This window comes from Somniosus microcephalus, chromosome 9, assembly GCF_052327205.1.
Source record: "Somniosus microcephalus isolate GS21.2 chromosome 9, FLI_Smic_1.0, whole genome shotgun sequence".
Lineage (NCBI taxonomy): Eukaryota > Metazoa > Chordata > Chondrichthyes > Squaliformes > Somniosidae > Somniosus > Somniosus microcephalus.
Genome location: NC_140995.1, coordinates 198,333,253 through 198,621,610, shown reverse-complemented (window position 1 = coordinate 198,621,610; position 288,358 = coordinate 198,333,253). Strand labels below are relative to the sequence as shown.

Here is a 288,358-nt window from a genome sequence, read left to right as displayed (position 1 = left end):
CATCACCATTTGGGTCACCAGAGTTCCTTCTCCTGATTGTTATCCAGTGGTGTCCACTGGAAAAATGCTTGTGTGTGGACGTTGTGGACTGGATCAGGCTGGTTTTGATGCCTGCGATCACTCACTGGGGGTAATTTTCACTTTGATTTTAAAATCAGGAGAGATGTGTAATGGGCAGCCGATCCAATGTTGCCCGCTTTACACTTCTGCCCAAAATCCAAGTGACCCCCACAATCTGGGCTCACACATGAAGCATGGGCCATTTGAATGAGGAACTGGAGGTTATTGATGCAATAGAACCATAACCAGTATAAATGCCTTCAGACGAAAAAGAAACCATTGGAATATTACATCCATTTGCCACCCAAGAAATAACAATTCAATTTTTGTGTTCAGTTTGTATGAGTTATTTACCACTTCACTACACAGGGAAAATAAAAATAAAATCCCAAGAAGTAAAGGACACACAAGACACACATTTTGAAGCTGCTTCATAACACTTAACTCTGATCTTTCAGTGTTCCTGCCCACAGCTCTGTTCTGGGAATTCTACCAGTGCGTTTCGAGATCATTTCCAGAAGTCCAGACCGGCAGCTTTTTAATTGCTCTCAAACCAGACAACTCATCATTTAACTGACTATTGTGCTGACAATTCGCTGCCCACATTAAATAAAAATCTGACTATGGCGGAATCACGTTTCCCAATGCCTTTCGTGGCGAGCGTTCATCGTGGCTAGTCAGTACTTGCAAGATTACATTTTGGGGAGTCTGGTCGAAAAGGATTAATTTCAGAAGCTGGAAGTGGAGCGACACAATATCAAAATGATCTTGATTAGCATATAACAGACATGATTAGTTGAAAGGGCAGACACCTTCAAGTCACTGTAGATTGCATACTTCACTGCTTAGTGGCTCAGATCCTTTAGTTTAATTGCCACTGTCTTTTCTTTTGCCCTATAATTTAGTTGCTTCTGTTTGTAGTTTTATGATCATAGCAAAGCCCTTTAATAGCATTCCTTCATGTTTATGGTGTAGCTTCTTAATACTTTCTGGAGGGGCGGAACATGCACACTTAAAGTTGGCAGAGTGCACGCCCCGTGACCAGAAATACAGAACTTTCAATCATGCGAGTTCTGATAAACAATGCTTTAAATCACACGTCATACTCAGAAGTGTTTTGTTGTGTTGCGGTTTTTCCTGTTTGGATGGCACAATCACGTAAATGATCAGAATGATCCCTTCCTTTTTACAGTCTTCAGTTGCCGGCACCATAAATCTACATCCATATGAGCAGATATACAGAATCCCTACAGCTCTGCTCCGTGAACACTCCTATACGTGGCACGCATATGTGAAGTAATCTTCCACTTTCATAAGTTAAGGATTTTTTTAAATCCTTAACTTATGAAAGTGAAAGATTACTTCTTTTCCTAACCCATTTTAGAGGTCCTCCCCAAAGTTTTGCCAACTTGCATTAAAACATACTGGGCCTGGGCATGTTTGTGCTTTCCTCCTGCTTTTCTCCCCTATTCCCACCTCTACTGGAAGCAGTGGCTCCTGTCGAGCATTATTAAGATCATCAAGGTAGAAATTCTTTGGCGCCCGGTTTTGGGCGCGAAGGCAGTAATGCAGCCACCACCCAAACCAGGAGGCCCGAGGTCGGCTCCCAACTGTGCCTCGGGCCTCATCTAGATAATCTGGGCAAGCTGCCGACGCCTGTTACGCCTCCACAGGCAGCTCTTCCATCTGTGGCATTCAATTTCGGGCCTCCCTGCTTCGCCGCCAGAGGCCTCAGGTAAGTCCTGGGGAGGGAAGTGGGTGTTGGGGAAGAAGACACTGGGACTCCTGCTCCTCCTGGCTGTACATCAAGATTAAAAATATATATACTTTTTAACTTACCTTTTTGGTGGCAGTCGCTTGCTGGGCCGCATCCATGTCACCAAAACCTGAGCGGAGCAGGCCCGACGCCTGCTCGGTTCAGGGCTGCCGAATTGTCCTGAGAGGTTAGGCCCCTAACAGACGTTAGGCCTCTTGCATATGTTAATTAAGCATCCGTCCCAGACACCTGAAAAATGTCCCGGCCCAATATCAGATCAGATGTGTTTCAGGTGTCCTTGAGGCGCAGGATGATGGTCTCCGAAACTGGCCCTCGTTGTGCCAGTTTTAGCCCACAAAACAGTTGCAACAAAGTTCAGTTTCTAGGCCATCACATCTGGGCCTCAGTGAAAAAATAAAGGATTAGAGCTGCTGTAAGTAGAAGGACAAGAAACCACATGGCACTTGTTTATGTAGGTGTTTGTCACACTTTGAGGTAACTAAAGCTGTCTAGGTGACTACTTGCCATTGCACTTGGAGAACTATTTCAAGCATCAAGGACCACACCTTCAGGATTTTCTCTTGAGCAACACAGTGTAAATACGGAATTCACTCTGCGCGTACAATCTGCTAAAGCCTCTTAATCCAGTCATTCCTACTGGCAGGCCTGCCTGGCAGAAGAGAGATACTTCTGATCATGTTGACCAATCTCCCTACTTCATGGATCAAGGGCAGTTTTACTGCTGATTCTAACATGTAGTGAGATTAGCCCTTTTGATTTTTAAGTCAATTCTAGGATTCTATCTGTGCTTGATAAGTGACAGAAGAGTCGTTTGTGGTATACTAGAAAGAATATTTGGAGTTTGGTAAACCAAGTGATTTGGGAGAGGTGAAGACCTGCCTGTGTGCAGTTTTGGTCTCCTTACCTAAGAAAGGATATACTTGCCATAGAGGGAGTGCAGCGAAGGTTCACCAGACTGATTCCTGGGATGGCAGGACTGTCATATGAGGAGAGATTGGGTCGACTAGGCCTGTATTCACTAGAGTTTAGAAGAATGAGAGGGGATCTCATTGAAACGTATAAAATTCTGACAGGGCTAGACAGACTGGATGCAGGGAGGATGTTTCCCCTGGCTGGGGGGTCTAGAACGAGGGGTCACTGTTAAGTCCGTGAATGATTGAGACACGAACTAGCAGGAGTGAAAACAAACAGATCTTTACTGGTGAAAGGCAATAACGAAACTAAACAGAGGCTCTCTAGCGCCTTTTATACAGGGGTGGTCACTGCCGGTACTGCAGTCTGAGACCAGTTATTCTCTTAAAGGTACATACACAACAATTCCTCCCCTTTTAGATAAACAGTACATAACATTCGTTTAACAACTAAATGGTAACGAATTACAATCACAATTACTGTTGCTAGATACATTGGTTAAGTTTAAGCAATTATAAGTTCAGTCTTTGAGGAGGCTTCCTGATTCTGTTTGGATAACGCCTCTTTGGGGTATCAGGTTCTTCTGGCAATGTTGAGTCGGAATCAATGTCGTTGTTTGGTTCATCTGCTTCCAATATTACCGGTTCTGCGGTAGCTGCAATTGGAACGTCGATTTCATTACCAGGTGTATCAGATCGTGGTGTGGAGTTGACATTTTCCAGTGACTCTAGAATCTGGTCAGCATGGCGTCTTACAATGCTCTCCCCAACGTCCACGGTATACATGAGAGGTCCTTGTCGTGTACAAATCGTTCCTGGTTGCCATTTCTCAGTGCGGTAGTCCCGGGCCAAAACTGGTTGACCTATCTTAAAACTCCTGGTCGGCCTTTCATTCATATTCTGAAACTGCCTGTTCTCCACATCTCTTCGGACATTTGGCTTAACCAAATCCAAGCGGCATCGTAGTCTTCGATTGAAGAACATCATGGCTGGAGTTTGGCTGGTAACCGCATGTGTCGCATTCCGGTAGGCAAACAAGAAGTTGTCCACCTTGTGTTGTAGGGGTATATCTTCATTACACATTGCCTTGATAGCCTTCTTGAATGTTTGGACAAACCTCGATTTAACAAAATGGCGCCTCCAGCGCTTTGCCTTCTTCCCCGCTGTTGTTAGCGCTGCTTTCCACGGTTTCTTGCGCGTATTCTTTTTCTTTTATTATTTTCCCGTCGTGGAGCGGACCCTCTGGGACACTTCCCTCCCTCTTCTTGGTCCGAACGCTGCCCGGCTTCGAAACACCGGCCGCGCCCTGTATGCTCCACCCTCTCTCTCTCTCTTTGCTTCCCGACTCGCTGCCCGGCCCCGTTGAAAAGCCACCCGATCGAGCTTCAGCCCGCCGCAGCCCAGGAAGGATCAGAGCACTACCTGCCACCAGCCCGATTAGCTGGGAAACCACGGACCGAGGAACCCAGCCTGGCTCTGGACAGTCTCTCCTGCAAGTTTTTAACCCGATGATTGATGGTCAACGCCCGTTTCTCGAGTTTCAATGGCCTCTATTTTTTTTTTTCTTCTGGCTCCGACCTTCAACAACGTCGTCGGAGCTGCTGCTGAGTTGCAGGTAAGTTCGTTTCTTACTCGTCGCCAGTGTTAAGTTCGTGAATGATTGAGACACGAACTAGCAGGAGTGAAAACAAACAGATCTTTACTGGTGAAAGGCAATAATGAAACTAAACAGAGGCTCTCTAGCACCTTTTATACAGGGGTGGTCACTGCCGGTACTGCAGTCTGAGACCAGTTATTCTCTTAAAGGTACATACACAACAGTCACAGTCTCAGGATACGGGGTAGGACATTTAGGACTGAGATGAGGAGAAATTTCTTCACTCAGAGGGTGGTGAACCTGTGGAATTCTCTACCACAGAAGGCTGTGGAGGCCAAGTCACTGAATATATTTAAGAAGGAGATAGATAGATTTCTAGCCACAAAAGGCATCAAGGAGTATGGGGAGAGAGCGGGAATATGGTATTGAGATAGAAGATCAGCCATGATCATATTGAATGGCGGAGCAGGCTCGAAGGGCCGAATGGCCTACTCCTGCTCCTATGTTTCTATGTTTCTAAAACCTTATGTGCATAACCACATGTCCAAAGAGAGAAATTCCAAGATGTCTGAAGTTGAGGTCTTGGGATGATGCATTAAATGGAATCCTCTTCAGTAACTGGCACTGAATTGGTCAGTTTATGATGGCTCAGTGAGTTTGATGTAAGGACTGCTGATATAGGCCTTTTTTTCGATGCCATTTGATCCAAGTGTTCTGGCTCAACCACCATGGTAGTTCAGGGACTTTTCATGGGATCTGTCAGCATCTGTAAGACAACGGCAGGTTAAAATTTCAGGTGGGTCTCTTCATCAGACCATCAGATCTACAGGGTAGGTTTTACTCATTTGCACTTGTAAATTGCACCTGTGAGTGCAAATTCATAAAATCTACCTTTATGTTCTGTTGAATGGTCCCACTCAAAACATTAACATGCCTTTTCTCTTTCAGCCGCTGACTTGGCTGCTGTGTATTTCCAGCATTTTCTATTTTTATTTCAGATTTCCAGCATTGCAGTTTTGCTTTTTATTTCTTTGTGAGATCTCACCAACTGAACCTTCTCCTACAGTTGTCTCCTCGCTATCCTCCTTTGCAACATTTTCCCAGGTTTCTGCCCTGGATTCCTGAAGGTGGATGCTAAAACACTGGGTTTGATAATCTGCTGGGAAGGGGAGGAACGTACCCCGGCGTAAGTGCTGAGATTCACACACTCAGGACCTCCAACCAGTGACTCCACCAGACTGTGCAGGGGAAGGGGGAGGTTCCTTGATTTACATGCAAATGGCACCGGGACCATTAGAGGTGCATCTCTAGTGCCAGCCCACCAAATTGTAGTGCAACAGTGGCCAGCAGGATGGTGATAGAGGTGTCACAGTCCTTGCCTGGATCGCCAGCTGGGGCCCGCTAATACCATTTGGGAGCCTGATACACTTGGTCTCACCAGGCAGACCACCACCAATCCTACAGCAGTTCCCTCGGAGGGAAAAGGACGGAATTCTCGGTAGTGGGAGGCACCCCCTTCCCCCCACCCCCCCCGCGCCCCCCCCCCCCACCTCCACCCCCACCCCATCTCCAGCTTCATCCCCTGGTCTTGTAAAGAGCAGGCAGGGGCCCCACCTCTTCCAAGGCCTACGGATTCCCCAACGTAAGGCCAGGACTTGCCATATCTGGGTCCCAGCCTAATCCCAGAAGGGCCGCGGATCTTCAGCCCCGGTATGTTAAAAGCAACTGCAAACTTTCCCTCATTGCCTCACCTTAGCAAGAAATTGCTCTTTGTGAGTAAAAATCTTTAAACAGTAACGAGGGCCAAAACTGGTCTCGTCCCTCAGAGGTACCGGACTGTCAGTGTTGGTGCCTCATTAATGCTGCTTCCAGCTACTGTTTATCAATGTGTCACGTGGATTCTACTCTGCTATTAATTGGGAGGAAGAAAGGAATAAAATGTATGTAGCACTGCTTATTCCCATTTTACACTATGAAATGTGTTTTAGGAACATAGCAATTTTAGGGATAGGAAAAGGCCACTTGGCCCAACATGTCAACCCCTTTTTGGTTGGACTCAACCCCACTGGTTGATATGTGTTTGCATCATTGTGAACATGGCAGGGAGTTTTTTTTCTTTTAGAACCTGCTTATGATTTTACCAGAAATAGTGCCCATAGGAAACCTTCCCACTATGTTTGCGATTTCACAAACATAGAGTGACCCCCTAGCTTTTGATTGTCCAGAAACATACTTAGTTGCACCTACAACCAATTTGCTTCAGTTGGCTGCCCTGGTATTTTATCTCATATAGCTAGCACCCTTTGTGGGAAATAGTTCTGCCTGAATTTCCGCATTGACTCCAAATTTCCCAATCTTTAAATTATATTCCCTAGCTTTTGAACCATTCACCAGTGTGAAAAACATCTCAGGGTCAATTTCTGAACACTTATTAGATCTGAGTCTCTGAGTCACCCTTTTTCTAATCTGGTGGTTCCAAAAATGTTCGAGAACATTAGGGCCAGGAGTTGTGTTGGAAGGGGATTGAGGTTGAAGGAACTGAGTTTTATGGGTTTCATGACAGTAGTGAGCCCGGTGAAGGCTGTGGAAGAAGAAAAGCCTGAAAGATGGAAACAAGGGGAGGCGTAGAGCAGGCTAATAGAGGCAATAGATGGCAGATGGAGGGCCAGCCATAGAGGAAAATTTGAATATGTCTGTTCTGACAGTGGCAGTCATTTCTACCACCCAAACACCCACAGAACACAGGTGCAGAGGGCTGGTATAGTGTCACCAACATACAGGGATGTTCAAGGCTCCACTTCCTGTTCTTGTGAATGACAACGAGCATGATTCAACTTTAATGCAGCTGGTGCCAGGCAACGCTAATTTCATGTGGTTTTACTGCACAGACATTCTGGAGTCATCCCGTCAGTTGTTGTCTGTAGATAGAGAATGCTTGCGTGACCAACAGACAGCAGCTACACTCCAGGGAGTGCAGTCGATCAGTTCTTTTTTCAAAAAAAGTTTATTTACCTATATGTGTTTCTATATAGTCACAATGAGTAATGCTCAAAACAAGTATTGTAATTTGACTTAATTTTACTGATCACTCGCTTTGTCTTTTGTGTGAACTACATGATAGTGAAACACTGGGGTCAGTTTTAACTTGTTAATGGGGCTGTAATGACCTTAAAATGGGGTTGGTAGCCTTACTGCCCCGTTAACCCCGGTAATGCGGCTGGTGCCATTTTGAAAGTGGTCTACCGCTGGGCACCTGAAGTGCCTACCTGGTCAGCCCCTTTCAATATGCAAATCTGGTTCCTAAATCCCCGGTTGCCATTGGAAATGATTAGAGCGTACGCCAATCACATCCTGAGCATTTCCACGGGCGACAGAGGCGAAGAGGCCCAGCCAAGGTAAGTTTCATATTATTTCTGTGTGGTGGTAGGAGCAGGAGTGCTCCTCCGAGCTCCACAAATATAGTCTAGGCCACTACAGCCCAGTACTCCCTCCACTCACACCCCTTTCCCTGCGATCGCAACCCCTCCACACTTACCTTTCTGCCAGCCAGGACGGCCCGATATTGGTAGGCCTTAAACTGGAGGGTTGCAGCCTGTTTGGCTGCTCGCTGGCCCGATGCTAATGCGGCCGTGGCTCAAAATCACTGCCGCTTCTTCGCTTTGAGTGCGGCCGACCGGTCGAAAGCTCTCGAGCCGCCAGTCAGTCGCCCAAAACTCAAAATCAACCCCACCATGTTGTGCATGGAGCAAAAATAACATTTTGAACGACGTTACGGATTACCCTATCGACTATTCACACAGCAATGTAACTAGATAAATACACGAGGGGAGAAAGGAATGGCAGGCTATGCTGATATGGTGAGATGAATTTAGGTGGGAGGAGGCTCGTGCTGAGCATAAACGCTGACATAGTTGGGTCAAGTGGCCTGTTTCTGTGCTGTAGATTCTATGTAATTCTATGTAGTAATAGGCAGTATTGCCTAAGGGTGAATTGCATGACTGTACAACTCGAAATGGAAGCAAAGGCAGAATGAAAACAGATATGCAACTGCAGTGCTTCCAGTTAAAATTCACATGAGGACCAGACCTTTCTCAAGAAACAACAATGGTAACGTGCCTGTGAAATGGGAAACAACTGCTTCCCAACACAATTCAGCTGAAAATGAAAGCAAGTTGGTGAAAGGAATGAGGCAAACAGAAGGCCAAAATATTTTGAAAGCAGGTCAGATGTCTAAGAGGATATCCAGTTCAGGCACAGGAAAAAGAGTTTGAGAAATAAAACAAATGAGGAAATCCTGCCACTTGGAACAGTCCAGATCTGCCAAAGTACAGTTACAGTAGTCTTTGTGAGAAGGTACTGGTGCCAGCACTGCTTTAATAACAGTCTGACAACTGTAAGCAGCTTTAGGAAAGCGGCAGCTACCATTGTGATATGAAAGTTAGTGTGGTGGTAATAGTTCTCTGACACATTCTCTGGGAGGGTATCCAGCAGCAAAGTTAACCCAGACCACTTTTACTTACTTTTTTTTTGCAGCTAAATGAGGAACCCGTATTGTTAAAAACTTGGGAACATGTTATGTACCTGGGAAATAGTGTATGGTGTAAGAGTCAGGCCAAAAAGAGGGAGCCAAAAAACGCTATTGTATATTGGGTTTTGGGAAGCAGGTGTTCCCTTTGTGACAGCATCTGTTCAATACCATGGTAACCCACCTGTGTTTTTAATACCAAAAGCAACTGTTTTCCTTTGCTGATATTATTCAGGACATTTTGACTACTGCTCGTGAGCAGATTCACTTCAGACAGCACTGCACACAAGTGGCATATTTCACCTCAGAGGCACACAGGGCCACTCCAGTCTCAGCTTGGATGACTTTGGAAATTTGACTGACTTATAATAAACTTTTGACAATCATTTGGTGAGACCAAGCATCTGGTGTAAAATGTTTTAAAAACACAGCGCCGTTAGAGGTAGGGATGAGCAATCTGGCCTAAGTTTGGTTTGCCATTCCATTTGACCTCAACTGCCCAACCTGGATTTTGGAGAATTCTAGTACGCCAATCTGGAATATCCATTAAAGCTAACCAACAGTTTCAAAAAGCTGCTAACTTAAAAACAGCCTTAAAGATGGCCCTATGATACTATGTAAGTGGAGTGGGCATTTACACTGCTGTCGTCCCCAATATTCCATCACTTGTATAGCAGAAGATTGTGGCAAACAGTGTGGTGGGGAGGGGGGGGCGATGAGGAGAAGGCTCCCTGGCTTTTTGCAGAAAGTTATGGACTATTGTGGATTCAGTTCAAGCTGGGTTCTTCTCCCCTCCTCACTCAGTGTCACTACTGACTCCTCCCTCTCCCTTCAGAGCTGCTCTCAGGTTAGAGCTGGCATTAGTGCCCTCGAGGCTCAAAATCTTTACGAGGGAAAAGTAATTGATCCCAGAGGATACTTTTCTTTGGGGCCTTGCCGGGCTTCTGACATTCCAGTCAGTGGATCTGGGTGGGCACCGCTGAAGCATCCAGGCAGGAGGGGGTTTGCTGCTACCAGCATGGGCGAACTGGGGTTCTGCTGGGTTGTATCTGTGCCAAAGGAGTAAGCCCCAGGCTAGCTTCAGTAACTCATGGTAAATGCACTCTAGTGTGACACTGACTCATAGAGACCAGGGAGGCCTCCTGGGTTGCCCCCAGTTCTGTGTTGACTTCACTGATCTCATCTGAATTGGCAATTGGGCATTACAGTTGGCCTCAGATACCATTGGTTACCAAGGAGAAAATAAATCAAAATCAGGAATCCCACCCTGATTTTATTCTATCGAGTAACCTCCTGTTGGAAAGGGCACATGTGTGGAGGATCGGATTGAGGTTACCTGAACAGTCTGTGCGTACTCAGTGCTCATGTTCAATCGTGAATGTTGTTTTGGTAAGGCAGGCGCCAGGCACGCACAGAAGACCTAGACATTTGCTTAAGAGTCTACAAGTGAGAAATCCACAAATGCAGACTTTCTGTTTGTAGGGACACCACACCTGGCTAAGCTCAGAGAACGTAGGCTTAGTTTGGCAAAAGCCAAAGCTTTGGAATCCCGAGCTGAAACCATGAAACAGAACTGCACAGAACATTGGTAAGCTTTCCACTGCTTGGCCAGCTAGTGTTCCTGTACTCATTTAGGCGTTGATTCACAGGGTTATTTAGAGTGGAGTGGGCGGAATCCCAGGCCCCAGTTTCACAGGAGAAGAATCACTGCTTGGGCAATGTAATGCCGGGACGACCCCCTTCCCCTTGCGGCCTGAGTCCTCTTCAGCATTAACTCCCACACACCCATTGCACCACACCACCCCCAGCCTCAAACAGCTCCACTGACTTTTGCGTCCAGCAAATTGGTTTTATGAGCCTCATCCTTTTTTTCATCCTACATTACAACAGTGACTACACTCCAAAAATACTTCATTGGCTGTAAAGCGCTTTGGGACATCCGGTGGTTGTGAAAGGCGCTATATAAATGCAGGTCTTCAAGTCTTTCTTTTATTCAGATCCCTCTATTACCTTCCATTCTCTGAGGGCAGGTTACTAATTGTCTTCCGTCCCCACCACTCCATATCAGTGTCCTATGCATCAGACTCTTCTCTATGAAACTCTCCACCAAAATTACTTTGCCTTATTATCTCTCCCTCTCTGCCTTCAAAGGCCTCTTAAAAACTCATCACTTTACCTATGCCTTTGTCCTCCCTACCAGACTCCTTTTACTTCCTGCACAGCATCCACCTTTCTCCTTATAAAGCATCCTGAGACATTCTTATACCCAAGGAGCGCTGTATAAATGTAAGTTGTTGTTGCTTCACTGTACCAGTTTGAGAAAACGTGTAGTGATGACAGCTCATCAGAAACAAATCTCCTGAAGAAAATGCCCAATGGATTTTTGCCCTTCTCCCCCCTCCTGAAGATGTTCCTGGGGACTGGTTCCACAGGCACTCCTATCATTCACATGTGAGCCTGGATAGTGAGTGCCAGCCAACTATTCAACTGCAAAAGGCATTGGAGCCAAGCCTAGTCCTTTTTTCACTCGACGCACACAGAAGTTTCACTTCCAGCAAGAGTCACTGGGCACTGAGGCCGATTGTAGCACTCCTACCACTGACCTAGCTGAAAACAGCGGGATAAACTCACCGAGGCATTAAGAGAGCCCGTCATTTTGATTTAAGATGATTTGAAAGGCGCTGCACGTGAAGTCGTGCCAGTGATTTTCATAGACATGTAAATGAAAATAACAAACTGCAAAGCTATTTAAAGAAATGCAATTGTAAGCTGGTTGTTTGTAAGATCAACATATATTTTCTTGGTTTCCTTTAAGGTTTTGAGCCATTTTATCTGGGCATGTTGAAAAAAACACTGAATGCAAAAATCATTCCTTTTTGGCATCAGTATAATAATGTGCATAGTGAGAGGAAGCGAGGAAATGGATACAAGCTGCTGCTTCTTTAGATTGCATCTGGATACTGAAATTATAGCTTAAAAATATCTGTGGATGATATTACTGGACCAGTGCTCAAGGCATTCATATGATATTACTTTGTCTGCTATTTTAACCCATTAACCTGTTTATTTTTTATGGGTTTATGGCTCCACTAACATAGCATTAGCGTTGTTCTGCTAATATCGCCCATGGTAATTTCTCGGTTCATATGTCTCTTGACCAAACTTCTCGAAATATCACAAATTGCCTATTTCAGATCCTTATTAAATTGTTCAGTTTTAGCAGCTTTCCTCATGAATAAAGGCACCTCCCATTGTAGCATGAGGCTGTACTGACTCGAGGATCCCAGGTTGAATTCCCAAACTGTGCCGAGTTAGTTGATCTCAGTAGGGAGGGGGGGAGGGGTGCTACAAAATTCAGCCATGAATCCAGCTCGCAATGGCTATCCTGTTAGAGTCATAGATAGATAGATTTATACAGCACAGAAAGAGGCCCTTCGGCCCATCGTGTCTGTGCCGGCCATCAAGCCCTGTCTATTCTAATCCCATTTTCCAGCACTTGGTCCGTAGCCTTGTATGCTATGGCGTTTCAAGTGCTCATCTAAATGCTTCTTGAATGTTGTGAGGGTTCCTGCCTCTACCACCCTTTCAGGCAGTGAGTTCCAGACTCCAACCACCCTCTGGGTGAAAAAGTATTTCCTCAAATCCCCTCTAAACCTCCTGCCCCTTACCTTGAAACTATGCCCCCTGGTTATTGACCCCTCTACTAAGGGGAAAAGTTCCTTTCTATCCACCCTATCTATGCCCCTCATAATTTTGTACACCTCAATCAGGTCCCCCCTCAGCCTTCTCTGCTCTAAGGAAAACAACCCCAGCCTGTCCAGTCTCTCTTCATAGCTGAAGTGCTCCAGCCCAGGTAACATCCTGGTGAATCTCCTCTGCACCCTCTCCAATGCAATCACACCCTTCCTATAGTGTGATGACCAGAACTGCACACAGTATTCCAGCTGTGGCCTAACTAGCGTTTTGTACAGCTCCATCATAACCTCCCTGCTCTTATATTCTATGCCTCGGCTAATGAAGGCAAGTATCCCATATGCCTTTTTAACCACCTTATCTACCTGTCCTACTGCCTTCAGGGATCTATGTATATGCACACCAAGGTCCCTCTGATCCTCTGTCCTCCCTAGGATCCTACCATTCATTGTGTATTCCCTTGCCTTGTTAGTCCTCCCAAAATGCATCACCTCACACTTTTCAGGGTTAAATTCCATTTGCCACTGTTCTGCCCATCTGACCAACCCGTCTATATCGTACTGTAGCCTGAGGCTTCCCTCCTCGCTAATTACCACTCTACCAATTTTCGTGTCATCTGCGAACTTACTGATCATACCTCCTACATTCATATCTAAATCATTAATGTACACTACAAACAGCAAAGGACCCAGCATCGATCCCTGCGGTACACCACTGGACACAGGCTTCCAGTCACAAAAACAACCTTTGACCATCACCCTCTGCCTCCTGGCACTAAGCCAATTTTGGATCCAATGTGCCAAATTGCCCTGGATCCCATGGGCTCTTACCTTCTTGACCAGTCTCCCATGTGGGACTTTGTCAAAAGCCTTACTGAAGTCCATGTAGACTGCATCAACTGCACTACCCTCATCTACACACACCTAGTCACCCCTTCAAAAAATTCAATCAAATTGGTTAGACATGATCTCCCCCTGACAAAGCCATGCTGACTATCCTTGATTAATCCTTGCCTCTCCAAGTGGAGACTAATTCTGTCCCTCAGAATTTTTTCCAATAATTTCCCTACCACTGATGTTAGGCTCACTGGCCTATAATTCCCTGGTTTATCCCTACTACCCTTCTTGAATAATGGTACTACGTTAGCTGTCCTCCAGTCCTCTGGCACCTCCCCTGTGGCCAGAGAGGTTCTGAAAATTTGTGTCAGAGCCCCTGCAATCTCCTCCCTTGCTTCACGCAGCAGCCTGGGATACATCTTGTCCGGGCCTGGGGATTTATCCACTTTTAAGCCCGCTAAAACCGCTAGTACCTCCTCCCTCTCAATACTAATTTGTTCAAGTATATCACAATCCCCCTGCCTGATTTCTATGCCTATATCGTCCTTCTCCATAGTTATAATCCAAAGCAGCAGCCGACTGTATTTCTTCATATCATCTCGCTATTGAGTACTGATGCCAAAAAAAAGTGCACTGGAACATGTGCATGTACGGAAGGTTGGCCAGGACAAGATTGGCTTCCTGCACTCAAATACCCCGCTGATACTCACATCTGGCCTCCTGCCCCCGGGAAGCATGATCACTTGGGCAAAGTACTTGGAAGCTGCAGGCACCCTATCGCAGCAAGATTCAGTATATTCAGGAGAGAACGGGAAAGATAATGTTCGGCTTTGCAAGAAAGCACTTCTTTGTATGCTTTTTTAATAGCTGTTTTTATAGCAGCCAAAAATCCCTGAAAATGAGCGTTGCTAAATAAACTGCTCAACACATATCAGCGTGTTGCAGAGGCAACATTAGTGCAGAAGTTATTAATTTGGGTTGCTGTAGTATATATGAGTATATAGATCAGCCCAGGCTTAGTCCAAACTATCCTAAACCTTTGGCTTTGTTATAACATCCAGTCAGAGTCCCAACTTCAGCATTGCTCCAATCTCTCAGGTCAGGTTTCACACACACTTACTCATTTGCAGAATGCTGTAAGGTTCCCCATTTATTTTCACTACTCCCAAAAACCTATAGTTCCTCCCAATTTTACATAACCAGCAGCTCTGCTGAATGCCATTGATCGTTGCAAGGAGAGCACAGAGCTGATGTCACTATTTTAGCTGGGTATGTGTTATATTTGGGATAATTTACCAAGACAAAGATTATAAAACTCATACATTATATAATTACATAGAATTTACAGCACAGAAATGGGCCATTCGGCCTATCTGGTCTATGCCGGTGTTTATGCTCCACACGAGCCTCCTCCCACTCCTCTTCATCTAACCCTATCAGCATATATTTCTATTCCTTTCTCCCTCAGGTACTTGTTTAGTTTCCCCTTAAATGCATCTACGATTCTTTCTTTTTTTATCATTCTTTCCGATTTGTTTTCTCTGGAGGAGGAGTTAACGCAAGCTTCTCCACAGCGTTTGGCAATGTCACTCATTATCAGTTGAGAGAAGAAAGGCCAATAAAAGAACAGTCACAAGATAATTATTCCTGTGAAGCGCTTTGAGATATTTTGATGTGACAATACAAATGCAAGCATTATTATTATGGTGATGGTGATTAAAGAATGAGATGGGCCTGTTAATTCTGTCCTCTCCCAAAGACAACACATTCTGTTTCCACATGGTGTCCTGATTAGCGATCTGGAAGTAGAAAGGAATTCATACCAAAACTGTGGTGGATGATTTTGAGTGGCAAGCATACCTGCTGCTCAAACCCAGATGACCATCTGATGGGAGCGTGTGCGCTATGCCTCCATGCAGGTACCAAGTTTTAAGGGGATAAGATGTTTGCTGTTCCTAAGCCAAATTATGATTGCTCTCCCAACTGCTGCTGGAGGTCCATGACAGCAACCCATGGACAACTCTCCCTCTGAAATTTCCTTTCCTGATGGGCTTTTTCCTTCACTCGGTACTTCCTAACACAGCAGTTCAACTGAGGTCAGGGACTCATGAGGGGTGGGGTGGGGGGCGCAGTTTGGGGCAGTTGAAACTATTGAGATAATCTAACATGATAATATGTCAAACTAATTTATCCTTCAACTCCACTCCAGAGACTTGAGCACAATATTCTAGGATGACATTTCAGTGCAATGATAAGGGAGTGCTGCACTATCAGAGGTGCTGTCTTTCAGATAAGACATTAAATCGAAGAGCTGTTTGCCCTCTCAGGTGGACGCAAAATATCCCATGGCACTATTTCGAAGGAGAGCGGGGGAGTTCTCCTGGTATCCTGGCCAACATTTAAATCTCAGCCAACATTACTAAAACAGATTATTTACCTCATTGCTGCTTGTGGGACCTTGCTGTGTGCAAATTGGCTGCTGCATTTGCCTATATTACAAATGTGACTACACTTCAAAAGTACTTAATTAGCTGTGAAGCACTTTGAGATGTTCTGAGGATACAAAGGTGCTATATAAGTGCAAGTTCTTTCTTAAATAACTCAGCAGGTCAGGCAGCATCCGTGGAGAGTGAAGCAGAGTTAACGTTTCAGGTCTGTGACCCTTCGTCAGAACTGGAAAAAGTTAGAGATGTAACAGGTTTTAAGCAGGTGCAAAGGCAAGGAAGGGGGGAGGGGAAGAAAGAACAAAAGGAACAAGGTTGAAGAGACAAACGGAAATCCCGTCGGAGACAAGAGGTGGGCATTGCTAGAAGAGAGGTGGCAGTGAACCAAACACTAATACGATAGCAAAATACTGCGGATACTGGAAATCTGAAATAACAACAGAAAATGCTGGAAACACTCAGCAGGCCAGGCAGCATCCGTGGAGCGAGAAACAGAGTTAACGTTTCAGGCCTGTGACCCTTCGTCAGAACTGGAAAAAGTTAGAGAGGTAACATTTCCATTGACAAGTCCTCCACTGCCGTCTGAGTCTTGACAGTGAATTTTGGAAGCGACAGAGGGCCAGAAAAACAAGGCGATGGATCAAATCATGGCAGAAACTGATCGAATAGCATTACACTCTACTTGCACATACTGAAGAACTGAGGAGAGCAATTCAACGAAGGAGTTTTGTTTTATAAACCAACCTACGTATTCCACAACACGGTACAGACTGCCTGGACTATTATTACTTAAGTATAACATGATTGCCTTGGAAATCTTTATCATCAGCTTCTTGAAGGTTTTTTTTCAATTTGTGTTTCTGACACATTGGCCTAGAAATTCAGTATAGCCACTTTTGGGGCGGTAAAGTCGGGCGGCCGCTAAAGTTTGCGCCCGGCGCAAAGTCGAGCCCCCTTCGCCGATATTCAGTTGCATCACCCTAAGAGGTTGCTGCTGTGCTAAAACAGGCGATGCACGACTATCATTAGGCGCTAAGCCGGCAGCCCAGGGCGCTAACACCGGAAGTTGGGCGCAGGGCAGGTGCGGCGAGCTGCTGATTGCCGGCAGACACTCTGGCTCCGGTGAGCTCTTAAAGGGGGAGGGTGGATTTGTTTTTTGAAAGGCCGAGACTAGTGTATTTGTGTTTTTGGGGAGGGCTTCTCTCCATCAGTTTGTTATGTGGCCTCTGTGATGAAATATTCCATTCATCACTGCCTGTGACTGTGGTCGGTTTCAGTTTCATTTCCCTTCCCCCAGTTCCGTTTCCTCACCATTGTATTGTATATTGGAATGTGTTGTGTGTAGGGCTCCGCCCATACCTGGCCCCTATGTAAGCAAGCTCAGTCTGGCCTCATATCCAGTACTGCAGCCCTCCGGATGGAAGATACCTCACTCCACTACGTGTTACCTTCTAAGTTAATAAAAGCCTTGTTTTGTTTCGCTAACATCGAGTCTCGGAATTATTGAGGCACATCAATTTTATTAACTTATTTTTCAACACAATGGATCAACTCCTGAAACCCGAGCGTTTGGATTTGGATCAGCATGCTCCGGACGCATCAGCACGCTTCGGACACTGGTTTATGTGTATGAAATTCTTCCTGGACAATTCCGCAGCCGTCAAAGACGCTACGGACGCTGCGAGTATGAAACTCGGAATTCTGCGGAATTGGGTAAGCCACCAGGTTTACCCCCTCATCCAAGACGCCGACACGTACCTGGCTGCCTGCGACATCTTAAAGGCGCATTACCAGCAGCCTACGAATGAGGTGTATGCTAGGCATCTGCTCGCTACTCGCGCACAGCGACCTGGGGAAGCGGTGGAGGAGTTCCTAGGCACCCTGAAAATGCTTGGCAAAGACTGCAAGTGCCGAGATGTAAAAGCCGCAGTGCACACTGACGAGCTTGTTCGCGATGCCTTTATCACAGGCCTCAGCTCCACTTACATCCGGCAAAGACTGCTGGAAAAAACGGGATTGGACCTGAAACAGGCTGCGGACACCGCGCGATCCCTGGATGTGGCCCAGAGAAACTCGGACGCCTACTCTTCAGCCCGCGCCGTCCACGCCGCCACGTGTGCAACAAGGGCGCCGCCATCTTGGAAGGCATCTTCCCCGCCCGGCAGCCCGACACCGTCGGGGTCCCACTCTCCCCCCAGAAGCCCTACGACAGCCGCGACGCGTCGGGGACCCAACTGCTACTTCTGCGGGCAGCCAAAGCACACCAGAAACCTGTGCCCGGCGAAAGGCACCACCTGCTTTAAGTGCGGTAAGAAGGGGCACTTCGGGAAGGTGTGCAGAGGGAACCCCGCCGGAAAACCAACCGCCGGAAAACCCGCCACCGCCGCGTGCGCGCCGTGGGAGCGGCCATCTTGGACGCCATCTTGCCCGACCTCGTGGGGTCCGCCATCTTATGAGCAGACAGCGTGGACGCCATCTTGTCTCGATCAGGGCCCTACAGTGGCATCGGTCACAGTGGACCAGACCAGGCCGCACCCGCTATCCAAATCAATGGTGGACATCGAGGTAAACGGGTGCAGGGTTAAATGTTTAATTGACAGTGGAAGCACGGAGAGTTTTATCCACCCTGAACTGGCACAACAACTCTCCCTAAAGGTGGTCCCTACTCAGGGTACCATCTCTATGGCTGATAAAACCCAGACATCGACCATTCTGGGTTACTGCACGGTACAATTGTCCGTTAACGGAACTGTATATGATAATTTTAAAGTATTAATCATGAAGAATCTATGTGCGAGCGTGATCTTGGGCCTGGATTTCCAGTGCAACCACCAAAGCATCACGCTCAAGTACGGTGGGTCCCAGCCGCCCCTCACAGTGTGCGGTCTGGCTACCCTGAAGGTAAAGCCGCCTTCACTATTCGCAAACTTTACCCCTAACTGCCGGCCAATAGCGACCAAAAGCAGGAGGTACAGCTGGGAGGACAGGCAGTTTATCGCGACCGAGGTAGACAGGCTCCTGAAAGAGCGCATTATTGAACGCAGCAACAGCCCGTGGCGCGCCCAAGTGGTAGTGGTAAGGGGTAGCGAGAAGAAACGGATGGTGATCGACTATAGCCAAACGATCAACAGGTACACCCAACTAGACGCCTACCCGCTACCCCGCATATCAGAAATGGTGAACCAAATCGCCCAATACCGGGTGTTCTCCACCATCGACCTTAAGTCAGCGTACCACCAGCTCCCTATCAGACCAGAGGACCGCCCGTACACCGCCTTCGAGGCGAACGGACGCCTCTACCAATTCCTCAGAGTCCCCTTTGGGGTGACGAATGGGGTCTCGGTCTTCCAGAGGGAGATGGACCGCATGGTCGATGACCACCACTTGCAGGCAACCTTCCCCTACCTCGACAACGTCACCATCTGCGGTCACAACCAGCAGGATCACGACTCGAACCTCGAGAGGTTCCTGGAAACCGCACAAAAACTCAACCTCACCTACAACGAGGACAAGTGCGTTTTCAACACCACGCGCCTCTGCATACTAGGCAGCGTGGTGGAGAATGGGGAAATCGGACCAGACCCCGACCGATTGCGCCCCCTACGGGAGCTGCCCCTGCCCAACACTCCCAAAGCCCTGAAAAGGTGCCTGGGGTTATTTTCCTATTATTCCCAATGGGTCCCCAACTACTCCGACAAAGCCCGCCCCCTCTTGAAAGCATCCTCTTTTCCGCTCTCTGCTGAGGCCCACGCCGCCTTCAAAAGCATTAAGCAGGATATTGAGCGGGCCACGCTACAGGCAGTGGACGAGAACACTCCATTTCAAGTGGAAAGTGATGCGTCTGACTTCGCCTTGGCGGCCACCCTCAACCAGGCGGGGCGGCCCGCAGCTTTCTTCTCGAGGACCCTCCAAGGGCACGAGATCAGACACTCCTCCGTGGAAAAGGAGGCCCAAGCCATCGTGGAGGCAGTGCGCCACTGGCGCCACTACCTAGCCGGCAAACGCTTCACCCTACTTACCGACCAGCGGTCGGTAGCGTTTATGTTCAATAATAAACAGAGGGGGAAGATTAAAAATGATAAGATTCTTAGGTGGCGGATCGAGCTCTCCACCTTCGAGTATGACATCATTTACCGGCCAGGGGCCCTTAACGAATCCCCTGACGCCCTCTCACGAGGGATGTGTGCCAGCGCCACCGGGGATCGGCTACAGACCCTCCACAACGACCTCTGCCACCCAGGGGTCACGCGGCTGTTCCACTTCATAAAGTCCCGTAACTTACCCTACTCGATTGAGGAAGTTCGGTCTCTGACCAGGAACTGCCGCACTTGCGCTGAGTGCAAGCCTCGGTTCTACCGCCCAGATAGAGCCCACTTAATCAAAGCTACACGGCCTTTTGAGCAGCTCAGCTTAGATTTCAAGGGCCCCCTCCCGTCCGTCGACCGCAATGTTTACTTCCTGAACATTGTGGACGAATACTCCCGGTTCCCATTCGCCTTCCCCTGCCCAGACATGACCAGCGCCACGGTCATTAAATGCCTCAACAGCCTGTTCTGCCTGTTCGGTATGCCGAGCTACATCCATACGGATAGGGGGGCGTCCTTCATGAGTGAAGAGCTACGCCAGTACATGCTGTCCAGGGGGATCGCCACGAGCCGTACCACCAGCTACAACCCCCGGGGTAACGGCCAAGTGGAGCGAGAGAACGGGACAGTATGGAAAGCAGTCACTCTAGCTCTAAGGACCAAGGGCCTCCCTATCTCCCGCTGGCAGGAAGTCCTCTCGGATGTGCTCCATTCGATACGGTCGCTATTGTGTACTGCCACTAATGCCACGCCTCATGAACGAATGTTTGTCTTTCCCCGGAAATCCACCTCAGGCGTATCCATGCCGTCATGGCTCTCCACCCCAGGTCCGGTATTCGTGCGAAGGCATGTGAGGGGCCACAAGACGGACCCTCTCGTGGAGCCAGTGTACCTACTCCACGCCAACCCCCAATATGCATATGTCCGGCACGCCGACGGAAGGGAGGACACCGTGTCCATAAAAGACGTCGCCCCAGCCGGTAACGACAACAACCACGGCGATAGCAGCGACAACGATCGCAGCGACTCTTACCCACCCACTACTCTTTCATCACCCCCGGAAGAACATCGACTAACGGCACCCCCACCAACTACCCCTTCAACAACCCTGGCGGCACCCCCGGCAGAGACCCAGGAGGCTACCGGGGACACCCAGCCGACACCCGCGGCACCGCAACAGCCACGTCGGTCGCAGAGGACTATCAAACCCCCGAACAGACTAAATCTATAGAAGGGGTGAATGTGATGAAATATTCCATTCATCACTGCCTGTGACTGTGGTCGGTTTCAGTTTCATTTCCCTTCCCCCAGTTCCGTTTCCTCACCATTGTATTGTATATTGGAATGTGTTGTGTGTAGGGCTCCGCCCATACCTGGCCCCTATGTAAGCAAGCTCAGTCTGGCCTCATATCCAGTACTGCAGCCTTCCGGATGGAAGATACCTCACTCCACTACGTGTTACCTTCTAAGTTAATAAAAGCCTTGTTTTGTTTCGCTAACATCGAGTCTCGGAATTATTGAGGCACATCAGCCTCCTCCTCCTCCTCCTCCTCCTCCTCCGCCTCCTCCTCCTCCTCCGTGTTGCAAAATGGCTGCCTTTTCTACTGCAGGAGTGCCCTTTAATTTGCGCTCCCCGCGGCCCGCATCGGCTGAGCACCGTTCGACTCAACAGTCGCTAGGGCCGCCAGGCGCACAATGGGGCGGCGCGAGTGAAGTTCCGGTTCCGGGCGCACAAAGGGCGTTGCACGACAAAATGATGTCATGATCTGCGCGTGCAGATGAGCGCGCGCAATGACTTTGCGCCGGCGCTAAATGTCTACTGAAGTTGGGGCGAGGCGCAGATCGCGCTGCGCCCGGGCGCTAAGCGCCTAGCGCTCGAGATCTACTCCTCCTAAGGCGCTAACGGCTGGTGCAGCCAACTGAATTTCTAGGCCATTGTACTGAAAGCAAACTGGGTACTCAAAGTTTTGATGACTTACTTCTTGCCTATATAACTTGACTGCACAACCTACCCATTTCAGGATGGCCACTTAAAGTCCAAAAAGGTAATTATTACTGGGATATGATAGACTGCATAGTTATTTAAAGTGCCGCTTGTTCAAATGGCACCTATTTGATGACCATTAAAATGATGTACTGAGGGGATATAAAGCTGCTAGTGCTATAGCAATGGTATCAGATCTCCAGTTTATGACATCAGTCTGCCTATGTATCAACCTTTATAAATTACTGTTTAGTGGAAGAAAACTATCATATTAATCTGTCCTATCCTTCACCCTATAAGAGGAATGTTAATTTAAAGGAGGCCTAGTGGAGATGAGTGAAGTGAAAAGCCGTTCTAGCTAACCTTCCCGTCAGCAGCATCAGTCACGTTCCTCAGCAGGTACAGGAACTTTTTTGTCATTTCTGTATGTCAAATCCAAACAATGTCACAGTTGGTAGAGGGTCATGTGCATTCTTGCACAAGTCGGAAAATCAGTTTGGAAAATGTCCAACTATTTGTTTACTAACAATGGATGAAGACTTCCTTTTTAAGAACATAAGAAATAAGAGCTGCAGTAGGCCATACGGCCCCTCGAGCCTGCTCCGCCATTCAATAAGATCATGGCTGATCATCGACCTCAACTCCACTTTCCCGCCCGAGCTCCATATCCCTTGATTCCCCTAGAATCCAAAACCTATTTATCTTAGCCTTGAATATACTCACATATGGAACATCCGTCTTTCAGATGAGATGTTAAACCGAGGCCCTGTCTGCTCTCTCAGGTGGGCATAAAAGATCCCATGGCACTATTTCGAAAAAGAGCAGGGGAGTTATCCCTGGTGTCCTGGCCAATATTTATCCCTCAGTCAACATCACTAAAACAGATTATCTGCTCATTATCACATTGCTGTTTGTGGGAGCTCGCTGTGCGCAAATTGGCTGCTGCGTTTCCCACATTAAAACAGTGACTACACTTCAAAAAGTACTTCATTGGCTGTAAAGCACTTTGGGACATCCGGTGGTCGTGAAAGGCGCTATATAAATGCAAGTCTTTCTTTTATAGGAGCAGGAGTAGGCCATTCAGCCTCAAGCCTGTTCCGCCATTCGATCAGATCAGGCTGCTCTGTACCTCAACTCTATGGGGGTAATTTGCCGACTGCGCTCTTGGACAGGAAAGGAAAATCAAGTGGGTGTGTAACAGGCAGCCAATCAGCAATCACCAGTGGCCAATGTGAAAATTACACACCACCCACCACGTCCCACTCACTTATGAAAGGAATAAACACAGCCAGCTGTTTCTTATAAGTGGACTTAGCATTTCATAGAATCATCGACTCATAGAATGGTTACAGCACAGAAGGAGGCTGTTTGGCCCGTCGAGCCTGTGCCAGATCTGAGCAAGAGCTCTTCAGCTAGTCCCTTTCCCCGTAGCCCTGCAAATATTTTTTCTTCAGGTACTTATCCAATTCCTTTTTGAAAGCTGTGATTGAGTCTGCCTCCACCACCCTTTCAGGCATTGCATTCCAGATCCTAACCACTCGCTGCGTAAAAAAGTTTTCCCTCATGTCGCCTTTGGGTCTTCTGCCAATCACCTTAAATTTGTATCCTCTGGTTTTCGACCCTTCTGCCAATGGGAACAGTTTCTCTCTATCTACTCTGTCCAGACACCTCATGATTTTGAACACCTCTATCAAATCTCCTCTCAACCTTCTCTGCTCTAAGGAGAACAACCCAGCTTCTCCAGTCTATCCACGTAACTGAAGTCCTTCATCCCTGGAATCATTCTCATAAATCTTTTCTGCACCCTCCCTAAGGCCTTCACATCCTTCCTAAATTGTGGTGCCCAGAATTGGACACAATACTCCAGTTGAGGCCGAACCAGTGTTTTATAAAGGTTCATCATAACTTCCTTACTCTATGGAGACGATTTTGCCAGCCCTGGGGAGGTAGGTTTGGAGGCGGGACTGCCGAGAAAATGGCAGAATCTGGGGGCGGGTACCCAACCCGCCCCCGTGCCATCTTCCCAGGAGGTGGATACCTGACCCGCGTCGGGTCCCGTCTCCTGGAGGCGGGAAGGGGATTACAGCCACTTAACTGCCTGTTAACAGGTAGTTAACAGGCAGTTAAGAGGATTATCCCCATTTTTCCATCATAGGTGCGGGCTTCCCGACGTCGGGAAACCCCGCCAGGGTCACCGAGGCTAGCAATGGGTCTGCGGGGGTTGGAGGGGTCAAAAAGTGCACTGTGGAGGTGAGTGATGGGTGCAAGTGTGGAGAGGTAAGTATGTGAGGTGAGTGAAAAGTGATAGAAAAAGTTTCCTTACCTTTGTTTCTTCCTGCAGGCTTCAATCACTGGGGATGTGGAGGCTCCGGCATCTCCACGGCAGAGATGACAGAATGGCTGCTACATTCTCTGATGCAACAACCATCTGCTTTCTGCTCACAAAATAGGTTTGGTGAGTCTTGAGTACAAGAACTCACCAAACAACAGAGAATGTCAGTATTTGACAGCTTCTCAAAGCTGTCAAATGATGACAATTCATCTGTCAAAAATTTTGTTCTCTGTAACCGGCTTCCCCTTAATTGGCCTGCTAAGCCCGCTGGGCGGGCTTAACAAGGTCAATCAAGGGAAAATAGCATGGGTTGGTCACAAGTCGATGTAGGCGGGACTAATACCCAAGAAGCAGAAGTCCTGCCTCCAACGCGCCCCCATTGGCAAAATCACCCCCGTTAACGCTATTTATGAAGCCCAGGATCCCGTATGCTTTTTTAACCGCTTTCTCAACCTGCCCTACCACCTTCAACGATTTGTGCACAGATACCCCCAGGTCTCTCTGTTCATGCACCCCCTTTAGGATTGTACCCATTTCATGGCACATAGCACACAAAAGGATATCTTCCTCCACTGTTAGTATACACATAGTTGCATGCTGTTTGCTGTAGTTTTTATTATTCATAACCGTAACAAATGTACGTAGAGGAATTAACCATGACTGCAAGATTGAAATCAAACTGGTTTAGATTGGAATGATTTGGATTGTTTCGCAAGATTCTGTGTCTTATCAGTCTCACTATATCTGGGATGTCTGATCTCTCTTTTTTTTTAATGGTGGCTTTGATACAGGAGGGACAAAGTCTCCTAATCACCCCCTCCCCCCCCGGCCACCCCCCCCCCGCACATACACAGTGCTATTTCTTGTGGCAGTAAAGACTATTTGCCTCTGAAGTGAGTGGGTGTTCGTACCTGGGAGTGACTTCAACTATTGCAAAGTTAGGTGTTTTTTAATAATTTTTTTTCTCTTAAAATACTGTAATAGTGGAAGTGGGTTTTGTGGCTTTTTTAAATAGAGATTTTTGGTTTCTATCTTTAGTTTCCACACTTGTTTAGGTAGGTGGGTCTGTACTTTTTATATCCATTTTTCTTTTGTGGTCTGGTGGGGATGTGTGATCCCAAGCAGCCTAGCAGGGCTATTGGTTGCCTGCCTGGACTCTGCCAGCATATCTTAATCTGAGCTCCTGCTTGTCTGGTGAAGACTATCTTCTACTCATACTCCGTCCTCATTATTGGAACCTCAGATCTGAACGTTGGACAGTAGAATCATAGAATGATACAGAAGGAGTGCGGGTTCTTTCAAAGGGCTATTCAATTAGTTCCACTCGTTCCCGCTACGCTGCGCGGCCGCACAGTCATCTACAAGGTCCTGTGCAGTCGCTCAGCAGCTTTTCCATTGAATGGACCGCACACTGGGGGAGGCAGGCCGCACAGAAGGCAGCACAGCTTATGGGGGACATTGGTTCCACTCCCTCGCTCTTTCCCCATAGCCCTGTAAACTTTTCCTTTTCAAGTATTTATCCAATTCCCTTTTGAAGTTACTATTGAATCTGCTTCCACCGCCCTTTGAGGAAGTGCATTCAACAACTCGCTGCGGAAAAAAAGTGTCTCCTCATCTCCCCTCTGGTTCTTTTCCCAATTATCTTAAATCTGTGTGCTCTGGTTACAGACCCTCCTGCCAGTGAAAACTGTTTCTCCTTATTTACTCTATCCTGGGGATAGGGTGAGAAAGTGGAGTTGATGTAGAAGTTCAGCCATGATCAAAACCCCTCATAATCCCACTGTACCTGAATCTGAGTTTGAAGTTCAAATATAACTCAATGCACATCGTCGGTAAGTATTTCATGCAAAATGCAGAAAGTGTGCACATGTCTCCAGGTGCTAGGGAAGATTCTGGGTCTGTCCTGAGTTCATTGATCTCAGCCCAGGTTCACATTAAAAGAATGAGAACTTGGGCGAGGTAGTGGAGAGTGACTAGAGGACCTTACCTCAGCAAGATCAACGCTTTGAGGAGAAGGGAAGAATGTCGGCAAAAAGAAACTCTTCAAAATAAATAAGAGGCTAAAGAAATAAAATTACCTGCATTTATTATGTTTTTAAAAAAAACTCAACTCTTCCATTTTCCTCAGCCTCCCTCTCCATTTTACTCCTTTTTTGTGAACCTGTGTTAGAACATTACAGCTAAGCCCAATTCTGTTTCTCCCTTGATCGGCAAAAATTCTCCCCCCCCCGGGATTCTCCCAATTGGCCATCGTAACTTTGGCGAAAGCTCGTCAGAAACCCCATTAGCGTGGTGTATCCGGGGTTACTGTCGGAGGTGCCGTCTTTCGGATGAGACGTTAAACCGTCTGCCCTCTCAGGTGGATGTAAAAGATCTCATGGCACTATTATGTAGAAGAGCAGGGGAGTTCGCCCCAGTGTCCTGGCCAATATTTATCCCTCAACCAACATCACTGAAACAGATTATGTGGCCATTATCACATTGCTGTTTGTGGAACTTTGCTGTGCGCAAATTGGCTGCCACGTTTCCCTACATTTCCTTATAGGCCACTCCTAATGCCTCATGTATGAGGCCCAGTCGATTCAGAGTCCCTCCGCAGCCCCGCAATGAAAAGTGCCAGTATTTATATTGTAATGAATCTGCCGACACTGCCTTGTTCCCTCCTGACAGTATTTTACAATTCTTCAGTATTATGATCCAATGGTTATATGTAGTTTTTCCGTGTTATGATGAGTTTTACTGGGGGCCCCATATTTGCACCGGGACCCCTAGGCACAGGCCTCATAAGCACGTGCATTAATCCAGCCCTGGGTGAAAACTGAGAAAACTCTTGCCATTCACTCAAATAACTTAAGTGGATCTTTGACACAATCACCGTCTAGCAACATCTGCTGAAAAAGTGCAAGTGTGTGGATGTCGGGTAAGGATAGGATCAGGTGTGATGCTCCTGAGGTCATTCACTATCAAGTCTCACAAATGAAAAAATGGCTACTTAGTCAAGGTATTGATGAGCTGCCAAAAGCCACAGAAAGTTGAGTGACAGTACTGGCATTGGTGGATACAACTTTCGTGGTGCCAGTCAAGCACTGAGATACTTTACCTACAAGGCTATTCTGTCACACGGATTCGGATCTTAAAAATGCAGTGTGTACAATCATCGTTAGCATGGTAGAGGTTAAGTAAATGATAGTGGCAAGCAAATTTTTTATATATCCTGAAAACAATAAAAGAAAGGAAACATGTTAAGGGTTAACCGCATTAATAAGAGAAAGGTTTAGTTACAGTTTGTTGTCACACCATATGGGTGCATTTTCATTTTGGAACATTTGGATGCTTGAAAAGATTTGCATTTACTGCTCATTCCTATGCCTAAAGCTATGTACTGTTACTCAACAAGGCAGCAAAGAGAACAGTTCGTTTTCTTAAATATTTTACTAGCAAAGTTGCAGTTCACTTGTTTTTTCTGGCTCTGGTGAGTTTCTCTCCTGCTTATCTTCAGCCCCAGTCATAAGCAGGCAGAAGAGAACAGCGATATTTTGGTTTCAGTTATTTCTGTTTTACTAATGTGCATATAACTTACATTCAGCACCATCTGTTTACAGTTGACATATCAAACTTCTCCACACGCGACAACTTTCAGTGTCCGTTGCCTTGAGCTTCTCTAATTTGTCAGGAAATTACAGTAAGTAAAAATAGAAATAGAAAAAAACAAGAAAAAAAAACCCTGCAGTGAGTGCACAGATAATGTTTGCTTCATAAACCGGTGATGGCAATTTGATGTTAAAGTATTAAGTCCCAAAACTGCTTTGCAATTGATAGTCTTCAGTGTCTCAGTGTGTAGATATGCCTTCTAATGTGGTGCTGAATGATACAACCAGGTAGATGTCAAGTTTAATCCCTTGCCTGCACTGAATTAGCTGATATCAGACACAGCATTGGTAATTGTGGCATTTAGGGTTAGGGTTATTGGTAATTGGCTCAGTTGGCAGCAGCTTTCATCTCTAAGTCAGAAGGCTATGGGTTCAAGTGCCAAGATGCACTTGAGCACATAATCGAGGCTGACACTTCAGTACTGTACTAAGGGAGTGCTCTATTGTTGGAGGTTCCATCTTTCAGGTGAGGCGTTAAATTAAGGCCCTGCCTACCTACTCAGGTGGATCTCAAAGATCCCATGGCACTATTTGAAGAGAGAGATTTCTCCCAGTCTCCTGGCAAACATTCCTTCTTCCACCAACACTACCAAAATCAGACTATCTGCTCATTCATTCATTTGCTGTTTTGTGGAACATTGGCCTGTTAAGAATAACAGACCCTAGACCATCGAAGCCACCAGTTGGTTTAATACAGGATAGTTAATTATAGCTTTCAGATCTGATAATGGATCACAATGCCTTAGTTGCAACTTGTAATAAAAACCAGGTCAAACCAAGAATAAAAATAGCAGAGACCGTGAAATCTTATTCATGTCTCTACATAATATTCAGCATACTGCCCACTAAGTGGAATTATTTATTTTTAGCACTCTCTGTATTAACTAGCTTTTCAATCAAACCAAAAGAACAATCAATAGAATAGCTAAGATCTATGGCCTAGAAATTCGGTGGTGCCCCGTTTGGGGCGCCAGTCTCGCCTGGGCGCCGGAAGTACCGCCCGGAAGGAGCCGCGAGCGCCAGCGAGAAATTCAGTTTCAGTGCCCCAAACGGAAGCAGGGCGCTGCTCGAGGCGCCCCGCATCCCTCTTGGGGCGCTGCAACTGAAGATCGCAACGCAACGTGCCGCAGCGCCACACGCTGCAGCACGGTGCGCTGCGGTACTGCAGGCCTTCCTCCCCTTCTTAAAGGGGAGGGGCCTGCTGCAGCGCGATCCGAGATCACGAGTGCCGGCAAAAGAGCCCGGCACCGAGGAGAAGTGCCAGGCTCTTGAGACACAGCCGGCACAATGCGGGGGGGGGTGCTCAGAAGGCAGGGGACAGCAGCGCGGAGAGGTGCTGGCAGGCGGCCAGCAAAAAAAATGGCCGCCCCGCACCTCTCCTTTAAATAGCGCCTCTACCGCCGCAGGTAGGCCGCCCTGAACCGGTCGCAGATTGCGACTGGCGTTACAGTGGGGGGCGCTACCAAATATCGCGATCGGGGCGGTAGCGGGGTGCTGCACACACCGATGACATCATCGGTGGTGGCGCAGCGCTACAGGCTAACGCCGCCATTAGTGCCCCTCTAAATTTCGCGGGAGGCGTGGCCAGTGGCGCTAAACCCACTAAGTGCCCTCTTTGGGCGCTAACTGGTGGCGCAGCCCACCGAATTTCTAGGCAGTTGGTTCATTCTTGGAGTTTAGATGTTTCATGACATTTAGTTGACTGCTTTCAATGGTTAATCCTCCTATTTTTTTGTATATCACCAAGAAAATATTCAAAAGTGGAAAACAGCCACTTGCCGATTCCAGAGTGGAATTATTTATTTTGAACATTCTCCGTATTAACTAGCAAAAGCTGTTTTCTACTTTTCAACATTTTCTTGCTGATGTACAAAAAAATGGAGAGATTAAGGGGGAAAAATTCAGTTGTTTGCGCCTCCTGTTAGCGCCTTAAGAGGGCGCTAATGGGGCGCAAAGCAACTAGCGCCCGGGCGCGGCGATGTTTGCGCCGCTCGTGAAATTAACGAGACATTTTGCGGCAGCACTAAACACTACCACCACGATCTCCTGCGCTGGCAGATCATGACGTCAATCGAGTGCGCAATGCCCCGGTAGCGCCCCGGACTGGATATTGAGTGCTGCCCCCTGCCTTACCACCTGCCACTAGCAACGACAGGTTGAGGGGAGCGTTTTGGAGTCAGGAAGGGACTGGGGGAGCGCTATTTAAAGGCGACCGCTTCCTGCCTTTTTTTGTTGGTGACATTTTTGCACCACGCATTCTGAGAGAGAGAGAGAGAGACTTCTGGAGAGATTCAATGCTCTGTGAAGGAGTTTTGCATATTGAGCAGCACTTTGCAGCTTTATTTTGATTTGCCCTTCCATGTATCTATTTAGACGAGACTGTGGGGGCTGCACTCTGAGCTCTTTCCCATGGCCTCTCCATTGTTCTTTCCAGCAGATTTGATGTACAGGTCTCTCCAGGCCGAGATTCAAGGCTGCAATGAGCAGGATGTGGATGGAGACCAAGATCAACCCTCCCCTTTAAGATAAAAACAGAAAATGCTGGAGAAACTCAGCAAGTCAAGCAGCATCTGTGAAGAGAGAAACAGAGTTAATGTTTTAGGTCGATGACCATTCATCAGAACTCCCCTTTAAGAATTGGCCGGTGCCAGTGTGTCTGTATTCCATTGCTGACTGACATCACATGAGCTTCGCCAGCGCTGTGAGTTAGCGCCTCGCTCCTTGGCCTTTGCGCCTTAAGACAGATGTGAAGCGCCTGATTTAGTGCTGCAATCACCTCCAGGGGCGATAAAAGCCAAGTTTGCTGTTGGAGACGATAATTAGCGCCAGGCGCTAAACTTTGCGCACGGCCGATAAAGGCGCCCCAAACGGGGCGATACTGAATTTTTCCCCCTAAGCATTCCACACGATCTGCCCAGTTCAGTCCAAAAATGGTAATCAGGGTCCTATGAATGTCATGGGACCTTGATTAGCATTTTAAATGGGCCTACTGCCTGACTCAGGGGGCTGCTCCAGACTCCCAGCAGTAGGCCTGGAGCAACATTGCCACAGCCTGAGAGAGAGTGGCAATGGGGCGGTAGGTCATTGCCCACCTTCTGCCGAGCGGGAGACCTGAAATTTCAACTATATGATTTATGTGGCTATTCTCATTTTGTTCCCCTTTGGAGTCTTCAGAAACTGCTGAGTAAGACCAGATGACACAGGCCATTTACATATGAGTGCAGACATCAGCAAGCAGATACATTTTAAAGTTTAACATCTGTTTACAGAAAATGTAATTGTACTTTTCCAATCCAATCTATTTAGAAAGAGCTAAAGATAAAATATGTAAAATAACAGATAGAGTCGTGCAATTTAAAAGTACTCTGATGTGGTGCAAAAGGCTAAACCTCAAATAATTACGGTCAGTTCTTATTTAGTATAAGTGACTTTATTTTTTCTATTTGAAGTAAATTTCTTTTTAAAACTGCTCAAACCATTCAACATATACACGCACACTCTGTGCTGGGTTATACATTCATTCATCACCCTATTTTGAGCACTGCTCCAAGCAAGGCCTTTCCTGACCTGTAGGCTATTGGCACACATTGGTGTGAACTCTACTTTGTAAACTCTGAACCTTCCGATTTGTTCGTGTGTTTTCCTGGACTCAAATGGTCATTAGTCACTTGAGAGCAGAGTTAACTCTTGCCTGCAGGCTGAAAATTCTTTGTCAGGGTCATGCATTGGTCCAGACTTATATTTCTATGCCAATCAGCGTAAGCTGGAAAGTGTCGGTCAAGCTGTTCTGCAAGCAGTATTAACTTCATTCAAATGACTCTTGTGAGGTTATAAAGTGTTCTGGGTGCCATCATTTTAACGAGACCTGCCTCATGAAACAGCTTCTCTGGGGTGGTGGGGACCTGTTTAACAATGAGGAGACTTAAATTAGTGCTATTTAGCTGCAGAAGGTGTCTTAAGGGTATGTAGGAGAATGGCTTAGAAGAAAGGGGAACGGAATTGTGAATGAGGAAAGAGGTACTAAAACAAAAAAAAAGGAGAGATCCTTCCTTATAAACAGCCTTAGGTGAAGGAGGTGTTCTTCAGGCCAGCAGTTTGTTTTCCTCATGCTGCATTCCTTTCCTGAATAGCCTTGTGTTGATGTTTCACCACATTAACATTCTTCAAATGATACAACAATCTTTGGTCTTCCACCTGAAAACATGATTTACCGGTCACCTCGCTGCAGCTTTCCCTTGCATTCGCTGGAAAGTTTGGTTTGAATCTGGGGACACGTATCTCGTCATGCCACCTGTATTTCCTTGCACATAAAACTTACGGCAGCCCCTGCAACACAATTCCTTCAATCCCAGGAAATGATCAGGATTGTTAACCACTATGATTTGGAGGTTTTACAGCATCAGTGGATAATTAAAAGGACTCTGCAGGATCAGAGAAGCCTGCTTGACACTTCTCTGTATACGATATAACCCTGTGTATACTGCTGTATAAGATGCATTTCAGGAAAGGCATTTTTGTTAATGTACTGCTCAGTGTACATAAGCTACACAATTTAACTTTATTTTCCCCAAAATGTTCTGCCATTCTCACCTGAAAGTGGTAAAGTGTATGCCAGGGTATATTTCCAAGGACGTTGGCAGCCCTCCAGTCTGGAACCTCATCCAGCTGGCAGTGAGCTGTACAAACAAGAGTTGGCATGCAACAATTGACCACATCGCCTCTGGGCTGTGAAAAGGGAGAACAAGCCTGTATTCCCACTCCTGATCAGTATACTTGACCCCTGCTAGAAAGTGCAAGTATGTGGATGTTGGATAAGAATAAATTCAGGCTCAACTGTGATATCCATATGGTCAAATAACCTGCTACCATTTATTTCCTGTTTTGACTATCTCTCACTTATTGGGGGTATTGACATCAATGGAAAAGCAAATCGGGTGAGGTGTAAAACAAGCTGACGATTCGCTATCACCTGTTTTCGGCCAGCGATAAAAGTTACAATTACCACCAGTGTATGCAAGTTTCCCCAAGAGTTTCAAGTTTCATATTATTGCATAGAATTTACAGCACAAGAACAGGTAATTTGGCCCAACAGGTCTGTGCCGGTGTTTATGCTCCACACAAGCCTCCTCCCACCTTACTTCATCTCACCCTATCATCATAGCATTGTCCCCAACCTTGAAAAAGGAACGTCTACAGGTTAAAACCCAGCCCTGCTGCAAGCTGGGGTTTTATCTTGCTTGAGATCACAAAGCTGCAAACAGAACAAATCCATCAAGTCACTTGACTGCACACAGTTAAATTATTTTATTGTTTCATTCTTGTATCTGGCAGTGAATACGGAAAGCTTCGCAAACAAATTTTTCGAAGCCTTCTTTTTGAATATTCCACTAAATCCACCAGTTGCATCTTGGGTTGTTAGTGTTCTGTAAAGAAACAGTATATATCTGTTTCACGGATGAATACTGTATGCATGCACTATGATTACCACAATTCAATCAGATAGCATTATTGGTGATTTAATCTGTATTCACTAAGCAATTAAAGTAAGAAAGGTTTGCCTTCTGTTGAATGGTCCACTTTTTAAAAAAAATTTCCCTCACTCCGCTCCTCCGCTTACTTCCCTTCTCAAAGCACTGGATCCTTGCTGGGCTATGATTTCATGGGCGCCAGTCTCCCTCCAGTATCTTGGCCAAGCGGCCATTCATTATTTATGTGTGAGCCTTGACACTGAGCGTCAACAGGCTACTCGATTATGGGACACAGCCAAACCCAATTCTGTTCTCACCCTACAGGCTAAAATTGTGCACACTTCCAGCAGGGGTGGCTGGATGGTGAACTGAAATGGGACCCCTTGCTATTTGGCTGAGGCCAATTGCAGCATTCTTACCACAGCTCGGCTGAAATCAGCTACCTCAACACAGACTGATGTCTTAAGGACAGAAAGGTAGAACGTTGGAGAGAAAATAAATTGATATCAAAAGAAAATACAGATTAGTATTATAGACAATTATAGCAAACAAACCATTCACTGGTCCATTGTGTTTATACGACAACTCTCTATCATGGCACCGAACACTGATTATTCACAAGATCACAAGATAATTACAAATGAGAAGGGCCATTCAACCCCTCTTAGTTCATCCATCCAGGAAGACCCTTCAGTCCCCCTCTATTGTGGCATCCAACTATTTATTCAATACTTCCAGGATTTCATCTCTGCTACTTTACCCAGAAGTCCATGCCAAATGTTCTGTGCAGAAGAATTTCCAACTATCAGTGTTAAATTTTCCTTTTACAGGAAACTTTCTGGTATCCGGCACGGACGGGACCGACGTGGTGCCGGTTCATCAACAATGCCGGACGACCGAACGCTATAGTAAGAGATACAGAGCTCAGAGCTCCGTATAAAGCAACAAACCCTGTTGCTTGCAACAGCTTCAAAACAATCGGCACAAGTTGCAAGCGTCTCTGTAGCTTAGCAACAGCTTCCGCTACACCCTTGCACAGCACCAAATGGAGTAAAAAAAGTTATAAAAGTAATAAAAGTTATCTGAACCGACTCCTGAATTTTGCCGGTGGATAGAGCGTTCCGGTTATTTAGGGGCCGGTTAATCGAAAGTTTCCTGTACTAGTTTGAACCTCTGTCTGCTTGTCCTAATCTCGCAATTTAGTTTAAAGTCATTTTGGGGATTTAACTTTTCCATAGCACTCAATCTTGTACATCTTTATAAGGTCACCCCTCAGTTGACTGAAAAGCCCAAGATTTTCCCGTTTTTACCCTTCATATCTCAGACCTCAGACACTAAAGGTTCAGTCTCGTGGCTCTTGCGTTTCAGTGACCAGAAGTGGACAGTATTCAAAGTTTGAGTTTGAGCAGATCTCTTTCAGATTCATCCTTAGCAATTTCAGCATCATTTATGGAGTACACATGTCATCCATGTTTCCTTTCTGTGTATAGTACTTTGCACTTGTCCAAATTACATTTCATCTCCCAATTTTCTGCTCACTTACATATATTGTGCAGCCAATTTTGTATTTCACAGGTTGTCTCCTCAGAATCAACTGCCCCTCATGGTTTAATCCAAAGCCCCAATTTTAATTCCAGGCAGATTTTGGGTGGAAACTCATCTGAGTTGCTCCAGAATTGAAGCCTGGGCTATTTTAATTTTAAATCCCGCCGGCTGATTTCCTGCCCGTTCCAGGCAGGAGGTGACGGAAAAACTGCAGCACAACGTGGAGGTTGCCCATCGACACAAGGTGAGTGGCGGGGTCGGGTTCCAAAGGGTGTCTCGCAGCTTTCCTTGTGGGACTGGAAGGAGCACGCCTGTTCTTCCTGGCCCCACAAAGGATAGGAAAAAAACCTAGCTTTTTCGTCCTCTTCTGCAGCTGATCTTTAGAAAAAAAAGTTTACGAGGTACATAGTCGGCCAGTAATTCTCACTGGACTGCACAAGATTCTGCTTCCCTGAATGTGTCAGACTTATTCTCTGTCAATAGACAATTACTTTGCGGGAGGCTACAATGAAGGTTCGGTATAAAGAACAGAAGAGTCCTTGAGGTCATGGGAGGAGAAGGGAAGAAAAAGAGACAAGAGACGTGCTGAAGGACATCTCCCTGAGAGTAAAGGGGTGTGGCTGGCACTGAGGATGATGAAGAAGTCCTGGAAATGGCTGTTGTTTCAAGAGATAAGACTGATAGGCTGCGAATACTGGACAGGACTTGTAACAGGTAACTTCTAGTCTTTTTCAGGCAAGGGAAGGGATGCCATTTTACAACAACTGTGGATGGCAAAACCCGAGAAATCCGAGAAGCGATATTAAAATCCCACTCAGAAAAAATCAAACTGCGCAAGTTATGAATTTTCAAAAACTGCCATTCTTTTGCTAGCCTTTGATCACTGCCGTGCACTGGGGTAGCTTTGTTCTGAGGCCATGCAAAGAGACCTGGCCTCTCGGTAACCTCTACTTTGTAAGATCAAGACAGGCTAATTGTGCTTGATGGTACAGATGAGCCTTTCAAGTTCTGTAAAATGAGAGTGTTCTCCTTATTTGCTGCAGCTAATTTTAATCGCTTCATTTACTGCAGACGAGGAAGGCTTGCTGTTGATCATAATGGTAGCAAAATGTAAGACTGTTTTCGCTGGCTGTGGTAATTTTGTAAGGATCCTCTCCCAGCATAGAACCTCACTAGATGGGAGCGCGGGTTGCAAATTCAACCTGATAGTGCTTGTCCCTTTCCCTGACCCAGGCTCCTATTAGCAAGGCTCCACACCTGTCGCATAATATTAACCCAATGTTACCTGAAGTTTGGTTGATTTGGGAGACACAAGCTATCGTAATATCTCTTAATGAATTTGGGCACATTTCATTTCTTTAAAACAAATCCTCTCTCCTGAAGGTGTTAATTCTTACTGGGGGTCATGGTTCCAGATGCAGCAGTAGCCCTCTTACAAATCACTCAAGTGATCACTTTTTATATGAGCCTTGGAACTGAGTGCCGGCAGCTTATTCGACCATGAGGATCACATCATAGCAAAGGCTGATCCTAGACCCATCCAACCTCTGTACAAACGAACTTTCTTGTTGTGGGGGGTGGGGAGGGGGGGGGTTACAAGATAGCAATCAAGAGCAGGAACTTTGGCTGAGATTTCCTCTCCTTAAAATTTTAGTTTTTAATATAATAGATACTCATCATAGAATTTCTTTGCAATCAACTGCACATTATTTCTCCATAAATCTTCAATAATGATGTTGCAATAATGAATCTTTCAATGTGAATGCTATCATGGACATGGGGTGCAATTGCAGTCAGCATCTACATCGGCATCTGCTGTCAGAACAAACAATTATCCAATTTTGAAGAAAAGCACCCCTTAACGTTCACAGTATCTACATTACAAGAAGTTCTTGATAACCCAGAGTCATTTCCTGGCAGTGATTTAATTTCAGGGTTTAGATAATATTCTCACCCCCCAGATTTGATCATCTTTCTTGGAGATACTGGCAATTGATGGTGGATGGTTCGCCCAAGTGGCTATTCCTCACGTGAGGCTAGATCACGAGTCTTAGCAGGTTATTTAGCTGTGGCGGGCCTCAAACTGATCCCAATCCCGTTGTAAACGCCTTGGGACGTTTTCCTACAGTAAAGGCGCCATATAAATGTAAGTTATTGTTGTTGTTACCCGATGTCTAAGTCCGTGAACTTTCCACTAGGGAATACTGGATGGTAATTAGGTACAGGAAACCGGTCTGATTTTCTTTTCCCTGTCGCAGAGTTGCTGAGGTCAATTATAGTACCTCAAACATAATCCAAAGTGAGATCAGCTAACTCAGCACAGACTTAGGATCTATCTGGTGATCAATGCTGCACAGTGCACTTACCAAATAAGCTACAAGGTGGGTAGCTAGCCGGACTCATATAATCAAACATGGAGATGAAAAACTTTATGACCTTTCCTCTATTGAAAGGCACGTTATTACAGCATGTTAAGTGTGAGTTTTGGCTCACTGGTAGCACTCATGCTTCTGGGCAAGAACCATCCCTGAGAGTAAAGCACATAATCTGTGTTTTCCACATAAATTTTATCCGGTGTTATGGAACATACACTACTGCGTGTACTCTGTTGTAGCAAAGAAAATGTGAGCCTTCTGAGGGCCGCATGATAACAAGGGTGTAAAGCACTTCCATTCAAAAGAACTCAGAATTGAGTGGTTCGCAGTCCCATCAGTAATCCAGGGTGTGAGCAGCGAAATGCAACATTGTACACGCTTCTTCTAAAAAGCACATCCCCGTCTTCCCCAGCACGTGCTAGCAGGAGGGTCAGGTGGCAGCCCCCCTGGAAAAAATGTTGAATTTTTGCGGAACCAATGTGGGTAGATGGAGTTAGATACAGATCAGCCATGATCTCATTGAGTGGCAGAACAGGCTCGAGGGGCTGAATGGCCTACTCCTGTTCCTATGTTCCTATTAGAAATAGTGTATCCTGGTTAATTTCAGAATGCTGTTACACTTTAGGGAGCAATTGTTTTGCAATTGCACACCTGGATGGAAAAATGCATGATATGTGCACCCGAGAAATTTGCAGGGCTATGGGGGAATAGCTGTGGGTGTGACTAATTGGACAGCTCTTTCAGAGAGTCAGCACAGGCATGATGGGCCGAATGACCTCCTTCTATGCTGTATGATGCTATGAAATCCTGATATGCGCACCTAGCAGGTGAGGCTCTCCACTGGGAGCACGATATTTTGTTCCCTGGCAGTGGAACGTTTTTTATTGTGGCAAGAAAAAAAGTAATTTGTCAATTTATATGAGGTTGGTCAATACAATACCTGAAATCAGATATTCAGGGTGAAAAGGACAGACAGACAGAATTCATCATGTTTTATTGGGAGAGTTCATTACCTTTTACTGCAAGTTCATTTTTTGTTACTACAAGAGTTCATCCCTTTTTACTGTGAGAGTCCATCATATTTTACTACTAGAGTCATGTTTTATGTGCGAGTTCACTTTTTACTGCAGGTTCATCAATTTTTTACTACGAGTTTGTCCCCTTTTATTGAGAGTCCATCACATTTTACAATCAGTTCACTACTTTTTATCATGACAGTTTGTCGCTTTTTGCTACGAGTTCATGATTTTTACTATGATATTTCATCACTTCTTTAACTGTCCATCAATTTTGAATTCAATTGGTTTTTACAATCATTTTTTAAATAGACAGCTCCATCAATGTTTTAAAATAACAACTTGTATTTATAACATAAGAAATTTAGCATAGGAAATCATCCCTAAGCACTTCTCAGACGAATAAATGAATGGATGCTGAGCTTTAGTGGGAGAGTTAGGAGCAGTGAACAAAAGTGGGTTTGCAGAAGGTTTTTGAAGGCAGAGAGAGGGTGAGGGCTTTAGCGAGGGAGTCCCACAGGGCTACCCTCAGGCCGCTGAAGGCTCTGAAGAAGGAAGGTCTTGCGGTTATATTGCGCCTTTCACAACCTCAGGATGTCCCAGAGCGCTTTACAGCCAGTGAAGTACTTTTTGAAGTATAGTCACTGTTGTAATGTAAAAAACATGGCAGCCAATTTGTGCACAGCAAGCTCCCACAAACAGCAATGAGAGGCTCATCTGCCATCCCATGTGGACGTAAAAGATTCCACGGCACGATTTCGAAGAAGAGAAGGTTGTTCTCCCTGGTGTCCTGGCCAATACTTATCCCTCAACCGACAACACTAAAAAAGATGATCTGGTCATCGTCAGATTGTCGTTTATAGAACCTTGCTGTGCGCAAATTGGCTGCGCGTTTCCTACATTACAAAGTGCAAAAGTACTTAATTGGCTGTAAAGCACCTTGGAATGTCCTGAGATCATGCAAGGTGCTATATAAATGCAAGAATTTCTTTCTTTCTAACCTTAAGTTAACCCTAAGTTTAAAACTAACCTTAAACATCAGTCTAACCCTAAACCTAACTGTAGATCTAAATCTAATCCTAAAACTAACCTAAATGTAAAACTAGCCTAAGCTGAAGCTTAAATCTAAAATTAGCCCTAACATGATAAGATTATATTCTCAAATAAAATATACCAGCTCTACAATCTAGCTTCGGTGTGATTGGTGTTGAAACAGAGTGAAACAGCCATCTGAAAGTAGTGCACTTGCGTGAACACAACTATACATTATTCAACAATTTCAGACCATAACCTCTGCTGCTACCTTTTTTTCCTTTTTTTTTCTCTCTCTCTCACATGGCAGCTGTCAATCATTCTGCCATTGCCATTTACACTTCATCTAGAGCCATCTGTTGTTTCTTAACTTGTCCCATTACCATCTCCTCTTGCCTTGCACCATCATCCCTTTTGTCTCTTAATCGCTCCTGCCTTCCACCCTATCACAGACCTTCCCTTTTGTTGTTTCCTCCCCTCCCCCCTTTCCCTGCCCCTGCACTTGCTTAAAAACCTGTTCCATCTCCAGCTTTTCCCAGTTCTGACGACGGGTCATCGACCTGAAATGTTAACTCTGTTTCTCTCTCCACGGATGCTGCCTGACCCTGCTGAATATTTCCAGCATTTTCTGTTTTTATTTCAGAGTTCCAGTATCCGCAGTATTTTGCTTTTGGATACATTATGATGTACCTGTGCCCCAAACTGACTTACAGGGACATCAAGATATATATTAGTGCTCGTGGACTTTTTGTGCTGGTATTTTCCTTCCGTTTCAGAATCGGTGATCCACTGATCACACTGGTGCGCTCTGCAAAAACAATGTATGGCACTGTGTATGTTGCATACTCCTGTGTCTGCCCATGCAGTAATACTCTGGGAGTTAATTTCACAGTGCTTATAATTATTATCCTTGTGTAGAATGCTGCAAAGCAAAATACTCTTGGCTTGGTTCCAATAATAATTATGCAGTTCTGCATACCAAACTCCTCGCAACACCTTCGCTGGTCTCCTGGCTCCTGAACGGCCTTCCTCAAACTATTTCTGTGTAGCTTTAAGAATCTTTATGTCGCAAAAAGTATGGAAACATGGCAATCGCGGAGCTCTTTTGCTAACTAACATTGTATGCTGCCTGTTTCATAAGGGTTTATTTTTAACATAAATTATTTATAAAGCATCATATTGCAACTGCGATTGTCATCTGGCTAGACTTTCATTGGCACCACTGATTTTTCCAATTTGACACTATTTGCTGGCTGAAGTATTAACTGGAATACAGCGCTCATTTTATTTTAATAGTTAAGTTTACATTTCACAAGGCTTTGGACAGGTCCTGAGGAGAATTAGCAGTGCTAATTTGAGATCAACGCTGATAGCTGGAGCTCCCACTCCTAATCATTACCGAGTGACGCCCCCCCCCCAGCTGAAAAAGTGCAAGTGTGTGGACGTGAAGGGGGTGGCAGCATCAAACTTGGCTCGAATGCCCACCATGATATAGGCTGCTGAAAGTCACTACCTTGTCTCACGTATGAGGGATGGCCAGTCGGACGAGGTACGGGAGAGTGACTAGAGTGTTGTGGAATGACAGTCGGTGCCTTCGGGTCAGGGCGGGGAGACAATGCGATGAAAACTGGGGACAGGAAGAGGGAGTGTCACTCTCAACAAAATAAAACCAATGACGTTTAATTTCTGTGATGCCACTGAGGTGATTAATTTTCAGATCGAGCAGCGCAGTGTTTTGTTTGAAGACTTTATTTTTTTTTAAATACTTTGATGGCACCCTGATTCATCAAATGTATTACAAAGGCAACTGGAAGTCGAACAATGCAGAGCAAGAAGAATACAAATAAGTTACATTTTGCTGCCGAGTCAACTCATCACATGCACAGTGCACCATGAATCATCTCTTGTCTATCTCCAACAATCCTACTGCATACTTATCTGTCTAGAAAGTTTAAAAACAAATCTATTTACTTGCTGAAAGCACGTAGGTAGGAAACAAAGCACAAGGCCACAGCAATAAGCACTTTTCTCTAGAGCCACCATAAAACTAATATGCTATCTTTTAACGCTGGTACCATTAAGTAGAAAGTGGGATGTCATCATAGAGCAATCAGCATCATTTGGCCAGTAGTTAATATGTAACAGTTGATATGTCGAATCTAAGAAATTTCAGTGTTCATAACACTATGTCACCTGGGCAACAGGTTACTTAGAGTGTGGGTCTTGTCCTTCTGCCCTTTCCTCCATTAGGTAACCTTTAAATTAGTTAACACTTATTAACCTTAAAGAGCCCTTACCATTATGTTATGGCTGATTTATGTACTGTTTGTGTAACGTAAGATTACTGCTTGATAGCATAATTTGCTGACCGAAGCCACACATTGGTTTGCCCAGGGTTCTTCTTCAGTGTGATTAGGGGCTGCAATATAACAATTATTTTTTTAAATGCAACACTTGCCAAACACTTATTAAATATAATGTCTATCGTTTAATTGTCGGCTTTTCTCCCCCTCCTTTTTTAAATGAATTTGCCTTGTGAAATAATTCAATAAATAGAGCAGCTCGTTTGATTTAACCACTTGGTAACATTCCATCTGTTTCCCATTCAGTATGGATATTCTGCTCAGGGTGGAATGCCATATTGGAATTCACGGTGCACAAATCAAAAAATGGCTTAATCAGTAACTGGCTTAGTCGCTTTGGAGCATCAGATTCCAACATGCAGATCCACGTCTCTATCTCAGGACTTGTTCACCGCGGCAAAAAAACGGAATTACTGCATGGCTGAACTGTTTACCACTGTGAACAGTGCAATTCCAAACTATCTGACTTAAACTAAACTACTTTTTTAGTCCATTCCCAGAATGACGTAACTTTTGCCACCACTTTTGACTGGTCAAAGAACAGGACTCTCGCCAACATGAAGTCATTCAGTGCCTAAAGGACCACAGAAGTTTACAGCGCAGAAGGAGGTCATCCAGCCCATCATGTCAATGTCTGTGGAACCATTCCCCAGCAAGGACTCGGTGACCTCAGGAAAGGAGGAGAAAATTGGCTGGAAAATATGTGGGGGAAAGCAAAGAAAAGTTTTGAAAAATAAACTGTTTTTTTTGCCTGCTCTGGCAGTAGACAATACCCTGCACAATTTTTAAAACTGTACTGAAAAATATTTCTAGTGGGCAAGTGGTACTGGAAAGTGCTCCAAAAAACTGCTTCAGTTACAGCATAGAGAGTACAGGTAGGCTTCAGACAGTCAGGTCGTAAGTGGCTGTGCCACCACTTACTTCCCTCCTGCCGGTGAAACTGCCCTACACTGCGATTTTACCACCAGAGGAGTGAAACCTGGAGTTCAAACTCTGGCTTCACCTGCGCGGTGAGTTTGCCCGCCTTGACTGGGTTGACTCTTTGATTTCTTCCCACATTATCTGAATACACTTCCTGCTGGATCAACCAAGCACAGGTGTCTGCACTGAATGATCCTTTCCTCGCAACCAAGGACCTCCGGAATCTAGGATAGGGGAGGGCTGGTTAATTTACCACTGAAGAAAATAGGAAAAACATTACAGACAAAAAAGTGTAATCCCCTTTTCCCTCCCTCCTCAGAAAAACAAACTAAATGAAAGAGCAATATGTCTGCTTATGGATGATGTGATGAGGAATCATGGAATCTCACAGCACAGAAGGAGGCCATTCAGCCCATCGTGTTTGTGCCGGCTCTTTGAAAGAGCTGTCCAATCAGTTGCAATTATTGCAAGGGGGATGGAGTATAAAAGTAGGGAAGTCTTGCTACAACTGGTGAGACCACACCTGGAGTACTGTGTGCAGTTTTGGTCTCCTTATTTAAGGACGGATATACTTGCATTGGAGGCAGTTCAGAGAAGGTTCACTCGGTTGATCCCTGAGATGAGGGGGTTGTCTTATGAAGAAAGGTTGAGCCGTACTCATTGGACTTTAGAAGAATGAGAGATGCTCTTATTGAAACATATAAGATTCTTAGGGGGCTCGACAGGGTAGATGCAGGGAGGATATTTCCCCTCATGGGGAAATTTAGAACTAGTGGGGCACAGTTTCAGGATAAAGGGTCGCCCATTTAAAACGGAGATGAGGAGGAATTTCTTCTCTCAGGGGAGAACTGAATCTTTGGAATTCTCTACCCCAGAGAGCTGTGGAGACAGAGTCATTGCATATATTCAAGGCAGAGATAGGCATATATTTGAGCTACAGGGGAGTCAATGGTTATGGGGAGCGGGCGGGAAAGTGCCGTTGAGGCCAAGATCAGATCAGCCATGATCTGATATTATTGAATGGCGGGGCAGGCTCGAGGGGCCGAATGGCCTACTCCTGCTCCTATTTCTTATGTAGTCCCACTCCCCTGCTCTTTCCCCATAGCCCTGCAATTTTTTTTTTCCTTTTTAAGTAGAGATCCAATTCCCTTTAGAATGTTATTATTGAATCTGCTTCCACCACCATTTTGGGTAGTGCATTCCAGATCATAACAACTTGCTGAGTAAAATAATTTCTCCTCATCTCCCCCCTCACTTTTGTGCCAAATACCTTCAATCTGTGTCCTTCGGTTACCGACCCTCCTGCCAGTGGAAACAGGGTGTAAGTTCTTTCTGAATGGGTGAAGTAAGATGAGAGGAATAGCTTTCCTGATCTGCGCCTATCTTGTGATAACAGATCACTCGCCATAACAATGTTCTGTTGTCACTAATTCTGCTGTGACTTTGTAACAGATGTTTTTTTTGTGTGTACTCAGTAGAACAATGTCTCTCTTAAATGTGTTGGTGTGGGGTTGAGAAAATCTGATCAAAATAATGATTATTGTAACGTTGCGGCAGCGTAACCGTGTTTACTGTTCAAGTACTGCCCCCATCAGCAGCAAGACCTCTAGTGGCAACATTAGTTATCAAAAGGAGTTTGTTGCTTCAAGCAAGTCTTCTAATTATGCAGGGCTTTATAAAACACACCTGAATTTGAAAATAAGTAAGTGTCATTATATTCCCTATAATTTATTTTATGTGATTTATTTCAACCTTTAAGCCACATTTACACATGGTGTTTACTTTGGAAAGGGTTCAGAGTTGATCCAACACTACACAAATACCACTTATACTATAGGTATGGTTTGGGGATTTGTGGGATACACATTGGTTAATAGATATTTGGCACTTCTGATGATTTCATAAACCACAAGATGAATTACTGTAGACTCACTGCCAGAAATTCATTATTGCTTATTTAATGCAGCATATCTAGGTTTTTTATAAAAATAGTTAATTTTTCAGATTTTATTTTTGAATGTTCTCCCCTCTTTTTCTGAAGGTGTTGACCCAGGAACAGTCTCTTGGGCAGACAATGCTCCCTGATAACTGCCCAACTGGCAATTCATTATATTTGCACCTTAACGGTAAATTTCTAGACATTGAGACCCATTGTAATAGCTCTACTACAATCAGCTAACTGAGCATTGACCAGGGATTAAAGCTGGGACCTTGGAAGGGCTGTAGGGATGCTGCGGTTGTTCTCAGAGCCCCTGGGTAGAAAGGAAGAAATTAGCCTTGCTTCCCACTCTTAATTGGTAGCCATGTATCCTGCTGGAAAGTGCACGAGTTGATGTTTGGCAAGGCCAGTTATCAGGCTCGCTGTGATACACCCCTATGGTCAAATAAACTGCCGGCACTCACTGTCGAGCCTCACATGTGACAAATAGCCACTTAGGTGAGGTACCGGATGGCGCCTGGTATCCCCATTAACCATATCCCAACATAAGACAGCATCTTCAGAAGAGGAGGAGATAAAACTGTGCGAGGAAACCAATATGCGTTGGTCATTGGCACAGGGTGCATGATGTAGGTGGAATGCTCCTGGCAGTAATCTGATCTTGATGTCCCGCTGCCAAACAAACTACTCCTGCAATTTATGACTTCATCCACATCTGAAGGTACTAAATATTCAAGGGATGCAATGAGCTTTCCCAATCATGAGTAAAACCTTGGTATTCCACTCATGAGCTATTACTTTATCACTCCCTCCCTAACAGCACTGTGTGAGTACCTTCACCGCACAGACTGCAGTGGTTCAAGAAGGCAGTTCATCATCACCTTCTCAAGGGCAATTAGAAATGGGCAATACATGCTGGCCTTGCCAGCGACGCCCACATCCCAGGAATGAATTTTAAAAAACTTAGACTCCCTCAGTATAAGATGCACTTCCCACTTCCTTGTTGTGTAACCTTGTAAACAATGGTAAAGGCTGAATTAGGCAGTGAGTGAGATAGGACTATGTCTATTAGAGCTCCCTGTACCCAATTAGATGGCGATGAGTTTAAATTCCAGAGCTCCACTTTATGGTGGGTGACTCCAACTCAAAGTGGGCGAGGATGGAATTGACACAGTCAACTTTCCCTCTTACCTATGAGTGCTACTACTTTCAGTTCTTTGAGAGCCTCACTGTCCTCCAGTTTCCTCCTTCTCTCCTGAAGACACGGAATCCTGTCCTGGCTGAGATCAGTTAATTCAGCACAAACCAGCAATTGAACCTGGGACCTTGTAATCTGAGAACCACACTGGACAGTGCATTTACTCGTTGAGGTATTAGGTGGAACAATCTGTCACATCAGCTAATGAAAGAATTCCCACGACTGAGGCCGCAGAGAGGTCACACACCAGCCTTCCTGCCCCCCTCCCAGCATTAGGAGACTATGGGATGAGGAATTACTACTTCAAGCAAGCAAAGGGACAAATATAGGATTAAAATGAAAGGACTTTGTTTGTTATACTGCTTTTCACGACCTCAGGAAATCATAAAGCACCTCACTGTCAATTAATTGCTTTTGAAATACAGTTACTGTTATTATGTAGGCAAGTGCTGCAGCCAATTTAAGCACACCAAGGGGGTAATATATTAACATAGATGGATAGAGGATTGGTTAACAGACAAAAAACAGAGAGTAGGGATAAACGGGTCATTTCCGGTTGATAGTCTGTAACTAGTGGAGTGCTGGAAGGATCAGTGCTTGGGCCTTAGCTTTTACAATCTAAGAAAATAAGAATTAGGAGCAGGAGAAGGTCGTACAGCCCCTTGAGCCTGGTCGGCCATTCAATAAGATCATGGGTGATCTTCGACCTCAACTCCACTTTCCTGCCCTATCCCCATATCCCTTGATTCCTCTAGAGTCCAAAAATCTATCGATCTCAGCCTTGAATATATTCAATGACTGAGCATCCACAGCTCTTTGGGGCAGAGAATTCCAAGGATTCACAACCTTCTGAGGGAAGAAATTCTTCCTCAACTCAGTCTTAAAAGGCTGACCCCTTATCCTAAGACTATGATTCCTAGTTCTAGACCCTCCAGCCAGGGGAAACAACCTCTCAGCATCTATCCTGTTAATCCCCCTCAGAATCTTATATGTTTCAATGAGATCATCTCCCATTTTTCAAAACTCCAGAGAGTATAGGCCCAATCTACGCAATCTCTTCTCATAGGACAGCCCTCTCATCCCAGGAATCGATCTAGTGAACCTTCGTTGCACCACCTCCAAGGCAAGTATATCCTTCCTTAGATAAGGAGACCAAAACTGTGAACAGTACTCCAGGTGTGGTCTCGCCAAGGCCCTGTACAAATTGTAGCAAGATTTCCTTACTCTTGTACTCCCACTCTCTCGCAATAAAGGCCAACATGCCATTTGCCTTCCTAATTGCTTGCAGTACCTCCATGCTAACTCTGTGTTTCTTGTACTAGGACACTTAAATCTCTCTGAACACCAACATTTAATAGGTTCTCACCATTAAAAAAAATCTGCTTTTCTATTCTTCCAACAAAGTAAATTCACCAGGCTGATACCTGGGATGGCAGGAATGACGTATGAGGAGAGATTGTGTCGATTGGGCTTATACTCACTGGAGTTTAGAAGATTGAGAGGGGATCTCATCGAAACCTATAAAATTCTGTCAGGTCTGGACAGACTAGATGCAGGAAGGATGTTTCCGATGGCCGGGGAGTCCAGAACCAGGGGTCATAGTCTAAGGATAAGGGGTAGGCCATTTAGGACTGAAATGAGGAGGAATTTCTTCACCCAGAGAGTGGTGAACCTGTGGAATTCTCTGCCACAGAGGGCGGTGGAGGCCAGTTCATTAAATATATTCAAGAAAGAGTTGGATATATTTCTTGAGTCTAAAGGGATCAAGGGATATGGGGAGAAGGCAGGGACAGGGTACTGAATTGAATGATCAGCCATGATCTCATTGAATGGTGGAGCAGGCTCGAAGGGCCGAATGGCCTACTCCTGCTCCTATCTTCTATGTTTCTATGTTTCTATGTTTCAGAGAGATTTAGGTGTCCTAGTACAGGAAACACAAAGGGCTGGATCTTCTCGTTTTCCACCCGCACGGTGGGGGAGAACCCGGGAGACGACGGGAAACCCAGGTTCGGGTTTCCCGGCACACTGTGGAGTTTTAACTCTACAGCGTGCGTGCAACATAAGGGGCGGGTTCCCCTCCAGAAGCCAGCCTGATTGACAGAGGCGCAGAACGCTGGAGGAGTGGCCACAGGATCAGGTAGGTGCTTGGCCCAGGATGGTGGGGGGTCCAATCCCCGACCCCAGGGCTAAATCGCGATCCCAGGGGGGTGTTCCAAGCCTGGCGGGGAGGTGGGGGGGGAGGAGTCCGATCCCTGGTGGGTGCACGCTGCTGGTGGGGGAGCTTGGGGGGCTGGGATGAAGCACTCCTGCTCCTCCCAGCCCACAAGTATTGCTCCCCAAGGCTGAGGCCATCTCGTTGCAGCCACTGGGAGTCCCGAGCCCTGGGATCCCTGCCCGCCTGCAGTAAAACCTGCAAAGCAGATTAAAGTAGAGGCTTCAGGCCTCATTATCATATTTAAATTGCCAACCCACCTCCTCGCAGCAGGTTGGCTGCCCGCCGCCTGTCCCGCCTGAGTAAAAGGTGAAAGTGGCGAGTTGGGGTCTGGTATTAGATTTTCACAACTTTCACTTCCCTCCCCGCCTCCAACCCACCAGTTTTTTCCTGTGAAAATTCTGGCCAGGGAGTTAGCATGCAGGTACAGCAAGCAATTAGGAAGGCAAATGTGAATCTTTGGAATTCTCTGCCCCAAGGTGCTATGGATGCTGAGTCTTTGAGTATATTCAAGGCTGAGATAGATAGATTTTTGGACTCCAGAGGAATAAAGGTATATGGGGATAGGGCGGGAAAGTGGAGTTGAGGTCGAAGATCAGCCATGATCCTATTGAGTTACAGAGCAAGCTCGAGGGGCTGTGTGGCCCACTCCTGTTCCTAGTTCTTATGTTCTTATGTTTTTATCCCACAAGTAGGAAATTAGATAAATAATCAGATAATCTTTTTTGGTGGTGATGGTTAAGGGATGAATGTTTTCAGCATATGGGGAGAACTCCTTAATCGTCTTCAAATAGTGGCATAGTATCTTTTATGTCCCAGACCATAATCAGACAATCTCTAAAATGCCCATAGAACTATAGACGTTTACAGCACAGCAGGAGGCCATTGTGTTTGCCCCGCGCTCTCCCTATAGTCCTGTATTTTCCGTTGCTTGTAATATTTATATTTATCCACTTTTCCCTTAAAATATGCTGTCTCAATCACTCCCTGTGGAAAGCATTCCCTTCCCAAGCTTCTTTTAGTATGCCCAGATGCAATCCAACAGGGCCTGAGGTTTCATCCTCTTTAAGTATGGCTAGTTTCTATCTTAAATGTCTTGGTTTCTATATTAAATTGCATCAGCCACCTGTCTGCCCATTCCACTAAACTCTCTATGTCCTCCTAAGTTTTTTTTCTAGTTCTTCTCATTGTATGCCAAACCCCTTGAAATTGTACTTCCATGCCTTGAATTTCCACCGGCTTCTAATGATCTACTTTTTGACAATTTAAGTATTTTAATGAGGCTGGCAGCATCTGATTAACCTGCTTTGCAGGTTTTACGGTGGGTGGCTAGGTTTCCCAGGCCTCGGGAAACTCGACAACTGAAGTGAGGCGAGGGCAGCTTTGGGGCGGGATCAGGGTTTGGACCCCTTCCCGGGATCAGGGATTTGATCCTCCCCACCTTGGGTTAGGGATCAGATTCCCCCGGGGTCGGGGATTGGATCTTTCCCACCCCGGGTTAGGGATCGGACACTCCCGGGATCAGGGATTGGATCCTCCTCACCCCGGGTTAGGGATCGGACACTCCCGGGATCAGGGATTGGATCCTCCCGACACTGGGTTAGGGATCGGACACTCCCGGGATCAGGGATTGGATCCTCCCCACCCCAGGTTAGGGATCGGACACCCCCAGGGTCGGGGATCGGATCAAACAGTGTGCGGGGAAACTTAGACTTCCGGGTTTCTGGTCTGAAACTCCGTGCCCCCGCCTACACAACCCGCCCCTGTTAATATCCAGGCTGTAGTTTAACTAGCTAAAACCATGCAAGTGAACACAACCGGTTAGGGCATTGGCTTGCAGGGTTATCTGAAGTCAAGTGGGAAGTATCCCAGCACCAGAGCTACTGTTCCAAGCCCCTTAAAGAATGAGGCTAGCTGGTCATTATCACAAATGAAGACAGATCAATTATGGAAACCATGAAATTGTTATGATGTTTCATCAGATAGTTAACATTGCATTCTGAAACCCATGTCCCAAGTCCATAGACAGTCCATCAACAGTCCATAGACAGTCCAGTAACAGTCCATAGACAGTCAATAGACAGCCCATATACAGTCCAGACAGTCCATAGACAGTCCATAGACAGTCCAGATAGTCCATAGACAGTCCATAAACAGTCCATAGACAGTCCATAGACAGTACATAAACAGTCCATAGACAGTCCAGACAGTCCATAGACAGTCCATATACAGTCCAGACAGTCCATATACAGTCCAGACAGTCCATAGACAGTCCAGACAGTCCATAGACAGTCCATAGACAGTCCAGATAGTCCAGAGACAGTCCATAAACAGTCCATAGACAGTCCATAGACAGTACATAAACAGTCCATAGACAGTCCAGACAGTCCATAGACAGTCCATATACAGTCCAGACAGTCCATAGACAGTCCAGACAGTCCATAGACAGTCCATAGACAGTCCATAGACAGTCCAGATAGTCCAGAGACAGTCCATAAACAGTCCATAGACAGTCCATAGACAGTACATAAACAGTCCATAGACAGTCCAGACAGTCCATAGACAGTCCATATACAGTCCAGACAGTCCATAGACAGTCCATAGACAGTCCAGACAGTCCATAGACAGTCCAGACAGTCCACAGACAGTCCACAAACAGTCCATACACAGTCCATAGATAGTCCATAGACAGTCCATAAACAGTCCATAGACAGTCCATAGACAGTCCATAGATAGTCCATATACAGACAATAGACAGTCAATAGACAGTCCATATACAATCCAGACAATCCATAGACAATCCATAGACAGTCCATAAACAGTCCATAGACAGTCCAGAGACAGTCCAGACAGTCCATAGACAATCCATAGACAGTCCATAAACAGTCCATAGACAGTCCAGAGACAGTCCATAGACAGTCCAGACAGTCCATGGACAGTCCATATACAGTCCAGACAGTCCATAGACAGTCCATAGACAGTCGAGACAGTCCATAGACAGTCCAGACAGTCCACAGACAGTCCATAGACAATCCATAGACAGTCCATAAACAGTCCATAGACAGTCCATAGACAGTCCATAGACAGCCATAGACAGTCCATAGACAGTCCATAGATAGTCCATATACAGTCCATAGACAGTCAATAGACAGTCCATATACAACCCAGACAATCCATAGACAATCCATAGATAGTCCAGACAGTCCATAGACAGTCCAGACAGTCCATAGACAGTCCATAGACAGTCCATAAACAGTCCATAGAAAGTCCAGACAGTCCATAGACAGTCCATATACAGTCCAGACAGCCCTTAGGCAGTCCATAGACAGTCCATAGACAGTCCATAGACAGTCCATAGACAGTCGATAGACAGTCCATATACAGTCCATAGACAGTCCAGACAGTCAATAGACAGTCCAGACAGTCCATAGACAGACCATAAACAGTCCATAGACAGTCCATAGACAGTCCACAGACAGTCCATACACAGTCCATAGACAGTCCATAGATAGTCCATATACAGTCCATAGACAGTCAATAGACAGTCCATATACAATCCAGACAATCCATAGACAGTCCATAGATAGTCCAGACAGTCCATAGACACTCCAGACAGTCCATAGACAGTCCATAGACAGTCCATAAACAGTCCATAGACAGTCCAGACAGTCCATAGACAGTCCATATACAGTCCAGACAGGCCTTAGGCAGTCCATAGACAGTCCATAGACAGTCCATAGACAGTCGATAGACAGTCCATATACAGTCCATAGACAGTCCAGACAGTCAATAGACAGTCCAGACAGTTCATAGACAGACCATAAACAGTCCATAGACAGTCCATAGACAGTCCATAGACAGTCCATACACAGTCCATAGACAGTCCATAGGCAGTCCATAGACAGTCCATAGACAGTCCATAGACAGTCCATATACAGTCCATAGACAGTCCATAGACAGTCCATAGACAGTCCATAGACAGTCCATAGATAGTCCATAGACAGTCAATAGACAGTCCATATACAATCCAGACAATCCATAGACAGTCCATAGATAGTCCAGACAGTCCATAGACACTCCAGACAGTCCATAGGCAGTCCATAGACAGTCCATAAACAGTCCATAGACAGTCCAGACAGTCCATAGACAGTCCATATACAGTCCAGACAGGCCTTAGGCAGTCCATAGACAGTCCATAGACAGTCCATAGACAGTCCATAGACAGTCGATAGACAGTCCATATACAGTCCATAGACAGTCCAGACAGTCAATAGACAGTCCAGACAGTCCATAGACAGACCATAAACAGTCCATAGACAGTCCATAGACAGTCCATAGACAGTCCATAGACAATCCATAGGCAGTCCATAGACAGTCCATAGACAGTCCATAGACAGTCCATAGACAGTCCATAGACAGTCCATAGACAGTCCATAGACAGTCCATAGATAGTCCATAGACAGTCCATAGATAGTCCATAGACAGTCCATAGACAGTCCATAGACAGTCCATAGACAGTCCATAGACAGTCCATAGACAGTCCATAGATAGTCCACAGACAGTCCATAGACAGTCCATAGACAGTCCATAGACAGTCCATATACAGTCCAGACAGTCCATAGACAGTCCATAGACAGTCCATAGACAGTCCATAGATAGTCCATAGACAGTCCATAGACAGTCCATAGACAGTCCATGGACAGTCCATATACAGTCCATAGATAGTCCATAGACAGTCCATAGACAGTCCAGACAGTCTAAACAGTCCATAGACAGTCGATAGACAGTCCATATACAGTCCATAGACAGCCCAGACAGTCCATAGACAGTCCATACACAGTCCATAGACAGTCCATAGACAGTCCATAGACAGTCCATAGACAGTCCAGACAGTCTAAACAGTCCATAGACAGTCGATAGACAGTCCATATACAGTCCATAGACAGTCCAGACAGTCCATAGACAGTCCATAAACAGTCCATAGACAGTCCATAAACAGTCCATAGACAGTCAATATACAGTCCAGACAGTCCATAGACAGTCCATAGACAGTCCATAGACAGTCCATAGACAGTCCATAGACAGTCCATATACAATCCAGACAATCCATAGACAGTCCATAGATAGTCCAGACAGTCCATAGACACTCCAGACAGTCCATAGACAGTCCATAGACAGTCCATAAACAGTCCATAGACAGTCCAGACAGTCCATAGACAGTCCATATACAGTCCAGACAGGCCTTAGGCAGTCCATAGACAGTCCATAGACAGTCCATAGACAGTCGATAGACAGTCCATATACAGTCCATAGACAGTCCAGACAGTCAATAGACAGTCCAGACAGTTCATAGACAGACCATAAACAGTCCATAGACAGTCCATAGACAGTCCATAGACAGTCCATACACAGTCCATAGACAGTCCATAGGCAGTCCATAGACAGTCCATAGACAGTCCATAGACAGTCCATATACAGTCCATAGACAGTCCATAGACAGTCCATAGACAGTCCATAGACAGTCCATAGATAGTCCATAGACAGTCAATAGACAGTCCATATACAATCCAGACAATCCATAGACAGTCCATAGATAGTCCAGACAGTCCATAGACACTCCAGACAGTCCATAGGCAGTCCATAGACAGTCCATAAACAGTCCATAGACAGTCCAGACAGTCCATAGACAGTCCATATACAGTCCAGACAGGCCTTAGGCAGTCCATAGACAGTCCATAGACAGTCCATAGACAGTCCATAGACAGTCGATAGACAGTCCATATACAGTCCATAGACAGTCCAGACAGTCAATAGACAGTCCAGACAGTCCATAGACAGACCATAAACAGTCCATAGACAGTCCATAGACAGTCCATAGACAGTCCATAGACAGTCCATAGACAATCCATAGGCAGTCCATAGACAGTCCATAGACAGTCCATAGACAGTCCATAGACAGTCCATAGACAGTCCATAGACAGTCCATAGACAGTCCATAGATAGTCCATAGACAGTCCATAGATAGTCCATAGACAGTCCATAGACAGTCCATATAATCCATAGACAGTCCATAGACAGTCCATAGACAGTCCATAGACAGTCCATAGACAGTCCATAGACAGTCCATAGATAGTCCACAGACAGTCCATAGACAGTCCATAGACAGTCCATAGACAGTCCATATACAGTCCAGACAGTCCATAGACAGTCCATAGACAGTCCATAGACAGTCCATAGATAGTCCATAGACAGTCCATAGACAGTCCATAGACAGTCCATGGACAGTCCATATACAGTCCATAGATAGTCCATAGACAGTCCATAGACAGTCCAGACAGTCTAAACAGTCCATAGACAGTCGATAGACAGTCCATATACAGTCCATAGACAGCCCAGACAGTCCATAGACAGTCCATACACAGTCCATAGACAGTCCATAGACAGTCCATAGACAGTCCAGACAGTCTAAACAGTCCATAGACAGTCGATAGACAGTCCATATACAGTCCATAGACAGTCCAGACAGTCCATAGACAGTCCATAAACAGTCCATAGACAGTCCATAAACAGTCCATAGACAGTCAATATACAGTCCAGACAGTCCATAGACAGTCCATAGACAGTCCATAGACAGTCCATAGACAGTCCATAGACAGTCCATGGACAGTCCATATACAGTCCGTAGATAGTCCATAAACAGTCCATAGACAGTCCAGACAGTCCATAAACAGTCCATAGACAGTCCATAGACAGTCCATAGACAGTCCATAGATAGTCCATAGACAGTCCATAGTCAGTCCATAGACAGTCCATAGACAGTCCATGGACAGTCCATATACAGTCCATAGACAGTCCATAGACAGTCCATAGACAGTCCAGACAGTCCATAGACTGTCCAGACAGTCCATATAATCCATAGACAGTCCATAGATAGTCCATAGACAGTCCATAGACAGTCCAGACAGTCTAGATAGTCCATAGACAGTCCATAAACAGTCCATAGACAGTCCATAGACAGTCCAGATAGTCCATAGACAGATAGCAAAATACTGCAGATGTTGGAAATCCGAAATAACAACAGAAAATGCTGGAAAAACTCAGCAGGTCAGGCAACATCCGTGGAGAGAAATTTGAGTTGACGTTTCGGGTTGGACCCTTCTTCAAAACTGGAAAGAAAAGAAACTAGATCGGAGGCAGGGCTGCGATCGGACAAAAGAATAAAAGAAACAAAAGAAGTAAAAGAGATTAGAAGCTAGACGAGATGGTAATAGGCTGGGATTAGGTGTAAAGTGTACTGGCAGGGCAAAAGATAGCTGCCAGGTGTGAGAGAGAAACAAAAGGAAAGGGGGGGGGGGGGAAAGGAGTGGAACAATTACAAGAGAAAATGAAATGGGGGCCGAGCTTATGATCTGAAATTGTTGAACTCGATATTGAGTCCGGAAGGCTGCAGAGTGCCTAATCGGAAGATGAGGTGCTGTTCCTCGAGTTTACGTTGAGCTTCCGTGGAACAATACAAGAGGCCAAGGACGGTGAGGTCCGAGTGGGAATGGAGCGGTGAATTAAAATGACAGGCGACCGGAAGCTCGGGGTCACCCTTACGGACTGAACGGAGGTGTTCCGCAAAGCGGTCACCCAATCTGCGTTTGGTCTCCCCAATGTAAAGGAGACCGCATCGTGAGCAGCGAATACAGTATACTAGATTGCGAGAAGTACAAGTAAATCGCTGTTTCACCTGGAAGGGGTGTTTGGGGCCCTGGACAGTGGGAAGGGGGGAGGTATAGGGGCAGGTGTTACATCTCCTCCGCTTGCACGGGAAGGTGCCAGGCAAAGAGGAAGGGCTGTTTGGGGTGATAGAGGAGTGGACTAGGGTGTCTCGGAGGGAGCGGTCCCTGCGGAATGCTGAAAGGGGAGGGGAGGGGAAGATACGTTTGGTGGTGGGATCACTTTGGAGGTAGCGGAAATGCCGGAGGATGATCCGTTGAATGTGGAGGCTGGTGGGGTAAAAGGTGAGGACAAGGGGAACCCTATCGTGGTTCCGGGAGGGAGGGGCAGGGGTGAGGGCAGAAGTGCGGGAGATAGAACTGACACGGTCGAGGGCAGTGTCAACCACAGTAGAGGGGAATCCTCGGTTGCGGAAAAAGGAAGACATGTCTGAAGCACTGGTGTGGAAGGTGGCGTCGTCAGAGCAGATACGGCGGAGGCGGAGAAACTGGGAGAATGGAATAGAGTCCTTACAGGAAGCGGGGTGGGAGGAAGTGTAGTCCAGGTAGCTGTGGGAGTCAGTGGGCTTGTAGTAAATATTGGTCGATAACCTATCCCCGGAGATGGAGACGGAGAAGTCGAGGAAGGGAAGGGAAGAGTCCAAGATGGACCATGTGAAGGTGAGGGAAGGGTGGAAATTGGAGGCAAAGTGAATGAAATTGTCAAGTTCGGGGCGAGAGCAGGAAACGGCACCGATACAGTCATCAATGTATCGGAAAAAGAGGTGAGGGAGAGGACCCGAGTAGGACTGGAACAAAGATTGTTCCACATAGCCCACGAAAAGGCAGGCATAGCTAGGACCCATGCGGGTACCCATGGCAACACCTTTGATTTGGAGGAAATGAGTGGAGTTAAAGGAGAAGTTGTTCAATGTGAGAACAAGTTCAGCCAGGCGGAGGAGGGTCGTGGTGGATGGGGACTGGTCGGGCCTCTGTTCAAGGAAGAAGCGGAGCGCCCTCAGGCCATCCGGGTGGGGGATGGAGGTGTAGAGGGATTGTACGTCCATGGTGAAAAGGAAGCGGTTGGGGCCAGGAAACTGGAAACTGTTAAAGTGGCGGAGGGCGTCCGAAGAGTCGCGGATGTAGGTGGGAAGGGACTGGACAAGGGGAGAAAAGATAGAGTCAAGATAGGAAGAGATAAGTTCTGTAGGGCAAGAACAGGCTGAAACGATGGGTCTACCAGGGCAGTCCTGTTTGTGGATCTTGGGAAGGAGGTAGAAGCGGGCTGTGCGGGGTTGGGGAACTATGAGGTTGGTGGCAGCAGGGGGAAGATCTCCAGAGGAGATGAGGTCAGTGACAGTCTTGGAAACAGTGGTTTGATGTTCGGTAGTGGGGTCATGGTCCAGGTGGAGGTAGGAGGAGGTGTCGGAGAGTTGGCGTTCAGCTTCCGCTAGGTAGAGGTCAGTACGCCAAACAACAACAGCACCACCCTTGTCAGCGGGTTTAATGACAATGTCAGGGTTGGATCTAAGAGAATGGAGTGCTGCAAGTTCAGAGGGAGGTAGGTTGGAGTGAGTGAGGGCAGCAGAGAAATGGAGACGGCCGATGTCACGACGGCAGTTAGCGATGAAAAGATCTAGAGAGGGTAAGAGGCCAGGGGGAGGGGTCCAGGTAGAACAGGAATTCTGCAAGCGGGAGAAAGGGTCAGTTGTGCGGGGGGAAGACTCCTGGCCAGTGAAGTGGGCACGGAGATGAAGGCGGCGGAAAAAGAGCTCAACATCGTGCCGAGCTCGAAATTCATTGAGGTGGGGGCGTAAGGGGATGAAGCTCAGGCCTTTGCTGAGGACTGATCGTTCAGGGTCAGAGAGTGGAAGGTCAGAGGGGATAGTGAAAACGCGGCAGGCGGTGGGATTGGGAGAAGGGGGGTCAGAGGAAATTGAAGAGGAAGAAGGTTCCGGAGGGGCGTTGGTGTCCAAGAGTTGATGAAGCTTGCGATCCTTGACATCGGAAAGGAAGAAGAAAAGCTTTTTGTTGAAGCGTCGGATGAGTCGAATGATGAAATGGAACTGTGGACCCGGACAGCTTTGAGATAGAGTGCGCCGGTGTTGCTGAAGAAATAGGTTATCGACCAATATTTACTACAAGCCCATTGACTCCCACAGCTACCTGGACTACACTTCCTCCCACCCCGCTTCCTGTAAGGACTCTATTCCATTCTCCCAGTTTCTCCGCCTCCGCCGTATCTGCTCCGACGACGCCACCTTCCACACCAGTGCTTCAGACATGTCTTCCTTTTTCCGCAACCGAGGATTCCCCTCTACTGTGGTTGACACTGCCCTCGACCGTGTCAGTTCTATCTCCCGCACTTCTGCCCTCACCCCTGCCCCTCCCTCCCGGAACCACGATAGGGTTCCCCTTGTCCTCACCTTTCACCCCACCAGCCTCCACATTCAACGGATCATCCTCCGGCATTTCCGCTACCTCCAAAGTGATCCCACCACCAAACGTATCTTCCCCTCCCCTCCCCTTTCAGCATTCCGCAGGGACCGCTCCCTCCGAGACACCCTAGTCCACTCCTCTATCACCCCAAACAGCCCTTCCTCTTCGCCTGGCACCTTCCCGTGCAAGCGGAGGAGATGTAACACCTGCCCCTATACCTCCCCCCTTCCCACTGTCCAGGGCCCCAAACACCCCTTCCAGGTGAAACAGCGATTTACTTGTACTTCTCGCAATCTAGTATACTGTATTCGCTGCTCACGATGCGGTCTCCTCTACATTGGGGAGACCAAACGCAGATTGGGTGACCGCTTTGCGGAACACCTCCGTTCAGTCCGTAAGGGTGACCCCGAGCTTCCGGTCGCCTGTCATTTTAATTCACCGCTCCATTCCCACTCGGACCTGACCGTCCTTGGCCTCTTGTATTGTTCCACGGAAGCTCAACGTAAACTCGAGGAACAGCACCTCATCTTCCGATTAGGCAGTCTGCAGCCTTCCGGACTCAATATCGAGTTCAACAATTTCAGATCATAAGCTCGGCCCCCATTTCATTTTCTCTTGTAATTGTTCCACTCCTTTCCCCCCCCCCCCTTTCCTTTTGTTTCTCTCTCACACCTGGCAGCTATCTTTTGCCCTGCCAGTACACTTTACACCTAATCCCAGCCTATTACCATCTCGTCTAGCTTCTAATCTCTTTTACTTCTTTTGTTTCTTTTATTCTTTTGTCCGATCGCAGCCCTGCCTCCGATCTAGTTTCTTTTCTTTCCAGTTTTGAAGAAGGGTCCAACCCGAAACGTCAACTCAAATTTCTCTCCACGGATGTTGCCTGACCTGCTGAGTTTTTCCAGCATTTTCTGTTGTTAGTCCATAGACAGTCCATGAACAGTCCATAAACAGTCCATAGACAGTCCGTAGACAGTCCATATAGAGTGCATTGAGGACATTAACAAAGTGAGACATCAAATTTGTAGAGCAGTTTTACTTCGCAGAAATAAAAGGCAGCTGTTTCTGAATCAAGCTTTTTCAATATCCCAACACAATTGGGTTCCAAAAACCACACTGGGTCAGATCAAAACCTTTGTTGTTTTCCTTCCATAGCCAACTCAGACTCATATTTCGTGTAACCACAGATATTTCTGTAGCTATCAGAGCTTTGGGGATTCAAACTAAATTTTAAAAATAAACAAAGACGACAAAAGAGGCCACAATTAAGGATGTTCTTACTCTGGATTTAACCTGGAGAGAATTAGTCGTCTGTTTTTAAAGGCAAGACTCTCTACATAATACATGTCATTATAGTGATGTAACGTTGCCACATTGCTATACATGGTAAGCCTCTGCACTCCTCAATACCCTGGGCCGGGTCAGACACAAGTTTGTTCTGTCAATGAGCAGAATTTGGGCTTGAAATGACTAGGGCCTACTCTCTACATCTCCCTCCCCAAACTCCTCTGCTTTGCTATCTTGTTCCCCATCTTTAAAAGCCTTCTGAAAGTCGACTTATTTTACCACAAGTTTAGTCACCTCACCTAAATCTCCCAAAGGCTGCTCCGTGCCCACGTTCTCCATTAAAGACATTATATAGACGCTTATTGCTTTTGTTTTTGTTGTTGTTATTCCTATTGTTGACAAGGAACTAGATTCTTGTGGAAAGACGAGTTCACTTGCTGTGATGTGACTCAAGCAAAAATGACCAAATGGTGGTAAGTGGCGCATTTCTCTGAGACATGATTAGAATGCACGTTAAAATGCATCAAAGATGAATTAAGAGCTTCCCTAATTGATCGGTACCCAGCTGAGCCACACAGGCCAGGAAGGTTCATGGTTCACGTTTTGTTCTACGCTGAGTTAACTGACAACTGGAACAGTTGTAAGGGGTGTCACAATTGGCCTTAATATCCCCGGATTCGGCAGGTAGAATCAGCCTGGAATCCTGCTCCTGATTTTTTTTCCCCCAAGAACGCCTGCTGGAGGTGCGTGTGTGTTGAAAGAGAGCAGGGTCAAGCTCGTCAGTGATGCCTGCTGCAGTTGAATAGCCTGACTATACTTTGTCAAGGCTAGTACATGAATAAGGTGCACTTGGGTGAAGTACCGGAGGCCAACCAATGCCTGTGAAACCATACCCAGCAAGGAGCCATGTCTTTAAGAGGTCAAGCAAGAGGATGAAATTTGTTGAGGGGAAAAAATATCAATTCAAAGTGTAGGGGAAGAATTATGGCTGCTATGCATGGTGACATCATAAATGCATTCAAAAAGTAAAAGAGTTGGGTTTAAATGGCGCCTTATCGTGTCTCTCAGAAGTGGACGAAATTTCTTCACGTACAATTGATTAATTTTGAAATGTAATAAAGAATGGCGCAGACTTTCCTGTTCTTGTGCCTGGCCATATTGAATCACTTAGGCGCAGCACCTATTAAAGAACACACCCAATTAGTGGATGGTAAATTGAACAGGCTTCTATATAGTAGTGCATTCCTCCCTGCCTGGTTCTCTTCCCTGCACTAACCCCAGATGATCCAATACATCCAGGAACAGGAAGGGGAAAATCTACCCCAAAGTTTTTATACTTTTACTACACATAGTGGCCAGAGCAATTCTTACCCCTAGGGCCTCAGTTTTAATTCCAGCGCAGGGTGTTTGCAGCGGGTGGATAGCGAGATGAATTTAAAACTCACCGCTGCTCCAGAAATGAGGGTCGGATTATTTTAGCTCATGGGCCTCATTTAAATCTAGCCGGCCGATTTCTCACCCATTTCGAGTGGGAAGTTGGCGGGGGGGGTGCTGTGGGGAAGCTTCGGAAAAATCACATGGCCTGGATGCCGTCTGTCGACACCAGGTAGGTTGCATGGTCGGCTCCAGGGGATGTCTTGCAGGATAACAACAGAGAATGCTGGAAAAACTCAGCAGGTCAGGCAACATCCGTGGAGAGAAATTTGAGTTGACGTTTCGGGTCGAAACCCTTCTTCAAAACTGGAAAGAAAATAAAAAGATCGAAGTCCTTTTCTTCTTTTGTTCGATCGCAGCTTTGTCTTCGATCTTTTTATTTTCTTTCCAGTTTTGAAGAAGGGTTTCAACCCGAAACGTCAACTCAAATTTCTCTCCACGGATGTTGCCTGACCTGCTGAGTTTTTCCAGCATTCTCTGTTGTTATTTTGGATTTCCAGCATCTGCAGTATTTTGTTATCGTACGATGTCTCGCAGGAGTCTTGCGCTTGGGAAAAGGGGATGGGGGGGGCGGGATTCTGCGGTAGGGGAAGCCTAAGCTTTCCTTATGGGGCTCGAAGAGTACTCTTGGAAAGTAAAAGATCTTACTCGTTTTGGCCTCTTCTGGTCCTGGCTCCTGTCCCCACTGTCTTAACCTGGCGGGAAAGCTACCGCAGCTTCCCCACTCAGGCTGCCAGGACCAGACATGCATATATAATGAAGGACCCTGCTGACTTTGTATGGGTGTCCTCGACGCCTGCTCAGCAGAACAGGTTAAATTTCAGAACGAGAAGTTCCTGGATGCTTTCCGGCGGGTAAGTAACCTGGGCGATTTTAACTGCCCGCCCGCCCACCCGGTTTCTGCAGTGCGGGTGGGGTTGCAATGACTCCGCTAATGTTTTTAAATGATTCTTTACAATGCATTTTAACGAGCAGCTTCCATATCTTAAGTCCATCATCGAATACGTTACTATTTGTAACTCGGATGAAAGCAAATGTTTTTGTTGAGTGAAAGTAAATCTTGGTACTCGCAGCAAATAATACTGATTTAACAGTTAATGAAACATAGAATACATGAAATGCCTTTTAAAATAGTCGCTCAATGCAGCTTTGATGATTCCATCTAACCAGCAAATTCTGATTTGGCAAAGATAAGGTCATATTTCACAAGTGATAGACGAGGTTTGAGGCACTGGAAAAATCTCTCCATCAAGACTGAAACAATAGCCATGGATTCAAAATTGCAGGTGCTTCCCTGGCCTATGAGAAATCATTCCTCAATTGTTGCATCAGGATGTGAGCCTCTGCTGTTGACCTATACATTTTATAACAGGGAGATATTTAGCTGGCACCATTTTACCTGACACATGGGTTTCGTGGTCTGTCAGGCTGAGCCAGGTTTGCCTTGTTCCTATTGTGTTTCTTTTGACGTTGTTTTTAATTTATTCACTCACTTTCAGTAACGCACATGTCAACTGGGGAGTAAGGCTTACTGTACAGGATGAGAGGCCAGTCAGGAACACGTACCACATTAATCAACATCCTTCAGGAAAACATGGAAAAGCAGGCCGCTAAGGAACATGCAGAACAATAAATACAATACAATGGACAGTAACAACTGCTATCAGTTCCCAACGTGGTCATGTGGTGCAGCCTATTGGTGTACCAGCTGCACCACAGAACGGGGGTGCATGTTAATGCTTGTCAAGCTATTGAAGAAGGTGCGAAACAGAGTCTGAGCAAAAGGGGAAGAGAAATGAAGAAATGAGTGGATGGCAAAACACCTTAGGCTGCTCTTATGTAGCCTGTTATAGAGGGGTATTGGTCGTTGCCCGAGAGCTGCTCACTCCTAGGGCGCTATTTTGGTTGTGAAAAAAACAAAATGAGGAATTGTAATCGATAAATAACATGACTGCAATTTTGAAAAATAAAAATGCTTCTAAATGGTAATTTGCTTGTGATTTAGGCAATAACTTTGACATTACCTTTCGACATCTATAGACTGGAGCCCTTCCTGTGCTAAAAAACTACAATGACAAGAGGCGGTAGATTAATATTACACTGAGTTTTGAACATATGCCTAAAAAGTGCTGCTAAATGGTGAGCAAATTATAACTTGGCATTTGGCTCGTGGCTTCCCACTAATGTAATAACTACGTTAGAAGCGAACACATTAAACCAGATTAGGATGTTGGAACATTGTTGGCTTTATTCATATTTTCCAACAACAACTTGCATTTATAAAGTGCCATTCCTGTAGAAACATGTCCCAAGGAAACCTCAAAGAGGAATAAGAAGCAGGCACCAAGTCTCTGTAGGATGGTTAGGGGAAATTTCAGAAAACTCGGTCAAAGGGATGTGTTTTGATGCAGCTTTTAATGGGGGAGGGAGATAGAAAGCCAAAGAGTTTTGGTAGGGAGTTCCAAAGAGGTAGCTGAAGGGGGCGGGGGGTGGGGGGAGTGGGGGAGGTTGCAGTGGGGGTTGTGCACAGAAGGCTTAGGGTCAGAGATCTGGGGAGTCATTTTAACCAGACTCGCTGGGTGGGAAACCCATGGGATCGAGTGAAATGCCGGCTTTACACCCCGCCCAATATTACTCTCCATTTGGAGAATGAAATGGGGCGGGTTATAAAACCAGCATTGCACCCGATTCCGTCAGTATCCCGACAGGCGGGATAGGTTAAAATCGCTCCACTGGACTGTGCTGGCTTGGAAGTTCCATAAGTAGATAAAAAGATAAAAAGAAAAGAAAATCAGATTTGATCATCAAAATTTTGCAAGCTAGTAAGATCTATATCCAGAAGATCCATGTGTACAATAAGTGTTCCATTACATTCTTACAAAGTGCAATTTTGTCAGGTGGTAAACAACGCATGTAGCATCATACAACCAATCAAACAGGTTTTGAGGTATCATAAACAAGTTTAAAAATACCATGCCCTTTCTCTAAGGTGAGGTCTGGCGTGCTTGTTGCAACACCCTCATAATTACATGATTCACAAACAAACAGAAGCAAGGTCATGCAAGAAAGTAAATTAATATTGTGGCAAATGTGAAAAACAAAACAGAAACGAAAACAAATTTATGTTATATGCATTTAAAAAATCACGGAGCCCAAAACATCCTTGGACCCCGCTAATCCTCAGACACACTGTGCCACCGTAAGTATGATGGAGCGGGAATCGTCCTCTGCTACTGCCCTCCGGTCCTGACCCCAGTGGAGCATCAAGGGTCAGGGCGGAGTCATCTATTATAAATATTTCTGGTGGCCAGCTGTGGTATTATGGGCACATCTTGGGGATGGGGGAGGAAGATGTGACGGATGGTGGGGACCGGGAGGGGGTTAGGGGGGGCACTGAAAAAGTTGGCCCCCTTTATTGGACCGATGTTAAAAAATATGTATGCAGAACTCTGAAGCCTTCCAAATCACAATCCTGTTTTTTTTTTCTGGTGTCCAGATGACTGGGCAAAAAGGAGGTGGGAGCTCTGAAAATTCTGGCAGGTGAAGCCCTCCTGCTGGCCCTGCCTTCCTCATCATGTCATGGGACTTGTATGGGGCGGAGGGAATTTTCTCCACCCCAGGAAATTCTTGCTGGCTCCTCTTCGGGGCGAAGATCCAGCGTTTCCTCCTCCTCTGCTGCACCGGGTGTGTGCCCAGGTCCTGAGGAAATCTAGGGCCCATGTGTTGGTTCAGTGGGTATAATGGCTTCAGTGGGTTGAGGTACTGAAGGGCTGTGGGTATCTACGGGACTATATCCCAACATCTCTGGGTAAAAAGAGGAGAAAATTAGGATTAAAAAGCAATTTACCTTCCCCCCAAATACAATAAGTGATAAAGGACAGCAAGGTCTTCAATTTGATCTCTGACCAGACTATTGGTAGGGGGCACTAACATATGTTTGCAAAATTAGGCTGTGTTCAGGAAAACATGGTCTACAAGCAGCCTAACCAGCAGTCCTTAAAGGGACAAGGGGAAGGGGTGGTAGTAGAGGCAGCTAAATGGATGGTCTCTATGTAATAAAGATAGAATCATAGAATGGTTACAACACAGAAGGAGGCCATTCGTCCCGTCGAGCCCGTGCCGGCTCTCTGCAAGAGCACTTCAGCTGGTCTCACTCCCCCGCCCTTTCCCCATAGCCCTGCAATTTTTTTCCTTCAGGTACTTATCCAATTCCCTTTTGAAAGCATTTGATTGAGTCTGCCTCCACCACTCTCTCAGGCAGTGCATTCCAGATCCTAACCACTCGCTGCGTAAAAAAAGTTTTCCCTCATGTCGCCTTAGGTTCTTCTGCCAATCACCTTAAATCTGTGAACTCTGGTTCTCGACCCTTCCGCCAATAGGAACAGTTTCTCTCTATCTACTCTGTCTAGGCCCCTCATGATTTTGAACACCTCTATCAAATCTCCTCTTAACCTTCTCTGCTCTAAGGAGAATAACCCCAGCTTCTCCAGTCTATCCACCTAACTGAAGTCCTTCATGCCTGGAACCATTCTTGTAAATCTTTTCTGCACCCTCTCTAAGGCCTTCACAACCTTCCTGAAGTGCGGTGTCCAGAATTGGACACAATACTCCAGTTGAGGTTGGACCAGTGTTTTATAAAGGTTCATCATAACTTCCTTGCTTTTGTACTCTATGGGCTCGATTTATGAAGCCCAGGATCCCGTACGCTTTTTTAACTGCTTTCTCAACCTGCCCTGCCACCTTCAACAATTTGTGTACATACACCCCCAGGTCTCTCTGTTCATATACCCCCTTTAGAATTGTACCCTTTAGTTTATATTGCCTCTCCTCGTTCTTCCTACCAAAATGTATCACTTTGCACTTCTCTGCGTTAAATTTCATCTGCCATGTGTCCGCCCATTCCACCAGTCTGTCTATTTCCTCTTGAAGTCTATCACTATCTTCCTCATTGTTCACTATACTGTACTTCCAAATTTTGTGCCATCTGCAAATTTTGAAACTGTGCCCTGTACTCCCAAGTCTAAGTCATTAATATATATCAAGAAAAGCAGTGGTATCAGTACCAGCCCCTAGGGAACACCACTGTGTACCTTCCTCCAGTCTGAAAAAACAACCATTCCCCACTACTCTGTTTCCTGTCACTTAGCCAATTTTGTATCCATGCTGCCACTGTCTTTTTTATTCCATGTGCTTTAACTTTGCTGGCAAGCCTATTATGTGGCATTTTATCAAACGCCTTTTGAAAGTCCATGTACACCACATCAACCACATTGCCCTCATCAACCCTCTCTGTTACCTCATCAAACACAATTTGCCTTTAACAAATCCATGCTGGCTTTCCTTAATTAATCCACACTTGTCCAAGTGACTGTTAATTTTGTCCCGGATTATCATTTCTAAAAGCTTCCCCACGACTGAGGTTAAACTGACTGGCCTGTAGTTGCTGGGTTTGGCCATGTCCGTGAACTCCTTGCACTTTTTGCTACAGGTGAGGGTGGAGGGGGCTGGGGTGAAGGTGTTAAACAAGGTGTTGATAGTTGAGAAAAGAAGCCAGTATGATCCTGGAATAGTGGACAGTTTTGGCAGAGGAGAGTGAGGGCCCGTACAGCTTGATGTGGTCTCGCCAGATCCGGTGATGGATGCCTGAACCAGTTATACACCAGATATGCTTAAGTCTGCGGCCCTTATTCCTGAGGGAGTGAATATGGAGGCTGTGCCTGGTAGAATGGCCAGGATGGGAGAAAGCAAAGGTTTTTCTGGGGACAAAGGCATCAAAGGTGGAGGTGAGTGAGTGGTTGAGCAAATCAGCAGCTTCAGAGCTGTTGCAGGACCAAAGGCTAGGCAGTTGGGAGTTTGAGAGTGCACGTGTAAGTGACCTGGGGAGGATTTTTTCCAGGGACAGAAACAAAAGAAGTGGAATTGGAAGGAGAAACGGGGATATGGGTGGGGAGGGATGCAAAGAAGTGGTCAGAGATTCCCTTCTCAGTGATCAAGACTGCAGGAGTAGAAAGGCCATGGGAGATGGTGAGGTCAGGAGAATGGCCATGACTATGGGTAGGAGAGTTTATAGGGGTAGGTAATGGTAAGATATAATGAATAATAATGGCGGAGGATAGCAAATTCAGAGGAGGTAAGACAAGGAGAGCTAAAGTCGAGATTGAAACCACAGAGGATGAGAAATAATTCAGTGTAGAAGCTGATGGAGAAAAGGAGGGAGATAGTCTATGGCAAAAGTTTGTGCACGGTGATTCCAAAACATACTGCTGCAATGGCAGTAGTGCATTTTATCAGCCTCAATGAGGCTAGTGGCAGAGAGAAAAACCCAGTGAAAATGGTTCTTCCTCATTACCAGACTAGAATATTCCAGAAGGCTTACTTTGATGTAGCTGTTGGCTGTAAGAGACCTGTGCTATGGAAGCCAGCTTAAGGAAGCTTCCTTTGGTTTAAAATTAGTGTTCAATAAAGTGGTTTACATTAACTGAGTGCTGTTGACAGTTGACCTGTGGTATATCTGTAGTCAACAACACTGTCTAATGTAAAGCAAGAGTGTCTAAGCTCTTTCAATTTTATGGGCCAGGATGATTGGGGAGGGCTGTTCTCGGCACTATTGACATTGGTGGAAAAATCCTAAATCACCACACCAAGATCTGTTAGTATCATTAATTTAAGATATATGTACATTAACGGGAACATGGATTTAAACTTTATGGCCTGGAAATTAATTTGTGCCAGCCTGTCGGTGTGAACTGGGCACATTCCCTGTGCCTGAACAGGTAGGCCCGAGGCCCACCTTCGCCCGCAAAGAGGCTTTGAATTTCGGTAGCAGCCCTCAGGTAGGTTGTTAAAGGGGAAAGAGATGCAATTGGGAAGGCGGTGACTGGGAAAGGGCAGGGGCAAAACAGGGAGAGGGCCGATCGGGCGACCGGGACGAGGAGGCGATTGGGACACCAGGACGGAGGGCCCCGTATTTGCACATGGAAGGGGCCTGCTTCAGGCACGGACCCTGGATGCCTAAAGGTTTACTTACCCCAATGTGGCCTGCGGCGCACTTCCAGCTGGTAACGCCTGGAAAATGGACACGGCGCCCATCGAATTTCTAGGCCCATATTTGGCCCCTGAGGCTCTATGGTGAGCACCAAGATAAAAAGCTTGGACACTGCTGATATTAAGGAAACCTGACTCGATTGGATTGCTTTTACGAGCTTCATTGGGTCTTCACTTAATTATTGAAGTGGTGAGCCACATCCCCTCATCCCTTTCAGCAGTGGGAATTGCAGGGCTCTGGCATCCTGATTGGAAGCAGCAGCAAGAGAAAAAGCAAATGGAGAGAACCTCACCCAGAGATTTCAGGCATCTGTTTGCCTGATGGTTGTCTGATGAACATCCCTTAACCTTGTATCTCTAAAGCATTCATTAAAATTAACTCTCCTAAAATAAAGCTTTCGCTTTTCTTTCAACTTCTGAAAATGTGAAATTTTATATAATGGATAATTCTTGCACTTTTATACAGCGCCTTATCATGTTGAAATACCTCAAAGTGCTTCACACAATCAGATACTTTTGAAGACCAGTTAAAAAAAAACGGACTGCCATTCCGCAACAGCAAATATTCCATAAACGGCAATTAGATGAATAATGAGTTAAACCATTTTTTGGTGACATTAATTGAAGAACAAGGTCTTCCTATTCATCCCTGGTGTCCAGCGTTGCTATGGGTGATGGAGGGTCCCTTTAAAATTCAAACGCTGTAATAAAAATTGATCACAGAGCCTGCCGCAGCCAATCTCTGTCCCCGCCTGCTGGGGATTCGCTGGAGAAGGATGGGGAGCCCACCTGAAAAATATAACTGACCGTGAGGTCAAAACATTGGCTGGGGTCAGTGGGCAAATCTGTGTGGCAAGCAGAAGTCCTGTCCTGCTTATGTATCAAAAGGGGCTCATTTGACTTTGTGCAATAGTGTAAAATAGGTGATCTTGATTTGGCAGCCCATTTTACATTGCTCACCTGTTTTACACCATTGAATGAAGTCAAATGACCCCCAAAGAGTACTGGTTTCACCAAATTCCCAAAAGGAAAAATGCTTTGTCATTGCATAGTCAGCAAAGTTAACCTGAAGTATTTTAGTCTCTGAGCTACCGGTATTAACTAAGGGGGCAATTTTCCCCGGCTACTTTAGGCGCTAAAGAGCCTCCGAGTCTTAAGCTGAAATGCTGGTTTAGCCCATGGTTAGCGCAAGACGCCATCTTGGTAAAGGAGTTAAAGCTTGAGCTAGGAACGGCCGCCCGGAGAATCATTAAGTGGCTGATTGTCAGTTAGATTGCCTGCTAGCGCTCATTAACGAGGCTGCACATTTTGGTGGATAGCGCTTGGCCAAACTCCCTCTCCTTACAGCGACCAGCTGATTGCAAGTAAACAAGTCATTGCTGAGGATTTCGAGCGCTACTTAAAGGTAAATCACCTTTTACTGTTCACTTGCTGCTGGAGGTTTGAAGAGGACTTTTGAAACACATCGGGAGACTTTCTGCGATAGTTTGTCACGGCTTCACCAGCACTCTACCAACATTTCTAGACACAAAAGGCACCAAGGGGTATGGGGAGAGAGCGGGAATATGGTATTGAGATAGAGGATCAGCCATGATCATATTGAATGGTGGAGCAGGCTCGAAGGGTCGAATAGCCTACTCCTGCTCCTATTTTTCTATGTTTCTATTTATTCCCACACTAGCTGGAGTGCCCGGCGGTGCCGAGGGTTTTTTGAGGGCATGTTGTTATGAAAAAAGTAGAAATAATTTTTATATATATAAATGAATTTGTCTGTCTGTCTGTCTGTGTGGGAAGGAGAGAGAGAGAGGGAAAGAGAGAGAGAGAGGGAAAGAGAGAGAGAGAGAGGGAAAGAGAGAGGGGGAAGGAGAGAGAGAGAAAGGGGGAAGGAGAGAGAGAGAGAGGGGGAGAGAGAGAGAGGGGGGGAAGGAGAGAGAGAGAGACTGGGGGGAGAAGAGAGAAATGGGGGGAGAGAGAGACTGGGGGGGAGAGAGAGATGGGGGGAGAGAGAGGCTGGGGGGAAGAGAGAGAGGGAGAGACTGGGGGGAAGAGAGAGAGAGAGAGACTGGGGGAAAGGAGCGCCTCAGGCCCGGCCGGGTGGACCCCTGCCACTCCGGTGAACCGGAGCCCCCGAGTGCAGCGTATCGTCTCAGGCCCGGCCCAAGTAAGCCCTGATGAGCTCCCGCTGCGGGCCTCCGATGCCGCTCCGCTGCTGGATTTATTTCGGTCGATGTTTTTCTGGCTGTTGTATGGTCGCAGTTTATCAGTTTATCGCTGCATGGTTGTCTGTGGTTTTTCGCGCTCCCGCACTAACAGCAGTTTGAAAGATTAGGCCCCGCCCACACACACCATGAAATGCCCCCCGTCACGCAGCGCGCTCCCCCCATAGGATTGGTCAACCTTCACGTCACTCAATGCTAATGAGCGGATTCCCCCGTATGATTGGCCAACCGCTAATGAGAGGATTTTTGAATGTTTTTTGTATACTGTCCAAACAATTTTTGTCTGACCAAAAAGTAAATAAGCCTATGACACTCCCCTAATCATAAGCTTTCTTTTGATATAACATATGTGTAGGTACGCTCTATAACATTTTAGTTAAGTCCAGACATACACACACAGACAGACAGACAGACAGACACCACAATCCTTTTATATATATATAAAATAAAATAATAGAGATATACTACTCCAAAAAGGCAAATGGAATGTTGGCCTTTATTGCAAGGGGGTTAGAGTATAAAAGCAGGGAAGTCCTGCTACAACTGTACAGGGTATTGGTGAGACCACACCTTGAGTACTGCGTACAGTTTTGGTCTCCTTATTTAAGGAAGGATATACTTGCATTGGAGGCAGTTCAGAGACGATTCACTCGGTTAATTCCAGAGATGAGGGGGTTGACTTATGAGGAAAGGTTGAGCAGGCTGGGCCTATACTCATTGGAATTTAGAAGAATGAGAGGTGATCTTATCGAAACATATGATACTGAGGGGGCTCGACAAGGTAGGTGCAGAGAAATCCCCTCGTGGGGAAATCTAGAACTCGGGGGCATAGTTTCAGAATAAAGGGTCACCCTTTTAGAACTGAGATGAGGAGGAATTTCTTCTCTGAGGTTTGTAAATCTGTGGAATTCTCTGCCCCAGAGAGCTGTGGAAGCTGGGTAATTAAATACATTTAAGGTGGAGATAGACAAATTTTTGCAAGATAAGGGAGTGAAGGGTTATGGGGAGTGGGCGGGGAAGTGGCTTTGAGCCCAAGATCAGCCATGATCTTATTGAATGGTGGAGCAGGCTCGAGGGGCCAAGTGGACTATTCCTTCTCCTATTTCTTACGTTCTAATTGTAGTGTATGTGCCTTTAAGAGCCCCAGGTGTACTGTAATGCCGGTAATGGCCACTCGGGCTATATAAGCCTGTATATTGTGTTGTATCAGTTAGTTCCCCTCCAGACTTTGTTTAGTAAACACCTGTGAAACCAACTCCTGTCTTCAGTGTCTCTATCAGCACACGGACACAACAGTGGCGACAAATTGGAAACGGACTTACCTGCAATTCGGCAGCACCTCAAGGACATCGATTCCTCTGGCGTCCAAAGTTGAAGAAAAATCAAGAAAAAGACAAAGCTGTGGTTTCACCAGCTAGCCAAGCTGGTAGCAGGTACTGCAATAATCCTTCCTGGGCGTCGGGCTGGGGCTCCAGCAGCTGGCTCTGCAGCTAGGCCAAGCAGCGAAAGCAGAGGCAAGCAGTAACAGACGGGGAGGGAGCACTCGGGAGACGGCCGGCGCTGCAAGCAGGTCGGCGTTCAGACCTAGAGAGAGAGTCCAGCGGGAACGAGTCTCCAACTGTAAATAAATAAATAAAAAGAACGGAAACCGTGGGAAACAGCGTTGTCATCGGCAGCAGCGGCGGGGAAGCGCGGGAAGCGCCATATCTTTTCTGCAGAAAAGAAAGAGAAGCGCGGGAAGCGCCATTTTTTTTCTAGGATGCCTAAGTCTGGCAATATTGATGCTTTTGATAACGAGATAGAGGATTGGACCACATATGTGGAAAGAGTGGAGGTATATTGCACCGCAAATGGAATAGAAGATGAAAAAAAAGCTTCAGTACTGCTAAATCTAATGGGCGCAAAGACATACGGGCAGTTATGAAATTTAATCACTCCAGCCAAACCAAAGGACAAGAATTTTAAAGAAATTGTTGATACCCTACAGGAGCACTTAAACCCAACACCGCTGCTGATAGCGGAACAATTCAAATTCTTCAAGAGAAATCAACACAAGAATGAAAGTAACGCTGATTACCTCACCGAATTAAGAAAGCTATCAAAACACTGCCAATTCGGGGCAGGACTAGCAGATTATCTTCGAGACAAATTCGTCTGCGGTCTCCTAAGTGAAGGAACACAGAAAAGGCTGCTTTCTGAAAAAGATTTAACACTGGACAAGGCTTTCAGTATGGCTGTATCATATGAAGCGGCCGCAAGAGGAGCTGCAGAGATACAACAAAAGACACAGGACTTCAGCACCCATGAAATGACACAGGGTTTCGAGAGGTGTTATCGCTGCGGCAGATCCACCCATGACCAGAGGGACTGCTGGTTCAAGGACAAAGCATGCAGGCAATGCGGAAAGATTGGACACATTGCACGGGTATGCCGATCTGGACAAAAAAAATCCACGGACAGGAAAAAAAAAATCAATAAAGAAAAGTACAGAAAGGTACAAATGATGACGGAAAGTAGCTCCGAAGACCTGAAGAGCGATAGCGACTCCGAAAACAAGAGACAAAGCTGTCTCAAATTACATAATGTAATTGCCAAAGATGATTACCAGACCATTTGGGTTACCCTCATGATAGCAGGGTCCCCAGTTAAAATGGAGCTAGATACAGGATCAGCTCTGACCGTCATAAATCGACGGGATTACGAGTGGCTATTTCCGCATATACCTTTAAAAGACACATTCATTATCTTGAAAACATATACGGGGCAGAAAGTATACTCCAAAGGAAAAATAAAGGTGCCTGTTGTATACAACGGCAAGGAAATACAAAAGTTGTATTTATACATCCTACAAGATGGTGGTCCACCGCTGTTGGGACGTGAATGGATCAGGAAAATATGTTTAGACTGGCACTCCATTCAGGCACTGACGGTGACCAGTAAGAAAAAAAACTATTATGTCCGTGTATGATTGAGACACGGACAGCAGGAGTTAAACAAAACAAGTCTTTACTGAAAGGAGTCAATCGGGAAACTGAAACTACAGAGGCTTACTAGCACCTTTTATACAGGGGTGGTCACTGCCGGTACTGCAGTCTGAGACCAGTTATTCTCTTAAAGGTACATACACAACAATTCCTCCCCTTTTAGATAAACAGTACTTAACATTCAGTTAACAACTAAATGATAACTAATTACAATCACAATTACGGTTGCTAGATACATTGGTTGAGTTTAAGCAATTATAAGTTCAGTCTTTGAGGAGGCTTCCTGATTCTGTCTGGATAACGCCTCTTTGGGGTATCAGGTTCTTCTGGCAAGGTTGAGTCGGGATCAATGTCATTGTTTGGTTCATCTGCTTCCAATATCACCGATTCTGCGGTAGCTGCAATTGGTACGTCGATTTCATTGCTAGGTGTATCAGATCGTGGTGTGGAGTTGACGTTTTCCAGTGACTCTAGAATCTGGTCAGCATGGCGTCTTACAATGCTCTCTCCAACGTCCACGGTATACATGAGAGGTCCTTGCCGTGTACAAATCGTTCCTGGCTGCCATTTCTCAGTGCGGTAGTCCCGGGCCAAAACTGGTTGACCTATCTTAAAACTCCTGGTCGGCCTTTCATTCATATTCTGAAACTGCCTGTTCTCCACATCTCTTCGAATGTTTGGCTTAACCAAATCCAAGCGGCATCGTAGTCTTCGATTGAAGAACATCATGGCTGGAGTTTGGTTGGTAACCGCATGTGTCACATTCCGGTAGGCAAACAAGAAGTTGTCCACTTTGTGTTGTAGGGGTATATCTTCATTACACATTGCCTTGATAGCCTTCTTGAATGTTTGAACATACCTCTCGGCCAATCCATTAGTGGCTGGATGATATGGGGCAGATGTGTAATGCTTAACACCATTGTTCTTTAAGAACCTCCGGAACTCTTCAGACACAAACTGTGGTCCATTGTCAGAGCAAATCTGTTCAGGCAGCCCATTCCTGGCGAATATGGTTCGTAAAACTGTGATAGTTTTTTCTGTGGTGGTTGAGGACACTTTTATTACCTCTGGCCACTTTGAATGTGCATCCGCCGCAATTAAAAACATCGAGTCCATGAAGGGACCAGCAAAATCAATGTGCACCCTTCGCCATGGAGATGAGGGTCACTCCCATGGATGTAGAGGAGCTTGTGGTGGGGCGTTTTGGACCTTCTGGCATCCTGCACAGCTCTTGGTCATCTCTTCGATTTCTCTATCGATTCCCGGCCACCACACAAATGCTCTGGCTAAGTTCTTCATTTTTACCCCACCCAGATGACCCTCATGAAGCTCATTGAGCACTCTATCTGTCAACTTAGGTGGAATTACTACTCTGGATCCACACATCAAGGTTCCTCTGCACACTGACAGCTGTTCTCTTCTCGGCGAGAATGCTGGCAGCAGTGGTTCGCCATGTGCTGGCCATCCCTTCACCGTTAAATCATAGACCCGTGATAGTGTCGGGTCATTCCGTGTTTCCTTTTCTATGTTTGCATTCGTCACAGGGAGACATTCAACTATGGTCGAGTGGAATAACTCCATTGGATCCACTGCAAGGTCTTCGTCTTCCACCGTCGGCAACGGTAGGCGCGACAATCCATCAGCATTCCCATGCTGTTTAGTTCCTTTGTACTCGATGTCATATTGGTGTGCCCCTAGGAAAAGGGACCACCTCTGCAGCCGTTGCGCTGTCATTATCGGCACGCCCTTCTGAGGGTTGAAAATGGAGACAAGAGGTTGATGATCGGTTAGTAGAGTAAATTTTTGACCGTGCAGGTAGTGATTGAACTTCTTCACCCCCCACACTAGGCTGAGGGCCTCTCTGTCAATCTGGGCGTAGTTACGCTCGGCAGAAGTTAACGAGCGTGACGCAAAAGCTATCGGCCTCTCTAAACCATCAAGGAATTTATGTGACAGTACCGCCCCAATGCCGTAGGGAGACGCATCACACGCCAGTCTGATCGGCAGTGCTGGGTTGTAGTGAGCCAATACTTCTCTTGAAGTGATTAAGTCCTTACTCTTCTGAAAGGCCCGCTTACAGTCATTGCTCCATTTCCATGCTACTCCCGTTCGTAGTAGGGCATTCAGTGGGTGCAGAATTGTCGACAAATTCGGCAAAAATTTATGGTAGTAATTCACCAATCCGAGGAATGACCTCAGCTGCGACACATTTTCAGGCGCTGGGGCCTTAACAACCGCTTCAATTTTGTCAGGGGACTTATGTAACCCCTCTTCATCAATCACCTAGCCACAATACGATATCTGTTTCTTAAAAAACTCGCACTTGGGGCGGTTGGCTCGTAGCCCATGTTCCCGTAGTCTAGTGAGCACCTGTTCTAGGTTGTTAAGGTGTTCACTGTCATCTTCACCTGTCACAAGGATGTCGTCCAAGTAACACTGAGTTCCCGGAATCCCTTGCAGGACTTGTTCCATCGCTCTTTGCCATATCGCCGGAGCCGATGCTACTCCGAATACCAATCGATGATACTGGTAAAGACCTTTGTGAGTGTTTATCGTGAGATACTTCCTAGAGGATTCTTCAACCTCCATCTGCAAATATGCTTCTGCTAGGTCAATTTTTGTAAAACGCTTCCCTCCAGATAATGAGGCGAAGATGTCTTCTATCCTTGGAAGAGGATATTGTACTGTGTGAAGGACTGGGTTCACCGTCACCTTGAAGTCCCCACAGATGCGAACCTTCCTTGGCTCCTCAGACTTATTGCTTAACGTTTTCTTCATGACAGGAACGATGGGTGTCGCCCACTCGCTCCAGTCGACCTTAGACAACACGCCTGCCTTCTCCAGATTCTCCAGCTCTGCCTCGACGGCTGGGCGAATTGCATATGATCTCAGCTTGAAAAACTTGGGAATTGCATTCTCTTCAATTTTTATCGAGGCGGTTACGCCTTTAAGAGTGCCCAGTTCCTGTTGAAACACCTCTTTGGCGTTAGCTAAGATTGTTGACAATCGTCCAGGAGTGACGTCTTCATCTTTTTTACCATCCACCATCATTGCATGAATGGAGTGCCAATCTACGCTTATCTTCCTGATCCATTCACGTCCCAATAACGGTGGTCCACTTTTTTGCAGTATGTAGAGATACAATTTCCGTATTTTCTTGCCGTTGTATTCGACAGGCACCCTTATTTTTCCTCTGGGGTATACTTTTTGCCCTGTATACGTCGTCAAGACGATGGATGTCTCTCTCAAGGGTATGTGTGAGAATAGCCGCTCGTAGTCTCGTCGATTCATGACGGTTAGCACTGATCCTGTATCCAATTCCATTTTAACTTGGGACCCTGCTATCGTGAGGGTGACCCAAATGGTTCGGTGATCCTCTTTTGCGATTACATTGTGAAGTTTGAGACAGCTTAGTCTCTTGTTCCCAGATTCACTATCGCTCATCTGGTCTTCGGAACTACTGTCCGTCATCTTTTGTACTTTCTTGTATGGTTCCTTAGTAGCCTTTTTGTTGTTGCTGGTCTTCTTCCCAGACCTGCAAACTCGTGCAATGTGTCCCATCTTTCCGCATTGCCTGCATATTTTGTCCTTTGTCCTTGGACCAGCAGTCCTTCTGGTCATGGTTAGTTCTGCCGCAGCGATAACATTTTGCAAATCCCCGTGTCATTTCGTGGGTGCCGTATTCCTGTGGCTTTTGTTTTATTTCTGCAGCTCCCCTGGCTGCTGCTTCGTACGATGCTGCCACGCTGAAAGCCTTATCCAGCGTCAGCTCCTTCTCTGAGAGTAACTTCTTCTGTGTTCCTTCACTCAGGAGTCCACAGACAAATTTGTCCCGTAGGGTATCTGCCAGTCCTGCTCCGAACTGGCAGTGCTTTGATAGCTTGCATAGTTCCGTAAGGTACTCAGCATTGCTCTCATCTTTATGCTGAGTTCTCCTGTGGAATTTAAATCTTTCTGCTATCAGCAGCGGTGTAGGGTTTAGGTGTTCCTGTAGGACAGCAACAATTTCGTTAAAACTCTTCGCCTTCGGTTTGGCTGGAGTAATCAGGTCCCGCAATAGGCCGTACGTTCTAGCGCCCATTAAATTTAGCAATACCGATGCCTTTTTCTCATCGGCTATTTCGTTTGCCTCGCAATATACCTCGACTCTTTCCACATACGTGGTCCAGTCCTCTATTGTATTATCAAAGGCAGTGATACAGCCAGTCTTCGGCATCTTGAAAATCTAAAATGGCGCCTCCCGCGCTTTGCCTTCTTCCCCGATTTAACAAAATGGCGCCTCCCATGCTTTGCCTTCTTCCCCGCTGATTAAGATGGCGCCTACCGCGCTTTGCCTTCTTCCCCGCTGTTGCTAGCGCTGCTTTCCACGGTTTCCGTTGTAACCTGCAGCTCCTCGCGGTTTCCTGCATGTTTAATATTTCTTTTTTTATTATTTTCCCGTCGTGGAACAACCCTATGGGACTCTTGCCTCCCTCTTCTCGGGTCTGTACGCAGCCCGGCTTCGTAGCACCGGCTGCGCCCTGTGTGCTCCACCCTCTCTCTCTCCTCTTCCCGACAATGCTGCTCGGCCCCGTTGCAAGCCACCCGCTCGAGTTCACGACCGCCGCAGCCCAGGAAGGATCAGTGTACTACCTGCCACCAGCCCGATTAGCTGAAGCACCGTCGACAGGAACCAGGCCCTGCTTTCGACAGCTTCTCCAGCAATCTTCAACTCCGCTAACTCAGGGGCGGATGCCCACGGTCGACGCCCGTTTCTACTGCTTCTTTCTTCCTTCTGGCCTCGACCTCTGCTCACTTCGCTTCAGGAATGGATCCCAGGAGGTGGTGCAGACTGTAGGTAAGTTCGTATCTGCTCGTCGCCAGTATTATGTCCGTGTATGATTGAGACACGGACAGCAGGAGTTGAACAAAACAAGTCTTTACTGAAAGGAGTCAATCGGGAAACTGAAACTACAGAGGCTTACTAGCGCCTTTTATACAGGGGTGGTCACTGCCGGTACTGCAGTCTGAGACCAGTTATTCTCTTAAAGGTACATACACAACAAAAACGATGATGACGTCATACCTGAACAATTAAAAGACATCTTGGCCAACGCCAAAGAAGTGTTTCAAGAGAAACTAGGAACCTTGACAGGCATCACCGCCTCAATAAAAGTGGAAGATGCAGCAATTCCCAAGTTTTTTAAGGCAAGACCGGTGCCATACGCAATTCGTCCAGCAGTCGAGGCAGAGCTGGAGAATTTGGAAAAAGCAGGCGTATTATCCAAAATAGATTGGAGCGAGTGGGCAACACCCATCGTCCCAGTCATGAAGAAAGCATTGAATAATGATAAATCTGAAGAACAGAGAAAAATTCGCATCTGTGGAGACTTCAAGGTGACTGTAAACCCGGTCCTTCATACGGTACAGTATCCTCTTCCGAGGATAGAAGATATTTTCGCCTCACTATCCGGAGGGAAACGTTTCACCAAAATTGACTTGGCGCAGGCATATCTACAGATGGAGGTTGAAGAGGCCTCTAAAAACTATCTCACAATAAATACACACAAAGGTCTGTACCAGTACAATCGACTGGTTTTCGGAGTAGCATCCGCTCCAGCTATCTGGCAAAGAGCTATGGAGCAAGTCCTCCAAGGGATTCCGGGGACTCAATGCTACCTAGATGACATCCTTGTAACAGGAGAAAACGACAACGAGCACCTTGCCAATTTGGAGCAGGTGCTCACTAGGCTAAGAGAACGGGGCCTATGAGCAAATCGCCCCAAGTGCAAATTTTTCCAAAATCAAATATCATATTTTGGCCACATAATTAATAAGGAAGGGTTGCATAAGTCACCTGAAAAAATTGAAGCGGTCATAAAAGCCCCAGCACCTGAAAATGTTTCACAATTAAGGTCGTTCCTGGGATTAATAAATGACTATCATAAATTTTTACCGAACTTATCAACTCTTCTACACCCTCTTAATGAACTGCTACAAACAGGAGTAATTTGGAAATGGAGCGAAGACTGTAAACGTGCCTTCCATAAATGCAAAGACTTAATCACGTCCAAAGAAGTTTTGGCTCATTACAACCCATCACTGCCAATCAGACTGGCGTGCGATGCATCCCCTTACGGCGTAGGAGCAGTATTATCGCATAAATTCCCTGATGGCTCGGAACGGCCAATAGCTTTTGCATCACGCTCATTGAACTCAGCTGAGCGCAACTATGCCCAAATCGACAGGGAAGCACTCAGCCTGGTATGGGGAGTGAAGAAATTCAACCATTACCTACACGGACAAAAATTTACCTTGTTGACTGACCATCAACCCCTCACCTCCATATTCAACCCTAAAAAGGGTGTTCCCATTATGACAGCGCAAAGGCTACAGAGGTGGTCCCTTTTTCTAGGGGCACACCAATACAACATAGAATACAAAGGATCAAAACAGCATGGGAATGCTGACGGGTTATCGCGCCTACCGTTGCCAACGGTAGAAGAAGCACCTACCGTAGACCCAGTGGAGATTTTCCACTCTACCATAGTCGAATGTCTACCAGTAACAAATTCTGCCATTGAAAGGGAAACTAGAAATGACCCGACTCTCTCACGAGTCTACGATTTAACAGTGAAGGGATGGCCAGCACATGGCGAACCACTATTGCCAGCATTCTCGCAAAGAAGAGAACAACTGTCAGTGTGCCGAGGAACCTTGATGTGTGGATCCAGAGTGGTGATTCCACCCAAACTCCAGGATAAAGTTCTAAAGGAGCTTCACGAGGGGCATCTGGGTGGAGTGAAAATGAAGAACCTAGCCAGGGCGTTTGTATGGTGGCCAGGTATCGATGGAGACATCGAAGAAATGACCAAGAGCTGCCTAGGATGCCAGAAGGTCCAAAACGCTCCACCACAAGCCCCTCTACATCCATGGGAGTGGCCCTCATCTCCCTGGCAAAGGGTACACATCGACTTTGCTGGTCCATTTATGGACTCAATGTTCTTAATCACGGTTGATGCACACTCCAAGTGGCCGGAGGTAATAAAGATGTCCTCCACCACCACGGAAAAAACCATCACAGTATTAAGGACCATATTTGCCAGGAATGGGCTGCCGGAACAGATCTGTTCTGATAATGGACCGCAATTTGTGTCCGAAGAATTCAGGAAGTTCTTAAAAAACAATGGGGTTAAGCACTACACGTCCGCCCCATACCATCCCGCCACCAATGGATTGGCTGAAAGGTTTGTCCAGACCTTCAAGAAGGCCATAAAGGCCATGGGTAATGAAGACATAAAACTTCAGCACAAGGTGGATAACTTCTTGTTCGCATACAGGAATGCAACATATATGGTTACAAACCTAACTCCCGCCATGATGTTCTTCAATAGAAGCCTAAGATGCCGGCTGGATTTGATCAAGCCAAACATCAGAAGGGACGTGGAGAACCGGCAATTTCAAGGCATGAATGAAAGGCCAACTAGAACCTTCCAGATAGGTCAACAAGTTTTGGCCCGGGACTACCGTACCGAGAAATGGCAGCCTGGAACTATCTGCACACGACTAGGACCGCTGATGTATACCGTGGACATCGGAGAAAGCATAATAAGGCGCCATGCTGACCAAATCATAGAGTCATCCGAAAAGGGGCAACCTACACCACAACTCTATACGCCTAATGATGAAGTAGAGATACTCATATCTACCTCCGATCCGGTGATACTGGAACCCGATGAACCCGACACTGGCATTCAAGCCGAATCAGCCTTGCCAAAAGAACCTACTACACCACCAGAAACTACTACACCACCGAGGCATTATCCGGACCGAGTCAGGAAGCCTCCAGAGAGACTGACTTATAATTAATTAACTGCAGCAATGTGTAAATTATTTTTCTTGTAACATATAATTAATGATTACTTAAAATATTATGTACTGGTTGGCTAAAAGGGGAGGAATTGTAGTGTATGTGCCTTTAAGAGCCCCAGGTGTACTGTAATGCCGGTAATGGCCACTCAGGCTATATAAGCCTGTATATTGTGTTGTATCAGTTAGTTCCCCTCCAGACTTTGTTTAGTAAACACCTGTGAAACCAACTCCTGTCTTCAGTGTCTCTATCAACACACGGACACAACACTTATGTTCCACGAAACTTGCTTCTAATCAGCACTTGAGTGCTAAACCTGTAGCTGTCTGTTTTAGCACCTGCAGACATGTTTAAATCTTGGTAATCCACAATTATCCCCAAAATTGCGTGCTAAAACCAGACTTTGAAACAGGCCTGCCTTATTAGCACAGCACCCACTTAGTGCCTGTTTTCACCCTTTCACCAAAATAACTCTGTAAATGTATCCAGAGACTTAAGTATGTAATCTAGGCTGACACTCCATTGCAGTAGTGAGGGAGTGCTGCACTGTCGGAGGTGCCATCTTTTGGATGAGACGTTAAATCGAGTTTCTGTCTGCCCTTGCTTGTGGATGGAAAAGATCCCATGGCACTATTTAAACAAGATTATTTATCTCATTGCTGTTTGTGTGACCTTCCTGTGTGCAAATTGGCTGCCGTGTTTCCTATATTACAACAGTGACTACATTTCAAAAAGTACTTCATTGGTTCTAAAGCACTTTGGGGCGTCCTAGGGTTGTGACAGGCGCTATAGAAATGCAAGTTCTTTCTTTATTAAAAGCACCATGTAAAGATGAATACCTATTTGGAGTGTCAGTTGGCGAACTTGCTCCTCATTTTCTACACGCCCTCTGACTTTAGACCCCAAGTTGTTATTACTCAGAGTTAAATTTCAATGATTACTGTTGGATGTTGAGTATAAAGAATAGCGTCCAAGTCTAACCAAATGGAATCAGTAAGGTGGTTTTTCCAGTTCATTACGCACAATTTACTGGTGTAAAGTGGACGGTTATTTGTTATGGCAGATTTTCTACTATTTAATCACCATCCATTTTTCCGGTTGGTGTTTGTGTGGTCACCAGAAACACCTGCCAGTTTTCAGTTAATTATACTAAGATTAGCACCCCCTCCTGCCCCCCCCCCCGGACCCCGTCCCATGACGTCATTTAGACATCCACACAATTTTCCAGTATTTACATTATTATAGTGCTTAGTCATCTGCCCACTCACTCAACATGGGTGTCCAAGGCTGATGAGTGCACTGTTTATGGAAGTGCGTTTATGGAACTACATAGTAAGATGTGTAGCAGTATTTTTGAACCTTGCTTTTTTTCTGGTTTCTTTCCTGTTTCCACATAGTAGATTAGAAGGCTTCACGCCAAATCTTCTGGCACCGTCTTTTTTTTGGAATGTCCACAATATCGGACCAAGAGATTGATTAAGAGGGGAAAAATAGAGTGTGAGAGTAAACTTGCAAGGAACATAAAAGTGGACTGTAAAAGCTTCTACAAGTATGTCAAAAGAAAAAGATTAGTGAAGACAAATGTAGGTCCCTTACAGTCGGAAACGGGAGAATTAATAATGGGGAACAAGGAAATGGCGGAGCAATTAAATAAATATTTTGGTTCTGTCTTCACAGAAGAGGACACAAATAACTTCCCAGAAATGCTGGGGACCAAGGGTCTAGTGAGAAGGAGGAATTAAAGGAAATTAGTATTAGTAAAAAAATAGTGCTGGAGAAATTAATGGGACTGAAAGCTGATTAATCCCCAGGGTCTGATAATCTGCATCCCAGAGTACTAAAAGAGGTAGCCATGGAAATAGTGGATGCACTGGTTGTCATCTTCCAAAATTCTATAGATTATGGAACCGTTCTGGCAGATTGGAGGGTGGCAAATATAACCCCACTATTTAAAAAAGGAGGGAAGAGAGAAAACAGGGAACTACAGACCGGTTAGCCTAACATCAGTAGTAGGGAAAATGCTAGAGTCTATTATAAAGCATGTGATAACAGGACACTTAGAAAATATCAACGGGATTAGACAAAGTCAACATGGATGTATGAAAGGGAAATCATGTTTGACAAACCTACTGGAGTTTTTTGAGGATGTAACAGGTAGAATAGATAAGGGAGAACCAGTGGATGTGGTGTATTTGGATTTTCAGAAGGCCTTTGATAAAGTCTCACATAAGAGGTTAGTGTGCAAAATTAAAGCACATGGGATTGGAGGTAATATACTAGCATGGATTGAAAATTGGTTAACAGACAGGAAACAGAGAGTAGGAATAAATGGGTCTTTTTTGGGGTGGCAGGCGGTGACTAGTGCGGTACCGCAAGGATCAGTGCTTGACCCCAACTATTCACAATATATATCAATGATTTGGATGAGGGAACCAAATGTAATATTTCCAAGTTTGCTGAAGACACAAAACTAGGTGGGATTGTAAGTTGTGAGGAGGATGCAAAGGGGCTTCAATGCGATTTAGACAAGTTGAGTGAGTGGGTAAATACATGGCAGATGCAGTATAACGTGGAAAAATGTGAAGTTATCCACTTCAGTAGGAAAAACAGAAAGGTAGAGTATTATTTAAATGGTGATATATTGGGAAATGCTGATGTACAAAGGGACCTGGGTGTCCTTGTACACCAGTCACTGAAAGCAAACATGCAGGTGCAGCAAGCAGTTAGGAGGGCAAATGGTATGTTGGTCTTCATTGCAAGAGGATTTGAGTACAGGAGCAAGGATGTCGTACTACAGTTGTACAGGGCCTTGGTAAGACCACACCTGGAGTACTGTGTACAGTTTTGGCCTCCTTACCTAAGAAAGGATATGCTTGCCATAGAGGGAGTGCAGTGAAGGTTCACCCGACTGATTCCTGGGATGGCAGGACTATCGTATGACGAGAGATTAGGACGACTAGGCCTGTATTCTCTAGAGTTTAGAAGAATGAGAGGGGATCTCATTGAAACGTATAAAATTCTGACAGAGCTAGACAGACTGGATGCAGGGAGGATGTTTCCCCTGGCTAGGGGTCTAGAATGAGGTGTCACAGTCTCAGGATACGGGGTAGGTCATTTAGGACTGAGGAGAAATTTCTTCACTCAGAGAGTGCTGAACATGTGGAATTCTTTACCACAGAAGGCTGTGGAGGCCAAGTCACTGAATATATTTAAGAAGGAGATAGATAGATTTCTAGACACAAAAGGCATCAAGGGGTATGGGGAAAGAGCGGGAATATGGTATTGAGATAGAGGATCAGCCATGATCATATTGAATGGCGGAGCAGGCTCGAAGGGCCGAATGACCTACTCCTGCTCCTGTTTTTCTCTGTTTCTTTCTATGTTTCTAATGGGTTTCCTGGTGGAAATCCCCCTTACTTAGGTTATTTAGACCAAGAAGAGGAGAAGCAATGCTGGGACCAGAAACTCAACTGGATCAGCCACATAAATGCCATGACTACTAGAGCAGGCCAGAGGCTGGGTATTGTGCAGCGAGTGACTCACTTCCTGACTCCCCAAAGCCTTTCCATCACCTACAAAGCACAAGTCAGTAGTGTGATGGAATACTCTTCTCTTGCCTGGATGAGTGCAGCTGCAACAACACTCAAGAAGCTCAACACGATCCAGGACAAAGCAGCCTGCTTGTTCGACAGCCCATCCACCACCTTAAACATTCTCTGACTCCACCACCAGCGCACCGTGGCTGCAGTGTGTACCATCTACAAGATGCACTGCAGCAACTCGCCAAGGCTTCTTCAACAGCATGGGAACTCCATCACCTGCAAGTTCCCCTCCAAGTCACACACCATCCTGACTTGGACATATATCACCGTTCTTTCCTGGTCATTGGGTCAAAATCCTGGAACTCCCTCCCTAACAGCACTGTGGGAGTACCATCACCGCATGGACTGCAGTGGTTAAAGAAGGGGGCCCACCACATCTCAAAGGAAACTAGGAATGGGCAATAAATGCTGGCCTTCCTAGTAATGCCCATATCTCAAGAATTAATTAATTTGTTTAAACTGCCAGCCACCTCATTCTGTACCACCTGTGCTTCACCCAACCACCATACAGGGAGTTGGAGTGCTGTGCCGTTCTATCACTTGGCCACAAACTCAGTTTCCTACCTCCGCATTTATTGTCCCAGCCACTGGGATTTGCCAGGCATTTTATTACCCAAACAACTTTTCTGAAGGCTGAAATATACATGGAACTGCTACCAACATTCTTATCCCATATGTGGCCACTTATTTTTAAGTGGCTATATCCCTTTAAATTTACTCATCATCCCATCAGTCATTTAACTGCATGCTTACATTTGATTTCTCACCTGTCTCTGGCGAGCTCCAGACAGCAGGTCCAAAATAGGGCAGGAGCTCACCCATGCTATTTAAATTAATATCAGGCGGGATCAGCAGACAAATAGTGCAGCAGGTGCTAATAATTCAGTGCCCAAATTAAACGCTCATGCTGGTATTCGGCTGTGTGTGAGTTGTATGGGCTAATAGGCTGCAGTTATTTTGAAATTTCTTTTTCTCCCCTTATTCATTTCCTGAAGATGGTCACTGATAGCATGATACAGTTCTTCAGTGATAGTTGCCCTCTAATGATACAGCCAAGCAGCTATTTGTGATTTGTGATTCGAGATGGTGACTGTCAGTAGACTATTCACAGCAGCTTAACAAAACAGGCTAGCAATTTATGGATTTAAAGACAAACATTAAACATTTTCATCAAAATGCTCCAAGTCCAACTCCTGACATAGTGAAGCATGTGACTGGGGTTGAATCCCTCATCTGTGACCCACTCTTACATCCTTCTGGCTTGTTCCATCCTGTTGAGCTCACAAGGGCTGTGTTTTTCCCTCCTTATTACAGCTCGTGTTTTTAACAGGCAGAATCAGGAGTGGGTGGCAATACCACCTACCCAACCCTGATCAACATACTTCACCCACACGAGCAGTGAGCTATTACCACTTACGTGGGCGCATGGTACAAAATTACTAATGAATTACAAAACCGGGTGGTAACTTATCGTCCAGTGGAAAACCCAGGCCACAGTTTTATTTCCACTTTAGCGCAGAGTTTTAACTTAGCATCTGTAGATTAACAGCCTCTTTCTCTTTTTTTTCCAGAACTGAAATCCATCTAGATTATATAGCAGGCATTAGTTGATGCAGAGACTACACTTCATTCAAACCCAGAAATTAGTCAAATTTCAATGTCTTCAGTCTCTGCAATTCAGTTTAAATTTTCACAAACTTTTTTACCCAGAGAGTGCTAAGAATGTGCTATCACAAGTAGTAGTTGCGGCGAATAGCATAGATGCATTTAAGGGGAAGCTAGGTAAGTACATGAGGGAGAAAGGAATAGAGGGACATGGTGATAGGGTGATCTGGGGGTGCGCAGATTGTCACGTGTGTGCAGTTGATGATGTCCTGCACCTGTGGGAAGCTAGTCAGAGATGCAAACCCGAGCGCCCGCTTATTCTGACTGGCATCATCACAGGCGAAGTTGACATAATTGCCGGCCCTGGCAAACAACCCATCAGTCACCTGCCTTAAGCACAGGCAAAAAAGTTGATGGCGGTGGTCACTTTCACAGCCACTGCTAATGCGCGGCCACCAGATTCAGCAGGGAGCAGGTCTTCTTCAAGGAGGCTGCAGACGTCTGCCACCATCCGACACGACAACCTCAGCCTCTGGAGGCACAGCGGTTCAGAGAGGGTCAAGGAAGCTGAGCTTCAGCCTGTACACCCTGTCACGCAGATAGTTCCTCCTGCGAGTTTGACCCCTCTGATGCTCCCCTTTCTGCTCACCACAGGAGGCTGTTGCTGCTTGTGATGGTCACCTTGCTCCTCGTCCAAGGTCCAATCTAAGGCAGCCAAGGCAACCCCCATCCGGATCTGAGTCTCAATACCTCCAAAGGGCAGAAATGAACCTCTCACCACAAGTACTCTGAACAAACTCTTTCCGAGTGGTCGTTAAGAAAGCAGCAGTGAGCACTGAATAATTATTGCTGTATTTGCCTGACTTTTAATGAATTGCCGTTGTGATCACACCTTGGTTTCAATGGTGAGCTTCAGGAAGCCCAGGAAACCCATGGATGCACCGTTAAATTTGAATGCAGGCTGAATTATCGCTAGAATTGAGTGATTAACATATTTAGCTTGTTAATCCACTTCTCCGGAGAGGATTACGTCCAACCAGCAGAACGCACCCCTGTTAAATCCAGAAGTTGGTGCGTTGGAGCCGGCTTCTGGAGGCGAATGCATTTTTGGCCACTTTAACCCCCCACCTGCTGCTAAACCCACACACTGCTCCAGGTTAAATCCCCCCCTATGTAAACACGTGTTTTGTGAATTATTCCAATCCATTAACTTCAACTTATACTGTGTCTTTAACATAGCAAAATGTCCTCAGCTGCTTCACAGGATGGGGGAAGTGATCCAAGGTGTGGCCAACAATGTAAGTTTTGGGGAGGTTTTTGAAGGTGGGCGAGATGGTGTAAGACAGAGGGGTTTAGAAAGAGAATTTTAACATGCAGTAGAATCATAGAATGATATCTCCAAGTTTGCAGATGACACAAAGCTGTGTGCTGTGAGGAGGATGCCGAGAAACTCCAGTATGATTTGGACAGGTTGGGTGATTGGGCAGATGCATGGCAGATGCAGTATAATGTGGATAAATGCGAGGTTATCCACTTTGGTGGCAAAAACAGGAAGGCAGATTATTATTTGAACGGCAATAGATTGGGAAAAGGGGAAGTGCAACGAGACCTAGGTGTCCTTGTACACCAGTCGCTGGAGGTAAGCATTCAGGTGCAGCAGGTGGTTAAGAAGGCAAATGGTATGTTGGCCTTCATAGCGAGAGGATTCGAGTACAAGAGCAAGGATGTCTTGCTGCAGTTGTACAGGGCCTTGGTGAGACCACACCTTGAGTATTGTGTGCAGTTTTCGTCGCCTTACCTGAGGAAGGATGTTCTTGCCATGGAGGGAGTGCAGCAAAGATTCACCAGACTGATACCTGGGATGGCAGGAATGACGTATGAGGAGAGATTGGGTCGATTGGGCTTATATTCGCTGGAGTTTAGAAGAATAAGAGGGGATCTCATTGAAACTTATAAAATTCTAACAGGACTAGACAGACTAGATGCAGGAAGGATGTTCCCGATGGTGGGTGAATCCAGAACCAGGGGTCACAGTCTAAAGATAAGGGGTAGGCCATTTAGGACTGAGATGAGGAGGAATTTCTTCACCCAGAGAGTGGTGAACCTGTGGAATTCTCTACCACAAAAGGCAGTTGAGGCCAATTCATTAAATATATTCAAGAAGGAGTTAGATATATTTCTTAAGACTAAAGGGATCAAGGGATATGGGGAGAAAGCAGGGACAGGGTACTGAATTTGGATGATCAGCCATGATCTCATTAAATGGCGGAGCAGGCTCGAGGGGCCGAATGGCCTACTCCTGCTCCTATCTTCTATGTTTCTATGATATAGCACCGAAGGAGTCCATTCAGGCCATCCTGCCTGTGACTGCTCTTTGAAAGAGCTATCCAATTAGTCCCACTCCCCTGCTCTTTCCCCACAGGCCTCCAAATGTTCCTATTCAAGCATATATCCAATATCATTTTGAAAGTTATTATTGAATCTGCTTCCACCATCCTTTCACACAGTGGATTCCAGATCATATCAACTCGCTACTGTTGGATCCGTGGTTCAGTGGATATGCTATTATTAAATAATCACACGGATGCTGTACATTAACAATTAACAGGTCTTTACTGGAGGAGGGTAGTCTCTAGACTGGGGGTACAGAGGCATGCGCAAAGCTTATATACCGGTGTGGTCACTGCTGGTACCACAGTATACAGGAGCTGTAAAAGTAGTTCTGACTTAAAGGCACATACACTACAATTCCTCCCCTTTTAGATTAGTAATACCCCTAATATTCAAATAACAATTAACATTTCAACATGTACATTAAACAACAAAAGTCCATTTATAGATTCAGTCTTTGGGGCGGCTTCCTGACCCTTTCGGGATGGCGCCTTTCCAGAGGTTTTTGTTCTTGGTGCAGACGCGATTCTGACCCCTTTTCATCGGGTAGTTCATCAGGTTCCACTGCTACTGGGTCTGAAGTAGATGCTACCGGTATGTCGGGTTCATCCCCAGGTACTCGAGACATGGGGTTGACGCATTCCTGTGACGCTAAGATCTGATCGACGTGGCGTCTCACAATGTTCTCCCCGACATCCACTGTGTACATTAATGGCCCCTGCCTTGTACATATCGTTCCGGGTTGCCACTTCTCTGTTCGATAGTCACGGGCCAAGACTGGTTGCCCTACATTGAAGCTCCTTGTCGGCTTCTCATTGATGTGCTGGAATTGTTTGTCCTCAACATTTCTTCGCACATTTGGTCTGAGCAAGTCCAGACGAGATCTCAACCTTCGGTTAAAGAACATCATGGTCGGGGTCTGGTTGGTAACTGCATGTGTCGCGTTTCGGTAGGCTAATAAGAAATTGTCCATCTTATGCTGTAGTGGAATTTCATCGTCACACATGGCCTTTATCGCCTTCTTAAAGGTTTGTACGAACCTCTCAGCCAATCCATTTGTGGCTGGATGATACGGGGCGGATGTGTAATGCCTTACCCCATTCCTTTTCATGAATTTTTGGAACTCGTCGGACACAAACTGTGGTCCATTATCAGAGCAAATCTGCTCTGGCAAACCGTTTCTGGCAAATATGGTCCGTAGGACTGCAATCGTTTTCTCTGTAGTGGTTGAAGACATTTTTATCAACTCAGGCCACTTTGAATGAGCATCCACTGCTATTAAGAACATTGAGTCCATGAATGGACCAGCAAAATCAATATGCACCCGTTGCCATGGAGAGGAGGGCCACTCCCATGGGTGTAGAGGGGCATGTAGTGGTGCATTTTGGACCTTCTGGCATCCTAAGCAGCTCTTAGTTAGGTCTTCGATTTGCTGATCGATTCCCGGCCACCACACATAAGCCCGAGCAAGGCTTTTCATTTTCACTCCCCCCAGATGACCTTCATGTAGCTCATTTAGCACTCTCTCCCTTAACTTGGGTGGGGTCACCACTCTGGATCCACACATCACTGTCCCCTGGCATACTGACAGCTGTTCTCTTCTGGATGAGAATGCTGGCAACAGTGAGTCGCCATGTGTTGGCCATCCCCTCACCGTCAATTCATATACCCGTGACAGCGTCGGATCATTGCGGGTCTCCTTCTCTATATCCGCGTTTGTTACTGGCAATCGTTCAATTATTGACAAATAAAATATCTCGATAGGGTCCACTGCTGGTGCTTCCTCCACAGTAGGCAGTGGCAGGCGCGATAGCCCATCAGCGTTCCCATGCTGTTTCGTGCCTTTATATTCTATTTCATATTGATTCGCCCCTAGAAACAGGGACCATCTTTGTAACCGCTGTGCAGTCATCACTGGAACGCCCTTCTTAGGATTAAAGATGGAGACAAGTGGTTGGTGGTCAGTCAGCAAGGTGAACTTCTGCCCATGCAGATAGTGGTTGAATTTTTTTACTCCCCATACTAGGCTGAGGGCCTCCCTGTCAATCTGGGCGTAGTTGCGCTCGGCTGAGGTTAGTGACCGAGACGCAAAGGCTACTGGCCTCTCCAACCCATCTGGGAATTTGTGCGACAGCACCGCTCCAATGCCGTAGGGTGATGCATCACATGCCAAACGAATTGGTAGTGCTGGGTTGAAATGGGCCAACACCTCTTTTGATGTGATCAATTCTTTACACTTCTGGAAAGCTCGTCTACGTTCATCATCCCACTTCCATGGTACCCCTGTTTGCAGTAGGGTGTTCAGCGGGTGTAATACCGTAGACAAATTTGGTAAGAACTTGTGGTAGTAGTTTACCAGCCCGAGGAATGACCTCAGTTGTGACACATTTTCCGGTGCTGGAGCCTTGACTACTGCCTCAGTCTTGTCAGGGGACTTATGTAACCCCTCTTCATCAATGACGTGGCCACAATACGAGATCTGTTTCTGGAAAAACTCGCACTTGTGGCGATTAGCTCGTAGCCCATACTCCTTTAATCTGGTGAGCACCTTCTCCAAGTTGGCGAGGTGATCACCGTCATTTTCGCCCGTGACCAAGATGTCGTCCAAATAACACTGGGTCCCTGGAATCTCTTGCAGGACCTGATCCATCGCCCTTTGCCAGATAGCCGGAGCCGAGGCTACTCCAAACACCAGCCGGTTGTATTGATAGAGACCTTTATGAGTGTTGATCGTAAGGTAATGTTTCGAAGCTTCTTCTACCTCCATTTGCAAGTACGACTGGGCTAAATCAATTTTGGTGAAGCGTTTACCTCCAGATAGTGAGGTGAAAATATCCTCAATTCGTGGAAGCGGATATTGCACCGTGTGAAGGACTGGGTTCACTGTCACCTTAAAATCCCCACAGATGCGGACCAGGCGTATTACTCAACGACCTCTTCATTACAGGAACGATGGGTGTAGCCCACTCGCTCCAGTCCACTTTGGACAGTACTCCTGAACGTTCCAACCCTTCCAGCTCTGCTTCAACAGCTGGTCTGATCGCATAAGGCACTGGTCTGGCCTTCAGAAACTTTGGGCTTGCATTTTCCTCTATTTTAATCGTTGCTGTTATTGTTTTTAGTGTTCCTAGTCCCTCCTGGAACACTTCTTTTGCGTCAGTTAGCATTTTTGACAGTCGTCCAGGTGTGACGGCGTCATCCTTTTTGGCCTCAACCTTCAGTGCCTGTATGGAATGCCAATCTAATTGTATCTTCCGGATCCATTCACGTCCTAGCAGTGGTGGTCCTCCATTTGGCAATACATATATATCCATTTTAGGTATTTCCTGGCCTTTATATGTCACTTTCACCCTTATTTTTCCTTTGGGGTAGACCTTTTGTCCCGTATACGTCTTCAAGACAATCTCTGTAGCTTTCAAGGGTATGTGTGAAAATAGCCGCTTGTAGTCTCTTTGATTTATGACTGTTAGAGCTGACCCTGTGTCCAATTCCATTTCCACTTGGACTCCGTCTATCTTGAGTGTAACCCAGATAGTCTGGTGATCCTCCATTTCGGTTACCTTATGTAGTTTCAGACAACCCAGCTCCTTGCTTCCGGAGTCTGTGTCACTTTTCTGTTCGTCTGAACCACTGTCCATCACCTGGTGTACGTTTTTGTACTTCTCCTGTGGAGATTTCTTACTGTTGGTTTTCTTCCCAGACCTGCAGACTCTTGCTATGTGTCCTGCTTTCCCACACTGTCTGCACACTTGGTCCTTGAACCAACAATCTTTCTGGTCATGTATTGTTCTGCCGCAGCGATAGCACTTCCCTGTTCCATAGGACATTTCATTGGTGCCATATTCTTGCGGTCTCCGTTGTATCTCTGCAGCGCCCCTTGCGGCTGCTTCGTGTGATACTGCCATACCGAAAGCTTTGTCCAGCGTAAGGTCCTTTTCTGATAGAAGCCGTTTCTGGGTTCCTTCACTTTGTAGCCCACACACAAACTTGTCCCTTAACGTGTCTGCTAGTCCCGCTCCAAACTGGCAGTGTTTCGATAGCTTGCGCAGTTCCGTTAGGTACGCAGCATTGCTTTCGTCTTTGTGTTGGTTCCTTTTATGGAACTTAAATCGTTCTGCTATCAGCAGCGGTGTGGGGTTTAAGTGGTCCTGTAGGATTTCTACTATGCTTTCAAAATTCTTGTTTACCAACTTTCTGGGGTTATTAGATTTCGCAGTAACCCATAAGTTTTTGCACCCATGGAATTTAACAGAACCAGTGCTTTATTAGCATCTGGCACTTCATTCGCCCTGCAGTACACCTCAATACGTTCCACATATGTCGCCCAATCTTCGACTTCATTGTCGAACGTAGAGATACTGCCACTCTTCGGCATCCTTGGGTGTGCGTTAGCTATCACAAATGGAGCCTCCCGCGCTTCCCCTTCTTCTCCGCTGGCACAAAATGGCATCTCCCGCACTTTCCTTCCTTCCCGCGCTCGCCCTTCTTCTCTGCTGCGGCTTCTAAAAATGGCGCCTCCCGCGCTCTTCCTTCTTCTTCGCGGCTCAATGGCGTCTCCCCTTTCTTCGCCCCGCGGACCCTGTTCAGCCCGTGAGCACTGACTGCTCTGCGCGTTCTTCTTTTTATATTTTTCGACACCGCTCAGTCTAGAACCCGGCTGTTTCTTACCCTCTCCCTCTCCGGTTTGTTTTATTTTTCTCGACGCCGCTCGGTGTTCAACCCCCGGCTGCGCCCTGCGCTCTTCACCCTCTGTCTTACCCCGTCGACGCTGCTCGGCTTTCTCTCCGCCGTCGGTCGGCTCCAGCCGCCGCTGCTCGGGAAGGGTCTGCACTGGACCTGTCGTCGGTCTCTTACTGCTCGTTGTGGCTGTGGAACCAAGCCCGGTTCTCCACAGCCTCCCCTGTGAAGTTGGATCTCTGGCTGACTGCTGGGCGGTTGCTCGTGGTCGACGCCCGTGTTCCTGGCCTCGACTATTTTTTTTAAATATATGTTGCAGGTAGATTCGAATCGCCACTCGTCGCCACTGTTGGATCCGTGGTTCAGTGGCTGTGCTATTATAAAATAATCACACGGATGCTGTACATTAACAATTAACAGGTCTTTACTGGAGGAGGGTAGTCTCTAGACTGGGGGTACAGAGGCATGCGCAAAGCTTGTATACCGGTGTGGTCACTGCCGGTACTACAGTATACAGGAGCTGTAAAAGTAGTTCTGACTTAAAGGCACATACACTACAGCTACGAAAAAAAATGTCTCCTCACTTCCTCTCTGTTTTTTTTGCCAGTTATCGTAAATCTGTGTCCTCTGGTTACCGACTCACCCAGCAGTGGAAACAGCTTGTCCTTATTTACTCTATCAAAACCCTTCATGATTTTGAACACCTCTACTGAATCGCTCCTTAACCTTCTCTGCTCTAAAGAGAACAACCCCAGCTTCTCTCGACGCTCTGCATAACTGAAGTCTCTCATCCCTGGTATCATTCTAGTAAATCTCCTCTGCACCCTCTGAAAGATTATGGATTAAAAATGTTATTAAAATGAAAAGTGTTGTTGTTCCCAAATTATTTTAAAATGTTCCCGGGGGGGGCCGGAGCAAGGTGAGGGTGGGGGGGCGGGTGAGGTGAGGGTAGGGGGGTGAGGTGAGGGTGGGGGGGGTGGGTGAGGTGAGGGTTGTGGGGGGGCGGGTGAGGTGAGGGATGGGAGAGGGTGTGGTTAGGGTTGTAGGGTGGGGGGCGGCGGGGGGGTGAGGGTGTGGGGGCGGGTGAGGTGAGGGTGGAGGGGGCGGGTGAGGTGAGGGTGGAGGGGGCGGATGAGGTGAGGGTTGTGGGGGGGCGGGTGAGGTGAGGGTTGGGAGGGGGTGTGGTTAGGGTTGTAGGGTGGGGGGCGGTGGGGGGGTGAGGGTGTGGGGGCGGGTGAGGTGAGGGTTGTGGGGGGGTGAGGTGAGGGTGGGGGGGGCGGGTGAGGTGAGGGTGGAGGGGGCGGGTAAGGTGAGGGTTGTGGGGGGGCGGCTGAGGTGAGGGTTGGGAGAGGGTGTGGTTAGGGTTGTAGGGTGGGGGGCGGTGGGGGGGTGAGGGTGTGGGGGCGGGTGAGGTGAGGGTTGTGGGGGGGTGAGGTGAGGGTAGGGGGGTGAGGTGAGGGTGGGGGGGGTGGGTGAGGTGAGGGTTGTGGGGGGGCGGGTGAGGTGAGGGTTGGGAGAGGGTGTGGTTAGGGTTGTAGGGTGGGGGGCGGTGGGGGGGTGAGGGTGTGGGGGCGGGTGAGGTGAGGGTTGTGGGGGGGTGAGGTGAGGGTGGGGGGGGCTGGTGAGGTGAGGGTGGAGGGGCGGGTGAGGTGAGGGTTGTGGGGGGGCGGGTGAGGTGAGGGTTGGGAGGGGTGTGGTTAGGGTTGTAGGGTGGGGGGCGGTGGGGGGGTGAGGGTGTGGGGGCGAGTGAGGTGAGGGTTGAGGGAGGGCGGGTGAAGTGAGGGTTGAGGGGGGGCGGGTGAGGTGAGGGTGGGAGGGGACAGAGTGAGGTGAGGGTGGGGGGGCGGGTGAGGTGAGGGTGGGGGGCGGAGTGAGGTGAGGGTGGGAGGGGACAGAGTGAGGTGAGGGTGGGGGGGCGGGTGAGGTGAGGGTGGGGGACGGGTGAGGTGAGGGTGGGGGGTGGAGCGAGGTTAGGGTTGTGGGGGGGGGGGCGGTAGGGGGGTGAGGTGAGAGTGCAAAAGATGAAGTCAGAAATAGCAGCCAGGTAATGAGTCATGATTAACATGCTTTATGTACCTGCATTAAAAAAAGCTGAAGGAAATGCATCTTATCCAGCCTGTCATCTGTCTGAAGTTGTTCAAAGGTTTTCAGCACTTCACTGTACAGAAGGCCTGTGTAGTTCCACAGTAAGAACCCACTTTCACCACACCTGAAGCTTGAATTTGACATCACAACACAGTGATAGTGGGGGAGGGGGAGTGGGGTCATGAATTCCTCTAAATAACAAGCACAAGGAAACAAAATATTACAAATTGTATCCTAGATATTCAACATATTTAATTGTATGTAATACCCTCTGGAAATTGTTGAGTCTGTGCTTTCAAATGTAGTTATGCTGAATAACTGGACACAGACTACAGAATACCTAAACAGGTCTTTAGTAACTGAGGGTCCTCTTTTTATTTGAGCCCAAAAAACCCAATTCGACTGTAAATAAACAAAAGTTCAACTAAATCTTAACAAATCAAATTAAAATTTGGTGTTCCGAATTGATGATGCACTCCAGTCCCCGCGGCGCCCAACGGTCGCGGAAATACTCAAGCGTACCGGCGGACACCGCGTGCTCCATCTCCAGGGCCACCCGGGCGCGAACATGGCCGCGGAAGAGAGGCAGGCAATCCGGCTGGACGACCCCCTCGACCGCCCGCTGCCTGGACCAATTGATTGCTCTTTTAGCCAGGCCCAGGAGCAGGCCCACAAGGAGGTCCTCCAGCCTGTCCGCTCCCCTCCGCACCGGGTGACCGTAGATCAAGAGCGTGGGACTGAAGTGCAACCAAAAATCGAGGAGCAGCCCCTTCAAGTAGTGAAAGAGGGGCTGCAACCTCTCACACTCTATATAAACGTGAAACACGGAATCCTCCAGGCCGCAAAAAACGCAGGCAGCCTGGGAGTCCGTGAACCTACTTAAAACCTTATTGCACGGGACCGCTCCGTGCAACACCCTCCAGGCCAAGTCCCCGATGGAACAAGGGAGGACTCCCGTGTAGAGAGCCCTCCATTGGGGACCTCCGCCACCACCAGTCGGCAAGACGCCACGCCAAGGCGTGTCCGGACGGCAGACGAAGATGGCAAAGTGGAGAGTGTGCAGGAGCAGCCCGTACAGGAAACCCCTCCACGCGGAATGAAAAGGCACGGAGGGTATTTCCTCGAGACGGCTCAAGTTGTGAGGCGCCGGCTCCCGAGGGGAGTTTCGGGGCCGGGCGCCGATGAGGAATTCCGTCCGGACGGGGGTAAGCTTGGACGGGATCACCCCACGTGCTTGAGCCGCCTCGATACACCTAGTGGAGTTGGGGCCCAGTGCCGGTTTCACCGACTCGATGGCTTCGGCTGCGAGCCGGACTTTGGCACAGGACAGGCGCCACGCCAGCTCCTCCGGCGCCATCCAGCCCGCTCCTCCGACATTGAGCAGGTCCCCGACTCTGGTCACATTGCCAGTCACAGCCCTGCCCTCCGCCAGCCGCCCGAACCCGCGTTCGTGGAGGTGCGGATTCCTGAGCAGCGGCTCCTGAAGGAGAGCCGCCGCTCCTGACGGGGGAGAGCTCCGCCTGGAAGCGACGTAGTTCCAAACCCATAGTAGTTCCTGGTAGAAGACAGGCAGCTCCTGCAGGTCGGCACGCCTACCACCCACTTTCACAAACAGGAGCTGCGTGTCGTAATTGAGGCCGTGCAGCTGGCGGAAGAAAAACGTCGCCAGCGCACACCATCTCGGAGGAATCTCAATGTACAGGTATCTCTGCAGCGTCTGAAGACGGAAAGTCGCAGCCTGGGTGCAAAGGCACACCAGCGCCTGACCGCCCTCCCTAAGCGAGAGACACAGAACCGTGGCAGAGACCCAGTGCTTCCTTTTGACCCAGAAGAAGTCGATGAGTTTCTTCTGCATCTTGGCGACAAACGCAGGGGGAGGGATCAAAGTGACCAACTGGTACCACAACATGGCGGCCACCAGCTGGTTTATGACCAGCGCTCGACCCCTGTAGGACAACACTCGGAGCAGTCCTGTCCAGCGTCCAAGGCGAGCGGTGACTTTGGCCTCCAGCTCTTGCCAGTTCGCCGGCCAGGCGTCCTCGGCAGGGCTAAGGTAGACTCCCAAATAGAGGAGGTGCGTGGTGCTCCAGGCGAAAGGCCTGAACTCCTCCGACAGGGAGTCCACCCGCCACTGGCCCACCAGGAGTCCGGAACATTTCTCCCAGTTGATCTTGGCGGAGGATGCGTCCGAGTAAATCTGCTGGCATTCCCGCATCCTCCGCAAGTCAGCAGGATCCGTGACCGTGAGGAGCACGTCATCGGCGTAAGCCGAGAGGACCACCTCCACGCCCGGCCCTTGCAGAGCCAGTCCCGTCATCCTCTTCCGCAAGAGGCGCAGGAATGGCTCCACGCAAATGGTGTATAACTGACCGGACATGGGGCATCCCTGACGCACCCCCCTCCCGAAGCGAAGGGGTGCCGTCAAGGACCCGTTAACTTTAATCAGACACTCTGCGGCGGCGTACAGGAGTCGGATCCGGGCAACAAAATGCGTCCCGCACCCGAATGCGCGCAGAGTCCCGAAGAGATACTCGTGATCCACCCTGTCGAACACCTTCTCCTGATCCAGGGAGAGGAAGGCGACCGACAGACCAGCCCTCTGGGAGTGGTGGACCAGGTCCCGGACCAGATGGATGTTATCGTTGATGGTCCGGCCCGGGACCGTGTAGGACTGGTCGGGGTGGATCATGTGGGCCAGCACAGTGCCAAGGCGAGCAGACATGGCCCTGGCAAAGATTTTATAGTCCGTGCTGAGGAGGGAGACCGGGCGCCAGTTCTTAAGGAGGCAGAGATCGCCCTACGCCAAGAGAGGGGCATCTCCCCGGTCGCCAAACTTTCCCCCAGGACCCGCGCGTAGTCGCCCCCCAACACGTCCCAGAACGTCCTGTGGAACTCCACGGTCAGCCCGTCCAGCCCCGGGGACTTTCCCCTAGAGAGCTGGCAGAGGGCGCCGGTCAGCTCCGCCAGGCTTAGCGGAGCGTCCAATTTTTCGGCGCCCTCCGGACTGACCTTCGGCAGGTCCTCCCACAAAACTCTGCGCACATCCTCGCTGGACGGATCCGGAGAGAACAGAGCCCCATAGTAGGCGCGGGTCTCCACGTTGATTCCCTCCGGATCCGAGACCAGAGATCCGTCGTCGGCCAGCAGCCCCAAGAGCTGCTTACGGACCCCTCGTCTTTTTTCCAGCGAGTAGAAGAAGGGGGAGCCGCGGTCCAGGTCCCGCAGGAGCTGGATCCGCGACCTCACGTATGCGCCTCGGGACCCGACAAGCTGCAGGTCCTTCAGCGCGCCCTTCTTCTCTTCGTACAGCTTCCGCAGGGGCGAGTCCCCGACGACTTGACCGAGACGGGACTCCAGGTCGAGCACCTCCTTCTCCAACCGCCCGACCCGGGCCTCCCGCCTCTTGGTCGACCCCTTCGCGTACTCCTGACAGAAGAGACACACGTGAGCCTTGCCCACGTCCCACCACAGCCTCAAGGAGGGGAAGCCCCCCTGCTTCCTTCTCCAGTCGGCCCAGAAACGACAAAACGAATCCCGGAACCGCGCGTCCTCCAGCAGCAGGTTGTTAAAGTGCCAGTACGCGGACCCCCCCCCCGTGCGCGCAGCGGAACGAGCTCCGCCCACACCAGGTGGTGGTCCGTGCACGGCACTGGCCGCATGGAAGCCGCCGAAACGCAGGAGACATACGCCCGGGAAATGTAGAGGCGGTCGATTCTGGACCTTCCTCCCCCAGACCTCACGCTAGTGAAGGCGCTGGAGTCGGGGTGGAGATTTCGCCAGACGTCCACCAAGTCGAAGGACCCGACCAGGTCCCTCAACTTCTCCATCGCCGGCGGACATCGCGGGGGACCCGGACGGTCCCTCGCCTCGAGGGTGCAGTTAAAATCCCCCCCGAGGATGACGCACTCGCCCACGTCGATGGAGCCCAGAAGAGCGGACACTTCTTCAAAGAAGCGCACTTGCTGCGCACCGGCCTGAGGGGCATACACGTTCACTAGATGGAGCGGCACGCCCCCCAGGCGAACAGTGACCTGGAGCAAGCAGCCCGGCACGTGCTCCTTGACCCCCAAGATCTCCGGCTGAAAATGCGGGGCCAGCAAGATAGCCACCCCGCTGGAATTATTGGAGAGGTGACTCATGCTAACCCCTCCTTGCCACTCCAGGAGCCACGTGGCTTCGTCTCCCGGAACGGTGTGGGTTTCTTGCAGGAAGCACACCGCATACTTCCCGTCCCGAAGGACCGAGAAGTTATTGAATCTGCGGTGCACCTCCCTGCTGCCGTTGATGTTGAGGCTGGCTATGGTTATCTTCATGTCAGAAGTATAGTGCAACCTCTACCTACACCTAACGGGGGGAGGAAGCGCAGCCGCTAGTCAGCTGCCACTTCCTCAGCAGCCCAGTGAGAAATGTTCTGAGCCGACGCAGCTCAAGCGGGTTCACACCCTCGTCCGCGCCCATGATCTTAACGGCGGCGCGGACGGATACGATGAGCAGCGCCAGCTCCGACCACCTGTCGAGGGCCAGCCGGACCTTCTTGCGCCGACCCAGGCACGTGGCCATATAATCCCGGAGTTCCCTTACGGGAATGAGGGGAGACTCGGCAAGGGGCACGAGGTCGTCCATCGCCTCGTCGGCGCTGGAGTCCAAATCGTCCTCCGTGCCCATCACCGAGTCCCCATCCTCCTCCAGGGGGTCGTCACCAGTGGCCGACCCGTCCACCGCGCAGTGCGCAGCGAACGGCTCGGCCGCACCAGCCAGCCCCGCCTCCGCCCGGATCCCACCCCCAGGATCGGCGGCAGAGGATTTCTCCCTGGGCTCCTCTAGGGGTGCTGGGCCAGAAGACGGCGGCGGTTCAGAGCTCCCCTCCGCCCCAGACGCCGGAACGACCGGAGAAACCGGGGAGAGAACAATTCCCAGCTCCTCCAGTACGTCCGGCACCAGAGACGTAGCCAGGGGGCCATCCTCCTCCCCGTCGCCAACCTCCGACCCAGCGGATGGGGTGTTCTGAATAAAATCCTCAACCAGGTCGAGCAGCCCCTGGGAGATGTCCGGGTCGCATTGGGCGAGCTCATTATCCCCGAGCTCGCCCGACCCAGACCCCAGGCCGCCCGACCCGGCGAGGGGTAACGGCACCGATAGAACATCAATTTCGTTTTCCGCCGCGGATTGTTCCGCGACCCCCCCCACGGGCAGGGTCTCGTCCCCATCCCCAGGAGGCACGCGCCGAACAGACACATCTGCCTCAGCCTCCCGAGGGACAGGCGACCACTGCCGATCGCTGGTGATGACGACAGCGCGGGGGGGGTGCGCAGTACCCGCGGCAGGCGACAACTCCCCCTGCTCGGAGGGACCGTCCTCCTCCCGGTCCTCCTCCTCTTCCAGGGGGTCGCGCCTTCTTTTTAGCACGGAGGGGGTGAGGGAGACCTCCATGCCTGCAAAGGCCTCCTCTTCAACTCCCTCCGGCGGAGCAGGTTTGTCGGGTTCCTCGGGCCCGAGCCCGGCCGCAGGTATTGGCGTTACCGCAGCGGCGGTTGCGGCCACAGGCTCGGGCACGAGGCCCCTCCCGCTCGCGTCTGCCCCGATCAACTCCGCGAGGAGCGCGGGTGTAAGGGGCTCAAGGGGCAAGGGCTGGCCATGCACGGGGGGACCCGCCCTAAGGTGTTTCTTTTTTCCCCGCGCCTTCCTTCCGGCCGGACACGCTCCCTCCCCCCCGTCGGAGGCCTTGGTGGCATCGGCCCCCGACAACAACCGCGCATCAGACATTCTTGACGCGCGGGCAGACCCGGGGGGAGGAGCGGCGGCGGCGCCAGCCTCGGCCGCACGAGATGATCCGGCGGCCTTGGAGGCGGGGCAGTTCTTCCTGATGTGCCCCACCTCTTTGCAGGCGTGGCACCGCACACCGTCCGACGTCCAAAAGATGCGATAGGCGGTCCCCTCGTGGAGGACGACGAACGCCCCGTCAGTGTCCTCCTCCCGCGCCAGCTGGATAAACAGTTGGCGCCGGAAGGAGAAGACGTGGCGAAGGCTGGCCTCCCGGAAGCTGAGCGGGATGGGTGTGATCCCCGACCTCACCTCTCCAAGTTGACGCAAATGGGGAAGGAGGAGCTCACCAGGAACATAGGGCGGGACGTTGGAAATGACAATCCTCTGCGCGGTGGCCTCGAGAGGGTCCGCCGGCAGGAAGGTCCCGCCCACGGTGAGCCCCTTGGTGACAGCCAGGGACACCGCCCGCTCCAACCCCAGGAAGAATACAGCCTTCCCATACATTTTCGAGGCCGCGACGATGGCTGAGGGGCCGACAACCCCAGCCATGGCTTTGACGCAGGCCTCAATGGTCATAGTGGGGTGAGTGTAGCTCTTCACCCCAAGCTTTTTTGTTATTAATCTAAATGGTGACGGGGCAGCAGAAACAGCGGGAGCAGCTGTGGCTGTGGCTGCCACTCCCGCATAAGTCCCGGCTGGCCCCGCCACCGGCGAAGATGCAATCGCCATTCTGGGGTGCTTTTATAAGGGCTACACTCACCCCAAGTCACAGGCCTGAAGGTTTTAATGGCCTCGGGTATATATATTTTTTTGGTCCTCTATTGAGCAGAGGGAGCTGGTTAAAATGAGGACACACCTCTCCACTTACTGGTTGAAATTGGGAGAGGGGCCTTCTCCCCTCTGCTCAATAGGCAATTAATTTAAAAAAAAGAGATGAAACTGAGGTGCCTTAGAGAAACAGGCAGAGAGAGACAAAAGGAGAGAGAGAGGGGGGTGGGAAGGAGGGAGGCCGCAAGGGCAGTGTTGCCACTCAGGATGGTGGGTGGGTGTTGGCAGGGGTGCACTCTCCGATGAGACTTAGAAGTCTATGGTGGTGGTGGTCTTCTGGCAGGGGGAGAAGATGTCTTCACCTGGGAAAGCTGGAGATGCCCAGGCTCAGTCCTGCAGCAGGTCTTAACGATGCAATTAATTAAATTAAAGACTTCACCTGGGCAGCTCCAGCTCTCCCAGGCCAGGCAATAGAAGGGATGCTAATTAGTGGTGTGCGTGGCCTAGCTTTTGACACGAGCCACACACACACACACTACACCCCTTGATGATCCGGCCTTGCTTCTTCTTTTCTCCCCCCACCTAAAATACAAAGTCTTTGGGAGAGTGCCCCAAATAACACCCACCTGTAGATGTTCGGAACGGTGTTTCTTCCCTCCTTCCAAACAGTTGGTTGTTTTCTGCTGATGTTTCTCTCCCCTCTCTCCCTCTCCTGAAGTGGAGGCCAATTTGGGGAGGCAGTGATAGAAAAGGCCTCTCCCCTGGTTGGCGTTGATGCTGGCCTCCTTTCTCCTTCTCCTCCTCTGTCCTATCTCTCCAGGCACCCCAGTTGCTGTGATGATGTTGGAGGAGGTGGAGGTGGTGGTCTATCGTTCTCCTCTACTTCCTGGTCAGGAGACCACCACTTTCCACTCTCCACTCTCTTGGTTTGGCTGCTCCTTCTCCTCCTGCTGATTGAAGCAGCTGCACAGCCAGAAATGCACTGAGGTCTTTAGTAACTGAGGGTCAGGGCTGAACTGAAATACACTTTGCTCCACAGGGTTTATATACCGGTGTGGTCACCACCGGTACTACAATGTACAGGAGCCATCAGAAAGTAGTCCATCACCTTAAGGTATCCCCTTAAGGTGGTACAGGTTACATACACTACAATTCCTCCCCTTTTAGCTTAACAGTGTACACCCCAATTTAAACATAACATGGATAACATATATACAACTTTCACACAAAACTGTTCAAAGATTCAGTCTCTGAGGAGGCCTCCTGATCCGAGCCGGATAACGCCTTTCAGGGGTCTCTGGTTCTCGTTGCTGCGGTGACTCATCCATTTGATCTCCTATGGATTGAACATCATCATGTACGTTCGAGTCTGAGGTAGATGCTACAGGCTCAATAACTTCTTCAACTGGTGTCTCTGCCGTAGACATGGGGTCGACCCTTGTTCTCGATTCCACAAGTTGGTCAGCATGACGTCGTATTACGTTCTCACCAACGTCTACCGTGTACATCAAGGGTCCTTGTCGGGCACGAATTGTTCCGGATTGCCATTTATCATTCCTATAGTCCCTGGCCAACACTGGTTGTCCTATTTCGAAACTCCGAGTGGCCTTGTTATTTACGTGCTGGAATTGCTTGTTTTCGACTTCCCTACGCACATTGGGTTTTAACAAATCCAACCGGGACCGCAACCTCCTGTTATAGAACATTATGGCAGGGCTTTGATTTGTCACTGCATGCGTGGCGTTTCGATATGCCATCAGGAAATTGTCCACCTTGTGTTGTAGTGGAATATGGTCTTCGCTCATGGCCTTTATCGCCTTTTTGAACGTTTGTACAAATCTCTCGGCCAACCCATTGGTAGCCGGATGATATGGGGCAGATGTATAGCGTTTCACCCCATTCTTTTTCATGAATTTCTGGAATTCTTCTGACACGAACTGTGGTCCGTTGTCTGAACATATTTGTTCCGGCAACCTATTCCTTGCAAATATGGTTCTTAGAACTGCGATCGTCTTTTCAGAGGTAGTGGTCGACATCTTAATCACTTCTGGCCATTTAGAATGTGCGTCTACCGCTATCAAAAACATGGAATCCATGAATGGACCTGCAAAGTCGATATGCACACGTTGCCATGGGGTTGAAGGCCATTCCCACGGATGCAGCGGTGCAATTGGAGGTGCGTTTTGAACTTTTTGGCACCCTGAGCAGCTTTTAGTCAGATCCTCTATTTGTTTGTCGATACCTGGCCACCACACATAAGCCCTAGCAAGGCTTTTCATCTTGACTCCCCCCAGATGACCTTCATGCAGTTCCTTCAGAACTCTCTCCCTTAATTTAGGAGGAATAATCACCCTTGTTCCATACATCAATGTTCCTTGACAGGCGGACAGCTGTTCTCGTCTGGCTGAGAATGCAGGTAACAGTGGTTCGCCATGTGCTGGCCATCCCTTCACTGTCAAATCGTAGACCCGAGACAGTGTCGGGTCATTTTGGGTCTCTCTCTCAATACTCGCATTGGTGACTGGTAAGTATTCGATGATGGTCGAGTGAAATATCTCGACAGGGTCAACTGCCGGTGCCTCTTCCGCTGTAGGTAGTGGCAGGCGCGACAGCCCATCAGCATTACCATGTTGCTTTGTACCTTTGAATTCGATATCATATTGATGTGCCCCTAGGAAAAGGGACCATCTCTGAAGCCTCTGCGCCGTCATAACCGGAACACCCTTCTTAGGGTTAAAAATGGAAACCAACGGCTGGTGATCTGTCAGCAGCGTAAACTTTTGGCCTTGCAGGTAATGGTTAAATTTCTTAACTCCCCACACAAGGCTGAGAGCCTCCCTATCTATCTGAGCATAGTTGCGCTCTGCGGAGGTCAATGATCTGGATGCGAACGCGACTGGCCTTTCCAAGCCATTTGGCAACTTATGTTAGAGCACTGCCCCGATACCATATGGAGAAGCATCACAAGCTAAGCGAATAGGCAGCGTTGGGTTAAAGTGAGCCAACACTTCCTTAGAGGTGATCAGTGCCTTTCTTTTTTGAAAAGCCCGTTTACAGTCCTCGCTCCACTTCCATGGTACTCCCATTTGCAAAAGAGCGTTCAGCGGGTGTAACACCGTGGATAAATTTGGAAGAAACTTGTGGTAATAGTTAATCAACCCAAGGAATGACCTCAACTGGGATACATTTTCCGGAGCGGGAGCTTTCACAACAGCTTCGATCTTGTCAGGTGACTTATGAAGCCCCTCCTGGTCAATGACGTGGCCGCAGTACGAGATTCGCTTCTGAAAGAACTCACATTTCTGGCGATTAACTCTGAGTCCATATTCTTTCAATCTGGTGAGCACCTGCTCCAAATTCGCGAGGTGTTCCTTATCATCATCTCCTGTAATCAGAATGTCGTCCAGGTAGCATTGAGTGCCTGGAATTCCCTGCAATACCTGCTCCATGGCCCTTTGCCAAATCGCTGGAGCCGATGCCACTCCAAAAACCAGTCTATTATACCGATATAAGCCCTTATGTGTGTTGATCGTGAGATACTGGCGTGACGCTTCATCAACTTCCATCTGTAGGTACGCCTGCGCCAGGTCTATCTTGGTGAAGTGTTTCCCGCCAGACAGCGAAGCGAAGATATCCTCAAGCCGCGGAAGCGGATATTGCACCGTGTGAAGAACCGGATTAACAGTGATCTTGAAATCGCCACAGGTGCGAACCTTCCCAGGTTCCCCCGGCTTGTTGCTCAACGAACGCTTCATGACGGGAACAATGGGTGTGGCCCATTCGCTCCAGTCCACCTTTGACAGTACTCCTGAACGTTCTAGCCCTTCCAGCTCTGCTTCCACAGCAGGTTGTATCGCATAAGGTACCGGTCTGGCTTTGAAAAATTTTGGGTTTCCATGTTCTTCAACCTTGATGTTTGCCGTAATTCCTTTCAGTGTTCCCAGTCCCTGTTGGAACACCTCCTTAGCATTGTCCAATATTTTGGACAGTCGTTTAGGTTTGACGTCGTCCTCTTTACAGGAATCTACAGTTAGTGCTTGTAAGGAATGCCAGTCCACATTTATTCTCCGGATCCATTCCCGTCCCAGTAGTGGCGGACCTCCCTCAGGTAACACATACAAGTCCATTTCCTGACTTTCTTTACCATTGTAGACCACCTTTACCTTTATCTTTCTGATGGGGTATACTCTTTGCCCCGTGTATGTTTTCAATACAATCTCCGTATCCCTCAGGGGAATGTGTGAGAATAACCTTTTGTAATCTTGCTTATTCATGACTGTCAATGCCAATCCAGTGTCCAATTCCATCTTCACTTGGACTCCTGCTATCCGAAGCATGACCCAGATAGTTTGGTGGTCTGCTGTGTTACCCACATTATGTATTTTTAGACAACCCAGTTCCTTACTGCTGGAGTCTGAATCCGTCTTCTGTTCATCCGAACTGTTCTCTGTCACCTTGTGTACTTTTTTGTACTTCTCCTGCGGCGACTTTTTGCTGCTGGTCTTCTTTCCTGACCGGCATACTCTCGCTATGTGACCAAATTTGCCACATTGCCTGCATTCTTTATCTTTGAACCAGCACTGGTTCTGGTCATGCGTTGTCCTTCCGCAACGATAGCACTTTACTGCGCCCAATGCCATTTCATTGGTGCTGAATTCCAATGGCCTTTGCTGCATTTCTGCAGTGCCTCGTGCTGCTGCCTCGTGCGATGCTGCAATGCTGAAAGCTTTGTCCAGCGTAAGATCCTTTTCCTCTAGCAGTCGCTTCTGGGTTCCTTCCCTTAGTAGCCCACACACAAACTTATCTCTCAGAGCGTCTGCTAGTCCTGTACCGAACTGACAGTACTTTGATAACTTGCGCAGTTCGATTAAGAATTCAGCGTTGCTTTCCTCTTTAAGTTGAATTCTTTTGTAAAATTTAAATCGTTCCGCTATCAGCAGCAGCGTGGGGTTTAAATGCTCTTGCAGGATAGTAACAATATCCGCGAAACTCTTTCCTACCGGTTTATCTGGTGTTACAAGGTGCCTTAATAACCCGTACGTCTTCGCACCCATTGAGTTTAATAGGGTTAGTGCTTTCTTATCCACCGGTACCTCATTCGCTGTACAGTAAACTTCAACGCGTTCCACATAAGTGGCCCAATCTTCCACATCGCTATCAAAAGCAGTGATGTTACCCGTTTTTGGCATCCTTGTTGAGTTTCCTTTATTTTATTTTATTTTTCAAAATGGCGGCTTCCCGCGCTTGGCGGCTTTTCCCGCGCTTGTCTTCTTCCCCCGCCGACTAAAAATGGCGATTACCGCGCTGTTGCCGTTCTCGCCTCCCAGCGGTCCTTTATTTCCCCCGACGCTGCTGCTCTTGTTCCCCGCCGCTCCCGCGGTCCTTGTGGACTTCAACGCTTTTCTGGCTGCTGCGCGTCTCTGCCCCGATTGCAGTCCGGCCCCTGACACCGGCTGCGGTCGTGTTCTCCGCCCTTTTCTTCGTTTTCCCTCCCCTTCTCCCACTGACAACTCGGCCGACTTCCCCCCCGTGCCGCTCGATCGGGCTTACCCGCCGCTGTCGTAGAAGGGATGATCACTGCCTGTTGCTGATGGTGGACTTCGTGGCCAGCAAACCAACCCGGGTTCCCGATGGCCTCCCGTGCAATGCAGTGCTCAGCAGGATGTTGAGGGCGGATGCCCCTTTTCGACGCCCTTTCTGAGGACGAAGCTTCCTTGGATGCAAAACTGCCGCTAGGTACGATCAGACTCGTCGCCACTGTTGAGTCTGTGCTTTCAAATGTAGTTATGCTGAATAACTGGACACAGACTACAGAATACTTAAACAGGTCTTTAGTAACTGAGGGTCAGGGCTGAACTGAAATACACTTTGCTCCACAGGGTTTATATACCGGTGTGGTCACCACCGGTACTACAATGTACAGGAGCCATCAGAAAGTAGTCCATCACCTTAAGGTATCCTCTTAAGGTGGTACAGGTTACATACACTACAGAAATGTTATGTACGCTAAGTATGGTTATCAATCTTTAACTTAGACACTGTATTATCATTGTTATAAATCCCTGGGTTAAAGTTGCCCATGTGAAGGTACGGCAAGAACTTTTAAGGACACAATGTGACTAAGAGCAGACTTTCCATCATTCTGCACCAGTATCAACTGTTGCAGACAGTGAGGCTGCGCAGTCTCCAGGCAGAAACCCCAGGAGGAAGGGGTGGAGTCAGGGTTTTTGAGCGGGAAAAAGGAGCGACTGGAAGAGAAGAGGGCAGGAGCTCTGAAAAGAGGGCGCAGGAGGCAAATGGCTGCCACATCCCGTCCCGGGCTTCCAAACTCGGCCGCCGCCCTTCGTATTAGTAGCTCTGCATCCAGAACTCAAAGTGGGATTCAGTGATCGTGAAGAGAATTCAACGAAGGGGTTCGGAGTCGTAAGTCTTGCAGACATTATACATACCATGAGCTCCAACTTAAGCACGCCAACGAAAGAGTGCACTCGAATTTGGACACAGGGACAGATTCTCCTTTGAATCCATGTAAATGGAGAATGTATGTTTATTATGTCTAGATTCATTCTAATGTATGCAAATGTCTAATTTAGTTCATTGACCTGTAATCTTCTTATACTGTCTGACGTTAAAACTATAAAGTAAGATCATTAGAATTAAGCCATTGTAGTAGTGATCTCCTTACTGGACTATAGAATATTGTCTACAACAGAGACCACATCTCACATATATCTAGAGAACCATGAAGGGGTTACATGTAGTTTTATTTTCTTTGTGCTTTTGAAGTTCCTGGTTTATAGCTGCTTTCAGAAGGCAGAATTTTTTTTAATTTTCTTCTTTAAAGAGTTGCATTTATATGGCGCCTTTCATGACCTCAAGACGTCCCAAAGCGCTTTACAGCCAATGAGGTACTTTTTGAGGTGTAGTCACTGTTGTAATGTAGGAAACACGGCAGCCAATTTGCACACAGCAAATAATATAATGCAATATAATGCAATAATATAATAAAATAAATTATAATGCGACAATATATTTCCCACCCCCTCAACAATTCTCCTGTATGAGGTGAGTCATCTTGGGGTACAGTTCCACAGTCACTGGCAGCCTTCTGCTATCTTGTGCATAAGTGGCAATTCACATGTTCACATGAGTCTAGACAATAGAGGATAGCTTTCCCAATCTGTTTCACTCGATTAACAGGTGTAAAATAGATGTAACCAATCAGGAAAATGGGGAGAGATTACAATTAATTATAGTAAAATTCGGCCTAAGTGACATAATTTCCTTCACAATCATCGGACGTCCCAAAGCGCTTTACAGCCAATGAAGTACTTTTTGAAGTGTAGTCACTGTTGTAATGTGGGAAACGCAGCAGCCAATTTGCACACAGCAAGCTCCCACAAGCAGCAATGTGATTATGACCAGATAATCTGTTTTTTTTAGTGATGTTGATTGAGGGATATATATTGGCCAGGACACCGGGCATAACTCCCCTGCTCTTCTCCAAAATAGTGCCATGGGATCTTTTATGTCATTGCTGCAATATTGTCCTATGAGGATGGTGCCCTGCAGAGGTAGGCAGGGTCACCCTCCGTGCTGCCACCTCATTCTGAATCGCCTCCACTCTGCCAGCCACCAAGTGGAGTTGGAGTGTTCTGTCGCTCCATCACTTGACCAGTGATTTTGAAATGCTTCTTTTGCAATTGTTATCCTCCGTTTAACTTCTTCACTACTTCGGCAGTGACTATTCGACTACCCAAGTACGCATTTATACCTACTTGCTGTATTTCCATATTGTTCATTGTAATGTTGAACACTGGGTTCAGGGATAATAGGACCTTGAGTTCAAATCCTGCCATGGTTCATTCAGTTGTGCATCCTATTGAGACGGATGAAGAGAATAATTAAGGCGGGGGTGAGGCCACTTAAAATAAGCATGGTGGGATCATTATGGTAGATGAGGAAATGGCTTAATCATAGAAACAAATACTTTATTTAGGGGAGAATGAAGGACGTGAGCTGTGCAAAAGGATTGAAGAGAGGCAAATGTTACACCTGTTCAAAAGAGGGATCAGCCAGGCAACTATCAACTGGTTACCCTTACTACAGTAATAGGAAAACTATTAGAGATCATAATAAGAGATAAAATATATGAACACTTAGAAAGGCATGGACTGATCAGAGATAGTCAACTTGGATTTGTGAAGGGCAAATCACATTGGTCTTACCTTAAGAGCGTATTGGAAAGTATAGATCGGTGGAATGTGGTCAATGTTGTTTATATGGACTTTAGTTTTTAATATGTAAAATGAGTATCATATCCATACATGCCAACCTGAAAAATCCCCAAAATTGACACAGTATCAAAAAATCTGACAGCTCCAAAACAATCTTGAATACATGGCTATGATGTGTAGTTCCTGTACAGTGGTGCATGGAAAAGTGGCTGACTCCTGTGATACCCCTTGTGGGTACCTGGGAGGATCCAGTAGCATAAACGTTAAAGGGCAGCGGTGACTTTCACTGCTAATGATAGTGCAGTTTGGAGAGTCGATTGTCCTTGCAGGTCTTTGTGACCCAAGTGCGACACCTCAGTCACAGCCTCCTCAGTGAACACAAGCCTCACCACGCACTGGTTCTTCTACACAACCCCTGGTAACTGACTCTGTTGCAATCGATCCAGTGCCTGAGACAGCTCATTCTGTCAGCTGTCTGTCTCCATACCCCTTTGCTTCTAGACTGCCCTCCTCTCTTGCTTCTGCTGAACTGAGATAGCTGGGAATACTCACTGCACCCATGCTCTGCACCAGAAAATATTTCTGTTCTACACACTTCTGTCAGTCTTGTGGCAGTACTTCAAAATCTTGGCCTTCATTCAGCAGCCAGGTGTGACACAAGGTTCAATACTCACCCTTCATCAATATCACCTCCTCTTCTCCCTTCCCTGTGTAATTCTGAATGAGTTTCTCATGATTTCTATGATTGTTAATAAGTAAAAGCCTGTTTTTTCCCTCCTTTTTGCTAATTTCCTTAACCCATTTTTGCAATGGGGAAATCCTGAGAGTGGCACTAATCAGGGATGAGTGGCCTGTTAGCGCTTTCTACCAACACTACACATTTGTTTATGTATGTCTACCTTTTTGTCTGCTGCAGAAGAAAATACAGCACTGTTTTTAATTGCTGGCTATGTGGTATTTTCCCCCATTAAGACTGTGAGGGAAAATTCCAGCCACATTTATTTTAAAATTGGTGCAGTACTCATTAACTGCCACTAGATGCTTTTAATGAACTGGAGGCAAAAATTAGGTCTGCACAAAACAACATTTCTTGTTCTTTTAATACAACAATGCAAGGAGCTCTATCATCTTGTTTGATGTCAACTTTTTTCTCAGGCTTATAAAAACTTCTTGTAAAGTGTCCAGTGTATAATAAAAACTGCAAAGGCCACAAACTCCAGGATATTGATCCCATTTATTGTGGGCTCACAAGAGCAAAATTACAATGTAAATAGATCATTACTGCCATCTTGTGGTTTGAATTTTCCAAACAGCTTTTTCTTATTTGCAGTTACATGCCACACACACACACAAAAGGCTTTGCAGCAAAATAAATAACATGCCAATAGCTGTAATTATTTTCAATTTAATAATATACAAACATGGTATGAGGTTTTAAGGGTAAATTAAACTGTAAATTAAACAAGGCCTTGGGAGCAGATGGAATTATAAGAACATAAGAACATAAGAAATAGGAGCAGGAGTCGGCCATTTGGTCCTTCGAGCCTGCTCCGCCATTCAATAAGATCATGGCTGATCTTCTGCCTCAACTCCATTCACCAGCCCTATCGCCATAACCCTTGATGCCCTTACTAGTCAGAAATCTATCGACTTCTGTTTTGAATATACCCAATGACTGAGCCTCCACAGCCCTCTGGGGTAGAGAATTCCAAAGATTCACCACCCTCTGTGTGAAGAAATTTCTTCTCATCTCAGTCCTGAATGGCCTACCCTTTATCCTGAGGCTGTGGCCCCTGGTTCTAGACTCCCCAGCCAAGGGAAACACTCTCCCAACATCCACCCTATCAAGCCCTGTAATAATTTTGTATGCTTCAATGAGATCACCTCTCATTCTTTTGAATTCAAGCGAATACAGGCCTAGTTTACTCAATCTCTTCTCATACGACAGTCCCGCCATCCCAGGAATCAATCTCGTGAACCTTTGTTGAACTCCCTCTATGGCAAGTATATCCTTCCTTAGGTAAGAAGACCAAAATTGTACACAGTACTCCAGGTGTGGTCTCACCAAGGCCCTATATAATTGGAGTAAGACTTCTGTACTCCTGTACTCAAATCCTCTTGTAATGAAGGCCAGCATACCATTTGCCCTCATAATGGCTTGCTGCACCTGCACATTCACTTTCAGTGACTCATGCACAAGGACACCCAGGTCCCTTTGAGCATCTGCATTCCCCAATCTTTCACCATTTAGGAAATACTCTGCCTTTCTGTTTTTTCTACCAAAGTAGATAACTTCACATTTATCCACATTATATTCCATCTGCCATGTTCTCACCCACTCAATGAGCCTGTCGAGATCCTCTTGAAGCCTCTTCACATCCTCTTCGCAACTGACACTGCCACCTAGCTTTGTATCATCAGCAAATTTGGAAATGTTACATTTAGTCCCCTCATCCAAATCATTGATATAGATTGTGAATAGCTGGGGCCCAAGCACCGATCCTTGCGATATCCCACTAGTTCACTGCCATTCTGAAAAAGACCCGTTTATCCCTACTCTTTGTTTTCTGTGTTAACCAATTCTCAATCCATGCTAGTATAATACCCCCAATTCCACGTGCCCTAATTTTGTTCACCAATATCTTGTGTGGGACCTTACGAAGGCCTTCTGAAAATCCAAATACACCACACCTACTGGTTCCCCTTTGTCTACTCCACTAGTTACATCCTCAAAGAACTCCAATAGGTTTGTTAAACAGGATTTCCCATTTATAAATCCATGTTGACTCTGCCCAATCTTACTACTAGTTTCTAAGTGCCCACTTATTGCATCCTTTATAATAGATTCCAGCATTTTCCCAACTACTGATATGAGGCTAATAGTTCTGTAGTTCCCCGTTTTCTCTCTCCCTCCTTTCTTAAATAGCGCGGTTACATTTGCTATCCTCCAATCTGCAGGAACCATTCCTGAATCTATAGAATTTTGGAAGTTGACAACCAATGTGTCCACTATCCCAAAGGCCACCTCTTTCAAAACCCTAGGATGTAGGTCATCCGGTCCTTGGGATTTATCAACTTTTAGTCCCATTAATTTTGCTAGTACTGTTTTTACTAATAATAATTTCTTTAAGTTCCTCATTCTCGCCACACCCTTGGTTTTCTCGTATTTCTGGGAGGTTTTTTTGTGTCTTCTTCCATGAAGACAGAAACAAAGTATTTATTTAATTTCTCTGCCATTTCCTCATTCCCCATTATAAATTCTCCCGTCTCTGACTGTAAAGGACCTACATTTACCTTCGCCAGTCTTTTCGTTTTCACATACCTATAGAAGCTTTTACAATCCGTTTTTATATTTTTCGCTAGTTTGTGCTCATATTCCGTTTTCCCTTTCTTTATCAATTTCTTGGTCTCCTTTTGCTGATTTCTAAAAAGATCCCAATTCTCAGGCTGCCCCAATCCCCGCCGAGGCACTAAAGCATGGCGGAGAAGCACTATTGGCGCAAATACATGAACTCATTTCTCTTATTTGGAAGGAGGAGAACATGCCAGGGGATCTCAGAGATGCCGTAATCGTGACCATCTTCAAGAAAGGTGACAAGTCCGATTACGGTAATTACAGAGGAGTCTCCCTGCTGTCTGCCACAGGGAAAGCCATTGCAAGAATTCTCCTCAATCGCCTTCTCCCAGTGGCTGAAGAGCTCCTCCCAGAGTCGCAATGCAGAATCCGCCCACTAAGGGGCACAATGGACATGATTTTCACCACGCGTCAACTACAAGAGAAATGCAGGGAACAGCACCAACCACTGTACATGGCCTTCTTTGACCTCACAAAGGCCTTCGACACCGTCTACCATGAAGGATTATGGAGAGTCCTCCTCAAATTCGGCTGCCCTCAAAGGTTTGTCACCGTCCTCCACCGGCTTCACGACGACATGCAAGCCGTGATCCTGACCAACGGATCCACCTCAGACCCAATTCACGTACAGACCAGGGTCAAGCAAGGCTGTGTCATCACACCATCGCTCTTCTCGATTTTCCTGGCTGCAATACTCCATCTCACCCTCAGTAAGCTCCCCGCTGGAATGGAGCTAATCTACAGAACAAACAGGAAACTGTTCAACCTCCATCGCCTCCAGTCCAGATCCAAGGTCGACCCATCCTCTGTCATCGAATTACAGTATGCAGACGACGCTTGCGTCTGCACACACTCTGAGGTCGAACTCCAAACCATCATCAACACCTTCACCGAAGCATATGAGAGCATGGGCCTTACATTAAACATCCATAAGACAAAGGTCCTCTACCAACCTGCCCCCACCACACAGTATTGCTCCCCGATTATCAAAATCCATGATGAGGCCTTGGACAACGTGGACCACTTTCCATACCTCGGGAGCCTACTGTCAACAAAGCCGGCGTCGATGACGAAGTCCAACATCGCCTCCAGTGTGCCAGTGCAGCCTTCGGTCGCCTGAGGAAGAAAGTGTTTGAAGACCAGGACCTCAAACCCAGCGCCAAGTTCATGGTCTACAGAGCAGCAGTGATACCCGCCCTCCTGCATGCTTCAGAGACATGGACCATGTACAGCAGGCACCTCAAAGCACTGGAGCAGTACCACCAACGCTGCCTCTGCAAGACCCTGCAAATCCATTGGCAAGATAGGCGCACCAACGTCAGTGTTCTCGCTCAGGCCAACATCTCCAGCATCAAAGCTTTGACCACGCTCGATCAGCACGGGTCACATCGTCCGCATGCCCGATTCGAGACTCCCAAAACAAGCGCTCTACTCGGAGCTCCTACACACTAAGAGAGCCCCAGGTGGGCAGAGGAAACGTTTCAAGGACACCCTCAAAGCCTCCTTGAAAAAGTGCAACATTCCCACCGACACCTGGGAATCCCCGGCCCAAAACCGCACAAAGTGGAGGGGAAGTATCCGGGAAAGCGCTGAACACCTCGAGTCTCTTCGCCGGGAGCAAGCGGAAGCTAAGCGCAAACAGTGGAAGGAGCGCACGTCAACCCAAGCACCCCACCCTCCCGCCCCTTCAACCACCGTCTGCCCCACCTGTGACAGAGACTGTAGATCCCGCATTGGACTCATCAGTCACCTGAGAACTCATTTTTAGTGTGGAAGCGAGTCATCCTCAGTTCCAAGGGACTGCCTAAGAAGAAGAAATGAAACTGTCATTTTAGGATTAAACTTGAGTAAACCCCAAATCCTGGCATAATGGGGCAAAAGTTAAACTGCTACAACAATAACAACTTGCATTTATATCGCAGCTTTAAAGTAGTAAAACATCTCAAGGCACTTCACAGGAGCGTTATCAAACACAATTTGACACTGAGCCACATAAGGAGATATTAGGACAGATTAAAGAGGTAGGCTTTAAGGAGCGTCTTAAAGGTGGAGAGAGAGGTAGCGAGTCAGAGAGGTTTATGGGGGGAATGCCAGAGTTTAGTGCCAATGCAGCTGAAAGAATGGCCGTCAATGGTGGAGCGATTATAATCAGGGAGGCGCAAAAGGCCAGAATTGGAGGAGTGCAATGATCTTGGAGGGTTGTGGGGCTGAAGGAGATTACAGAGATAGGGAGAGGGCGAGGCCATGGAGGGATTTGAAAATGAGGATTAGAATTTTAAAATTGAGGTGTTGCCATACTAGGAGGCAATGTAGGTCAGTGAGCACAGGGGTGATGGGTGAACGGGACTTGGTGCGAGTTAGGAGACGGGCAGCAGAGTTTTGGATGAGCTCAAGTTTATAAAGGGTGGAAGTTGGGAGGCCGGTCAGGAGTGCATTGGAATAGTCAAGTCTAGATAAACAAAGGCATGGTTGAGGGTTTCAGCAACAGATGAGCTGAAGCAGGGGCGGGGTTGGGCAATATTTTGCTGCAGTTGTACAGGGCCTTGGTGAGACCACACCTTGAGTACTGTGTGCAGTTTTGGTCACCTTATCTGAGGAAGGACGTTCTTGCCATGGAGGGAGTGCAGCGAAGATTCACCAGGCTGATACCTGGGATGGCAGGAATGACGTATGAAGAGAGATTGGGTCGATTAGGCTTATATTCGCTAGAGTTTAGAAGAATGAGAGGGGATCTCATTGAAACTTATAAAATTCTAACAGGACTAGACAGACTAGATGCAGGAAGGATGTTCCCGATGGCGGGGGAGTCCAGAACCAGGGGTCACAGTCTAAGGATAAGGGGTAAGCCATTTAGGACTGAGATGAGGGGGAATTTCTTCACCCAGAGAGTGGGGAACCTGTGGAATTCTCTACCACAGAAGACAGTTGAGGCCAATTCATTAAATATATTCAAGAAGGAGTTGGATATATTTCTTAAGGCTAAAGGGATCAAGGGATATGGGGAGAAGGCAGGGACAGGGTACTGAATTTGGATGATCAGCCATGATCGCATTGAATGGTGGAGCAGGCTCGAGGGGCCGAATGGCCTACTCCTGCTCCTATCTTCAATGTTTCTATGTTACGGAGGTGGAAGTAGGTGCTCTTGGCGATGGAGCGGATATGTGGTCGGAAGCTCATCTTGGGGTCAAATACGACACCAAGGTTGCGAACAGTCTGGTTCAGCCTCAGACAGTTACCAGGGAAAGGGATGGGATCAGTGGCTATGGACTAGAGTTTGAGGTGGGGACCGAAGGCAATGGCTTCGGTCTTCCCAATATTTATTTGGAGGAAATTTCTGCTCATCCAGCACAGGATGTCGGATAAACAGTCTGACGACTGCTGGGAATGTCCTTGGAGCTGCTCTCGCTCAGCCACAGTAACTTTGCTGGAAGTGCAGCGGAAACCTCCAGCGAAATTACGGCTGCAGAGTGGGAGCGTCTCCGAGGAACCTCCCGACCCAAACGTTTATTACAAGTAATTTAATTGGGGAACTCAGGGGGAAATTTTAGAGGGAATTACTTCCTTTCCTTTTGTCACTGTCAATTGTATATACATGCAAAACAACCTTGAAAACTAGCTAAAGACGAACAGCTTCACCAAAGCTGATATCTCATAAACCACACTGAGTATTGACCTGTGACCTGAGCCACTGCTTTGAGGTGATGAATAAATGAAATTCTGTTTTTATTACATGGATTTGTAGAATTTTTCCCAATATTTTGGGGATCCTATTCTACAGTTGAGATCATTTTTCTGTGAAAACCGAAACTGAAAACCTTGCTTATGACATATGAAAACAAGTAGTTGCACTCGGAGTGCAATGCAACAGGATCTGTTAAGTTGGCATAACTTAAGCTGCAGGTGTAGCCAGTAATGCATCACTTTTATTGCAGGGAAAATCTAAAGGACATAAGAGTGTGTTTTTTTGCAGTGGCAGATTTGGGCGCAAGATTTATTTCTGAGGGAGAGTGGAAGATGTTTCGGTGCATTTTCCAGCATTTTGAAGTCTACTGATAGAAGTGTTTAAAATTACGAAAGGTTTGGACAAATTGGATCCAAGTAAGCTTTTCTGCCGTCTACCGCATGTAAGCACAAGGAGTTATATTTACAAATTAAGGACAACAAAAGAAAATAGGTAATGAAGGAGGAACTCTTTTTACTAAAAGGGTGGTAAGTGTGTGGAACAGATTACCGGCACAAGTAGTGGAACAAGAAACCTTAATGGGCTTCAAGAAGGAACTAGACAGGTTTTTGGCAACAAAAGGAATTCAGGGTTATTAGAAATGCACCAAGAGAATACTGGGGATAGGTGGGCGAGATGGACCGAATGTCCTCTCCTGCCTGAAACTGTTACTATGTTACTCTGTTTATCCTGAAGAGTTACAAATATTTTAAATATTAAAATAAAATAGTTGTTACAATTGACTTACCTACTCCTGACCACTATACAAGAGGTTTTGATGGAAAGAGTAGATATATGGATGTCTAATGAGAACAGGATTGGGCTTGGTTATGACGTCCTCACTGTAACATTTGCATACTGAATTATCATTGGCCCGCAGGCATCTGTAAGGAATACCTATTATATTCACATGTGATCACATGCTGAGTTGTCATTGGCCTGCAGGCATCTGTAAGGACTGCTATTGTTTAGAAGACCCAGGGGCCCTGACTCCATCTTGTGCACACGGTGCTGTATTGATTGAGAAAGTTTACAGACCTGATGCTTCATTAAAAGAGTTTAAACTGTAATACTCCGTTGTCCTGCAATTTATTATTTTTGTACAAAGTGTGCAAAACAAGACATGGTGTCAGAACAGGGATTTGAAATGGACATCGTTGGAGCTCCCTTACCTCGAATGAATTGGGGATCTTTGAACTTACATAGAGAATGGTGCAAGTTCAAGCAACACGTGGAGTTGATGTTCTCAGGTCCACTGAAAAGCAAAGGAGAGGAAGAAAAATGCAGCTACCTACTCCTGTGGATCGAAGAAAAAGGGAGAGACATTTTTAACACATGGTCTCTCACCGCGGATGAAGCAAAGGTACTGAAAAGTTATTTTGACCGTTTTGAATCATATGTGATGCCCAAGACAAATACGATATTCGCTAGGTACAAGTTTCAGGAGAAAGTACAAGGAGCTAGTGAGTCGTTTGAACAGTTCATGACTGAGTTAAAACTGCTGGTAAAAGACTGTGTATATGCAGATAAAGATGAGATGGTCAGAGACCGCATCGTGTTTGGAATACATTCAGCTAAAGTGAGAGAGAAACTTTTGAATGTTGGGTCCGGGCTAACGCTGGACAAAGCTATAGACTTAGCTAGATCGCACAAGATAGCCCAAGCACAGTTGAAAACCATAACTGGCGCCACGAGCAGCTCGAGTGAACAGACAGTGCACGCAGTTAATAGACACACACCAAAGAACACCACCCAGAGAGCATGTTTCAGAACAGGAAGAACAGCGAGAGTTCTAAAAATGGGCGACACAGACATAAAACGCTTCAAAAACTGTGGATATTGTGGAAACAACTGGCATGGAGAAAAGGAGTACTGCCCTGCCAAAGGAAGGCAATGTACTAAATGTGGTAAATGGAACCACTTTGCTAAAGTTTGCAAGACTGTTTTCGGAAAAGCAGTACACACAGTGAGTGACAGCCAAATGCCAGATAGAGAGCCAAATGCTGTCACAGAAAAAACAGATTTCAGAGACTGAGCAAGCCAATGTCAATATTGAGATAGGAAAACAGGGCAAAGAGCTTAAGTTTAAACTAGACACTGGATCTCAGGTTAACGTAATTCCACTGAGTGAGTATCACAGCTTGAAGGATGAGTGTGAGCTACAGCCCACCTCACGTAGACTGACCGGCTATGGGGGTGAGCAGCTCATTGTAAAAGGCACATGCATGATGAAATGCAAGTACAAAGAAAGCGACATGATGTTGAACTTTTACATTATTGACATTCAAGCACCTCCAGTGCTAGGTCTAAAGGCATGTTTAGACATGGACCTCGTCAAGCTAGTGCAATCCAGCACCAATCAAGAAGCAGACAGTCATGGAAGAGTTTGCTGACGTTTTCAAAGGAATCGGACTATTCCCAGGTGAATGCACTATTCACCTTGACCCAGCAGCAACCCCTGTGGTTTGCCCACCAAGAAGGATACCCCTTGCTCTATGTAGTCGCCTGAAGGAGGAGCTGCAGAGCATGGAGAATACAGAAATCATCGTCCGGGAAACAGAACCGACAGGGTGGGTCAACGCGTTAGTAGTGGTTGAGAAACCACGTACAGGCAAGCTCAGAGTCTGTCTCGACCCCAGAGATTTGAACAAGGCTATCAAACGCCCTCACTACCCTCTACCAACGCTAGATGACATCACACCCAAGCTAGTGGGAGCACGTTACTTCAGTGTAATGGACGCACGATCAGGATACTGGACTATCAAGCTCACGGAAGAGTAATCTAAGCTAACAACGTTCAACACACCATTTGGACGCTACCGATTTCTGCGCTTACCATTTGGTCTTATCTCAGCTCAGGATTAATTCCAGCGGAAGATCGACGAAACCTACGAAGGCATCGACGGAGTAGTCGCAATCGTAGACGACATCCTCATCTATGGCAAGAATAGAGAGGAACATGACAGGAACCTCCGTGCGATGCTACAAAGATCACGGGAGAAAGGTATCCGGCTCAACCCCAAGAAAAGTATAATCGGATCCACCGAGATCAGTTATTTTGGGCATCGCCTCTCAACTGATGGCATTAAGCCGGATCCAGAGAAAATCTCCGCCATCAAGAAGATGGAGCTGCCGAAGAACCGCGCAGAGCTAGAGACAGTACTAGGCATAGTTAACTACTTAGCCAAGTTTGCCCCGAGCCTCTCCGAAATCAACGCACCCATGCGTCAGTTGCTCAAACAATCCAATGAGTTCCTGTGGGACAAACAGCATGACACAGCATTTCAGAAAATGAAAGACCTAATCACCAGAGAACCAGGACCAGTTCTTGCCTACTTCAACCCCAACAAAGGGCTCAGACTACAAGTGGATGCGTCAAAGTACGGACTAGGCGCAGTATTACTGCAAGAAGGAAAGCCCATCGGCTACGCTTCCAGATCTCTCACAGACAGTGAAATCAACTATGCTCAAATTGAGAAAGAGCTATATGCAATTCTGTTTGGATGTAAGCGTTTCCACCAGTGCATCTATGGCCGACAAGTCATTGTGGAATCCGACCACAAGCCCCTCGAGTCAATCATGAGGAAACCACTAGCCGCAGCCCCACCAAGGCTACAGAGAATGATCCTTCAGCTACAGAAGTACGACTTCACAATCATTCACCGTCCAGGCAAAGACATTCCTGTCGCAGACACGCTCTCCAGAAAGTCTCTTAGCTACCAGGACAGCAGCCTCAGTGAAGGCATGGATGTGCAGGTGCACATGGTGTACAACAGCTTACCTGTGAGTGACTCAAAACTGAAGGAGATCCGAGCAGGAACAGAGAAAGATGCACAACTCACACTGCTGAGCAAAGTCATACATGAAGGATGGCCTGAGGAAAGGAGGAAATGCCCTCAGAGCATATCTGAATTCTGGAACCACAGAGACGAACTGTCACAAATCAACGGAATCGTCTTCAAAGGGGAGAATATCATCATTCCTACCAGTCTCAGAGAAGAGATGTTGACAAAAATTCATGCTGGGCATATGGGCATGGAAAAATGCAAACAAAGCGCACGTGACATTATGTTTTGGCCCGGAATGTGCAAACACATTGAGGACATTGTCGGAAAATGTTCCATTTGTCTAGAACGCCGCCCATCAAATGTCAAAGAGCCCATGATACCTCACCGTATCCCAGACAGGCCCTGGCAGGTCGCGGCAATGGATTTGTTCACATGGAACAATGAGGACTACATAGTGACTGTTGATTACTACAGCATATTTTTTGAATTGGACAAGCTTCACAGCACCACATCTGCAGCTGTGATCCACAAGCTGAAGGCAGCCTTTGCCAGGCATGGCATTGTAGAGACCTTAGTCTCAGACAATGGGCCCCAATACAAATCAAAAGAGTTTGAGTCGTTTGCCAAGGCATGGGATTTCACACATGTCACATCAAGCCCACATTACCCTCAAAGTAATGGTCTTGCTGAAAAAACTGTCCAGATTGCAAAAACACTCATGGACAAAGCCAAAGCGGACAAAAGAGACCCCTACATCAGTCTCCTTGAGTACCGCAACACTCCGGTTGACAACTTCAAGTCACCAGCACAGCTGTTGATGAGCCGCAGACTTCGCTCAATCCTTCCAAGCACCAACCAGCAGCTGCAGCCAGAGGTCGTCAGCTGCAAGCAAGTGCATGCAAAACGTGTACAGAGACAGCAACACCAAAAGAGATACTATGACAGGTCAGCTAGACTACTGCCGCCGCTGCACAATGGAGAATCCGTCAGAATCCAGGAGCATGACTACTGGAAGCCAGCAGTCGTCATCCAACCAGCTGACACTGAGCGATCGTATCACGTCCGCACCCCAGAAGGACAGGTGTACCGCCGCAATCGCAGGCACCTCCTGAACACCAAGGAACAACACCGTCATTCCGACGAGAGGATCAGTGCAACAGAGTGTGATGAACAGAGCAATACACAAAACACATCATACTTACCTGAACCTAAACCTGAACCTGATTTGTTGACCGATTCAGGAGCATGCTTAGTTCCATACCACACAAGGTCAGGACGAGAGGTCAAGCCTAGAGTTATCCTTGACTTGTGAACTGCCAAAGTGTGTAGGCGGATCACTGCCCTAAAAAAACTGTACATCGTTATTGAAACGTTGAGATGTTTTCAGTGCTAGTTTAATGTTGAGTTTACTTTTATGTTGATGCTACTGAGAACATTATGTAGAAGAAAGGTTCAAAAGTAATGGCTAACATTTTTCTTTGCGCCCAATTAGGGGCGAAAGAGTGGGTTGCGCCGGAAGTTGCGTTGCGCCCGAAATTAGGTGGGCCCTAACATCGGCGTTAGCCGGTAGCGCTGCGCTGGCACCGATGATGTCATCGGTGTGCGCAGTGCCCCGGTACCGCCCGAAACCACGCCGATCCCCATCTTCAGTAGCGGCTGCCTCTTCCGTGGCGGGCGCTAACAACATCGGGAGACCGGGTCCTTACTGCAGCCTTAGCGGCGCAAGTTAAGGTGGAGGTGCGGGGCGGCCGCTTTTTCGGCGGCCGCCTGCCCGCACCTCCTTCCCCGGCCTCCTCCACCCCCCCCCCGCGGCATTGCCGGCTGGTTTCCGTGGAGCCCGGCACTTCTCCGTTGTGCCGGGCTCTTTTGCCGGCACTTGCAATCGGGGCTCCGGCCGTTGCAGGCACCTCCCCCTTAAGAGAAGGGGGAGGCCTGCAGTACAGCAGCCTGCCGCACCGCATCGGGTGGCGCAGCGGGACCGGGAGCGCTGAAATTCACTTTCAGCGCCCCAAGCGGGGCGGACACACCCTGTACCAGCGCCCGGTTCCGCTTTGGGGCGCTGAAAGTGAATATGGGGCGGGCACAACTGGCTCCGCGGCGGGCGCAAAATTTTCGACGCAAACGTGCTGGCAGGGCTATACCCAATTTCTAGGCCAGGGGATGTAACATTTGCATACTGAATTATCATTGGCCCGCAGGTATCTGTAAGGAATACCTATTATATTCACATGTGATCACATGCTGAGTTGTCATTGGCCTGCAGGCATCTGTAAGGACTGCTATTGTTTAGAAGACCCAGGGGCCCTGACTCCATCTTGTGCACACGGTGCTGTATTGATTGAGAAAGCTTACAGACCTGATGCTTCATTAAAAGAGTTTAAACTGTAATACTCCATTGTCCTGCAATTTATTATTTTTGTACAAAGTGTGCAAAACAAGACACTCACAACTGAATAACTCGCTGAAACTCACTGTCTAGGCTCACAGGAAAAATAGCCCTAGGGCTAGGTACCGGAGGGATGCTGGCATCTATGGAACAGTATCATCAGGAAAGTAGGGGAGAAAATGAAAGGAAAAGAGCTTGAATGCATAATCTAGACTGACATTCCAGCGTAGTATTGATGGACTGATTTATTGTCTTGAAGGCTAACCTTCTTCTGAACCTATCTTGTGATCCCACGCCACTTCCCCAACTTTCACACAGGATTGGCTGGTTGCAAAAATAACAATTGCATTGGACACCCCAGAACAGTAGATATCTGACATTTGCGATCTGGTTGATTGTTAACAATGTCCACATATGGTTCACGTGCTCTTTAACGCTATTTATCTACCCCCTTTTCAAAACAACAAAGTGGGAGGGTAAGCTGTGAGGAGGATGTCGTGAAACTCCAGTACGATTTGGACAGGTTGGGTGATTGGGCAGAAACATGGCAAATGCACTATAATGTGGATAAATGTGAGGTTATCCACTTTGGTGGCATAAACAGGAAGGCAGATTATTATTTGAATGGCAATAGATTGGGAGAAGGGGAAGTGCAAAGAGACCTGGGTGTTCTTGTGCACCAGTCGCTGAAGGTAAGCATGCAGGTGCAGCAGGCGGTTAAGAAGGCAAATGTTATGTTGGCCTTCGTAGCAAGAGGGTTCGAGTACAGGAACAAGGATGTCTTGCTACAGTTGTACAAGGCCTTGGTGAGACCACACCTTGAGTATTGTGTGCAGTTTTGGTCGTCTTACCTGAGGAAGGACGTTCTTGCCACGGAAGGAGTGCAGCGAAGATTCACCAGGCTGATACCTGGGATGGCAGGAATGACATATGAGGAGAGATTGTGTCGATTGGGCTTATACTCACTGGAGTTTAGAAGATTGAGAGGGGATCTCATCGAAACCTATAAAATTCTGTCAGGCCTGGACAGACTAGATGCAGGAAGGATGTTTCTGATGGCTGGGGAGTCCAGAACCAGGGGTCATAGTCTAAGGATAAGGGGTAAGCCATTTAGGACTGAAATGAGGAGGAATTTCTTCACCCAGAGAGTGGTGAACCTGTGGAATTCTCTGCCACAGAGGGCGGTGGAGGCCAGTTCATTAAATATATTCAAGAAAGAGTTGGATATATTTCTTAAGGCTAAAGGGATCAAGGGATATGGGGAGAAGGCAGGGACAGGGTACTGAATTTGAATGATCAGCCATGATCTCATTGAATGGCAGAGCAGGCTCGAAGGGCCGAATGGCCTACTCCTGCTCCTATCTTCTATGTTTCTATATTTCTATTACTGTACCGACACCCTTCTCCAAGATTTATAGAATGATACCAGAACGGAAAGGGTACAACTATCAGGAAAGACTGATCCGGCTGGGGCTCTCTTCTCTAGAAAAGAGAAAGCTGAGGGGTGACTTAATAGAGGTCTTAATAATTATGAAGGGATTCGATAGGGTAGACATGGAGAGAATGTTCCCACTTGTGGGGGAGTCCTAAATATAAGATAGTCACTAATAAATGCATAAGAAAATCAGGAGGAACTTCTTTGCCCAGGGAATGGTTAGAATGTAGAACACGCTACAACAAGGAGTGGTTGAGGCGAATAGCATTGATACATTTAAGGGGAAGCTAGGTAAATACATGAGGGAGAAAGGAATAGAAGGATATGTTGATAGCGCGAGATAAATTAGGGTGGGAGGAGACTCGTGTGGAGAATAAACACTGGCACAGACCAGTTAGGCCGAATGGCCTGTTTCTCTGCTGTAAATTCTACGCAACTTCTGCACCAGATTTACCGTAATAAATAAGATTCCTGGGGGGAAAAATTCGGTTGCTTTGCGCCTCCCATTAGCGCCCTAAGAGGGTGCCAACGGGGCGCAAAGCAACAAGTGCCCGGGCGCGGCGATGTTTGCGCCGCTCGTGAATTTGACCAGGCATTTTGCGGCGGCGCTAAACACTACCGCCATGATCTCCTGCACCCTCAGGTCGTGACGTCAGTCGAGCGTGCAATGCCCCAGTAGCACCCCGGACCGGATATTGAGTGGCGCCCCCTGCCTTTCCGCCTGCCGCTAGCAACGACAGGTAGAGGGGAATGTTTTGCAGTCAGGAAGGGACTGGGGGAACGCTATTTAAAGGCGGCTGCTTCCTGCTTTTTTTTATCGGCAACATTTTTGCACCACTCATTCTGAGAGAGAGAGAGAGAGAGAGACATCTGGAGAGATTCAACGCTGTGTGAAGCAGTTTTGGGTACTGACCAGCACTTTGCAGGTTCATTTTGATTTGACCTTCCTTGCATCAATTTCGAAGAGACTCTGGGGGCTGCACTCTGAGCTCTTTCTCTGGGCCTCTCCATTGTTCTTTCCAGCAGATTTGATGTACAGGTCTCTCCAGGCCGAGATTCAAGGCTGCAATGAGCAGGGTATGGATGGAGAGCAAGATCAACCCTCCCCTTTAAGAACTGGCCGGCGCCAGTGTGTCTGTGTTCCATTGCTGACTGACATCACATGAGCTTCGCCAGCGCTCTGAGTTAGCACCTCGCTTCTCGGCGTTAGCGCCTTAAGAGAGATGTGTAGCGCCTGATATAGCGCTCCAATCACCTCCAGGGGCGATAGAAGCCAAGTTTGCCGTCGGAGGCGATAATTAGCACCAGGCGCTAAATTTTGCGCCCGGCCGATAATTGCGCCCCAAACGGGGCGGTACCGAATTTCTCCCACCTGGTTCTTTCAGAGCAAAACTTCTTGTCAGAAAAAAACTTTCATTTATATAGCGCTTTTCACATCCTTAACTCGACTCTAGAACTAAGAGCCCTGATCCCTATTTATAATAGAAATGTATCCAGCGTTTTTTCAAAGCTTCACATGGTTTCCTGTTCCACCATCCCTGCTTGCAATCTGTTCCACAATTCTATCACCATCAAAATTTCTTGTTTTTCTTTGACAGCCTAAACTTTAAACTGTCTTTGAATCTGGCAGAAGAACTTTCCTGCATCTAAATTCTCAATAACCCTAAATATTTTAAAGACCCCCTCTCATCGTCTCCTGAGAGTATATTTCTAGGATAGACAATTCCTCCTCATAGCCCGCCCTCTAAGTTCAAGAATCAGCCTGGCAACCCTTCTCTGGATTCCCTTTAATAACTTTATATTATATTCCTTCTGTAATACAGGGACCAGAACTGAACTCCAGTGCTCCAGATTTAGGAATACCTTATTGCCGGTCAACTGTAGCCATAGAGGAAAGTTCCAAGTTGAACCTTTGTACGATACTGACTGAGCCATACAGACAAATTGGTTTCAGTGTCTCCCATTTATTCCCTTTGGTTCTGCCAGGATACTCACTTCTGATTGCTATCTGGCGATTCCGGCTGGAAAGTGTGCTTATCTGGTTGCCCTCTGAGAATGGGATTGGGTTGAGTTGTGGCGTCCCCAAGGTCGAGTAGCCTGCCGTTATTCATGGTCAAGGCTCACCTGAGGAATGTGACCTCTTGGATAATGTACAAGATGGCTGACAGAATTTGCAAAAACCACACCACAGCATAAACCGGGGCCTTCAGGAGAGGAGGAGAGATTAAGGCAGAACAAAAGAACTGATGAAAACAGCAAGAGTGTTTAAATTTAGAAGCTACTAATCAATGTCAGCTTTAAATTTACTTGATATTTCATTTTATCTCCAATCTCTTTAATTATTCTGACACTTATGTGGATTTTCTTTCTTTTGATAAGCAAAATGCAAAAATCACAAGTTAAGTGATTAGGACAGATCTTCAAATTTCATGCTGTTTTTCTTTTTGATCACATCAAAAGTCAGACTTTCTATTTTTATACATTGGTAAGTATATGTGTGGTGTAATTACACTTCTTAAACTCTGTTGTTGCTATTTATTTATTGTGTCTACACATCAGATTTACCCACTTTTTTTGTATTTAACCCTCACCCTGCTGAATAAACAGGGATCCCATACAGTTAACACTGCAAATCGGTCCAGCTCTTCAAGAATTAATGTTGCTGTATATTAAAGGGAATTTTCAGGCTAATCATTGAGTATTAATAGTATCAGTTCCTTATGGAAGTTGTTCCAACAAAACAAAATCAAACATTTATTCCCTTTGGTTTCATTATGTAAAGTATAACATTTTACGGAAGCTTATGTATGATTTTGAAAGCATAATGGCTTGTATGAAGCATGCGGCATGAATAACTATACTGGCTACAAACTATTTTGAGATCAAGAACACAAAAGTCCTTAAGATGAAAGGTTAAACTGACATCAGGGGATGTTACCGACCCCATGTCTCTCTTCAAACAAGAGCACTGAGTTCTCCCAGTGTTCTGGCCAATTTTCATCTCTGAACCAACACTTAGAAACAACAGGTTGGCTAGTCATTGGTCTCATTGCTGTTTGCAGGAGTGTTGCTGGCATAGAATGACTGCCACGTTTGCCTACATAACAGCAGTTACTGCACTTAAAAAAAATCACTGCTTGTGACATTTTTACTTTGGTACATTTTGATGTGATATGGCACTATATAAATGTAAGTATTATAATATTGTTATTATTATAAAGGTCCTTTGCATTCTGTTCAGGATCTCAAAATCTAACACTTTTTGTGAGTTTTAATATGTAGTGCTGCTGTTGATTATGAAAGTGTTTCATCTTTTGTTTTAAAAAGATGAGTGCTTCATTTGGCAGTGCACAGCAGACTGCTCTGATGGACAAGGGCGTCATTGGTGTGGATGGAATCAGCAAGCATAGACAAGAGCCTGATGCTGCTCAAATGGGAAGAAAATCAGCAGTAATAATGCTGTAGCTCGAGCACTGACCTCTGCCAGAATCTATATTAGGCTTTCAGAATTGCGGTATGAGGAACATCAGAAGCTCCGATGAACTTATTAATCAGAAGAACAAGATAGTGCATCAGGAGCGGTAAGAGCAATGAACAGGGCAAGATCAGGATCAGTGCTAGTATTGTGATGAGATCGGTACACATGCTAAAACTCAGACATCCGGTGACAATATTCAAAAGCAGTGATGTCCACGTGGAATCAGGGATGCATATTGGCCAGAACACCGGGGAGAACTCCCTAGCTTTTCTTCGAATAGTGGCATGTGATCTTTTATGTCCACCTGAGAGGGCAGTCATCTCATCTGAAAGGTTTGGTTTTTGGTTTAACATCTCATCTGGAAGATGTCACCTCCGACAGTGCAGCACTCTCTCACTATTGCACTGAAGCATCAGCCTGGATTATGTGCTCAAGTCTCTGGAGTGGGACTTGAACCCACAACCTTATGACTCAGAGGCAAGAATGCTACCACAGGGGAGCAGTAGCACTGGCCTCTGTGTCTCTGGCTTCAGAAGGAAAAATCAGCTTATAATCACTATCCAGTAAAGTGATCCTTGTTAGCAAGTGTTTGTATGTGGAATGGAAAATCCCTGATTTCCTATGCATCATTGAAAACCAATAGCTGCTTTGGAGCTTCCCTCAAATCCCACTCATGGCCAATGTTATTTGCTGGGCAACATTTCAACATATCGTTATGACTAAGCACAACATCAAAAGACTTTCAGCACCCTCTCTGCAAGTCAGCTGGCCAATTGGTTGAAGCAAAAACTCAGCAGACCAGCTCATATTCGTCTCTATTCATACGGCTCAGGTCCACATTGGGTGATATACTTACCAACTAAACCATTAGGACTCGTTCTTGGGATTCCCAAATCTGACTGATTTTAATCCTCAGACTTATTGGGTGGCCAATCCCAAAGCCAAAATAGTAGCCATCCATGGGTCACGGATTGAATTTTCATATTTACTCTACTGCAGATAAAAAAAATCAATGAAATCATCAGCAATCTTAAAATCTGTGGTCTTGATCTTATAAGAGTAGACAAAAATAGAAAAAATGAACAGACTTCTGATTTGAAAATCAGGTTTTTGGCATCTGGTTTAATATGATTTACAAATTTCCAGATAGCACGATCCACAATCTTACAAATGGTAACCCTAGCTAAGTTCATTTTTAAGAGATAAAAACAGAAAATGCTGGACTCAGCAGGTCAGGCAGCATCTGTAGAGAGAGAAACAGAGTTAGCTTTTCAGGTCAATGGCCCTTCGTCAGGTCATCGACCTGAAATGTTAACTCTGTTTCTCTCTCCACAGACGCTGCCTGACCTGCTGAGTCCAGCATTTTCTGTTTTTATTTCAGATTTCCAGCATCCGCGGTATTTTGCTTTTGTTTTTCATTTTTAAGAGGCCAGCTTTTGATTTTACTTTTGTTTTATTTTTAAGAGGGTGGCACAAAGGCTCTATGTCACATTCACTGTGTGTGAAGTCACACTTATGTTCCATGGCAGTTTAGTACAGGACAGCAGTAATAAAACTTTTTGGGTCACTAGCCTCGTAGAATGGAACCACATAGAAGAATCACAATGTAAATACCAAATTTAAAGCATACTAATAAAAAAAAACGCAAAGTTAAATTGATAATACATAAAGGAAGTAGTCTACGTGGATTTTAGCAAGACTTTTGACAAGTTCCCACATGGCAGGTTGGTCAAAAAAGTAAAAGCCCATGGGATCAAAGACCACAACTGTACAGGGTATTGGTGAGACCACACCTTGAGTACTGAGCACAGTTTTGTTCTCCTTATTTAAGGAAGGATATACTTACATTGGAGGCAGTTCAGAGACGATTCACTAGGTTAATTCCAGAGATGAGGGGTTTGACTTATGAGGAAGGTTGAGCAGGCTGGGCCTATACTCATTGGAGTTTAGAAGAATGAGAGGTGATCTTATCGAAACATATAAGATACTGAGGGGGCTCGACAGGGTAGATGCAGAGAGGATGTTTCCCCTAATGGGGAAATCTAGAACTCGGGGACACAGTCTCAGAATAAAGGGTCGCCCTTTTAGAACTGAGATGAGGAGGAACTTCTTCTCTCAGAGGGTCATAAATTTGTGGAATTCTCTGCCCCAGAGAGTGTGGAGACTGGATCATTAAATACATTTAAAGTGGAGATAAACACATTTTTGCAAGATAAGGGAGTGAAGGGTTATGGAGAACGGGCTGGAAAGTGGCTTTGAGCCCTAGATCAGCCATGATCTTATTGAATGGCGGAGCAGGCTCGAGGGGCCAAGTGGACTATTCCTGCTCCTATTTCTTATGTTCTTATGAAAGTAACAAGTTGGATCCAAAATTGACTCAATGGCAGGAAGCAACGGTTAATGGTCGACAGGTGTTTTTGAGAGTGGAAAGCTGTTTCCAGTGGGGTTCCACAGGGCTCAGTACTAGGTCCCTTGCTTTTTGTGCTATATATCAATGATTTAGACTTCAATGTAGGGGGCATGATTAAGAAGTTTGCAGATGATACAAAAATTGGCCATGTGGTTGATAGTGAGGTAGATAGTTGCAGTAAGATATCAATGGACTGGTCAGGTGGGCAGAAAAGTGGCAAATGGAATTCAATCCAGAGAAGTGTGAAGTAATGCATTTGGGGAGGGCTAACAAGGCAAGGGAATACACAATAAATGGTAGGATACTGAGAAGTGTAGAGAAATAGAGGGACCTTGGAGTGCATGTCCACAGATCCCTGAAGGTAGCAGGACAGGTAGACAGCAGCAGCAGCAGCGGCAGTGCGGACCTGGGAGAAGTGGCAAGGCGGCAGCGGCGGTACCAACTCAGCACCGGCAGAATTTTCAAAGAGTGACGTCGGCACAAGGGGAGGGAGCTGATTGGTAAGTATCTGGTAAGTGTTTATATTTGGCTTTCTTAAAGTTTTAAGTTTATTCCAGCTAGGTTAGCAAATAGTCTGTTAATTAGAGGTATGGCAGGACAGCTCACACCTGTGGAATGCACATTCTGTGCCATGTGGGAAGTTCTGGACACCTCCCGTGGTCTGGATGACCACATGGGCGGGAAGTGTCACCAGCTACAGCAGTTCGAGCACCGGGTTACGGAGCTTGAGCGGCGGCTGCAGTCACTGCTGTGTATCCGCGAGGCTGAGAGCTACGTGGATAGCATGTTTCGGGAGGTGGTCACCCCGCAGCTTAAGAGTGTGCAGGCAGAGAGGGAATGGGTGACCGCCAGGCAGAAGAGGAGGACCAGGCAGGTAGTGCAGGAGTCCCCTGAGCCTATCTTGCTCACCAACCAGTATTCTGTGCTGAGTACTAGTGAGGGCAATGGTTCCTCTGGGGAGTGCAGCCAGAGCCAAGTCCACAGCACCATGGAAGGCTCAGCTGCATGGGAGGGGGGGGGGGAGAGGAGAGGGAGAGCAATAGTGATAGGGGATTCAATAGTTAGGGGAGCAGACAAGCGTTTCTGTGGCCGCAGACGTGACTCCAGGATGGTATGTTGCCTCCCTGGTTCCAGGGTCAAGGATGTCACTAAACAGCTGCAGGGCATTCTTAGGGGGGAGGGTGAACAACCAGAGGTCGTGGTCCATATCAGTACCAACGACATAGGTAGAAAGAGGGATGAGGTCCTGCAGGCAGAGTTTAGGGAGCTAGGAAAGAGGTTAAAAAGCAGGACCTCAAAGGTAGTAATACTACCAGTGCCACGTGCTAGTGAGTACAGAAATAGGAAGATAGAGCAGATGAATGCGTGTCTGGAGAGATGGTGTAGGAGGGAGAGCTTTAGATTCCTGAGGAATTGGAACCATTTCTGGGGGAGGTGTGACCTCTACAAGCCAGACGGGTTGCACCTCAACGGGAACGGGACCAATATCCTCGCGGGAGGGTTTGCTAGTACTGTTGGGGAGGGTTTAAACTAGCTTGGCGGGGAATGGTAACCTGAGGGTAGAAGCAGAAGGGAGAAAAGCTGAGCTGGAAATAGATGATAGGGGTTCAGGTGAAGGGGTATTTAGGAAGGCAAAGAGAAAGGAGAAGGCAATAGAGCAGGGCAGCGACAGGGGTAACGATAACCAGAATGTATCAGAAAGGAGCAGAGCGTACAAGCATAAGAGTGCACCAGAAAATAGAGTCAGAGTAAGGAAAAATGATACGGTAAAATTATAGGCTCTTTATCTGAATGCACGCAGCATTCGTAACAAGATAGATGAGTTGACGGCACAAATAGAAATAAATGGGTATGATCTGATAGCCATTATAGAGACGTGGTTGCAAGGTGACCAAGGCTGGGAACTGAATATTCGGGGTATTTGACATTTTGGAAGGGTAGGCAGAAAGGAAAAGGAGGTGGAGTAGCTCTGTTAATAAAGGATGAGATCACTGCAGTGGTGAGGAATGATATTGGCTCAGAAGCTCAAGATGTAGAATCAGTTTGGGTGGAGATAAGAAATAGTAAGGGTAAGAAGTCACTGGTGGGAGTAGTATATAGGTCCCCTAACAGTAGCTATACTGTAGGACAGAGTATAAATCAAGAAATAATGGGGGCTTGTAAGAAAGGTACTGCAATAATCATGGGCGATTTTAATCTTCATATAGATTGGACAAATCAAATTGGCAAGGGTAGCCTTGAGGACGAGTTCATAGAGTGTATTCGGGATGGTTTCTTAGAGCAATAAGTTGAGGAATCAACCAGGGAACAGGCTATTTTAGATCTGGTAATATGTAATGAGACAGGATTAATTAATGATCTCATAGTAAAGGATCCCCTAGGAAAGAGTGATCATAGCATGGTGGAATTTCAAATTCAGTTTGAGGGTGAGCAACTTGGGTCTGAAACTAGTGTCGTAAACTTAAATAAAGGCAATTACAAGGGTATGAGGACAGAGTTGGCTAAAGTGGACTGGGAAAATAGATTAAAGAGTAAGACGGTAGATCAGCAGTGGCAGACATTTAAGGAGATATTTCATAAATCTCAGCAAAGGTGTATTCCAGTGAGAAAGAAAGGCTCTACGAGAAGGATGCACCATCCATGGCTAACTAAGGATGGTATCAAATTGAAAGAAAAGGCATACAATGTTGCAAAGATTAGTGATAGGCCAGAGGATTGGGAAATTTTTAGAAACCAGCAAAGGATGACTAAAAAAATTATAAAGAGGGAGAAGAGTATGAGAGTAAACTAGCAAATAATATAAAAACAGACAGTAAGAGCTTCTTCAGGTATATAAAAAGGAAGAGTGTAGCTAAAGTAAACATTGGTCCTTTAGAGGATGAGACTGGGGAACTAATAATGGGAAATAGAGAAATGGCAGCGACTCTAAACAATTATTTTGGATCGGTCTTCACGGTAGAAGACACTAAAAACATCCCAATAATAATAGATAATCAAGGGGCTATAGGGAGGGAGGAACTTAAAACAATCTCTATCACTAGAGAAAAACTACTAGGCAAACTAATGGAGCTAAAGGACGACAAGTCCCCTGGACCTGATGGCCTGCATCCTAGGGTCTTAAAAGAAGTGGCTGCAGAGATAGTGGATGCGTTGGTTGTAATCTACCAAAATTCCCTGGATTCTGGAAAGATCCCAGCGGATTGGAAAACCGCAAATTTAATGCCACTATTCAAGAAAGGAGGGAGACAGAAAGCAGGAATGTGGTGTATTTGGATTTCCAGAAGGCATTCGATAAGGTGCCACATAAAAGGTTACTGCACAAGATAAAAGCGCACGGGATTGGGGGTAATATTTTAGCATGGATAGGGGATTGGCTAACTAACAGAAAACAGAGTCGGGATACATGGGTCATTTTCCGGTTGGCAACCAGTGACTAGTGGGGTGCCTCAACTATTTACAATCTACAGTATATTAATTACTTGGAAGAAGGGGCCGAGTGTACTGTAGCCAAATTTGCTGATGATACAAAGATAGGTGGGTTAGCAAGTTGTGAGGAGGACACAGAGTCTGCAAAGGGATATAGATAGGTTAAGTGAGTGGGCAAAAATTTGGCAGATGGAGTATAATGTGGGAAAATGTGAGGTTATCCACTTTGGAAGGAAGAATGAAAAAGCAAATTATTATTTAAATGGAGTGAGACTACAAAATGCTGCGGTACAAAGGGATCTGGGGGCCCTAGTACATGAAACACAAAAAGTTAGCATGTAGATACAGCAAGTAGTTAGGAAGGCTAATGGAATGTTGGCCTTTATTGCAAGGGGTATGGAGTATAAAAGTAGGGAAGTTTTGATGCAACATTACAGGGCGCTGGTGAGACCGCACCTGGAGTACTGCCTACAGTTGTGGTCTCCATATTTAAGGAAGGATATACTTGCATTGGAGGCAGTACAGAGAAGGTTCACGAGGTTGATTCCTGTGATAAAGGGGTTGACGTATGACGAAAGGTTGAGCAGGTTGGGCCTATACTCATTGGAATTTAGAAGAGAGGTGATCTTATTGAAACATATAAGATTCTGAGGGGAATTGACAGGGTGGATGCTGAGAGGATGTTTCCCCTAGTAGGGGTATCTAGAACTAGGGGGCATAGTTTCAGAATAAGGGGTCGCCCATTTAGGACGGAGATGAGAAGGAATTTCTTCTCTCAAAGGGTCGTGAATCTTTGGAATTCTCTACCCCAGAGAGCTGTGGAGGCGGCGTCACTGAATATATTCAAGGCGGAGATTGACAAACAATTAAACTACAAGGGAGTCAAGGGGTATGGGGAGAGAGCGGGAAAGTGGTGTTGAGGACAAGATTGGATCAGCCATGGTCTTATTGAATGGCGGAGCAGGCTCGAGGGGCCAAATGGCCTACTCCTGCTCTTGTTTCTTATGTTGTTATAAGGTGGTTAAGAAGGCATAAGGGATACTTTCATTTAATGGCCGCAGCATAGAATATAAGAGCAGGGAGGTTATGCTAGAACCGTATAAAAAACACCAATTAGGCCACAGCTAGAGTACTGTGTACAGTTCTGGTCACCACATTACAGGAAAGATGTGATTGCACTAGAGGGTACAGAGGAGATTTACGAGGATGTTGCCAGGACTGGAGAATTTTAGCTACGAGGAAAGATTGGATATGTTGTGTATGTACCTTTAAGGGAATAACTGGTCTTAGACTGCAGTACCGGCAGTGACCACCCCTGTATAAAAGGCCCTAGCAGGCTTCTGTAGTTTCAGTTTCAAGCTGCCTCTTGTTCAGTAAAGTACCTGTTAAACTGTTCTCCCGAAGTCCGTGTATTATTGAGGCGCGGACTTTACAGGATAGGCTGGGGTTTTTTTTACTTTGGAACAGAGGAGGCGGAGGGGAGATTTAATTGAGGTGTATAAAATTATGAGGGACCTTGATAGAGTGGATAGGAAGGACCTATTTCCCTTAGCAGAGAGGCCAATAACCAGGGGGCATAGATTTAAAGTAATTGGTAGAAGGATTAGAGGGGAGTTGAGGAGAAATTTCTTCACCCAGAGGGTGGTGGGGGTCTGGAACTCACTGCCTGAAAGGGTGGTAGAGGCAGAAATGCTCATCACATTTAAAAAGTACTTGGATATACACTTGAAGTGCTCTAACCTACAAGACTATGGACCAAGAGCTGGAAAGTGAGATTAGGCTGGATAGCTCTTTCTCAACCAGCGCAAACACGATGGGCCGAATGGCCTCCTTCTGTACCGTAAATTTCTATGATTCTATGAGGAACTCCCCAATTCAACTCCACACCAAAAAGTTAGAACAACTGCATGAATCTGCTGCTTCCTTTCATAAGAATATAAGAAATAGGAGCAGGAGTCGGCCATTTGGCCCTTCCAGCCTGCTCCGCCATTCAATAAGATCTACCTCATCTCCACTTTCCTGCACTATCCCCATATCCCTTGGTTTCCTTAATATTCAAAAATCTATCGATCTCTATCTTGAATATACTCAACGACTGAGTCTCCACATCCCTCTGGGGTAGAGAATTCCAAAGATTCACCACCCTCTGAGTGAAGAAATTTCTCCTCATCTCAGTCCTAAATGGTTGACCCCTTATTCTGAGACTGTGACCCCTGGTTCTAGACTCTCCAGCCAGGGGAAACATCCTCCCTGCATCTACCCTGTCAAGCCCTCTAAGAATGTTGTATGTTTCAATGAGATCACCTCTCATTCTTCTAAACTCTAGAGAATATAGTCTACTCAATCTCTGCTCATAGGACAATCCCCCCATCCCAGAAACCAGTCTGGTGAACCTTCGTTGCACTCCCTCTATGGCAAGTATATCCTTCCTTAGGTAAGGAGACCAAAACTGTACCCAATACTCCAGGTGTGGTTTCACCAGGGTCCTATATAATTGCAGTAAGACGTCTTTACTCTTATACTCAAATCCTCTTGTAATAAAGGCCAACATACCATTTGATTTCCTAATTGCTTGCTGTACCTGCGTGTTAACTTTCAGTGATTCGTGCACAAGGACACCCAGGTCCCTCTGAACACCAACATTTCCCAATCTCTCACCATTTAAAAAATACTCTGCTTTTCTATTTTTCCTACCAAAGTGGATAACTTCACATTTCTCCACATTATATTCCATTTGCCATGTTCTTGCCCACTCACTTAGCCTGTCTATATCCCCTTGAAGCCTCTTTGCATCCTCCTCACAACTTACATTCCCACCTAGCTTTGTATCATCAGCAAACTTGGAAATATTACATTTGGTCCCCTCATCCAAATAATTGATATAGATTGTGAATAGCTGAGGCCCAAGCACTGATCCTTGCGGTACCCCACTAATTACAGCCTGCCAACCCGAAATTGACCCGTTTATTCCTACTCTCTGTTTTCTATCCGTTAACCAATCCTCAATCCAAGCTAGTATATTACCCCCAATCCCATGAGCCCTAATTTTGTTTAATAACCTCTTGTGTGGCACCTTATCGAATGCCTTCTGAAAATCCAAATACACCACATCCACTGGTCCCCCCCTTATCTATTCTGCTAGTTACAACCTCAAAAAACTCAAACAGATTCGTCAAACATGATTTCCCTTTCATAAATCCGTGTTGACTCTGCCCAATCCTATTATTATTTTCTAAGTGCCCTGTTACCACGTCCTTAATAATAGATTCTAACATTTTCCCTACTGCTGATGTCAGGCTAACTGGTCTGTAGTTCCCCATTTTCTCTCTCCCTCCTTTCTTAAATAGTGGGGTTACATTTGCTATCTTCCAATCCGCGGGAACCAGTCTAGAATCTATGGAGTTTTGGAAGATGACAACCAATGCATCCACTATCTCTATAGCCACCTCTTTTAAAACCCTAGGATGTAGGCCATCAGGTTCAGGGGATTTATTGGCTTTCAGTCCCATTAATTTCTCCAGTGCTTTTTTTTACTAATACTAATTTCTTTCAGTTCCTCATTCTCGCTAGACCCTTGGTTCTCCACTATTTACGGGAGGTTTTTTGCATCTTCTTCTGTGAAGTATTTGTTTAATTTCTCTGCCATTTTCTTATTCTCCATTATAATTTCTCCTGTCTCAGCCTGTAAGAGACCCACATTTACTCTCATTAATCTTTTCCTTTTTACATACCTATAGAAGCCTTTACAGTCTGTTTTTATGCCTCTTGCTAGTTTACTCTCATATTCTATTTTCTTTATCAATTTTTTGGTCCTCTTTTGCTGAATTCTAAAATCCTCCCAATCCTCAGGTTTACTACTCTTTTTGGCAACATTATAAGCCTCTTCCTTTAATCTAATACTATCGTTAATTTCTCTGGTTAGCCACGGTTGGACTATTTTTCCCTTGGTGTTTTTATTCCTTAAGGGAATGTATATTCGTTCCGAATTATGAATTATTCCTTTAAATGTTTGCCATTGCTTTTCTACTGTCATATCTTTTAATCTAGTTTCCCAACCTACCTTAGCCAACTCGCCTCTCATACCTACGTAGTTTGCTTTGTTCAGGTTTAGGACCCTCATTTCAGACTTAACTAAATCACCCTCAACTTTTAGTAGTGGTCTACAGGTAGGTGAGTCACTCAGGCTTTACAGGCCAAGTGTGAACCTTGGATCACTGAAAACACTGTTGCCTCTGAGTCAGAAAGTGTGGATTTAAGCCCCACTCAAGGATTTGAGTAGGTAATCCAGGCTGACACTTCAGTGCGGTATTGAGGGAGTGCTGCACTGTCAGAGGGGCCGTCTTTCGGAGACATTAAACCCTGTTTCGGCAGACGTGAAAGGTCCCATGGCACTACTTGAAGAGCTGCAGATTTCTACTTGAGCTCTGCCCAACATTTATCTCTCAGCTAACAGTGCCAAAACAGAGGGCCAGGTCACTTATCGCACTACTGTTTGTGGGAGCTTGATGCGCACAAATTGGCGGCAGCGATTCCCTATGTTAGGACAGTTACTACGCTTGTAAAGTAGCTCATTGGCCGTGAAGCGCTTTGAGACACGCCGGGGATGTGAAAGAAGCTGTGTAAATGCAGGTTTTTTCTGGAGAACCTGCGGCCAAGAGTTTGGGCTCCCCTGACAAGATGTCAAAGTCCCTTGGATGTTCTGGGAGATTTGTACACGACCAATCTCCTGGGAAGGGGAAAAAACCTTGCAGGATCTTAATTGAGAGATTAAAAGGGCTGAGAAGAAAAAGACTTGCATTTCTATAGCGCCTTTCACGACCACCAGACGTCTCAGCGCTTTACAGCCAATGAAGTGGTCACTGTTGTAATGTGGGAAATGCAGCAGCCAATTTACATACCCACAAACAGCAATGTGATAATGACTAGATAATCGTTTTTTTTTGTTGTTAATTGAGGGATAAATATTGGCCAGAACACCGAGGATAACTCCCCTGCTCTTCTTCGAAAGTGCCATGGGATCTTTTACGTCCGGCTGAGAGAGCAGACGGAGCATCGGTTGAACGTCTCATCCGAAAGACGGCACCTGACAGTGCAGCACTCCTTCAGCACTGCACTGGAGTGTCAGCCTAGATTTTTGTGCTCAAATCCCAGGAGTGGAACTTGAAACCACAACCTTCTGACTTAAAGACCCACTGAGCCACAGCTGAGAGTGTCGCCCAGAGCGGGCAGAAAGGAGTGAATCTGTTGGGGAGGTGAGAGAAGCGCCTTCTTTGATTGGAAGCTTTCTCTCAGTCGGCGGCAGTCAAGGCCAACCAACACGTGACCCGCACTTCCGGCGAAGGTGGCAGCACTCACTTCCGGTGACGCGTTTCCGGCAGTGTGTGTGTCGGTGAGCTGGATCCAGGCTGACTGTTAGTGACAATGGCTCACCATTACCCCGAGGCCAAGCGGTTGGACAGCGTAAGTGAAGCCGCGTCCCCCCGGCCCTGGGCGATGGGCCGCTCCCGGAGAGGAGTGAGTGTGTGAGAGAGTGGGTTACCATCCTCTGTCGGCACACCGCTCGGGACAGTGCGGGGCCCCGGAGCGGAGCGCCCGCCACCGGCCCGCGCTCACTCGCCGGCTGCTCGGTGCTGCACCGCAGTTAGCAAGGCAGCGCAATGCTGAGGCTTCCGGCTGGGTAGCTGCTCTCTCTCCCAAGTTAGGGCTGCAGGCTTGAAGGGTGTTGTTGTTTGCAGGGTCCCCCCCCAGGGAGGGTGTTATTGTTTGCAGGGTCCCCCCCAGGGAGGGTGTTATTGTTTACAGGGTCCCCCCCAGGGAGGGTGTTATTGTTTACAGGGTCCCCCCCAGGGAGGGTGTTATTGTTTGCAGGGTCCCCCCCCCAGGGAGGGTGTTATTGTTTGCAGGGTCCCCCCCCAGGGAGGGTGTTATTGTTTGCAGGGTCCCCCCCCAGGGAGGGTGTTATTGTTTGCAGGGTCCCCCCCCCCAGGGAGGGTGTTATTGTTTGCAGGGTCCCCCCCCCAGGGAGGGTGTTATTGTTTGCAGGGTCCCCCCCAGGGAGGGTGTTATTGTTTGCAGGGTCCCCCCCCAGGGAGGGTGTTATTGTTTGCAGGGTCCCCCCCAGGGAGGGTGTTATTGTTTGCAGGGTCCCCCCCAGGGAGGGTGTTATTGTTTGCAGGGTCCCCCCCAGGGAGGGTGTTATTGTTTGCAGGGTCCCCCCCAGGGAGGGTGTTATTGTTTGCAGGGTCCCCCCCCAGGGAGGGTGTTACTGTTTGCAGGGTCCCCCCCAGGGAGGGTGTTACTGTTTGCAGGGTCCCCCCCAGGGAGGGTGTTACTGTTTGCAGGGACCCCCCCAGGGAGGGTGTTACTGTTTGCAGGGACCCCCCCAGGGAGGGTGTTACTGTTTGCAGGGTCCCCCCCAGGGAGGGTGTTACTGTTTGCAGGGTCTCTTTCTCCCCCCCCCCCCCCTCAGGGAGGGTGTTGCTGTTTGCAGGGTCCCCCCGCAGGAAGGGTGTTGCTGTTTGCAGGGTTCCCCGCAGGGAGGGTGGTGCTGTTTGCAGGGTCTCCACTAGGGAGGGTGGTGTTGTTTGCAGGGTCTCCACTAGGGAGGGTGGTGTTGTTTGCAGGGTCTCCACTAGGGAGGGTGGTGTTGTTTGCAGGGTCTCCACTAGGGAGGGTGGTGTTGTTTGCAGGGTCGCCACTAGGGAGGGTGGTGTTGTTTGCAGGGTCTCCACTAGGGAGGGTGGTGTTGTTTGCAGGGTCTCCACTCGGGAGGGTGGTGTTGTTTGCAGGGTCTCCACTAGGGAGGGTGGTGTTGTTTGCAGGGTCTCCACTGGGGAGGGTGGTGTTGTTTGCAGGGTCTCCACTGGGGAGGGTGGTGTTGTTTGCAGGGTCTCCACTGGGGAGGGTGGTGTTGTTTGCAGGGTCTCCACTGGGGAGGGTGGTGTTGTTTGCAGGGTCTCCACTAGGGAGGGTGGTGGTGTTTGCAGGGTCTCCACTGGGGAGGGTGGTGTTGTTTGCAGGATCTCCACTGGGGAGGGTGGTGTTGTTTGCAGGATCTCCACTGGGGAGGGTAGTGTTGTTTGCAGGGTCCCCCCCAGGGAGGGTGTTATTGTTTGCAGGGTCCCCCCCAGGGAGGGTGTTATTGTTTGCAGGGGTTCCTGTGGGACGATGTCTGTATGTTTTGCCCGAGAAAGTGTCAGTATTTGCCAGTGGCCTTCTCGAGTGCATTCCTGAGATAGTAAAGTATAAAGGACTCATAACACCCATATACAAAAGTGGGGACAAAATCGACCCAAACAACTATCGAGGCATCTGTGTAAACAGTAACCTGGGGAAGGTATTCTGTAGCATCATAAACGAAAGACTTATAAACTTCCTTGAAGAGCACAATGTCTTGAGTAAAAGCCAAATTGGATTCCTGCCAAACTATAGAACATCCGATCATATCTTCACCCTACAGACCCTAATTGACAAACACGTTCACCATAACAAAAGCAAAATCTACGCATGCTTTGTAGATTTCCAGAAGGCTTTCGACTCCATCTGGCATGACGGTTTATTCCTGAAACTTATCGAAAGCGGGGTAGGAGGTAAAACATATGATGTAATTAAATCAATGTATACAAACAATAAATGTGCAGTTAAAATTGGAGACAAACAAACAAAATACTTCCCACAGGGGCGGGGGGTGACGCAGGGCTCGCCAATCTCACCGACACTCTTTAATATTTACATTAATGGATTGGCAAAACTACTTGAACAATCTACAGCACCCGGCCTCACCCTATATGAATCCAAGGTTAAATTCCTCCTCTATGCCGACGACCTGGTTCTGCTGTCACCAACTAAGGAGGGTCTACAGCAGAACCTGGACCTGCTGGAGTCGTACTGCCAGACTTGGGCCCTGACAATAAATCCCCAAAAAACCAAAGTCCTTGTGTTCCAGCAAAGATCCAAACAACATGGACCCACAATAAATTTCACAGTAGGAACAACCAAAATTGAACAAACCACTCACTACACATACTTGGGCTTAAAAATCAGTTCTACGGGAAACTTCAAACTGGCTGTGAATGAACTGAAAGAGAAAGCAAGAAGGGCTTTCTATGCCATCAAAAAATCAATCCAAATAGAAATCCCAATTAGCATTTGGCTCAAAATTTTCAAATCAGTAATTGAACCAATTGCACTCTATGGCAGTGAGGTCTGGGGACCACTAACACAACAAGATTTTGCAAAATGGGACAAACACCCAATTGAGATCCTACATGCGGAATTCTGTAAAAGTATCCTCCGGACTCAAAGGAAAACAGTAAACAACGCATGCAGGGCGGAACTAGGCCAATACCCATTAATAATCACTATCCAAAAAAGAGCCACCAAATTTTGGAATCACCTACAAATGAGCAACCCCCAATGCTATCACTACGACGCCCTGAAATGCCAAGAGCTGACCATAAAGAAGAATACCCTCAGTCAACTAGTCCTGGGACTCAATAAAGTAACTAATAACAATACTAACAATAACCAGCCCCAGGACAGTGACAGGGTAACACAAAGAATTCGACCCAACACAATCGTCGCTAAGCAAAAGGAAAAATATCTGTCATATTGGGCAGAAACAACAAAAACCCAAAGCAAACTCAATTGCTACTTGGCCCTAAACAGACAATACAACATAGCTGATTACCTGACCATGGTAAAGGATAACAAACTGAGAAGAACCTTGACAAGGTACAGACTTAGCGAACATAGCCTAGCGATCGAAAAAGGCAGACACAGGCAGACCAGGCTGCCAAGAGAAGACAGGATATGCTCTCACTGCAGTCAGGGAGTAGTTGAGACAGAGATGCACTTCCTCACAGCCTGTGGAAAATATCAGGGCATCAGAGAGAATTTCTATCAAAAATTCTCACAAATATGCCCTGAATTCAGAAATCTGACTGACAACCAAAAACTCCCATTCCTACTGGGGGAGGAGAGAAGCTGTGTAACACTGGCGGCACACTATGTTACAGCTTGCCATGAACAGAGGGACAACCAGTAAACTAAGACAAGAGTATATATAAACAAGGCGAAAATATATTTATAAACTCAGGGATATACCTGTTTATACACTGTATGAATGGAACTGCGTTTATGTGTTCAACCATAAATGTATTTTGATGCTTTGGCAACATAAGATGTACCTTATCATGCCAATAAAGCGATTTGTATTGTATTATAAAGAGCACATCTGAAGCAAGAACAGAAAGTGTTGGAAGCACACAGCAGGATTAGTCAGCATCTGTGGAGAGAGCAGACAGATTGATGTTTTGTGTGCAACCCTTCTTCAGATCTGTCTGCTGTGGTTGATGGTGCACTTAGCCTGCTCTGTCTATCTGTTTAGGTGGTCCTTGCTTGGCTTAACATGTTAGATGGATTATGTGCCAACCATTGTGGCCAGCAGGGTGCACTCTGCAAAAGCTCCCTTCTTTGAATTCAGTGGAGTATGTGTTTCACATTCTAGTTGCACAAACCCTTTTTTGCTTTTGTCAATTTTTTCCATTCCCCTGAAGCCGCCAACTTCTTGCTGGGATATAATTCCACAGACAATTTATCTGAGAGTAGCTGAGCTGCACAGACCAGGAAGCTCCCAGCTTTGATCACTGGTCAGATCTAAGCAGGCAGACCTCGGCTGGGATGGCAGTACAAGCAATATAATTGGCCTCAGTGCCCAGGTTTGAGAGAAGGAAACGTCTACCAGGGTTACTGCTCCTCCTGATCATGACTCCTCCTGGAAGTGTGCAAAATCGATGCTGGATGAGGAAGGGATTGGATTTGGGGACGATGCATCCCATTGTTGAATAAGCTGCCCTTGCTCTCAAAGCTCACATTGAATAATGACTTCTCGGATGAGATTGGAAGGTACCTAACGCTCATTCAACTGTACCGAAGTAAAGAGTCAAAGTGGAGTGATTGGTTGGGGGGGGGGGAGATTAAATCTGGATTTGTAGAGTTAAAGGAGCAGGTCAGATGTAGCTGAGTTGGAATGATGTCTGGCTGTATTATGTGAAATAATTGATAAATACATTATATATTATATTTATTTAGTCTGTCCGCTATACACTCAAAAGTTATAGAGCGTACCTACACGCACGTTATATCAAAAGAAAGCTTATCATTAGGGGAGTCTAATAGGTGTATTTACTTTTTGGTCAGACAAAAATTGTTCGGACACTATACAAAAAACGTTCAAAAATCCGCTCATTAGCGGTTCACCAATCCTACCGCTCATTAGCGTTGAGTGACGTGATGGTTGACCAAGCGTACAGGGGATAGCGTTGACTGACGTGATGGTTCACCAATCCTACAGTTCAGTGACCTGATGGTTGACCAATCGGTGCGTCACAGGTGGCGTTTCATTCCGTGTGTGGGCGGGCCTAATCCTGCAGCCTCCCGAAACTTCGCCGCCATTTTTTTCATCCCCACAGCGACAGCACCAGCCAAACAAACCCCCACATTGCGGGAGCGGGAGGTGAGTTGGAGTCACTCAGGCCGGGCCTCACAACCGCTCGGCCCGAGACACAGAGCAGGCGGGGGAGCGTCGGCGGCCGGCTGTAAACCGCAGCGCGGCGGCTGCACGCACCAGGAGCTCAGCTGGGGTCCGTCTTGGCCCGAGAGCCCGGCTGGGCCTTCGGCGCTAGGCCCCGCACGGCCACCGCGGCCGGGCTCAATTTTCAAAGCCCTTCCCCGGGTGCAGGGAGAGGGGGAGAGAGAGAGGGGACAGACAGGGGCAGGGAGAGAGAGGGGGCGGGACAGAGAGAGGGTCAGGGAGGGAAAGAGTGACAGAGCGCGGCAGCGCCCAGCCGTAAACCGCGCGGCCCAAAAAAGCCCTGGCAACGCCGGGCCCCCCCAGCTAGTGTGTGTGTATATATATATATATATTATGTGTATATATATATGGATATATTGAAAGGATTTGCATTTCTATAGCGCCATTCATGACCTCGGGGTGTCCCAAAGCACTTTAGTCAATTAAGTACTTTTTTTGAAGTGTAGTCAGTCACTGATGTACTGTCGGATATTAATTTCATGCAAGCCATACTGGTATATTTTTTCACGATGAACAAGAAAGTGGTTAACAGTAGGAACTGGTGAAAAAAGAAAAATGCAGGAAGTTTATTTCCTGGTGTATAGTGTCAGCTGTATTTACAATGTCATGTTAGAGGGATTGAGTAACATAGTAAGATTCACCATGGAAGCTGCCTTTGAAGTCATTCCAGACATGGTTGAAAATCTGCTCTCCCTGCCAGTTAGATCCTATGTGAAATTAGCTCAAACAGCCTCAGTCCATCTTCATGGGTACATTATTTTCTGCCTGTGCGAGGAGTAGAGTGCTGCTCTTCATAACCAATGTAGATGAAAGAGCAAAGATAGAATGGATGTCAATTCCCATCAAAAAGCAAAGTACTAAATCCAGCAGACTGGGAGCGATGCAAAAAGGGAATATAAAATAAACTTGCTGGGGATATCAAAGCTAACAGTAAAAGTTTTTATAATAAAGGGTAAAGGGAATGCGGGCCCATCAAAGACACACAGGTGATGTAATGGAAAATAAAGGGACGGCAGACTTGTTAAATGAGTACTTTGTATCTGCTTTTGCTGTAGTAGATTAGGATAATATACCAAAGACTTTAAAAATAAGTCAAGGGGAGGAATTTATTGGATGTAATAATATAAATTTAAAAAATGGTAATGGAGACTTATGGTAGACAAATCTGCAGGACCTGATGGATTCCACCCGGGGGAGGTGGGGGGGTGTTTACTGGAATGTGATTGTGTGACTGACCACTTGAGCACATCTGATCTGATCAGGGAGAGTCCGCATGGCAGGTCATGTCTGACTAATCTAGTTGAATTTTTTGAGGTCGTCACTAACATGATGGATGTTATCTATATGGACTTACAGAAGACATTTGATAAGGCTCCGCATATGAGATTATTAACAAAAATGAAAGCGCACGGAATTGGAACCTTAAGACATAGTTTGGAAATTGGTTGGGAGGTAAGAGACAGAGTTGGGAATAAAGGTAACATTTGCAGATGACACTAAGTTAGGAGGGACAGTAAGTGGTGCAGATGGGCGCTGGAAGTTACAAAGGGGCATAGCCAGATTAAGTAAATGGGCAAAACTGTGGCAAATGGAGTTCAATGTAGGGAAGTTTGAGATCATTCACTCTGGATCGAAGTAAGACAAATCAGAATCTTTTCTTAATGGTGAGAAATTAGGATCTGTGCATGAGCAAAGAGATGTGGAGAGCAAATAAATCACTAAAAGCTAGTGCACAGGTACAAAAAGTAATCAAAATGGCTAATGGAGTGTTGAACTTTATCTCGGGACCGAGCCGGTTTTTGGGTTTTTCCGGACTTCAGAACATGTTTCTGATGTCCGAAGTCCGGAAACGCCCAAGCCCAGGTTGCGATATTTCCAGACTTCGGACATCAGAAACACGTGCCGAGTCTGGAACTGCCTGGGCCCAGGTTGCGCTATTTCTGTGTTTTGGTAAGCCTCCCTCAGGGTGTCCGGATTCCGGAACATTTTACGGATTCCGGACCCCTGCCACCAATCGTCCCGGATTCTGGAACTCCGGATTTGGGACGCTCAACCTGTACTGGGGTTTAAAGAGTTAATTTATGAGGACAGGTTGCATAAACTTGGCTTGTATCTGCTTGAGTTTGGTAGATTGAGTGGTGATCTAATTGAGGTCTTTAAAATGACAAAAGGATTCGATAGGGTAGATACAGAGCAATTATTTCCTCTTGTGGCCGCATCCAGAACAAGGGGCGCAATCTTAAAATTAGAGCTAGGCCATTCAGGAGTGAAATTAGGAAGCATTTTTTCACACAAAGGGTAGTGGAAATATGGAACTCTCTTCCCTCCAAAGGCTGTGAATACTGGGTCAATTGAAGTGTTCAAGACTGAGATTGAAAGATGTTTGTTTGGTAATAGTATCGAGGGATATGGATCAAAGGTGAGTAAATGCAGTTGAGGTACAAATCAGACATGATCTGATTGAATGGCGGAAGAGGCTTGAGGGGCTGAATGACCTACCCCTGTTTCATGTACTACAAATAGTGGCCATTTGAAACAAAAGTAGGAAACACAACAGGTCAGCATCTGTGGAGTAGAGACAGTTGGTGTTTCAGGCTTGTGTCCTTAAATTCAATGCAGAAACGTGTGATGTGATACATTTTGGTAGGAAGAATGAGGAGACACAATACAAGCTAAATCGTACAATTTTAAAGTGGGTGCAAGAACAGAGAGAGCTGGGGGTGTTTGTGCACAAATCTTTGATGGTGGCAGGACAGGTTAACAAAGCAGTTAAAGCATATGGGATCCTGGGAGGAAGGAGATGAACTCCGGGCCGGGGGGGGGGGGGCGGGGGGAAGTGGAAGGAGGTCAGGAACTAGTGGAGGGGGAGAACTGTGGGGATGAGGGAGGGGGGAGAAGAACGTGATCCAGGTCTAAAGCGGGTGGGTTAGAGCGAGAATGTGATCCAAATGGGAGGACGAATATTGTTCTTCCAACCCCATCCCGCCCTTTACACCCACACCGCATTCTCCCTCTCCTCGCCCCAGACCTGGATCACGCTCTTGACCATGAACGGCCGTGAGTTGATATCTCGGAAAGCCTGGAGCATGTGCGGCAAGTGACATCATTGGACTGGACGAAACCCGGAAGTCATGACAGTCACTATTCACTTCGTACCCAATAAGCCTGTTAACAATCCGTGACCCACGCACAATGCCCCATCAGTCACCGCAGCTCTCACCCAGAGTGTTTAGTTTGACTGAGTGATTAGCGACAGTGTGGGTCCTTTCGGTTTTCAGTTGACCCGTGATGTCATCCTGCGCATGAGCTGGGCCACTCTGTCATTCTCAGCGCATGTTAAAAGTCTGTGGCTCTGCTAGCGATGTCACTTGCAATGGCGTCACCCTCACCTGTTCTCATTGAATGAACTGCGTCTCGGTAAACCAACCTTGTCACTCAAATTATGTAAAGTAGTCACTGCTGTGGATTTCATTCAGCAAATCAGGCAGCATTTCCCGAAAGTGCAGCAGAGTTAACGTCTCACGTTCTGACGAAAGGTCATCGACCTGAAACGTTAACTCTGCTTCTCTCTCCACCGATGCTGCCTGGCCTGCTGAGCATTTCCAGCATTTTATGCTACATCACTCAACTGATGATTGGGAGGCGGTCGAAAGGGCAGGCCACACGTAGCCGTGAGAGTGTTATCGTGCCGTTCTAGGTGACCACATTAACAGGTAGATGCCACTGTTGTGGCTGCACTGGAGCAGCTTCACTGGCACAGCCTGCCTGTGACAATGACTGGATCAAATTGCACATTGCAGAGACTTTGAATTACTCTCCAGCAGGCAGGATCAAATTATACATTCCAGGCTGACTGTTGGCTATCTTGTCCTCCAAGGGGACCAATCAGAAATCTGGTCCAACCCACTTATGGTGCAACTAAATGCAGCCTACTTTACCAGCATCTTCTGTTATACAGTAAACCCTTGTTTAAACAGCACTTCATCATCCGGAATTCTTTAATAACCGGCAAAATAGATAACCAGTAATCTTGCCGAATCCATCCAGCACTCGTTTTGCCGAGTCCGAGTCTCCCGCGGTGGCCGAGTTAGTCAGTGGTTTTTATTTTTGTTTGTGTTAAAAATTGCCTACCTCTGTTATCCAGAATTTTTCATCAACCGGCACCATCCTGGTCCCGTAGGTGCCGGATAAGAGAGAGTTTACTGTAATTTCAAACCGGACCCACAGGTTTTCTCTGTTTTCCATCTTTCCCATTTTCTCGCCTTTTCCTTAGGCTTCCAACTCACTTTAGTTATTCACGTGTCAGTTGTTTCTTTAATGTCTTTTATTCCTTAATGCTTTTTTCAATTTTTTGACTGAGCTGATCTGTTGCATCATCCAAGAGTGATTCCACTGATATTTCCTGAGTCTTTCTCATGCTATTAATATGCTTATTCATCTCTTATTCTTCAGTTCTAAAAAAGGGCGCAATCTCAATGTTGACTGTCCTCTCCACAGATGCCAATTTGTGGTTTTGTTTCAGATATCCAACATTGCAGGTTTTTTGCATTTTGCGGAATGACCTGCTTGCTGTGCATCGAACTTTATCTGTTTTTGTGCTAATTGCAATGTCCAGTTGCCACCACTGGAAGGCATTAGTGTACTTAACTGTGATACAAAGTGTCCTTGCAACTTGATAACAGAATATTAAAGACAGTGCATTTATCTTGCACTGATTGCATACAAGAAAGTATTTGATATTCAGTGTTGAAGTCTCTAGTTTTCAAATGATTATCTTGTGCCTATAGTGACTGTTAGAAGGATCTCACAGGCTTCAGTGCGCCACAAATATGCCTCCTGTGGAAATTATGTATTTAAGTATCTAGTTCACATCAGGTTTAAAACCAAGGACAGAGATCTAATTGTTGCATCATTTTTTGAGCGAGTTTAGGGGAGCGGTAGTATTGACTGATCCCGATTGGTCTGAAAAGCCGCTGTTTCCTTGTGTAACTTTAAACATCATCTTCCATACTTTTCCTGTCTAATGTTGATCAGTAAATACAATATTAATGCATGGAAAGATTGCATTTGTATTATTTTGCAAAATAATTAAAACAAACTGGTTCATGTCAGTTTGTTATTCACAGCTAATTTATACTGAACATACCAACATTTCTGGGCCATGAGCAGCCCAATGTTCCCAAGTTGCAGAGGTCACATCTGCTGAGAGGACTGACCTGGATGAGTACTGGAGGGGGTGGGGGTGGGGGAGGTGTGTAAGAAGTGCAGCGAGAGAGAGAGATGTCTGCATGGAGCAAACTTTACAGAGGATTTTTCACTGCACACAGCAATTCCTGTGGAATCTGGGAACTCTCCTATGTTAACTTTGAGTTAACGTAGACCTGAATTGCAGTCTGGAACTGTCACGTGCTGCCATGTTATACGGTCCATAGTGAAAACATTCTTGTAGCTATCAGAATTTGCATTGCACCATTTCTAGGTGTGTGGCTATTGTCCTTTACAAACTGAGCATATGCAGCTGCAATTACAGAAAGAAAATTTGTTTCAGAAGTAGCAGAAGTTTTCAATACAAGAATCAATTTTAAAAATGTAATCCACTATTAAAGTACTGTAATATAGATTTTCTTTTGCTCATTGTAATTTTATTTCTATTATCAGATTGATGACTACCATGGCTGTAAAATTTCAGACCCTTATAGATGGCTAGAAAATCCCGATAGTGAAGACACTAAGGTAAATATATAAGTTGTCTGTCATTTTTAATAAGTTTCCACAAGGATATGTAAATGTTCAATATTTTGAAACATAGACTTGGACAAGTATGGATTCATTAAGGAAAGCCAGCATGGATTTATTGAAGGCAAATCGTTTTTAACTAACTTGATCGAGTTTGTTGATGAGGGCAATGCGGTTGATGTGTACATGGAATTCCAAAAGGCGTTTGATAAAGTGCCACATAATAGGCTTGCCAGCAAAGTTGAAGTCCATGGAATAAAAGGGACAGTGGCAGCATGGATACAAAATTGGCTAAGTGACAGGAAACCGAGAGTAGTGGTGAACGGTTGTTTATCACACTGGAGGAGGGTACACAGTGGTGTTCCCCAGGGGTCGGTACTAGGACCGCTGCTTTTCTTGATTTAGACTTGGGTGTACAGAGCAAAATTTCAAAATTTGCACATGACACAAAACTTGGAAGTGCAGGAAACTTTGTGTTATCCGGAGGCTAACTGTCCGGAATGCTCGAGCCACCGGCAAAAATCAGGAGCCGTTTTCGTTAGGTTTTTTTTCTTCTCATTGCTTTTTTCCTCAACAGTCAAGGTCTGCTGTTGCTAAGCTACAGAGACGCTTGGACTGTTTAGAAGCTGTTGCAACAGGGTTTGTTGACAGATACGGAGCTCAAAAGCTTCCGTATCTTTCAACATTAGAGCTGGAGTGTCCGGCAGTTTTGAGGGAACGGCAACAGCTCAGTCCCGTCGGTGCCGGATAGCACAAAGTTTCCTGTATAGTGAACAGTGAGGAGGATAGTGATAGACTTCAAGAGGACATAGACAGGCTGGTGGAATGGGCGGACATGTGGCAGATGAAATTTAACGCAAAGAAGTGCGAAGTGATACATTTTGGTAGGAAGAACGAGGAGAGGCAATATAAACTAAAGGGTACAATCCTAAAGGGGGTGCAGGAACAGAGATATATGCAAAAATCGTTGAAGGTGGCAGGGCAAGTTGAGAAAGTGGTTATAAAAGCATACGGGATCCTGGGCTTCATAAATAGAGGCATAGAGTACAAATGCAAGGAAGTTATGATGAAACATAGAAGATAGGAGCAGGAGTAGGCCATTCGGCCCCACGAACCTGTTCCACCATTTAATGAGATCATGGTCCCTGCTTTCTCCCCATATCCCTTGATCCCTTTAGCCTTAAGAAATATATCTAACTCCTTCTTGAATATATTTAATGAATTGGCCTCAACTGCCTTGTGTGGTAGAGAATTCCACAGGTTCACCACTCTCTGGGTGAAGAAATTCCTCCTCATCTCTGTCCTAAATGGCTTACCCCTTATCTTTAGACTGTGACCCCCTCGCTCTGGACTCCCCCACCATCGGGAACATCCTTCCTGCATCTAGTCTGTCTAGTCCTGTTAGAATTTTATAAGTTTCAATGAGATCCCCCTCATTCTTCTAAATTCTAGCGAATATAAGCCTAATCGATCCAACCTCTCCTCATACGTCATTCCTGCCATCCCAGGTATCGGTCTGGTGAATCTTCACTGCACTCTCTCCATGGCAAGAACATCCTTCCTCAGATAAGGTGACCAAAACTGCGCACAATACTCAGGTGTGGTCTCACCAAGGCCCTGTACAACTGCAGCAAGACATCCTTGCTCCTATACTCGAATCCTCTCGCTATGAAAGCCAACATACCATTTGCCTTCTTAACCACCTGCTGCACCTGCATGCTTACCTTCAGCGACTGGTGCACAAGGACACCCAGGTCTCGTTGCACTTCCCCCTTTTCCCAATCTATTGCCGTTCAGATAATCTGTCTTCCTGTTTTTGCCACCGAAGTGGATAACCTTGCATTTATCCACATTGGGCAGATGCATGGCAAATGCAGTATAATCACCCAACCTGTCCAAATCATACTGGAGTTTCTCTGCATCCTCCTCACAGCACACACGCCCACCCAGCTTTGTGTCATCTGCAAACTTGGAGATATTACATCTAGTTCCCTCATCTAGATCATTTATATATATTGTGAATAGCTGGGGTCCTGGCAACGATCCCTGCGGTACCCCACTAGTCACTGCCTGCCACTCAGAAAAAGACCCGTTTATTCCAACTCTTTGCTTCCTGTCTGCCAACCAGTTCTCTATCCAAGACAGTACCTTACCCCCAAACCCGTGTGCTTTAACTTTGCATGCTAAAATCTCTTATGCGGGACCTTATCGAAAGCCTTCTGAAAGTCCAAATACACCACATCCACTGGTTCTCCCTTATCTATTCTACCAGTTACATCCTCAAAAAATTCCAGTAGATTAGTCAAGCATGATTTACCTTTTGTAAATCCATGTTGACTTTGTCCGATCCTGTCACTGTTTTCCAAGCGCTCTGCTATTACATCTTTTATAATGGACTCTAGCATTTTCCCACTACCGATGTCAGACTTACTGGTCTATAATTCCCCGTTTTCTCTCTACCACCTTTTTTATATAGTGGGGCTACATTAGTTATCCTCCAATCCATGGGAACTGTTTGAGTCTATAGAATTTTGGAAGATGACCAGCAATGCATCTACTATCTCTAGGGCCACTTCCTTAAGTACCCTAGGATGTAGATTATCAGGCCCTGGGGATTTATCGGCCTTCAATCCCGTCAATTTCCCTACAAATACTGATTACATTCAATTCCTCCCTCTCATTAGACTCTATGTTCCTGGGTATTGGTTCACTGTGGACAGGATCACAGTCAACCCCAATCCTCACTTTTTAGCAGCATCACTAGATAGGGATTATGATTGGGAGCCCTGACTTGTTTTGATTCAATCTCAAGACTTTCTTTGCTCAGTGATACTGAAGTCATTGGCTGTCTATAACTGCTGTTCCAGCTGAGAAGAGTTGAGTTCACTCAGCATGGGCTGGGAGTTGGAACCTAGGTCATTCTGTTCTATATAGCTTAATGCTACACCAAGCATTGCCTTTACCCAATAATATATATTATATATAAAATTTTGGTAGAGTAAATAAGGAGAAACTGTTTTCAGTGGCAGAAGGGTCAGGAACCAGAAGACACACATTTAAGGTGATTGGCTAAAGAATCAGGTGATAGGAGGGGAAAACATTTACACAGTGAGTTGTCATGATCTTGAATGCACTGCCTGAAAAGGGTGGTGGAAGCAGATACAATTGTAACTTTCAAAAAGGAATTGGATAATACTTGATGGGGAAAATACTTGCAGGGCTCTGGTGAAAGAGCAGGGGAGTGAGACGAATTGGAAAGCTCGACCAAAGAGCCAGCAGAGGCAAGATGGGCCGAATGGCGGCCTCCTGTGTTGTATCATTCTATATTTATTGGACTCCCTGTATTTTACTCTCTGGGGCATGCACCAGCGGTAACCTGCTCACAGCTGTCTTGTCAGTCAGATGCAGCGAGGTGATGTGGCAGCAGGCTGGAGACGAGTCTGTTTTCTTCCTATTGGAAAACATCTAGGCTTCAAATGACGCCATGTATACTGCAGAACAAAGTACAAACCTACTTCAATGAAATGGATTAATGCCTCTTGTGGCGAGAAGAATTTCAAACAAATGTGTTAAGCATTCATATGCTAGTATCCCGTGGCAACTTTTAATGACTCTGGTTTTCTGTTTGTGCCTACCTGGAGTGATGTAGCTAAGATCGGAAACCTAACGCCTTGGGAGGTGGGGGGGGGGGGGGGGGAAATGAGCCACTTTTCCAGTGCACTGCTGTGCTCCAGCTGCTCATTTGGGATCCTAAGTTTACAGTATTATTTCTAAGTAGACACAAGATTTTAGAATTCTGAGAACTCAGATCAGAGGTGATCAACATTTTTAGCTTGTTTATTCCATGTGTGCTTTCATGCTTGTCGGTGCAGGTGTACTTTCTGACTTAATGGAATTTTATTTCTGAAATATGCAACTCCATTCCTTCAAATTTTGTGTGTGTATATTATAGTTGTGATGTTACTGATATATATTTGTGATATAGCTCTCAAGTATGTGCATTTTTTTTGTGTATGAACCAATGGACATTTGAGCTTTAAGAAAAACTGTTCATATAGGCCTGGAATCTGCGGTGGGTAATAACAACAAACTAACAGCATTCGCTGTTATTACCCCTTTGAAACTGACCGTAATTTTAGGATGTAGTGCGTGCACATCTAAACGCGGAAATCCTGACGTTGTGGTCAGTCATTCACTGCTCCGACACTGGCTACGCTGTGGCCCCCTTTCTCCCCCCCCACCCTCCCATTGCCAACAATCAGTGTTATCAGTGAAACTGACGAAAACTTGGGCTTTTCCGCGGTAATATCGCTGTTAAATACCCCATCAAAAGTTAGGCCTTGTTGGATTAGGTGTAACTGGGGTTTTAACAGCGTATTGGCTGCTAAACAAACGTTATGGCCCTGCAAAATTGATTTTAATTTTGTGGAGTGTCAAATTTCACCATTATGATAAAAATTAAATTTTTAAGAAATTAAAAAAAAAAAAATTATATATTTTAAAAGTTTGTTCATCTTTATTTCAGGTTTACCTTTTCCCCATGTGAGAGCCCCAATCTTTGTTTTGCTCTAACATTTTTAAAAAGGCTGAATAAAAGCAACTTGTTCACTTCCTGGTTCCCTGTCTGAGAATTCTGCATTGTGATTGGCTGCTTAGACAGCTTGTTGACTTCACAGCAGATCGCGTTATGGATTCCCCATTATATTGCACTGAAATCACTTGCGCGTCGAAAAAGGCAAACTTCTTGCCACAGAGATCGCGATATCTTTGTGGGCAGCTTTCTTCGGGGCCAGCGGCGAACGCCTTTGCTTTGCTGCTGACCGCAAATTCCGGGCCAGAATTTTAAGGAAAGTGAATATTCATAGATGTTAAAACTAATTTCCCCCAATGGCTCATCTGGTTAAGTCAGCAAATAGCTGTTCTGTAATTACCAGGAAGCTCGGCTGATCTCTGCCAGGATGGCAGCGGGCATGCCATAATTGGCCTCTGTCAATTAGGAGAAAATTAGTTGTGATTGCTGTTGTTAATCCCTGCTGGAAGTGCAGGTGTGTGAACTTCGGTGAGGATATGGCCATGGCCAGCTATGATGTCTCCTGTGGTCGAATGGCCTGTCCACACTTATCACGGCTCACATGAATAACAGTCACTTGGGTGAGCGTAAACTGTAACCCAGCCAGAAGTTGATTCCTTTCAGAGGAGGAAAGAAACTTGGCGTAGAAAGAAGAATGAAACAACTACATAACGTAATTCCATTTGTTCAGCTTGATCTTCTCTACAATCCAAGTCATGCAATTTGCAAAGTGTTGACATGTATTGAAGATAGAAGAATTAAACAGATTACTGTATTTTTTTAAAACTAAGATCCTCAAAATCAAAATTAGTACCACATCCTAATTATATTAGATCATTACAAATGAGAAAGTCCTTTCAGCCCATATTAATCCCCTCTAAAATGGCCCAGCAAGCCACTCAGTTGTAAAAAAACTGCTACAAAAAACAGTAAGAATAAAACTGGGCGGACCACCTGGCATCGACCTCGGCACCGTCTACGGACACGACAATGGCACACCCAGCCCAGTCGACCCTGCAAAGTCCTCCTCCCCAACATCTGGGGACTTGTGCCAAAATGGGGGGAGCTGCCCCACAGACTAGTCAAGCAACAGCCGGACATAGTCATACTCACAGAATCATACCTTTCAGCCAATGCCCCAAACTCCTCCCTCAGGCAGGACAGACCCACCAGGGGTGGCTGCACAGTGGTATACAGTCGGGAAGGAGTGGCCCTGGGAGTCCTCAACATTGACTCTGGACCCCATGACGTTTCAGGTCAAGCATGGGCAAGGAAACCTCCTGCTGATTACCACCTAACACCCTCCCTCAGTTGATGAATCAGTACTCCTCCATGTTGAGCACCACTTGGAAGAAGCACTGAGAGTAGCAAGGGCACAGAATATACTCTGGGTGGGGGGACTTCAATGTCCATCGCCAATAGTGGCTCGGTAGCACCACTACTGACCGAGCTGTCCGAGTCCTGAAGGACATAGCTGCCAGCCTGGGCCTTCAACAGGTGGTGAGAGAACCAACACGAGGGAAAAATCTTTGACCTCGTCCTCACCAAACGACCTGTCGCAGATGCATCTGTCCATGACAGCATTGGTAGCAGTGACCACCACACAGTCCTTGTGGAGACAAAGTCCTGTCTTCACACTGAGGACACCCTCCATCATGTGTGGCACTACCACTGTGCTAAATGGGATAGATTCAGAACAGATCTAGCAGCTCAAAACTGGGCATCCATGAGGCGCTGTGGGCCATCAGCAGCAGCAGAATTGTATTCCACCACAATCTGTAACCTCATCGCCTGGCATATCTCTCACTCTACCATTACCATCAAGCCAGGGGACCAACCCTGGTTGAATAAGGAGTGTAGAAGAGCATGCCAGGAGCAGCACCAGGCGTACTTAAAAATGCAGTGCCTACCTGGGGAAGCTGCAACACAGGACTACATGCTTGCTAAAAAGTGGAAGCAGCATGCTATAGACAGATCTAAGCAATCCCACAATCAACAGATCAGATCAAAGCTCTGCAGTCCTGCCACATCCAGTTGTGAATGGTGGTGGACCATTAAACAACTAACAGGAGGAGGAGGCGCCATGAATATACCCATCCTCAATGATGGTGGAGCCCAGCATGTAAGTGCAAAAGACAAAGCTGAAACGTTTGCAACCATCTTCAGCCAGAAGTGCCGAGTGGATGATCCATATCGGCCTGCTCCTGAGGTCTCCACCACCACAGAAGCCAGTCTACAGCCAATTCGATTCACTCCACGTGATTTCAAGAAACGGTTGAGCGCACTGGATACAGCAAAGTCTATGGGGCCCCGACAACATCCCAGCTGTCGTGCTGAAGACTTGTGCTCCAGAACTAGCCGTGCCTACAGCCAAGCTGTTCCAGTATAGCTATAATACTGGCATCTATCCCTGCCCAGGTATGTCCTGTCCACAAAAAGCAGGACAAATCCAATTATCGCCCCATCAATCTACTCAATCATCAGCAAAGTGATGGAAGGTGTCGTCAACAGTGCTATCAAGCAGCACTTAACTCACTAATAACCTGCTCACTGATGCCCAGTTTGGGTTCTGCCTGGACCACTCGGCTCCAGACTTCATTACAGCCTTGGTCCAAACATGGACAAAAGAGCTGAATTCCAGAGGTGAGGTTAGAGTGACTGCCCTTGCCATCAAGGCAGCGTTTGACCGAGTGTGGCATCGAGGAGCCCTCGTAAAATCGGAATCGGCGGTGGGGGGGGGAGACTCTCCACTGGCTAGTCTCATACCTAGCACAAAGGAAGTTAGTTGTGGTGGTTGAAGGTCAATCCTCACAGCTCCAGGACATCGCTGCAGTAGTTTCTCAGGGCAGTGTCCTAGGCCCAACCATCTTCAGCTGCTTCATCAATGACCTTCCCTCCATCATAAGGTCAGAAGTGCGGATGTTCGCTGATGACTGCACAGTGTTCAGTGCCATTTGCATCTCCTCAGATAATGAAGCAGTCCATGCTCGCATGCAGCAAGACCTGGACAACATTCAGGCTTGGGCTGATAAATGGCAGGTAACATTCGTGCCACACAAGTGCCAGGCAATTACTATCTCCAAGCTAGCGTCTAGCCACCTCCCCTTGACATTCAACGCCATTACCATCACCGAATCCCCCCACCATCAATATCCTGGGGATCACCATTGATCAGAAACGTAACTGGATCAGCCACATAAATACTGTGGCAACAAGAGCAGTTCAGAGGCTAGTTATTCTGTGGTGAGTGTCTCAGCTCCTGACTCCCCAAAGCCTTTCCACCATCTACAAGGCACAAGTTGGGAGTGTGATGGAATACTCTCCACTTGCCTGGATGAGTGCAGCTCCAACAACACTCAAGAAGCTCAACACCATCCAAGACAAAGCAGCCCACTTGATTGGGACCCCAACCACCACATTAAACATTCACTCCCTCCACCACCGGCACACCGTGGCTGCAGTGTGTACCATCTACAAGATGCACTGCAGCAACTCCCAAACCTGCGACCTCTACCATCTAGAAGGACAAGGGCAACAGGCGCATGGGAACATCACCTCCAAGTCACACGCCATCCTGACTTAGAAGTATATCGCCGTTCCTTCATCGTCGCTGGGCCAAAATCCTGGAACTCCCTCCATAACAGCACTGTGGGAGTACCTTCACCACACGGACTGCAGCGGTTCAAGAAGGCGGCTCACCACCACCTTCTCGAGGGCAACTCGGGATAGGCAATAAATGCTGGCCTTATCAGTGACGCCCACGTCCCATGAACAAATAATAAAAAAATCATTCATCCATAAAGCCCCTGCAGTCCCACCCCAATGCCACGTTTAATTTTTTTCAAATTGATTGCTCAGTTTTCGCCACCATTTATTCGATCTCGAATCAATTCCACGTGTTGATCGCTTTGTGTGAAGAACTACTTCCTGATATAGCCCTACAATTGCCTATGTCCTACTCTTACAATTACAAATGGGTCTGCAGTTACCTGTGTCTGTTTTCCCCTTTTTGAAAATTGCACCAGATTAGCCTGTTTCCGATCTACTCGAACAAATGCATATTTGTCCAAATCTTATTTGCTCTGCTTTTATTATTATGCCTCATTTTACTTTTCCCACCTAAAGAAACAAGGTTAAAGTGGGAAATCCTGAAGAGTTCAAGCATTAGCATATTAAGGTCATCATGCACGAAGTAATCTTTTAAATTTTGAGGATAGTACACCTAATTAAGACAGCGTTGCTGACGTCACGTGAACATTTGGCATTAAGTGTTTTGTATTTTAAAAATTATGATTTGTGTGGTACTATGCTGATGTACTTCGTTTGAAATATAACTTGGAATGTGTTTGTTTGAATATTTAGACCTGGCATTTGCGGTGGATTATGTACACTTCTCAAATGTGTGATGGTTGAATATGTGAAGCTTAAATACAACTTTCAGCTTGAATTTTTTTACTTAACTTGCTTTTGAACATTTAACTCTGTCCTCATTGAGCCTGTAATATTATCATCATTGAATTCTCTTTGTTATGTTATACTTTTGGGTCTCAAATTGACCACAGTATTTTTTTAAAATCTAACTGCTCCGTTAAAATGCTAGAGATGCACAAGTTAAACAATGTAATTGACCACTATATCTGATGTGTATTTCAAGAGGTAAGAGAAACAGACAAGGGCATAGGTTTTTGTTTGTGGGGAATTAAGTTAAAATGACGTCCGCAATGCATCTTGCATATTGCTCACTGAATTGACCAAATTAAGTACTCTATGTAATTTTCTGTTTTGAATCTATTGCTCTAGGCTTACGCGGAAGCTCAGAATAAATTGACATTACCGTTTTTGGAAAAGTGTTCAGTAAGAGAAAAGTTCAAAGAAAGAATGACACAACTTTATGATTATCCAAAGTACAGCTGCCATTTTCGAAAAGGAACAAGGTACAATTGAAAAATGTCACCAAGCCCCAGCACTTTTCTGTGCTGGATTTTAGATCTGTATTTCCCAGAGCAAATTGAGATGAATTTGATATTGCTTATTTTGTATGTTCAAAGCAAATTCAGTTTCTTAGCGATACAAAATATGTAGTAAAATTATAACCAAACACCAGGTCATTTGGGTGAGAGTATTTTCATAAATGTGTTCTTGGCAGGTGGGTAATGTTGGTCAGGCTGCATCCTGTCCATGCCTAGTTGGCCTGAGAAGGTGGTGGTGGACTGCCTGCTTTCTTGGAAAGTATGATTCCATGACTATGCTTATTTTTCTGCTTTGTAGAGATTCTTTGTACAACTGAGTGGTTTACAAGGGCATTTAGAACCAACCCGATCTTACTGTCTAAAGGCATGGAAGTAGCAAGTTCTTGTAATGTTTCAGTTGCACCTCACTTGTAGTTATACACACTTTAAAAAGTAACCAGGCGGTCAACCTGGACCACTTTTTAAGTTTTTAATGTTAGTAAAGAATCAACAGGACAACCTCTCTTTTCTAACATTAAGAATCTCACAGGTCAGCATGCCTGTTTAAATCATAGAAAGTTACAGCACGGAAGGAGGCCATTTCGGCCCATCATGTCCGCGCCATCCAACAAAGAGCTATCCAGCCTAATCCCACTTCCCAGCTCTTGGTCCGTAGCCCTGCAGGTTAGAGCATCCCAAGTGCACATCCAAGTACTTTCTAAATGTGGTTAGGGTTCCTGCTTCTACCACCCTTTCAGGCAGTGAGTTCCAGACCCCCACAACCCTCTGGGTGAAGAAATTTCCCCTCAAATCCCCTCTAAACCTTCCACCAATTACTTTAAATCAGTGCCCCCCTGGTTTTTGACCCCTTTGATAAGGGATATAGGTCCTTTCTAGCCACTATATTATCTATGCCCCTCAATTTTACACACCTCAATAAGGTCTCCCCTCAGCCTCCCCTGTTCCAAGGAAAACAGACCCAGCCTATCCAGTCTTACCTCATAGCTAAGATTCTCTACTCCCAGCAACATCTTTGTAAATCACCTCTGTATCCTCTCTAGTGCAATCACATTTTTCCTGTAATGTGGTGACCAGAACTGCACGCAGTACTCTAGCCAAGGCCTAACTAGTGTTTTATACAGTTGAAGCATAACCCCCCTGCTCTTGTATTCTATGCCACGGCTAATAAAGGCATGCATTCCGTATGCCTTCTTAACCACCTTATCTACCTGGCCTGTTACCTTCAGGGATCTGTGGACATGCACTCCAAGATCCCTTTGTTCCTGTACACTACTCAGTAGCCTACCATTTAATGTGTATTCCCTTTCCTTGTTAGCCCTCCACAAATGCATTACCTCACACTTCTCCGGATTGAATTCCATTTGCCACTGTTCTGCCCACCTGACCAATTTATTGATATCTTCCTGCAGTCTAGAGCTTCCTTCACAGAAATCACAGAAACCCCACAGTGCAGATAGAGGCCATTTCGGCCCATCGAGCCTGCACCGACACATATCCCACCCGATCCCCGTGACCCCTACACCAACACATATCCCACCCTATCCCCGTAACCCCACGTATTTAATCCCCCTAACACTAAGGGTCAATTTATCATAGCCAATCAACCTAACCCGCACATCTTTGGACTTCCTTCTTCAGTATCAACCACACAGCCGATTTTAGTATCATCTGCAAACTTCTTAATCATACCCCCTATATTCAAGTCTAGATCATTGATATATACCACAAAAAGCAAGGGACCTAGCACTGAGCCCTGCGGAACCCCACTGGAAACAGCCTTCCAGTCACAAAAACACCCATCAACCATTACCCTCTGCTTCCTGCCTCCGAGCTGGTTTTAAATCCAACTCGACACTTTGCCCTGGATCCCATGGGCTTTTAACTTCGTGACCAGTCTGCCATGTGGAACCTTATCAAAAGCCTCATCTACCCTCCTTGTTACCTCCTCAAAAAATTCAATCAAGTTTGTCAGACACAACCTTCCCTTAGGAAACACTTCTTCACACAAAGGATAGTAAAAGTGTGGAATTCTCTCAAAGAAAAAGCAAATACTAGCACAATTAATTTTAAATCTGAGATTTAGATTTTTGCCAAGCAAGGGTATAACAGGATACTGAGCCAAGGCAGGTGGATGCAGTTAAGATACAGATCAGCCATAAATCTATATCCTGATTTGCAGTGCTACAAGATTCATTTGGTACTGACAGCGCATCTGCATGTATATATCTAATGATGCTACTTGATTCATTTGAAACCTCTTTGGCAATTAAAATTTGGAGTACTTTACAGCTATTTGTGAAAAATCATTACTTTGTCATGTAAAACCTTTTTATAAAGAAGTATTCACTTTGACAGTGGCTCATTGTTCTTGAGACATTCTCTGCCTGTTTAGTTGTCTGTACTCGAGCTGCAGTCTTGATCAAACACTGTTGTCTTGCAGTAAGTGTATTTTTCCTAACTTTAGTTCCCGTTACCCATTCATATTCTGCATAGTGTACATTTGGTTACGTTGACTGTCAATTAAAATGTAGTGTCTGACCTGCTGCAGAAAGCACTTGAATGCCTTTATAAGACAGTCTGTGCCATCTTCAATGACATTTGTTGTTGATGAAAAACATAAATTCATCTTGTTAATAATGGTCCCTTGGACCCACAAGCCTGCCCCTTTTAGGAACATAGGAACTGAAGTAGGCCATTCAGCCCCTCGAGCCCATTCCTCCATTCAATTAGACCATGGCTGATCTGTATCTTAACTACCCTCCTTGGTTCCATAACCCTTAATACCCTTGCCTAATAAAAATCTTTCAATCTCGGTTTTGAAATTTTTTTTTTTTCCCGAGATCAACTCCATTTACAGACCTCGTGGTGTATCTCTCAATCTCAACTTTGGCCAGCAACACATTCAGTTGTCTTGAACATATTCATTGTTTTTTTAGATGTTCACTGGTAGCTTGTTCATATTACCCTTCAATTAGATCACCTTATTCAAAGCCCAAGTTCTTCAACCTTTCTTTTAACTTGCATTCATGGTACCAGATTCATCTTTGTTGCTTATCTATATAACCTCTTTACTGAATCGGTGCTGATTGTCCTTTAATAAGTTATGCTTTTCCAAGTGTTCATCCACTCGATCTATTTTTCCTTAGAAGTATTTGAATCTTTTAAGTTACTGTGGTTATCCATAGACATGTAGTAGTGACAAATGGTTTCATGATGTGCATTGTATCCGTTCTTTGAAATTGAGCTGCCATGTAATGTTGAATGTCTCTGTGTGACAGAGTTGAGACTATTCATGTTATGGCTGTATGTCAGTTACAAGTGGTTTCTTATTGCCTTCGTAACATGTCTACTGGACTTCGACTAAGCTTATTGTAATCGTTTCTTTCATCACTAGGATAGGTTCTTTTGAAAGTCAGGTTACCCTGTTGAAATTGAAGTTTTTTATATCATTAGCTTGGGAGACCTAAAATAGAGACTCTCGAATCAGTCTGTGGATAACTTTCAAATACGCCTTTTCTTCATGAATTTCAAAGTCTGCTATATTGATATTATTGCTCTTAATAACTTGAACAATTCTTCAATTTGCATACTTTTTATTATATAGATGTGATCTGTCAATTTGGTAATTCCTATCAAATAGATAATGTAAATATAAATTCATGATGATCATACAGTGAGAAACGTTTTTCAGATTTGCATGATTCAATCAGTCAAAATTCTTGTCATATTTACTGAACTTGAAACCGTACACTGATTTGACTTGTTAAAAATATCCACAAGTAATGTTACATATTTAGATGGTGAATGCTTTCCCATTGGCACTTAGAACAGGTTCAATCAATGACCTATCTGCTGCCTTTAACACGGTCGAGCACACCACTATCCTGCAACGCCTCTCCATTATCCAACTCAGTGGGACTGCCCTCGCTTGGTTCCACTCTTATCAATCCATTCGTAGCCTGAATATCTCCAGCACTTACTTCCCTTCCTGCCGTGCACAATTACCTCCAGGGATCTATCATTGGACCCCCCATCTCTTCCTTATCGTAATGCTGCCCCTTGGCGACATTATCTGCAGACATGGGGTCAGCTTCTACGTCTACACTAGTGACACGTTTCTCTACCTTTCCACCAGTTCTCTTGACCCTCCATTGCCTCTGTGCTGTAGACTTACTGTCTAACATCCAGTGTTTGATGAGCTGCAATTTCCTCTAGTTAAACATTGGGAAAACTGAAGCTATTGTCTTCAGTCCTTGCCACCGTCTCTCTACCCTTGCCACCGATTCCATCCCTCTATGTGGCTGTTGTCTCAGCCTGAACCAGACGGTCCGCAACCTCAATGTCGTATTTGACCCTGAGCTGTGCTTCTGGCCGCATATCCATCGCAAGGACCGTCTACTTTCATTTCCGTAACATTGCCTGCCTCTGCCCCTGCCTTTCCTCCTTTAAGACCCTCCTTAAAACCCACCTCTGTGACCCTTACCCCTTCTAATATCTCTTTCTTTGGCTTGGCATCTATTTTTTCTGATTTTCCCTCTGCTCTTTGGGGCATTTTTTCCTACAATAATGGCACTACATAAATGCAAGTGGTTGGAATTACTTATGGTGACCATTAGGCCCAAGTTTTCTTGAGGTTCCCACTCTTATACCAGCTTTCTCAGCCATCTTTGGTGTGGAGATGCCGGAGTTGGACTGGGGTGGACAAATGTAAGAAGTCACACAACACCAGGTTATAGTTGTGTGACTTGTGTGACACAACACACCTGGTGTTGTGTGACTTCTTACATTTGTCAGCCATCTTTGACATTTTTGTCATTGTAGAAAAAGTGTGATTACGAAGGCGAAGAGTTGAATGTTTACCTGAAGAAATTTTACAAATCTTGTGGCGATGGATGTACAGGAAACTTTCTTTTATCCGGCACGGACGGGACCGACGTGGTGCCGGTTCATCAAAAATTCCGGATAACCGAACGCTATAGTAAAAGATACGGAGCTGAGAGCTCCGTATAAAGCAACAAACCCTGTTGCAACAGGTTCAAAACAATGGCCACAAGTTGCAAGCGTCTCTGTAGCTTAGCAACAGCTGCAGCCACACCCTTGCAAGGCAAGTAATAAAAGTTACCTGAACCTACTCCTGAATTTTGCCGGTTAACCGACATTTCCGGTTATTTAGGGGCCGGTTAATCGAAAGTTTCCTGTATAGTTAATCTCTCTCCACCGTGGAACCTTTCATTGTTGAAGATAAAATGCCATTTGTCTACGCCCAAATGCTTCTCATCTTTCTGATTCAGAGTTAATCACACTGGAGAGAGAACAATGCTACTTTTGACCATGTCCACCAGATCATTGATAAAGATGAGAAAATGTGTTTTTATCATGACCTGATTTTTTTTTTCTTTAGCATCTTCTGAGGAAGTAGTGCCTTCAGTTCAATTATTCACCGCACATGTCATGAGGACTATTGTTATAAACCTGAGAATGACCTGATATTTTTGGGGTGTCCTGTTAACTTGTCAAAATCTGAATGGGACCACTTCTTTGTTACCATTAGACCTCCCAGTTCTTTGTTACCATTCGCATCCATCTGAAGCAGTTGATAGAAGACTTTCCTTGATTAGGTGGCACTTTTGATGACTGGATTCAGGTTTTGGAACATCTGAATTTTTTTCTTCATAAATTATTTTCTTTCACAGGTATTTTTACTTCTTCAACACCGGGTTACAGAACCAAAGTGTGATGCATGTCCAACAGTCCCTGGATGATGAACCTCAAGTTTTTCTTGACCCTAACAAATTCTCAGATGATGGAACTGTAGCTTTAAGAGGTTAGTGTTAAAATACTCTTGGAATATATTACTTTTATTTACTTTGTAAAATGACGTAATATATCTTTAAGAAACGCATCTTATATTGTTGAAATTAACATTTACATTTGTTTTCACATACGCATCATTTTATATTGTAAGTTTGTGGTCCTTTTCTGTGCCACGTAATTCATTTAATCAAATTCTTTAAGACAGTAAACAAAGCTATTGGATACTATCACTTGCATACTAACTGATCTCCAGTGGTATTATCGTCTTTCCCTTTAAGGCCATTGCTCTTAATGGGCAATTGTTGTTGCTGAGAATCTGCTATGGTCAATCAGAGTGCAGTTGTAAGTGGTTGCAAATATCAGGCTCCAGGTCAATGATGGGATTTTTGAAAACTATTTTGCATTTATAACAAAGTTTAACTTTATGAAGTGCTGCCTATGTGCACTAGATACAAGACTTCATTTTTAATACTAGCAGACTTCCCATGACATTGCTCACTGCATTGGAGGCCTTCTCTAATTGGAGGTTCTTAGGCAGTCCCTCGGAACCGAGGATGACTTGCTTCCACATTAAAAATGAGTTCTCCGGTGACTGATGAGTCCAATGCGGAACCTACCGTCTCTGTCACAGGTGGGGCAGACGGTGGTTGAAGGGGCGGGTGGGTGGGGTGCTTGGGTTGACGTGCGCTCCTTGCGCTGCCTGCGCTTGGCTTCCGCTTGCTCCCGGCGAAGAGACTCGAGGTGTTCGGCACCTTCCCGGATGCTTCTCCTCCACTTTGTGCGGTCTTGGGCCAGGGATTCCCAGGTGTCGGGGATGTTGCACTTTTTCCAAGGAGGCTTTGAGGGTGTCCTTGAAGCGTTTCCTCTGCCCACCTGGGGCTCTCTTGCCGTGTCGGAGCTCCGAGTAGAGCGCTTGTTTTGGGAGTCTCGTATCGGGCATGTGGACGATGTGACCCGTCCATCGGAGCTGATCGAGCGTGGTCAAAACTTCGATGCTGGGGATGTTGGCCTGAGCGAGAACACTGACGTCATTATTGGAGGCCTTATAAGAAAGGTGTGTCCTGTCAAATAGTATTACCAGGGACACTGAGTAAAGAGCATTAGGGGTGACCCTGGGAAGGGAGTCCAGGGTCGAGTACTGAATGGGGCCTCGGGGTTTGGTAGTACTTTTGCGGTGGGTCCTTAAAGGTCTAGAAGCAAAGTGGGTGAGAAGTCCCAGGAACAATGCAGAGTGGGTACTGGTAACACTGGAACAGGTCCTGGGATGTAGGATCACTTGGAAAGGGGCTTTATGATCTGGTAGCATTATGAAGGGAGGTCTCTGGGTCTGGAAGCATTGGGAGTAGTCCTGGGATATCGGGGAGCATTGGGAATGTGTCCGGGGGTCCAACAGAACTTGGGAAGAGGTTTTGGGCCACTGGGTGGACCAGAGTCTGATATTGGATGTGTTTTAGGTATCTAGTATCAGGTTGTGTAGGGTCTAGTGGCGTTTTGGGGGTAGCCCAGCAGAATGGGGACCATTCGACACTACTTCCCTCTGTTTCTGTCTGTCAGCCTCCTCTCCTGACCTCTTTGCAACCTCTTCTGCATAGAATAATAGAATCATAGAATAGTACACCACCGAAGGAGGCCATTCGGCTCCTCGAGTTTGTGCCGGCTCTTTCAAAGAGCAATTCAGTTAGTTCCGCTCTTTCCCCATATCCCTGCAATTTTTTCTCCTTGGAAGTATTCCCTTTTGAAGACTACTATTGAATCTGTATCCACCACCCTATCGGGCAGTGCATGCCAAATCCTAACCACTCGTTGCGTAAAAAAAATTTTCCTCACCTCTAGTTCTTTTGCCAGTCACCTTTAAATCTGTGCTCTCTTGTTATCAGCCCTTCAGCCATTGGAAACAGTTTCTCTTTATTTACTCTATCTAAATCCTTCATGATTTTAAACACCTCTATAAAATCTCTTAGCCTTCTCTGCTCCAAAGAGAGCAACCCCAGCTTCTCTCGTTTATGTAACTGTAATCCCGCATCCCTGGAACTATTCTAATAAATTCCCCACCATCAACATCCTCGGGGGTCACCATTGACCAGAAACTTAACTGGAGCAGCCACATAAATACTGTGGTTACAAGACCAGCTTAGAGGCTGGGTATTCTGTGGCGAGTGGCTCACCTGACTTGCCAAAGCCTCTCCAAGCCAGGAGTGTGATGGAATACTCTACACTTGCCTGGATGAGGGCAGCTCCAACAGCACTCAAGAAGCACATCCAGGATAAAGCAGTCCACTTGATCGGCAGCTCATCCACCACCGACGCACCGTGGCTGCAGTGTGCGCTATCTACGAGATGTAATGCAGTCACCCACCAAGGCTTCTTTGTCAGCACCTCTCAAAGCTGCAACCTCCACCACTTTCAAGGACAAGGGCAGCAGATGCATGAGACCACCGCCACCTCCAAGTTCCCCCCCCCATCCTGATTTAATATATTGCCACTCTTTCATCGTAGCTGGGTCAAAATCCTGGAACTCCCTACCTAACCGCATTATGGGAATACCTTCACCACACTGACTGCAGCGGTTCAAAAAGGCAGCTCACCACCACCTTCTCAAGGGCAATAAAGGACGGGCAATAAATGCTGTCCTTGCCAGCGACGCCCACATCCCGTGAATGAATTAAAAACAAATCTACATCTTTGTGAGATGCTGTGCTCGCAGAAACTGCGTTTTGCTTCTGATAATTTTAATTTTAATTGGAAACTCCTGCTTGGTCTGAGTGTGCTATTTGTCCCACTTCAGCTGCCGCCAATTTAGTTTGGGTTTTTTCTCCAACAGCTGCTCTTGTGTTTCACAACCAGACAGCAGTTTCTAAAAGCAGACTGAATCCCTTATGAACAGAAAGCTGTGTTGTTATCAGCTGTGTATAGGGTAGCATGTCCAGATTTAACCCCTAATCACATTCTCCCAGTGTCTCCGTCTCTGCCGCGTCTGTTCTGACGATGCCACCTTCCATACCAGTGCTTCCGACATGTCTTCCTTTTTCTTCAACTGAGGATTCCCCTCTACTCTGGTTGACACGGCCCTTGACTGTGTCCGTTCCATTTCCCGCACTTCTGCTCTCACCCCTGACCCTCCCTTCCAGAACCACGATAGGGTTCCCCTTGTCCTCAGCTTTCACCCCACCAGCCTCCACATTCAACAGATCATCCTCCGCCACCTCCAACGTGATCCCACCACTAAACACATCTTCCCCTCACCTCCCCTTTCTGCATTCCGAAGGGACCGCTCCCTCCTCGACACCCTGGTCCACTCCTTAATCAGCCCTTCCCCTTCGCCTGGCACCTTCCCGTGCAAACACAGGAGATGCAACACATGCCCTTTTACCTCCTCCCTTCCCACTGTCCAGGGCCCCAAACACCCCTTCCAGGTGAAACAGCGATTTTACTTGTACTTCTTGCAATTTAATATACTGTATTCGCTGCTCACGATGCGGTCTCCTCTACATTGGGGAGACCAAACACAGATTGGGCGACTGCTTTGCAGAACACCTCTGTTCAGTCCGTAAGGGTGACCCTGAGCTTCTGGTCGCCTGCCACTTTAATTCTCCGCTTCACTCCCACTCTGATCTCTCTGTCCTCGGCCTATTACATTGTTCCAATGACGCTCGAGGAACAGCACCTCATCTTTCGATTCCAGCCTTCCAGGCTCAACATGGAGTTCAACAATTTCAGACAATAACCCCTGCCCCCATTTTTCATGCTGTATTATTTTGCCATTCCCATTTGCAACATTTTATCTTTCCTGCCTCTTACAAAAGCATAATATGTTCTTTCAATTCCTTCCTCCCCTCCTAAACCGCCCCCCCGCCTCTGCACCTGCTTAATATCTGTTACATTTCCAGATTTTTCCAGTTCTGATGAAGGGTCCCAGACATGAAACGTTAACTCTGTTTCTCTCTCCACGGATGCTGCGTGGCCTGCTGAGTATTTCCAGCATTTTCTGTTGTTTCAGATTTCCAGCATCCGCAGTATTTTGCTATTGTATTAGTGATGATGGCAGAGTTCAGGTGCAGTGCGAGCCAACTGTATATTACCTCGATAACTAATCTCAACAGTATCAGAAGAGCACACTCTGCCTTAAATTCTGCATGTCTTCATTATGTCAAGTGATTGCCAAATTAGAACTAATTAATGCAGCATTTGAGAGGTTTATCTTTTGATAAATGTGTAGAAAATTGCATCAAGACTGTTCAATTTAATTTAGCTATTGAAGAGTGAAGACATTCATTTTACTGATTTAGAACACTAGTCCCAGTAATGAAAGGGCATCATTTTACTACACCCTGTCCCCAAATAGATGAGACTTCTCTCTTTTTTTAGACTTCAAAAATACTCACTGAAATTTTCCTTGTAAATCTACAGCAGATTGCTCGTTTGTGTTGTGTAATTTAGTGCTTAGTTTGTTAACGTCAGACTTTATCTGCTGTAGGTAATGCTCAAGGACCACTAGCTTCAGCCGTGGAACAGTTTATTAATCAGTCCCTCTCTAGAATGCACTGTCAGCTTGATTTATGAATAACTGAACCATATTTAATCATGGATCAGCGTTAGATTTAAATCCAATTTGAGCGTTGTTTTGTCACATTTAATAGACTAAATTGTGAACTGATAGAATGGTGGCTAGAGAGTGGAGAGCTAAGAGTAAATTGATGTTTTAGAGATTGTTGGGATAATGGTGTATCCTAGGGATCTATGCTTCGACTTCTTTCGTTTTGATTTTCGTGTAATTTGGACAAACGAGGAATGCTGATGATGCCAAACTAGGGTGTATGGCAACTGTGGCAATATGAAGAAGAATGTGGGAGTATGTAGAAAGGTTAGGGTAGTGGGGAGAAAGTTGGCTGGTGCAGAGGGTAGGGGAAAAAAGGAAGTATCTCGATTGGAATGATGTAGTGTGTGGTGCTCTGCCAAGTTGATAGATACGGAAAATTGGATGAGGATTGTCGAAGACTGCAGGAAGACAGAAATAACTAGTGCGATGGGCAGGTAGGTGGCAGATGTAGTTCAATGTAGATATTTTGGATAAGACTGGGGAAAGAAAGTATACTTTGCATACATGTATTATAGTGGGGTAGAGGAGCAGAGGGACCTTGGTTATGTAGATAAACAGGTCATTAAAGGTGGTAGCGCAAGTAGGCCAGACCATAAAGACAAATATATCCTTAGTTTTGTAGTTGGAGGCATAGAAGACTGGAAAATCTAAGATTTTTGTGAGTAGATGTGTGTTTGATTTTTTTATTATATTGCTTAATCTTTTAGTCCTTGGCTGTCATTTTCCCCCTTTTGACTAATTTTGCAGCCAGTTGGGTTTTTGGGATCTGGCTTTACTGCGAAACTAGGAGTCATGAACTTTGGAAAGAGCCATCATGCATCACAGGCCCATGAGACTAAATAGATAGCTCTTTCAGAAAGCCAGCAAAGATGTGATGGAACAAGTGGTCTTCTATGCTGGAAAGTTATATGCTTGTATGAAATAATTGCAGGAGGAGTAACAAATACTTATACTTAAATACTTGTGTTCTGAGTGGCTATGAATAAAAATGCTATGGATACTTTGTCCATAAAATGAAAATTGAATTTATTTAGTTGGTTAGAATTTGCTTTTCATAAATGATGGCCTAAATAAAATACTGGCTTTGACACAAATGTTATTTGCTTAAGTTATTCTGTAAAGTCTTTTTTAAGACAATAAGATAGAAGTTCTGAGATTTTGATTAAATGTACTTGTATAACTGCCTGATAGTTCAGTGAGTTTATTCAGAAAATAGCTGAGTGTAACAGATTCCGTCTCGATTCCCAGCCTATGCTGAGTTCACTGTTCTAAGCTGGGACAGTACTAGGGGTGCTAGGTCTTGACAAAGGGTTTCGACTTGAAACGTTGACTCTATTTCTCTCTCCATGGATGTTGCCTGGCCTGCTGAGTTTTCCCAGCATTTTCTGTTATTGCTAGGGGTGCTACAGTTGGCTTCAACCTTCCTCGGTTAGGAAGGGCAAGAATCAGCCACTGTTCCTGCTCCTGAGCGCTATCAGGTAGCCACTGCTGGAAGTATGCAAGTGTGGGCATCTGTTGAGGACAGGATTGGGTATGCTACAATCCCTACAGTAAAATAACCTGCACACAGGCTATTAGGAATGATGGCCATTTGCCACAGGTACCGAGTGCACCCAGTGCTTGTGAATTTGTAGCTGAGCAGGCGTGGTGAAAACTGGCCAAAAATAAATTGGCTTGATTGGCTCCTTTTGAGAGGGTATATTGTGCGAAATTGTTGAACATCTACTGAACAATCAGTGAAACGTTGTAATCAGTAACTGCTTAAATAATCTAATCCTTTCAATGGTTTGTTTTCCTTCTGGCGTCAGGATATGCATTCTCTGAAGATGGTGAATATTTTGCATATGGACTGAGTGCAAGTGGGTCAGATTGGGTAACCATCAAGTTCCTAAAGGTTGATGGTGCTGTGGAACTTCCCGATACCCTGGAAAGAGTGAAGTTCAGCTGCATGGCTTGGACCCATGATGGAAAGGGAATATTTTACAATTGTTACCTGAAGCAAGATGGAAAGAGCGATGGTAAGATGAAGTTCTATTGGAAACTAATATTAAAACAGCAAATGCTTTGTGGACACATATATATATAATATAGGATACATCTAACTATTTCCAAAATGGCATAAATTAAATAGAAATATTGGTGATTTAATGGAATGGTTTGGGTTAAAAATATATTAATTAAATGAAGAGTGGTCATTCCACTTACTTTCAAATCAACTTGAGCCCAAATTAATGTGATGTTAGAGTTTGCACATTCTCCCCGTGTTTGCGTGGGTTTTCTCCGGGTGCTCCGGTTTCCTCCCACAGTCCAAAGATGTGCGGGTTAGGTTGATTGGCTATGATAAATTGACCCTTAGTGTTAGGGGGATTAAATACGTGGGGTTACAGGGATAGGGTGGGATATGTGTTGGTGTAGGGGTTACGCGGATCGGGTGGGATATGTGTCGGTGCAGGCTCGATGGGCCGAAATGGCCTCTATCTGCACTGCGGGGTTTCTGTGATTCTGTGAATAGAATCTTTTTTAATATATACACTTTACACATTTCTCAGTTTCTGTTTTTAAAAAAAAATGATAGATTGTGACTATTACGTTTGGCTTTTCAAACAATGCAAGTATTTTGCAAAACGAAACATTGTTACATTGTTGGAAAAGAAAACAATCTCAATAATGTTATCTATAGAAAACATGATTTCTGTAATTTTGCTTGACCTATTACTTCTAAAACCATCTTGTGCTCTCTGGATGTTCGTTTATATAGCATCCTGTAAATTGCCCTTAAGCGCACTGCCCACTTTGGGTGTTCGATTATAATTACTGGATTTGTTTCATTCCTTTTTTGACTTCTGCCTCTACACGGCTGCACTATGGTAAATGATGGAGAAGAGATTTGTCTTGTTTCTAATTGTAAAATTTCATTAAAGTATTTTAAAAATATCTCTAATTCTGGTAATTTGGCCAACTGATTAACACTTTCATTTGTTTACTGCTGGCTGGAAACACACTGAATAGATGTCTGGAATATACTTTGTTGCAAGTGTTAATGTTATTTCAAAGGGCTGGTTGAGTCCTCGATGTGTAGGAAGTCTACTTATGAGTGTTAATTGCTAAATTTACAGAAGTGACAGACATTTAATTTTGATTGCCTTGCTGTGAGGAGATAACTCATCAGTTGTGATTGTCTCAGCAGGCGGTCCTGCAACAAATATAACTTGTATTTATAGAGCGCCTTTAACGTAGTAAAACGTCCCAAGGTGCTGCACAGGAGCATTTTAAGACAAATAAATTGACACCGCGCTACATAAGGATGAATTAGGGCAGGTGAATAAAAGCTTGGTCAAAGGGATGGGTTTTAAGGAGCATCTTAAAGGAGGAAAGGTCCAGAGCTTAGGGCCTAGGCAACGGGGGGGGGGGGGAAGAGAGGAATGGGATGGTTGTGGGGCTGAAGGAGATTGCAGAGATAGGAAGGGGGGCGAGGCCATGGAGGGATTTAAAACAAGGATGGGAATTTTGAAATTGAGGCGCTGCTTAACCGGGTGCCAATGTAGGTGAGTGAGCACAGGTGTGATGGGCGAACTGGACTTGGTGCAAGTTAGGACACGGACAGCCGAGTTCTGGATGACCTCAAGTATATGTAGAGTGGAATGTGGGAGGTCAGCCAGGATGTACATTGGAATAGTCAAGCCTAGAGGTAACAAAGGCATGGATGAGGGTTTCAGCAGCGGATGAGCTGAGGCAAGGGCGGAGACAGGCGATGTTACGGAGCTGGAAATGGGCGGTCTTCGCTATGCTATGGATATGTGGTCGGAAGCTCATTTCAGGGTCAAATATGACACTAAGGTTGGGAACAGTGTGATTCAGCCTCAGAAAGATGTTAGTGAGAGGGATGGAGTCAGTGGCTAGGGAACAGAGTTTGTGGCGGGGACTGAAAACAATGGCTTCGGTCTTCCCAATATTTAATTGGAGAAAATTTCTGCTCATCCAGAACTGGATGCTGGACAAGCAGTAAAACAATTTGGAGACCGTGGAGGGGTCGAGAGAAGTGTTAGTGAGGTAGAGCTGGGTGTCATCAGCGTACATGTGGAAACTGACGCTCTGTTTTCGGATGACGTCGCCAAGGGGCAGCATGTAGATGAGAAATAGGAGGGGACCAAGGATGGATCCTTGGAGGACACCAGAGATAACGATGCGGGAGCGGGAAGTGAAGCCGTTGCAGGTGATTCTCTGGTTACGATTAGATAGATAAGAATGGAACCAGGCGAGTGCAGTCCAACCCAGCTGGATGATGGGGGAGAGGAGTTGGAGAAGAATGGAGTGGTCAACCATGTTAAAGGCTGCAGACAAGTCAAGAAGGACGAGGAGGGATAGTTTACCTTTGTCACAGTCACAAAGGATGTCATTTGTGACTTTGATGAGCGCCGTTTCGGTACTGTGGCAAGGCAGAAACCTGATTGGAGCGATTCAGACATGGAAAGATGGGCACGGATTTGGGAGGCGGCAACACGTTCAACGACTTTGGAGAGGAAAGGGAGGTTGGAGATGGGGCGGTAGTTTGCAAGGACGGAGGGATCAATGGTTGGATTTTTGAGGAGAGGGGAGATGACGTCAAATTCGAGAGGGGTGGGGAACAGTACCTGAGGAGAGAGAACCGTTAACAATATCAGCTAACATGGGAGCTAGAAAAGGAAGTTGGGTGGTCAGCAGTTTGGTGGGAATAGGATCGAGGGAGCAGGGCGTGGGCCTCATGGACAAGATGAGCACAGAGAGGGCATAAGGGGAGATTGGAGAGAAACTGGAGAAAGATGTGAGTTCAGGGCTAGGGCAGGGGTGAACCTTGGAGGAAGTTTGGTCCAGTGGGCTAGGGGAAGGAAGGGAAGTGGCAGAGGCAGCTGAACGGATGGTCTCAATCTTAGAGACAAAGAAGTCCAAGAGCTCCTCGCACTTGTTATCGGAGATGAGTGTGGAGGGGAGAGGGGTTAAGAAGACGGTTAGCAGTAGAGAATAGGAGCCGGGGTTTATCTTTGCATTCCAGAATGATTGTGGAATAGCGAGCAATTTTGGCAGACGAGAGCAGTACCTGATAATGCTTTGTGGTCCAGCCAGATTTGGCGGTGAATGGCTAAACCAGTTGTCCGCCATATCCGTTCAAGTCTGCGTCCCTTGGACTTAAGGGAGCGAAGATGAGAGCCGTACCCGGTACAAGCAAGGCACTCAATAGTTTGGATATGCCCTTAAAAGGATGAATGGCTGGAAACCAGCCTGATGATAAATGACTGTTTGATGCTCATTTCTCTGTCAGTTTATATTTCAAAGCATAGAATGAGCATAACATGCTCATATCTAGGCTGTTAGTGAATTCTGCTTCACCAGGGGATAGACAAACAGGGGCTATCAGAAACACTCCACAAAATTTCTTGTATAAACTTTGCATTGCAGGTATTTGTGCAAGTAAATGGAATTTGAGGTGGCATTATTTTGGAGTGGACTGTAAATTCAAGTGAAGTTTTGTAATCTAATGAAATATGTTCATACCTCTGCTAATTCTACTTAATAAATCTGAAATTGTAGTTTATAGCCTGAGAGATACAGTCTTAGTCTTGATTGTTTATTGAAGAGAGCCTGTTTATTGAAGAGAGCCTGAAAATATGAGGTATCAACAAGTTAGGGGTTTATTACTCAATCTGGGCTCACTAGCTGTCAGATCACTTAGCATACACAATCATATTTTTGTGTCTAGGAAGTGTGTTGCCTATAGAGGCAGTCCTTTGCACTAGACACGAAGTATTTGGAGAATGCCCAAATCACAACACTATTTATTTACGGAGCTCTAAAGTCAACAGAGGTTAATTAATTTCCCCTAATTCCTTGAGAGTTCTAAAATTTATTCCATATGGCCTAGGAGCCTGATAGATATTTAATTGTTTGTTTTTGTGGCACACAATCCTTGATAACTTGTGTTTGTGTCATTGATTGTTTAGCCCAACATAGTGATTTTTTTTTTAGTGCTGTTTTGTGAGAGCTAATTTGAAGAATACATTCAATATATCTGCCATAAATTCAAATAATAGAAAGAAAGACTGACATTTATATAGCACCTTTCACGACCTCAGGACATCCCAAAGTGCTTTACAACCAATGAAGTACTTTTGAAGTGTAGTCACTGTTGTAATGTATATGAAATAGTTCTATCCAACATTTCCTTTCATGGACCCACATGTTTTTGACATTCCTTCAACTATTAACATAGGTCTAAAAAGATTTTGGGTGCTGCTTTCTGCCATTTATTTAGCGCTCTCTCTTTTTAAATAATTTTTTTAAGTTAATTGGAGCAGTGGTCTTTGGCCATCCTGTTTTAGTTGTTAAAACACAAAATCCTCAGTTTAAATACTTAGATTGTCCATGTGGCGGTTTGTTCTTAGATGGAGATGTTCTCAAGTTAAAGACCTTCTAAGGAGATATATTATACAAAGGCTACAGCGCCCAGGCTTAAATTTCTTGCTTTTTTTGTGGAGTTCAAACTGATGCATGGGCACATCCAAATCTCCAAAAGATTAAAATAAAGGAGAACCTATTCCTGCAACCTCCATTTTATCCAGATATTGCCGCATTTTCAATCTTCCCTTTTTCTCTAAAGTCCTGGAACATGGTGTTGCCTCAATATTACACTCTGCTCTTCCATTTGCTGTTTAACATGCTCCCCACCTCCTCCCTCTCTTCCCCCAGCCCGGCCCATATCACTGAAACCCTCATATGAACATTGGGAACAGGAGTAGAACTTTCAATCCCTCGGGCGTGCTCCGCCATTCACTTAGATCATGGCGGATCTGCACCTGAACTCCACTTGCCCACTATTGCTCCCTATCCCTTGATACCCATACCTAATAAAAATCTCCAATTGTCCCAGCATCTGCAGGCCTTTGGCGGAAAGAGTTCCAAATTTTTACTATCCTTTGTGTGGCAAAAGTGCTTCCTGATGTCGCTCCTGAATTGCCTAGCTCTAATTTTAAGATTATGTCTCCTTGTTCTTGATTTCTCCCATCAGTGGAAATAATTTCTCCATGTCTATCTTTTAACAATTCAAACACTGATCTGATCACCCCTCAATCTCCTATACTCAAGAGAATACAAGCCAAGTTTATGCAACCGTTTTTCATAATTTAATTTTCTAAACCCTGGTATCATCCTGGTGAATCTGCGCTGCACCCCCCCCCCCCCTCTAAGGCCACTATATCCCTCCTAGGGTGCGGTTCCCAAAACTGAACGCAGTACTCCAGATGGAGTCTGACCAAAACTCTATACAACCGAAGCATAACTTCCTCCCCTTCGTATTCCAACCATCTTGGAATAAAGGTTAACATTCCATTAGGCTTTTTGATTAAACGGTGGGAGCAAAATAGGGGACACAGTTTCTGTCTAGTAAAACTAATTTAAGATAAGAATTGATATCAGGAAATTGTTCTACACACACAGGGTGATTAATATATGCAACTAACTTCCAGATTAGTATGGGAGGCAAAAGCCTGGAATCATTTAAGAAACTATTGAATTATACAGTGCGGGTTGTTAGGATCTCTTTGCATGGATGAATTACACACTTTATCCGTCATTATCTTGTGATCACTTTCTTGTTTTATATTGAGCCGTGTAAGAGAATTAGAATCTGACACCAAATATGGTTGCAACTAAACCGTTTATTGTGTTTGATCAAATTTTGACACACAATTTCCAAGCAGTAGTCTTCGAGAAATGAACGACATTACCCCACTTTTCCTCTTGGTAGCGAGTTGTGACCACCTTCGATCCTTTCATTATTGTCTCTACAATTTGTGAAGGAAAGCGCAAGATCTGTATAGGCCTCTAGTCATGCACTATCCTTGATGATTCATTATGGCATGATAGTTATTGTGAACAAGACTCCAGAAATAAGGTAGTTCCTCACAAACTCCAGATGGCCAAACTTGTTTACCATTAACTGTGTAACTAATCTTGGTCCTATTGTCCCATTTTCTATCTTAGACTATCATTTCATAATGTATTGACAAAGTTGAGTCAACAGGCACGAATTGACACATCCTGACACCCAAAGCATTATAACCTGCTATTTCCCTTTACAAATGCTGACTGACCTGTGTTTTTTGTTTTTATTCCCATTTTACTGTTCTCTTTTGAGTAAACTGATTGCTTTACAGGAAAGTTGTTTTTTTTAAGTATGAAAATTATGAAGATATATCTCTTATAATTGTCTTTTTTTAATCAGGTACCGAAACCTCTATGAATCTTCACCAGAAATTGTACTATCACATACTGGGATTGCAACAGTCTGAAGATATATTGTGTGCTGAATTTCCAGATTATCCCAAGTGGATGGGCGGAGCGGAGGTATTGTTAAATGATGGTTTCACCATAAATATTACTCATTGTGATAATTTGCTATACAGTATTTTGATCACTGCTACGCCGTTAACTCAGTTGTGATTGGGAACTAATCTTTTCAGTAACAGCAGGGAAGAGAGGACCCGGCGTGCAATGTCAGCTGAAGACCCAATTGCTCCTGGGTTATGCCACACTGCTAAAGTATTTTGCCACCAGCCTGCCAGAGTACCCCTCTCAGTAAAGAGATTTCGTTAAAAGCTGTCATAATCTTGTATTAGTACTTGAAAGAATGATTTTTGAACAAATGTAATGTTCCTTTGGTAATTCAAAATCATAGAATCTTCTCCTCTTCTTAGGCAGTCCCTCGGAACCAAGGATGACTTGCTTCCACACTAAAAATTAGTTCTCGGGTGACTGATGAGTCCAATGCGGGACCTACAGTCTCTGTCGAGTCCAATGTGGGACCTACAGTCTCTGTCTCAGGTGGGGCAGACGGTGGTTGAAGGGGCGGGTGGGTGGGGTGCTTGGGTTGACGTGCGCTCCTTCCGCTGCCTGCGCTTGGCTTCCGCTTGCTCCCAGCAAAGAGATTCGAAGTGTTCAGCACCTTCCCGGAGGTTTCTCCTCCACTTTGTGCGGTCTTGGGCCAGGGATTCCCAGGTGTTGGTGGGGATGTTGCACTTTTTCATGGAGGCTTTGAGGGTGTCCTTGAAGCGTTTCCTCTGCCCACCTGGGGCTCTCTTGCCGTGTTGGAGCTCTGAGTAGAGCGCTTGTTTTGGGAGTCTCGTATCGGGCATGCGGACGATGTGACCCATCCATCAGAGCTGATCGAGCGATAACACTGACGTTGGTGCGTCTATTCTGCCAATGGATTTGTTAGGATCTTGCGGAGGCAGCGTTGGTGGTACCTCTCCAGTGCTTTGAGGTGCCTGCTGTACATGGTCCATGTCTCTGAAGCGTACAGGAGGGCAGATATCACTACTGCTCTGTAGACAATGAGCTTGGTGCCGGGTTTGAGGTCCCGGTCTTCAAACACTCTCTTCCTCCTTCGTCAAAAACAATAGAATAGAATCATATGGAAACTCAGATGGCCCTAGGTTGGTTATTGGGTACTTGGACAAATTCTATTAGAAAGAGGACATAAAGGTTTTTTTTTTTTTTATAATCTCATATGTAATGTAGCCTTTGACTCCTGCTGGTTTACACTTTCGCAATCCTCTAAGTACCTTACCTAGGTATCCATTCTTCAACTGTGATCCTACGCATTGAACGTTGGCCGGCTATTTCACAGAGAGAGAGACATCGCATCCAAGCTCAATTCTGTTTCCACGTGATGTCTACACAGGTGCTCTTTCCAGTAGTGGGCACTAGAATTCTGACCCCTCTCCCTAGCCTGGGGGGTGGGGGTGCTGATGGTAGTGCCGCTACTGACATTCTGCGAAGATCAACTAACTGCACAAACCTGAGTAGTTAACTGATCTCCACAAAGTGGCAGTAGAGGCGCTATCATTAGCACTCGTGGGCCAGCGAGTGGGGAAATTGTATAGTTGATCAGTCGGAGGGCAAATGTTTAGCAACACGAGGACCTCCAGAAACAAATTTTTTAAATGGACAAAAGTAACTATTTCTCTGCAGCCTCCAACAGCTGGATTGAGGCTATCGCTTGATGCTGTTCTGCGGGAAAAGATGTGTTTGCCGTTTTAACAACGTGACCCTAACCTTAACCACTCCTTCACCATATATAAAATGAACCATGGTCCCCTGTCTTCAGATATTTTCTTTCCTGTCTGAGCAACATTCTGATCCTCACGTGGAGCAGGTTCATTAGAGTACATACTGTTTGTCTTCTGGGTTTTAAATTTCAAGTTTAAACTAACTGAAACCTTGTATGGGATAGAGAGAGAAGGTTCATCTTGTGTATAATGTGGGGGCAACAAAGGTCACATGGATGATGTTCCACATGTCATGATGTCAACACTTTCCAGTGGGACGTTGATTCATGAGACATGTCCCTGGCAAAACAGTACTAGGCCACATCCTAAATTAGGCAGAGCATGGAGGATACCTTCAATTCGCATAAAGATCTGGCCTTAGAAGCGGTGCAACAAAGGCTCACTAGATTGATTCCTGGGATGAGAGGGTTATCCTATGAGGAGAGATTGAGTAGATTGGGCCTATACTCTCTGGAGTTTAGAAGAATGAAAGGTGATCTCATTGAAACATATAAGATTCTGAGGGGGATTGACAGGGTAGATGCTGAGAGGTTGTTTCCCCTGGCTGGAGAGTCTAGAACTAGGGGGCATAGTCTCAGGATGAGGGTTGGCCATTTAAGACTGAGATGAGGAGGAATTTCTTCACTGAGGGTTGTAAATCTTTGGAATTCTCTACCCTAAAGGGCTGTGGATGCTGCATCATTGAGTATATTCAAGGCTGAGATAGATAGATGTTTGGACTCTAGGGGAATCGGGCGGGAAAGTGGAGTTGAGGTTCAAGATCCGCCATGATCTTATTGAAGGGCGGAGCAGGCTCGAAGGGCCGTATGGCCTTATGTTCTAAAGGAATCTAATTGTTATTATGCAACTTTGAAGTTTTGAAATGCAATAATATCTGATGTTGCACAGCATTTGTGTTGCTGTCACTGACTTGGTATTTTTCCAGAATCCACTAACTCTCATAATTGAGTCCTGATTTCAGCTATTAAAAAATCTGACAAGTTTGTTTATTTTTGCAATCAGTCTTGTGATGTTTGCCATTTTATTTTTATCTTCATGATCATTCTGCAGAAGCTTTCAAAATGTGTCATTCACAGAAAAAAATAATTTGCAAAACTTTCTGAAAATAAAATGTGAGCAGGGAACGGTAGCATAGTGGTTATGTTATTGGCTAGTAATCCAGAGGCCTGGACTAATGATCCGGAGACGTGAGTTCAAATCCCATCATGGCAGCTGGGGAATTCAGTGAATTAAATAAATCTGGAATGAAAAGCTAGTATCAGTAATGGGGACCATGAAACTACTGGATTGTTGTAAAAACCCGTCTGGTTCATTAATGCCCTGGTCTGGCCAATATGTGACTCCAGACCCACAGCAATGTGATTGCCTCTTACAATAGCAAAATACCGCGGATGCTGGAAATCTGAAATAAGAGCCGAAAACACTGGAAAACTCAGCAGGCCAGGCAGCATCGTGGAGAGAGAAACCGAGTTAACGTTTCAGGTCGAAGACCTTTAGTCAGAACTGGAATAGAGCAGGAAATGGAACAGATTTTAAAGCAAGTTTAGGGGCTGGGAAAGGGGGAGGGGATGAAAGAACAAAAGGATGGAAGACGGGAGAAGTAAAGAGGCATTAAGAGATATTCAAGGCAAGAGGAGGTGGTAATGGGACAGGTTAAGAAACAAAGGATGGCTCTAGATGAAGTGTGAATTGCGCTGGCAGAATGAAAGACAGCTGCCATGTGGGAGGGAAGAAAAAAAGGCACAAACAAAAGGTGTGGATAAAAAATATATAATGATGGGGGCCGAGGTTATTATCCCAGCCCCTAAACTTGCTTTAAAATCTGTTCCATTTCCTGCTTTTTCCAGTTCTGATGAAAGGTCTTCGACCTGAAACATTAACTCTGTTTCTCTCTCCACAGATGCTGGTTGACTCTTAACTGCCCTCTCAAAATGGCCTACCAAGCCACTCAGTTGTACCAAACCGCTACAAAAAAAAATAAGAATAAAAGAACTGGACAGACAACCCGGCATCAACCTAGGCACCGGCTTCGCACACGACTAAGACACACCCAGCCCAGTCGATCCTGCAAGTCCTCCTCACTAACATCTGGGGATTCGTGCCAAAATTGGGAGAGCTGTCCCACAGACTAGTCAAGCAACAGCCTGACCTAGTCATACTCACAAAATCACACCTTTCAGCCAATGTCTCAAACTCCTCCATCACCATCCCTGGGTATGTCAGGTGGGAGGGAGTGGCCCTGCAAGTTTTCAACATTGACTCCAGACCCCATGGAGTCTCATAGCTTCAGGTCAAGCACGGGCAAGGAAACCTCTTGCTGATTATCACCTACCACCCTCCCTCAGCTGATGAATCAGTTCACCACCATGTTGAACACCACTTGGAAGAAGCACTAAGGATAGCAAGGACACAGAATGGGTGGAGGACTTCAATGTCCATCACCAAGAGTGGCTCGGTAACACCACTACTGACCAAGTCCTGAAGGACATAGTTATCAGTCTGGGCCTGCGGCAGGTGGTGAGGGAAAAACCTAGTTAACCTCGACCTCACCAATCTACCTGTCGCAGATGCATCTGTCTATGACAGTATTGGTAGCAGTGACCACCGCACAGTCCTTGTGGAGACGAAGTCCCGTCTTCACACTGAGGACACCTGCCATTGTATTGTGTGGCACTACCACTGTGCTAAATGGGATAGATTCAGAACAGATCTAGCAGCTCAAAACTGGGCATCCATGAGCGGCTCTGGGCCATCACCAGAAGCAGAATTGTATTCCACCACAATCTGTAACCTCAGGGCAGGGCATATCCGTCACTCTACTATTGCTATCAAGCCAGGGGACCAACTTTGATTCAATGACGAGTGCAGAAGAACATGCCAGGAGCAGCACCAGGCATACCTAAACATGAAGTGCCAACCTGGTGAAGCTACAACACAGGACTACATACATGCTAAACATCAGGAAACAGCATGCTATAGACAGAGCTATGCGGTCCCACAAAAACAGATCAGATCAAAGCTCTGCCATTCTGACGCATCCAGTCATGAATGGTGGAGATCAATTAAACAACTAACGGGAGGAGGAGGAGGCTCCATGAACATTCCCATCCTCGATGGTGGAGCCCAGTACGCGAGTGCAAAAGTCAAGGCTGAAGCGTTTGCAACTATCCTCAGCCAGAAGTGCCGAGTAGATCCTTCTTGGCCTTCTCCTGCGGTCCCCACCATCACAGTGCTATCAAGCGGCACTTGCTCACCACTGCTCAGTTTGGGTTCTGCCAGGACCACTCCGCTCCCGACCTCATTACAGCCTTGGTCCAAACATGGACAAAAGAACTGAATTCCAGAATGAGGTGAGAGTGACTGCCCTTGACATCAAGGCAGCATTTAACTGAGTGTGGCATCAAGGAGCCCAAGTAAAACTGAAGTCAATGGGAATTGGGGGGAAAACTCTCCGCTGGCTGGAGTCATACCTAGCATAAAGGAAGTTGGTTGTGGTGGTTGGAGGTCCGGGGTGTGATGGTAAACTGTCCACTTGCCTGGATGAGTGCAGCTCCAACAACACTCAAGAAGCTCAACACCATCCAGGACAAAGCAGCCTGCCAGCCCATCCACCACCTTAAAAAAAAAAAAAAAAAAAAAAAAAATTCACTCCCTCCACCACCGTGGCTGCAGTGTGTACCATCTACAAGATGCACTGCAGCAACTTGCCAAGGCTTCTTCAACAGCACCTCCCAAACCCACGACCTCTACCACCTAGAAGGACAAGGGCAGCAGGCGAATGGGAACACCATCACCTCCAAGTCACACCATCTTGCCGTGGAAATATATTGCCGTTGCTTCATCATTGCTGGGTCAAAGTGGTGGAACTGCCTCTCTAACATCACTGTGGGAGTCTCTTCACCACACGGACTGCAGCAGTTCAAGAAGATGGCTCACCACCACCTTCTCGAAGGCTACTGGTGATGGGCAATAAATGCTGGGTTTACCAGCGACACCCACATCCCATGAATGAATAAAAAGAATTTTGATGCAAGAGGTTCAAAGTGTGCAAGTGCTCGTTAAAAATATAATACTACTAATGTGATGTGTTGAATTTCATGCTAGCCTTAGAATTCTATTGTGCAAGTTTAGTTATTCAACTGTTCTGATAATTGGTACACTATTGCCTTGCTGAATAAAGAGAAACGCTGTGGTTGGCACAACAAATATGAGCTTACACAAATAACTCCGGATCTGTACATGAAGTTGGAAAAATCAGTCATGTTTTATAAGCTAATGTTGGCAAACACCCAGACCTTGAATTGACCTGGACTCGCTGCAGCCCCTGATTTCAAACCTTTTAACAATTCCTATTCTTGAGCAGAAAACTGGTCCACAGTCTCCATCCTGAATCTCCTATATCTACAGATCTGCAGCTGACCTCATCTATTTTTGAGCTCCAATGCCGGTGTGCCCGCTTTACCATGGTCTCCTTTGTTTACCTTTTCTACAGCCAGAGGCTAGCAAAAGAAATGGCCAAAAGTGAAATATTTAGGAAAATACTGCTTATGCCACATGGTGCATGCAAGTGCTCTGTCTTCAAAAACATGGATACTGAAATAAAGCTATGCAGAGACACAATTTATCTTTCCCCTGAGAAAAGCTGAATGGAATTTAAAGATTTTAAAAAGTGTGTAATCAGTGCTGTGTGTTTGGCTCTATTTCTGTCTGTGAAGTGGCCTATCTAGCCACCCAATATTGTTACGAAGTCCAATAATAAGAAAATATTAAGAAACAGGGCTTACATGCATGGTAAAAACCAAAAGCAGCAGGCTGCAGACAAAGTTATGCGGTCCCACAACCAACAGATCAGAGCAGAGCTCTGTAGCCTTGCCATATCCAGTCGAGGATGGTGATGGACAACCAGGCAATTACAGGAAACTCTCAATTTACCGGCACCTAAATAACCGGAAATCTCGGTTAACCGGCAAAATTCAGGAGTAAGTTCAGGTAAGTTTTACTTCATATTACTTGCCTTCCTCGATCTGTTGCTGTGCAATCGGGTGTGGCTGCAGCTGTTGCTAAGCTACAGAGACGCTTGGAACTTGTGGCCATTGTTCTGCACCTGTTGCTAAGCAACAGGGTTTGTTGCTTTATACGGAGCTCTCAGCTCTCCGTATCTTTTACTATAACTCTCTGTTATCCGGAATTTTTGATGAACCCGCACCACGTCGGTGCCGGATAAAAAAAAAGTTTCCTGTAACAGGAGAAAGCTCCATGAGCAACCCCATCCTTAAGCATTGTGGTATGGGCTCTGACTATATCCCACTAACGCTGAAGACCTGTGCACCAGAGCTAGTTGCTCCCCTAGCCAAGCTGTTCCAGTGCAGCTACGATACTGGCATCTACGCAACAACTTGCATTTATATAGCGTCTTTAACATTGTTAAAGCGCCGTGGGAAATTTTACTATGTGGAAGATTGCCCAGGTATGTCCTATGCACAAAAAACAAGATAAATCTGACCTAGCCTGTTACTGACCTTTCAGCCTCATCTGAATCATCAGGAAAGCCACATAAGGAGTCATTAGCAACGCCATCAAGTGACACCTGCACATCAGTAATCTGTTTAGCGATGCTTAGTTTGAGTTCCGCTAGACACATTTGGCGCCAGGCCTCATCCACATCTTGAATTTGACGTGGATGCAAAAGCTGAATGCCAGAGGAGAGGTGATGTAGCTGCCTTTGACATCAAGGCAGAATTTGGCCAGGTATACCTGGCAATTAGAGCTGAAGTCCATTTACAAAGGGAAAATCCTGCCACAAAGGAAGATGACTGTGGTTTTAGAGGCTAGTCAATATAGTCCCAGACAATGTTCCCTGTAATTTTGTTTTTGGTGCGTAGGCCCTTTGACTGTGCGACCCGTTCAATTTTTCACGCATGCGCAGTTATTTCAATTGTAAAGCTGTTGAGCAGTCTGCGTGGGACCTACAGAGCGGACGCGCAGCTTAACGGGAATGTTGGTCTCAGGAGATCACTGCTAGAGTTCTTGGAGGTGTTCTCTGCCAAACTTGTACAACTGCATCATCAGCGGTCTTCCCTCTATCATAAGGTTAGGTTAGGGTTGTTCACTGATAACTCCACAATGTTCAGCTCCATTTCCAACTCCTCCAATAACAAAGCCATGCCAGCCTACAGCAGGACCTGGATAACATCCAGGCTTGGGCTGACAAGTGGTAGTTACAATTTGTGCCAGATAATGATTGTCTTGAACAAGGGACATCTTGGGCAGCTTCTCTAGACCTTCAATGGCACTAGCATCGCCGAGTCCCCCACCATTATCACCTTGGGATAGATGATTAATCAGAAGCTTACCTGGACAAACCATGTTAACACCATGGCTACAAGAGCAAGGCAGAGGTTAGATACTCTGAGAAGTGGCCCTCCACCTGACTCCTCAAATCCTCTACGCCATTTACAAGACTCAAGTCAGGAGTGTAATGGAATTCTCATCACACTGCCGCAACAACCATCAGAAAGCTTGACACCATCCAAGAGATAGCAGTTTGACTCATAGACGTCCCTGTCACCAGGCTCAGTATCCATCCCTTCCATCATTGGTGCACTGTAGCGGCAGTATGTACGATCTACAGGGTGCAATGAAGCAACTCACCGAGGTTACTTCGACTGAACTCTCCTGCGAACTCTACCACCACAAGGAACAAGAGCAGCAATGTCTTGGGAACACTAACCACCTCCAAGTTCTTCTCCAAGTCATACAGAATCCTGAATTGGATCATATCACTGTTCCTTCATTATCACTGGGTTAGCATCCTGGAATTCCCTACCAAGCACCATCACAAGGACTATAGTGGTTCGCGGAGAAGGCCCATCACCACCTTCTCTGGGCAGCTAAGGATTGGCATTAAATTAATTTTTTATACTAGTCGATCTCTTGTGACATTGTACACGGGGAGTATTCACTTTTATTGCCTGATCTGGTGGTGAGTCACTGAAATTGTATTTTTTTGCATGTTGACCCTCAGATTCTGTGGGCATTATTTAATAGTGACACAGATTTCTCAGAGTTTGAAGTACTGAACAAGCATATAAAATAACGTGAAGATTTGATTAATTTGTAGCTCATAAAAAATGAATGATTTAATTTTTGACAAGTAGGTTGGGTAGTCTTGCTCAGTTATTTTAATATTGGTTGCTGCAGTTGCAGCTTCATTTCATTTCATATTTAACAGTTCAAACACAGTTCGAGGGAAACTAAGAAGTGAGCATATTAATTAAAACTTGAAGATTGCTCATTTGTACCACAAGCAGAATGATTAATTTGTTTAATTTTCACCAGGTTAAGTACCAAATTACTTAATTTGTTTCCAAGTTGGAATCTTGTGGGTGGGAGATAATTTCATTTTATATTATAGAGCACCAAGCGTGAGGGAAATTGTGAAGGCATCCAGTTTTTTAAAATTTTAAATCTGAGTTTATTGGTAATAGAAGGCAGAAGTATTTATTTATTTAACGAGTAGGATGATGGCTCGAGAGTTTAGGGTCGTCAACCCTCCAGATTTGCCCTGGAGTCTCCAAGATCCAGGAATTAAAGATTAATCTCCTGAACAGTAGTGAGCAACCCGAATGAAAAATGACAGGGGTGGGTTTTTTTAAGTGCCCTTTTTTTCCCATTTTATTTGAACACTTATTTTATTTGTTATAAAAATATTGGAGATGGGGGGCAGGGGGGAAAAGGCTGTTTGTCTCACTGACGGTCAGGAATCATCCAGTCAGGTAATGAAGAGTCTGTTTGTTTCCAATTAGTGTGGGAAGGTGGTGCATGGCAAGGATCCAAGTGAGTGATTTGGAAGGTCAACTAGATGCTCGTTAAGGTTAAGAAGAAAATGAGGACATGGGATAGTCGGGATTGAGGGGTGGGAAAATGGTGGGTGAACTTTGCCGCAAGTAGAGGGAGGGCTGCAATTGTAAAAGAGAGGCAGAATAACTAACAGGCAAATATTCCGTCTCCCACTGACCTATTTAATAATAAGCATATTAGACGTACAAACTAAAGAATTCTATCTTTGCAAGCACTAGCAAGATTTTTTTTGTAGTGGGGTTAGTTTCAGACTTTAGGTGGAGCAGCAACCCGACCAAAGTTATCAAAATCTAAGTCTCCATGCAACTTTCCTTTGGATAGCTTTTGTCTTAATTTTTTTCAATTATTATTTACACAAGTATAGTTTAGGGCCAGTTATAATTTGTCAAATATTTCATTAACAGAGTTTTATTAATAGTTTAAGAATTTTTTTTAACTAATTCATTAGGGTAACTTAACTAATTACTTAACCAATGTTAATGGCATCTCTACATTTGACAATTTATTCCTTGTCTCTTGTGCAGGTATCAGATGATGGACAGTATGTTCTCCTGTCTATTCGAGAAGGCTGTGACCCAGTCAATCGTCTTTGGTATTGTGACCTGAAAGAGTTGCCTGATGGTATTAAAGGTAAACAGCTCTGGCGTTTTAGTCTCTGCCATGTACAGGAAACTCTTTTTTATCCGGCACAGACGGGACCAGTGTGGTGCCGGTTTATCAAAAAGTCCGGATTACAGAGAGTTATAGTTAAAAGGTACGAGAGCACCATACACAGCCACAAATCAAGGCTTCCCTGTTGCTTAGCAACAGGTGCAAGAAGCCTGGCCACAGACCAAGCGTCCCTGTTGCTTAGCAACAAGTGCAGGAACCCCTGATTACACAGCCAAGAATCAAGAAACAGCCACTAATATGAAGAAAAACTTAACTGAACCTACTCCTGAATTTTGCCGGTTAACTGAGATTTCCGGTTGTTTGGGTGCCGGTAAATCGAGAGTTTCCTGTACAATTGGTTTAATGCAACTGTCCTCAAACTGTCCAAAGAATTTGAAGTTAAAGTGTCCCAGAATCCTTCTAGCTTGTTGACTCTATTCTCCACATATCATCAGCGTAAAGAAATTCTCTTGTAACTAAGTATTACTGTTCTCAATGACAGAAAGCACTCCATATCATACATTGTTTCCTTCATTACCATGATGCCTTTGTCAAAATAGATTATGGAGCTCTCTCTGGGAAACGTAAAACTCCCATGTTGTCTCCAAGGTGGCAAGTTCTTGATGGGGCTCATGGCACTGGCAGTACTTCTGTAATTTGCCCGAGTAATTACACTTCATTTTTAAAATTCATTCATGGGATGTGGGCATAGCTGGCAAGGCCAAGATCCTTGTAAGCCTAAGATCCTTGTGGATCTCCATCAGACATCACAGACCGTAGACTGTGGGGGTGGACGCAAGTTATTATTTTCTTCTCTTCCCCCTCTTTTAGCTCTCACATTAACATATAGATACTATGCAGTTAACCTTTACCCAACTCCCAAGTCTTTGCCAGTGTTGCAAAAAGAAAATGATCACTGGTTAGGAGGGTTACATGATATTTGATGAAAGACACAATTTTAAAAGCTAAGTTGCACTTATAATGTCTGACATTATAAGGTGGAATCAGGAAGGGCCTCTGGCAGTGAGGATGGACAGGCTGGGGTTTAGCCGTAGGCCAGCAGTGAAGACGAAGCCCCCTTGCTTAAGTGACTGTCTGAAATTTAATAGCAGTCCTGGCCTTTATTGTTGTGCTTGCCTGTGAAAGCGGGAATTTAACAAAAATTGTAGCTTTAAAAAAATGTACCTGCAGCAGACCCTGAGGAGTGTATTATGGGCAGCGTGACCTAATGAGGGGCGGTAGGACAGTTTGGGGAGTGGGTTGGGCAGCAGCGGGGTTTCTTCCGAGTGGGAATGGCGGGAAAGGGGGCAGAGGGTTTGGAGATAGCGGGGCTGCGGGGAGAGTAGGGTAAGCAGAGCAGGATAAAGGGTGATGGGCTGCAGGGGCAGCAGCGTAGGTTAAAACCTTGAAAATAAGTATTTAAAAGAAAAACAAGTGAAAGAAATAAAATATGTAACCTAAAGAGAAGACAGAATAGTATCAAAAAAACTTGGGTGGAGCTCAGCGACTTGCACCACAATTCCGCCAGTGGTGGAGGACAGAGTCACCGACTTTAATGTTGCCCATTTGAAGGGGTTAGTGTTACACTTAAGTGTTACTAATGTCACAAAAATGTGACTAAATTGCCACAACAGAAAATAAGTATGACAAAATCACAAGATTTTAATTTATGATAGATGCATGCTTTAAAAGACTTGTACATAATGGCCCGTATTTTCCGATTGCAGGCCTGCTTTTACCAGGCGTAAGAATTGTAAGGGTTTTCTGCGGGCGGAGGGTCACCAAAAAGCGGAACTATCCGCCCGCAGAGGCCCTGCTCCAGGGCAGGCGGAGGATCTGTCAAGAGCTTTCTTGACGGATTGGAAATGCCGGTTTTCAGCGCATGCACAGTGTATGCCTGAAACCGGCATTTCCGATGTCCCTACGGGTGGGTATACAGCGCGTACACACCCGTAGGGATCGGAATATCTGGGCCATAGTCTTCACTTTCTTTAACAAACTTCCTGTCGTACTTTTCAGTCACATGCTTCACTCTTAATCATATTCAAATTTCTTGCAATTATCCCCAAATTTATTCTAATTATGCAAATTTGTACTGATTCACTTATTGAAACACCTGGTTGAGTCCCACTTACACTTTCTGGACAAGCAGCAGCTTGAAGACTGCCAGCAGTAATCGAGCAATCCTGAGTTTTTTTCATGATTTTGCAATCAACGGTATTTTGTCTATAATTTGTTTTTTGAAACTCATCTGGTCCCTGAAATGCCTCTGAATAAATATATCTTCTGAAAAATTCTGTGTTTGCACACATTTCCTGTTCAACTAAACTACTACTTTTGTCACAACTTTGTCAAATCTAATCTTAAAATTACCTCTGCAACCATAATGGGATTTTTGTTTGTAAACAGCTCCTGATTGCTGTAGTTGCAGGCTCTGGCCATCAGGTGCCTCTGCAGAGTAATTTTTCAATTTTTCTGAAGCCCAACTCTGCCATCTTTACCTGAAGATATTAAATAGACAAAACAGAATGTATGGTCGGGCAAATTGTACATTGTCTGTTGATTGTTCCGTGCTTGCTTATGTTATCAAGCAATAACTTAGTGTTTATTAAAGCCACCTTCTGAGAGAAATTAATCAATTAACTAAGTTCTGTTTTAATAGGAATTCTGCCTTGGGTCAAGCTGGTGGATAACTTTGATGCAGAGTATGAATATGTCACTAATGAAGGGACAGTATTCACATTCAAGACCAATCTCAGTTCTCCTCGTTACTGCTTAATTAATATTGACTTCAGTTATCCTGATCCTTCCAAGTGGAAAACCTTAGTTGCAGAACATGAGAAAGATGTACTAGGTAAGTGTGAAATTCGTTTTCTGTACAATTTATCTTTGTCACAAGTTGAGGTTTTTTTCCAACATGCCCTGATGATCCAGTTGCTTGGAGATATATGAAAAAGACACCTGAGTTAAATAGGGGTGTGTGTGCGCATGCCGAATGGGATGTTTAAGATGAGAACTTACCAAGTGAAAATCACGTGTTACATCTACATTGTAATCCAGCAGATTAATACATCAGTTCACTATGCCACTCTATTTGTATATTAATTTGTCCCCACTCTTTGTCTTCCCCACTTACGCCAGTAGTTTTGTAACCAGTTCAGGTGAACGGTCACTTGTTTTTTTTCTTCCCTTTCTGTGTAGGGAACTGCAGGAATATATCAGTTCCTTTGCAGCTATTGCGCTGTTCCACCAATGTTATGGCACTGGGCCACTGTATAATATTTTAATGGAATGTTACAAATGCATTATTCTACCAGCTTTTGTAATTATCTGTATATGATAATACCTCTATAATTTTCATATATTTCCAGACACAGCAGTTCTTTCTAAATAGAACACTAAACTATCTCTATTGATGAGCCTTTTTTAAGTACCGTGTGATTTTCTAGATAATATATATTGTGTAGAGCGGTGGTTTGTGAGAAAACAGGAGTTTACTGAGTCAAAGCAACAAGTAAAGCACTGTTGTGGCAATACACAGCAGGCCTATCCACATCTGAAAAGAAAAAAGAAGCAATTTAATGGCCCAAATATTCCTGGAAAAGTCATGGCGAGCTCACGACGCACGGCATTATTAATGCGCAAATCAGCCAGCAAGTTCCGGCGAATAAGAGATACGCCGTGAGTTGTGAATCGCCATAACTTGCTGGTAGGTGTACGCCGCACCGCTATTTGCCTCGCACAACTGGCATCTCGCCCTTCAGCCTCACCACCCCCCATTATTTTTAAGAGCTTGCAGGATTTGTACATTAAACTCGCCGCAGAAAGTTAGGGCTCGTACTTAACAGCATAAGTACCCTTTTAACAGTGATCATTGTTAATACAATGCCAGTCAATCTCGCAGCCCAGAAAGGGAACAGTTTAAACTCTTGAGTCTCATTCATGCATGTAGTAAAATCTTTAGATTGAAAAAAAAAAAATTCTTACTTTTCCTTTGTCTCTTTTTTTCCTCTCTCTCTCTTATTCCAATCTATCTTTCCCACTCTTTATTTCTCTTTCTGTGTCTGATTTGGCTCTAATTCACCATCATTCTCTGTCGTTTCTCTTTTTCTTTCTCAATCCTTGGTTAAGGAGATACACTGTTGGTCCCGTTATTCACTAAGGTCCCAGGTGCCCTGTTGCTTTCGTCATGCTGTTAGCAGCTTGCACTTCCAGCAACTTACAGGGTAAAAAAAACTTGAGCTGCAGGAAAAAGCCTAACTAACCGCACACGCCACGAGATGCCCCGCTTCAGCAAGATTTGGGCCAATGTTTTGGATATAGATCCTACATAGGAAGTGGAAACTTGAAATAAAGAATGAAAATAATTTGCATTTATATAGTACTTTTCATGGCCTCAGGATGTGCAAAGGTGATTCACAGCCAATTAAGTATTTTGAAGTGTAGCCACTGTTGCAATGTAGCGAAAGGGAAAGAAGCTGGAAATCTGAAATAAAAATAGAAATGACTGGAAATACAAGAATTGGGAAACCTGGATTCCCCAAACAGCCTGGGGGCTGCCTAGTCTACAGTATACAGAAAAGGATCACTATTTGGAACTTCTTCCTTCTCCTGCAAAAAGAAAGATCACAGGAGAGCAGTATTAGTGACTGAACGTCAAACATCAGCTTCACGTTGGGAGACGAAACAAAGCGTTAGTAGGTCCCCTGCACAACCAACAGCCAGCCACTCTCCCTCAGGTTCCTGAGCTCATTACAAAGTTTAGTGGAAACATTCTCCAAGAAAGACAGCATTTGCAGAGTCTCCTGAAGCTGTTCCTGTTAAGTTACAGCTATTATACTAAACTTAAGTTTGCTTTACCAGGCTACCTGAAAATTATACTGAATTGTAACCCCTCTGTACAGCATTCAGCTCTCATCAAAAATGGTATAAGTTTAGATTCCTATAGGTCTCGCCTAGCAGTTATTTTTTTCTGTTCAGCCCATAGCAGGAGATGTCAGAATCTGTCCTGATGTGCTGAACTGAATCCATTTGTTATTTCTTTATACACAGATGTACATGCCACAAGTGTAGATTAATTAAGGAAAGCCAGCACGGATTTGTTAAAGGCAAATCGTGTTTGACCAACTTGATTGAGTTTTTTGATGAGGTAACAGAGAGGGTTGATGAGGGCAATGTGGTTGATGTGGTGTACATGAATTTCCAAAAGGTGTTTGACAAAGTGCCACATAATAGGCTTGCCAGCAAGGTTGAAGCCCATGGAATAAAAGGGACAGTGGCAGCATGGATTAGGAATTGACTAAGTGAAAAGAAACAGAGAGTAGTGGTGAATGGTTGTTTTTCGGACTGGAGGAAGGTATACAGCGGTGTTCCCCGGGAGTCTGTTCTAGGACCACTGCTTTTCTTGATATATATTAATGACTTGGATGTGGGTGTACAGGGCACAATTTCAAAATTTGCAGATGAGACAAAACTTGGAGTATAGGGAACAGCGGATAGTGATAGACTTCAAGAGGACATAGAAAGGCTGGTAGACTGGGCGGACACGTGGCCGATGAAATTTAAGGCAGAAAAATGCAAAGTGATACATTTTGGTAGAAAGAATGTAAGCGAGAAAATATAAACTAAAGGGTACAATTCTAAAGGAGGTGCATGAACAGAGAGACCTAGGGGTATATGTGCACAAATCGTTGAAGGTGACAGGGTAGGTTGGGCTTCATGAATGGGAGGTATAGAGTACAAAAGCGTAGAAATTATGATGAACCTGTATAAAACACTGGTTCGGCCTCAACTGGAGTATTGTGTCCAATTCTGGCCACCGCACTTTAGGAAGGATGTGAAAGCCTTAGAGAGGGTACAGAAATGATTTACGAGAATGATTCCAGGGATGAGGGACTTCAGTTACGTTGATAGCCTGGAGAAGCTGGGGTTGTTCTCCTTAGAGCAGTGAAGATTGAGAGGAGATTTGATAGAGGTGTTCAAAATCATGAGTGGCCTAGACAGAGTAGATAGAGAAACTGTTCCCATTGGCAGAGGGATCAAGAACCAGAGGACACAGATTTAAGGTGATTGGCAGAAGGACCAAAGGCGACATAAGAAAAAACTTTTTTACGCAGCAAGTGGTTAGGATCTGGAATGCACTGCCTGAAATGGTGGTGGAGGCAGAGTCAATCACGACTTTCAAAAGGAAGTTGGATAAGTACCCGAAAGAAAAAAATTTGCAGGGCAATGGGGAAAGGACGGGGGAGTAGGACTAGCTGAGGTGCTCTTAGAGAGCCAGCACAGGCCAAATGGCCGCCTTCTGTACTGTAACCATTCTATTATTATATTAGTCAAGTCACATCAGGTGAAGTCTTTTTTAATGTCAAACTGAAGGAGCAAAACTTGAGTAATATAGAGCTGCTGGTTCAAAATCTTCATTAAATTCTTCTGCTATTAATTATTACTTTCAATGCATTTAAATTTTATACAGGGATTTTGCTTTGTTTTGATCAGCTTGTGTCAGCTATTGGCAATATTTGCTTTGCTGTATAATGAATAATGATTGCACTAAGATTTCTGATTGTGACAATTATTGCATGTTTATTTGAAAAAATACATTCAATTTGCTGGAAAATTCTATTTTTATTTCATAATTTTATAATATCCTTCAATTTTTTAGCTTATTCATGAATCATCAAAACAGCACAAGTGTAGTTTAGATTGTTGCCTTACTTGAGGTCAATAATTGTAATTAAAATTTGGTCTTGTTTTTTCAATGTATTTACTATTTAAGTTATCTAAATTTTCAGAATGGGCAGGATGCGTCAAGATCAACTTTCTGATTTTATGCTACCTTCATGATGTGAAGCACACACTACATCTGCATGAGCTGGCCACAGGCGCACACTTAAAGACATTTCTGTTGGATGTGGGCAGTATTGTGGGCTACAGTGGGCAAAAGAAGGACTCTGAAATCTTCTACCAGTTTACTAGTTTCCTGACACCAGGTTAGTAGAGCATCAAATTCATACAGATTGCCAGGTAAAATTCAACCACAAAGACTGAAAGAAAGTAGTTTTTTCAGTTACAATGGGCTAATGACTTCCACCACCACCGCACCCCCCCCCCCCCCCCCCCAATCCCCCAAATCATTTTGAGTTTGACTGATGCGGCTTTGGACAAACACCTCCATTTTGCTCCCAGGAATCTCTGTCACCCATCTTCAGCCTCCAGGTTCGGCCTGAAAGCCTTTGTGGTTCCTGGCTCTGCTTTCGGACTAGAGATGTTGGCAATCCCCAGTTCCCAGCTCGGTCCTCTTCCTGTCAAATTGGATAAATCTTGTTCGGAACCCCACCCCACCCACCCACTCTGAGTCGGCCAAACCTAGCTCTGCCACTAGATAAAGGGGGTAAAATTCAACTTCAATGGAAAAGAAAATTGGGCGGGGTATAAAACGGGCTGCCGAGTCGCTGTTGCCCGTTTTGCACTACAGGTAGACTACCCTTTATCCGAACTTCCGAAAACCGAAACCCTCTAAAAACCGAAGGTTTTTTCGGTCAGCGTAAGTCGTGCGCACGACATGACCAGAGTGGCGCATGACCCCCCGCCGACCCCCCCGCGGAACCACCTGACTCTTCCAAAGGCTCGAAAGCAACGAGAGCTCTGAGCCTGCGGCGGTGCCGGCCCCCGTTCCGACCGAGCACGACGACCTGTTGGTGGAAATGCAGAACTTCATTGCATTCCAGGCTAGCAGCGACGGACAAGCCACGACTGCGGACCCCCCCGCCGACCGACGCCGATCCCGCGGACCCCCGACCCACCTTCCGAAATCTGAAATTTTTCGAAAACCGAAACACGGCTGGTCCCGAGGTTTTCGGATAAAGGATAGTCTACCTGTACTACCGAAGTTGAATTTCACTCCAAAAGTCCCTTCATAGGGATGAACTAAACAAAGGATGGGGAAGAGAACAACAGGCAGCCATTCTCTTTCTTCTTTCCCCCCCCCCACCCTTTGTTGGTATAGCCCTCGCTCTTATCACCCTGTTTCCAGTTCCAGTGAAAGGTCTCCATCCTTCATCAACCCATCTTTTCTCTTTACAGATGCTGCCTGACCTGCTCTGTATTTCCATCATCTGCAACTATTTTTCTTTTTATTTATAACTTTTCTATCCAGTTGTGATTTTTTATAATCCATATACTTGTAACCCATATTTTCTCATCAGTCTGTATTACAACAATTGCGTTTAGTTATATTAAAATGGTCTGTGAAATGAAGGAGCATCAAGACAAAGGTACTTATTCCATATACTGTATTGTGCATCAATATATTACTTGACCATCTCAAATCTGTTTCCAACTAAATGAAATGATTTATTGTGGGGAAAAAAAGAATACAGTAATTAGTTGGCTTCAAATGCAGGAGGACAATGGGAAACAGATGATGCCATTGGCACTTGTCTGTTTCCCCTTGCCACTATTGTTCCCTTAGGGCTGACTGATGCTTTCAAGACTGCATGACCAATAAAATGTGGCACAAGTAAAATCAACAGTTGTTCGCATGACTTCATCAGCACTTGGCACATTTTGTGTGGCTTAATTATTGTTTCTTTTGTCTAGCTAGGAGTATTAGCAGCTGTGGAAAACCATGTAATACATGTTAATTATTGGCAATAATACCAAATTTATCTTTCCAGTTGATTTTTTTCTTTCTTGCTATTTAAATCTAGAACATTTAGGATCTGCTTTATAGACTCACTTAAGTGTCAGACAAGAAAATCAATTCCTTGAATAAACTAAGTGACCTGTTTGTTCTCTCATTAAATGAATTGTTCTACCGGACGTTGCCATTTAGATAATACATTTTATTCTCAATAAATCTTCTTTGTCGAGGTATTATTGAGTCAAATAGAGGATGTTACGAGCATGGCAAAAATTCAGCTTAGTGCAGTGAATTGGTTCATTTATGGTTGGATGAAGTAGGATAGATTTGACAAAAGTTAAGGGGGGAGAAATTCGGTGGAGCCGCAAACGGGGCGCCCAGCTCGCCTGGGCACCGGAATTACCGCTGCGATTGGAGCATTTGCGACCGCCGGAAATTCAGCTTGTGCGCCCCAAGAGGGACACGGGGCGCTGCTCGAGGCGCTCCGCGTCCCTCTTAGGGCACTGAAACTGAATATCACGGCGCGCTGCGGTACTGCAGGTCTTCCTCCCATTCTTAAGGGGGAGGGGCCTGCACCAGCGCGATCAGAGATTGCGAGTGCCGGCAAAAGAGCCCGGCACCGAGGAGAAGTGCCGGGCTCTCGGAAAACAGCCGGCACTGCCGCGGGGGGGAGATCAGGAGGCCGGGAACAGAGGTGCTGGCAGGCGGCCGCCAAAAAAAACGGCCGCCCCGCACCTCCACCTTAAGTTGCGCCACTCCCGCCACAGGTAGGCCCCGTGAACCGGGTGCGATTTGCGAACGGCGCTGCAGAGGCGGGCGCTACCAAATATCGCGATCGGGGCGGTAGTGGGGCGCTGCGCACACCGATGAAGTCATCGGTGGCGGCGCAGCGCAACAGGCTAATGCCACCATTAGCGCCCCAGCTAAATATCGCAGGAGGCGTGGCCAGTGGTGCTAAAGCCACTGAGTGCCCTCTTTAGGCGCTAACTGGTGGCGCAGCCCACCGAATTTCTAGGCCCAGGTCTGTTCAGCACTTGAAAGTTTTTTTAGTATTTAGTTATTAAAGTTACTTGTACAATGTAGAGTCTTTGCTCTTGGTCATTTGGCTTAAGGATATGTTTGCAATGTTCAGCTAAATGATTTGTCTGTGATTGTTTGGTCAGTAGCTGGTCAGTGAACAAGGACTGCAGTAGCAGGCCCTTTTGCTTTATAAATCAATCGGCTGTAGCTAAGAGGAATATTGAACTGTAATGCTTCTCAAAATAATGACTCTTACCACAACTGTATATTTAACATTTTTCTGAAAAATTTCTGGGTCATATTTATCTCCCTGCAAGACACAGTGCTGCTTCCTGCACAGTGTGCTCTTTTCCTTAATTACTACAATCTCTTCAGTGATGAAAAAATGTTACATCTCTAAAAAGAGTAAATTAATCTATTAAATGCTATAATGATAGAATCTGTGATATGTAAATTGTAACAGTACACTGACATTTATTTTTATTCATATTAAGTAACTGAGTTCTGACATTCTTGTTTAAATATTGGTTGCAGTGTCAACTTAGTTAAGGCTGTCCAGAATCATCATCAGCTGCCTGTTTTTAAAAGAAATTGAGCAAATTTTAAAGGGGAAACCATTTTCATGGAAAAGTAGGGCTGGATTTTCCCAGTGGAGGCGGGATTGCGGCAGGAGAGGTAGTTGGTGGATTTCGGTGCTAAGACCCCAGCTATTCACAATATATATTAATCTAGACAAAGGAACTAGATGTAATATCTCCAAGTTTGCAGACGACACAAAGCTGGGTGGGCATGTGTGCTGTGAGGAGGATGCCGAGAAACTCCAGTATGATTTGGACTGGTTGGGTGATTGGCCAGATGCATGGCAAATGCAGTATAATGTGGATAAATGCGAGGTTATCCACTTTGGTGGCAAAAACAGGAAGGCAGATTATTATCTGAACGGCAATATATTGGGAGAAGGGGAAGTGCAATGAGACCTGGGTGTCCTTGTGCACCAGTCGCTGAAGGTAAGCATGCAGGTGCAGCAGGCGGTTAAGAAGGCAAATGCTATGTTGGCCTTCATAGCGAGAGGATTCAAGTACAGGAGCAAGGATGTCTTGCTGCAGTTGTACAGAGCCTTGGTGGGACCACACCTTGAGTATTGTGTGCAGTTTTGGTTGCTTTATCTGAGGAAGGATGTTCTTGCCATGGAGGGAGTGCAGCGAAGATTCACCAGACTGATACCTGGGATGGCAGGAATGATGTATGAGGAGAGATTGGGTCGATTGGACTTATATTCGCTGGAGTTTAGAAGAATGAGAGGGGATCTCATTGCAACTTAAAAAATTCTAACAAGACTAGATGCAGGAAGGATGTTCCTGATGGCGGGGGAGTCCAGAACCAGGGGTCACAGTCTAAAGATAAGGGGTAAGCCATTTAAGACAGAGATGAGGAGGAATTTCTTCACCCAGATAGTGGTGAACCTGTGGAATTCTCTACCACAAAAGGCAGTTGAGGCCAATTCATTAAATATATTCAAGAAGGAGTTAGATATATTTCTTAAGGCTAAAGGGATCAAGGGATATAGGGAGAAAGCAGGGACAGGGTACTGAATTTGGATGATCAGCCATGATCTCATTAAATAGCGGATCAGGCTCGAGGGGCCGAATGGCCTACTCCTGCTCCTATCTTCTATGTTTCTATGTTTTCCAGCTGCTGCCGCTCTGTCAAATGGATTTTCCATTAATAGGGCTTGTTAAGCCTGCCCTGCGGGGTTCCCGGCCAATTAAAAGGAAGCGGGTCTGATGATGTCATCAGCCGGTTTCTTTAAAGGGACCATGCGCAAATTGATTTTGACAGTTGTGCTGTCAGCGTTCTGCAGCATTGAGGTGCTGCAAACACTGACGAGCACTGCACAGAGGTGCACGGCTGCACCCAGGCTCTCGCATGACTCCTTCCATAAGCTTATGGAGGGAGTCACAGCATGCAGGGAGGTTCTCTTCCCTACCCATGGGCGGAAGAGACCTCCCCAGAACACCAACGCAGCCTGTTTGCACATTGCACAGGAGGGTACAAGCAGGGATGTCATCAGGAGGACCAGGCTGCAGTGGCACAAAGCTTTCAATGATCTCAGTAGATCACAAAACATTACTGCAAAGCCACACTCAACCTCATCCTGCTGTGCCACTCATCACATCCCCATCACTCTTCCTTCCCTATCCTACTCCTGCACATCCTTACTCACACCAACTTACCTTGCACTGCCACCCATCCCTCTCTATCTACATTATCACTTCCCCATCTCACTAGCCAATCTGTCCAATAAGGCAAAGTGTTGAAAATAAAGATTTCAATGTTTGACAACACATTAACAGAAAATTAGCCACCCCTCACACTCACCCTCATCCTAATGCAATCATACCAACTAACAACACACAAGGGTAGTCAGTTGGGTGTCTTATGCAATGTTCATGTAAATTTTCTGTTGATGTGTTGTCAAACATTGAAATCTTTATTTTCAGCACTCTGCCTTATTGGAAAGATCTGTGCCCACGTTTGGAAGTGTCTTAATGTGTTAGTGAATGGTGAGAAATAACGGTATTGCGGAGAAGGCTGGTGTTGTTGTAAGTGATGTTGGCGTGCCCGGTGATGTTGGTGTTGGGGCTGATCGTGGAGGGATTCAGAGGGCCAAGGTGAGATTTTTTTCAAGGGCACTGATGTTGCTGGAATAGATGGCAGCTGAAGTTGAGATGACAGAAGCGATCTGTCAATGGTAAGAGAGCTTGCTCCAAGGAGGTGACAGTGAATAGAGAGTTTACTCCAAACACTTCCAAACTGCATACAGCTCAAAAATGTCTTCCAAGTTCTGAAGGCTCAAGCTTTTTGCATTGGAAAGTGACCAGCTGTGAAATGGTAGCTTTCATACCACTTTTGCAGCTGTCACCTATTCACAGCAATAGATAACCCGACCGACTTACCTGACGTGATCTCCGAACGACGTGAGCCCCGTTAAAAATGTGGGAAAATAGAAAAAGGCTGGCGAAATAATAGTTAACAAGCACTTAACTAGCAGTTAACTATCTTAAATGCCTCCCCTGCCGCTTGGTGTCGGGTCTGCTCTGAATTCGCAAACCCGACACTTTGGAAACTTACATGGAGGCGGGTTCCCAACCCTCTGTCACTCATTTTGATTTTGACAGCGGACCCGCACTCTGAGCGCCGGCAAAATCGTGGCTGTAGTCTCCAGTGGTTTTTGTTTGCTTGCAAACACAGAATCCAACAATATAAATTATAACTAAATACATCATCACATCATTTGTATCTGATGCCATTGTGATAAAGATAACGTGCAGCTGTTCTGGCTCTTTTCCTTCTCAAAATAAAGAAAGTATTTCTCAAATAATCTTTCATTGAGTGTTCCACTCCTGGACGTGGTTTTTTACATGCTAAATTAGTAAACTGCAGCCTCTTGTGGTATACTACTCAAATCTGCTTAATGTGCTGAGTAATGCCTTCTAACATTTCCCTTTGTCATTGTCAGCTCAGTTACCATTTCATCTGTATCATATATTCTCTGCCATGCTCATGGTGCCCATTGCAGGTTGCTACAGTGGAAGGACGTGAAAGCTTTGGAGAGGGTACAGAAGAGATTTACCTGGTTCCAGGGATGAGGGATTACAGTTACGTGGATAGACTGGAGAAGCTGGGATTGTTCTCCTTAAAGCAGAGATGGTTAATAGGAGATTTGATAGAGGTGTTTAAAATCATGAAGGGTTTAGATAGAATAAATAAACAGAAACTGTTTTCAATGGTTGAAGGGTCGATAATGAGCGGGCAAAGATTTAAGGTGATTGGCAAAAGGACCAGCCAGGACATGAGGGGAAACTTTTTAGGCAACGAGTGGTTAGGATTTGGAGTGCACTGGCTGATCGGGTGGTGGATTCAGATTCAATAGTACCTTTCAAAAGGGAATTGGATAAATACTTGAAGGAGGAGAGCAAGCCGGGGAGTGTGACTAACTGGATTGTTCTTCGAAAGAGCCGGCGCAGGCTCGATGGGCCGAATGGCCTTCTCCTGTGCTGTACAATTCTATGATTCTAAGAAGTCCAGAAGTGAAAGTTATTTTTTTTTAATGTGCTGAATATTGTATCTATCAAGAATGACAAATAGCTGATAGTGAGTTTACAACTTGCCTTTCATGATCTCATATTGGCTTGGTGGACTGAATGTCCTGTTTCTGTGCTGTAATTTCTATGATTTTATAGTAGTCCATGTATTTGTACAAGTACAGATATGGAATTGGTATATATTTTGTTAATCTTAAAATGTTTAGACAGAGGCACAAGTAGCATTTTGGGTTAGTGTGCTGACTTTTTAGAACTCGAGTCTGAATCCAATCCGGACTGCTAGGATGACGTCTCTATTCTCTGTAGAATATAAGGGCTATGTATGAAATGAGGGTCAGCATGCAAGCTTACTGCTGACGGCAGGTACCACGAATGGCAACATTTTTCATCTCTAAACATTCCTTGCCTCCAGAAGGAAAAAAGTTTGTACACAGCATCTGTTTTTATTAAGAATTCCACATTAAATATAATCACATCACATTGAAACAAAAGCAATAAATAAGAAAGAGCTAAGTTGTAAGTGTGGGCATGCTTTAAAAACATTTATTACAAGCTGTGACCCCTGTCTCGGGTTGAACCAGACTGTTCACAACGTCAGCATCCTATTTGACCCTGAGCTGAGCTTCTGACCCCGTAACCTCTCCATCACACAGACCGCCTACTTCCACTTACTTAATATCGCCCACCTTTGCCCCTGCCTCAGTCCATCTGCTTCAGCCCTTGTCTCAGGTTGATCCAGACTGTTTGCAACCTCGCTCACCTTTGCCCCGGCCTTTGTCACCTCCAGACTTGACTGTTCCAATGCCCTCTTGGCCAGTCTCCTATCCTCCACGCCCCATAAATTTCAGCTCCAAACCGCTGTTGCCCGTAACCTACCTCACAACAAGTCCTGCTCACCAATCACTCTGTGCTGACCATCACGATCCCCCAACACCTCACACTTAAAATTGTCACCCTCATGTTTAAATCGCTTCATAGATTACCTCCCCCTTCCCCCCCCCCCCCCCCCCCATTCCCCATGTCCATAACCTCCAGCCCTACTACAGCGCTCTGAGAAATGCCTTCCTCCAACTCTTGCTGACTTGTGCATACCCCCTCCCTTCGCCCCGCCATTGGCCCTGGCCTTCATCCTTCTAAACCCTATACTCTGGAATTTTGTCCCAAAACCCCTCCACCTCACTCTTTTCCCGAAGACCTTCCTTAAAAGCTACCTTTTGGCCAAGCTTTTGGTCCACCCCTCCTATGATATCTCTCTCTCTGGCTCAGTGTCCATATTTATGTGTTTGCGCTTCTGTGAAGCATCCTGGGACATTATATGTTAAAGACACTATATAAATGCAATAACAACAGAAAATGCTGGCTACACTCAGCAGCTCAGGCAGCATCTGTGGAGAGAGAAGCATAGTTAATGTTTCAGGTCGATGACTAAAAATAATAATTCAAATTATTATATAAAAAATAATGCCGGAATGTATGACTTTAAAATGGGGACTGAATTGCACCTGTGCTCTGGTCCAGTTATCCCTTGTCTTCTAACCCAGCTTCGCCTGAAGACTGCACGTGGTCTTGACTCCCCGTATACCATGCTGCCGGAGAATAGACGAGTAATAAATTAGAAGTCTTGCATATAGCACTCACTTCCTGAAGCGTTACACTTGCTTCGTGTCACACTTTCCCTTTCCCACTTTGTTGGTAACAGCTGTATATTGTTATAAAAGAGCGTATCCTCTAACTTATCACAAGCAATGCCATGGGAGATCTGCTAGTAACCATAAAAAATTACTAGTATTGGTCATTACTAGTAATTTATAGATGCAGTGACGCACATCAATGGCCAGGACAGGCCGTGCAACAGTTGCATGAGAACATCTTGGCTAAAGGATTAAAGATAGTGACATTACTGAAAGAATATGATGTGAAAAGTTACACTGATCGTCAGAAAATAATACACCTACCATAGAGGCTGGTGTTGTTTTCCAACTAATCAGCTCTTATCATTGTCCTTTTTTCTCTTCCACCTGTATACAATAAGTTTTGATAAACTGTACAGTTAAACATTATTTTTATTGTTAGGCATACTTTGTGTCTAAATTTGATCCATAAACTATTCTTTCAGTATTTCTATTTGTTTTGCTTCTAGAAAAAAGTAACAAAATTGTAGAATTTTGGCTAGTGATGGAAAAACAAGTGTGGATAAACTTAACAATAGTTCAGTGAATAACACAAAGGTCCCAGGTTTGATGATTGGCCTGTGCTCAGTTAGTTGGGACACTGCTAGGAGTACTACAAATGGACAGCTCCACTGGGTTAGGGAGGGGATAATTGGCCAGGGTTCCTGTTTCTGGTTGCTATCTGATGACTGTGTTAGAATGTGTGGATACTGGTGAGGGCAGGAATGGGGTTGGCTATGATGGTCATGTGGTTGGAAGTGGGTTGCTGCCACATGTTGTCCAGGCTCGCACATGAATAGTGGCCACTTGGGTGAAGTACTCGAGGGCAATTGGCAGCTGTGGAATTGTACCTCAGCAAAGAAGTGGAGGGGAGAAAATTGATGAGGGTAAAATAAATTCTATTTAACTGAATTAAATAATGATGGTGTTTTCTTTTGAGTGTTTATGATTTGAATTAAAGTAGTACACGATAATTGGATTGTGTTGACAATTATAATTAATAATTGTAATGCTATTTCTCAGTTGATTTCTACAGGGAACTCCAAGCGTGACGGGGCATTTTTTTTTGTTGCCCAGAGTCGTTACGTATAAAGTTAGTAACATCAGAAGTGATTGATCAACACATTGCAGAACAGCTTCTGAAAAATGTGACAAACCTGACAATTAATGCATACGGTAAACATATTGATTATATGATCCCCTACTGTATCCAAAATTGCCTTCACTTTTTTATTACCTTGTACACAGCTATTAAAGAAATATCCATGCTTCTGTTAAAGGGTTTTTGCTGTAGTAATTGATTTTGATTTGCCTGCCCACAGCTGTCTCCTGACATCCGTATAATGGTAATTAAATCCCAAAATAAGCAAATGGAGGAAGAGTAAAAATGCAAACAGCATTCCTGCTTTTTAAATGCAACACATTTGCATGCATCTTATACTTCTTACTATCTTTAGTAAACATCATCTGTACCATATTAAAAATCGGATGTGTGCATCCACATCCTATGCACAAACTTCACTTTTGTTGTTAGGATTTTTGTCACACTTTTACATCAATATCTAACACTGAAATTTCTTACGTAAATGGTTGTCTGTTACTGTTGATAAATCAATCGAACCAGTCAATATGCTTTTTTTTTTAAAAAAAAAAAAAGCTTTTTTTCTCATTAATAGATTAATAAAATAATTTACTTTAATTTGCAATTGCTACATTGGAAGAGAGGAATTTAATTCAGGCTTTGTGTGCCAATGAATAATAAGTTGTCTCAATAACTTAAAAATGCTTAATCCTGTTCTATACTTGCTCTCTTCATTGGGTGAACTGGGTTCCTTTGACAAGTTGGACATCTTCATGTTTAATTTATATTACTCTCAGATGTACACACTTCATTTAGCTTAAAAGTAGCTCACATGAAGTCCTGGTAGACTGACAGCAATGGAACACAGTTTGTATTTTAATAATAGCATATAGATGCTATGGGTGAGAGGGATTGAGAGAGAGAGAGAGAATAAATCTGAATGTCTTACCCTAGTACCAAACCAAGTACAGGAAACTTTCTGGTATCCGGCATGGACGGGACCGACGTGGTGCCAGTTCATCATCAATTCCGGATAACCGAACGCTATAGTAAAAGATACGGAGCTCAGAGCTCCGTATAAAGCAACAAATCCTGTTGCTCAGCTTCAAAACAATCGGCACAAGTTGCAAGCGTCTCTGTAGCTTAGCAACAGCTTCAGCTACACCCTTGCACAGCAACAAATGGAGTAAAAAAAGTAATAAAAGTTATCTGAACCGACTTCTGAATTTTGCCAGTGGATAGAGCGTTCCGGTCAATCGAAAGTTTCCTGTATGTGTTATTTTTAATCTACATAACGTGAATAATGGCCACTTGTTTGAGGTACTAGAAAACTTCCACTGTCCGTGGAACCATACTCCAGCAAGGAATTAAGCGGGGAATATTGGTGCAAAAAAACTGGACTCTTATGTATCAATATTTCATAATATTTTAATTGTTTTTAATGATTTACATAACTATCCAAATCAATGTTTTTTGTGGAAAACACTTCTCTGAGCATTGCTAGCATTCCTAGTTTATAAAGATGTATTGGTTTTCAGGTACGTTGGCATTTTCTTCAGTGAGAATTCCAAATGAAAGTTGTCTACAACTAGAGGCGCTAAGACTTAAAGGCATTAAATTGTCTTGTCAGTTTTTGCTAGTTAGAGTGGCCTGCACCAGTGTTTAAATCCTGGTATAGGTTGTGAAATGATTTTTTCAGCACTGAAGCAATAGAGTAGCATCCTTTTTGTGTAGGACTCTAAAATAAATATGAAATTCTACTTTTTTTTGTAGCTATGAGCAAACACAAACTCAAATTATTTGCTATCCCACATTGAAGCTCATTTTATTTTGATTTGTGTATATTTAAAATGTTTCTTATGCAAATCTGTTCCAGGTATTATTTATTACTGTGATCTGACCAAAGATAATTTGGAGCCAAGAGTTTTCAGAGCAGTGACTGTGAAGGGATTTGATCCATCTGATTACCAGACTGTGCAGGTAATTAGTATTTTTTATTTTTTTTCATGAATTATTTTAATGTGTGTGAGCTAAAATAATAATTGAAACAGATTTGTTAAATATAATATTCTATACGCAATAGAGACCAAGCGCTGCTGAAAATGGGGCGGAATTCTAGATTCCTCCAAGTGCAGAGTGGAGGAGAAATTGAACCCACGGGCATCCATTTTGTGTCTGAGAAAAGGGCAGCCAGGAGTTGAAAATGGAGCACCTCGCCCACCCCATTGACGCCAAAGACCCACCTGATGCTATATTCAGACGGGCCTATAAATGGGCAAGCAAACTGCCTGCTGCCTGAAATTGTGTCACAATGGTATAAAACCATACTTGTTTCAAACATGGCACACGGTGCTTCTGAGCATTTACTACAGCCGCTGACAACAGCAGATACCTCTCATGATGTCTTTTGTTTTAGAAGCTGGTTATGTTTCTTGGGAAATAATTTAAAAAAGAGGACATATCCTTTATTAGTGTTACTTTACTCAAGTAATCCAGAACCTGGATACCATTTCCAGTGATCTAACTCTAGTTTTTAGTCTGTACTGCCAGTGGTTGCCGCTTCAGTACTAATTGTTACTGACTAGCAACCTGACATCCTCAAGTGCAGTCTTGCACTTCATATGCATTGGTACCTGGAGATAGCTCACCAATCTTGTCTGTGCCTTCTGTATTGACCAGCACCAAACCACACTTGAGGGGAAAACAAAGTATGAACCAGTACTGATAGATGCAGCTTGTCCAAATTTTGTAAAGCTTCTTCAAGTCCTCCTCTCTTAGAGAAAGTTTCCATCATTGTTCCTGCCCCGATACTAGTACAGAAATCCTATGCTGCCAATAATATAAAATACAGATATAAACTACTGATGCAAGAGAAAGCCCAGCCATTTCTCCTTGCCCTTCAAAAGCACCACTATTGCCAAGATCCTCCACCACCAACATCTTGTGGATCACCATTGACCAGAAGTATAGCTGAACTAGCCACATCAACACCATGGCTACAAGAACAGAGTATGGGTTCTCTTCGATGATTGGCTCACCACCTGAGCCCTGAAAGCCTATCCATCAACTATAAGGCTTAAGTCAAGAACATAATGGAATCCTCATCTACAAGATCTACAGAATACACTGCAGTAATTCATCAAGGTTATTTCAATGGCACTTCCCTCCCCTGTCTCCTTTACTACCGAGAAGGACAAGTGTAGCAGTGTTTTGGGAATACCATCACCTCCAAGTTCCCCTCCCCAAGTCACTCACCTGACTTGGACATATCGCTCTGTTCCTTCACCGTTGCTGGATCAACATCCGGGAATTCCCTAACCGACAACATTGTGGGAGCACCTTCAGCGCAAGGACTGCAGTGGTTCAGGAAAAAACAACCACCGCTGTCTTCTCGGGGCAGCTGGGGATACAACGTTGGCCACATCCCAAGAACAAATTAACAAAAAGCCTTGTGCAAAAAACCCAAAGTTGCGACAGTTTATTAGGGCTGGATTCTACCAACCTCGGCGGGTCTATGGTAGGCAACTTCGGTTGTGGGTCCCGGCCTCACTGCCGGCTCCAGCCTGCTGTCCAAAATGCTTTTTCCCTGATTGGGCTTGTTAAGCCCGCCCAGTGCATTTGCCAGCAAATTGAAGGAAGTGGGTCTGATGATGTCATTTGATGACGCGTCATCAGCAGGTTTCCTTAAAGGGACCATGCGCAAATTGATTTTGACATTTGTGCTGTCAGTGTTCTACAGCATTGAGGTGCTGCAAACACTGACGAGCATTGAACAGAGGTGCATGGCTGCACCCAGGCTCTCCCATAACTCCCTCCATGTGCTTATGGAGGGAGGCACAGCATGCAGGGATGTTCTCAACCCTTCCAATGGGCAGAAGAGACGTCCCCAGGAGACCAACGCAGCCTGGTTGCACATTGCACAGGAGGGCACAAGCAGGGATGTTGTCGGGAGGACCAGGCTGCAGTGGCACAGACCTATCAATGATCTCAGTAGTTTACGAAACGATAGTACAAAGCCACACTCGACCTCGTCCTGCTGTGCCTCTCATCACATCCCCATCACTCTGCCTTCCCTAACCTACTCCTGCACATCCTTACTCACACTAACTTACCTTGCACTGCCACCCATCCCTCTCTATCTACATTATCACTTCCCCATCTCACTAGCCAGCCCCCTCACTCACCCTCATCCTAGTGCAATCATACCAACTAACAACACACAAGGGTGTTTTATGCAATGTTCATGTAAAGTTTCTGTTAATGTGGTGTCTAACATAGAAACCTTTATTTTGAACACTTTGTGTTTTTGGACAGATTAATGTGCACCTTTGGAAGTGGCTTAGTGCGTTGCAGTAAATGGTGAGACATAACAGTAGCCACCCCCCCCCCCCCCCCCCCCCAATGGTGGTGAGTGTGAAAGGAATGGCTTGGTCATTGTAGGGATGCTTTATGGTGTTTGTGTGAGGTGGTGCCATCCTGACAGATCATGTCGCAGCCGGGGTGTACAGCGTCAAGTGAAGTAAATCTGGCCATGGTGAGGCCATCCCTGGCCTCCCAGGCAGCAATGTGGTCGGGTGCTGATGCCGTGTGTCCTGTGCAGCATCAGTTGATTGCGGGGAAATTTGTTGGTGTTGGGGCTGTTTGTGGTGGGATTCTGAGGACCAAGGTGAGATAATTTCAAGGGCACCAATGCTGATGGAATAGATGGCAGGTGAAGTAGAGATGACACGGATTAATCAAGAATAGTCAGCACGGATTTGTTAAGGGAAGGTCATGTCTGACCAACTTGATTGAATTTTTTGAGGAGGTAACAAGGAGGGTAGATGAGGGTAGTGTGTTTTATGTAGTGTATATGGATTTTAGCAAGGCTTTTGATAAGGTTCCGCATGGCAGACTGGTCACAAAGCTAAAAGCACATGGGATCCAGGGCAAAGTGTCAAGTTGGATTCAAAACTGGCTCGGAGGCAGGAAGCAGAGGGTAATGGTTGATGGGTGTTTTTATGACTGGAAGGCTGTTTCCAGTGGGGTTCCGCACGGTTCAGTACTAGGTCCCTTGCTTTTTGTGATATATATCAGTGATCTAGATTTGAATATGGGGGCATGATTAAGAAGTTTGCAGATGATACTAGACCGCCTCAGCTTCGCTGACGAGGTCTCGGCACAGCGGGAAACCGGTGAGCGACCTGACAATCAAAAAGCTGGGGGGTAAAAAAGCATTAAGTGACTGTAAACAAGCCATTAATTTCAATTGCCTCCCCTGCTGCTGCTTGTTAGGTCTGCTCGGCGCTGGCAGACCCGACATTTGGGAAAGGTGCGTGGTGGCGGGTTGACAGTGGGGTCCCGACCCGCTGACAAAAAAAAACATTTTCCCACCCAACCCACCACCAATTGCGTCTGCTGACCCCCCACAAAATTCTCCCCTTAATGATCTGTAATTTTATGTTGAAATGTTCATTCAAAATAAATCACTTATCATGTTATAAACAGACTCTTGTGCCTAGTGTGCTGCCCGTCATGCTTCAGATGTCACACTTGTTGCAAGTGGCAGATGAGTTTTTTTAAGAAAGCCTGTTATTGAACTGCGACTAACATTTTACAAACAGATATAATTGCCAGTGAATGACCAGCAATAATGACCTAAATTTGCCTCTTTAGTTCCAGGTTAGCAGCTAAGCCTTGGAATTGTGTTCCAGACGTCAATTACCAGTGAACACCACTACTATTCATATTTGCTAATGTATTATAAAATTTAAATCAGAAGCTGACCAAGTCCCAAGGGAATGAATCAAATATGGAAGAATTTCCACCTGACAGGAATAAGACAGAAATCTAATTCTTATATGTAGTGTAAATTAACCATCTGTCTGAAATAATATAAAAATGGTGCGCTTAGTGTACATTGCTACAGGTCCAAGATTGTGTCTGATCTCAAATTCTAGGCCTTGCTACCACTTACGTATAATGTTTATGCTTCACATAACCCTGTTCTTTACTTCAGAAAATGAGAGACTGCAGCCACTAGGCCATTACATTGACTTTCTCAACACCAACTGACGGGTTTAAGCATTGTTGCAAATACCAATACCTATTTTCCATGATGGGTGTGATCTATGTATCAAATGCCTGCCTCCAGATCATGGTATTAATGATTGTTGTCACTGCCTCACGTTTTCATATTGCACTTGTAAAGACAAGACTCTGGCCTAGAAATTGGGTATAGCCCCGCTTGGGGCATTAGAATTGGCGCAGCGCAAAGTTTATAGCCAGACGCAACTTATCGCCACCTGGTGCGATATTGGGTTGCATCGCCCCTAAAGGTGATTGAGGCGCGAATTCAGGCGTTACACGGGACCCCTAAGGCGCTAAACTTCCGGCGCAACCCAATATCGGAGCGAACGGGCGCAGCACAGGTGCTCTCAATTACTGATGACCACGAGACTTCCAAGCGCCGGCCAGCTCTTAAAGGGGTGGGTCAGTCAGCTTCAGCATCCACACTCTGCGCCTTGCAGGCCTCAGAATCGGCGCAGGCCCTTCTCTGGCGCTAAAATCTTGGACCAGATGGAGAAGGTGAGACAGAGAGCAGAGCGCTTCACCAATGAGGCTCTGGAGCAATTGGTGGCCGCAGTGGAGCGCCGGAGAGATGTTCTCTACCCAGACAATGGCAGGAGGCCGAATCATAAGGCCTACCGACGAGCTTGGAGGGATGTATGCCAGAGGGTCAACTCCAGCAGCATGGTGACCAGGAGCCCTGTCCAATGCAGAAAGAAATTCAACAACCTCACTCGGGTCGTGAGGGTGAGTGTTGTTTCTGCAAACTTCTGCATCCATTCATTTGCACCTGACTTTATGGCTACAGGGTGGGCTGTGCCCCATTGGCCATCTGCCAGCAAGCACCCATGGCCCTTTCTGGGCACACACATGCACATTTGACTCAGGGCATCATGTAAGGGCTCTTCCACCATGGGGGGCATGAGATGATCACTCGGCATCATGTAACATAACTTCCCCTACAGTCCAAGCTGGCGAGGATTGGCAAAGACCAGCTTCGCACTGGTGGAGGACCTCCACAAGTGGTCACTCTCATGGATCTCGAGGAGAGTGTCCACCAGATTCTTGGAGGACGTCTGAGTGGTCCTGTAACCACTGCAGCTGCCGACTCCATTGTCGACAGCGATGGTAAGGTTCTCACCTTTTACAACTGTCTCCTTCCACTTGTTCCCCCCGCCAGCATGCTTTCTCACTGTGGACCCATGTCATAGCCTTGCCGAAATCTGGCATCCCTTGCTGCCAAGCTGTCCTTTTGCTAAAGCCACTCTTCCACCTCCCTGCTTTCAGATGCTGCATCACCAGCTTGGGAGCCGGGCCCTCAAGCTGCCAGTGCCAGTGCCTCCGAAGGCTCAATGAGAAAATCACTGTCCAACAGAAGGTCAGCAACTCTCTCCAGCAATGATCAGAATGGCCAGCCCAAATGGCTGCAGCTTTTATACTAGTGCTGTCCCCTTTAAATAGCGCCCCCCTGAGTCCGAGAAGGGCATGGGAACGCTCCATCCAACTGTCACTAATAGCGCCAGGCGGAAAGGTTGCGGGCGCCACCGAATATCCGGTCTGGGGCGCCAAAAAGGCGTTGCGCACACTGAAATGACGTCATGATCTGCCTGCGCCCGCGGGCGAGCGCAAAGAGTTAGCGCCAGCGCTAAAAGGATACTCAATATGGGAGGTGGCGCTATATTCACTGCGCCCGCCTGAAAATTGGGTAACGCCCCAATTCTCGGGCTCTTTTGGCGCTACCAACCGAATTTCTAGGCCTCTGACTTTCTGAAATGCAGAGAAAACATCAGATTCAGATGAACCATGTCGAGTCTCAAAATCTTTAATTAAAATAAGTCTTCAATCCAGTAAAACTGAAGCTCAAAAAATACTTAACTCAACCTCTGAGTATAATTCTACAGGATTTAGACCAGTTCCAGGCTCCGCAGTTTCCCCCCTCTCCATCAACAGTCAAGGCACTGCCAAACGAAGACTTCCTTCAACTCTTATCAACACTGGGAATATCCCTCAGTCAATAAATACTGAATGCTGGTTAATTCTGATGTTCTGTACCTGGCCAAGAACCTTCTTCCCACTTCAAACATCCTTCCAAAGTTAACACCGACCGCACACAGCCTTCCAGCTCTATTTTTGGTGAGATCTCCGCTGCTCCTCCAAGCACCAAGTCTGCAGCAACAGCCGAGGATTCAGCTGTCAGCTATTTTGGCGCTGGGCTCACATCCAAGTCCCTCCCACCTGCTCTGGCATGCACTGCTATCTTCTTTGAGAGAGAGCAGGAGAAACATTTTTACATAGTAGATTGTGAAGCTGTAGAATTGAAATAGAGACCATGTAAACATTTAAGAATAGGTTAGATAGGCAGTTGAAGGAGTAGGGGATAAAGGGATACGTAAACGGGGCAGGCAGATGCTTGTTTGGGGAATAAACACCAACCACAGCCTGGTTGGGCTGAATGACCTCTTTCCATGTTTTAATTTCTACGTAATTTTCTGTAATTCAGGCAAAGAGCCACTGAAAAGCTACATCTTCGGCCTCTTGGCAGTTATGTGTTGAGGCTTTTTCTAAAGCTGCAACATGGAGCATCCGCATACACTTCAACAATAACAATTTGCATTTATATAGTGCACTTATCATAAAAAAATGTCCCAAGCTGCTTCACAGTAGTGTAAATGGATGCTGAGCCAGAACGGAGGCTATTAAGAGGGGTGACCAAAATCTCAGCTCAGGGTCAAATAGAACACCAAGGTTGCAAAGAGTCTGGTTCAGACTGAGACATTGGTCAAGGCGGGGGATGGAATTGGTGGCAAAGATATAGATTCTGGGTGGGGTGGTGGCACAAACAGTGGTTTCAGTCTTCATGTTTAACTGATGGAAATTGTGGCTCATCCAAGACTAGATGTCGGGCAAGCAGTCTGACAAAACAGACAGTGGAGGGGTCAAGAGAAGTGGTGGAAAGGTAGAACTGGGTGTCATCAGCGTACATCTGGAAGCTGACTCCATGTCTTTGGATGATGTCGCCAAGGGGCAACATGTAGATGAGGAAGAGGAGGGGGCTAATGGTAGAAACTTGAGTTAATGGCCCAGGGCTGGGAAGAGAAGCCATTCTTATAGATTCCCTGGCTATGATCAGGTAAGCGTGGAACCAAGCGAGGGCGGTCCCACTGAGCTGGACATAAGAGGAAAGACATTGTAGGAGAATGATGTGGTCGGCCATGTGAATGGCTCTAGGAGAGGTCCAGGAGGATGAGGAAGGATAGTGCACCATAGTCACAGTCACAGAACACCTGAGGCGAGGGAACCATTTATACTGTGAGCAAGATTAGGCACCGGGAGGTCAGTGGTTTAGTGGGAATGGGATCAAGGGAGCAAGTGCAAGATCTCATAGACAAGATGAGCTTGGAGGGGCATGAGGTCAGATAGGAGAACAACTAGAGAAAGATGTGGGTTCAGGGCTATGCTGGTGGGGAGAGGGAGAGTTTGGCCTAGGGTCCAAAGGAAGGGGGGGCAGCAGTACAGGCAGCTGAACGGATGGTCTCAATCTCAAAGGAGATCCATGAGGTCCTTTCACTTGTTGGTGTGTGATGAGGAGGCAAGGAAGAGGGGTCTAAGGAGTTACCTGGTAGTGGCGAAAAGAAGCCAGGGGCTATCTTTGCTCTCCTGGAGTAGTGGCTGGTTTTGGAAGAAGATAGTGGGCCCTGCTAACACTTGATGTGGTTCAGGTGATAGATGGTGAAACTTACAAAACACTACTTTCTCGATTAGCTATATCCCACAAACCTTTCTTTGGTAGAGCTGTCCTTTCAGCCAGTGCTGAAACTCCACTGAAGAGGCCTCCTATGTGTTATTTTCCTGTGCCCCATGGCAAGAGGAGAATGCTGAATGAAAATAGATAGATTTCCTACCAAGGTAGTGTTGTCTTCACTTTTCAAATGGATACATTCTTCAAATCCCTCTCCAAGGCTTCCATTTCCAAGTCACAGTATAGCTTAAAAATGAACTGTTGATCAGACTTGCTGCCTCCTTTATAGAGGGCAAGAACAGCCAACCTCTCTCGCGTCCCAACAAACAAATTCACAGCATCATTGAGCATGTTTGCCCAGGGCCAATTGGACCATGGACAAATCCAAAGGTGTTTGGTGAATGCATCCACTCAAAGAATGAAGACGCCTCCTCCAAGAGTGAACTATCTTTTACTGAATTTTGCGTTCATGGATTGTACGGTCACCTTTCTGTAGGATATACTTTGAGAAAGGCCTCTTCTTAGACTATGTTCCAGTTATTCTGTTACACTTCTGAACCGGCTGGACCAGATCCTATTGTGTTTTTTGGACAGCCTTTGGAATGGGGTCATGCTACAGATGGGTAGAACCATGTTGCTCAGTTTTCTCACCAGTCCCATTGAAAATAGTGGTACAGCATTTAGCAGTATCAATATTTTCCCACATGTTATGGGGAAATGCTAAGCTGATACCATGTACTTATTACAGAAGAGAGCTGCTCTTGTCCATCACCCAGGGTTTGGTTCGTAGCGGCAATAACTAAGGTCTGAAAATGGATAACTGACTTATCTTTGGTGGCAGATGCTGAACGCACAAAATAAGATTGAAAGGAGAGCTTTGTATTCTCTGTTTCACGTTCTCTCGTTCAAAAAAGAAAAGTGGTCTTAACAGAGACCGGATTGAAATTTGATTTGGAACACTTTTGTAATATAATAATAATCAACTTTATTGTCATTGTTAGTGCACAAGTGCAGTACAACGAAATGTAGGCTTGCGGCTCCCGAGAGTGTACATTTAGATTAAGACATTTAAACATTCAACATTCATTTGGCTTGTAATACATTAACATAAACATAACCATAATAAAGTGCATTGGCAGATGTGCAGGCTTTAGAGTTTATTTGTGGAGTTCAGTAGGATGACAGCCCTGGGAAAGAAGCTGTTCCTAAATCTGGTCATTCGGGTGCGAATGCATCTGTAGCGTCTCCCAGATGGCAGGAGGGCGAACAGACTGTGGCTGGGGTGGGTAGGGTCTTTGATGATGGTCTGTGACCTCCGTAAACAGCGTTTCTGGTATATGTGCTCTATGGTCGGTAGCCGGGTGCCGGTAATGCGTTGGGCAGTTTTGACTACCCGCTGCAGGGCTTTCCGGTCATAGTAGCTGCAGCTGCCATACCATACTGTGATACAGTTCGTCAGGATGCTCTCTATTGTGCAGCGGTAAAAGTTAGAGAGGATCAGGGGTGACAGGTTACATCCCTTCAGCCTCCTTAGGAAATATAGGCGCTGCTGGGCCTTCTTCAGAGAGGAGGTATTGAGGGACCAGGAGAGGTCTTCCGTGATGTGGACTCCGAGGAACTTAAAGCTGTCCACCCTTTCCACCACAGCCCTGTGGATGGGGGTGTGACTTCCGCCTTTAGACTTCCTGAAGTCCACAATAATTTCTTTGGTTTTCTTGATGTTAAGGGCCAGGTTGTTATCGGCGCACCACTTCACGAGATGCTGGACCTCCTCCCTGTAGGCTGACTCATCGTTGTTGGTGATCTGGCCTACTACCGTGGTATCATCCGCAAACTTGATGATGGTGTTGTCTTTTCTTGATAGATTTTTGGTGGTCTAATCACATTATTATTGATACTATAGGCAATGGCAATTATCCAGTGCCAGTCCTGTAAAAGTCTATTATTTTTGTGACTCTTAATACTTACTTTCTGCATATTGGTAGATGTTCCAGAAATTAATAGCTCAACTGCAGCCAATGTGTTTGCAGTATTGTATCTTGGTTGAAGGTCTTTTTTTTAGCCTTACTGAACCATGGGTATTTATCTGTTCCTAAATATTAGAGCTATGCTAGAATTGACTGAATGCGAGTCTGAAAATAATTTAGTTAGATAATAATTGGCCAATCCACATTTTGTTTATCAAGCATGAATTTTTACTTTTTTCAATGACCAGATGAAAAAAGGTTGGAGCTTTATGCTGAAGTTGAATGTGAATGACAAATCAACTATTAGCATAAATAGGCTTAGAAGGCTACTTAATTTTAGATATCCATTTTTGCTGTAGCCAACTGTCTCGATAGCTGATGCAAAATATGGTCTGCACCGTCTACTCGTAATTCAGTCGATTAATTCAAATTGCCTGATAATTCAATTTTTAGTACTAAATTCCTACTTTGCTCCTATTTACATTGCTTAATTCAAATTATGGGATATTTCAATCTTTTGGTGAAAAAATTACTGAATTATCAGGAGTAGACTGTAAATTGTAGTATCACCTCGCCCAACCCACCACACTAAGCTTGTTACAAAGTCTAAGGGTAGTAGTTCATATTGTTTGCTGAAAATGCCTCATTAGACGTGAAGCAGATCTGTAAGTTGGTTTGGCCCATGTTGCACTTTATAACTTTGAATAATAGGCGAACTGGGGACCTTTTGCACATTTGTAAGCATTGAAAGCATGCTATTTATTAAATTTCTACTAAATTGTAGACATTTTCTTTCATCCATCTGTGGTATTTTTGCTTAATTAAAAAAAAAACGCCATCAAAGATTCCTCAGTGCCCGACACTAACATTTTTTCCTCTACAGTTTCAATAGCTTAACCTCATTTATCAATTTTGACGTTTGTTATTGTATCACTTGTCTTATGCAGTTGCTGTGGGCAAATAAGTGTTGTGTTTCTAGACAGCTTCTAGAAAATACTACTATATGTCACTGGTAACTGAAGCTATTTTAAGTTGACCCCCTCTTTAAGCTTCACCAAGCAGGAGGCACCTCAGACTCAAAATTCTGGTGCACTTTCATCCGATTATCTTAGCAATAGCATTTTCCAAATGCCACAGCATTTTGTCTTAAAGGTCAGTTGAAAAAGTCACAGAGGCATCAGTAAAAAGATTAAAAATGAAAGAAATGAAATACATCTAATCATACTTCAGTCACATGAACAAATGCACTGAGCCAATTTAAGCCACCTACAGATCTTTTGCTCACAGGGGGCCTCAGATTAGAGACAGTCCCTGGCAAAGCTTAAATGTACACTGGGTCTTGAAGTATTGAAATTTTGGAGGAACGACAAAATTGAGGCTGATTTTGGCATAGACAGAAAAATTAGACAGGAGAGAGGAAATAAGTAGGACATGTTCTCCTTCTTCCCCACATCCCTTCCCAAATTTCCTCACTGGTTTATGTTTCCCTAACCCCTCTGCTCAAAGCCATGATAAAGATGGAATTCTCAACCAGTCAGCTCCACTAGGCTTCTGGTGCAGTGTTTAGGTTACTCGTGTCTTTGATTTTCCTCAGCTGCAAGATAATTAGGGTTTTCCCTTTTGACAAAAAGGGAATATGAAAAACAAACTTGCAACAGGTATCAAAGTTAACAGCAAAAGTTTTTATAAATATATTGAGAGTGTGGTAAATGGAGATTGTGGGTGACTTAGATGAAGGAATAGAGATGTTTATCCAAGTTTGCAGATGACCTGAAGTTAGAAGGCACAGTAAGTTGTGTGGATAGGAAGAGAAAGTTACAAAGGGACATAGACAGACTAAGTGAATGGGCAAAACTATGGCAGATGGATTTCAACATGGAAGTGTGAAGTCATCGACTTTGAATCTGAGAAAGTCAAATCGGAATGTTTTCTTAATAGGGAGAGTCTAGAAGCTGTGGGGGTGCAAAGGAATTTGGGTGTCTTATCTACACAGATCACTAAAAGCTACAGATATAAAACGTAATGAAAAGGGCTAATAGAATGTTGGCTTTTATTTCAAGGGATTAGAATAGAAAAGTGAGGAAGTGATTTTTTCAGTTGTACAAAGCTTTGGTCAGACCCCATCTCCGAACCACAGGAAAGATTTAATGGCCTTGAAAGGGATACAGTGCAGATTCACCAGAATGATACCAGGGCTTAATGGGTTGAATTATGAAGACTGGTTGCATAAACTTGGCTTCAGTTTAGCAGGTTGAGAGGTGACCTAATTGAAGTATTTAAAATAATTAAGGGATTTTGATAGGTTAGATACAGAGAAATTATTTCTTCTGGTGGGGGAAATCCATAACAAGAGGGCATAATCTTAGTATAAAAGCAAAATACTGTGGATGCTGGAAATCTGAAATAAAAACACAAAATGCAGGAAATACTCAGCAGATCAGGCAGCATCTGTGGAGAGAGAGAAACAGAGTTACCTTTTCAGGTCAATGACCTTTGAGTTCTGATAGGTCATCGAGCTGAAACATTAACTCTGTTTCTCTCTCCACAGATGCTGCCTGACCTGAGTACTTCCAGCATTTTATGTTTTTATTATGGCATAATCTTAAAATTAGAGCTAAGCCATTTAGGAGTGAAATCAGGAAGCACTTTCTCACACAAAGGGTCGTAGAAATCTGGAACTTGCTCCCAAAAGGAGGCTGTGGATGCTGGGACAATTAAAATTGTCAAGACAGAGATTGGTGGATTTTTGTTAGGTAAGCGTATCAAGAGATGTGGAGAAAATGCTGGTAAATGGAGTTGAGGTACAGATCAGCCATGATCTGACTGATGGCGGAACAGGCTCGAGGCACTGAATGGCCTCCTCCTGTTCCTATGTTTCTATGATAAGTTGAAACTGCTATGACTGTGTATTACATTGTGTAATTTTGATTTTTTTTTGAAGAACTGAAGATATTCAGTGAGGCTGGCGGGACAAAATAAGCTTGTAGCGTGTTATAGTTTCAGAGACATCTGCTATCATTTTCATCAAGACAATAATCCAGGACAAAGTTAATTGGCATTTGGAGAAGTATGGGTTAATGAATGAAAGTCAGCACGGATTTGTTAAAGGCAAGATTGAGTTCTTTTTATGAAGTAACGGAGAGGGTTGCTGAGGGTTGTAAGGTTGATGTTGTGTATATGGACTTTCAAAAGGCATTTGATAAAGTATCACGTAATAGACTTATTTTCAAAATTAAAACCCATGGGATTAAAGGGACAGTGGCAGCGTGAATACAGAATTGTCTACTAAACAGAAAGCAAAGAGTAGTGGTGAACGGTTGTTCTTCCAGACTGGAGGGAAGTATAGAGTGGTGGTCCGCAGGGGTTGGTATTAGGACCACTGCTCTTTTTGATATATATTACTGACCTGGACTTGGGTATACAAGGGCATAATTTCAAAGTTTGCAGATGATACGAAACTCGGAAATGTAGTAAACAATAAGGAGGATAGTAACAAACTTCAGGAGGACATAGACAGACTGGTAAAATGGGCAAACACATGGCAGATGAAATTTAATGCAGGGAAGTGTGAAGTGATAATATTGGTAGGAACAATGAGGAGAGGCAATATGAACTAAATGGTACAATTTTAACGGGTGCGGGAACAGAGACATGTACAGAAATCTTTGAAGGTGGCAGGACAAGTTGTTACAGCTGTTAAAAAAGCATATGGGATCCTTGGCTTTATTAATAGAGAATAGAGTACAAAAGCAAGGAAGTGATGCTAAACCTTTGTAAAACACTGGTTAGGCCTCAGTTAGATTATTGGCCCAGAATTTGCGGTCAGCTGCAGTGACAAAATAATTCATTACAATTTTGTACTTAGAATTAAAATCAGCATCCTTATTACATTTTCAACTTTAATCTATGGTTTCCTCATTACAACTTCTTGGCCTGCATGGTCAGATTGCGATTGATATGGAGGTTGGCCGAACGGTTTCAGTGTTCTTCAATGCAGAATCAAGGGAGTGGTGAAGGGGTAACAAGGATTGTAGAACAACAACATCCTTTTTCTGACTTTCAGTTAAGGGATTGAGGAGGTCACTCCAGGTGCTGCTCTATCAACTGCTCCCTGGCCTATCTAGCTGCAATGTATTCTGCTGGCCCTCCTTCTTGCAGTTCTCCCTCACCTTCATCCAATTCTTCATTGTCTGACTATGCCTCTTGTTGCTGTGCCTCCTTCAACTCCAGTAGTCTTTGGATTCCTAGGTTGTGCAGAATATAGAAAACTACAATGTTCTAGCCCACTGTGTCTGGACCATATTGTACGGAGCCCCCAGAGCAATGAAGACACCTGAATCTTTGCTTCAAAATGCCAATGGTATGCTCTATGATGTTGCTGCTGGTCCCATGGCTCTCACTGTACTTGTTATGTTTGCTGCTGAGTGGGATTTCTGACGCCCCCCAGCCCAATTACAATCGCGTCAGGGCCCAAATGACACCATCAGACCCCAATATTAATTCATTCCAGAGGCTTCCGGCAAGTGTGTTTTCCATCGGAATCAGCACGGAGTTACTATGCCGGTTGGCAAGCTTATGGCAGGAACGGAGCAATAAGTTGATTTTTGTGATTTTAACCACTCGCCCTCTCCTATCCCACCCGGTGGCTTGGATTAAAAGCCTCACTTGTGTCTGTTTTCCCCTACATGGGTTAGTGAAGTGTCAACGTCACTCATTGATGTTGCTTTTGCTTCCCTTGTTACCTGCTGGCTACTGAAGACATCAAAGATGGATCAAAGACATTTTGCACATTTTTTGAAAACTTATGAAAAAAATTGTTTTATCTTTTTTGTAATGTATTTCTGACCATACTATTTATTCTTTAGCATAACAAAACGTTAAATTATTTTTTTAGGTGGGAGGAGACAAAAAATGTATTTTTATATAGTTCTATAACTGAACTGATCTTAGTTTCTATATTGGCAATATCTTTGCAACTCCCTCCCCCGAGCATGCACACAAACTGACATCATGTTGAACAGTTTTCCCCTTTTCTCCTGGACGACGCAGGGCCGTGACTAAATTTAAAAAGCTGTTGATTTATCCTTAACACTTTGTACCAGAGAATATGTGCACTTGAATCTTTTACATAACTCTGGTCCTGAGGAATTCATTCATTGCTATGGTTAGATTACTGTTATAAGTATATCACTGTCTACTTGAAACAACTCTGATAAATGTAGAACAGCAACACCCTTTTATCACACAGAATCACAGAAACCCCACAGTGCAGATAGAGGCCATTTCGGCCCATGGAGCCTGCACCGACACATATCCCACCCGATCCCCGTAACCCCTACACCAACACATATCCCACCCTATCCCTGTAACCCCACGTATTTAATCCCCCTAACACTAAGGGTCAATTTATCATAGCCAATCAACCTAACCCGCACATCTTTGGACTGTGGGAGGAAACCGGAGCACCCGGAGAAAACCCACGCAAACACGGGGAGAATGTGCAAACTCCACACAGACAGTCGCCCGAGGCTGGATTCGAACCCGGGTCTCTGGCGCTGTGAGGCAACAGTGCTAACCACTATGCCACCGTGCTTTTCTGACGGTTCTCTTGATTCTAAAATTAGCCGTGTTGTGTGTAGCATTTCATTGCTTACAGACATTCTTTTCTCTTGCTGCTGGTCCTCATCAGTTTCCTTTAATCTCCAACATAGTCACTGTTATCAGCTGTACTGAAATAATTGGAGAGCTGCTGAGCATTGCTAAGAGATGGTGTCAAATGAATTCATTGTTCCCATTTTCTTTCCTTTCAGTGAGTATATAAATGTTTTGTGTTCTGAATTGGTTAGCATTTTGTCATGTTATTCTGTTCCTTTTCTGTTTGGTTGCAGTTGACAGAATAGAATGATAGTCATTTTAAGGCAACATGTTTTGCATCCAGACTTTTAAGAACTAGTGGTCCCAATTTTAAAGGGGGTACAGTACGAGCGAGCCCGGATGTGGGCAACACGTCCAGGGGCGTGGAGGCCCAGCTAATCTTAAATGTTATGTCTTAAGATTTCAGAAGTATTTTTCTCCTTTATGTCTCTTTTTAAATTCTTGCTGTGGTGAATAATGCCTTGGCAAATAGCTGCTCTGTCACCATCGGGCAGCATTAAATTTCATGAGTCAATGTGTGTTCTACTGATCTCGCTGGTATTCTCAATAAAAGTGCAGCATATTCGTCTTCTCTAAATAAGGAAAAAATAATTTACAAAGTAAGTACAGGAAACTCTCGATTTACCAGCACCTAAATAACCGGAAATCTCTGTTAACCGGCAAAATTCAGGAGTAGGTTCAGGTAAGTTTCACTTCATATTAGTGGCAGTTCCTGGATCTGTGGCTGTGTAACTGGGGTTCCTGCACTTGTTGCTAAGCAACAGAGACGCTTGATCTGTGGCCTGAGTTCCTGCACATGTTGCTAAGCAACAGGGAAGCATGGATTTGTTGCTGTGTACAGAGCTCTCGTACCTTTTAACTATACCTCTCTGTAATCCGGACTTTTTGATAAACCGGCACCACACCGGTCCTGTCGGTGCCAGATAATAAAGAGTTTCCTGTAAGATGAACATCGCTCATAGACACTGATGAGCTAATTCTCTGCTCCCAGTTGTAAACCTATCTCTGAACCCCTGCTTCCTTCAAGTGTGGGTTTTTTGTTGAGAGCGAGGAATGCGGAATTAAATTAATTCTTCCCCCTGCCCCCACATAATGACGCACAGTAGCTGAATGTGAATGGAACTCCACTATGGTATATCATGGAGTAGCGGTATATGGGGGTCACACAAGGCTGTCCACATAATGAGTTATTGCTGTCCTCTATGCTAGAGGTGTCAAACCTGCAATCCTAGGACTACATATGGACCTGAAGTCTGGCAATCAAATTCAGACCTGTTTATGCTTTTTACTTGCTGGTTTTTGAATTTTGTGGGCCTGAAGTTACGCTGTTTTTAGTGTTGCTTATTTGGCAGAAAAACTCTAAATCATAATGCCAATATCTTAACAGTATCTGGAGTTTGAAATATATGCAAATGAATTTATGACCCCTAGTTTTGGACTCCCCCCCCCCCCCCCCCCCACAAGTGGAAACATTTTCTCTGCCAGTACACTTTACACCTAATCTCAGCCTATTACCATCTCGTCTAGCTCTTTTACTTCTTTTGTTTCTTTCACTTCTTTTGTCCGATCACAGCCCTGCCTTCGATCTGTTTTCTTTTCTTTCCAGTTTTGAAGAAGGGTTCGACCCGAAACGTCAACTCAAATTTCTCTCCACGGATGTTGCCTGACCTGCTGAGTTTTTCCAGCATTTTCTGTTGTTATTTCGGATTTCCAACATCTGCAGTATTTTGCTATCGTCATTTCATAATCTTAATGACCTCTATCAGGTCACCTCTCAGTCTTCATTTTTCTAGAGAAAAGAGCCCCAGTCTGTTCAGTCTTTCCTGATGGATATAACCCCTCAGTTCTGGTATCATCCTTGTAAATCCTTTTTGCACCTTCTCTGGTGCTTCCATATCCTTTTTATAATATGGAGACCAGTACTGAGCATAACCAAGGTTCTATATAAGTTTAACATAACTTCTCTGCTTTTCAATTCTGTCTCTCTAGAAATTAACCAGTGTTTTGTTTGCTTTTTACGACCTAACCTATGTCGCTACTTTTAGTGATTTGTGTATCTGTATCTCCAGATCCATTTTCTCCTCTACCCCATTTAGACTCTATTTTCCAAGGAGTATGTGGCCTCTTATTCTTCCTACCAAAATGCACCACCTCACACTTATATTGAAATTCATTTGCCAATTACATGCCCATTCTGCAAGTTTATTAATGTCTTGTAATTTGTTGCAGTCTTCCTCAGTATTGACTCTGCCTTCTAATTTGGTGTTGTCCGCAAATTGTGAAATTGTACTTTTGATTCCCGAGTCTGAATTGTTTATGTAAATGGTGAACAACAGTGGTCCCAGCACCGATCCTTGTGGAACACCACTTCCCACCTTTTGCCAATCTGAGTAACTATCTTTAACCCCTAGTCTCTGTTTTCTGTTCTGTAACCAGCTTGCTATCCACTCTGCTACTTGTCCCGACTCCACTTGCTTAGTCATGAATCTGCTATGCGTTACCTTATCGAAGGCCTTTTGAAAATCCAAAATATTACATCTACTACATTACCCTTTGATATGCCTATCAATTAGTCCAATAAAAGGCGACGAGTTAAGAACGTAACTGAAGGTTTTTATTGGCTAAATAACAGAGCCCACCCTCGTGGGTGATCCGATCCAACAGGGAGGAATACTAGCCAGTCAGCTACCTTTATACCTGGGCAGGTAATGGGCGGAGTCGGAGGTGGTCAGCCCAGGTATAACAGTGCGACAAGAGGCGACCTCGTGTAGTGATGTGACAGTGAGAACAGTGAGAACAATATACAGTGATAACTATAACAGTGGTTTACCACATTCACCCCTTGTTTAGATTAGAGTCCGGCGGGGTGAAGTGTATTACCAGCTCTGGTATGTCAGTCTGTCCGGAGGCTTCGTTAGCCTCTCCGATCGTCGCAGCGGCGGTGTTACATTATCCGGTGTTAAAGCTGGTGTCTGCGTAGTCGGCAAAGGCTCGTGGGGTTCCGGCATGCCGTCTACCTCGGCTGGACTCGGGGGGGTTGGGAGGGGGGGGTGAGGGTGCGAGGTCTCGTAAGGAGACAGTGTCCTCCCGTCCGTCTGGGTAAGCCACATAGGCGTACTGGGGGTTGGCGTGCAGGAGGTTCACCTTCTCGACCAGGGGGTCCGTTTTATGGGCCCTCACGTGCTTTCGCAGCAAGACGGGTCCCGGAGAGGTCAGCCAGGTTGGTAGGGTGGTTCCCGTAGTCGACTTCCTGGGGAAGACAAACATTCGAGCATGGAGGGTGGTGTTAATGGCAGTGCAAAGTAGTGACCGGATGGAGTGCAGCGCAATCGGGAGGACCTCTTGCCAGCGGGAGGTTGGGAGGCCCTTAGACTTTAAGGCTAAGAGGGTGGCCTTCCATACCGTCGCGTTCTCTCTTTCCACCTGGCCGTTCCCTCGGGGGTTGTAGCTGGTGGTCCTGCTTGCTGCAATACCCCTCTCCAATAGGAACTGACGGAGTTCCTCGCTCATGAAGGAGGCGCCCCGGTCACTATGTATATAGTTCGGGAACCCGAACAAGGCGAAGAGTTTGTTCAGGCATTTAATGACCGTGTTACTGGTCATGTCTGGGCAGGGGAAGGCAAAGGGGAAACGGGAGTACTCATCAACGATGTTGAGGAAGTACACATTACGGTCGGATGACGGTAGGGGCCCCTTGAAGTCGATGCTCAGACGCTCGAAGGGGCGGGTGGCCTTGATCAGGCTTGCTCTGTCCGGCTTATAGAAGTGCGGTTTGCACTCAGCACAGATCTGGCAGTTCCTGGTCATGGTCCTGACCTCCTCGATGGAGTATGGCAGGTTGCGGGCCTTAATGAAATGGTAGAGTCTGGTGACTCCGGGGTGGCAGAGGTCATTGTGGAGGGTCTGAAGTCTATCACTTTGCGCGCTGGCGCATGTAATGCGTGAAAGAGCATCAGGGGGGTCGTTCAGTTTACCGGGCCGGTACAAGATCTCATAATCATAGGTGGAAAGCTCGATTCTCCACCTCAAGATTTTGTCGTTCTTGATCTTGCCCCTCAGCTTGTTATTAAACATGAAGGCAACCGAGCGTTGGTCGGTGAGGAGGCTAAATCGTTTGCCTGCCAAGTAGTGCCTCCAGCGCCGTACTGCCTCCACAATTGCCTGGGCTTCCTTCTCGACCGACGAGTGTCGGGTCTCGGGGCCCTGTAGGGTCCTTGAGAAGAAGGCTACCGGCCTACCCTCCTGGTTAAGGGTAGCGGCTAGGGCGAAGTCGGATGCATCGCTCTCCACTTGGAAGGGGATTGACTCATCCACTGCGTGCATTGTGGCCTTGGCTATGTCTCCCTTAATGAGGGAGAAGGCCGCGCACGCCTCTTCCGTGAGGGGGAAGGATGTGGTTTTCAGGAGGGGTCTGGCTTTGTCCGCATAATTGGGTACCCATTGGGCATAGTAGGCGAAAAGCCCCAGGGTTCTCCTAAGTGCTTTTGGACAGTGGGGGAGGGGTAGCTCCATGAGGGGGCGCATTCTTTCGGGGTCGGGGCCGATGACTCCGTTCTCTACTACACAGCCAAGGATGGCAAGGCGCGCTGTGTTAAACACGCATTTCTCCTTATTGTAGGTGAGGTTCAGCCGTTGGGCCGTACGGAGGAATTTCTCCAGATTCACGTCATGGTCCTGCCGGTTGCGGCCGCAGATGGTGACGTTATCGAGATAGGGGAAAGTGGCCTGTAGTCCGTTCTGGTCAACCATCCGGTCCATCTCCCGTTGGAAAACCGAGACCCCGTTGGTGACACCAAAGGGGACCCTAAGGAATTGGTAGAGGCGGCCATTCGCCTCGAAGGCGGTGTACTGGCTGTCCTCCGGGCTGATGGGGAGTTGGTGGTAGGCCGACTTGAGGTCGATGGTCGAGAATACGCGGTATTGTGCAATCTCATTGACCATGTCCGATATGCGGGGGAGGGGGTATGCGTCCAGCTGGGTGTATCTGTTTATGGTCTGGCTGTAGTCGATAACCAGGCGATTTTTGTCGCCGGTCTTGACTACCACCACCTGGGTACGCCAGGGGCTGCTGCTCCCCTCAATAATGCCCTCTTTCAGGAGTCGCTGCACCTCAGAGCTAATGAAGGCTCTGTCCCCAGCGCTGTACCGCCTGCTCTTAGTAGCGACAGGTTTGCAGTCGGGGGTGAGGTTAGCGAACAGGGAAGGTGGCGGTACCTTGAGGGTGGATAGGCTGCAGGTGTTACGCGGTGGGCGGTTTAACTTTCGCTGGTTGTCGACTGTGAGTGGGGGGAGGGGTCCACCGTATGCTAGGGTTACACTTTGGAGGTGGGATTGGAAGTCCAGCCCTAGTATGACGGCAGCGCACAGCTGGGGGAGTACGAGGAGTTTAAAATTTTTATACTCTGTCCCTTTAACCGACAATGTCACGACACAGTAGCCGCTAATGTCACGACACAGTAGCCGCTGATGTCTGTGGCGTGCGACCTCGATGCCATCGAGATGCGGCTGCGCGTTGGCAGGACGGGGAGGGAGTAGTGGCTCACCGTGTCTGGGTGGATGAAGCTCTCCGTGCTTCCGCTGTCGAACAGGCAGGTCGTGGCGTGGCCGTTGACTTTGATGTCCATCATTGAGCTGGCCAGGTGGTGCGGGCGGGCTTGATCCAGGGTCACGGAAGCTAGGGTGTAGATGAGCGCGTCGTTGTCATGACAAGATGGCGGCGAAGATGGCGGCCCCCGTAGTTCACATGAGGCTCTGTTTAAATCGTTTGCCCCGCACAAAGATGGCCGCCCCTGCTGTTCCCATGAGGCTCTGCAGGCTTCGGCTGCCCCGCACAAAGATGGCCGCCCCTGGTTTTCCCATGAGGCTCTGCAGGCTTCGGCTGCCCCGCACAAAGATGGCCGCCCCTGGTTTTCCCATGAGGCTCTGCAGGCTTCGGCTGCCCCGCACAAAGATGGCCGCCCCCAGGGTTCGCATGAGGCACTGCTGGCTTCTGAGGATTTGCTTCTGCAGGCCTTGGAGAAGTGGCCTTTCTTGAGGCAGGTTTTGCAGGTCGAGTTTTTGGCTGGGCAGCGCGACCTCGGATGCTTCTCCTGGCTGCAAAAGAAGCAGCCAGCGGCCCGATCGGGGTTGCCTGATGTCGGGGCCGGTACCGGGGCTAGCGGGCCCGGTCGGATCCGTGATGCAGACGCTGAGGTAGGTCCCGGGGGCAGCGCTGTGAAGGGTGGTGGGGTGGGGGTCGGGCCCGAGTCCCAGGGTCGCGAATAGTACCTGGCAAACGCTTCCTGGTCTTGCTGGGTGGCCTCTAGGGTGAGGGCGAGGGCTTCGGCCTTGTCCAGGTCTATGTCCTTAGCTTCAAGCAGTCTTTGCCGTGTGTAGTCGGAACGTAGGCCTCTCACCAAGGCGTCGCGGACATTGTCTTCCATGTTCGCAGTAGCCGTCACCGCTTTAAAGTCACAGTTCCTGCCGAGTTGTCTCAGCGCTCGTGAAAATTCAGCTATCGATTCTCCTGGCTGTTGCTGGCGAGATCTTAAGAGATGCCTAGTGTACATGTAGTTTACCGGGCTCCGGTACTGCTGTTTCAGTAGGTTGATGGCGTCGTCGTACGTAGTCATGTCCTGGATGAGTGTATATACTCTCGGGCTCGCTTGGGCTTTCAGGACTCTTAGTTTGGATCTCTGAGGGACGACGGCTTCCTCCAGGTACGATTCGAAGCAGTCCAGCCAGTGTTTGAAGTCGTTGGCTGAGTTTGGTGCCTGTGGGTTTAGATCCAGGTATGGTGGTTTCAAGGCTTGCAGCCAAGCCGGCTGGTGTGGCCCGTTGTCTGGAGGCTGCTGTTGCTGTGCTGCTGGGTGAGCTCCTTGCTGTTGCTGTTCATTATCAGACATCTTTAAAATTTAGCCAATAAAATTGATATGCCTATCAATTAGTCCAATAAAAGGCGACGAGTTAAGAACGTAACTGAAGGTTTTTATTGGCTAAATAACAGAGCCCACCCTCGTGGGTGATCCGATCCAACAGGGAGGAATACTAGCCAGTCAGCTACCTTTATACCTGGGCAGGTAATGGGCGGAGTCGGAGGTGGTCAGCCCAGGTATAACAGTGCGACAAGAGGCGACCTCGTGTAGTGATGTGACAGTGAGAACAGTGAGAACAATATACAGTGATAACTATAACAGTGGTTTACCACACCCTTGTCTATTCTTTCTGTCACTTCTGCAAAGAATTCAATATGGTTGGTCAAGCATGACCTTCCCTTTTGAAATCTGCACCGACTGTTCTTCAATATATTTACTATATTTTTGGTTTCTAGATGTTTTTTCTATTACATCTTTGAGTAAAGATTCCATTATCTTTCCTACCACAGACAAGCTAACTGGCCTATAGTTCCCTGGACTTGTTCTATCTCTCTTTATAAATATAAGAATCACATTAACTATCTGCTAGTCTTTTGACACTATTCCCTTTTCTAATGATTTTTTATTATATACATATAATAGTGTCTCTACTATCTCTTCCCTAGCTTTTAATATTTCATATCTGTAATGTTTACATTTATAGTTTTGGCATTTAAAAAAAAATAGCTTTACTACCATTTTTTAATAGTTTTTGTTTACTACTGGCTGTTTGGTCCATCTGTTATAGAAAACTATTTGCATATAGAAAGCACCTTATGTTGAAATCTGAGGGGTTTACAGTGAATTACTTTGGAAGTACAGTGACTGTAGATTTGAAGTACAGTGTCTATTATTTTCCGTTGCCATTTTGAAATTGGTAGTGTAAATCCAGGCATCGTGGTGACTTTGAAGTAACAGTTAGCAGCTCAGGCTATTGATGTAAAAGGATTTCCATTCCAGTTATCAAAACGAAGGGTGAGTTTCCCTAATGTGGAGCATATAGTATGACTATTTCAAGTGATATAAATTCTAACTATATACAATATCATAAGATAAAGCCAATAGTAATTCTAAATTGTGTTGATGCTTTTCTGTACCAGTTTACATGTTTTTACATTATATAAGCAGAAAACCTTAATTACACACAATAATGTTCATGTATATTAGAAGACCAGTGAGAGTCGGGGGTTCCAACCATTTTTTTTTCACTTATCTGCATTGTGGTTCTGCCAGCAGTGTTAACTGGTGATGGGACAGCTGATCTCTCAGTTGATCTGCTGGCTCAAAGCTCCCCCAAACACTAGCCTGTGACTCCAGCCACCAGACCTGCCGCAGACCCTAGAGAACTGGCTAAAAATGCTCCTCTGCCACCAGCCATGACCCCCAGCAATAGAGGTGAGGGCTAGAAGTAGCATGCGCTCACCTCTAGTGATCCCATGGACAGCCTCTACAGAGGGCCAGCTGGTTTTCCCTAGCAAGTGATTTGCACACCAGCAAAAGACTATGTTTAATTCGGCAGGCTCGGTACTGATTTTAAGGTCAGCAGCTCCATAGCACCGGTCTCAATACCAGCTAATCTTGCAGGCAGAGGTAGGCCAGTGGTGGGAGGATTGCTCCCAATATAGGCAGAGTTCGGCCAGTGGTGAGAGGATTGCTCCTAATATGTGCCAATTTCCATTATCTTCCAATAATTCCCTCTCCAATATGGAGTGAACCATTTGGAGGATGATCAAGATTACACTGTAGTATATTTCTACAGGCTATTCAGTTGATGTCTTTAGAAACTGGTTGCAGGTGGCATGGCAACTTATTAATTATTTCTGTCTTCAATGCTAAATTTCTAAAACCATTGATTGTGCTGGAGAATACTGTGCAAATGTGGCATCTCTTTACAATGACAAAGTTGCACATCTGTACAGGCCAAGTGACAAAATTCTTTTAATATTTTTGTCAAATATTTTTTACTACAAGAACACATTGAAGTTAATATTTTCACATTGCACCAGAAAGTGCTTCAAGTGTTTCTTTTCTGGAAAATATTTACATTTTTTAGCAGGATAGAGAATCACAATCTTTAAGCTGAAATGATGGTGAATACTTGACGACTGTAATTTCTGCCTCGGTACTATTGGGATCAAATAAAACATTCTTCAAATAATATTTGCATAAACCATTCCATCTTCAATATAAGATAATGGAAATCGAAGATACTGTGGTATATACAGTATCTATACAGCTCCAACCTTCGCAATATTAACTTGTATTTGTGCTTGTATTTCTTAACTTGATTTATCTTGTTTAGATTTTGTGGGTCTGGAGGTTTGGAGAGTGATGTGCTTCATTGGTGGATTAATCCTAAATGAGAACTCCCAAGATCTATTAGTATCAACAATTGCGATATATGCGTTAATGGGAATGCAGATTTACCTTTTTATATGTGGCCCTCTGAAACTCCTGGTCCCTACCAAAGTGGTCCACAAAGATAAAAAGCTTAGCCACCCCAGCACTATGGAGTCATAGTCATAACAGCACAGAAGGAGGCCATTCAGCCCATCGAGTCCGTGCCAACTCTCTGTAGAGCAATCCAGTCAATCCCATTCCCCTGCTCTATCCCCGTAGCCCTGCAAGTTTATTTCCCTCAAGTGCCTATCCAGTCTCCCCTTGAAAACACTGAGTGTCTCCGCTTCCACCACTTCCGTCGGCAGCGAGTTCCAGGTCCTCATCACTCGCTGCGTAAAAAAGTTTTTCCTCACATCCCACCTATATATCTTGCCCAAAACCTTAAATCTATGTCCCCTAGTCCTTGTACCATCAACTAGTAGGAACAGCCTTTCCCCGTCCAGCCTATCCAAACCCGTCATAATCTTGTACACCACTATCAAATCACCCCTCAACCTCCTTTGCTCTAATGAAAACAAATCCAGCTTCTCCAACCTGTCCTTGTAGCTAAGATCCCCCATCCCGGAGCCATTCTGGTAAATTTCCTCTGCACCCTTCTCAAGTGCCTTCACATCCTTCCTAAAGTGTGGTGACTAGAACTGGACGCAATACTCCAGTTGTGGCCTAACCAGCACTTTATAAAGGTTCAGCATAACTTCTCTACTTTTGTACTCAATACCTCTATTTATGAAACCCAAAATCCCATATGCTTTGCTAACCACTCTCTCAATATGTCCCGCCACCTTCAGCGACCTATGCACATTAACTCCCAGGGCCCTCTGTCCCTGCACACGCTTTAAAACTGTCCCATTCAGTGTATATTGCCTTTCCCTGTTCCTTCTACCAAAATGCATCACCTCTCACTTCTCCGTATTATATTCCATCTGCCACTTGTCTGCCCATTCTGCTAGCCTTTCTATGTCCTGTTGCAGTCGATTGGTATCATCCTCACTGCTTGCCACACCCCCAAGTTTGGTGTCATCGGCAATAAGAAATTCTGCTCTGTATTCCAATATCCAGGTCATTTATCAAAAAAAGCAGTGGAGTCGTTATGGAAAAATGCCTACTTATGTCTGAGATTGGTAACCTGATTTTATATTTTAATGGTAATCAGAATGTCAAATACATTCCTATAATAGCATTATGACATTTCTCCACAGATCTTCTATCCAAGTAGTGATGGGACACTAATACCAATGTTTATTGTCCATAAGAAAGGAATCAAACTTGATCAATCTCACCCTGCTTTCCTTTATGGATATGGAGGTTTCAATATATCTCTCACACCAAGTTATAGGTATGTAGCGGACTTTGCCTTTTTCTAAATACTAGCAGATCTCCTGTGGCATTGCTCAGTATGAGTCAGCAAATATGCTATGTTGGCGGGGGGCTTCCTTTAGTCTGGCATTACTGTGGTGGGGGGACATAGAGTTTAGCAGGACTATAGAGGGGGAGATTGGAGCTTGATAGATCTCTCTGTCTCCAAAGAGGAAGAGGCCTTCAAGTAAAAACTTTAATGGATGTACTAAAGGATAACTCGCTGGTTAAATTTGAACATGTTATTGTGGATTTTACATCACGTGATGTTTCTACAGTGTTTAAAAACTTTATTTTGGACATAAAATTTCAGTTACTGAGGGAAAGAAAATTGCTCAACAAAGATATTTTTCAAATATCCCCGGTGCCAGGGTAAGGGATATCTCATGGCAGCTGGAGAGGAACTTGGAAAGGGCGGGGGTAAATCCAGTTGTCGTGGTCCATGTTGGAACAAACGACATAGGTAGGAACAGGGAGGAGGTCCTGCTGAAAGAGTTTCAGGAGTTTGGCTCTAAATTAAAAAGCAGGACCTCGAGGGTAATAATCTCTGGATTATTGCCTGAGCCACGTGCAAATTGGCATAGAAGTAGACAGATCAGGAGAGTTAACACGTGGCTAATGGGCTGGTGTGGGAAAGAGGGGTTCCTTTTCATGAGACACTGGCACCAGTTCTGGGACAGGAAGGAGCTGTACTGATGGAACGGGCTCCACCTGAACCAGGATGGGACCTATTTCCTAGTGGAATTAGGGAGGTGGCAAAGGCTTTAAACTAGTAAGATGGGGGGAGGGATTTACAAGAAACGTAACCAGCCTTGTTATGAACAAAACAGGAAAATAGAGCACAGGAAAGAATAAAGTAAGGGAGGACATTGATGGCAAGAGAATAAATAGAGTTATAGAACAAGAGTCTAAAAAGATGGTTAAACATAAAGTGAGAGGAAATCCTATCAAAAATGAGTTAAACTGTCTGTAAAGCAGTGTCCGTAATAAAACGGGGGAGCTGGAGGCAATCGTGCATTGCGAGGAACTAGACCAGAGTAGGGATTACTGAGACATGGCTACAGAAAATCAGGACTGGGAATTAAACATTGCAGGGTATAGCATATTTAGAAAAGACAGAGAGTGAAAAAGGGGAGGTGGAGTAGCTGTACTTATTAGGGATAAGATAATGGCAGGAGAAAAAAGTGACGCAGCTATCAGCAAGACAAAAATAGATAAAAGATAATAAAGGATCAATCACACAGATAAGTGTAGTCTACAGACCACCTAATAGTGGAAGGGAGGTGGAGGAAGAAATATGCAGAGAAATTAGTTTAAAAAAATAGAATAATAATCATGGGGGATTTCAACTACCCTGACATTAATTGGACAGAAGAGGTTAGTAAAGGGGATAAAGGAATAGAGTTCCTACGTCTTGTACAGGACTCCTTTCTAACCCAATATGTAAAAAGCCCAACAAGGGAGGATTCACTATTGGGTCTAATGGGGAATGAACCAGAGCAGACAAGAGAAGTAAAAGTAGGGTGACATCTAGGCAATAGTGACCATAATACGCTTTAAGATAATTGAGAAGGACATAAGTATGACGAAAACCAGGGTAATAGATTGGAGAAAAGTTGATTTTGAGGGGCTGAGAATAGAACTTGGGGAAAATAAAATGGGCAACAATATTGGCAAACAACAATGTAGAACAGCAATGGGAAACATTTAAAACGGTGTTCAACAGAGTGCAGGAACAGTATATTCCGCTAAAAGGAAAGAACAAACTAAACACTAATGAGTTTGACTCGAAACGTTGACTCTATTTCTCTCTCCACGGATGTTGCCTGGCCTGCTGAGTTCCAGCATTTTCTGTTGTTATTTTGGATTTCCAGCATCCGCAGTATTTTGCTATCGTAAACACTAATGAGATTCAAATCAAATCAAATCAACTTTTATGTCATTGTTAGTGCACAAGTGCACTACAATGAAATGTAGGCTTGCGGCTCCTGAGATTGTACATTTGGATTAAGACATTTAAACATTCAACATACATTTGGCTTGTAGTATATTAACATAAACATAACCCTAATAAAGTGCATTGGCAGATGTGCAGGCTTTAGAGTTTTTGTGGAGTTCAGTAGGATGACAGCCCTGGGAAAGAAGCTGTTCCTAAATCTGGTCGTACGGGTGCGAATGCATCTGTAGCGTCTCCCAGGTGGCAGGAGGGCGAACAGACCGTGGCTGGGGTGGGTAGGGTCTTTGATGATGGACCGTGACCTCCGTAGACAGCGTTTCTGGTATATGTGCTCTATGGTCGGTAGCCGGGTGCCGGTAATTCGTTGGGCAGTTTTGACTACCCGCTGCAGGGCTTTCCGGTCACAGTAGCTACAGCTGCCATACCATACTGTGATACAGTTTGTCAGGATGCTTTCTATAGTGCAGCGGTAAAAGTTAGAGAGGATCAGGGGTGACAGGTTACATCCCTTCAGCCTCCTTAGGAAATAAAGGCGCTGCTGGGCCTTCTTCACCAGAGAGGAGGTGTTGAGTGACCAGGAGAGGTCTTCCGTGATGTGAACTCCGAGGAACTTAAAGCTTTCCACCACAGCCCCATTGATATGGATGGGGGTGTGACTTCCGCCTTTGGACTTCCTGAAGTCCACAATGATTTCTTTGGTTTTCTTGATGTTAAGGGCCAGGTTGTTATCGGCGCACCACTTCACGAGATGCTGGACCTCCTCCCTGTAGGCTGACTCATCGTTGTTGGTGATCTGGCCTACTACCGTGGTGTCATCTGCAAACTTGATGATGGTGTTGGAACCATTAACAGCCACACAGTCGTGGGTGAAGAGGGAGTAGAGGAGGGAGCTCAGCACGCATCCTTGTGGGGCCCCCGTGTTCAGGGTCGGGGGGGGGGAGGTGTGGTTACCTAATTTGACAGACTGGGGTCTGTCCATGGATGAATAAAGCCATAAGTGAACAATTGAGGTTAAGGAAAGAGGCATACATTAAGTACATAGACATCAGGGGAGTGTATGATGAGGGAGATTAGGAGAGAAATCAAAAAAACAATTAGAAAGGCAAAGAGGAACTATGAAATTAAATTATCAAGGAACATAAAACAAAATAATAAAATATTTTACAGGCACATCAATAAAAAAAAAGGAAGGTTGGGATGGGAATAGGGCCATTAAGGGATAGACGGGATAATACCACAGGTAACGATAGAGATGGCAGAAATAATTATTTTGCTTCAGTATTTGCCAGGGATATAGAACAGGTGGACATGACATTGGATGATGAGATTAGTAATGAGATAAGTGCATTTAAAATAAAGAGGGGATATATTAAATAAATTAATCAAACTCAAAAGAGGATAAAACCCCTGCATCCAAGCATTTTAAAAGAATCTAGGGAAGCGATAGCAGAGGCATTACAGGAAACTTTCTGATAGAAGAACATCTAGAAACCAAAAACATAGTAATGAATAGTCAATATGGATTTCAAAAGGGAAAGTCTTGGCTGACCAACCTCATTTTGAAGAGGTAACAGAGAGTAGACAATGGTAATGCAGTAGATGTAATTTATCTAGATTTTCAAAAGGCCTTCGATAAGGTACCCCATAATAGACTGATTAACAAGGTCAGAGAATGCGGAGTATGGGGACAAGTAACAGGCTAGCTGGCTTCAAGACAGAAAGCAGAGAGTAGGAGTAAAGGGTCGCTATTCACAGTGGCAGAAGGTGGGTACTGGTGTTCCGCAAGGATCAGTGCTGGGACCACTGTTGGTCACAATTTATATTAACGATTTAGACTTTGGAATCAAAAACACAATTTCTAAATTTGCGGATGACACCAATTTGGGGGGATAGTCAATAGTGAGGAGGACTGCAACAAATTACAGGAGGACATTAATAAACTTGCAGAATGGGCATATAATTGGCAAATGAAGTTCAACACCGATAAATGTGAGGTATTACATTTTGGTAGGAAGAATAGGGCGGTCACATTACTTGGTGCAAGTTTAGGTGGGGTAGAGGAACAAAGGAATCTCGGAGTACACAAATCACTAAAAGTTGCGACACAGGTTAGCAAGGCCACAAAAAAAGCAAACCAAGCACTAGTGTTTATTTCTACAGGGATAGAATTTAAAAGTAGGGAAGTTATGCTAAACCTGTATCAAACCTTGGTTAGACCACACTTAAGAGTACTGCGTACAGTTCTGGTCGCCATGTTATAAAAAGGATATAGAGGCACTGGAGAGGGTACACAGAAGATTTACAAGGATGATACCAGAAATGTGAGGGTATACATATCAGGAAAGGATGAACAAGCTGTCTCTCTTTTCTCTTGAAAGAAGGCGGCTGAGGGGTGACCTAATAGAGGTCTTTTAAAATTGTGAAAGGTTTTGATAGAGTGGATACAGAGAGAATGTTTCCACTTGTGGGGAAGAGCATAACTAGAGGCCATCAATATAAGATAGTCACCAAGAAGTCCACTAGGTAAGTCAGAAGACACTTCTTTACCCAAAGAGTGGTGAGAATGTGGAACTCGCTACCACAGGGAGTGATTGAAGCGAATAGTATAGATGCATTTAAGGGGAGGCTAGACAAGTACGTATATGAGGGAGAAGGGAATAGAGGGTTATGCTGATAGATTTAGATGAGGAAAGATGGGAAGAGGCTTGAGTGGAGCATAAATGCCAGCATGGACTGGTTGGGCCGATTAGCCTGTTTCTGTGCCGTATATCCTGTGTAAAGTATTGTTCCTTGTCCACATCTTCAGTTCTGATTTGCTGCTGTTTTACTTTGAACCAATCAAAAAAGTTGCAATGAAATGTTGACTTTTCCTGTTATAAGAGTTGACATACAAAACCTTAACTCAAAAATCATGAAACAGGGAAATGCATGCCATATGCAAGACTTTTAATATATTAAAGTGGATTATAGCGTACACAATGCTATTATTAACTTGAATAGGAATTGATAGGGTGCATATTTTCTCTGGTTAGGGAGTCCAGCACAAGGGGGCATATCCTTAAATTTAGAGCTAGGCAGTTTAGGAGTGATGTTAGGAAGCACTTCTTCACACAAAGGGCAGTGGAAATCTGGAACTTTCTCCCTCAAAAAGCTTTTGAGGCTAGGCCAATTGAAAATTTCAAAACTGAGCTTGATAGGCTTTTGTTAGGCAAGGGTATTAAGGGTTATGGAACAGGCTTTGAGGGGCTGAATGGCCTACTCCTGTCCCTCTGTTCCTAAGGGGAATATTAATAGAGTTTAACAGAACAGACAGAGTCCATTTAGCCCAACACGCCTGTGCTGACTCTCAAAATCTATTCATTTAGTTGTAATCCCCTGCCTTTCCCCATACCCTTTTAAATGGGGGGGGGGCGGGCGGGGGGGGGGGGGTTGTGGGACTGAAGGAGATTACAGTGATAGGGAGGGGCGAGGCCATGGATGGATTTGAAAATAAGGATGAGAATTTTGAAATCGAGGCGTTGCTTAACCGGGAGCCAATGTAGGTCAGCGCGCACAGGGGTGATGGGTGAAAGGGACTTGGTGCGAGTTAGGACACGGGCAGCCGAGTTTTGGATCACCGCATGTTTACTTGGGTAGAATGTGGGAGGCCAGCCAGGAGTGCGTTGGAATGGTCAAGTCTAGAGGTAACAAAGGCATGGATGAGGGTTTCAGCAGTAGATGAGCGGAGGCAAGGGGGGAGGTGAGAGACGTTAGAGGTGGAAATGGACGTTCTTACTTATGCTGCGAATATGTGGTCGGAAGCTCATTTTAAGGTCAAATATGACATCAAGGTTGCGAATACTGTGGTTCAGCCTCGGACAGATGTTAGGGAGAGGGATGGAGTCAGTGGTTAGGGAACGGAGTTTGTGGCGGGGACTGAAAACAATGTCTTCAGTGTTCCCAATATTTAATTGGAGAAAATTTCTGCTCATCCAGTACTGGATGTCGGACAAGCAGTCAGACAATTTAGAGACCGTGGAAGGGTTGAGAGAAGTGGTAGTGAGGTAGAGCTGGGTGTCATCAATGTATATGTGGAAACTGACGCTGTGTTTTCGGATGATGTTGCCAAAGGGCAACATGTAGATGAGAAATAGGAGGGGGCCAAGGATAGATCCTTAGGGGACACCAGAAGTAAAGATGCGGGAGAGGGAAGAGAAGCCGTTGCAGGTGACTCTGTGACCACCACAGTCATTGTGGAGACGAAGTCCCGTCTTCATACTGAGGGCACCCTTCATCGTGTTGTGTGGCACTATCACCGTGTTAAATGGGATAGATTCAGAACAGATCTAGCTGCTCAAAACTGGGCATCCATGAGGCACTGTGGGCCATCAGCAGCAGCAGAATTGTATTCCACCACAATCTGTAACCTCATGGCCTGGCATATCCCTCACTCTACCATTACCATCAAGCCAGGGGACCAACCCTGGTTCAATAAGAAGTCTAGAAGAGCATGCCAGGAGTAGCACCAGGTGTACCTAAAAATGCAGTGCCTACCTGGGGAAGCTGCAACACAGGACAGCAGCATGCTATAGACAGAGCTAAGCGATCCCACAGTCAACGGATCAGATCAAAGCTCTGCAGTCCTGCCACATCCAGTCGTGGATGGTGGTGGACCATTAAACAATGGGAGGAGAATGCTCCATGAATATCCCCATCCTCAATGATGGTGGAGCCCAGCACATGTGTGCAAAAGACAAAGCTGAAGCATTTGCAACCATCTTCAGCCAGAAGTGCCGAGTGGATGATCCATATCGACCTCCTCCTAAGGTCCCCACCACCACAGAAGCCAGTCTTCAGCCAATTTGATTTACTCCACGTGATATCAAGAAACGGCTGAGCGCACTGGATACAGCAAATGCTGTGGGCCCCGACAACATCCTGGCTGTCGTGCTGAAGACTTGTGCCCCAGAACTAGCCGCGCTTCTAGCCAAGCTGTTCCATTACAGCTATAACACTGGCATCTATCCAACAATGTGGTAAACTGCCCAGATATGTCATGTCCACAAAAAGCAGGACAAATCCAATCCGGCCAATTACCGCCCCATCAGTCTACTCAATCATCAGCAAAGTGATGGAAGGCGTCGTCAACAGTGCTATCAAGCAGCACTTACTCACCAATAACCTGCTCACTGATACCCAGTTTGGGTTTTGCCAAGACCACTCGGCTCCAAACCTCATTACAGCCTTGGTCTAAACATGAATCAAAGAAGCTGAATTCCAGAGGTGAGGTGAGAGTGACTGCCCTTGACATCAAGGCAGCATTTGACTGAGTGTGGCATCAAGGAGCCCTAGTAAAACTGAAGTCAATGGGAATCGGGGGGGAAAACGCTCCACTGGCTGGAGTCATACCTAGCACAAAGGAAGATGGTTGTGGTGGTTGGAGGTCAAATCATCACAGCCCCAGGACATCGCTGCAGGAGTCCCTCAGGGGAGTGTCCTAGACCCAACCATCTTCAGCTGCTTCATCAGTGATCTTCCCTCCATCATAATGTCAGAAGTGGGGATGTTTGCTGACGATTGCAGTGTTCAGTGCCATTCGCAACTCCTCAGATAATGAAGCAGTCCGTGCCCGCATGCAGCAAGACCTGGACGACATTCAGGCTTGGGCTGATAAGTGGCAGGTAACATTCGCGCCACACAAGTGCCAGGCAATGACTATCTCCAACAAGCGAGCATCTAACCATCGCCGCTTGACATTCAATGACATTACCATCGCTGAATCCCCCACCATCAATATCCTGGGTTCATCATTGACCAGAAACTTAACTGGAACAGCCACATAAATACTGTGGCAACAAGAGCAAGTCAGAGGCTGGGTATTCTGCAGTGAGTGTCTCACCACCTGACTCCCCAAAGCCTTTCCATCATCTACAAGGCACAAGTCAGGAGTGGATGGAATATTCTACACTTGCCTGGATGAGTGCAGCTCCAACAACACTCAAGAAGCTCAACACCGTCCAAGACAAAGCAGCCTGCTTGATTGGCACCCCATCCACCACCTTAAACATTCACTCCCTCCACCACCGGCATACTGTAGCTGCAGTGTGTATCATCTACAGGATGAACTGCAGCAACTCGCCAAGGCTTCTTCGGCAGCACCTCCCAAACCTGCGACCTCTACCACCTAGAAGGACAAGGGCAGCAGGGACATGGGAACACCACCACCTCCACGTTCTCCTCCAAGTCACACACCATCCTGACTTGCGAATGTATCGCTGTTCCTTCATCGTCGCTGGGTCAAAATCCTGGAACTCCCTCGCTAGCAGCGCTGTGGGAGTACCTTCACCACACGGACTGCAGCGGTTCAAGAAGGCGACTCACCACTACCTTCTCAAGGGCAACTAGGCATGGGCAATAAACGCTGGCCTTGCCAGCGACGCCCACATCCCAGGAACTAATTTTTTTTAATGTGTTGAGTGTGAAAGATGCACGCAATGATATCTGAGTAGTCGTAACATCTGCTTTTTTCAATCACTTATTTAAAATTCTGCTGACTGTAACTCATGGGCCTTAGTGCAGATGCTGTTCTACCACAGATCTTGATTGAAATGCCTTTCTTGGCTGGTTAAACTCAACCGTGTTGCCAGTCTAATCTAAACACGTTGTAATTGATTTTGGGTATGCTGGTTGGGAGAAAGAGAGAGATCACCCATTATCCTGATTATTGGCAGGGTGTAATTTGATCTGAAATACAATAGGGTACAAGCTTCAGTAATTTATTAGATATTACGTTGACAGGCTTCTGCTATCAGCATATAGTTTGAAAATACTTTAAATATTAGACCTAGGTTACTCACTTGACTTGTCTCATTTAAAGACTTGCATTTCATTATGTAATCATGTCTGTATATTTAGCACCAAATGTACATTTCCTTCCATTTCTTAATATTCAATTTCTGGTTCATCAGTTAAATCAATTTAGCTTGCTTCACATTTTTTCCCTTTTTTCCCAAACATCTTACATTTTCAAACAACTTGGTAACATCTGTAAACTCTATTTATAATATCTTCATTTAATTTATTTATGAATATTATGATCTATAGAGGTCTTGGGACTAAACCCTGCTCACAAATGATCAATTAGCACTATTACTATTGATTACTTTCCTTTATTTTGTTATTTTGCATGTTTATTATCCAGTTTACTGCTACTACATTTACATTGAGATTTCACTTCAGCTATAAGCACTTTATCAAATGCTTTCTGCAAGTCCAAGTACAGAGCATTCACCAATTCAGATTGCATACTCAAAAACACCCAATGAATTTGCTTGGCACAGCCTGACTTTCTTAAACCAGTGTTGGTTTTTCTTCTTTTGTAATCAATTTGAATGATTTTCTACTATAAATGCAAGTTAACAGACCTTTTATTCTCAAGATAATGCTTCTGATCTAGTTTTTTAAAAGTGGAAAATTAACTATTTCTAATCGTACTTCAGCCCATTTTTAATAATCTGCAATTTATTTTAATGTTCAGTCACATCTTTTGTCCTAGCTTTTATTTTCTTCAAACTCAATTTCCCGTGGCCATGCCAATAAAAAATAACTTCCCATCACATTTTTTTCTTTCTTTATTACCATTTTTCCATAGGAAGGATTTGGAAGAAAGTGTTGCATCTAAGTGTTGGCTTTGTCAAGTGTAAAAAAAAAGTGTGCTGTGATACGATAGGTAGTCAAAATGTTAATTTGTTAAGCTTTGACGCTGTTTCCCCACAAGCTGAAAATAATCAATGTGTTGGCCTGTTTTAGCAATTGATAAACATCTTACACTCATTATGTTGGGAAGTCTGTGGTCCCTTCTGGCTGTGCATAGAGGGTGATAAAAACAGACAGTGACACAGGCAGGCAGTCAGAAAGCAGTGATGGCAAGCTCAGAGCTTAGCATGCAAGAGGGTACTTGAGAATTATTGGCCCAGATTTTGCGACGGCGCGGCACTTGCTGTTCACTACGCAAACAGCTGCCCGCAAGGTTTTCGCGGGCTTTTGAGTGGAGGCTTGCTCTAATCCGGCATCTAATCAAATGAGGCGCCCTCTACAGGGGATCTGTGGCATGTGTGAGCAGTGAAAGAAACATCGAGGCTCTTCAACAAATCAGATTGAAGAATCCTTACTGAGACACGCAGTCTAACCCAGGAAGTAATAACTTAGAATTAAATCATGTCCAAATAGTGAAGGAAAGATTGGGAAAGAAAGATGGGATTAAGAGAGAGAGATAAAAGAGACGGACAGAAAAAGTTTTAAAAAATTTAGATTTTTTAAAAATCTCCAACACTAATTAACTTCTGAAGGAATGAGACTCCACACTTGTAAAATTAAATTTTCAGGGCCAGAGAGGTTGTTTGGCAGTAATTATCACGTTGTTGAAATTTCACTTACTCCTGAATGCACCAGCCCTACCTTTTTCTTGCATGTTTATTGGGTAAGTACCCCAACTTTACACCGTTACATGTCGATTTCGAGTTTACCGGTGTGGTTCTGTTATAGCGCAGCCTGTGGAGGAACAGGGTAACTCAGACCGCAACTTCTGGATTTTAGAGTTTAACTGCGCATGTGCGTACTCCAGAAATTGCTGTCCGATTTGCTCCATAATAACAGTGAGTGCTGACAGCCTCACCGTTATTATTAACATAAAATCCAGGCCAATGTGTTTAAATCAAGTAAGGCTGGTATTTATATCAAAGGGTGCTAATATTCACTGAGTTTACTGAATTAGGGCTACTTCTGTGAATTGGCTAAGGTAATAGGATCTCATTCAGCTTGCAGTTATTATAAGAAAGGAGGCAGTTTTTAAAGTATTAGTATACTCCAGTCATGAGTCCATCAGAGGAAAGGTGCTTAATTTCTCCACCACTACCATCCCAAATTCACCATAAAGAAACATAAATCTAAAATAAAATTATTATAATGTAAATGTTGTGGCCCAGTTGGTTTTAAAATATTTTATAAATGAATGTGATGGTTCTTTCAATTTATTATGCAGACACAAATGGGACTAATTTCATTCAGACTAATAGTGCTCTTCGTTTGTGCTTCATAGAACAGATAAATATAACTGAACCTCTATTCAATGTTTTCCTAGTACAGTAATATAAAGACTTCAACATTGGCCTTGTTTTGATCAAGTACAGTGGAAGTCATCACTCTTGAATGTCGGTAGCTGATTTCAGGAACAGGCTCGTGGTTTTTTTTTTTGCTGATTTTCTAATTGTTATATTTTAAAAACCCTTTCTCAGACCCATAGTTGAAAATGAAAAACATTCTTAAGTGGGGAAGACAGATGACAGAAAATCTACAATTTACATCCAGCCCCACAGAGACGAGGCACAATTGCTAAAGCGTGCTGCATGATAAATTGCCATAGCAAGGGGGGGAAGAGAGGTTATATTTTGTCCTTGAGCTTTTTGATTGGTTGATTTCCAGATAGTACAGTTTGTTGCGAGAGACAATGTCACCATTAGCTTGTGAAAAGGAAAAACTCTATCGAGAGCAGTCACCTTTTTATAACTTAGCCATGTGACTAAGCACACTGGCCAATAAATTAGCATACACTGCTAAATAAAGTAATAAACACAGAACAAGCATAAGAGATTCCTCAAATTTTAATTTGTGAAATATGTTTCTGTTCCAATATCTAATGAGTGCAATTAGTCATGCTTGAAGGTAAATCACAATATATCACATGAAAGGGTAGATTGACTTTGATTATAATTTGAGGTGATCTGAAAGGCAACTTGGCACTGAAGTTAATTTTTGAGGCTAGCTGTAGAATACCATTATGAAACTTTGCATAAGTCAAGATATATGGTGATGTAACTGTGAATGTAATCCACAACCAAAGGTATGGAAGAAATGCAGGCAGACAAAAGCTCCTGAGGGAGACAATGAACTCTTATTTTCTGTTTATTGTAATGTTTCCTTTTTAACCCCTTTGTATTTCAGCTTGTAAGCCGGAGTTTCATCTCTGTATAATATTCTCAAAATGATTATTTGAGTGGACTAGTAGTCCTTCAAAGCTAAAGAGGAATATTTAAAAAAAAGGCTAGCAGACAACAAAAGGAAATTTTAATCAGTACAATAAAAGTAAAACAATATAGAGGATAGGCCTGCAGAGAGATTAAACAGGGGACCTAGTTATAGAGGATGAAGTTATGATGGAGATATTACATCAATATTTTGCATCTGTTTTTACAAATGATGGTGGCAGTGAGAGTGTGGGTGTACTAAAGGAGGATGTAGAAAAATTGTTAGAAATAACTAGAATAGGAATTGATTCTGAAAATATTAGTTAAGAAAAGACATACTTGCTCTCGAGGCAGTACAAAGAAGGTTCACTCGGTTAATCCCGGGGATGAGGGGGTGGACATATGAGGAGAGGTTGAGTAGATTGGGACTCTACTCATTGGAGTTCAGAAGAATGAGAGGCGATCTTATCGAAACATATAAGATTGTGAAGGGGCTTGATCGGGTGGATGTGGTGAGGATGTTCCCAATGATGGGTGAAACTAGAACTAGGGGGCATAATCTTAGAATAAGGGGCTGCTCTTTCAAAACTGAGATGAGGAGAAACTTCTTCACTCAGAGGGTAGTAGGTCTGTGGAATTTGCTGCCCCAGAAAGCTGTGGAAGCTACATCATTAAATTTAAAACAGAAATAGACAGTTTCATAGAAGTAAAGGGAATTAGGGGTTACGGGGAGCGGGCAGGAAATTGGACATGAGTCTAGGTTCGGATCGGTCATGGCCCTGTGGGTGGCGGAGCGGGCCCAGGGGCCGTGTAGCCTGGTCCTGCTCCTACTTCTTGTGTTCCAATTCTGTGTTAGATCTCCGGAGATGGTTCTATTCACAGGGATTAGTGGAGACCTCTGGAACAGGCTGCCAGCTAGGAGTCCTTCATGAGTAAATTGGGCCTGTTCCTGGCTGGGGTGGAGATTACCTTTTACAGAAGGTAAGTACTGCAGGAAATACAGGGACAGAGTGATCTCCTGGACGAGTTTCGATTGCCTAGATGGGTCGGAGAGGAATTTCCCAGATTTTTTCTCCCAAATTGGCCATTGGGTTTTTTATCTGGTTTTTCGCCTCTCCCGGGAGATCACATGGGTTCGGGTGGGATGGAGAGTGGAAGTAGATTTGAGGTTAGGATCAGATCAGCCATGATCTTATTGAATGGCAGAGCAGGCTCGAGGGGCCGATTGGCCTACTCCTGCTCCTATTTCTTATGTTCTTATTAACTAAGGGGAATAAGACACTGGGTACTGATATGCACCCTAGGCTGTTGAAGCAGGTCAGAGAGGAGATGGCAGAAACTCTGATCGCAATTTTTCAATCCTCAGAGGATCTGGAGGGTAGCCAATGTAACACTTTTGTGTAGGATTAAACCAGTTAACTATAGACCACGTAGTCTAACATCAGTTGTGGACAAATGCTTAGAATCCATACTTCTAGATCAAATTAATGAGCATTTAATGATGCACAGGATAATCAACGGCAGCCAAATGGATTTGTTGAAGGCAAGTCCTGTTTGTCAAAGTTCCTCTTGTGCTGTTCAAGTTACTTCTAGCTCGCGATCTGCACCTCTTGTACTCATTCGAATCGCTGCTGTATGCTACTGCTAAATTTGCTTTAAATTTTAAAATTCTTACGGCCTGCCTTAGTCTGTAGGTGATAATTCTTACCACAACTTTGCTAACACTACTGTTTTGTTTTTAGGGCTCCACCAAATATTTACCATGTGATCAGCATCTAGGGCCACTCCCATAAACTAGGGTGACCATACATCCCCGGATGAGGTACTGTGTCCCTGGGAAAACAATGTCCCCGGAAGAGTCCCCGGTTCTCACAACTTGTCCCTGAAGTGTACCCCTGGGCAGTCAGCAGTCAGTTTGCCATTCTAAGGCTAAATTAAACAACAATTTGTTCAATGACCAGAGTGACTCACTGCGCATGCACAACTGCGCATGTGCCGGTTGTTGTTTGCGGCCGGGCTCAGGCTGCTGAACTGTCGGCAGTAGAAGTGCCTGGGGGCATGGCAACCGGAGTGGGTGAGGGAGAGGCCATGGGGGGAGGGCCCAGTCACTGTCGCTGGGGGAAGGGGGGCGAGTGGGCTAATCCTAGACAATGTGGGGGGGGGGGGGGTCAGGTGTGACCTCCGTCACGGGGGAGCTGGGGGTGGTCAGGTGTAACCTCAACCACTGGGGGCGGGGGTGGGGGGCTGTCAGGTGTCTGAATGAACTTCAATAGTGTGATGTCATATCCGTGGTATTTATATGCACTTTTGTTTTGCATTTGTAGTGTATATGTGCAGCTGTTAAAATATAGACTGCTAAAAGATTTTGCCTCGCTACGCAACCTACATTTTCTGTCCTAGCTACTTTTCTGTGCTCCCACCCTGTGTGTCCCTGCATTCGGTTTAGAAAATGTGGTCACCCTCCCATAAATGAGCTCCACTTCCTTACAAACTGAAGTCTGATCTTAAACATATAATATCCACTAATGTGATGTTGCCTAGGGATTGAACTAAAATTCTTGTTGCTGTAATTAGTTCAGTGGAATTAGCCCTCTTGTGTTCTCCTAGCCAGGCTATAAACCACTGGTCCGGTTTGCTCAAACTAAAGATTGCACAGTAGCAGAAAGCCAATACAGCAGCTTTCACTTGATTATAGATCTTTTAACTTGCACTTCCTCAAGCTCAAAAATAATAAGGTATTAAGTGTCTCTAGATCTTTTTTAAGTGGTACCAAACCTGTACCAGTGTCCATCATGCAAACTTATACATGAGGTTTAATTTATCTTTGAGTCTCTGCACATCTGCTTCCATATGGGCTGCTAAGGAACAGGAAGAACTGAATCGGTGCAGTAGGCATTCCCCTTGAAGCACAAACTGTATCAAAGGAAATCAGATACAGGAAACTCTCGTTTAAACAGCACCTAAATATCCAGAATTCTCTATTAACTGGCAAAATTCTCACTCCAAAAACAACACCTCAATAACCAGCAATGTTGCCGAGCCCGAGTCTCCCGCGGTGGCCGAGTTAGTCAGTGGGGGTAGTTCTCCAAACTGCCACTACTCGGCTTCTTGGCGCTGTCGGAAGTCGAACACCTCAATACCCCTGTAACAGGAGTCTGACTCTCCCGCGCTGCCGGTAGTCTCTTCTGATCCGCCTTTTTACAGGGGTACTGTGTGTCTCCCACGCTGCTGGGAGTCATTGCATTGCATTACCCTCACCTAGCAGTACTGTACTTAATCAAGCATCTTCCACCATCCATTTAACAGAACATTCTGTAGGTGAGTACCCAATTACTGTATACTGCACATTTCTTGATTTTTTTTATTTTCTTTGTTTAAAAATAGCCTCGGTAGATAACCCTCTCTGCCATCCGGAATTTTTGATCAACTGGCAACACGCCGGTCCCATCGGTGCCAGATACCAAAGAGTTTCCTGTATATAGCTTTTACAGTGAAATAAAGCTGTCAATCATCTGTAGGATTTGAAACACAGATCTTGCCTGCTACTGTGAAATTACACGGCATAATATGTCAGCAGCCTCACACACTAGACACAAATCATTTCATCACTGATTCTAAGTTATTTTACCTCAACTGTCTAATCTCAACAAAGCAAGGAAGTCAATAAGGTAGCAATTAAGACATTAGCATAGTAAGGACAATTTGTCTCACTGCATTCTGTGCAGAGTTAAATGTGGATTATCTCCCAAACTAATCTATCACAATTTTATAAAACCTATTTAACCCCATAAAAAATAGAGAACAAAATATACCATGGACACAATGGCCCCGATCTTGACTGGGGCGGGTTTTGTGAGGGGAGGTGGGGAGAGAGGAGTTTTGGTCGGGAAGACTGGGTTTCCTCGCACACTGCAGATTCAATGTCATGGCGTGTGTCTTTTTTTCCCAGCAGGTTTCCCACCTGGAAACCAGCCTGATTGACAGTCTTGGCTCCCTGTCGGGCGGGGAACGCTCCAGAGGAGGCCGCAGGCCAGGAGCAAGTAGGGAGCCTACAGCTGGGTTAGTTGTTTGGGGGGGCGGGGAGTGCTGCTGATGGGGAGTGCTGATCCCACGAGGAGTGTCTGGTCATGTGGGGTGAAAGGGGGTCTGATGGCAAGCAGGTAAGCATGGGGGGGGGCGGTAAGCACTCCTGCTCCTCCTAGCCCACATGCAGTGCTGTAAAGGCACTTACCTCTTCCATGAAGCAGTCCTCGCCTCCCTTTAGTTGCTGGGTTTCCTGAGGCCTGGAAAACCTGGTCGGTCAGGGTTAAACCTGAAAAATAGGTTAAATTTGAGGCATGCAGCCTCGTTATAATATTTAAATGACAAACCCACCTCCTGAGAGCCGTATTGGCACTGTGCCTTTTCACCATTGGTAATGGATACCCTTTCATTGTGTACATAAAATTGTATTGGCATTATAAAGAAAAACACTGGCCTGAAAAAGAACTTGGATTTATATAAAACCTTTTATGCCCTCTGGATATCCCAAAAAACTTCACGGCCAATTAATTACTTTTGAAATGTAGTCACTGTTGTTTGGTAGGCAAACATAGTAGCTAATTTGCATACCACAAGGTCACACAAACAGCAGTAAAATGAATAACCAGTTAATCTGTTTTGATTATGTTGGTTAGGAGATTGTTGGCCAGGATACACGGAGATCCCACAGTTCTTCAAAAATACACTATAGCATCTTTTTTCTATCCACCTGAATAGGCTGGCAGTGTCTCAGTTTAACATCATCCCAAAAACAGCACCCCTGACAATATAGCATGTCCTCTATTGCACTGAAATGTCAACCTGGATTATACATTCAAAGTGCCAGAGTTGGGCCTGAATCAGTAATCTTCTGACTCAGGTGAAAGTGCTGACACATGAATTAATAAAAAATGTAGGCATTGGCACTATAATTAAAGTCAGGCAGAAAAAAATTCTTGTGACATTTCTGAGAGTAACTCTGACTCGACGAATTTTTTGACTTTGGGTTTTTTCAATGATTTTTTTTAAAAGGAAGTTCAGTGTTGTTTCTCTATATTGGACAGCTCTGATTTCATATTAGCACAGGCACACTTGCTGTTAGATAATCATTGAATGTGAATTCTCTCTCATGAGCTATTAATACAAAATGTTGCAGAATTCTCATGAATATATTCATCAGCTATCTCCGTACGTGAATTTAATATAAACATTGGCTTTAGTCTTCAAAGATGTGAATCAAACACAGGTAGTTTGAAGATTCTATGACCTTTTTGAGAAAAGCATTAAAAGTTTCATGTAACATTTTGGTTAGTAATATTTTCCAGCTGTCAATTATATCTCTGGAGAATATCACCAAAAGACTGCATAGCATTCCTTTGTGCAGATCTTCCACATCTTATCAACTGAAAATCTAGGTGCCAGTGAAATGCCAGTGCATTTCGATGAACCGAATTCCTTTGATAGGCATTCATTAATTGTTTTATAATTTCGTGAAATAATGCAAGTTTAATACTGTTTTGTATAAAAGAAAATGTAATTTAATGTTGGCTCAAGATTCCAGTTAAAGGTTAGAAAGTTGTTTCAGGAATTTTTTTTGTAAATTTTCCCCCCTCTTGAAAGGGCAGACTTTTGTTGGGATATTCCACATGGCTGACAGCGCTCCAGTACTTTGTTCATTCTTCACAAGACACATACAGATGAGGAAGGCCATTCATCCCATGTTAGCTCATCCATGTAGAAAATGAAACTTGCTTTTCCCCACCCCATTACATCACCATCAGTATCTTGAGAGTACCTACTACCTGACCCAGAAGATCATTCAAAGTTTTGACCATTGTGTGTGAAGAAGTTCTCCCTGGAGTCTGACCTACATTATATTTTCACCAGTTCAAAGATGTGCGGGTTAGGTAGATTGGCTATGATAAATTGACCCTTAGTGTTAGGGGGATTAAATACGTGGGGTTACGGGGATCGGGTGGGATATGTGTCAGTGCAGGCTCGATGGGCCGAAATGGCCTCTATCTGCACTGTGGGGTTTCTGTGATTTCTGTGTGACATCCTTCCCCCCCCCCCCCCCCCCCTTGTAGTGTCTTGGCGTACCTAGAAATAGTGCTCCGAGTTTACCTTATTTCTGCTGTTGCTGCCTTTCAAGGCTAAAATGTCTGAGTTTCTCCAATCTTTTCTCATAATGCGATCCCTTTGACATCGGGGTGCCTGGTTTATATGTGAACTTAGACAGTGAGTGCTGGCAGATTCTGTGGCCTTGGAAAGCATCAGTGACGGAGGCCAATCCTGTACTTACCCAAAAATCACCTGCACTTTCTGTCGGTGGTCGCTGGAACGCTTTTTATATTTTCCTTGCCCTAACCTGGGCGCTCTTTTCAATTCTGTGTTCCAGCATCTGCCCCATCTGAAATCAGCTAACTCAGCAGGGAAGTAGGAATCAAACGTGGGACCTTCCAATCGGTATGGCATAGTGTTGCATCCGGCTTTACCTACACAACCATCAGGGAGTCGACTTAGACAGTTCCATTTGTGACTTTCTGTTTGCCACAGCTAGTAAATTTAATAGAGAGATTAATAGTTTGAGCTACATTCCCTTTTACTATTTGTTTTCAACATATTTACCAAGATGTCAACATCTGGAAAAGAAGCTAAAATGTTGTTGAATGACTTCTGTGTGTAGTTGGTCAATTTTCAAAACCATGCAGCAAATTATTATAAAATTTAAGACATTCTTTTTAACTTTTACAGTGTTTCGAGGCTTATTTTTGTGAGGCATCTGGGTGGTGTTTTAGCTGTTGCTAATATCAGAGGAGGAGGAGAATATGGAGAGACCTGGCACAAAGGTAAGACAGTTATCATAAGTCTGTGCATGTTGTACAAACTCTTTACATTTCATATGCATTTTATTTTTCTCTTGGGTGTTGGACTGCTTTTTTTATTCTTGGGTTTCATTGTATAGCCGACTTGATCCTATATCGTGTAATCAGCAGATGTAGAGTGTGGAATACATACCAGGAAATAATTGGGCTATGATTTTGAACAGTTGAGATAAACCCAGTTCACATTGTTAGGTCTCCAAATGGAAGTCCCTTCGCCTTCCAATATATGTCTTCTGTTGCTAAGCCATTCTGAATCTATCGAAACAATTTATCATCTAGTCCAGGAGCCTTAATCTTCTGAGTCTCAAAGAACTTTGTTAAACACCTTTTTAAAAATCCAAAATAAAAACAAAAAATGCTGGAAATACTCAGCAGGTCAGGCAGCATCTGTGGAGAGAGAAACAGAATTAACGTTTCAGGTCGATGACCCTTCGTCAGAACTGGAACGTTAACTCTGTTTCTCTCTCCACAGGTGCTGCCTGACCACCTGAGTATTTCCAACATTTTCTGGTTTTCAGATTTCCAGCATCTGTAGTATTTTGCTTTTGTTTTAAAAATCCAAGTAAGCTACTAGATTACCTTTGTCCACAAGCTTAGTTACCTCCTCAAAGAATTTCAATGGTTTGTAAGGCTTCTAAAACCATGCTGACTGCTCCCTGCAATACCTGTGCTCTTTTTAGATTTTTATTTGTAGCCTCTCTTAAAATACCTTCAAGCATTTTGACTCACTGTGGACGTTGGACTAATAGCACTATAATTCCTGGGTTCGTGCCTTACATCTTTTTGAATATTGGAACTACATTTACTGTCCTTGGGGACTTATAGTGCTCTGAAAAATATCAATGAAATAATTGCTGTCTCGGTTTTTGTGCTTTAGAATCATAGAATGGTTACAGCACAGAAGGAGGCCATTTGACCTGTCGAGCCCATGCCGGCTCTCTGCAGGAGCACTTCAGCTAGTCCTACTCCCCATTGCTTGTTTGTTAGTTGACTTGTTTTCCTTTTTGAATTGGTGATTTGTTTATTTATATTGATTTTACCATCTGTATTTGTTAATATTTTATATTCCTGCAAACATTTATAAATGATAAAAATAGTCATTTGCATTGGTGACTACTTGTAGGCATTCTTTATTGATACTAGCTAAATGGTTTTCATATGTGGAAAGGTTTCTTACCCAAACTTTTTTTGTTTGATATATAGCAGTTCTCAAGGCCTATGCAGAATTGTATGAAAAATATAAAACACGTGTTTTTTCAAAGACCAGAGCATTCTGATATAGGTTCCACGCAGTTCACAAAAAATTGTGTTTGCCAAATCCAGTGTGATGAGCTCTTAAGTAAAGGAGACAGTAGACTTCACTGTTGCATCTTTTCTTTTGCCTACTTTTTTTTACTGTCTTAGCAAAAAATTTAATAGGGGTTTGGACTGGAAATGGACAGTATACATTGACATCACTGGTGAGCAACAAGTGTGTTTTATGATAATCTCCTTGGCATAGTGGTTAGCACTGTTGCCTCACAGCGCCAGGGACCCGGGTTCGAATCCGGCCTCGGGTGACTGTCTGTGTGGAGTTTGCACATTCTCCCCGTGTTTGCGTGGGTTTCCTCCGGGTGCTCCGGTTTCCTCCCACAGTCCAAAGATGTGCGGGTTAGGATGATTGGCTACGATAAATTGACCCTTAGTGTTAGGGGGATTAAATACGTGGGGTTACGAGGATCGGGTGGGATATGTGTCGGTGCAGGCTCGATGGGCCGAAATGGCCTCTATCTGCACTGTGGGGTTTCTGTGATTCTGTGATGTCACTTAAGTATGTCCTCCTGATTTCAAGAAATAGATATTCTTTGAGCCCCAGTAAACAGTGCTTCAAATTTCTATCTAAATTACGTAAGTAAAATCTGTATTACCCACTTCACTCCGTACTTGCCGTGCTCTCCTATTCTACATGACCCTCCTGATCCCTTGACTCACGCCCAGCTCAGCTCCTTGCCACTCAACTGCCCCGCCTCAGCTCAGGACTCGCCAATATAGTCAAATACTGCCTCTCCTCGGGCATTGTTCCCCCACTTTAAAAACATCCATCATCCACCCATTCCATAAAAAGCTTACCCTTGACCACTTTGTCCACTTAAACTACCACCCCACCTCTAACCTCCTTTTCCTCTCACCACCCCACTCTGCCTACCTCTCTCATCACAATTTGTTTGCAACCCTTTGCTCTGACATCTGTCCATCTCAAAGCACCAAGAGTGTCTTGGTCAAGTTCACTGACTATATTCTGTGTGATTGTGATAGTGGTGCATTGTTCCTCCTCAACTTCACTGCAGCCTTGGGCACTGCTAACCACACCATCCGCCTTCACCACCTTGATCCATCTCCATGGGACTGTTCTCCTGTAGTTCCATTCTTGCCTGACCTAAAGTTGCCTTTACATCTCTGGCAAATGCTTCATCTCCCATATCCGTAAGTATGGAATCAGTGTTCACATGTATGCCAACGATACCGAGCTTTACCGCTTCACTTCTATTCTTGATTGCACCACTGTCGCTGTGCTAGCGGACTGCCTTACTGACATCAACTTGTGAAGTCATAGTTTTTTGTAGCTCAGCGTCAACAAGATCACAGCCATCCTGTGTGGCTCCTACCAGAAACACTGTTCCTAGCCCCAATTCTATTCCCCTCCTTGGGTACCTACTCAACCCAAAAGTGGGTAAACTCGGTGTCTTGGTCAACCTTGAGCTTAACTTGAAACCTCGCATCCAAGCCATCAATATTACCTATTTCCACCTCTTAAACATCACCCATCCTCCACCCTTACTTTGTCTCCACTGCAGCTGAAACTCATCCACACCTTTGTCACCTCCAGACTTGACTTTTTCCAATATCAGCCTCGCCAGCCCCAACTTACACAAGCTCCCGTTCATCCAGAAGTCAACCACCCACACCCCGTTCACCAATCAATCGCTCTGATCTTTATCAACCTGCACTGACTTTTCTCCCAGTGCACTGACTTCAAAATCCTCATCTTTAAATCCCTTCATGACATTGCCCCTCGCTGAGCCCATCTGCCTGCCAACACCCTCCATTCATCCATTACTGGCCTCCTGCAAGTTCTCTGCCCTTCCCCCTATTCTGCCATCAGTGGCAGAGTCATCAATCATCTTGCCCCACATTCTGGAGCTCCTTCGCTAAATCACTCTGTCTCACTACATATCTCGCCACCTTCAAAATCCTCCATAAAATCTACCTCTTCACCAGTTACTTTGCCCACCTCTGCTTGTTTACCTCCTGTTACTGCTCAAGTCTGATATCCAACTGTGAAATGCCTCGAGACATTTTGCAAGATTAAAGGTTCTATATAAATGAAAGTTTCTTTGGTTGGTGTAGTTCAGCAACCATATGATTTTTACACCAAGTGGTCATTCTTCAAATGTGAGCCCAGACGTTAAACGTCACACGCTATTCATCGTGAAGACATCACAACTAACCCTGATCCTGTTCTCTCCTGGTCTCCGCATATGCATTTTTTCCAGCAGGGGTTACTGGAGAGCGAATGGGAGCAAAATCCCTAGCTCATTGTTATTTTTTCCCCTATCTCTAGTTTAGGGACACTGAGATCAACTATAGCACCCCAACATACGAGATAAGCCAACTCAGTAGACTGTTACCTGGGAGCTACTGATCTGTACCGAAATGGCTCTCATCAAAGTCACAAATAACATCCTTTGTGACTGTGACAAAGGTAAACTATCCGTCCTCGTCCTTCTCGACCTGTTGCAGCCTTTGACACGGTTGACCACTCCATCCTCCTCCAACGCCTCTCCACCATCGTCCAGCTAGGTGGGACTGCACTCGCCTGGTTCCATTCTTACGTATCTAATCGTAGTCAGAAAATCACCTGGAATGGCTTCTCTTCCCGATCCTGCATCGTTACCTCTGGTGTTCCCCAAGGATCTATCCTTTCCTATTTCTCATCTACATGCTGCCCCTTGGCAGCAGCACCCGAAAATACGGCGTCAGTTTCCACATGTATGCTGACGACACCCAGCTCTACCTCACCACCATTTCTCTCGACCCCTCCATGGTCTCTAACTTGTCAGACTGCTTGTCTGACATCCAGTTCTGGATGAGCAGAAATTTTCTTCAATTAAATATTGGGAAGACCGAAGCCATTGTCTTCGATCCCTGCCACAAACTCCGTTCCCTAGCCTCTGAACCCATCCCACTCCCTTGTATCTGTCTGAGGCTGAACCAGACTGTTCGCAACCTTGGTGTCCTATTTGACCGAAATGAGCTTCCGATCACGTATCCGCGGCATAAGTAAGACTGCCTATTTACACTTCCGTAACATTGCCCGTCTCCGCCCTTGCCTCAGTTTATCTGCTGCTGAGACCCTCATCCATGCCTTTGTTACCTCTAGACTTGACTATCTCAACGCACTCCTGGCTGGCCTCCCACATTTTACCCTATGTAAACTTGAGGTCATCCAAAACTTGGCTGCCCGTGTCCTAACTTGCACCAAGTCCTGTTCACCCATCCTGTGCTCGCTGACCTCCATTGGCCCTCGGTTAAGCAACGCCTCGATTTCAAAATTCTCATCCTTGTTTTCCTCTCCCTCCATGGCCTCGCCTCTCCCTTTCTCTGTAATCTCCTTCAGCCCCACAACCCCCCGAGATATCTGCGCTCCTCTAATTCTGCCCCCTTGAGCATCCCTGACACTAATCGCTCCACCATTGGTGGCCGTGCCTTCTGTTGCCTAGGCCCTAAGCTCTGGAATTCCCTCTCTGCCTCTCTACCTCTCTTTCCTCCTTTTAAGACGCTCCTTAAAACCTACCTCTTTGACCAAGTTTTCGGTCATCTGCCCTAATTTCTTCTTATGTGGCCCGGTGCCAAATTTTTGTCTTATAACACTCCTGTGAAGTGCCTTGGGACGTTTTACTACGTTAAAGGCGCTATATAAATACAAGTTGTTGTAAGGCTCAGTGCAACCCAGATTGTGCCTTTATCCACTAGGCCATTGGAGAGCCGGGTAGTACCATACTTAACTGCTATTGTCGCTATTTTGCTGATTGCCATTTTGAAAAAACCTTGCTTTAAAAAAAATCCTGCTGTGTATGCATAATGTTGAATAGTGAGCATTTTGTGCAACTACAGTAAAGTCTTTCTGCAATAGATCCATGTCTTGTGGTCTATTTTGCAGGGATTTGTAAAATATCAAACAAATGGCTTGACTTAGTAAAGAATGAGCAATAAAGGCCGGAGAAGGTTATGTCAGCAGAACGTGAATTGAACTATTTGATAGTTGGTGGATTCATGAGGAACCTTCTATTTATACCATGAAAAAAATGTCAGTGAAGAAAGCCTGATCATTTTCTATTTAAACAAAGCTTTAGCATGGCAGCTCACTTTTGCAACGATGTGCTCAAAGCTTTTGAGTGCTATGATCAGGCATGCACGGTTAATGAGCCATGTTACGTTCAAAGGGTTTCAGAACTACTTTGTGCCCTTTGAAGAGAGAGGACGTGCCCTCCCCTCCCCTGAACTTTCCTTCCCCTTTAATTTTCTGGCTCCTCTGAATAAAGAACTAATGCACAAGCTTACAGGAGATACTTATTAAAGAACAAGATGGATGTAGGTGATGTTGTGATGTAAATGATGTTGAAGCATCTTAAAAGGTCGACATCTTTTGTGATTATCCCGATTGTCAACCTGGGGTTAACTCTGGCATGTCAAAGAATGCTCCCATTAATAGAATGGTGATGCCTTACCATGTAGGCAATCTAACTTCTAATGTTTCATTCCTTGTCTGTTTCTGTTGTTCTGGAACCAGAACCATTGTAAGTTGATGTTAAAACTTCTGTTCTTGCATACTTATGTTAAATAACTCAATTGATTTTATTTATATATAAACCTGTATTCATGCAGATACGCTTCATTTTATTTTAATTATTTGTGTCAGTGCTCAGTTTTCTACTCATCTGACTATTTTCCAATCCTGTCTTTCCCACATTACAACAGTGACTGCATTTTGTAAAGTACTTAATTGCCTGTAAAGCTCTTTGAGGTCGTGAAAGGTGCTATATAAATGCAAGTCTTCCTTCCTAATGTAATTCTACAAATAGGGAATTCCCGTGATCCTGCAGCATTTCTGATATAATAGTTTGTGGAGCTTCCATCTCCTGTTATTACATTTCCAGTTAGTGTGCAGTGCTCGAATGGAAAATCAATTTTTGTGGTATGCTGAAGTGTTCTAATTGCTGTGCACTTTCCTGTTTCTCAGCACCATGAGATCATTGAGCAGTCCAATTAAAGGACTTGTCATCTTTAAATGTAGCAAGGATTATTTTATTATATTGTAGCATAAATTATAAGCTTGTGTGTGATGTTTTTCTGACCAAATAGTTCATAATACTCCCTGACAAATATTAACCAGCTGTCTAAATTAGTATTGTTGTTTCTTTCAAAATTAATAAAAACGTTTGTTCTGAGTTGCTTAAGACTCAGATTCTGGTGCAACCATTCAAACAGTGTAGTTTTATTTGATCTTTGAAGTCCAGAAATAGCTTAGAGGCGCTGATTTCGGGGCAGGAAATCGCCATTAAGCCCAATAAGTCCACAAAAAGCAGGACAAATCCAATCCAGCCAATTACCGCCCCATCAGTCTACTCTCAATCAGCAAAGTGATGGAAGGTGTCGTCGACAGTGCTATCAAGCAGCACTTACTCACCAATAACCTGTTCACCAATATAAAAACAGAAAATGCTGGAGGTGCTCAGTTTGGGTTCTGCCAAGACCACTCTGCTCCAGACCTCATTACAGCCTTGGTCCAAACATGGACAAAAGAGCTGAATTCCAGAGGTGAGAGTGACTGCCCTTGACATCAAGGAGCACTAGTAAAACTGAAGTCAGTGGGAATCGGGGGGGGCGGGGGGAACTCTCCACTGGCTGGAGTCATACCTAGCACAAAGGAAGATGGTTGTGGTGGTTGGAGGTCAATCATCACAACTGCAGGAGTTCCTCAGGGCAGTGTCCTAGGCTCAACCATCTTTAGCTGCTTCATCAATGACCTTCCCTCCATCATAAGGTCAGAAGTGGGGATGTTCGCTGATGATTGCACAGTGTTCAGTTTCATTCACAACACCACAGATAATGAAGCAGTCCATGCCCGTGTGCAGCAAGACCTGGACGACATTCGGGCTTGGGCTGATAAGTGGCAAGTAACATTCGCGCCCTTTGACATTCAACGGCATTACCATTGCCGAATCCCCCACCGTCAACATCCTGGGGGGGTCACCATTGTCCAGAAACTTAACTGGACCAGCCATATAAATACTGTGGCAGCAAGAGTAGGTCAGAGGCTAGGTATTCTGTGGCGAGTGTCTCACCTCCTGACTCCTCAAAGCCTTTCGACAAGGCACAAATCAGGAGTGTGATGGAACTCCACTTGCCTGGATGAGTGCAGCTCCAGCAACACTCAAGAAGCTCAACACCATCAAGGGCAAAGCAGCCCGCTTGATTGTCAAAATCCTGGAACGCCCTCCCTAACAGCACTCTGGGAGTACCTTCACTGCATGGACTGCAGCAGTTAAAGAAGGCGGCTCACCACCACCTTCTCAAGGGCAATTAGTGATGGGCAATAAATGCTGGCCTTGCCAGTGACGCCCACATCACTGGAACAAAATTTTAAAAAGCCAGTCCCTTTTCCAAAAATCCATCCCACTTCTCACCATATGCTTCAATCCCTTCTCTCTGCATAAACCCATGTAACTGTCTCTTGAACCTATTTATACTATCTGTTTCAGTGTCCAAAGCAGAGTATCTTATTCCACAACTCTCTTATTCGTTGGGTGAAAAAGTACTGCCTGACTTCCCTTTTCCTTATTTTTAATGAGTGTCCCTTGTTTTTTGTACCCTTCACCAATGTGAACAATTTGCATGGATCATTTTGCCAATTCCCCTCACAATCTTAAAGTTAAATTGGGAACCTTGAAATCTCTCCTCTAAAGAAAACATTCCCAGCTTCCTTAATTTTTCCAGGGCGATCTTTGTTGCTTACTTCTAGCCCTCCACAGCAGTCATTTCTTTCCTATGATCAGTTGACAAGAACTGCAAACCAATACCTTAATTTGCCTCTTTTTACTGCAGCTGAACATTGATGTTTGTTTCAAATACTTATCCATTATAACCTCTAGATCCCATTCCTGACCAGCATGCTGTTCCATTCAACACATATTTCTGCATTTGGAGCCACGTGGGCACCTTGGGTCCAGCAGGAGTCTGGCTGCTGCGTATGCAGCGCTACCTGGGATTCAGTCAGATGGTACTAACCACTGCACTCTGTGGGGCAGGGACTGGGCCACTCCTGTGTTAAGTCAGGAAGGAAGCAGGTCAAAGCAGAAGTCAAGAAGTGGGAAAGTCCAGGTACATAAACATGATACTGTACTAAGATAACAACTGCTGGATTATCCTGTAGTGCAGTAATGTTGACATACATTTACTGCCAGGTTACCGTTGACAAAGTAGCGTGGTAATTACTGCTACTCTGCATTGTCCCTTTGTAATTAAGCACAGCTCTAACAAAATAAATGAAAATGAGCAAAACATTAATTAAAGCTCGTAATTGGCCAGATCTCATTTGAGTAAGCAAGACATGTATTGTGTGGTTTTGGTCTTTTAAAATGATAAAATATGTCATCATAAAGTCAAATTGGAAGTAGGGTTTAATCCTTTTTACATCTTCTACTGATGCATGTTTATGGTTACATTATTTTTCACTTAAGCACAAATCTGACATGAAGCATTTCACTGTAGGGCTGCCTTATCCCTCATTATGATGTAGTGTGGTCAGTCTAATTTAGGGCTGCTTTTTAAAATAAAATTCCAGTTTGAATATTATATGACGCACTTGAGGTGAAGCTGTTAATCGTTTGAGTAATTTTACTGATACTGCACATTAGGCAACATTTTGAACAAATTGGCAACAGACAAGCTGCTTTCTACATGCATGAATTAAAGAAATAGAGACCAAAAAGGTGATGAAGCATTGTGTCTCCCAGAACACTCAGCTGTTAGATTGTCTGATGTTAGCAAACGTTTCCCAACAACTGCATTATTTTGGTTAAAGAACAAAACAATGGCGTGATGTTTATCCGACTGGGTAGTGGTAAATAGTGATGACCCTCGGGATCATTATTGGGACAATTGCTTTTCTCAAAATATATATATATGTATGTAAATGATCTGGACTTGTGCCCTCTATATGCAATATTAAAATTTGCAACCAAATTGGAAGTGTGGTTATTGTGAAGAGCTCTAGAAGTGACTTCATCAGAACAAAGACAGGTTAGTAGATTGGACAGATAGATATTGGATAAAATTTAATGCAGAGAAATGTGAACATAAGAAATAGGAGCAGGAGTCGGCCATTTGGCCCCTCGAGCCTGCTCCGCCATTCAATAAGATCATGGCTGATCTTCTACCTCAACTCCACTTTCCTGCACTATCCCCATATCCCTTGATTCCCTTAATATCCAAAAATCTATCGATCTCTGTCTTGAATATACTCAACGACTGAGCCTCCACAGCCCTCTGGGGTAGAGAATTCCAAAGATTCACCACTCTCTGAATGAAGAAATTTCTCCTCATTTCAGTCCTAAATGGTCGACCCCTTATTCTGAGACTGTGACCCCTGGTTCTAGACTCCCCAGCCAGGGGAAACGTTCTCCCTGCATCTACCCTGTCAAGCCCTGTAAGAATTTTGTATGTTTCAATGAGATCCAGAAGCGATGCATTCTGGAAAGGAATTAAGATGGTGCTGGGATGAAGGACTTTGGTTATAAGGAGAGGTTGGAGAAACTGGGATTCTTTTTACCAGAACAAAAATTAAGAGGAGATCTGATAAGGTTGTTCAAAATTGAGGAGTTTTGATGAGGTAAATTGGGAACAATTATTTCTAGTGGTTGCTGAGTTGATAAATAGACTGTATAAATTAAAGATCATCACCAAAAGAATGAAGGGAGTGGTTAGGAGAATGCTTTCTTACGCAGAAGGTCGTTGAGACATGAATTGCCCTACCAGAAACCATGATGAAAGTAAAATCCACAACAGCTTTTAAAAGAGGATTGGGTAGGTATTCGACAAGAAAAAATTTAAAGGGGAAAGAGCAGGGGAATGGGACGGAGTAAATTGCTCGTTCTGGTTTGAGATTTCTTTGTATGATGTTAGCTGCTTAACCCACACATCCACCCCCCACCCTGACCCCCTCTCAACCACCACCACCACCTCCCAGCTTGATGCTGCGAATTTACCTGCCTTGTATTGAGACTGCAAGTGCAGGCCATTTATATATAACAGGAACCGGAGTAAAAGAAAGATAGAACTTGCATTTATATAGCACCTTTCACAACCTCAGGACATCCCAAAGCGCTTTACAGTCATTGAGGTACTTTTGTTGAAGTATAGTCACTGTTATGTAGATAACACGGCAGCCAATTTGCGCACAGCAAGCTACCACAAACAGCAGTGTAATGATAACCAAATAATCTGCTTTTAGTGATGTTGGTTGAGGGATAAATATTAACCAGGACACTGGGGGGAACTCCCCCGCTCTTCTTTGAAAGTGCCATGGGATCTTTTATGTCCACCTGAGAGGGCAGGCGGTGCTTGGTTTAACCTCTCATCTGAAAGACGGGTAGGCAGCTGGAGGGGTGCTGGGTCCTCCCCACGTCCCAGAAAGATATTTAAGTTGCCCCCATCAGCACTTTTTTCTTTGGCAGTCCAAACCACAATCCCAGCCTGGGCCCCCAGGTGTGGGACTCACTTCTGCCCTTTCACCAGCCAGTACTCTCTCGTCAAATTACAGTATGCAGACGACGCTTGCGTCTGCGCTCACTTGGAGGTCGAACTCCAAACCATCGTCAACACCTTCACCGAAGCATACGAGAGCATAGGCCTTACACTAAACATCCGTAAAACAAAGGTCCTCTACCAACCTGCCCCCGCCACACAGTACTGCCCCCCGATTATCAAAATCCACGACAAGGCCTTGGACAATGTGGACCACTTTCCATACCTCGGGAGCCCACTATCAACAAGGGCAGATGTCGATGACGAAGTCCAACACCGCCTTCAGTGTGCCAGTGTAGCCTTCGGTCGCCTGAGGAAAAGAGTGTTTGAAGACCAGGACCTCAAACCCGGCACTAAGCTCATGGTCTACAGAGCAGCCGTGATACCCGCCCTGCTGTATGCCTCAGAGACATGGACCATGTACAGCAGGCACCTCAAAGCACTGGAGAGGTACCACCAACGCTGCCTCCGCAAGATCCTGCAAATCCATTGGCAGGATAGGCGCACCAACGTCTGTGTTCTCGCTCAGGCCAGCATCGAAGCTTTGACCACGCTCAATCAGCTTTGATGGACGGGTCACATCGTCCACATGCCCGATACGAGACTCCCAAAACAAGCACTCTACTCGGAGCTCCGACACAGCAAGAGAGCCCCAGGTGGGCAGAGGAAACACTTCGAGGACACCCTCTAAGCCTCCTTGGAAAAAATGCAACATCCCCACTGACACCTGGGAATCCCTGCCCAAGACTGCACAAAGTGGAGGAGAAGCATCTGGGAAGGTGCCGAACACCTCAAGTCACTTCGCCGGGAGTAAGCGGAAGCCAAGCGCAAGGAGCACACGTCAACCCAAGCACCCCACCCACCCGCCCCTTCAACCACCGTCTGCCTCATCTGTGACAGAGACTGTAGGTCCCACATTGGACTCATCAGTCACCTGAGAACTCATATTTTTAATGTGGAAGCAAGTCATCCTCGGTTCCAAGGGACTGCCTAAGAAGAAGACATTCAGACATACCACCACCAATACTACAGTGGGTCCCTCCCAACAAGCCATCCTAGAATCTCCAGTGTAAAACCGGGATGTGAAGTAACAGGATTCCAGCCTAATTTGCTGCCCTTCCCTACATTTCTACATTAGAACAGTGACTACACTTCCAAAATGCTTTACAGCCAATTAAGTACTTTTGGACGTCCGGTGGTGGTGGTGAAAGGTGCTATACAAATGCAAGTCTTTGTCTATGTTTCTATGTTTTTCCTGCGGAAGTGTGTTGGAAGGGCCACAGTTTTTCAGGGCCAAGGTGCTTCAGAATTCTGCCAGTAACAACTAATTGCATGTATTCATCACTTATTTAGGGGTTTGATTGCATGATAAAAATTATTTTAGTTTAATTTTATTATGATCAGAATTGTAAGGTTTGACATCATTTATCATTTTAGAAAGGGTGATTCTAATGCAATGCATTTCCGTTTTCTAAAAGTATCAAAGCGTATTGGAACAGTATCATGTTATATACTTTGATTAACTGTAATTTCAATACTTCTGTATGGTGACAGGAAGATACAAATGTATTTGGATGCATATGGATTATTCCTCAATTTAGTACAGAAATAATATTGACTGAAGCACTGGAAACACCACCAAATCGATTACAGTATTTTAACTAAAATGTATTTGTGCCCTGGTTGCAGGCGGTATGCTGGAAAACAAGCAAAATTGTTTTGATGACTTTCAATGTGCTGCTGAAATTCTCATCAAAGAGGGCTACACTACTTCAAATAAACTGACCATTAATGGAGGCTCTAATGGTGGTCTGTTAGTGGGTATGTTGACGTGTTTTTGTGTGTATCGGTTCATAATCATGTACATCGACAAAGATTTCCCATGGGTTAGTATGCTACCTTAACACAAATTACAGGGATTTCATGGCACTGCTTGAGGAGGAGGGGTTGGAAGAACAGTGGCAGTACTGAACTTGTCCTTTTGATTTTTGTCTGTCAGTTCCCTGTGGGTATGATTTATGACTAAAACTCAAATTCATCAGGATATGCATAAAATAATTGAGTTAAGACCTTTTTCCTCCAATTATTTGAACCATCACTGCGACACTGCAGTTACAATGCTTTATCTTTAACCTTCTGTTCGAGGGAGGGTTTCACCTCTAAAACATCGACTTGTGTTCTCTTGACAGATGCTGCTTGACTTGCAGTTTGTTTTCAGCAGTTTGTTTTTGTTTTTAACCCATGTAATTCTGGTATATGATTTTACTGTAAGTTTCTTTTAAAGTGTTACTCCATGGCTTTAATCATAATGGTTTCTCACATTAATTTGTATTTGAAGATACTTTTAAATTCATCTATTTGCAATATATTGTTTGCACCCATGTAGAGCAATGCAATAGCATAGCTACTGAATAACCATAATTGGACCTTAATTATCCACTTTTCCAATTACGTACCAGACTTTGACAGGCCAGAGCCTTGCAACAATGTTGCCTCATTGCAGTCACTGGTACTGATTTCTTGTCTGTCATAAGCCAAGCTTGCAACCAAAGAAAGATTAAATAAATTTGTGTTTGTATATTATGTGTCTACCATTACCATACCTACATGTAAAACCAAAGTTAGGAAACTCTATTATCTACCAATTTTCATTTTCTAAGGAGGAATTACCCCATTGTGCCAGATAATGGAGGTAACATAAGAAGTAGGAGCAGGAGTAGGCCATACGGCCCCTCGGGCCTGCTCCGCCATTCAATAGGATCATGGCTGATCCGAACCCAGACTCACGTCCACTTCCCTGCCCGCTCCCCGTAACCCCTAATTCCCTTATCAGCTAGGAAACTGTCTATCTCTGTTTTAAATTTATTTAATGTCGCAGCTTCCACAGCTCTGAGGTAGCAAATTCCATAGATTTACTACCCTCTGAGTGAAGAAGTTTCTCCTCATCTCAGTTTTGAAACGGCGGCCCCTTATTCTAAGATTATGCCCCCTAATTCTAATCTCACCCATCAGTGGAAACATCCTCCCCGCATCCACCCGATCAAGCCCCCTCACAATCTTATACGTTTCAATAAGATCGCCTCTCATTCTTCTGAATTCCAATGAGTAGAGGCCCAACCTACTCAACCTTTCCTCATAAGTCAACCCCCTCAACTCCGGAATCAACCGAGTGAACCTTCTCTGAACTGCCTCGAGAGCAAGTATATCTTTTCTTAAATATGGAAACCAAACCTGTACGCAGTATTCCAGGTGTGGCCTCACCAGTACCCTGTATAACTGAAGCAAGACTTCCCTGCTTTTATACTTCATCCCCCTTGCAATAAAAGCCAAGATTCCATTGGCCTTCCTGATCACCTGCTGTACCTGCATACTAACCTTCTGTGTTTCATGCACCAGGACCCCCAGATCCCTTTGTACTGTAGCACTTTCCAGTTTCTTTCCATTTAGATAATAACTTGCTCTTTGATTTTTTCTGCCAAAGTGCATAACCTCACACTTTCCAACATTATATTCCATCTGCCAAATTTCTGCCCACTCACTTAGCCTGTCTATGTCCTTTTGCAGGTTTTTTATGTCCTCCTCACTCACTGCTTTCCCTCCCATCTTTGTATCGTCGGCAAACTTGGATACATTGCACTTGGTCCCCTCCTCCAAATCGTTAATATTAGATTGTAAAGAGTTGGGGTCCCAGCACTGACCCCTGCGGAACACCACTAGTTACTGATTGCCAACCCGAGAATGAACCATTTATCCCCACTCTCTGTTTTCTGTTAGATAGCCAATCTTCCACCCATGCCGGTATATTACCCCCAATCCCGTGATTTTTTATCTTGTGCAGTAATCTTTTGTGTGGCACCTTGTCAAATGCCTTTTGGAAGTCCAAATACACCATTTTACAATGGTTCTGGCCTCCTAACTGGTGTGGGGTGAACAAGCATTCTAATACTTCGAACGGACCAATATTTTGATCTAATTGTTCTTTCACGTGTTTTATGAAGCTTTTCAGCTCTTCATCTACCATAGAGTCATAGAGTTTTACAGCACAGAAAGAGGCCCTTCGGCCCATCGTATCTGCGCCGCCCATCCATCCCTGTCCAGTCTAATCCCATTTTCCAGCATTTGGTCCATAGCCTTGTATGCAATGGCATTTCAAGTGCTCATCCAAATGCTTCTTGAATGTTGTGAGGGTTCCTGCCTCTACCACCCTTTCAGGCATTGAGTTCCACATTCCAACCACCCTCTGGGTGAAGAAGTTCCTCCTCAAATCCCCTCTAAATCTCCTGCCCCTTACCCTGAATCTATGCCCCCTTGTTATTGACCCCCCTACTAAGGGGAAAAGTTCCTCTTTACCCTATCTATGCCCCTCATCATTTTGTACACCTCAATCAGGTCCCCCCTCAGCCACCTTTGCTCCAAGGAAAACAACCCCAGCCTGTCCAGCCTCTCTTCATAGCTGAGGCGCTCCATCCCAGGTAACATCCTGGTGAATCTTCTCTGCACCCTCTCCAAAGCAATCACATCCTTCCTATAGTGAGGCGACCAGAACTGCACACAGTACTCCAGCTGTGGCCTCACCAGCGTTTTGTACAGCTCCATCATAACCTCCCTGCTCTTATATTCTATGCCTCGGCTAATGAAGGCAAGTATCCCATATGCCTTTTTAACCACCTTATCTACCTGTTCCGCTGCCTTCAGGGATCTATGTACATGTACACCAAGGTCCCTCTGACCCTCTGTACTTCCTAGGGTCCTACCACTCATTGTGTATTCCCTTGCCTTATTTGTCCGTCCAAAATGCATCACCTCGCACTTTTCAGGGTTAAATTCCATTTGCCACTTTTCCGCCCATCTGACCAACCCGTTTATATCGTCCTGTAGCCTGAGGCTTTCCTCCTCGCAATTTACCACCCCACCAATTTTCGTGTCATCTGCGAACTTACTGATCATACCTTTTACATTCTCATCCAAATCATTTATGTAGATCACAAACAACAAGGGACCCAGCACCGATCCCTGAGGTACCCCACTGGACACAGGCTTCCAGTCACAAAAGCAACCTTCGACCATCACCCTCTGCCTCCTGCCACATCACATGACTCTGTCATAATAGAAAACTGCAGTTAAACTCCTGATAAAACATAGAATAAAAATACTCCTACAAATGTTTTACAGGCCTTCTATTTTTCATTTCAAACGACAGCAGCACCACTGTTGAACCTAACGTTTTTGAATTATTCTTTAGGGGACACCCTGCAAATATGACTGTACCCTGCAACTACGACTGTACCCTACAGAGCCCCAGTACAAACTTCCTAATAATGTCAGGTACCCATGGAAAACAGAGCTATCACTGCAGAAGTTATTTTTTATTATTCTACCGCAAATGAAAATAGCATGCTATTAGCTATGACCCCTGGGATTCCTTTAACTACCCCACTTTGAAGACCTATAGTGTAAGCAGACTACAACTCTGAGTTTGACTTCGCCGTTTGAGTTAGTGATTTGATTTATTATTGCACCACATTTGCAGTACCTAATTTTTGAAATTAATGTGTTTCCTCAAATTTTGGTCTAGGCTTTGTATGTGTGTGATATAATCAGTAGTTTAAAAAAAGCATGAAATGAAAACCTGATAATCACGATGTATGTTCGTCACTGGTGTTATTGGCAAAATTGTAAAAGCCACAAGTATAAGTGCAAATTTAATGTTGGCACCTACCACTGATAGCTACAGTAATACAATGAAGAGGATTCTTCATGGTAAGGTGCATTGATGATCCGACCTATCTAAATATCTAAAGAGTGGCTGATGGAAAAAGTTAAACCTTACCTGGATGAATAAACAGGAACTTGGTTAACACACTCGTGCTTTGTGTACAAAAGCAGAGCTCTGTCATGCCACATAATAAAAAGTTCCTTTTTTTTTTACAAATGGAGTTTTAGACAGACCAAATATTGTAAGTTCAAGAACTGACTTCCGGTCTTGTTGCCTATGAAAGCAACATACAAAACTGCCTAGACATTCACACCTCCGGAGAGCTATGTCACACCTCCAGTCAGTTACCATAGGGATGTTGTTTAGCTGTTATTCTTTAATTGATTGCATCAGAAATTCTATTGTCTTTCTTTTGAATTTGTTCATGAATTTAGGCAGCGTCACATCTATTGCCTATCCCTAGTGACCCTGGGTTGGTAGTGGAAGGCTGCCTTTTGGATGTGCAATCGAGAAGAAGCCCCACCGCTGCCACCACATCGGGGCAACTAAGGATGGGCAAAAGATGCAACCAAAGAATGTAAGCTGCAGATAAATTCACTATCTAGAAAGGAAGACAATTAATGTCTAAAATTTAATACCTGTGACGTGAAAGACTTCATTTTTCATGAAAACCCTGCATTGTTGGTCATCCACAGTTCAGCTTTCAATTATGTCTTACGGTGATAACTGGGCTCTGTATTTTCTTGGAAACTGCGTACATACATATATGCTCAGACTATACAATTTGGATTCAGCTAACAGAGTCATAGCTCTTGGCAAAAATATCAAGTTCAAGCCCAGTTTTGAGAGAGGCTGAGGCCTTCAAGTCAAAACTAATGAATGCATTAAAAGACACAAAAGACAATTAAATAGATAAATTTAATAATATTATTGTTTTTTTTAAACCCTTATTTTGGACATGAGAAATTTCAATTACAGGAAACTTTGTGCTATCCGGCACCGACGGGACCGAGCTGCTGCCGTACACTCCAGAGCTAATGTTGAAACATCATCTCCGTATGAATCAACAAACCCTGTTGCTTAGCAACAGCCTCTAAACAGTCAGCAAGCGTCTCTGTAGTGTCTCTAGCTGAAGCTTTTGCTTAGCTACAGACCTTGCACGGCTTGACTGTTCAAAGAAACGAAATGAAAAGAATAAAAAACGGCTCCTGATTTTTGCCGGTGGCTCCAGCTTGCCGGACGGTTCGCCTCCGGATAACTCAAAGTTTCCTGTACTAAGGAAAGTATTTTGAATGATTTGTAAGGAATAGATCATACAGCACTACATGGTGTTAATGGAGAGCTACAACAGGTAAGTCATAAGATTGACATTGGAAATCCTATTGGAGCACTGCTTACTGGGAAATGTAACTAGTGAGTATAACAGGTAAGTGTGGGCATTCTTGCATAAGAAATCCCATAAGAAATGTTTGCATAGTTTTCAATGAGTGCACAACCCACATAATTTCAACAAATTGATAGATACAGATAGATTTACGATTTTCTACGCTTAGCACACACAGGAAATCTTTTTCTTCATTGGGATGAGTAGAGGGAGCGTTATCTAACTGCTGGCTGTGCTATATCTGACCTCAATATGCTTCTTGCTGATAGTCTGTGCCAAAAGTAAGTGTTCCCTTCATCAGAACTAACATTCCTACCTTGGATGAGCACAAAAATATATTCTAAGATTATCATTTACAAAGAAAAGGGTTCTTATTACATCTAGATTGATCCTGAGGGAGAAAAATTACTTTTTTAGACCCAAATATATAGAATTATAGAATAGTACAGCACAGAAGGAGGCCATTCATCCCATCGAGTCTGTGCCGGCTCTTTCGAAGAACAATCCAGTCACTCCCACTCCCCGACTCTTTCCCCATATTCCTGCAATTTTTTCTCCTTCCCGAAGTATTTATACATACATTTTTGCTTTATCAAGAAAAAACACACTCTAAGCTTTGTAATTCATTGTATTTTTTATATTGGAATCCTATTGGCAAGTCAAAAAATGTAAATATTCTATAACGTGATTCACATAATTTTCTAAAGGTAACATCAAGTATTGAAGGAATGAATCATAAAATCTAAATGAATTATGCATGAAGCATATTAGATTTTCAATTGTATTGATTTTGGCATTTAATTCTATTCCCAATGAAGAGTTGTCTGCAGACATGCTTTAGACCATTACTGCATAATTAATTGTATAACAAGTTCATTAGGTGTGTGTGTCTGTCTGTCTGTCTGTCTCTTCGGTAAATTAATTTTGACCATTCTTGCATTTCTTTCTCTCGCTCTGTTTACAGCGGCTTGTGTGAACCAGCGACCTGACCTCTTTGGTTGTGCTGTAGCGCAGGTGGGAGTCATGGATATGCTCAAGTTCCACACGTTTACCATTGGACATGCCTGGACCACTGACTTTGGCTCTTCAGAATGCAAGGAGCAGTTTCAGTATCTCATCAAGTAAGTTGTATGTGGAGACTTTCCAAAAGTTGCTCTGATGACTCACCAAACTTATTCTGTGAGTAACTGAGCCATACAGACCAGGAACTTCCCAAGTCCAATCCCTAGTCTGTGCTGTTAGCTGATCACTGCTGCAGTAGGGACACAACAGTTGACCCTGGGTGTCCTGAATTTGGGAAGGGAAAATGGGCAAGGTTCCCCACTGCACTATTCAACATCTCTTGCTGCAAATGCAGATGTGTGAACCTTCAGTGAGAACCGGATCAGTTCTCTTTCAGCAGGCAAATAGCCTACTGAAAGATCCCTATGGTAGATCAGTATAAGAGCAAACTTCGGAGCTATGGGAAATGCTCCAGAATGGAGCATGAGGAAATACAAGGGAAACAACTCTCTTCAGTCCCTTTTAAGACATATAAAAAGCAAATATATCTCTGAGAATGAAGAGATGCAGAACCAGAATGGGCCACATGCAGGCTGTGGGAGTCGAAACTGATCTGAAGACCAAACACAGATATTTTGAAATAAACAAGGAAGTAAGAATTTAGGACTAGGATTCTTATAAAAGTTAATAAAAATGCTCCATTATTGCTGCAGGCAAAAATCAAAATACAGCACCTTTACAATATTCCATTCCCAACACAATTTTTAAGTCTTATCAGCAGTGAACAGTATGCTTCATGGCACTTACTAGGTAACGTCCTTCCCCACTACTGTATTTACCTTTTTTTGCAAGGTATTGGTATAGATTCGGCTTAGGTGAAACCCAACCCTTCTTAAATGAGCTTCCCTTGCCCCAGAATTTATCCCAGTGGCCTAGAAGTTGAAACTCTCCCTTGCGTATCATCTGTCAAACCATGTGTTAATCTGTCCAAGCTACATAATTGCCGTAGTTGGATCAGAATGATTAAATTAATACACGAGAGGGAAGAAATTTGACTTGCACTTAAAACAGGCGGAAAGTTGCTGAGCAATTGCTCGGTGTATTGGACCGTGCCAGCCTGAGATCCAAGCCAAATTCAGTTTCGGACATCATTTGAATGAAAGCAGCAAGCTGTGAGCACCAAACAGGCATCCCAAAGCAGCTCGTCGGTCGGGGCCTGATATATTCAGACAAGGGGCGCAAGCCCGGGTTGGCAGCGTCCTGTAGTATTTTTGTGGAACCAGCAGGAGCACCCCTGCTCCTTCTGGTTCAACAGAAATATAACGTTGAACAAATTTTATGGCCGTATTCTGACTGGCCTCTTTCAGGCTTGGTACAAGTAGATTGAGCTTGTGTAGTGCAAACTCTATCCATTTGTACCTGAATTTCACATCAGGATCCTACAACCAGTGTGGGACTCCAATTTGCTTAGTAAAGTAGCCTGAATATGGCATTAGTTGGGCCTTGGGTGTCAATGAGGCGGACTAGGTGCCCCACCTTTAAATTTCAACCCCTAGTTGCCGTGAGTTGAATTTCCCTCCTGAGGTCTCTTTTTACATACACTTGTTTTCTCGGTTATGCATCCAAACAGTTCTTTTATTCAGTCTTTGCATTGTCGGCTTTCTGGAATGAGAAAGTTAACATTACAGAGTTAGGCATTTCATAATTTTGCTGATAAAACTTAAATTTAGGATCATGATATTGTCACTGAATGTTTTGATATTAATAGATATGAGATTTTAGTACTAGGCCATCAGGGATGCTAGATGTTGGGCGTAAAGCTTAAATACTGAAAAAAAAAAATCAAAACAGTTATCCAATTTTAATGTGAAAGCTTGGGAAAGCTTCTGAATAGCTGCATCAAATTTAAGATGGTTCTTCCCAATGTATGCATTATATGGGATGTGTCAGCTTAGAAAACTATGAAAATAATGCTTGAAATGTTCAGAGGATTATAGATCTATTTGGGGTTTTGTCACCATTTTCAAAATAAAACTGTTGGAAATGTGAAGTAAAAGTCTAAATATTTTAATTCAATCTTCAAGACAGAAAATTTCTGCAGATTTCTTCAGTTTTCTGCAGAAAATTTTGATAGAGTATAATGTATTATTAAAATGTATAAATTGGTGTTAAATTAAAATGAAAAGATAAATCCTAACAGAACTGTTCTAAATAATCTATGTACACCAATTTGGCCAATTCAGTTAAATATTCAGGATGCAAAATGGTCATTTATGGCTTGTGGGAATAATGCATGAACAACTTAACCTCTTAAACTCCCAAGAAAAGTTGAGCATAGGTTCCATACATCAAGACTGGGACAGAATGGTTTTCCTGTCCCAAATGCTGTCGTTTATTCATGCTGTGAAAGTGCCAGTAAATTGCACCACCTGTGACGATTTTTATTTATTCAAAAAATCTTTGAGGATTATTTTCAATTGATATTAAAAAGTGGGGAATTACCTCTGCAGATGTATCCGTGACATGGTCAGCCACGTGCCATTCAAGTCATGACCCTAAGTTGCAACTAGTTCAATGAATACTATTTGATGTTTAGAGAGTAATTTTCATGATATAATGTGTAAAATTTCTCTGCAAATATCTATTCTGTCACAGGAGTCTTACATTTTAAATTATTGAATGGTGCTTAAATTGGATATCTCAACCTAATTGTAAACCTGAGTTTTTGGGGTTTTAAAGAGTTCAGTTTCATATTTAAGGCCATGGTAGTGTGTATCTGTAATACTCGATTCTTAAAGTATTGATGGCTATATTTTCTCTCTTTTTTAGATACTCTCCACTTCATAATATTAAGTTGCCAGAAGGTGATGGTATTCAGTATCCAGCAATGTTGTTGATGACAGCAGACCATGATGATCGTGTAGTTCCTCTCCACTCTATGAAATTCATAGCTACTCTGCAGCATGTTGTTGGCCGGAGTCCAAATCAGATTAACCCACTGTTCATCTATGTTGATACCAAGGCTGGGCATGGTGCAGGAAAACCAACAGCTAAAGTAATTCAGGAGGTCTCTGATATGTATGCCTTCATTGCCGAAACATTGCATCTTGAATGGGTCAATTGAAATAAGCATTGTTATCTGCGCATATAATTGTTATTGGGGCAGTAGTGTCAAAATATGTAAACAAATTTGGAACACTATTTACATTTAAGAATGGAATATCATAATAAAATAGTATGTTCTGTGGGACTGAATGGCATTTTGAGAGCTCAGTAGAGTAACTAGTCCTACAAAATAAGTGATATGTAAAAAATAGTAGTTAACATTTAGTAGCCATGTGCAGCATTTTGAGAAATAAATGACACTAAGATTCCAGTGGTTATTTACTCCCATAAACAATACCTCATTGTTATAGTGAGGTCCATTTTGTGTTTGTGTTTTTAATTCAATTGGAATATTGTCATAATAATTGACTGTTCCCTGAGATTCTTTTAAATTATTGGACTTTTTTACTTGCAAAGAAACATAAGCTAATAGGGCTGGATTTAAATACATAAATAGAAGATTTTCAAATGAATGGCTGCAGTGATTGTCCATTTAAACATTTATGTTTTCTGCAGTTCTGGAAGGCATGGAAACAAAATAGTGTTCTGACATTTCATATAGAGTGGAGGTTTACTTCAGATTCAGCACAATTCAGACCTTTTTTTTGCCATTCCCTTTTCCTTTCCATCACCAGTCACTCGCCTCTGCAGATACTTCAGTTAGAACTATTAACAATTATTTTCATAATTATTTAGACATACTGAATAAAATGAACAATCCTATGAGGTTGGGGTTTCTTCTACTTTCCAAAAATAAATGATAGCCTTCCGTAGCTATTGGCAGTTAATTTGTAGCTTTATAGAATTGTCCATCCTACTAGATCAAAATATAACAGTTTCCATGCGCTTGGCTGCATATGGCACTGTTGGAAGCTATTCAAAACATGAAAGTTCAGGGACACAGTAAACAATATAAATTTATATCTCTATGATCTAATTTCTGCGTTCTGTTAGTTTTTTGTGTGTTATGTTCAAGAAATTCCAGTACAGGACACCTTGGATTTTTCAGAGCTCCTGCTGTTTTTCCTGGTAATGTGCAATTTCACCATGTGGTAGGAGGGAGAGAGGTTTGAGATTTTGTCCTAGTGGTATCGGGGGGGGTATTTGGTAAATCATATGCTGTGACCCAGTAGAATTAAGTTAAACTAATACTGATTTAGCATTTTTTTTTTTTTAAAGTGTTAGTAGTGTAAAGAAATAGAGCATAGGTTTATGAATTATTTTTCTTGCCTTAGCCTCTAAAGTATGTACCGCAAAATCTGATGCCATTTAAACTACAAAATCTGATACCATTTATAGATCAGTTCAGACAGCCAGATGTTTACCATGTGATTTCAGTGTATTTCAATTGTATTTGACTGTTCAGTAATTTTTACCTCAAATATTAATTGAAGAAGGCACTAGTAACTAATAATTCAGGTTCACACCTTCTTATGCTGAATTAATGTATCACGGTTTCAGTACCTGAAAAAATAAAAAGCAATTTGCCGTACCTTTCTGCTTTTCTGAATTTATTTCCCATTCTACTAGGAATTATTTTTCTTTTTAATATTGCTATTCCTCATTCTACATCCTCTATACTCAACTAGGAGTAAACTCAGCTCAACAATGCAGAGAACTGCAAAAACAGTGCATATATTTTTATTAACGGTTGCTGGGACAGTCATTTCATCTATTTCTCACCCACACCCCCAACTCTTGTCAATGTATAGTTCCACAGGTGCTGGTAGTCTTCCAGTACATTGCCCAGGTGTTCATTTTTCATTTGTGAGCCTAGATAGTATGCGTCACCGGGTAATTAGATTATGCGGGCATCACAGTCTAGGCTGGTACGGATCTCACTTGACGTCCTCACATGCATGTTCTAGCAAGAGGCACCGAATAGCAATCAGGCGCAGGATACCTGGGTGATTTTTAACCTGTCAAGCCCAGAGTCACTGGGGCCAATGATGGCATCTCCACATGACTCTCCCATCCAACACTAAAATGCATCTCCCCAGATACCATTCACTTCTTTTTCTTAATTGCCAGTTTCAAATTAACCTTAAGATCTTAACTGCATCAATGGGGGGAATATTAACATGGGTGAGTGCGTGGGATTAGGGTGCAAGTGGGGGGTTAAATCGGGAAAAATTCCGAACACGTCGGGAAGCTGGCTCCAACCCTCTGACTTCTGGGTTTTACAGAAATGGGACAAGGGGCGGGCAGCCAACCTGCTCCCAGGAGGAGGGTTGGCATTTTAAATATGTTAATGAGGCCGACAGCCTGTAATTTATTTTGCAGTGGGCGGTCGAGTTTCCCAGACCTCAGGAAACCCGGCAGCTGAAGCAAGGCGAAGACAGCTTCAGGGAGAAGCTAAGTGCCTTTACAGCACTGCTTGTGGGCCAGGTGGAGCAGGAGTGCTTCCCCCCCCACCCCCCCCCCCCCCCCCAAACCACCCTCGGGGTCGGGGATCGGACCACCTTGCCCTGCGGCCTGCCCCGCGTGCTCCTCACCAGACTGGAGGCCAAGGTCGTCAATCAGGCTGACTTCCGGGCGGGGAACCTGTCGGCCAAAAGACGCACGCTACGGTGTTAAAACCACGGCATGCGGGGAAACCCAGACTTCAGGGTTTCCCGTCCGAAACTCCGTCCCCTGCCTACGTAACCCGCCCCAGTAATTATCCAGGCCAATGAAGAGGTAATCAATTTTATATAATTTTGTGTTGAGTCCATTGTTTAGATACCCAGCTTGTTTGCTCTGAAACACATGACCTTTTTGTTACACTTGTCTTTGAGAGTCTGGCAATTCTAAAAGACTCCCTCACCAAACATAATATGCAAGGGACCTGTGAATGAAGTTGATGGGTGTTGACCTTGGAACCAATTCTTTGGCCTGACACTATTATGTTGAGCTGTGAAAAGAGCATGCAAACTCCTGAGCAGTCCACTGCTTCTAGCTCAAAGAACATACAATATCATTATCCAGTGAGCAGATTTGTTTCATGTCTTTCAGTACCAGTCATTAGTACACTTCATACTTGACCAAATACATAGTACCTAGGGTGGGAAAGCAAGAGATGCATGCTTACACCATGCGCACCTTGTAAATCAAAAGATATTGTGGGATGAGGGGGAAGTGGGATATGAGGAGGAGGATAACTTATGAGGTTACCAGCATCTTGTATCCTTTCAGCTCCACTGCTGGCCAAGGGCTCAGCCATGCCCCCGCCAAGAATGTCCAGCACCGTCTCCTCTGAGGGGTGAGGTGAAGCTAGGAATGGGAGGTGTGCCTCATGTTTGGTACAGATTGTTGGTAGGTGAGTGATTGAGGGGGGGGCTGTAATCATGCAATGAGCATTGTGCGAGGCTAGTGATACAGTTGGTAGGAGGCGGCTTTTGAAGATGTGTTCACTGACCTTGACCACTGGTCATGAAGCTTCTTTGGGCACTGGAGCCAGGCCGTGGGGATGACACTGCTGGCAGTGACGGCCTCTGTGATCTGGTCCCACATCCTTCTTTCTGGAGTGTCTCTCTTGCAGTGTTGACCCACTGCATAAAGCTGGAGTGCTGCGTGCGAGACCCTGGGTGCCACTTCCCTGGTTTGTTGAGCCACTTGTGTTGGTGCTGAAGCACTTTTACCATTTTCTTAAGTGCGGAAAGCAATTCAGCTTTAAGAGCCGAAGACTGCCATGTGGGAATTATTCTTAATGTTTATTTTTTTTTCAGAAGGCAGTTGAGCTCTAAGTGCAAAAGACTGCCCATTTTAAAATTATTTTTATTTTTTTCATTTTAGAAGGCAGTTCCTTTTTAAGGGACTGACACTGCTTTTTAAAATGACAGCCTTGCTTTAAGACAACGCTGTTCTCGCTTCAGGGACGCTATGGCCATGCTACATTGGGCCTCCTGCTGAGAGGAGTGCCGGAAAAAGAGGGATGCACGATAAGTTTCGTGCTGCGCTACTTTAAATTAGCAGGCAGCACCAAAATACCAGTGCTGCCTGCAATATGAATTCAGGCGGCCCGTTGGGGAGCGAGCGGGGAAGTGGCTTTGAGCCCAAGGTCAGCCATGATCTTACTGAATGGCGGAGCAGGCTCGAGGGGCCAAGTGGCCTATTCCTGCTCCTATTTCTTATGTTAACTTCGGCCCGCGGTGGCACCGGCAGGTTTCCGGCATATTGGAATTTCTAAGCCTCTGTTTCTCTGACAAGATGTTCATATGGTTGGACTCATGGGGACAGAGATATTTTTTCCAGAGTGTTCTCCAGATGTGATTGGCCTGCTGCTGAGCAAATTTCTCACAGCAGATAACCCAGTTTAAAGTCTGTTGGTATTTGAAGAGTTATTTCCTCCCGTGAGTCCGAGGAATTCATTCATAACTCTTCCTGCAAGCCAAAAAGGTTATTTGCATCAACCAGGTTCCACACTTTTCATGTCTACAAAATTCTTCCTCAGGTTTTAAACATCCAAAGACAAGAAAAGGCTAATACAGTTTATGTGTTTTAAAAAAAATTGCTAGGCTGCAGCACCAGTCCTCCACCTAGCAATAATGCCTACAATCCTACTCTCATTTTAGGAAGCTAAGTGGAAAGCTGTTCATAACCATCAACAGACCAAAGGAGGAGCATCACCATTGCTAGGGAGAGTGCTGCTGGATTACTTGACTCTTGAGTCAAGAGTTCTCAAATGAAACAGTGTTATTCATTCACTAACCCTTAAAAGGTCTAGTCCAAGGAACCATTCAGTTGACTGCTCAGTGCTCTTGTGTGGGTTTATGCAGTACAGCTACTAGGGACAGAACGGACTTTATTCACAAAAGTTGTTCTCAAAGGTCAGGGAGAATCCTTTAAATCCTAAACCAAGTTCCTCAAAAAAAAAAAGTCCACAAGTCATCAGACAGTCTAGCCAGGAGGCTGGCTAGCCCCAGAATTACTATTTCTATATGGCTGTTCACGCAGTGTTGTAAATGCCTCGGGATTTGCATTCAAGGGGCAAACCACAAATACAAAGGAACAAGTCTGCCCCGGAAGGTTTCATAAAGTGCATATCTGTAGTAAGGGCCTGCCTAAAACTTCATCACCTGCATATCTATACAGATTTAGATAATTGACTTATTAGGACTACCATCCAGGATGTACCAGCTTCCTGAAGGCAGTGGGGCTTTCAAGTAAATTTAGGGAAATCCCCCAAAAAGACTATATAAAGGACCACAAAATTCACAGTATTCCATTTCAAGCTTTCCTGGCCATCGTCTCTCTCAACTTCAATATTTGCTCTTGACAATGCAAAGGGAAGCTCAAATCTTCATTTTCCATCAAAGAAGCTCAGCATTAACTGTTCAGTTGCTCTGGATTTTATGACTGGTCATTGTAGGGTTTTTTTTTAAATTAGATTCTTCTAAGACAACCTGCTGTTTCCAATGGTTCCAAGAGTTTACCGAAGTTGTACTTAGAGCAGATAGCTAAGCCTTAGCATTAGGTGCAGCCTGGTAGCACTCTTACCTCTGACTCAGAAGGTTGTGAGTTCAAGCTAGGCTCCATAACATAACCTGACACGTTAGTGCTATATTGAGGGTGTGCCAATCTGTTGGAGGTGCAGTCTTTTGGATGGGATGTTAAACACAGGCCTTTTCTCTCTCTTTAGGATGCAAAAGATCCCAAGACACACTTCAAAGAGCAGGCCAGTGTCCTGGCCAACATTTATTCTATGACCAATTCCGCCAAGAATGACTGCTCCTTTACCTCATCTGCTGCATGTGGGATCTTACTGTGCACAAATTGGCAGGCACGTTTGCTCAGGCGCCAGTTTGTTTGTTGTGTTTCGCGCGTGCTTGAACATTTTGATTTCTCGGCCAAAAGCTCCTCTCCACCCCCGCAACAAAACAAAAAATTCTGGAAGAGCGACGATTTGAAGTCGAACGGCGCGGTCCATCCCGTGTCTCACTCCTGAGCTGTGACCGCACCGGGAGTTGGGGGCCGCTGTCTGTCGCTCGGTAACCTGGTTGGATTGCATTTTCACATGTTGTCTGCAGCTGTAACACGAGATGCTTATCTGTAACTATTTTTAATACAGTAACAGGGTGGTTCATATATCTCGCTATATATATAAAGTGATTGATGACTGCTGCTAAATCTAGCTAGGATGGTTTTAACCCTAACCATTCCTTAAGCAATTTTTTTTTTCGGACACAAGCTGTTCTTATGTAAAGCTTCCAGAATACGGAGTTCAAAGTACTAAAGGTTATACAGTAAATTCTAAAACCTACCCTTTCCCCCATATGTTTTTACTTTGCTCAAATATGTATCCACTTTCTTTTATAAAGTTTTCATGGATTCTGTTTCCACTGCTGTTACTGATTGGTCATTCCATGTCGGAACAGCCTCAACTTAAAAAAAATCTCACCTCACCCTTCATTCTTATGAGGATGATGTTAAAGTTAACCTTTAGTTACCAACTAGCCGACCAGTGGAAATAAGCCTTACCTTAGCAAAACCTCTCAAAATTGTTAACAATGTTGATGTCTCCTGGGTCTGATTCACTCTTTAATCCTATTTGTCATGTCTACAGCAAGAAGTAGTACTGGACTAAAGTAGATGAGTGATCAGGGGACCCAAGTCATTGGCGGCTTTCAATATAACTGGACTGGTTCCGTGTCCCGCAATTCGATGGTCACTAGGACCCGCTATAAACCTGCTACCAGCAGTAAGTGACTGGGGCACATGTTACATCCTCAACACGCGGATGCATCTGACCGCACCCCGGGACTTGGGTTTCACTCCGTCGCTCTCAGAGCCCTTATTTTATTTGTAAAATGAAGGAAAAGAAAGGCAGAAAAGTGTGTGTCCATAACCGGGAAGTGATGGAGCTTTTTTTGTAAAAAAAAATAACAAAACCGGGGCAGCCCTTCCCCGCTCCAGCCCCCCTCCCCGGTGCTCGTCCTATTGCTATTTCTGACTCATGCTTCCAACCATCTTTCGCAGGCGGACCAGATCTGAGTGAGCGGTCGCTCCAGGATGGGAAGCGAAAACACGACTTTCTGGGAGACGCTGCTGTATGGTCACCATGCCTGCACCGGCTGGAAGCAGAGCGTGGAGGGCTCCATCTACCACTTAGGCAACATCTTCTTTATTTTGGGTTACATGGGCGGCAGCGGGCTGGTCGGGCTCCTGTACATCAACCTTTTCTTATGCTGTGGTTTCCTCTGCACTTCCATCTGGGCGTGGACCGACGTGTGCGCCGCCGATATCTTCTCCTGGAACTTCGCGCTGCTGGTCATCTCCGCCGTGCAGATCATCCACGTTGCCTACCAGCTCCGGAGTGTCTCCTTCCAGGAGGATTTCCAGAGCCTGTACGCCGCTCTCTTCCAGCCGCTGGGGATCCCGCTGCCCATCTACAAGAAGATCGTCACCTGTTGCAGCGTGGTCTCTCTGGAGAAGGACCACTGCTACGCCATGGAGGGCAAAACCCCAATCGAAAGGCTTTCTCTCCTCTTGTCCGGGAGGTTGGTGACACTGACCGACTCCCTCCGTGTGTGTGTGTGTGTAGTTAAAGTGTGCTGCTACACACGTTCGTGCCGCGAACTTTAGCTTGACACGGGTGCACGAAAGAAATCAAACCGGGTAGATCGGATGGGATGCTTCAGATTATTTGGAATTGTGATTCGATGAGGAGAAAAGTTCAGTTCCACCATAAGTGTAAATTCGTGTTTCTTTTTCGTTGAATTTCATTTTTTTTAAAGCGATTGCATTGCAAATAAATGAATTTCTGATAAACCTCAGGGTGCAGCTCCCAAAAAACCGAGCGATCTGAGGTATACTGGCTGTTAGCGGGTTGAGTATGCATTCATTCATGTTTTATTCCTGTAAGATGCTTGTAACCTACGTTGAGATCTATTATATATCTATATCGTAATCTGTGCACCGACGCCCAGAGGCTGCACTGAACTGATATCACATAAAACAGAAAATGTTGGGAATACTCAACAGGTCAGGCAGCATCTGTGGAGAGAGTGGAGTTAACGGTTCAGGTCGGTGACCCTTCGTCAGAACTGAACCGTTAACTCTGTTTCTCTCTCCACAGATGCTGCCTGACCTGCTGAGTAAGTAGTTCCAGCATTTTCTGTTTTTATTTCAGATGTCCAGTATCCGCAGTATTTTGCTTCCATACTGATGTCTGCTGGTGTCACATAATCTCCCTTATTCGTTGGCAGGATTCGGGTGACGGTGGAAGGGGAGTTTTTACATTACATTTATCCATATCAGTTTCTGGATTCTCCTGAATGGGACTCACTCAGGCCGTCAGAGGATGGGATCTTCCAGGTAAAGTGAGGAGCACACGTTTAGCGAGAGTTCAAGAGTAAATTTCTATTAGCAATCTTTTGGGGACAAGGGACAATATATAAAACAGCAAGTCCGTAAGCACAAAGCCGGCTACTTTTGATTTTTTTTAAATGCACATTATCTTCGTCTTTATACTTGAACCGTCTATCAATTCATGAACACAACTCGCCAACATGGCGAGATACTTCCCTCTCTGTCTATCCTTGTACACAGTCAGTGCAAGTTGCGAGAACACAATTCTGTTAGGAAGGAACCGTATTCCATGGTTTCTACCAAAGGGCGCTTCTGTTCCAAGCAAATCACTTTGGGATATAATTTGCACTGGCATATACTGAGATTCTATTTTAGGATTATGTTTAATTGTTAATGGCCTGAGAAATACGCATAGGATTACATAGGATATACAGCACAGAAACAGACTATTCATCCCAATTAGTCCATGCCAACTCGAGCCTCCTCCCGTCTTTCCTCATCTAAATCTATCAGCAAAACCCTCTATTTCTGTCTCCCTCATATACTTGTCTAGCCTCCCCTTAAATGCATCCATACTATTCACTTCAACCACTCCCTGTGGTAGCGAGTTCCACATTCTCACCACTCTTTGGGTAAAGAAGTTTCTTCTGAATTCCCTAGTGGATTTCTTGGTGACTATCTTAAATTGATGGCCTCTAGTTATGCTCTTCCCAACCTTTTTTTTAATGGTTAAGACCCACAAAGGGTTTCAGTAAAATGAAGTAGTCCGGTCCTTCGCACAGATCCTATAACTTGGTCCCCGTTTCATGCCTTACGAAGGACTGAGGGCTTTTGCTTTGAACCCTTGCGCTCCTCTGCTCGCTATATTTCGCGATCTAGCAAATGTATTAGTGAGGATTTTCACGTTAAATCCCGAACTCGTTATTTGAGGACCTGTTTACGATTTCATTAGAGGAAAGCTTGAACACATTTGCTATGTCCCAATGCTTAGTGGGCAGGGGAGAATTCCTCCTCCTCCACCTGTTTAGTCCCAAAGGATCAAAAAAGACCCCGAACGCAGGATCAACTTCAGCCTTCGGCGCTGCTATACACAGTTTAACATTAATATTACTGTAAAACTGTTAACCGGCTATTTAGATTGCAACCTATACCTTGTCACGAGTTACGGGTTAATATAACAGTAACAGAACCTGTTTTCTGGATTTGAAAGCATTAGTTTGCAGGATTATTTTGCTGTTCTAATGGTTATTGGATGGTTATTTAAATCTGGATTATTCGCTCTGATGAATATATTTTTATTTTAGATGACTGGAAGACGATTTTATAATGGTAACATTGGAGGACCAGTTATTGCAACCTCTCGGGATAGCAATTGATATCATTGCCTAACATGTTCCCTTTATTCCCCCCTATCGAGGTGACTCTAACAGCCGAGACGGGCTGTCGTTTTGCGGCCTGGAGGAGGAAGAAACTCTACCTGTTATTCGCCCAGCACCGCCGCATTTCCAGACTGTTTTCTGTCTTAATTGGGAAAGATATTGCCGACAAACTGCACTCGTTGAACGACAAAGCCTGCGTCAGCAACGGATTCCGTTATGATATCCGGCTGCCGAGCTTCTACCACCTGGCTGTGCCTGTTGGCGAGCTGTCAGAAAGAAACCCCAGGCAACTTCGGTTGTGAGTTGCCTTCCCCGAAACGAAGCCCAGAGACTGACTGGCGGCGCGACCTGGTGCGGGAGCACCCTCAGCGAGGGAGGGGTGAGAGTGGGAGTCGCCCCCTGCCTGGAGCCCTTCACTCCGGATAGACCTGGGGGGCGGAATAGAGCAAAAACCCCCGGGTGACTGACTGCCGCTTCAGTGCTGCTGTTGTGTAGATTTTGTATGTGGCGACGCCTCCATGTGCCCGTCCAGCCCGACCTTTTAGAATATGTAAAGGGGTAAAAACAGCCTCCTGCTTTACATTACACCTCACGGTTTGTAAGTAGGAGAATGGGGTCTGCACTTAGCCGGCAGAGAGATCCAAATGGCAAATCGTGTTTGCCAATGGCTGTAATGATTTACTAAAATTTGGGGGGAAATGCACATACCTTATAAATGTATATCGTATTTGAGCTCAATTCTCTACTGCCTTTTATTCTCTGTCGGCGAAATATGCCTCAAGAAAACATATTTCGAAAAGCGGAGTTACTGTGCTTCTGAGTTCTTTTGCACAGCTGCCCTCAGCCCAGTGAAACATGCACCGCCTGATCCCACCGTGCTCCACATAACCCGCCGTGAGATAACAGTGAGCGCCGCGCCGTGCGTTTCCAGTGCCTGCGGCGGCTGGATTCGGATTCTCACCGCACGGATGTTGCTTTTCTGCGGGGCTGCGTTTTACCTGCGTGCCTTTAACAGAATGAATTTACCCGATAGAAGACCGGGGGCGAGGCCGTAAAGAGTTACAGGACACTCCCGAAAGTAAACCCCGAAAGCTCGCCGCACTTTCCCGGACACGACCTGCATTGCGGAATGAATGCTGAACGGGCTGCCTCCGTGATCTTTGGGGGGTGAACGGCAGGATCAGAGTAGTGAAGTGCACGGCATCGTGTTTCTATGTGTTCTTCCCACATCGATAATGACAATGGATTTTTTAAAAATCTGAAAATGCGGCTCTAATTCATTTTCTAACTCCACACTGTGGTTTATTGTCCAGGGAAGCCAAATGATTAAGGGAGGATGTGTTCTGCATTTGCACTGAAGGCATGTAAACAACGGTGGAACGAGTGCAGTTTCCTTTAAAAGGAGAAATTACTTGTTTAGTTGCTATCAATAATTGCATTTACTCTGAACTACAAAGGAAAGATATCTGGTTTCCTTGTAATACAATACATTAATGATAGTTACTGACGGAAGTTCAAAGTAATCGATGTAATTGGCACTTTCCAGCTGATTTGTGTTCAATAAAGACAGCGTCAAACGTATTTGGATTAGGATGTTACATCAATCCTCGAGAATGCCAGTGTATGATTATAAATGTTTGCCGGTAGACTGGATACATTATCAAATAACAATAATTAATTTGGTCCCGAGAATTTACTGAACTATAATCATCCTCCTTTCAGCAGTATGGTTCTGCCAAAGCTGCAGCAAAGACCCAACATTCATGCACGTCATCCATCCCCGTTACCCAAAAACACACACCAATTAAATTAAATGTTCTACTTTCCCCAAGCCTTAAGGGATAGTTTCTTTGGAATCGTATCCAAAGAGCAATATAGGCTTCAAGACATAGCTCAGGTACAGCACTGATGTTTTAAAACTCTAGGGATAGATCAGGTCATCTTGCCCATGGGCTTTTTAAAAAAAAAATTGAGAATCCAAGGTTAAGAGCCAAAGTTCATTGTGGTTGGAAAGAGGAGAACATTGTAAATCAGGAAAAAGCTATTAACGTGGCAAGCTTGGGGGTTTAAAACACCTGAAAACTGTAGGTGTAAAGAAAAGACTGAGGGAAGAAAGATTTGAGGTCCTGGGGAAAATGAGCCAGAATAGTGAATAGTGAACAAACATGAATGTTTTCCGATGCTTTGGCAACATAAGATGTAACTTGTCATGCCAATAAAGCGATTTGAGTTGAAATTGAATTGAATTGAATGCGCCACAAGTCTTAGCTTCAATGCAGTGATTATGTAGGAGGCCATGTAGGATGGTATATTTCAACCTAGGAGAAACAACAGCTGAAAGTTCAGAGGATCACTGAGCATCATAGTATCAATAAAATCAAAACAAGAAAGGTTACAATGGAGAGAAGTTGAAAGCTAGAGGTGAGCGAGGACTTGCCTATCAGATGATAAACCTTTTCTTGTATCCAGGAGTATGAGAGAGATGGTAGAAGAGCTTCCCCAGATATGGGAGCGGTATTGATGCCCTGGATGGACTTGGGCCTTATAGGGAATAATCAGTTGTTGCAGAGAAAAGAGCAAAACTAGCTTTTGATTTTCAGCAGCAGAGGAGATGTGGGAATTCCATTTGAAGCCAGAGAAGAAAGGGACATCAAGAATGCTGGTGGGTGAGACGGACTAACAGCCTGGTGATCAAGGATAACATTTTGGTACTGTGATTCAAGTGACATAGTGAGAAATAACACAGGGTACATGAAATGGATCAAATGATCTCTAATGCCATCTGGATTGATTCTTGAATTCCTTGTTTAAACACACTGATCCTCGATCTGTCAGCTAGTTTTTTCAGACACATCCAATATATTCATAGGCATTTAATAGGGTAGAAATTGGACAGTGGCCAAAACTGAGCGTGATCCCAGTGACACGCAGCAATGGTGTGCTGGAACAGAGAGGTCCGAGGATTGTCCTAAATTGGTCCTCAGACCTCATCATAATAATTCTGGTGAGCTGCAGCCACCAATCAGGCAGGCCAACGTAACCCGCTGGTCAGGGCCCATCTAATTTCAGCTGGCACCAAGGCCCACAGATAAGTCTGGGATGGGGCAGGGCAGGGGGAGAGGCCATCAGGAGGAGGCAAGCATGGACCAACAGCAGCCTTGTGAAGCCTGGAGGAGCACTCCTGCTCCTTCCGACTCCACAAAAACAATGAAATTTCTCCAAGTTTTGGGGTCTTTTACTGAGCAGCAGCCAGTGCTGGTTAGGCTGCTCAAGACCCAGAAATACCAGCATCACAAGCTCTGACTAGTCTAACCAAATTTAAGAATTCAACTTGTATTTATATAGCGCCTTTAGCGTAGTACGTAAATCGTCCCAAAACGCTTCACAGGAGTATTAAATACAAAAAATTTGACACCGAACCACATAAGGAGAAATTAGGGCAGATGACCAAAAGCTTGGCCAAAGAGGTAGGTTTTAAGGAGCATATTAAAGGAGGAAAGAGAGGTAGAGAGTCAGAGAGGTTTAGGCAGGGAATTCCAGAGCTTAGGGCCTAGGCAACAGAAGGCACGGCCAGCAATGGTTTAGTGATTATAAACAGGGATCCTCAAGAGGGCAGAATTAGAGGAGCGCAGATATCTCGGGGGGGTTGTGGGGCTGGAGGGGATTACAGAGATAGGGAGGGGCGTTGCTTAACGGGGAGCCAATGCTGGTCAGCGAGCACAGGGGCGATGGCTGAACAGGATTTGGTGCGAGTTAGGACACGGGTAGCCAAGTTTTGGATGACCTCAAGTTTACATAGGGTAGAATGTGGGAGGCCAGCCAGGAGTGCATTGGATTAGTCAAGTCTAGAGGTAACAAAGGCATGGATGAGGGTTTCAGCAGCAGATGAGCTGAGGCAAGGGCGGAGACTGGCGATGTTACGGAGGTGGAAATAGGTGTTCTTAGTTATGCTGCGGATATGTGGTTGGAAACTCATTTCAATGTGACACCAAGGTTGCGAACAGTGTGGCTCAGCATCAGACAGATGTTAGGGAGAGGGATGGAGTCAGTGGCTAGGGAACGGAGTTTGTGGTGGGGACCGAAAACAATGGCTTCGGTCTTCCCAATATTTAATTGGAGAAAATTTCTGCTCATCCAGAACTGTATGTCGGACAAGCAGTCTGACAATTTAGAGACCGTGGAGGGGTCGAGAGAAGAGGTCGTGAGGTAGAGCTGGGTATCATCCACGTACATGTGGAAACTGACGCTGTGTTTTCGGATG

General features: G+C 45.2%; 2 protein-coding genes and 1 long non-coding RNA gene across 6 annotated transcripts; 2 read left to right on the top strand and 1 right to left on the bottom strand.

Moving 5' to 3' along the window:
• The first annotated feature begins 139,392 nt into the window (after positions 1–139,392).
• On the top strand, positions 139,393–275,921 carry LOC147112936 (prolyl endopeptidase-like). Of its 4 annotated transcripts, XM_085997723.1 has the most exons (15): positions 139,396–139,506; positions 150,299–150,373; positions 159,747–159,880; positions 165,610–165,740; positions 172,136–172,345; positions 178,582–178,703; positions 188,812–188,917; positions 191,601–191,792; positions 195,730–195,927; positions 207,333–207,436; positions 233,358–233,494; positions 252,247–252,341; positions 264,912–265,043; positions 271,287–271,443; positions 274,154–275,921. In XM_085997723.1, the coding sequence occupies exons 1-15, from the start codon at positions 139,468–139,470 to the stop codon at positions 274,446–274,448; spliced, it is 2,127 nt and encodes a 708-aa protein (XP_085853849.1). In that variant the 5' UTR covers positions 139,396–139,467; the 3' UTR covers positions 274,449–275,921. The 4 variants fall into 4 exon arrangements, with proteins under 4 accessions (XP_085853852.1, XP_085853850.1, XP_085853849.1 ...); XM_085997724.1 differs by lacking the exon at positions 264,912–265,043 and having other exon boundaries at positions 139,395–139,506; XM_085997725.1 differs by lacking the exon at positions 195,730–195,927.
• On the bottom strand, positions 271,437–281,078 carry LOC147112935 (uncharacterized). The gene is made up of 3 exons (XR_015079599.1): positions 280,889–281,078; positions 280,148–280,437; positions 271,437–272,986 (listed from the first exon to the last, which is right to left on the bottom strand). It is a non-coding gene; the product is annotated as an uncharacterized LOC147112935 (long non-coding RNA).
• Positions 281,079–281,157: 79 nt separating this feature from the next.
• popdc3 (popeye domain cAMP effector 3) lies at positions 281,158–285,678 on the top strand. The gene is made up of 3 exons (XM_085997730.1): positions 281,158–281,907; positions 282,616–282,724; positions 284,136–285,678. Exons 1-3 carry the CDS (start codon positions 281,420–281,422, stop codon positions 284,397–284,399), a joined length of 861 nt encoding a protein of 286 aa, XP_085853856.1. The 5' UTR covers positions 281,158–281,419; the 3' UTR covers positions 284,400–285,678.
• Positions 285,679–288,358: the final 2,680 nt, after the last annotated feature.

What these genes read in the sequence shown, in the direction of transcription:
- popdc3 (XM_085997730.1), top strand. Translation starts at nt 281,420, where the DNA reads ATGGGAAGCGAAAACACGACTTTCTGGGAGACGCTGCTGTATGGTCAC. An exon ending in TCTCTCCTCTTGTCCGGGAG is followed by an intron (nt 281,908 to 282,615) that starts GTTGGTGACACT and finishes ATTCGTTGGCAG; the next exon opens with GATTCGGGTGACGGTGGAAG. An exon ending in CAGAGGATGGGATCTTCCAG is followed by an intron (nt 282,725 to 284,135) that starts GTAAAGTGAGGA and finishes CCCCCTATCGAG; the next exon opens with GTGACTCTAACAGCCGAGAC.
- LOC147112936 (XM_085997723.1), top strand. Translation starts at nt 139,468, where the DNA reads ATGGCTCACCATTACCCCGAGGCCAAGCGGTTGGACAGC. An exon ending in AGGCCAAGCGGTTGGACAGC is followed by an intron (nt 139,507 to 150,298) that starts GTAAGTGAAGCC and finishes TTCTATTATCAG; the next exon opens with ATTGATGACTACCATGGCTG. An exon ending in AGTGGATGGGCGGAGCGGAG is followed by an intron (nt 178,704 to 188,811) that starts GTATTGTTAAAT and finishes TCTCTTGTGCAG; the next exon opens with GTATCAGATGATGGACAGTA.